Source organism: Phodopus roborovskii, unplaced genomic scaffold, assembly GCF_943737965.1.
Source record: "Phodopus roborovskii unplaced genomic scaffold, PHOROB, whole genome shotgun sequence".
Classification (NCBI taxonomy): domain Eukaryota; kingdom Metazoa; phylum Chordata; class Mammalia; order Rodentia; family Cricetidae; genus Phodopus; species Phodopus roborovskii.
This window is the reverse complement of record NW_026126443.1, coordinates 2,385,530-2,673,887: the sequence shown is the minus strand read 5'-3', so window position 1 is coordinate 2,673,887 and position 288,358 is coordinate 2,385,530. Positions and strand designations below refer to the sequence as shown.

Here is a 288,358-nt window from a genome sequence, read left to right as displayed (position 1 = left end):
ATGCAATCAACAATAAAACAAGAAACAAACTGTTTTCGACGTAAATTCATAAACACCCTAATTATCTCATGTAACTTGTATGAAGCTTAGTTCTATCTAACTTGCATAAAATCATTTCTTGTTTTCATATATGAATGATTGACACAGTTTTACTAAATTTAGAAGTTAAAGAAAAACAATATTTACAATGTCTCAAATCTTCCCCTGCAAAAATCAAAGATAGTCATAAATAATATCATTCTGACTAAAGTCTTTGAAAGTAGAAGATGCTTTTCCTTCCAAATTAAGCATGCAGTAAAAATTCTGCCATAATCACTATTTCTCAATAACAATGAATCTTAACATTCAAATACACTGTTGGACGTTAGTATTAAGCTTTACTTATAACCAATTTTCTTAAATGGATGTTTTTACTTCAACTTATAAATAATGCCTCTGTGAAAATTCCTGACCATGAGTTATACACCACACCCTTAAAATAACCCAAAAATATATTCCTAAGAGAGAAACTGTACAGTCAAAGTTATAAGAAAACTCTTTTTAACAAGCAGTATTGCAAAACTTTCCTCTAGACTATCAATAATATAACCCCACTTTAATTATATAATGCCATTTTTCAAGAATGGAAATATGAAAGCTTATAACTGATAAGTGTTTATATTTACTAACTTTAATAAGTGCCAGGGTTGAATTTTTTTTTAACTATTTTATTGGCTAGTTTCATTCTTGTCAATTATTTGCTCATTTTCTTAGCTTATTTTCCTGTTAGAGCATTTGTCTTTCTTGTATTGATTCCTATCACTTGGTTTATGTTAAGGATACCAAACTCTCTTTTGTGAAATGCTATAGGAGAATAATAAGGATGCATTGTATTGTTCTGTTATTTTTAGTAAAACACCATTATTTACTTATATTTATGTTCAAATATTATTCAAATTATATTTATATTCAAAAATTAATGAATCCACTCATTTGAAAACTAATGATCTGTCCATTCCACAGGTCTGTTATGATTAACTACTAACTTCCTCCTTTATTATTGCTGAGCCTTTGGCTAAGAGCACTTATAATTTTCCTTTTCAATCAGATACAACAGTTACATACTCTATGGTGTGACTCTACATTTTCATTGAGTAATCTACCACCATCAGTCAAATAATATAATTTAAACTATTCTAACTTGACACCTATTAAAGACATTGTTAAAAGGTATTTTGTTTAGAGGTTCTAGCACAGGAGCGCAGCTACTCATATACTCTTGACCAAAGACCTCTTCAGCCCAACACACAGCTTCGGGAGGGATGCACATAGAGTGGTAAGGGAAGACGGGGACACCTACCTAACCAGCCAGATCAAACGATTCAAACCCAGCGATCAATGAAGTGACAGATATCGCAGGCACAGCTAAACACTGAGCCGAACTGCAATCTAGATGCAGAGAGGGAGGACAAAACAAGGCTACAAAAACCCACAGGGACAGTTGACCTGAACAAGGAGGAACTAATGGGCCCCCAGACTGATAGCTAGGAAACCAGCATTGAACAGACTCAGACCCCCTGAACATGGGTCTCGGTTAGAAGGCCTGGGCAGTCTAAGGGACCTCTGACACTGGAACCAGGATGTATCCCTGGTGCACAAAAGAACTTTGGGAGCACATTCCCCATGGAGGGATACTCCCTTAACCTAGAGGCAGGACAGAGGGCCTAGTCCCAACTCTAAATGACTTGACAGATTTTGTAGACCCCCTCCTGGAAGGCAACACCCTCCCTGTGGAGTGAGGGGGGATTGGAGGAGGGTTATGGAGGAATGGGAGGGTGGAAGAGAGGGAGGGAGGGAGAGGGAACTGGGATCTATATGTAAAATAAGAAATAAACAAACAAATATATAAAAAAGGAAAATGTCCTGGAGAACCAAAAAAAAAAAAAAAAAAAAAAAAAAAGTTATGTTGTTGACAATAGTCTTTAGTTATCCATTGATTGTAATTCTGCGCAATATTTACTGACAATGCTTTCTCAAAATTCCCCGCACCTGTTTTGGTAGAATATGGAGAACACAGAAATTTAATAGCTTCCAAGTTAAGCACATCAAGGTCGAATAATATGTTACAATTCTTATCTTGGAAAAGTTAAATGAAGCTTTTATAACTTAATACAGAATCTTTTAAGGAAATGGAACATTTTTATGGAAGTCAAAAGTTTGCTATCTATGGAACTAAGAAGATGGCTCAGAAAGTAAATTTCTTGATTAGTACACATGAAGACCATGTAATATTTGGGCCTAGCAGCACATGCTTGTGGAAAGAGACAAAAGTATCCCTGAAGTTTGCTGGCCAGCTAGCTAGTCTAGCCAAATTGGTGAGGCCAAGATTCAGTGAGGACCCTGTTGAGAGCAAATGAAAGAGATGAAAGAGACACCACTGTCAATATCTGCTCTACACACACACACAGAGAGAGAGAGAGAGAGAGAGAGAGAGAGAGATCTGCAGACATAAGTGAACCCATACATACACAAAATCTTTGTTGTTTTTTAAATCAGTCCATGACATCTTCTTTGATATATTTCAAATAAGTATTTGCTTAAGTTATTTCCTTCCACAAATGGTTGTTAAATTCTTCAAGGCACTTACTTGTAAGCAAAAGCTAAATGGCCCCATCTTCAAATACTAAAATATGGACCTATTTATGCTAATTTCAGCTTTCCGGGTCCATTTTGAACTTCATTTAGTTTTCTTTTCGTCTAATGGCTTTATTTGTTTTTTTTTTTAATGATTCTTTAAAATATTTTATTGCAAGTATGTGTGTTTCTGTATGTGAGTATATGCTCATGAGTACAGCTCCCCACAGAGGCTAGAAGAAGGTGTCAGATCATGGGGTTACAGTCAGTGAGAAGTTACCAGATGTGGGTGCTGGGACCTGAACTAAGGTCCTTGACAGGAATAGTGTTTACACTCAACCATGGAAGGAGGCACAAACAATGTCAGAGTTTCATATAGACAGAATAGAAATAAGGAAAAAATAGTCATGTGGTATTTATGTCCATTAAACAATACAATATTAACAGGAAAAAACAAAATGACTAATACAAAATTTCAGTGATAGAATGAGAAACAAAACTTCTTGGATGTGTGTGATACCAACTAAAATCATTCTAAGCTGGGACTGATGAAGGATGAAGTCTTTCTCTGAAATCACCTGAGAAATACCAAAGTCTGTTCTCTGCACTGGAAGTTCTCAGAAATATATATTTCCTCTCAGTCTTCAGGATGGTTTCCCTGTCTTCTGTTGGGCTTTACTCATTCACATGTACATTTTTTTATTCTCTAGTCATATACAAACAAGATAATGTTAGTGAAGCTCAGTTCTTGACATTAGGAAAATTTGTATTCTTTGTATTTTATTTCAAGAAGTTCTGAAGTAAAAAATTCAAATTCACCCCATAATGCTAAGATTGTTGGATAAGTGTACTTGTATATGTGTGTGTATGTGTATATCTATGAAAATACATTTATGTTTAATAAACTTTCAGTTGCTTCTGTGTTTGCTTATCATAACTTACAGGAAGAAGTCAAGTCAGGATAGGGTAGGCTGTATAAGGATAACTTCAACAATAACCACTTACCCCTATGTTAATTAAAATAAAATAGTAAACAGGGAGAGAAGTTGTCGGCACAATAGTTCTCATCATACTTGAATCATTTCTGGCAAAACTACAGGACTTAAAGCTCAAGTTTATAGTCATATATATAACTTGACACAACTCTTGCAAATACTGCTGCTAAAAGCAATGACATACAGGTATCCTAATCACTTTGCTTTCAATTCTTTTGAATGTATGCACTCAAAAGTAGAGTTGCTAGATTTCTCATGATTGAATTTTTAATTTTGTAAAAAAAATCTATACAGATTTTCAATATTAAATATATTATTTTTCGATCTTGATGAGGAGGTTTAAGAATCTCAGTTTCTCACATTCCCTTCAATACTTGTTTTTTTCTGGGGAGTTGATAATGCCATTCTAGGAAGGTGTTTTGTCATTTAACATTGTTGTGTTTCTCCCTCATGACTAGTGATGTTGAACATCTTTCATTTGTTTTTGTCTATTTACTGGAAGAAATGGTTCTTCAAACCCTTAGCCATTATTTGAGTCTCATGAGATTGTGGGAGTCTTTATATTTTGTGAATATTAACCCCTCATCATACATAAAATTTTAAATGGTTTCCTCCAGTGATATAGATTGCGTAGCCATTTTGTAAATGATGTCTTTTCATACACAGAAATTTAAAAATATGATATAGTCTCATTAATTGATTTGCCAGTGATGACATCTGTAACAGTATAACTAAGACAACTAGTTAGTGCTTCCAAATCCTTAACATTAGCCTATATAAGGAGGTTTCAAATTCCTATCTTCTACTTATTCAAAAATGTATAACAGAAATTATTATAAAGTACAGCCACCCAGAACACTAGAAATTACAATTTCTAAGTATATTTGAGTATCTTTATCCAACCATCACTTTCCTTCCTTCTCCTCCCCTCCCAGCCTTTAATAATCTCCACCATTCATCCATTGTACATTTTTAACATCAGCATTTGGGAGAAAACATGACTAATGTATCCTTTGCATCTGATTGTGCATATAACATAATATCCCTTTAGAATCATCCATTATACTGAAAATGATAGGGCAATGTTTGTATATGTGTACACAACCAATTTTATTTTCCAGTCTACCCATGGATGCATCTGTTAGTCAGCTTTCTATTGCTATGAAAATGTAGCTTAAAAAATCAATGTGAAATAAAAACATTATTTTCTGATTCATGACTTGAGAGGTTCCAATTCATGCTTCCTCAGCCCTGTCACTTTGAGCATATGATAACACAACTCATCACAAAATGAGTATGCTACAGAGGACATCTGTTCACCCTACAGTGACCAAGAAATAAAAAGGGAGGGCCTAGGGTCCCATGATACCTTGCAAGAATACACTCTCAATAACCTTAAGAGGTGGTTATATCTACCTCTTAAGGACTATACCACCTCCTAAGAGCTACACGCCTTCAACACATGGGCATTTGGAGAACAATTAAAATCTCACATATAACAAATGGGCATCCATGTTGATTGCATAATTTAGCTCCTGAATAAAACTATTATATGTTAGTCAAAATCCTTTTTATAAATATTTAAAGAGATGAAAATGTCAACTACCCTGATTTCATCATTATGCAGTGAATTTACGAATTACCACAGTTTCCCATAAGTTTTTGCAATTTAAATAAATCTGAGAAAAGACAATGGCTATCAGACCCAAATGGCTCCAGGAAATAAAGTATCAAGCTGAACTTCAGTAATGAATAAACATGAAATATGAGGATAGGAAGTATTTTAAAATAGCTAAAATCTTAAACTGTACTCTTTACAAAGGCAAATAAGAGGCAGGATTGTCTCTTTACTATTGTGACACATGCTGGAGAGCATCTGGGAGTTGCTGTGTATTCTGCTCCATGTGCTCACAGCTATGTTACTCCAAATAGTTTTTGTAAAATTATTATAAGCTTAGTGACTGAAGCCAGCGTACATTTATCTTAAAGAGTCCTTTGCAAACAGGGCATCAGTAAACAGGAACTGATATGGAGGCTAGACTGGGGAACAGCTTTCTTTAAGACCCTTCAGGTTATTAGTAGAGCTAATTTTCCTCTGACTATAGAAGCTTTTATTCAAAGCTAGGGGGGAAGAAAGGTGATAGAGCAAGCCAATTAGGAGGACCTTACACAGCAACACCATCACAGCAATGGCATTGTATTACTGTTGCTATATTCTGTTAAAAAAGGAGCAAGTCATGTCATGGACATCCTATGACACTCAAGAGAGGATGATTGTGCATGCTCACTAACCAAAGGCTCCACCTTAAGGTCCTAAGATAAAATAAATAAATTTTGTTAATATTATGAGTGTATTGTAGCTATTAAAATAAATAGTGCTGTTAATAGTTGACATAAATAAAGTTAATTATCTAAAGTGCGTGCGCACGTGAGTATGTGTGTGTGTGTATACACGTGAGTGCATGCATGTGTTCATATGTGTACATGAGAGTGTTCATCTGGGCACACATGCACATGTGTGTGCATATACTTAGAAGCTGGTTAGTCAGTTGTCATTCATCAAGTGTCATCTACCTTAGTATATAAAACAGGATCACTGATTAGGGCTAAGCTAGGTTGCCAGTGAGGCCACAGAGTCTCTGTCTCTGTAACACTTGTGTCACAAGGGTACATCACCACTAACATGTTATAATAAGTCCTGGGATTGATCTCAAGTTCTCCTGTTGGAGCACCAAACAAGCTCTTCCTTGACCAAACCACCCCCTCACTCCTAAAGCATTTCTTCTTAATGAATATTAGTTATCACATGTATATTTGATAATTCTAACAAGCTATAATGGCAATTTAAGGGGCAACTTCAGAAAAATAGAAATATTTGTGTCAATGACTTCATCTAGTGCTCATACTTGACAATGAAGGGCATGGCTATCTTAATGACTGAATCATGTAATCTTCATTTCAATGACCAATGGTAAATAAATTATCTGTGACATGATGTTAAGCTGTAAATGGGAAAAAGTACCAAAAAAAGCAGACTTCACAACAAAATAGATTTATTAAAGAGCTATTATGTCTCCTAAAAGTTCTATATCCAGAAAATATTTATTGTTCATTTACTCTGTGTCAGATATTACTTAGTTAGTAAAGATACAGAGAGAATCAAGAGTCACATTCAGATCTGATTTTGTTCTTAAACCTTTCTCTAAAAACTTCAATGCACTCACACATTCAAGATCCAGGCTTATTAAAATCATACTTTCTTTCTGTCTTGGTGGCTTAGAAAGATCTTCATGATTCTAATCATCTATACATGCTGTTTTTTTTTTAAATTTTGATAAACAAACCATTATTTACTATTCCTACTTTAAAGTCACTGAGTTCATATTCTTCATTTTTTTTTTTTTTTGAGTAATAAAAGCAAAAGTTAAATAGGGACTACAAGAATCATTCCAGTAACACTTCGTCTGGTCTTGTTATCCCTGATACAACATGTTGGTTAAATGTATGTTCAGTGGGCAATAAACACCATCCTTGGGGTTTGCCCCTGATCTAGCTGCTCCTGTCTCCTGTCCCCATCGAGAGCACCCTTGGAGCTCTGATACCCTCCTCCCCAAGGCGAGCCTGCCCCCCCTACCCTGTGCCCTACCCGTCCCACAGTCCTGCAGCTCTGGTTGAGCACTGGGACAGAGGGTGGAGCCAACAGTCCACCCTACTTCAGAGACTTCTCATAGCAATTCTGAACAAAGGAGACCTGCTTACCCACATGGGGCCACCCGTAATTTCCACCTGCTTGGTCACTGACCCCCACCTCCAGTCTCTGCTGGAGTCCCAGGCCCCTCCCAGAGATCTGCCTATCTCTGCGGATCCACTCTGAGTTCCTGCCCGCAAATTCCTTGACCCCCAATTCTGGGCCTCTGCTAAAGAAAGAGGCCTCAGCTAGAGAGTTCCAGTTTCCAGTGAGATCAGACTATCCTGCAAAACCTTCCCAAGTTTCAGCTCAGCCTTTGTCCTCTTCTGCCAGCTATTGTCAGAGGTGAGTCTGGGCCCAATCGTGACTGCCTCTCCCCTACAACCTCCCCCCCCCACACTGAACTCCCTGGGTTGGCCCCTGATCCCGCTGCTCCTGTGTCCTGTCTCCATCAAGAGCACCCTAGGAGCTCTGATACACCCCCAACCATCCCCACTGCGAGCCTGCCCCCCTACCCTGTGCCCTACCCTTCCCACAGTCGTGCAGCTCTGGTTGAGCACTGGGACAGAGGACAGAGCCAACAGTCCACCCTACTTTACTTCAGAGAATTCTTGGAGCAACTATAAAAAAGGAGACCCACATATCCACGAGGGACCACCCATAATTTCCAGCTCCTTGGTCTCTGACCCCAACCTCCAGTCCTCTGCTGGAGTCCCAGGCCCCTCCCAGAGATCCGCCTATCTCTGCAGGACCACTGTGAGTTCCTGCTGGCATCTTCTACTGGATCCTCATCCTTGACCCCATCCCTGGGTCCCTGTCTGCTGAGAGACCTCCTAGAGAGTTTGGGGCACATAGATCTACAGATATTGAATCTCTGACCCACATAAGCCTACCAGGGAAGTACCATAGAGAGAAGGGGAGACCCCACCAACTCCTACTGGAAAAGGATATGGGAAGAAGGCAATACAAGAAAACCCCTAACAACAGAAAGACAAGCATGACAACACCAGAATCTAGGCAATCTACACCAACTAGAACAGAACACAACAACAAAGCAGAGGAAACAGAAGGGAACGACTTAAAAATTACCATCATAAAAATGATAGAGGCCCTCAAAGAAGATGTGAGAAAATCCCTTAAAGAAATGGAGGAAAAAACAAAAAAAGTGGAAGAAATGAACAAATTCCTTAAGGAAAGTAAAGAAAGCCAAGAAAAAACAATTAAGCAGGTGAAGGAAACAGTTCAAGACTTGAAAACTTAAATAGAGAAAATAAAGGCAACACAAACCGAAGGAATGCTGGAAATAGAAAAATTGGGCAAAAAAATCGATCAGGAACTACAGACACAAGTATAACCAACAGAATTCAAGAGATGGAAGAGACAATCTCAGGCACAGAAGATAAATTAGGGGAAATAGATTCATCAACCAAAGAAAATCATGAATCCAACAAATCCTTAACACAAAACATCCAGGAAATGTGGGACACCATGAAAAGGCCAAACCTAAGAATAATAGGCATAGAGGAAGATGAGGAAGCCCAGCTCAAAGGAGCCGAAATCATATACAACAAAATCTTCGAGGAAAACTTTCCCAATCTGAAGAAGGACATGCCCATGAAAGTACAAGAAGCATACCGAACCCCAAATAGGCTGGACCAAAGAAAAAAGATCCCTCGACATATAATAATCAAAACACCTACCATACAGAATAAAGAAAGAATATTAAGAGCAGCGAAGGAAAAAGGACAGGTAACATATAAAGGCAGACCTATCAAAATTACACCTGCCTTCTCCATGGAAACCCTCAAGGCCAGAAGGTCCTGGATAGATGTTCTAAAAGTATTAAGAGAACACAGATGCCAGCCTAGGCTACTATATCCAGCAAAACTCTCAATCACTATAGATGGAGAAAACAAGATATTTAATGACAAAACCAGATTTTCCCAATGCGGATCTAAAAATCCAGCACTACAGAAAGTATTGGAAGGAAAACTCCAACCCAAGGAAGGTAACTACACGCACAAAAAATGGAGGCAACAGATAATCCAACTGCACCAGAAACCAAGGGTAAAGGAGAACTAATACATTCACAATACCACTGCCCACAACAAACCTAAATCAAACAAGCATCAACAATCAATTGTCCTTACTCACCCTCAACATTAATGGACTTAACTCACCTATAAAAAGACACAGGCTAACAGAATGGATATGAAGACAGAATCCATCTTTCTGCTGCACACAAGAAACACATCTAAGCTTCAAATAGACATTACCTCAGGGTAAAGGGTTGGGAAAAGATTTTCCAATCAAATGGAAATAAGAAGCAAGCAGGCATAGGTATCTTAATATGTAACAAGTTAGACTTCAAACCAAAATTAATCAAAAGAGATGAAGACAGTCATTTTGTATTCATTGCAGGAGAAATCCATCAACACAAAGTCTCAGTTCTGAACATCTATTCTCCTAATACAAAGACACCCACATTCGTAAAAGAATCACTACTAAAACTCAAAGCTCATATAAAACCTTACACACTTATAGTGGGAGACTTCAATACACCACTCTCAACACTAGACAGGACCACAAATCAGAAACTCAACAAAAAAACAAAAGAATTAACAGAAGTTATTTCTCAACTGGGGTTATCAGACATCTATAGAACATTCCATCCAAAGACAAAAGAATATACCTTCTTCTCTGTTCCACATGGAACCTTCTCTAAAATCGACCACATACTAGATGGCATAAAAAACCTCAACAGATATAAGAGAACAGGAATAGTCCCCTGTATCTTATCAGACCACCATGCTTTAAAATTGGAATTCAACAACAACACTAATAGCAGAAAACCTGCAAACTAATGGAAACTGAACAATGTGCAATTGCACCACTCCTGGGTCAAAGAAGAAATAAAGGAAGAAATTAAGGACTTTCTAAAATTCAACAAAAATGAGGACACAACATACCCGAACTTATGGGACACCTTGAAAGCAGTGCTACGAAGGAAGTTCATTGTAGTAAGTGCCCATATGAAGAAAACAGAGGATAGTCACATAAGAGAATTAACAGCACAACTAAAAGCCTTAGAACAGACAGAAGTCAATTCACCCCGTAGGAGAAGACACAAGGAAATAATCAACTTAAGGGCTGAAATCAACAAAATAGAAACCAGGAAAACAATACAAAAAATCAATGCAACGAATAGTAGGTTTTTTGAGAAAATCAACAAGATAGACAAACCTTTATCCAAATTAATGAAAAAGCAGAGGGAGAACATGTAAATTAACAAAATCAGAAATGAAAAGGGGAACATAACAACAGACACAGAGGAAATCCAGACAATTTTCAGGTCATACTTTGAAAATCTATATTCTACAAAAATTGAAAATTCAAAGGAAATGGACAAATTTCTGGATAACTATCACTTACCAAAATTAAGTCAAGAACAGACAAACAACTTAAATAGACCTATAATCTGCAATGAAATAGAAGCTGTCATCATCGAAAGCCTTCCAACCAAAAAAAGTCCAGGGCCAGATGGATTCAATGCAGAATTCTACCAGACATTCAAGGAAGAACTAATACCACTACTCCTCAAACTGTTCCACAAGATAGAAACAGAAAGTTCATTGGCAAACTCTTTTTATGAGGCCACAATAACCTTGTACCCAAGCCTCACAAAGACACAACTAAGAAAGAAAACTACAGACAAATATCCCCGATGAACATCGATGCAAAATACTCAATAAAATACTGGCAAACCGAATTCAAGAATACATCAGAGAAATCATCCACCATAATCAAGTAGGCTTCATCCCTGGAATGCAGGGATGGTTTAACATATGAAAATCTATCAACATTATCCACCATATAAACAAACTGAAAAAGAAAAACCATATGATTATCTCCCTAGATGCAGAAAAAGCCTTCGACAAAATTCAACACCCTTTCATGATAAAGGTCTTGGAGAGGTCAGGGATAACAGGAGCATACCTAAGCATAATAAGAGCAATATACAGCAAACCAACTGCCAACATCAAACTGAATGGAGAGAAACTTAAGCCAATTCCTCTAAAATCAGGAACAAGACAAGGCTGTCCTCTCTCTCCATATCTCTTCAATATCGTACTAGAAGTTCTAGCTAATGCTATAAGACAACAAAAGGAGATCAAGGGCATCGAAATTGGAAAGGAAGAAGTCAAACTGTCTCTATTTGCAGATGATATGATGGTTTACATAAGCGACCCAGTAAACTCTACCAGGGAACTCCTACAGCTGATAAACACCTTCAGCAAACTAGCAGGATACAAAATAAACTCAAAAACATCAGTAGCCCTATTTTTTTCAGACGACAAAGAGACAGAGAAAGAAATCAGAGAAACATCACCCTTTACAATAGCAACAAGCAACATAAAGCATCTTGTTGTAACATGTTGAGCGATATCACCTTGCCTGCAAGAACAAAGCTCAACAACAGGATTCTTCTGCAGCTATGTTTATTGTGCAGCTCATTACAGCAAGTTGAGGGAAGACCCTGAGGAGGAAAAAGGGCTCTGCTTATATATGCTCAGAGGAGTCGTGTCCGTTACTGACAGGTGCAGCCCGCAAAGATCATAAAGGTCACCACATGACGTGGATCGCGCATCTGTGCCTTGCTGGCTTATGGACAGGAAACTGTCACCATCTTTGGGAATGGCACCAGTGGCTCTCTACATCTCCCCCTTTTTTGTTTTTTAAATGCAACAGGCAAGGGTAGTGCTCTGATCTCCAGTAATGAGATGGATATTGTAATGACCCTGAATCCTGGTAGTCAGCCAAGTCAGTGCCATACCCGTCCAGCATCTTTTCCCTGGAGATGGGGCCTTGGACACCAACCCACATGCAACCTGACTTGCCCTTCTCGGAGCTGCTCATGGCCAGAGTCAACCCGGAGTGCAGTGCTAAGCCAAACAACTTGAGCGTGAAGAATTTATTACAGAAGGCTAAACTAAAGAAGCACCTGTCTGTGTGCAATGGGGAAAAACCCCGCAGAGCATTAGGGCTGTTTCTGGTAAAAAATGGACACCCTAACCTGGTGAAATGTCATAGAAGACTCAGGGTGCAAGGGCTGTCCTATTGGACAATTAATGTCCATTTTTAAACATGCTTAGCCACACAGTGGGAGAGGAGCCTATCTCCATAGCAGCTAGGGTTTGAGCGATAACCACTTTGTCATGTGTCTGTTGAGCACATAGCTTACACACCAACCAGAGCAGGAGCACCACCCCACCACATAACAGCAGGCCAAACCCCATTACACCCGCCCATTCCTTAAAGTGGGAAAAAGCGGTGGAGATCCAGGAGAACGATCCTTCTGATAGAGAGGTGTCCACACGGGTGGAATTCACATGGACGATGGGCATTTGGAGTTGGTCCATCAGACTATCAAATTCTCCTGTCCATTCACCTAAAAGATACTGAAAAAGTTGTTTTGAAAGGTTTGCAGCTCTTGTATAATTTTCATATTGTACTCTTGTGACACATAAACTGGAATATTTCCATTGACAGCCCAGTTGGGCTAGCTACCAGAGTGTGTCAATTTGGTCCTGCACCAAATCAATTCTCTGACTACCATCAATCCTCCTTTTAATCGTGAATCAATGGAGGCCTGTGATTGGCTAAGATCATGCCATATGGCTTTCCATTCCAAATATTGCCCCATAGTGAGGCATGCTTTTGACTTTTGATATGGCACAGAGGTCACACATAGCCCCATCATCTTCCATTCCCATCCTATTTGTGCTGCCACAAAGTGTCAATCTGTTCCTGAACTAGATCAATTCGTTGATTTAGGACCGTAATACCACCTTTTAATTAAGCAGTGGCTACTTTTGCTGACAGGTTATTTAAGGCAGCTGCAGTCAACAGTGGAATGCATGGCAATGGCAGCCTTGGTGGCTTCCACTACTCCAGCTGTAATGGCAACCACGATAGCAGCAGTGATTCCAAAATCTCTCCTCTGTCTAAAGAGGGTCATGATGCTGGGCTCTCTACCCGAACGGAACGAACCTGGGCATTCTGGTCACAAGGGCCAAATGAAATTTTCCTCCATCCCAACATAAAGAATAGAAGCATACAAAAGGATTAGAGGATCCACGTTGAGCTGGGTTTTGATTACAATAAGGAGCCCACCTGGGTTGCTGGGGAATAGTGGAGTTACCCCTCTCCCAGGCTCTAGGACATCAACCTCTAATCCAGGTGGCATTACTCTTCAAAATGGTTTCACCACGTGGCGATTAAGAGCTTTCACCTGTGCTATTGCAAAAGCAGTAGTTATTTCAGGGGGTCTGGCTTGCTCAAACCACATTAGTTTGGAAGGAATCCACGGCTTTTTATTTTCTGTGTAAACAAAAATAGAAATCCTTTTCCCCAGTAACTTGTCCTTGAACTTAAATTTTGGAGTCAAAGCAGTTTTAAAATATATAAATTGAATTAATACAGCAACATTTCTTTTAACAGTTGTTTCCTCAGCAGTCAAACAATACAAAGACAATATAATACCATACAGTATCCAGATTCTCTCCATCTGTGGCTTTTTTATTATTCTGTTTCTTTTCTGTTTTTTTTTTTTTTTTTTTTTTTTTTTTGATCAGTCTCTCGGGGCTCTTTCACTTTCTCTTTGCTAGCCTTTTTCTTTTTGCGCGCACCCAACTTTTCGTCATGTTTTGCTTCTGACATACTTTCCTGATGGCATGTCTATCAGAACTTACCTTATTTTGTTACCTGTCTGCCACAGTTCTGAATCCTCTCCAGCTGACTGAAGGGTCCCCCTTGTGCCACTGATGTCAGGTTCCCGGGTTTCGGCACCACTTGTCGGGCGCTATCACCTTGCCTGCAAGAACGACATTCAACAACAGGATTCTTCTGCAGCTATGTTTATTGTGCAGCTCATTACAGCAAGTTGAGGGAAGACCCCGAGGAGAAATAAGGGCTGTGCTTATATATGCTCAGAGGAGTCATGTCCGTTACTGACAGGTGCAGCCCACAAAGGTTATAATGGTCACCCCATGACGTGGATCGCGCATCCGCGCCTTGCTGGCTTATGGACAGGAAACCGGTACCATCTTTGGGAATGGCACAGGTGGCTCTCTACAGTAATGCTTACCAAACAAGTAAAAGACCTATATAATAAGAATGTTGTGGCTCTAAAGAAAGAAATTAAAGATTACAGAAAATGGAAAAATCTCCCATGCTCTTGGATAGGTAGGATAAACATAGGAAAAATGGCAATCTTGCCAAAAGCAATCTACAGATTCAATGCAATCCCCATTAAAAAATCCCACCACAATTCTTCACCGACCTTGAAAGGATTATAATCAACTTTATATGGAAAAACAAAAGACCCAGGATAGCCAAAACAACCCTATACATTAAACGAACTTCAGGAGTCATCACCATTACTGCCTTAAAGCTCTACTACAGAGCTATAGTTCTGAAAACAGCCTGGTATTGGCATAAAAATAGACAGGTAGACCAATGGAATCAAATTGAAAATCCTGATATTAACCCACACACCTATGAACACCTGATTTTCGACAAAACAGCTAATATTATACAATGGGGGCAAGGACAGCATCTTCAACAAATGGTGCTGGCACAATTGGATGAGGGTGTGTAGAAAACTGCAGATAGACCCATGTCTGTCGCCATGCACAAAACTCAAGTCCAAATGGATCAAAGACCTCAACATCAATCCAGCCACATTGAACCTCTTAGAAGAGAAAGTAGGAGGTACCCTTAAACAAATTGTTATAGGAGACCGCTTCCTGAACATAACTCCAGGGGCACAGACACTGAGAGAAACAATTAATAAATGGGACCTCTTCAAACATAGAAGCTTCTTTTAAGGCAAAGGACATAGTAGACAAGACCACAGGGCAGCCCACAGACTGGGAAAATATTTTCACTAATCCTATAAAAGACAAAGGGCTGATTTCCAAAATATACAAAGAACTCAAGAAAGTAGTCAACAAAACACCAAATAACCCCATTAAAAAATGGGGTACAGAACTGAAGAAAGAATTCTCAATAGAGGAAATCAAAAAGGCTGAAAGACACTTAAGAAAGTGCTCCACATCCTTAGCTATCAGGGAAATGCAAATCAAAACAACATTGAGATACCATCTTACCCCTGCCAGAATGGCTAAAATTAGAAACACCAATGATGACTCATGTTGGAGAGGATGTGGAAAAAGGGGAACACTCCTCCACTGCTGATGGGAGTGCAAACTTGTATAGCCATTTTGGAGATCAGTATGGTGGTTCCTCAGGAAAATGGGAATTAGTTTACCACAGGACCCGGCCATCCCCCTCTTAGGCATATACCCAAAGGATTCACATCCATGCAACAAAGACATCTGTTCAACTATGTTCATAGCAGCACTATTTGTAATAGCAAGAACCTGGAAGCAACCTAGATACCCCTCAATTGAAGAATGGTTAATGAAGATGTGGCATATCTACACAATGGAATACCACTCTGCAAAAATAATAATAATAATAATAATAATAATAATAATAATAATAATGGTATCTTGAAATTCGCAGGCAAGTGGATGGCACTTGAAGAAACCATCCTGAATGAGGTAACCCAGTCACAAAAAGAGGAACACAGTATGTACTCACTCATATATGGATTTTAGAAGTAGATCAAATGATCACCAGCCTATAATTCACATCACCAGAGGAACTAGGATACAAGGTGTATTCTAAGAGATTCATATATAGTCCCTCACAGAACTGGGAAGGGACAAGTCCCCCAGAGCTCAGGGGAAGTGGCGGGGGGGGCAGTGAATGGAGAGAGAAGTAGGAGAAAACAAGGGGGAGGAAAGAAAAAACATGTGTGACCAGGAAGATTGAGCCTGGTTAGGAATAGAAGACAGGAAAGAGAGAGAGAGAGAGAGGCAGAGGGAGAGAACATAAAAGAGTAAGCCAATATTTGTTTGAAGATAAAACTGAACACAAAGAAAGGTCTAGAGAACTACAAGACTGCTGCCAACTAACAATTTGAGCTTCTGTGGAAAGGCTACCATAAATGCCCTTCCTGGAGAGTGAGATCAACAACTCACTTATCCATGGAGCTGTCAACTAATTCCTGTTGGAAACAGGTGCAAACACCCATACATAAACACTGAGTTGAAGTAGAACTCAGATGCAGATGGAGAGGACAACAACCAGGAGGCAGAAATACACAGAGACAGCTTACCTGAACAAGGAGGAGCTAAGGGGCCACCAGACTGATAGCTGGGAAGCCAGCATGGGACTGACTCAGCCCCCCCCCCCGAGTATGGGTCTCATCGAGAAGGACTGGGCACTCTAAGGGAACCTCAGACAGTGGAGCCAGGATGTATCCCTGGTTCACAAAAGGACTTTGTGAACACATCCCCCATGGAGGGATAACTGCCTTAATCTAGAGACAGGCAAGAAGCCCTAGTACCTACTTCACAGGACCTGTCAGATCTACATGACCCCAACTGGATGGCATTCCCCTACATATGGAATTTGGGTGGGGGGATGGGAGGGAAGGGTGGTTAGAGTGCATGTGAGAGGGCAGAGAGGATAAAAGGGGGGAAAGGAGGGACAGGAAAGGGAGGGAGTGAGGGACAGAGAGAGGGAGGGAGAGGGAACTGGGATCGACATGTAAAATAATAAATTAAATTAAAAAAAAATGCTCTGACTCCAAAATTTAAGCTCAAGGGCAAGTTACTGGGAGAAGGATTTCTGTTTTTGTTTCCACAGAAAATGAAAAGCTGTGGATTCCTTCCAGACTAATGTGGTTTGATCAAGCCAGACCACCTGAAACAGAGTACCAGGTGATCCTACATTCAAAACAGCTGGACAAAGCAGCCTTACTGTCTACAGCCAGGATTTCTGAATCTTCTTCAAATCCCCAATGACAGCGCCCCTTACCAACAAGAAGTAGTTTGGAAAGAACAACGCCCAAATTCCCAAATATTATCTATAAATGTTTGTTTTCATTTAAATGGACTTGGTTATATAAAATAAAAAAAACTATAAATTGTAGTATTCTGAAATTGGGAATTGTTTATTTTAAATGAGGTCAGGTAGTGTGGCTTTTTAAGCATAATATATACATGTGTTGAAAAAAAAACAAAACACCATCCTTGATGGGCAACTCCCTGTCATCCACAACAGCCCATATTTTCCCACTTGTTAACCTACCACAGCAACAACAACAACAAATGTCATGGTACCTGCTCAGTATACCATGGAGAATAAAGCACATGTGGTCCTTACAATCAAGTAGAGTCAGATTGAGTCCTTTTTTTAGGCCCATAATGATAAATGCTAATGAGTGGTCTACAAGAAACGATCATTCAGCCCTGATAGAGAAGAACAAAAGACTAACATAAAAGAATTTTCTTACAAAGTTGCAGTTAAGTCAATTCCTGAGCAATAATAAGAATCTAACCATACTTACCATGATGCTCCAGGAAACTGCATGCTTGAGGACCTAAAGGAGGCTTAAGTGTCAATAGCAGAGCAAACTAGAGGAGAATAGCCCAAAATAAGACTAACTTGAGACACTCTTGCTGTTCCTACTCATCAGTAGTAATTCTCACTTTAGTCCAATAGGAAGAGACAGACTCATCCAGCTTTCACACTTCTCAACTTGATTGTCCTTCCAGAATACCTGGTCAGCATCAACCTCTGACAGAAAAAACAAAGTAGAAGTTTACCTTGAGTAAAGAAAACCCTTGTAGCTAAGACGACAATAATCAGAATTTCCCTCCTATGCAAAGACAAAACAACTAGCTACTTCTCTCTTCATTTTTTTATGTTTACATTCTGGATTTCCTTGACAATTTGATTTAGACCTTAGAGTTTCCAGGCTCTCTGCTAACTAAACCTCAAGACCATCTTAAAGAATACCACCTTGCCCTTAGTACTCCAAAATCTCATTTTTTAGTAATTTATTTATTTTATATTTTTTCTTATTTTACATATCAATCCTGGCTCTCACTCCATCCCATCCTCACATGACCTCCTCCCCCACATAACCCATTTTCCATCCACTCCCCAGGGAGAGTGAGACAGTCCAGGGGGGAATCATCAAAATCTGTCAAGTCATTTGGGATGGGGCCTCGGCCCTCCCTCATGTCTCTAGGCTTAAGGGGGTATCCCTCCATTGGGAATGTGCTCCCGAAGAAGTCCTTTCATGCACCAAGGATGCATCCTGGTTCCATTGTCAGAGGTCCCATAGACTGAGTCGCATGTTCAGGGGGTCTGAATCAGTTCTATGCTGTTTTCCCAGCTATCAGTCTGGGCTCCATGAGCTCCCCCTTATTCAGGTTAGCACTTTCTGTGGATTTTTCCAGCCTTGTCTTGACCCCTTTGTTCATCACTTCTTCGTCTCTGTATCTGAATTCCAGGAGTTCAACTCAGTGTCTAACTGTGGGTATCTGCATCTGTTTCCATCAGCTACTGGATGAAGGCTCTAGGATGGCATAAAAAGTAGACATAAATCTCATTATAAGAGAGGAATATTTAAGGTAGCCTCTCCACTATTTCTCAGATTATTAGTTGGAGTCATCCTTGTAGGTCTCTGGACATTTCCCTAGTGCCGGATTTCTCTTCAAACCTATAATGGCTCCCTCTCTCATGGTATCTCTATTCTTGCTCTCCTCTATTCCTCCCCAACTCAATCTTCCTGCTACTTCATGTTCTCCTCTCCCCTCCTTTTCTCCCCTTCTCTTTATCCTAACTCCCTCTCCACTCACTGCCCCCAAACTCCCAAAATGCTCAAAAGATTTGGACCCTTTCCCCTTCTGTGGGGGACCATGTATGTCTCTCTTACAGTCTTCCTTTGTTTCCTAGCTTCTCTGGTGATATGAATAGTAGGCTTGTGATCATGTGCTCTAAGTCTAAAATTCATATATGAGTGAGTACATTCCAGGTTCCTCTTTTTTGTGACTGGGTTACCTCACTCAGAATGGTTTCTTCTAGTTCTATCCATACCACCAACAACAATAAATCCAAAACTGACAGGAATCAATGGTCCTTAATTTCCTTCAATATTAATGGTCTTCACTCACCTATAAAAACACACAGATTAGCAAAATGGATACAAAGACAGAATCCATCCTTCTGCTTCATACAAGTAAAACACCTTAACTTCAAAGACAGACGCTACCTCAGAGTAAAGGGTTGGGTAAAGACCTTCTAATCAAATGGACACAAGAAACAAGCTGGTGTAGCTACCCTAATGTCTAAAAAATTAGACTTGAAACTAAAATCAAACAAAAGAGATGAAGAAGGTCATTTCATATTCATCACAGGAAAATCCATAAGGACAAAGTCTCAATTCTGAACATCTATGCCCCAAATACAAAGGCACCCACATTTGTAAAAGAAACATTACTAAAACTCAAATCTCAAATAAAACCTCACACACTTACAGTGGTAGACTTCTATACCCAACTCTCTATACAGGTGCAGCAGACAGAAACTTAACAAAAAAAAAAACAAAGGAACTAACAGAAGTCATGACCCTGAACATTGCTCTAGGTTAAGTTTTCTCTTCAATCCTATGGTTCCCTCTTTTATGGTCTCTCTCTGTCTCTCGGCTTCTCTCTCTCTGTCTCTCTCTGTTTCTCTCTTCTCTCATTGATTCCTCCCCTGACTCAATCTTCCTAGTCGCACATGCTTTCCTCACCTCTCCCTCTTTTTCTCCTACTTCTCTCTCCATTCACTGCCCCCTCACTTCCCATGTGCTCTGAAGATCTTGTCCCTTTCCCCTTCTGTGAGGGACCTTATATGAATCTCTTAGAATACTCCTTGTGTCCTAGTTCCTCTGGTGGTGCGAATTATAGGCTGGTGATCCTTTGTTCTATGTCTAAAATCCATATGTAAGTGAGTACATACCATGTCCCTATTTTTGTGACTGGGTTACCTCATAAAGGATGAGGTTCCATCCACTTCAAGTTCTTCTTCAAGTTCCATCCACTTGCCTGTGACTTTCAAGATTCCAATTTTTTTCCTCCACTGAGTAGTATTCCATTGTGTAGATGTGCCACATCTTCTTTATCCATTCTTCAATTGAGGGGCATCTAGGTTGCTTCTAGATTCTCACTAATACAAATAATGCTACTATGAACATAGTTGAGTACATGTCTTTGTTGCATGAATGTGGATCATTTGGGTAGATGCCTAAGAGGGGGATTGGCGGTCCTGTAGTGGACTGATCGCCATACTGATCTCCAAAACGGCTATACAAGTTTGCACTCCCACCAGCCGCACCAGCCTGAGATGTCATTGGTGTTTCTAATTTTAGCCATTCTGGCAGGAGTAAGATGGTATCTCAGAGTTGTTTTGATTTGCATTTCCCTGATAGCTAAGGATGTGGAGCACTTTCTTAAGTGTCTTTAAGCCTTTTATATTTCCTCTTTTGAGAGTTCTCTCTTCAGTTCTGTACCCTTTTTTAATAGGGTTATTTTATATTTTGTTGACTAGTTTAAGTTCTTTGTATATTTTGGAGATAAGCCTTTGTCAGATGTAGGATTGGTGAAGACCTTTTCCCAGTCTGTGGGCTGCTGTTTGGTCTTGTCAACTGTGTCCTTTGCCTTACAGAAGCTTCTAAGTTTGAGGAGGTCCCATTTATTAATTGTTGATCTCAGTGTCTGTGCTACTGGAGTTATGTTCAAGAAGCTGTCTCCTGTACCAATTTCTTCAAGGTTACCTCCCACTTTCTCTTATAAGAGGTTCAGTATGGCTGGATTTATGTTGAGGTCTTTGATCCATTTGGACTTGAGTTTTGTGGGTGAGGATAGACATGGGTCTATCTGCAGTCTTCTACACACCATCATCCAGTTGTGCCAGCACCATTTACCGAAGATGCTTTCCTCCTCCCATACTTTTAGCTATTTTGTCAAATACCAGGTGTCAATAGGCATGTGGGTTAATATCAGGATTTTTGATTCGATTCCATTGGTCTACCTCTCCATTTTTGTGCCAGTACGAAGCTGTTTTCAGGACTCTGGCTCTGTAGTAGAGTATGGGATGGTGATGCCTCCTGAAGTTCCTTTATTTTACAGGGTTGTTCTGACCTCAACTAACACTTTGAGCAACAGTGGAAAGGCTACAATAAATGCCCTTCCCTGATAATGAGATCAACGACTAACTTATCCACCATCATGGAGCCCTCATCTAGTAGCTGATGGAAACCGAAGCAAACACCCACAACTAAACACTGAGCCAAACTGTAATCCAGATGCAGAGAGGGAGGACAAGACCTGGCTGCAGAAACACATAGAGACAGCGGACCTGAACAAGGAGGAACTAACGGGCCCCCAGACTGATAGCTGGGAATCCTGCATGAGACTGACTCAGACCCCCTGAAAATGGGTCTTAGCTAGAAGGCCTGAGCAAACTAAGAGACCTCAGACCGTGGAACCAGGATATATTCCTGGTTCACAAAAGGACTTTGGGGCACATTCCCCATGGAGGGATACTCTCTTAACCTAGAGACAGGAGAGAAGTCCTAGTCCCTACTCCAAATGACTTCACATATTTAGATGACCCTTCCTGAAGGGCATCACCCTACATGTGGAGTGGGGGTGGGGTGGGAGGGGAGGGTGGGAGGGGCCATGAGAGGGTGGGAGAGAGAGGAAGAGGGAGGGTGGGAGGGAGAGGGAACTGGGATCAATATGTAAAATAAACATAAAAATTATAAAAAAAAAGAAGTTATCACCCAATTGGTTTTAACAGACATCTATAGAACATTCCATACAAACACAAAAGTATATACCTTCTTCTCAGCACCATATGGAACATTCTCTAAAATTGACCACATACTTGGTAACATAGCAAACCTCAGCAGATATATTAAAAATAGAAGAAGAAGAAATTGGGATAACCCCCTGTATCTTATCACACTACCATGCTTTAAAGTTAGAATTCAACAACAACACAAATTGAAGAAACCCTACAAACTCTTGGAAATTAAATAATGTGCAATTTCACCATTCCTGGGTCAAGAGAGAAAAAAAGAAAGACTTCCTAGAATTCAATCAGAATGAAGACACAACATACCGAAACTTATGGGACACTTTGAAAGCAGTGCTAAGACGATATTTCATAGAAATAAGTGCCCACCTGAAGAAACTGGAGAATAGTCACACTAGAGAATCAACAGAACAACTGAAAGCTCTAGAACAAATTCTCAGTCTTGACTGGGATCTTCTTGCATTGACTCAGTGTACCATGGCAAATCACCTCCAGTCAGTGACCCTCTGCTGCCCTCTATTGGCCATGATCAATTTGAGTAACCAACAAGTAATCCAGACCCCCCTGCTCCCTCATCTAGCTGACACTAAGGGCCAGAAATTCCACCATATTGCAGAACAACTTAGGCACACAACGATTCTGCAAACAGAATGAGCAATATCTGCACTATATTACTGATTACATAGGCATTCAAATTTTCAAAATTACACATGTGTGCGTACATATGCATGCGTCTCTGCGTTATGAATGAAAACATTTCAGTTACAGTACCAATTGCAGAGAATACATAAACAGAAAAGAAAAATGTATGGCATTTAAGAAGTACAGTTCAGTAGGGTATGTATCTACATGAATTTGCAATAATATATTTAAAAATGTACTTTGATTGGGAAATTATATGATACTTGAAAGGATCATGTAACTATGACTTAAATAATAAAGAAAACTTCAGACCTTGGGTCGTGATGGGAAAATTGATATGGGAAGTGTTAGATGGAGTGCAAATGTTGGTGTTGGCATGCAGAACTTAACATCACATGATTACTCTGCAGAAAATGGGACCACTTATGTAGCTCATGCAATCAGTCCAAAGCTAGTGCCATGCATTATCGCATCTAGAATATACGTATCTGTCAAATAGTAGTATTCTTTTGACCAAAGATAACTCCCTAAAAACCACAGAAAATCCATCTATTATCAAGCTGCAGCCAAAGCTGTCTGGAAACTTTTGCTCATTAAACTTGGGTCCTTCCTATCTTCAAACAACATCTACAGAAAATATTTATGATTTGCTATTATTCCCTTTATTAATATCATACTCAGTATTGCTCTGCACTTTGCATGACTCCCCATTGTTTCTGTCCTGGTCTTTTGCACTGTGTCGTCTCCTCATTTATAAAGTTCTTTTATATCCTTAGTCTTTTACGAGGGTGAAGTCCTTCATGGCTATACTAAATTTAGCTGTCTGTAGACTTCTTTATCTTTTTAAAATGAGTGCTTTTCCCTGAAACATTAGAACTCAAGCTGTAAACAAGGGGTTATGCTTTACTCCTTCTTTAATTCCTCTGAGGATCAACCTCAAGGAAACTTCTGTACTTCTTTCTTCTATATTTACCATTTATCTAATTCAAATCATCCACATTTATTCCCAGATATAACCCTTCCAATGCACTCCAGTGATGAACCCATAGTGATTGTCAAAACATACCTCTGACCATATCACCTCCTTGATGTAAAAGAGAGGGGGGGGGCTTTAAATACTTCATACTTTTCAACATAAACTCATGTTATAGTTCTAGGAACCCAATGAAATTGTAGATATTTTTCTGACATGGATCTTCAGTAACTCCAAATGTATATCTCATTCTCCTCAAGCTTAGGACTTAACCATGATGACCTATTGTATGGCACACTTCAAAAGCATAGTGACATATTACTATACCCATAGAACAGTGCATTGCTCTGCTCTCATTGGAGAAAGTTCTCCTTGAGATAAATGTCAATTAACTCAGAGAGCGACATCTGGACAATGTGCAGAGTGAGAGCCTTGGAGCCCTTAGAACTAAAGGATATGTCCTTATTAAATCCCTCCCCTAAATGCTCAGAGTCCTATGTGGAAAAGGAGGAAGAGCGATTGTAAGAGCCAAAGATAGTTGACAACATGAAGAAAACAAAGTTTTGCAAACCCAATAGGACTGATGCATATGCAAATTCATAGAGGCTGTGTAAACACACACACACACACACTCACAAAAAGCTGTGCAAATTCAAGTCAGACAAAATATCAGCACAGAAAAGGAAGTGGACACACAATTCTATCCATAACCAAGAAGCTGTTTGTAATTGCTATCTGCTGGGAGAGGGAAAACCAGCTTTCATCAATGGAGTGGCACTGAGTACACCAACAAAATCTAGAGCAGGCCCCATGCCCAGAAATAGAGGACCAACACAAAACAAACACTATCGTCTTTTTGTGTTCTTTTTGAAGGGCAGGGAAGTGTTTTTATTTTATTTTTTTTTTCAGGAAGAAAGAACATGGAGTTGGGTAGGGGGAAGACAAAGGAGTAGTTAGGGGAGAGGAAAGACTATTATAAAAATAAATTGTGATGAAAAAAGTCTTTGAACTGTTGTAATTCTATGAGTAGCTAAGACTACAGGAAGTATCTAAGACTACAAAAGGTCTTTATTATGTATCTGATACAGTCTGACAATGTAGTAAGAACATTTTGCAAATCTAAAACATGTCCTTGAATTTTAGTTATGGGAAAAAGACAAAATGTCACATCTACATTCAATTTCAGTGGTGAACCCTTTAGTTGTAAATGGGGCCACTGGAGAAAAGGCAGGAGAAAATCATTACTAACTAGAGAACTGTGGTTTCACCAGCCTCTCTAAATTATGACAACACTTATACATGATTGGCCCAGAATTTAGGCTGCAATGAAGCATTTCTAATGGCTCAATTCCAAGGCTAATAGAGCCAAGCAACTCCTTGAGGATCTGTGTCCTCCCATTTATAAATCCCCAGATGCTGGCAAGTAACCAATGCTTAATAATATGCCGAGAACTCAATAGATTCTATCAGCGAGCAGTTCTCAATCTGTGGGTTGCCACCCACACAGGAGTCACATATCAGATATCCTGCATATCAGATATTTACATTATGGTTCATAACAGTAGCAAAATTACAGTTATGAAGTATCAGTTAAATAACTTTGTTGTTGAGGATCACCACAACATGAGGGCATTAAAGGGTCACAGCATTAGGAAAATTGAAAACAACTATAAAGGGATAGACCCTGTAACCCAAAATTCCTGTAACTATTCTGACTTCAAATATTTTTTTTGTAAATTATGAAAACATTCAATAAGTTAAAGCTTTGAAAATAGTAATGGAAAGAAGCAAGTGTAACAGCAATGAAAAAAAAAATGTATGTGCCAGATTCAGAACAAAGGAAAAAATTCAAAGACTAAGACAACATCAGGATATGAAACCTATAACGTATCTTTCTAGTGAATGATATTGAGTGTATATAACATGTGACTTTTAAGACAAAAATAAATTAGGTTAAGATAATAGTCTTGAAGGAAACCACTAACTCATGCTCACAGTCTAAGTACCAGAATTGAAATGAAGAGTTGTATGGAGACTGTCTTATTGTTTGAGCCTTGAACTGAGGGTATGCTTTTTAATTATTTGACTTCATCAAAAGAATCAAGAAAACTGAAAAGATAAATGATGTAAAATATATTTTACAAATAAGTTGGATTTATAACAACAATCTATTTTGGCCACAGTAAGATATTTTTTATAGACTCTCACAAGTTCACATGTTTAATACATACTGAACACCTGCAGTATGTTGAGTTTAATTGTAGGTGCCAGGGAATGTAAATCTAATGAACAAAATATATGGCTCTCTTTAAGCAATTGGTATGCATAGTAGACAGGCAGCACCAACAAACTTATAAATTAGTAAATCAAGTGGCAAAATCAAGTAAATCAAGAATAGCCCAGTTATGAGCAAAATGCATTGTGGGGCACAGTGGGTGGGAAGGTAACAAAAGGGAGCTCGTGTCACTGAGATTGACTACTTTGGAAATGTGGTAGAATTATTCAAATATATGGCTATGTATATGTGCTCCAGGCAGGAGAGGTTGCTGGTAAACATGGTAGACTCAGAGGACTTTACCCAGCTATGATGTCACATGGATCCTCTGGTTGTTTTATTAATCTGTCTCTTCCCTTAATAATCCCCAAAGAAGTCAAAACACTGTCTGCTTTGCCCCAATTTCCTTCCAGCTTTCTATCCCAAGGATGCTCGCATAGGAGTTGAATGATGAAATAAATAAAAAGGTTAGGTTGCACATATGTTTCCTCCAGTTTACTAGGAAAACTTCACCTGATTTCTAATGGTAGCATTTCCTTTTCTGGTCTATACTGGTTTTGCTTTTCAATTCACTTAGCTGCCTCTAGTTCTGTCTTAACCACTTGTGGTTCATGCCAGTCCACATCAGAATGTTTCCTTGCATCAAGTTACCTATCACTAACATCAGGAAGCCTTCATCCTGGTTTTCTTCTCAATAAACTTAACCTTAAATACAAGAGTACCTATAAATGTCCCAACGCCATCTATTAAATGGCAGGCTATGGATTACTCTTTTCACAGGAAGTTGGCTGAACAGGTTCTGCTGTCTAATTCTCAGTTTGGCTGACTGCCTGAGCCTTGCAGAACATCAGTATTCTGCTCTGCTGTGTGACAGACAGGGGGTTATCCCACTTCTTTTTGGCAGAAAGAGGAGCTTCAAGTTTGGCTCTGAATTGAAAATGGATACATTGAGAAGAAACAAGGTCACCACTATTCTTCCTGTGCAAACAGCGATTAAGCATTTTCTGTGCATGAATTAGCTCAGGAGTTTGGGTACTTAACTCTTTAGGGCCCAGTACCATATGTGATATAAATCTGTGATTGGTTGATAAATCTCTGTGAATTCCACATCTACTGAGCAACTAACTATGGTTCTGTTTTCATAGTTCATATCTGTGGAAGTCTATTTTAAGATAACTTATTGTTTTATACCCTAAATTAAATACAAAGAAAATAAATAAATAATGCAGAACAGAAATCATTCAAGAGGGTAAATCAAAAGAAATGTTTTCTTTTGGGTGGATTAAGTTTTGGAGACAAGGTTTTTTCTGTGTATCCCTGGTTGTCCTGCAAATTGCTCTATAAACCAGTCTGGCCTTGACTTACAGAGCTCAGCTTGCCTCTGCCTCCTGAGTGCTGGAATTAAGGGTGTGCTCCACCACTGCCTGGCTAAAAGGAATGTACTTTTTAGATAAGATGACCATTGACTCAAAACATTTGATGATGTTACAGAGTTATAGAGAAAATAGTTTGGAGACTACCTACTGTTTTCAGAGACCATATAATGTAGTAGAATCAAAGTACACCTGTACATGACAGTCACAAAATAGATGCACAAAAGTTTTATTACCATCAGTTCACCCTTATGCTGAACTCATCAACCTTAAATCTCTAATGGGAAGCTACACAGAGATTCAGTGAGGAGAACACTCTAGAATATGTACCCTATAAGTGTGAGTACATACTACATATGTATAAATGAAATTTATATCATATATAAACATATAACTCTATATTGCAAAATGTTTATCACCTAAACATGTTAAGAGTCTTTGGAATATAGGCAGTCAGTCACTTCTCAAGCAATCTCAGTTCTAACCATCAATTGTATGACCATGTGAAACCTCCCTGAGCTCTGATTTTTATTTAGTCTGCTATTGCCTAGATGTGAGCACATGATCATTAATTCTGTAAAACATTTAACTAGACTTAGACTATGGTGCCAAGTGTGTGTGTATGTGTGTGTGTGTTGTGTGTCTGTTCTGAAGAAACCTAATATATTTACCTTCATTAGAATGTGAAAACATCCTGAGTGAGCTAACCCAGGCACAAAAAGAAAAACATGGTATATACTCACTAATATGTTTTTTAGAGATAGAACAAAGGATTACCACCCTACAAACCACATTGCCAGAAAGCTAGGAAACAAGGAAGACCCTAAGAGAGACATACATGGTCCCCTGAAGGAGAGGTGAAGGATAAGATCTCCCGAGCAAATTAGGAGCATGGGGGGAGGGGAGAGGGAGTTAGGAGAAAGAGAATTGGAGAAGAAGAGGGGAGAGGAGGGCATGAGGGAGCAGGAAGATTGAGTCAGGGAAAGAATAGAGGAGAGCAAGAAAAGGGATGCCATAATAGAGGGAGCCATTATAGGTTTAAAGTGGAAGCTAGCACTTGGGAAATATCCAGAGATCTACAAGGAAGACCCCAAGTAACAATCTAAGCAATATTGGAGAGGCTACCTTAAATGCCCTTTCCTGATAATACCTCATATGCCATCCTAGGTCCTTCATTCAGTAACTTATGGAAGCAGAAACAGAAACCCACAACTAAACACTGAGCCAAACTCTTGGAACCCACTTGGAGATAGGGGCGATTAATGAGCAAAGGGGTCAAGACCAGGCTGTAGAAACCCAAAGAAACTGTTGACTTGAACAGGGGAGAGCTCATGGACTCTAGTCTGATAGCTAGGAAACCAGCATAGGACCCACCCAGATTCCCTGAATGTGGTGTTAGTTGAGAGGATTGGATAGCCTATGGGGCCTCTGGTAGTGCATCAGTATTTATCAGTAGTATATGAATGGACTTTGGGAGCCCATTCTACATAGAGGGATACTCCCTCAGCTTAGACACATGGAGGAGGGCCTGGGCCCTGCTCCAAATGATATGACAAAATTTGAAGACTCCCAATGGAAGGCCTCAACCTTTCTGTGGAGCAGAATGGGTGAGGATTGGTGGGGCTGACAGGGGAGGATGAGAGGATTCAGGAACTAGGATTGATATATAAAACAAGCTTGTTTCTAATTTAAATTTTAAAAATTATATATAAAAATGTGAAAATCTTTTATCTGAAATTTGATTGTTGTTAACACAGCTATTCAATGTCCATCTGAATATTATTATCATTATTATCTTGTTTCTAACCTATTAGCCTTTTTGGAGGGGGGTTGAGACAGGGTTTCTCTCTGTAGCCTTGGCTGACCTGGAACTCTGTAGGCTGAGCTAACTGAGATCCACTTGCCTCTGCCTTCCAAGTGCTGGGATTAAAGGTGTGTGCCACCACCTCCAGGTTCTAGCTTTTATTTTGAAATTGTTTGTGTCATTATATTTAAAGTACATGATACTTGTACAATATATTCTTGGGTCATTTTAAATCCAGTCTGTCAATTTCTGCTTTTAATTGAACATTTAAAACATTCTTCTACTTAGCCCCATATTTCCATATGCTATTATTTTTCTTCTACCTAAAGGATTTGCTGTTATGTTCTTAGAATACAAAGTTCCTTATTTCACAATTGATTTTCAAATACATATATACTTGGTTGGCAGTTTTCTTATCCCAGAACATGCATTATTCTTTTCTTGTCTCAAATGCAGCACTTCCAATATGAAACCTGCCGTCTTTCTATATGTCAGTCAGCTCCATCCATAAATTAATGTCTCTTCTGTTGGATTTGCCTTCCTCTGACAGATCTTTATTGCTGGTTTTGAGATATTTGTTTATGATATGCTTTAGTGTGTGTGTGTGTGTGTGTGTGTGTGTGTGTGTGTGTGTGTGTCTTTCAATTTCTTAGATTTGTGTGTTTACACAATTGGGAAAATGTTCAGTCATTATTTCTTCAAATGTTTTCATGTTTTCTCCTTCTAAGAATTCCAATACACACAGTAGATCACTAGAAATAATTCTGTAGCTCACCAAAGCTCTATTTAGTCATCACTATTGTTTTTTATCATTATATCTTTTCCCATTTCCATGTTTTCAAATTCACTAGCATTTTCATCTACAGTGTCTAAAATGCCACTTCTTCTATCCATTGCACATTCATGATCACAGGAAGATCTCTGCAGACTTCCTGAATTCTCTATGTAACTCTCCCCCTCTCTGGTTCTTTGCTCTATGAACCTTGGATTTACTATTCACCTACAACATTGTTTTTACAATGAGACTAATATTGCCCCAATATGTAAATTCCCTCAGTAAGCTTTGCAATACACTCACCCCAACAATCGAACTTCTCTTCTAATGGCTTCAAGTACAATAGAATGAACACTATTCTTTATGTGGTATTCCTTGATTTTGTTATTGGCTTTTAATTTTGTTTTGTTTTGTTTCATTATTTTAGATAAAAAAATCTCTCTTTATCCATCTTGACAAGAAGTCCAGTACTGATCAAAATCAAACAAGATACTGAAAAAACAAGAACTTGGAAATAACCCAGTGACTTTTATCTATTGTTGTAATGAATACTGAAGTTTGAGTTACTTAGGTTGTGCTTTTGTACAAATCTCACTTTCTGAACTAAATTTTCATAACTGTCTGGAAAGTATGTGGGGATGAAAATATTAACAGCTAACATAATTGAGTATAAGTGCTTTAAATTAACTGCCCAGTTAATTTCAGTTCAACACTATAAAGTATGGTAATATTTGCAGATTATAGATGGGGAACCTGAGGATCAGAGATATTAAATAAATTGTTCAAGGTTAAGTAGCTCCTAATTGGTAGATAGAGAACAAAGCCAAGGTCTGTCTAACCCTAAAGCCACATCTCTTAACCTTCATACATCACTGCCAAACCACTCTTCAGGAACTGTGGAAAACAACTTTGTCTCATAGAAATAAATGGGTTTGGAAAGTAATAGAATAAAACTGTACTTTAATATTCTTATGGCCTTTCCAACTATTCCTCTCAGCAAACCACATCTGCAAATGTGTATGAAGGCATTGGCTTTAATATATTGTTCTTGAGGGGAGGAATACAAGTTTAATAGGAGTGTTTATACCCCTCAGAGCCAAGCAGATTCAGTTATGAGACAATAGTATGTCTGTAGGTAGAATAGTGACAGTTTGGGGACCTGCAACATAAATAGTTTCTTGATTAAGTCAGATTAAGACTGAAGGACCACTAGTACTACAAGTGATATCACTGCAATAAGTAACTCAGATATTTCTCCATTTGATATTGTAACTATTTTCAAAAGATACCATCTCTTCCCCATACCAAAAGCCTATGAAATTTTATGACTACAGGCAGATTCTATTACATACAAATGAAAGTTTTCTAAAGGTTGATTGAGAATATCCAAGAAATAATACCAAGATCACATTAATTTATTTTAACAAAATATTGGAGACTAAAAAATGTCTAAGAATTACACCATCTGGGGACTGGAGAGATGTCTCAGCCATTAAAGCCTAGGCTCACAAACAAAATTATAAGAATTATACCATCTTGTTGACTTCTAAGAAGCAACCAACTAACTAACCCATGGGTGTAAAACATTTTCAAGAGTAAAACTAAGTTCAAAAGCCTTAGACAGCATTGTGTTCTTCCCTTCCCCAAAATTCTAAGCTTCCAATGCTTCCCACAAAAGGAAGTTATGATTAGTTTCTTTTATGGTTAGGGAAAGAAATTGAGCTATTGAGATAGAGATATACAGAAATTTTCTACTTAATTTTTGTGAAATATTTTCATTAATTTTAAAAGCTATTATGTCATCATATACATTCTAATTGCTACCACTGATTCAACTTATTTCAATTATTTCCATGATATTATCTTAGAAATTAACAGTCATAGTGTAATAGCCTGAAGAGCCATAGTGTAGTAGCCTGTTTGTGGTAGTTTGAATGTAATTGGAACTATTAGGAGGTGTGGCTTTATTGGAGTGGGTATGACCTTGACAGAGGAAGTATGTCACTATTGGGGTAGGCTTTGATGTTTAATGCTCAGAATACTGTCCAGTTTTCTGTCAACTTCCTGTTGTTTGTAAGGACTTTCAGCTTACATCGTGATAATAATGGACTGAGCCCCTGACCTGTAAGCTAGTCACTCCAATTAACCAATTAAATGTTTTTTTTTTCTTATAAGAATTGTCATGGTCATGTTGTCTCTTCACAGCAATAAAATCCCTAATTAAGACACTGTGCTTAGGTCAAAATTTAGGGTCTTCTGTTAAAAGTGAGAGAAATGAGTATGTGTATGATTTAGTCACTTAAGTTCATACCTATTAAGAAAGTACAAAAAAGGTCCAGGGTCATTGACAAGGCTGTTACTTTCTGGATTATGAGGTAAAAATGAAGTCACATCTCACAAAACTGCAATGGGATCAACTATGAGATTAAGGCATATTTGAGCTTCTTCTACATGCTTGCTTATTAATCTCTTTTCTCTGTGAATTTTCTGGTAAATTACTCTCCTTTAGCATTTGTTTTGACTTTTTGTCAATATGTCTGACTGTCTTTTCTATTATACTATGAATTTCATGAACTATATCATTAAATATCATCATAATGAGATGTGATTTCTTGGGAATTTCTCTCTCTATGCAACATCTTAATTTATTCTCAAGACAGACTGATACTGACCTATCAGAAATAATTCTTTTTCTCACAGAAGAAAAGTAGAGCTTTGATGAAAAATGGGATTTATTCTTAATTACAATTGATTTCATATTTGTTATTCTCACTTTGAGAACCCAAAAACATTTAGTGGAAAAAATCTACCTTCTTTAAGAATAATTATAATTATACTGATCTGAAGGATTTTCAGTGAATATAGTGAAAAAGAGGTCAATCAAGAAAGGAGACTACAATATTATTTGGAGGCTGTTATGATTTAAGGAATAAAAATTGGAAATATTTTAATTACCATACTTATTTCAATTCTTCTATATTTAATAAACTGTAATTATTGGTAATAGGACATCAAGAAGAATCTCTGTATGTGTTTAAAGATGGTGAAGGATGCTACTCTTCTAAGTAGAGTCATTTCACTCTTTAAATCCTGAACTTATGATTTAGCATTTGTCTTTGGAAAACTTATATGATTTTTCTAAGTCTTTTTTCTCCAGTATAGAAAAATATAATACTTTCTCCATCCAGCTGTTATAAGGTTTAAAAGGGAGAATATATAATCATCACTAAGTACAAAGAAGATAGAAATTTGATATTGCTTTTATGTAAACTAAGCCAGATGTTAGTTATGAATCCTCTGTGCATAATTCCTAATACTCACACACAGGAGACATGATGCTACCATCTTGAAGATTAAAAACTGAAGCTCCAAGTGGATAATGGACCTAAGAGTACATGTCTACAATTCAGATGCAGGTCTTTCAAACTTGAAAGACTTTTCTCACTACCACACTATAGTATCTTCTAAACATAACAAACTACTTATGAATGTTAACCAGCTTATTAGATGGCACTAGCATTTTCAGGTTACTTGTGAAGATTTAAAAATATAGAAGATAAAACACTATATAAACAGTACTTGGCACACATAAAGCACCACCATCATCTTTATCTTTGTTGCAATGTTCCACTTTGCTCCTGTGGAGTACAAAAGTCTATCTTTCATACCTATATTAATCATTCTCTGCTAATTATTCTTTTAAAATATATCAAAGTTGATCTTTCAACCCAAAGGATACACAAGTTGGAATTCTCTTTCTATATTTATGTTATGCATCATACCAGAAATAAAGTAAAATTTGTAAATTGACCTTAATATTCCATTTATTTTACTAAATACACATGTACCCCTTATTAACATACTATTCAAGCAAATCAAGCCTAAGAGAATGTGAGATTCAGACATTTTATCTCTCTGACAAATACATGGAAGTGATTATTTTCTTTGCACCGAACAGTGGCAAATGTAGGGATTCATGTGTGCTCAAAGTTCTGAGAATAAGTGAGTGGTGTGTGATCATCCTAACAAGACCATCTATACCAAACCCCTAAGTTTCAGGGAGCATCACTAAAGATGTAGTAGAAGTATTAGTTAGGGTTATCTAGTGTCACAGAACTTACAGAATGAATATTTATAGCTCCATCAATTTACCTGCAAATTTTGTAATACCATTTTTCTTATTAGCTAAGAATATTTCATTGTTTTACATATTGCATTTTTATTGCCCATTGATCAGTTGATGGACATCTAGGTTATTCCCAATTTGAGGATATTATGGGCATCATAATCATGGATGAGCAAGCATCTTCATAGTAAGACATAGAAGCCCTTAGGTGTATGCTCAAGAGTGGCATAACTTAATCTTGTAGATCAACTTTTAGCAATTGGTTATTTAGTGGTTATCAGCACTGGGTCTCTGGAAGACTAGATCTGTAAATAACGAAAAATAGATTGGTGAAGGTTTCATGAAGCTCTGTTCCTTCTTGTTACGAGTAAGTTTTTTCTGATGGCCTGGTCTCACCAAGGTGCCAGAACCAATTAACACACAGAGACTGTGCATTAGATATGATGCTGTTGGCCAGCTACTTGTTACTTATCGGCTAGCTCTGTCTTAATTACTAACCCATTTCTATTAATCTAAGTATTTCCACGTGGTCTCATCTTACCAGAGAGTGGACTGGTGGATCTGCTCTCTCCAGTCTCTCCATGTTGACCCCTCCATACTACTTTCTCTCTCCTCCTTGTCTCTTAGTCCCACCTGTATTGCTTTCCTATTGGCCAACAGTGCTTTATTCATTAACCAATAAGAGAAACATATTTACAGATTGACATCTCCCATCATCTACTATTTTCTGTCTAAAAAAAAAAAAGAAGGGTTTTATCCTTAACATAGCAAAATATATCACACAACAGTTATCAAATAAGAATCACAGTTAACAATATTTAGTCCATTAACATTTAGTAAGATTTAAGAAAATCTTACTCCCTTTAATCCCATCACTGGGGAGACAGAGACAAGCAGAACTCTGGGATTGCAAAGTAAACCTTGTATGCAGAGTGAATTCCAGGACAGATAAGAGTTAAACAGAGAATCCCTGTCTCAAAAAATGAAAAAATAAAAAGTAAAAGGAACAGAGTAATAAAAAAGCCATGTAAAGATGGAAAGTAAATAAACTGTGGATACTATATGATATAATGCTGTTGGCCTGTTACTAGTTTCTTATCAGCTAGCTCTGGCTTAAATATTAACCCATTTTTATTAATCTAAGTATTTCCACATGTTCTCATCTTACCAGGGAGTGGGGCCAGCATCTGGTCTCCCCACTCTCTCCATGTTGACTCCTCCTTCTACTTCCTCTTTCCTCCTTGTCTCCTAGTCCCACCTATCTTGCTTTCCTATTAGCCAACAGTGCTTTATTCATTAACCAGTATGAGAAACATATTTACAGAATGACATTTCCCAATACCTTCCTATTGAACCATCAGTTACTGATGTATTCAGAGGGATGGACAGTGATTGCCTAGTTGTACAGCTTCAGGTGTTCCCACCAGGTTCCAATATTTCTTCCAAATGCCCAGTCACACACATGGCCCTTAATAAAACCAACAGGTGAAGTGACAGCTAACCAGTTAAAAGCACTAGCCCGTCTGGCTGCTGCTAGACTTATTTTACTTAAATCAGTCATTCTCAAAATTTCTGAAAACTGGTTGGAATTTGGCGATGTCTGGAGAAATGTTTCATGGACACAACTCAGGAGATGGAGCTCCTTTATTGCATACAGTGGTCAGAGACAAAACAAAAAACCAATGATCAGCATATACTAGTGTACAGGACAGTGCCTAGAACAAAGAGTACTTGTGCATTTGAGGCATTGGATCTAACTAGAGGTTCTTAATTCTGGTTGAACTTCAGAATTACATGGAAAACATTTTTAAATGCCAATGTTTGGGAACCACCAGTTCTAAAATTTAAACTCAGTAGCATGGAGTGGGCTTTGACCTGTGCATGCACATGAATACACCACACACACACACACACATACACACACACACACACACACACACACACACACACACACACACACACACACAAACACATACACTTCCCTAGTTGATTCTAATGTACTGTACATTGAGGGTTGTGGACCATTGCTTTAAATGAGGCTGACTTGTATACAAGGTGGCCAAATGGCTAAGGCAATGGACTGTTAAATAAAGCCAATCAGTTTAATAAAGAAATTGAAAAGATGACTGCAATCAGAGGACATTCTCCATGCACTTTTACCTGAGGGGGGCGGGGGAAGGATCCACTGCTCAATCTGTGACTGTAATTGAACAGGCTCTAACTTTTACTAGAGATTCCATTATATTTCATTTTTATCATACTGTTCTAAAACAATGACCTACCTAAATCAGCCATACTCAAAAAAAGAATCAGAAAAAAAATACACTACCCTCATTCAAAATATCTCACAGCAGACAATACAAGATGGGTATCCTCTACTCAAAAGCCAGTAAAGATCCACAGGTTCAGATTGTCGAGCGCTATTGCCTTGCCTGCAAGAACAACGCTCAACAACAGGATTCTTCTGCAGCTATGTTTATTGCAAGGCTCATTACAGCAAGTTGAGGGAAGACCCCAAGGAGGAAAAAGGGCTCTGCTTATATAGAGGAGCTGTGTCCGTTACTGACAGTTGCAGAGGAGCTGTGTTCGTTACAGTTGCAGCCTGCAACAGTCGTAATGGTCACCCCATGACATGGATCGCACATCCGCGCCTTGCTGGCTTATGGACAGGAAACCGGTACCATCTTCGGGAATGGCACCGGTGGCTCTCTACATCAGATTTTGGATTTTTGTTGTTATTACTCATTCATTCGTTCGTTTGTTTTAATCTTCTTTCATGAATTTGTGATGTTTCTCAACTTTCTGCAAAAATCACCTCATAGACCTTCTACTTAACTACCACCCAGAAATGAATCTCTTCCAACTAACTTTCTCATGGGATCCTAAGTGAAATTGCAAGGAATGGTGGGGTTCTCTGAAAAGCCTCTACACCCTCATAAGCCTCTCCACCAAAGAGCAATCCAAATAAGACAAAGTAAAACTGAATTAGAAAAAAGTCAATGTTTAGTGGGTAAAATGTTCCTAGATGTTTTCTGTCCACCTCCACTCCCACCCTCAGAGAGGAGACAAAAAAGAAAGGGTAAGAGCAACCAAAAAGCCACATGTCTGTTTTCTGTGGGGCAGCAGTAGTGTTGAGCATCTCTCAGGAAGAAGTCATCGTTTGGCAGGCTTTCTAAGATGAGGCAGGCTTTGGGGGAAGAGAGATGAGGTGGAGCTTCCACCAGAACATCCCAGACTCTTAGGACTATGGATATAGGGGCTGGAGTGGAGCTTCCCCCAGAACACTCTCCTTAATTAGCAGCAGCTCAAAATCTCCTTAATCTTATTTCAGTGGCAGAAGAGCTTGTCAAATTAGCACTGTTGAAGTTTAATGGAAAAGCCAAAATGTATAAGAAAAGAAGTTATTTAACTTTTCCAATTGAGGTTTCTTCACATAAATTGACTTAGGAATCTCACTGGGCTGAGTGTAAGTGAAAACAATGCCCCATAGAATATGATCCAGGGCACACTTACAAGAAGGCTGATGATATTGAATGTCACACAACAAACATACAGTGTGCTCCACCCTTAATAACAGCTTTGCCATCAGCATCTGGATAGCCACTTTTGATCAGATAAGAGAGGTTGTGTTAAGTCAATGGACAAAACTGGCAACAACAAAATCTGTATTTACATGTACGAGCTATAGACTTCACTTATTTCAATTCTAAGTGCTTCTGCCAGTAAATTATAGAATTAAAATACTTTTTGATTGTGTGTGTGTGTGTGTGTGTGTGTGTGTGTGTGTGTGTTTTAAGGCATACATAAATAGGAGACACATAGGCATTTCAAGATTTTGTAGGTTGTGACACAGCAAAGGTTATCTCAGTAGCACAAATCAAGGGGAAGCAGTTTAAAATCATGTTTTGTTTTGTTTTTTTTTTTACCATGAAAGTATTGTTCGCTGATGCCAAAAAGGAGACACTAAAGGGGGTTGAAACAAGAAAAATAGAAAGCCACACTTCTGAACTAAAGGGAGATAGCTTTCTCTGAGAGATGGCCTCTCTCCACTCCCCCACTGGGAAATCCTGGAAGACATTGTTTTCAGACAGAGGTCTTTGCAATAAAGGCCAAACAGTCAACATTTTGAGTACTTGATGGATCACACTGCCTTTGTTGTTCTACCAAAATGCCATCAAAACAGCCATAGACATGCCAGGAAATGAGCTGGAGTGTATTCTAGTAGAGCTTTGTCCAAGTAAAACAGTATGGATGCTGAACTATGAATTCAACATAATTCTTGTACTGTAAAATGTTGTTATTCCTTGATTTCTTGTTGTTGTTACCTTTTCAAATGTTGAAATCATTCTTGTTCCACAGGCCACATGAAAAGGAGCTGTGAACTCAATTTGCCTCATGGACCTGCTTTGCTGCTCCCTGCCTTAAAAGGGTCCATTTTTATTAATAAATATTTGAGAGTTCTATTAAGCATGACTGGAGGAAAATGAATGGGACTCCCATTTATTAGTAATTAGACATTGTAGATGTGCTAAAAATGTTCTGTTCCTTCAATGTTTTAATGATAAATGTCCATCAAAGTATTGGGCAAATGTATACTTGGTACACAGCTGGTGGTACTATTTCGGTAGATTTAGGATCTGTATCCTTGCTGGAGTGAGTATGTCATTGGGTACTGGTTTTGAAACTTTAAAGACAGGTATTGTGTACATAAATAACAAAAACCCAGAGACAAATATTTGATTTCAAGCTGAAGATTAGAAAAGCAAAGCAGCCAACTCACTAGCTCTTGTCTCTACCTGAGGCTAAAATAAGTGATCCTGTCTCCACAGCAGACTGCACTGCTCTCCACCAAACCTCAGCCTATATATTATCTCCTAAATTCCTATGTTGTGCAGCCTTATATTTTTCCCTCTACCAGCCATATCACTCCTGTCCCCACCTCCTCAGTGTCTTAATAAAGGTGTGTGATCCCAAATTCTGTGAGCTCTCTTACTCTTTCAGACTGATTCACTAGTATGTATGTAGCCCTTGGCAGCCTTAAACTCACAAAGTTGCATCTGCCTGTCTCCTAAATCATGGGATTAAAGTTGTGTACCACCACCATCTGGCTCTATGGTTAGTTAGTATGGCTTCTGAGATTAAAGGTGTGTATCCCCACTGCCTGGCTCTAGGGCAGTGACTAACTTTGCATTTTGATCTCCAGTGGCTGAATTAGATCACAAACAATATATCACCACACTGTCATTTCCAGTTTGTTCTCTTCACTTTGTCCTTGTGGTTTAAGATGCAATCTCAGCTTGCTACCACCAGCCCTTTCCATTCCATAGTAGATTTACTTTTTACTTTTTTATTTAAATTAAACAACCTTATTTTACATACCAACCTCAGTTCCATCTCCCTCCTGTCCTCTCAAGTCCCCCACTAACCCCCACCCCACTCCCCACCCATCCCCCAGGGAAGGTGAGGTCATCAAAGTCTGTCACATCATTTGGGGCAGGGCCTAGGTGTTCCCCTGTGTATCTAAGCTCAGACAATATCCCTCCATGGGGAATAGGCTCCCATGTGCACTAGGGATAAATACGGGTTCCACTGCCAGAGGCCCCATAGATGCTCAGGCCTCCTGACTAACAACATGTTCAGCAGGTTCAGTTCTATGCTGGTAATCCCAGGTGTCAGACTGGGGTCCATGAGCTCCCACTTGCTCAAGTGAGCTGCTTCTGTGAGTTTCGCCAGCATGGTCTTGACCCCTTTGCTCATCACTCCTCCCTCTCTGCAACTGGATTCCAGTAGTTAAGCTCAGTGTTTAGTTTTGGATCTCTGCTTCTGCTTCCATCAGCTACTAGATGAAAGATCTAAGATGACATTTAAGGTAGTCATCAATCTCATTATAGAGGAAGGGCATTTAAGGTAGCCTCTCCATTATTGCTTAGATTCTTTGTTGGGGTCATCCTTGTAGATCCCTCGAACACTTCCCTAGTTCCAGATTTCTCTTTAAACCTCTATTCAGGCATCTCTTTTATTGCTCTCTTCCTATATTTTTCCAGCACCTTGATCTTCCTGATCCCTCATGCTCTCCTCCGCACCTCCCCTTCCTCCTACCTCTCTCCCCCCACAAGTTCACCCAATTTGCTCTTGAGAAGAGGAAGGAGATTTTGTCTCTTTCCCCTTCTCTTAGAGTCCTCCTTGGTATTTCTTCAGGACCTTTAAAGCAAATAAACTCTTTCTTCTATATTTTGTCTAGGTCAGAGTGTTTTGTCACAGCAATAGAAAAATTATGATACAGGTCCTAACACCTAAAATGCTTGCAAAAATTTAAAAGGGGTGAGAAGGGATTCTTAAGAATGTAGCTACCCTAAACAAATATGGGGAAAACTGAGGAAGTTGAGAATGAAGTGAAAAACTAAGGCATGGAAGAAAGAGGCATTAAAAACATCCAGAAAGCCTGAAGAAGAGAAAGGAGTTGGATGTCTAGCACTTTAAATTAGGAAGGATTCTGATTACCATACTTCAGAACTACAAACAAACTAGAAATGTGGGCTAAATAATGTAAGGTCATAACAAGAGGTAAAGAAAACAGAAACACAAAAAAAAAAAAAAAAAGAAAGAAAGAAAGAAAGAAAAAAAGAAAGAAAGAAAGAAAGAAAAGAAAAGAAAAAATAGGGATAGACATTCAAGGCTTCTATACAAAGACAACCCCTCCTCCTGTCCAAACTCTTTAGACACTGATTTAGACATAGGCAGCTTTGAGTTACAAATAGAGATAATATGATGGCTATAAAAGTTGCAAGGTAATAGCTGCAGTTTTCAAGTTAAGTAATTGACAGAGGCCAATGCAAGCCTTCCCTGGTGGGAAAACCTGAATCTCTATCATTGTCATGTGTAGGTTTTCTAAAGATAGGTAAAAGGATAATAGTTTTTCACAATAAAATAACTCATCAAATAAAGAATTAAGGCATGAGAGCATCAGAGAGATGTTCTACGTGTAATTATTAGATAATAAAACATAAGTAGGGTTATTAGGATGAAGGAAAAGACAAGAAACTACACAGATAAATAAGTTATAAGCCTTCAAAAATAACCAACAAGTTAAACACACACAAGAATTTTAAAAAGACATAATTTGGTGGTTAAGGGCTAAGTTCCTGGAGTTCAGTTTCATATGAACAAAGGGGGATCAAGACCATGATGGTGAAAACCACAGAGACAACTGACATGAGCTAAGGGGAGCTCAAGGACTACGGAGTGGCAGCTGATGGACCTGCATATGACTGAAGTAGACTCTCCTCTCTGAATGTGGGTGACTATTATGTGACTTGACCTGTTAGGAGAGGGGGGCTGGCAGTGGCACTAGGACCTATCCAAAGTTCATGATCTGGCTTTTTGGAGCCCATTCCCTATGGTAAGACACTTTGCTCAGCCTTGATACAAGAGAGAGGGGCTTGGTCTTGCCTGAAATTGGTATGTCAGACTTTGTGGACTCCCCAAGTAAGGCCTTACTCCCTCTGAGGAGGATATGGGGTTGGGAAGGCAGGGAATCAGGGAGTTGGGAATAGGGAAGGGAGGGAAAAATGGGGTTGGTATATAAAATGAAAAAGAAAAAAAATAAATAAAAAAGAGTATGTACCACTCTTACAGAGGATCCAAGATTGGTTCCCAGCCTTCCCTCATTCCCACCACAGTCCTTAACTGACAGACACCTCACAACCCCTGTAACTTCAGCTCCAGGCTAGGAGAACTTGATGAACCTGGGCTCTATAGGTACTCACATGCCAGTATACCCACACATACACACAATTAAAAATAAATAAACATATCTTCTGAAAAGTTAAACTAAAATATTTAATAACTTAGCACCTAAAATTTTGTGAACAGAGAAACGGGCTGAGGAAATGGCTCTGTCAGAAAAAATGCTTCTTTTAGAAGCAAGAGAAAAATTTTGATTTTCATAACTTACACATATTGAAAAATACAAGCAAACAGACAAACTGGGCATAATGGTGCAAACCTTTAACAATGGTATTGAGAAGGCAGACACAGAAAACCCCTGGGGCGCACTGTCAAGCATCCCAAACTTTCTGGTAATCTTGGGGCCAATGAGAGACCCTCATCTCAAAAACAAATACATAAATTAAAATATTTCTGACACCTGAAGTATAATACCATACTATATTCTAGCCTCCACACAAAGTTATAGGCCCCTCTCTCCCTTTCATAAATAAAATATGAGAAAATGTTAATTGAATAAAATAACATTGTTTGTCTTCCTGTACCAGAGTGTAAGAAGGCAAGAGAGTCAGGGACTATTCACTGGTCTATGGCCAGTGGTTGTATCTGTACTTACCATGTGCTAAACTGTATGAAATAAGTCATGATTTAACATGATGGTGTTGCATCTTTTCACATGGTAAAGGTAGAATTTCCCAGGTTTCTCAATAGTTTGTTTTGTTGATTTCATTCCCTAGGCTTTGGAAACAAGAGACTAACTAAGGACAGCCATTAGTATTGGAGAGCATGGATGAAGAAGGAGAAAACCATGAAATACAATTATCAAAATAAACTACATGGACTACTGTGAGGAAGATTTGTCCCCTCCTCCATTACTTACCTCAATCAATTATTTGTGTTAATCTGTATCCAGGTATGTGTGTTTTATGATTTGGCCATTAATCCAAAGCTACATGACTTGTTAATTTTGTTTTGGTTATTGGAACCTCTTTCTTCTTGGTTAGTCCTCAAAGTGAAATGAATGATTTCATACATGCTTCCACATAATTCATATATAGAAATTCTAATTCCCAGTGTATTAGCAAATGGCATACATGGGAGGTGATTGTCTCCATAAAGAGGAGCCCTGTTAAAGTACTAGTTCTATTATAAAACAGGTACCAAAGAACTTCCTCAACATATTCAATATTTGAGGGCCCAACGTGACAATGACATCTATAAACCAAGGAATAGATCCTCCCGGATATGGGATATTCTGTCAGACAGGCATTGGACACTTGGCTTCCAAAACTGTGGGGAATAAAATGTTATTGCTGCAATTGGGAGCATGGAAGAGAAGGGAGTGGGAATTAAGAGAAAGAGAAGGCAAGAAGAGGAGGGCAGAGGAGGATGTGAGGGAGCAGGAAGATTAGTCGGCAGAAAATACAGGAGAGCAAGAAAAGAGATACCATAATAGAGAAAGCCTTTATAACTCTAAATAGAAATCTGGCACTAGGGAAATGTCCAGAGATCAACAAGGATGACCCCAACTAAGAATCTAAGCAATAGTAGAGAGGCTACCTTAAATACCCTTCCCCTATAACGAGATTGATGAATACCTTATATGCAATCCTAGGACATTCATCCAGTAGCTGATGGAAGCAGAAACAGAGATTCAAAGGTAAACACTGAGCTGAACTCCTGGAATCCAGTTGTAGAGAAGGAGGGGTGATAAGCAAAGGGGCCAAGACCAGACTGGAGAAACAGCTGACCTGAACAAGGGGGAGCTCATTGACCCCAGACTGATAGCTGAGAAATCAGCATAGGACCAACCCAGACCCCCTGAATGTGGGTGTCAGTTAGGAGGATTGGGCAGTCTATGGGGCCTCTAGTAGTGGGTCAGTATTTATCCCTAGTGTACAAATGAACTTTGGGAGCCCATTCCACATAGAGGGATACCCTCTCAGCCTAGACACATGGAGGAGGGCGTAGGCACTGCTCCAAATGATGTGACAGACTTCGATGATCCTCCATGGAAGGCCTTACCCTCCCTGGAAAGCAGAAAGGCAAGGGGAAAGGGAGTCAGTAGGGGGCAGGTGAGGAGGGAAAGATGTGGCAACTGGGAGTGACATGTAAAACAAGATTGTTTCTAATATAAATTAAAGAATCCTAAAAATGTTATTTCTGCACATGTTGGTCCTCTGTTGGTATCCCTTGTTGCTTCAGCAACCACATTCTGTTGACTGCTTTGCTTTTTTATGGCATTGTTCTGCTGTCTGATACTATCTGATGCTCTAGGGTCATGCTACAGTTTCCTGAGCTATCTCAAGCATTAAGTATACCTTGTAAAACTCCAACCATAGTAGGAAAGTTCATTCTCTCTCTCTCTTTCTCTCCCTCTCTCTCTCTCTCTCTCAATAATTAGTAGAATTAAAACAATAGGTCAGTATGTAGAAGATATAAACAATAAAGCAAAGGAACTTGATCAAATGGACTTTTCTATAAACCATCACAATCAACAACTATATCCCTAAGATCTTTTCAAGCACAAGAAATATTTACAAAATTTGGCCCACAATTGATAGTCAAACAGCCTCAGTTGAATTCAGAGAGTTGTGTCCAATGTAGAGCACATTTGCAAAACACAGTGCAATAAATTAGAAAAATGTTTTTTAAAATGTGACTAGGTAATCAAAAACAACCTTGGAAATTTAAAAACATTCCACTCATAGTTCAAAACAGAAATACTAATAGAAATCTGAAAACATTTGTAGTTGAGCAGTGATGATAACATGACATATTGCACCTTGTTGAATAGCACTGAATTGGTGTTAAGGAATATATAGTCTTAATCATTTTCATATGGAGAAAATTTGAAAGCTAATAATTTGAGCATACAAATAAAGATGGTAGTAAAACAGAATCAGGATAAAGCTAAGGAAAGCATATGGAAATAAACAAAGAGGTAGAGTGGAAAATTATGAACTCATAACCAAATATGGAATGAGAAAACCTTCAAAGGAAAATGATTTGGAAGAAGAGTGAAACAAAGAAGCAAGGTTCATCAGAGGAAGTAGAAACCTATAATAGATAACACAGGATCATACTAAGAATAAGTGGGGATGCATACCATACTATAACTGTAGCAGAGACGTATTACTTTTAAAACAGAGAAGATGAGCATTTCTATAAAAAAATTTAACTTACTAAAACTGATTCAGGATGAAAAACAGCTTCCTAAGTCCTATATTCTGTAAGAGATTGAACCTGTTCAAGTCCTCCAACCAACAAAACAAGAAGTTCAGCTAGAAATGCAAACAACTTCTACCAAATATCCAGAGATAGATTCTCCATTCCTATACTTCCTATCCGGAGGCCAGAAAACTAGGGTTGGGGGCTCTCCAACTCACTTGAGGAGGTTAACTGCAAATTCTAAATAAAATAAAAGTCTCACAATGAACGTATACTGAAAAACATGCTTTAAATAAGCCAAAACAAACAAAGGTTTTTAAAACTTAATCATGACGTAATTGGTTTAGCTCAGAATTACAGGCTGGTTTAATGCCAGAAATCTGATATCATATTGTACCATTAATTGACTACACCAGAAAAAAATCATGTGATAATCTCAGTAGAGGAGAAAAGTATTTTCAAATTTTCATCGTCTCTTCAAGATATTACAAAAGAAAAAAAAGAGTAAGAAAACAGGGCTAAAAGTGATTTTCTTTAACTTTGTCCAGCATTTTTATTGAGAAACTGCCAAAAATCTCTTAGTAATTGTTAAAATGTGGAAGTGTTGCCTACACAGAGACACAGGTCTCTGGATCACTGTTTCTGAAGTTCTTTAGTGTAGAGTTGGGGAAAGTAAATGAAGGTCATTGTGATGAGAAATGAATAATCTAAATGGCCAGTAGTTTTTGGATGCTCTAAATAACTCCATACCAAACCTAGACAGACATAGATTTTAACAATGTTACTGAATATAAAATCAATACAGTGAAATCAATTGCATTTCTGAACACCAGAGGCAGTTGGAAGTATAGCTTTAAAAAAGCAACCATTTATTGTAACCATGAAAATACAAGGTGCCTAGGAATCAATCTAACAAAGTATGTGTAGAAACTTTATAGATAGAACTATAAAACTTTGTTAACAGCTATTAAAGGCAACCCAAACAAATGAGGTAATAAAACATGTTCTTGGATAAAAAGACTTGAAATCATAAAAATATTGATTCCTTCCTGTTGATCTATAGATTCAATAAACTTCCAATGAGAAAATCAGTGAGATTTTTATTTTTCATGAAATTTAGCAAGCTGATTCTAAAATTCATATGCCAGAGCAACGGGCCAAAATTACATAGGGTAGGAGTGTGGTGGAAAACAGCTAGAGAATTTGCTCTACAGATCCCCAATACTTTATTGTAAAGCTATAGACAGTAAGGTATATAAGCATTAGAAAGAATACAGAAATATCCCAGTAGAGTAAGGAATCCCAACAAAGACACACAGACATGACATGAGGCTAATTAACATTACAGAACACTAGAGAAAGGATCAAGGATTAAAAATATTACTAAAGTATCTGCTTGTCCATACCAAAAGATGAGAGATTAAGGCTCTGTCACATGAAAACCATGTGGCATGAAAAATCATATGCATAAAAATCTCCTGAAGAATTAACCATAAATGTGAAGATGAACACATAGCTATTGAGAAAAATATAGAGCAGTACTCTGAATGGATGACATGAAAGTGTTTCATGAGATATTGAAAAGCACAAACCATAATGAAAAGACTGAAAAATAGAACCACATTAAAATCAAATTTAAGTTACTATTAATACAGTAGAAAATATGTGCATCTCTATATGCATACATATACACATATAAATATTAGGAAATATCACTAAAAGGTCTAAATACAACACAAAGGTTGTTCAAATCATTATAAATCAATAATTAAGAAGAATATCAACTTTCATTTCTTAGAAAAAAGAATGAGAGAATAGAGATATTCAGATGTTCTACTTCATTGAGAATAAAAAGATGCAAGTTAAAATCACAATTTTAAGTTTCATAGTTTATGTACTTTTGGACATATATGAAGGCATTTGGAATTTTTTTAACACCTCACTGGTATAAAGAATTAATTGGAGGAGGATGAAAACAATGAATTGAGATTGTCATTATTGTAAGCAAAGAGGAAAGAATGATAATGTTCTTCACACTACTAGTGAGAGAATAAGATGGCTATTCCCATGGACAACAGGAAGGGAGGAAGAACCTACTTTACCAGTATCACCTAGCTTAGAGAAATAGGTAGTATTCATGGGGATTTATTACATATTTGTTTACTTTGATAACTGATAAAATGCAAGGAATGAAATACTCAAAGGAACTAATAATAGTTGTCCATTTATTTTTACTGTTTCATTAATGAATATAAAATATTTCTGCATATTGTTTTTTAAACTTTATGCCTGGAAGAACAACAAGGTTGAACACTCTTCCATATGTCTGAAAGCTAATGAAGTAGAAATCATCCATATGTTTGTTTATAGCTTTATCTCTTTATGACAATTTTTTTTATGTCTTCTGCCAGTTAAACACCTTTTTAAATATTTTGTGGACTGGTTTAATGCAAATTCTTTGTCTCTTGTTTTATACAAACATTGCTATGTAAGAAATTTATTGACTTTCATTTTGCTTAATTTTAATAAGTGTTTGAAACATTTATTTAGTTGAATCTTTGATGACACCTACATCAACATTAGAAACCCAGATCTTCTGAGGTAGAAAGTATTAGATCAGATGACTTACTGAACATTTATGCAACATTTGCCAATGAGGACTCAGAACAACACACCCAGAGAAAAATCATTTCTCCTCCCTTTTTCTTCTCTTACAGTCCTTGTTCTGTGGATAATACCTTTGCCTTACTAACTTAAGAGATAATAAAACCCAGGGCAGGAAACCTCCTGCTTTGGTAAACACATCAAGGAAATCACAGTTTCAACTCTTCTCTCTAACTGCCTATTTCAAGACTTAAAAATAAAATAGCAATATTTATTGATATCTAGGTCAATAAAATGTGTAAATGGTTTCAAAAACTTCTCATTGAATTTTCACAGTCAGTCATGTTATGGATGTTATATCTTCCCATTTCTCACATGAAGAAAAAAATGAAAAAGTGAGTCACTTACTATCTACAAGGAGCAACTGTCAGCTTAGAGCCAGGAAGAGATCAACAAAAAGACACCAATGAGAGAACGAGGATGGATATCATAGCAGACTGAGAAAGGCATTAGACTAAGCGGCACATCTCCATCTTGTAAGGAATGCAGAGGAAAAGCCAAGGTTGAGGGCCAGTTCCTCAGAGGCAGTGAAGCCCCTAAGAAAGCTTAGAAAGTAGATTAGGAGTCTTCATCTGAAGACTGAGTCAGGACCAACTCTCCCAGAAAAGCTTCTCTCATGGCTTCATACAGACCATGCTCAGTCACTGTGCAGACATGTAACCATGGGAGAATACAGTTGAGAATTTCTGAGCCCAGTAGCTAGTCAGTAACATACCTGAAGTCGAAGATTCAAGAAGTAACACTTTCATAACTTCCATGGGAAATGTACACAATTTGTCAAGATATAATACACAAAAATATGAAGCAACTGTTTAAACACTCACAATGTGATGCCAGGAATCATTCATTCATGTGTCCTCTGTCACCTTATTCCAAAGGGTGAAACACACATGCAAATCACCTCCCCACTGGCAGCCCAGATCCTCAATATGGACCTCTACATGTAAGCTAAGTAACATTTTAAATAAATATGAATGCTACTTTCCTCTCAAACTTAATACCTTCCACACTCTTTAAGAATAAAATATGAAGTCCCTAATATGGTATGTGTTTTTTTTTTTAACCAAGACTATGACTTTCCTTTGACTATTTCATGACACTTCTAATTCTCCGGTTTATAAAATTATTTATTTGTCCCTTTATTCTCCCCCCCTTTACTCAATAAGCAATTGGTTCAGCATCAATAACATGTGCCAAATCTTATCATAACCTAGAAGGTGCTTCAGTTTTCACTGTGCTTAAAGTAGCTTTTGAGAGAGGATAAATAACAAAAGCAATACATTTGGAAAGGAAAATAAAACAATGTTAGAAGAGTGCCAAGACTGAGAAGGTGGTAATGGTAGACCTGAAGCATCAATTTTTGAAAATGGCAAGGAAGAATTTTCTAGAACAAACAAAGGTAAAAGAAAAAAATCAGAAGGATGCTAGCAAACTGGAGGAACAGAAAGGCCTGTCTGAAGGGCAGTGAGCAGGAAATAATATAAACCAGGATAGAGCTCAGAAGTGGAACCCAAAGAACATGTGAAGCAGAGGGATGACACAGCCAGATGCTTGACATTTTAAATGAAGTACCTTGGCTACTGGGTAAATCATGAATTCTAACAAAGGGAGAACTTGATTTTTCAGGTTGCTAGGTATAGTGCATCTGCTCACACAGCCCTAGTAATACCATCCATAAACATCTGCTCAGACTTCAGATCTCATCCAAAATCTCAGCACCCATGAGAAGTCTTCTCTCATTGGTCCAAAGTCTGTGAGCACTCCTTCTTACAGAACCAGTGAAATCAGAGGGGATCAGAGCAAATTATTGCAGAGAACAGAAAATGATAGACTCTTGATGCTTTCTCTCCAGGTACTAAAGAACTCACTGATACTACAACTGTCACTCTCCTCAAGGGGAATCTGAATGAAAGAATCATTTGGCCTTTGGAAGGTATCATAAATATTTCTAAATGAAATTGATATGTTAGAACAAATGCATCCTAAAACTTAGCATGTACAAGTTAAAAGACTATGTAAAGCTCTCAAGTGGTGAACACATTGCCCATGTACCACCAACTGATTCTGTCTGGTCGCTTGCCTTTAACACTGAGCTGATATGTTAATATCTCCAGATGTAACTGAACCTTGCCACTATCCTGAGAGACAAAACCACCCACAATAATCATTACCAAATTAATTTCTTTCAACTGGATCAGAACTGACATATTTATAAAATATGTGTTTTCCAGCTCTCAATTCAGTCTTCAGCAAGAAGTGAAGTTTGTTTTTGATGGTTCTTTGTAGTAGAATTACTTTTTCCCCTTTGGTTTTTCTGAACAACTTCCTGCCTTCTCTCATTTGTCCTCAGAATACACCCTTGTGGATTCTTTCATCAAGTTCTGGCCAGCCCTAATCCTTCTTACAGTCATCTATACACCCACATGCCAAACCACAGACAAAAAGCAATTTCTGCCTGAAGTTTCTTGATGGGAATCACAGTGGACTTATAAGAATCCATGTTGGGAAATATTATGGAAACCCTCATGACATCATCATGCTCTTTCCTCCCAGCCTACAGAATGTGTGAAAGCAAATCAACACATGGTGAGTACCTAATGGCCTTCCTGCAAGCTTGTTCCTGTGGTGCTCAAGGGATTCTCCAACTCCTCTCCTCCTGAGGAACCAAGTTAAAAGCTCAACTGGAACTCATCCTGAATAAGAAATGCAATGCAGTGTGCACCCAGGCTCTGTCATTCATATGAGCTGCTCCATCGATGGCTTCCTAATGAATGAACCATCATTGAACTGCAAAATCCAATCAGTGTGACTTTTAACTTACTACAAATGAGGTCATGCACACACACACACTTTCCTACATAGGAAAAACAGCAGACTTGCAGAGCTGTCAAATAAGAAATGAAAGGACTGAATTTTGGGAGTCTGAAAAGCAGATGAGGAAAATGCTTTTAATGTACTGTCAAGGTGTGGCTGTCCTTGAAGAAATGGCTTCCTGACAGCTGCCGGTACCTTCCTTCCTGCCAATGTTTAATTTCTCACCGAGAGTCAGGGCTTTAATTAGTTTCCTAGGAAAACTAGCTCTAGATCTTTGACCTTATCAAGGATTCAGAGTTTCAGAGCTCAGGATTAGCTAGGCCATGCCTCATTACTGATCAAAAGTCTAGCCAGGAACACTCCAGGATTCTACCCTCTGTGTCTCAGAAACCAAAGAGGCCTCTTCATGCTGCCTCCTGAAGGATAGTCTTACACCAACTACATGAGGTTGCCAAACTCTGCCAGGGAAAGGATGAAGGACATATGCAGGACTGAGAAATCAAGTGTAATCCTTGCAAGAAACTTCTTACATCTGAATCCCTTATACACATCCTTGTGAAAGCCTTGTAGCATAGAGGAGGCTTATATCTGGAAATGGAGGTGATTTCCAAATGGGTGGAAATCTCTCTCTCTCTTCTCTCTCTCTCTCTCTCTCTCTCTCTCTCTCTCTCTCTCTCTCTCTCTGCCCCACTCTCTCTCTCTCTCTCTCTCTCTCTCTCTCTCTCTCTCTCTCTCTCTCTCTCACACACACACACACACACACACACATGGTATTGTAATTGAATAGCAAGAATTACCCTCAATCTGGTTAAAAAAGTGATTTCTCCAACAGAACAGATGTTGAATTTTAATAATAGAATTTCTTGGCATGTCAAGTAAAGCATGGAGCATCTGCTTCTGCAATGCCAACATCTGTTTCTTTGACATCTCTGCCTTCCCTTATGGTAGATCCAACTGTGACTGTGGTATCGAACCTGATATGAAAGATCAAGAATTGTTCTTGGTGTGCTGGACTTGACAGGGCCAGTTGAAACAAAGCTGTCAGGATTAGACTCTCCTTTTTAGTGAATAAAAACTTCTGAGTCTCCCCCAGCCTCCAACATTCATACTTTGTATTAAAATCAATAAAAATGAGACTTCTCTAGGAAGGAGTGACAGCATTTGCAATTGACAGTGGCTTTGGAACACTTTTGTACACTCATTTTAAAAGCAGCAAATAAGGCCATCATTAACTGTATTAGTCATTGTCTGTTACTCACAGAACACCAGGAAATTTTGCCCAAGAAAAGGAATTTTCTTCACAATAAACTTTTAAAGAAATTCATAGTGACTACAATCACAGAAAATGGGATATACTTAGGAAAAAAGAATAAAATTATCATTATATAGCAATAATGATCTTGTATTGAAGGAAAACAAACACCAGGCTCAATAATAATCATTTTTCTCTTGCATTTTTCAATCCCTGTGAGTTTATTTATTATTCATCAACTATTATTCAAACTATGTCTGTACCAGAAAGGCTAATTTGGGGAAAATAAAGGTTACTAAAACAAAACATAGTCCCTGAATGTAGAGTCCAATGGACAAAGGATACATTGAGCACTTAAATATAGAAGTAAATATCAGGCCCCGAACTCCCTGGGTTGGCCCCTGATCCCGCTGCTCCTCTGTCCTGTCCCCATCGAGAGAACCATTGGAGCTATGATACAACCCCCATCCATCCCAACCGTGAGCCTGCTCCCCCCCTACTCTGTGCCTTACCCTGCCCATTGTTTCACTGATCTGGTTGAGCACTGGGAGAGAGGGTGGAGCCAACAATCCACCCTACTTCAGGGACTTCTCATAGCAACTCTCAACAAAGGAGACCTGCCTATCCAAAAGGGACCACCCATAATTCCCACCTGCTTGGTCTCTGACACCCACCTCCAGTCCTCTGCTGGAGTCCTGGGACCCTCCCAGAGACCCTCCTATCTCTGCAGGACCACTCTGAGTTTCTGCAGGCATCTTCTACTGGATCCTCATCCTGATCCAAGCCATGGGTCCCTGTCTGTGGAGAGAAATCCTATAGAGATTGGACCACCCAGAGCTACAGATATTGAACATCTGACCCACATGAACAAACCTGGGAAGTACTATAGAGAGAGGGGGAGACCCCACCAACACTTACTGGAAGAAGCTATGGGAAGACGGCAATACAAGAAAACACCTAACAACAGAAAGACAAGCATGACATATACAAAGAACTCAAGAAACTAGTCAACAAAACACCAAATAACCCTATTAAAACATGGGGTACAGAACTGAAGAAAGAATTCTTAATAGAGGAAATCAAAAAGGCAGAAAGACATTTAAGAAAGTGCTCCACATCCTTAGCTATCAGGGAAATGCAAATCAAAACAACTTTGAGATACCATCTTACTCCTGCCAGAATGGCTAAAATGAGAAACACCAATGATGACTCATGTTGGAGAGGATGTGGAGAAATGGGAACATTCCTCCACTGATGGTGGGAGTGCAAACTCGTACAACCAATTTGGAGATCAGTATGGTGGTTCCTCAGGAAAATGGGAATTAGTTTACCACAGGACTTGGCAATCCCCCTCTTAGGCATGTACCCAAATGATCCACATCCATGCAACAAAGACATCTGTTCAACTATGTTCTTAGCAGCACTATTTGTAATAGCAAGAACCTGGAAGCAACCTAGATGCCCCTCAATTGAAGAATGGATAGTGAAGATGTGGCACATCTATACAATGGAATACTACTCTGCAGAAAAAAATAATGGTATCTTGAAATTCGCAGGCAAGTGGATGGAACTTGAAGAAACCATCCTGAAAGAGGTAACCCAGTCACAAAAAGAGGAACACAGTATGTACTCACTCATATATGGATTTTAGACATAGAGCAAAGGATTACAAGCCCATAATTCACACCACCAGAGGAACTAGGTTACATGATGTGTTCTAACAGATTCATATAAAGTCCCTCACAGAAGAGCACAGAGGAAGTGGGGAGGCAGTGAAAGGAGAGAGAAGTAGGAGAAAACAAGCAGGAGGAAAGGAAAACACGTGCGACCAGGAAGATTGAGAACAATTAGGAATAAAGACAGGAGAGAGAGAGAGAGAGAGAGAGAGAGAGAGAGAGAGAGAGAGAGAGAGAACATAAAAGAGGGAGCCACTATTGGTTTGAAGATAAAATTGAACACAAAGAAAGGTCTAGAGAACTACAATACTGCTCCCAACTAACAATTTGAGCTTCCGTGGAAAGGCTACCATAAATGCCCTTCCCGGAGAGTGAGATGAACAATTAACTTACCCATGGAGCCCTCAAATAATGTCTGTTGGAAACAGGAGCAAACACCCATACATAAAAACTGAGTTGAAGTAGAACCCAGATGCAGTTGGAGAGGACAAGGCCAGGCGGCAGAAACACACAGAGACAGCTTACCTGAACAAGGAGGAGCTAACAGGACCCCAGACTGATAGATGGAAGCCAGCATGGGACTGACTCAGGCCCCCCTGAATAAGGGTCTCAGCCAGAAGGACTGAGCAGTCTAAGGGACCTCAGATAATGGAGCCAGGATATATCCCTGGTGCACAAAAGGTCCTTGCTAACACATCCCCCATGGAGGGATAACTGCCTTAACCTAGAGACAGGAGAGAAGCCCTAGTACCTACTTCACATGACCTGTCAGACCTACATGACCCCAACTGGATGGCATTCCCCTACATATGGAATTTGGGTGGGGGGATGAGGGGAGGATGGTTAGAGTGCAGGTGAGAGGCCAGAGAGGATAAAAGGGAGGGAAGGAGAGGGAACTGGGATCGACATGTAAAATAATAAATTAAATAAAAAAAAATGCTTTGACTCCAAAATTTAAGTTCCAGGCCAAGTTACTGGGAAAAGGGATTTGTATTTTTGTTTCCACAGAAAATGAAAAGCTGTGGATTCCTTCCAGACTAATGTGGTTTGAGCAAGCCAGACTGCATGAAACAGAGTACCAGGTGATCCTACATTCAAAACAGCTGCACAAAGCAGCCTTACAGACTACAGCCAGGATTTCTGCATCTTCTTAGATCCCCCATGACAGCGTCCCTTACCAGCAGAAGTACTTTGGAAAGAACAAGGCCTAAATTCCCAAATATTGTCAATAAATGTTTGTTTTTATTTAAATGGACTTGGTTATATAATATATATATATTATATATTATATATTATATATTATATATTATATATTATATATTATATATATAAGAAAACACCTAACAACAGAAAGACCAGCATGACATCAAAAGAAACTAGATAATGTACACCAACTAGAATGGAACACAACAACAAAGTAGAGGAAGAAGGGAACGACTTAAAAATTACCATCATAAAAATGATAGAGGTCTTCAAAGAAGATGTGAGAATATCCCTTAAAGAAATGGAGGAAAAAACAAACAAAAAAGTGGAAGAAATGAACAAATTCCTTAAGGAAAGTACAGAAAGTACAGAAAGCCAAGAAAAAAACAATTAAGCAGGTGAAGGAAAAGGTTCAAGACTTGAAAACTGAAACAGAGAAAATAAAAGGCAACACAAATCGAAGGAATGCTAGAAATAGAAAAACTAGGCAAAAAATCAGGAACTACAGACGCAAGCATAACCAACAGCATTCAAGAGATAGAAGAGAGAATCTCAGGTGCAGAAGATAAACTTGAAGAAATAGATTAATCGGCCAAAGAAAATCATAAATTCAACAAATTCTAAACGCAAAACATCCAGGAAATGTGGGACACAATGAAAAGTCCAAACCTTAGAATAATATGCATAGAGGAAGGCTAGGAAACCCAGCTCAAAGGTGCCAAAAACATATTCAACAAAATCATCGAGGAAATCTTTCCCAATCTGAAGAAGGACATACCCATGAAAGTACAAGAAGCATACCGAACCCCAAATAGCCTGGACCAAAGAAAAAAGACCACTCAACATATAATAATCAAAACACCCAGCATACAGAATAAAGAAAGAATATTAAGAGCAGTGAAGGAAAAAGGACAGGTAACATTTAAAGGCAGACCTATCAAAATTACACCTGCCTTCTCCATGGAAACCCTCAAGGCCAGAAGGTCCTGGATAGATGTTCTACAAGTATTAAGAGAAAGCAGATGCCAGCCTAGGCTACAATATCCAACAAAACTCTCAATCTCAATCACTATAGATGGAGAAAACAAGATATTTAATGAAAAAAAAAAAAGATTTTCCCAATACGTATCTACAAATCCAGCCCTACGGAAAGTATTAGAAGGAAAACTCCAACCCAAGGAAGGTAACTACGCCCCAAAAATGTAGGCACAAGATGATCCAACTACACCAGAAACCAAGTCTAAAGCAGAACAACTATATTCACAATACCACTGCCAACAACAAACCTAAAACAAACAAGCATCAACAATCGATGATCCTTATTCACCCTAAACATTAATGGTCTTAACTCATCTATAAAAAGACACAGGCTAATAGAATGGATATGAAGACTGAAGATTGAACCCATTCTTCTGCTGCATAAAAGAAATACATCAAAGATTCAAAGACAGACATTACCTCAGGGTAAAGGGTTAGGAAATCATTTTCCAATCAAATGGAAATAAGATGCAAGCAGGCATAGGTATCTTAATATGTAATAAGTTAGACTTCAAACCAAAATTAATCAAAAGAGATGAAGACAGTCATTTTGTATTCATTGCAGGAGAAATCCATCAACACAAAGTCTCAGTTCTGAACATCTATGCCCCTAATACAAAGGCACCCACATACGTAAAAGAAACACTACTAAAACACAAAGCTCATATAAAACCTCAAACACTTATAGTGAGAGACTTCAATACACCACTCTCATCACTAGACAGGACCACAAATCAGAAACTCAACAAAGAAACAAAAGAATTAACAGAAGTTATTTCTCAACTGGGGTTAACAGACATCTATAGAACATTCCATCCAAACACAAAAGAATATACCTTCTTCTCTGCTCCACATGGAACCTTCTCTAAAATCGACCACATACTAGGTGGCATAACAAACCTCAACAGATACAAGAGAATAGCAATATTTTCCCCTGTACCTTATTGGACCACCATGCTTTAACATTGGAATTCAACAACAACACAAATAGCAGAAAACCTGCAAACTCATGGAAACTGAATTGAACTAGAACCCAGATGCAGATGTAGAGGACAAGGCCAGGTTGCAGAAACACATAGAGACAGCTGACCTGAACAAGGAGGAGCTAACAGTCCCCCAGACTGATAGCTGGGTATCCAGTATGGGACTGACTCAGGCCCCTCTGAATATGGGTCTTAGCCAGAAGGACTGAGCAGTCTAAGGGACCTCAGATAGTGGAATCAGAATTTATCCCTGGTGCACAAAAGATCTTGCAAACACATCCCCCATAGAGGGAAACTGCCTTAACCTAGAAACAGGAGAGAAGCCCTAGTCCCTACTTCAAATGACCTGTCAGATCTACAAGACCCCACCTGGATGTCATTACCCTACATATGGAATTGGGGTGGGGGAATGGGAGGGGAGGGTGGTCAGCGTGCATGTGAGGGCAGAAAGGGAGGAAGGGACAGATGGAGCAAGGGATGGTGGGAGAGAGGGAGAAGGAACTGGGATCAACATATAAAATAATAAATTAAATTAAAAAAGGAAAAAATTGGAAGAAAAAGATCAAGAAATGTAGTAAAAGACAATCAAAAAATTGTAAAATTAACAAATAAACAAATCTCCTTAAAAAAAAGGGGGGGGAAAGCCAAGAAAAAAACTAAAAAACCAAACAAGTGAAGGGAACAACTCAAACAGTGCAAGCCTTGAAAGTTGAAATGCTGGCAAAACACACACACACACAGAGGCTGAACATATGCTGAGAATAGAAAAGTTGGGTAAATGGGTAAATGATCAGGAACTACAAATGCAAGCTTAACCAACCGAATACAAAACCAATGGAAAAGAGAATCCCAAGCATTGATGATACACCAGGAGAAATAGATTCATTGCCCAAAGAAAATCTTCTGGACAATAAATCCCTAACAGAAAATTCCCTATCCAGGAAATATGGGACACTGTGAAAAGGTCAAACCTAAGAAAAATATAGACATCAGCATGTAACTTGTGGTAATCCATTCTTTCCTCTACCATGTGTATAAAAGACAGTGCAGAAACCACCTCAAAGGTGCAGAAAACATATTCAACGAAATCATAGAAGAACATTTTCCCAACATAAAGAAAGACATGCCAATAAAAGTGCAAAAGGCTCACAGAACACCAAACAGAGTGGACCACAAAAAAAGTCCATTTGCCATATAACAATCAAAACACAAGACATATCAAATAAAGAAAGAATATTAAGAGCAGTGAAGGAAAAAAGCCAAGTAACATATAAAGGCAAACCTATAAGAATTACATCTGACTTCTCCATGGAAATTCTGAAAGCCAAAAGGTACTGGACAGATATTCTACAAACGCTAAGGGACCATGGATGCCAGCCCAGACAACTATATCCACCAAACTCTCATTCACTATAGATGGAGAAAACAAGATATTACATGACAAAACCAGATTTAAACAATACATATCCACTAATTCATCCCTATAAATGATCCAGAAGGAAAACTCCAACCCAGGGAAGTTAAGTACACTTACAAAAATGTAGGCAAAAAATAATCCCACTTAACCAACAGTCAGAAGAAAAAAAAAAAAGGATGTAGAAAATTCACATACAATACCAACAATAACAAATCCAAAACAAACAAAAATTAACAATAAATGGTCATTAATATCCCTCAATATTAATGGTCTTAACTCTCCTATGAAAAGACACAGGCTAGTAGAATGGACACGAAGACAGAATCCATCCCTCTGTTGCAAACAAGAAACACACCTCAACTTCAAAGACAAACGTTACCTCAGAGTTAAGGGTTGGAAAAAGATTTTCCAATCAAATGTACCCAAGAAACAAGCTTGTGTACCAATCCTAATATCTAACAAATTAGACTTCAAACTAAAATCAATCAAAAGAGATGAAGAGGTCATTTAAAATTCATCACAGAAAAAAATCCATCAATATGTAGTCTCAATTCTGAACATCAATGCCTCAAATACAAAGGCATTCACATTCCTAAAAGAAACATTACAAAAACTCAAATCACATATAACACTTCACACACTTATAGTGGGAGATTTCAACACACAACTCTCAACAATACACAGCACCACCAGACATAAAATTAATAAAGGAACTAACAGAAGTTATGAACAAGTTGTGTTTAAAGACAACTATAGAACATTCCATTCAAACACAAATGAATATACCTTCTTCACAGTGCCATATGGAACCTTCTCTAAAATCGACCACATACTCAACAACATAGCAAACCTCAACAGAAATAAAACAATTGGAATAACTTCCTGTATCTTATTGGACAACCATGCTTCAAAGTTAGATTTCAACAAATTGCAGAAATCCTACAAACTCATGGAAATTAAACAACACCCAATTGCTCTATTCATGAGTTAAGGATGAAATAAAGTAAGAAATTAAAGGCTTCCTAGAATTCAATGAGAAGAAGACACAACATACCCAAACTTATGGGACATTTTGAAAGCAGTGCTAAGAGGAAAGTTGATAGCACTAAGTGTCCACATGAAGAAACTGGAGAATAGTCACACTAGAGAATTAACAGCACAACTGAAAGCCCTAGAACAAAAAGAAGCAAACTCACACCAGAGGAGTGGATGCCAGGAAATAATCAAATTGAGCAATCAAATCAAGGAAGTAACCACAAATTAAAAATACAAAAAAAAAATGTAACAAATATTTGGTTCTTCAAGAAAATCAACAGGATAGACAAATCTTTATCCAAACTAACACAAAGGTAGAGAGAGAATATGCACATTAACAAAATCAGAAATTAAAATGGGGACATAAAAACAGACACTGGAGAAATCCAGGGAATCTTCAGGTCATACTTTGAAAAGCTGTACTAGACAAAATTCAAAAATATAAAGGAAATGGATAATTTTCTTAATAAATATCACTTACAAAGATTAAATCAAGAACAGATAAGCAATTTAAACAGACCTATAACTGCTAATGTAATAGAAGCACTCATCAAAAGCCTCCCAACCAAAACAAGCCCAGGGACAGATGGATTCAGTGCAGAATTCTACCAGAAATTCAAAGGTTCAAAGGACAGCTAATACCAATACTCCTCCAACTGTTACACACAATAGAACCAGAAGGGTCATTGACAAACTCTTTTATGAGGCTACAATTACCTTGGTACTTGAGTCACACAAAGATACAGTTAAGAAGAAGAACTATAGACCAACACTCCGCATGAACATTGACTCAAAAATACTCAATAAAATACTGGCAAATCAAATCCAAGAACACATCAGAGAAATCATCCACAATGATCAAATAGGCTTCATCCTATGGATGCAGGAATGCTTCAACATATGAAAATCCAACCATATAAACAAATCGTAATCCACCATATAAACAAACTGAAAAACTACATGATAGTCTCAATAGATGCTGAAAAAGCATTTGACAAAATCCAACACCCCTTCATGATAAAGGTCTTGGGGAGATCAGGGATAAGAGGAACATACCTAAATATAATAAAAGCAATATACAGCAAACCAACAACCAATATCAAACAAAATGAAGAGAAACTTAACATGATTCCTCTAAAATCAGGAACAAGACAAGGCTGTCCACTCTCTCCATATTTCTTCAATATTGTACTTCAAGTTCTAGCTAGAGCAATAAGACAAAAGGAGGTCAAGGGGATACAAATTGAAAAGGAAGAAGTCAAATTTTCACTATTTTCAGATGATATAACAGATTATTTAAATGATATGAAAAACTCTACTAGGGAACTCCTATAGCTGATAAACACCTTCAACACAGTGGCAGGATACAAGATTAACTCAAAAAAAAAAAAAAAAAAAAACTCTTTAGACCTACTGTATATAGAAGATAAAGTGACTGAGAAAGAAATGAGAGAAACATCACCTTTTACAATAACCACAAACAACATAAGGTATTTTGGGGTAATGTTAAGCAAACAAGTGAAAGACTTGTATATGCACATTCATATAATGAGGACATCTGTTCAGCTATTTATAGCAGCATTATTTGTAATAGCCAGAACCTGGAAGCAACCTAGATGGCCATCAACTAAAGAATGGATAAAGAAAATGTGGTACATTTGCACAATGAAATTTTGAATTTTGCAGGCAAATTGATGGAACGAGAAGAAACCATCCTGAGTGAGGTAACCCAGTCACAAAAAGACAAACATGGTATGTATTCACTCATATATGGATACTAGACATAGAGCAAAGGATTATCAGCCTGCAATCTATACCTCCAGAGAGTCTAGGAAAAAAAGAGGGACATATATGGTCCCCCAGAGAAGGGGAAAGGGACAAGATCTCCTGAGCAAATTGGGAGCATGGAGAGAGAGGAGATGGAGTTAGGAGAAAGAAAAGGAAAGAATAGTAATGGGGAGAAAGACGTGAGGGATCATGGAGATTGAGTTGGGAGAAGAATAGAGGAGAGCTAGAAAAGAGATACCTTAGTAGAGAGAGCCATTATAGATTTAAAGAGAAATCTGGCACCAGGGAAATGCCAGATGACCCCAACTAAGAATGCAATCAATAATGGAAAGGCTATCTTAAATTCCCTTCCCCAATAATGAGATTGTTGGCTAACTCATATGCCATCCTAGAGCCTTCATCCAGTAGCTGATGGAAACAGGAACAGAGACTCACAGCTAAGCACTAAGCCAAATTCCTGGAATCCAGTTGTAGAGAGGAAGGAGTGATGAGCAAATAGTGAAGACCACGCTACCAAACCCACAGAAACAGCTGACCTGAACAAGGGGGAGCTCCTGGACCCCAGACTGACAGCTTGGAAACCAGCATAGGACAGAAACAGTTCTCCCCCACGTGGTTGACAGTTAGGAAGCCTGGGAAGTCTATGGGGCCTCTGGTAATGGAATAGCATTTATACCTAGTGTACAAATGGACATTGAAACCCACTCCCCACAGACTGATACTCTCTCGGCCTAGACACATGGGGGAGGGTCTAGGCCTTGCCTCAAATGATGTGACAGACTTAGATGATCCTCTTTCTATGGAGCAGAGGAGGGACAAGATGGGGGTCAGTGTGGGGCATTCAAGAATGCAATGGAGAGGGAACTGGGGTTGATATAGAAAATAAAATTGTTTCTAATTTAAATAAAAATATATATTGAAAAAGGAAAGAAAAGAAAGTATGCAACATAACCTAGGTACAAAATGCAAATCCCCTTTGACACATCATACTTGAATCAGAGGTTAAATGAGATGTCTTTTAAAGAAGACTATGAAACCATTTTCATTCCCAAGATTGCCTCTAAAATGATCCTATAAATAAGTTATGGGAACAATAGGGTTAAAATGGTGTAAGGAGTATGGTTTTTCCGCCCACCGCTGGTCTTGTCCCACTGCTGTGCCAGCCCCAATTAACACACAGAGACTCTGTATTTGATATAATGCTGTTGGCCAGGTACTAGTTTCTTATCAGCTAGCTCTGTCTTGAGTATTAATCCATTTCTCTTAATCTATGTATTTCCACATCTATCTTACTGGAGAGCCGGCTGGCGTCCTGCGCTCTCCAGACTCTCCATCTTGACTCCTCCTTACTACTTCCTCTTTACTCCTTGCCTCCTAGTCCCTCCTCTCTTGCTTTCCTGTTGTCCAACGGTGCTTTATTCATTAACCAGTATGAGAAACATATTTACAGAATAGCATCTCCCATCAAAATGGTAGTGACCAAACATGTTAAATTTTATGAGAACAAAGTCTGTTGTTTTTTTATTTTCAGGACCATAACACAATGCATGGCTGAACCTAAACTCTCACAGCATTCCATCTTATTTGAGCTGTTGTTGGATCTTTTAATTATCCCTAGAGCACAAATAATAAGTTGATTTTCAAACTGAAAATGTTTTCTATCCAATCAAGCTCTTGCCATTATGGAGCTAAGTTCAAGAGTTGTTATTACTTTAAAAAAAATCTGTCTTAACAACACAAATCACTATGGCTTCTAAGCACTTGACTTTGTCTAAACCATGTTAACATGTGCATCCAGAGGCTTGAGTGTTAGGCCAGTCTTATAAATATAAATTGGAAAGAAACCAAAGTTCAAAAAGAAAAACAAATGTTGTTCGTGCCCTGATTTTAAACACTCTGAGTGTTTTTAAAGATCATATAAACAAATTGAAGATATTTTACACATACTTATTTTCAAATTACCAGTCTGGAAATGTCAGAGACTATCTTTATTGAATACTGGCAGGGGTCCTGATTTTTAGAAATTTATTTATAAGGACAAACTCTTCTAGTTAAGGAGACTTTATGAGCATACACTCTTGCTTCTACTAAATTTGATGGTTGAAGAATGTTTAGGGTATTTGTATAGTCAATTAAATAATTAGCCACATGTTCCAAATCCAAATTAATGGTAGACCAGCTTTGCCTTGACTTCTCAAAACATTCAAAGTACATACTGTATTTCATAATGCCATATACTTACCTAACATGGAGATCATAGTGATTCTAAGTCCTGAGATTACTTAATTCAACATGCTGTTACTCATCTTGCTCCTGAATACTTTATAACATCTTTAAAGAAAAACATCCTTCATCTGGTGGGTACTCCAGTAATGAGGAAATAACTTCAAGTAAAAATCTGAAAGTATTTTTTAAAAAGAAGTCATAATTTCCAAATGTTACATCTGGAAAAAAGAAGACCCAGCAGTTTCAACTAGGTTTTTCTTAAATTCTGCTTGGCCTTCTTAAGGTTTACTGTTGACCTCCTGTAGCCACCTTTTTATGTCAGCCCTCAAAATGTCCCCTCCTTACCTAGAAAGGCTCATGCTAAGGAGTGGAAGTCAACCCTTCTCTTCAGTCAAACACTGTGGTGATTTCAAACTCCTCAGTACACAGAATAAAGACAAAGAGATTACAAAGGCTCTAGGGTGGATCTTTTTGATGCCAAATCCTTTCCTGTGTTTTGTCTACCAAGCACAGGAATGATACACAGTCATCTTACGTCTTCCTTCATAGTGCTCAGTCCCCATGAAGATATGCATGGACTCCAGTGTTCAACCCTGGTATCACCAAATCCTCAATCATTGTATTAAGAAAGGGGAGAAAGAATAGATCCCTTGATTGAAAACTTAATAGAATAGCAACAGATTGCTCTAGACAATGACTGGAAAACAGTGTGCCATGACAACACTTGACCTAAAAACTATATACAGTCCTTTACATTAGAAATGATAATCCATAATGTCCCATAGCCTTGCATTTAATTTCCCCAACCACATCACCCATGTCTCTGGCATTGCCTTTACTGAATTCACAGTTTATTTTCCAAAGAAATATTTTCATTCAAAACTTAAGAAGCACATTCTGCTTCCCAAGTTTTGGTTTATGGAATACAGAAGCAACATGAACTACATTACATATGTTTGTCTCCAATACTTTGCAATTTCAGTTCACTAATAATCACTGTATAAGTAATCAAGGGGTTGTCACCTATTAGCTTTGTAGTATATAGCTATTTAGACGACTTTTGGGTTGATATAAAAATTGAGATTTATTCTGGGGTTCTAAATGCAGTTACATGTACAATTGGAGTGTCTAATGGGTATTTCATTAGTAATGGCACTTAGAACCGTTAAAGATATGATTGAAACATACAAAGTCCAAGGACTAAGCATAATTAACCATTAAGTGACAAGGTTGGAATAAAGGCAAAGAGCTCATATTTAGAGGTTCAAACTGGGCAATATTGTCCAAATGAGTAATATAGACTTGGGAGACTGAATTGATGTATTTTAATTACTGTTGCCATCTTTGTTTAAGTTCACCTTACCTTGGCTGTAATATATAAACACCAGGAAGCCCTTGACAAGATTTGACTTTGAACATAAGACAGCATCTCCTTTGTGGATAGGAGAGTATGAAAGAATGGCTCTCTTCCATACTCTTCCTAAGAATGCAAGGCAGAAGCTAGAAGCAGAAGGAACTCTTTACAAGAAGCAATATTTATTTGATTTCTTAATTGTACTCACAGAATAAGGCCATGAATGTATTTTATTTGAATTTATAAAAACTTTAGACAATATCGTCTCTCCAGTGAGCAGCAGCCTCCCTGGTTTCTATGTACATTGCATAGGTATTCATAATTGTACAGTGCCATGTTTCTTCACCATTAAATTTGTTATGTTATTTTTTTACTTCTAAGATTTTCATTTTCAAATTCTATCTTGGAGTTCTCAAATGGCAGAACGTGATTATCTGAATTTTAGCTTATATGTGCCAGAAATGCAGGCATCACAATTTATTCAACACTTAACATTGATAGATTTTGTTCTTATGAATAACACCTGAGTAAACCTTCTTCTACTTACCATGTCCTTGTGTAAACACTTTTCTAAGTATTAGTACAAGAACTGCTACCTGGGATATTGCATATGTTTAAGACTTTACTAGGTGCTGCAAAAATTACATGTGAACAGCCACACCAATTTACACAACCAGGATTAGAGGATAAATACAACTTCTCATTTACTGCTTCACCATTACCAAATTCAGGTGTGTGTGTGTGTGTGTGTGTGTGTGTGTGTGTGTGTGTGTGTGTGTGTTGTTTGTTATGGTTTAATATGTATTTCATGATTTTTTAAGTTAAGCATCTTTTCCTGTGTTTCTAGAATGTTTACATTTATTCTTCTGAATCACGCTGTTTTTCCATTTGCAAAATAATGGACTTTGAGGAAGAAAAGTTTTAACACCAAAATCAGTTTGAGAGCACAAAAGGAACAAGTATATTGTATGGTACTGCTGAATATTGTGCCAACTTAGAGGTAAGCAGAGTTAATATCATCTATATTAGAGTTGATTTAACACACAATGATTATGATAATGTGGAGGTTGTAGTGTTTTGTGTAACTGTTTAGAAATGACTTCACATCTCTATAGCTCAATTATTTTATCTATAAAATTGAGACAAGATAACCTTCCTGGTAGAGTTATTTTGATTTAGAATGCATTTTATAACATAATGTGTTTGGAACAGCAAAATGGGAGGCCCTTGGACCTTTAAATTTCACTGCTTTATCCCCAGGTATTGATACAATTTGGGAATGCTATGAACACTTTAAGACATAGGCCTAGCTGGAGATGTGGGCAATTGAGGACAGGTCCTTGACATATAATCCCTGACGCTCCTATTACACTTTTCACTTCTGGTCCACAGGGAAGTGAACATCTCTTCTCTGGCACATCTCTTGTTACCATGGGGTTCTTTCCATGCACAAGGAATAAAGCTGTCATGGATCAAATCCTGTGGAACCATAAGCCAAAGTAAGAATCTCCTTCCTTAAAGTTTCATGTCAGATACTTAACACATCAAACTAGCATAGTCAGCATGAATGATTCTTAGCACATCAACTTAGCAGATTCAGCATCAAAGAACCTAGCACAGGGTCAGCATCAAAGAGATAGGCTTCTGCTAAGACTAAATTAGAGCTCACAGTTTTTAGACCTTTGGAACTAGTTGAGGAATGAATAGTGAAGAGTTTGGAGAAGCAAACTAAAGAAGTCTTGGTGTGCTCTAATATGTCTCCATGGGTCACTTGAGTGCATCTGAGACCAAATGCCACATGAAGGTGGACAGTGACTGACAGGTAGTGTTAAAATGCACATGGGTACTGATTTGGAAACTAGATGAGAGGCTATTCCTGTTACATTCTGGCAAAGAATTTGTCAATATTTTATGTGTGTCCTAAAATTTTGTGAAAACTTAAGTATAATAATGGCCAGCCTACTACTTTGAGGGTAAACTTGAAAATAGCATAGCATTCAGGATGTCATACAGTTGCTGCCAAATTGGTTTCAGCAACATTTGATATAAGAATCAGGAGCAAAATGAAGAACAGAATGATTTGAGAACTGTGCAGTCTACCCCAAGAGGAACAGACTGGAATCTTCAAGAAGTACTAGTTCGTTCTGAAAAAAACCTTTGAGCCATTAAAAAAAGAAGGCAAGCACTTTGCCCAAAATGTTAGAAAAGCCTGTAGGGCATCTCAGGAATTATCCACACACCATCCACCATGGGCTACATGGTATGAAATTGTAAACTTATTTCAAAGACTTTCCCCTGAGAACAGAAACCACAGTCTGTTTTAACAAAGCTACCTAGGAGAGCATTTTCCTGGGTTTAATTGTCCAAGCACTCACGGGCCCCTATAACATAGTGTAATGGGGCCTGGATATTGCTCCAGCTGACAGCAGATATTATTATGATACATGTTATGTTTGTTTCACAGGAATATAGAAAAAAGAATTTTAGAATGGGTATGTTTACTCTCTGCCAATGTATGTTGGTTGTATGTAACTTGTTTTGATTTTACATGAGCTCACAGTTAAGAATTTGTCTCCAGAGGAATTTCGGATTTGGACTTTTTAACAATTCTAGAATAAACAAGGCTTTATAAAGTCTTGGAAATGAACTAAATTTATTTTGCATAATAGAAAGACTATAAGCCTTCAGGGAACAATATCAGAGTGTTATGGGTAGATTAAGAAGTGCCCATCTCTGGCACTTATTTTGAATGCATGGCCCCCAGATGAAAACATTATTTCAAGAGTTCTGAAAATTGCAAGAGGTAAACTCTAGTTTCAAGAATTGTCTCAGCAGTGAATATCTGGGGTATATTATCGATGCCCCTTGTCTGTTAAATACTCTATTTGTGGTCTATCAAGAAGTGAAAACTATCCCATAGTGTCCTGCAGTTGCTATGTTCTGCCCAAATGTATGATGCATCTTAGCCACAATAAACTCTTCATTCCTTAAGTAGATTATACAGCTATTTTGTCACAGATAAGAAAAGTAACTACCAAAGTGCTTGTGGATGGTAACTGCTATGTGCTAATTATTAGTATGATGCAAAGGGGATTGGGTAGAAAGAGAGATAGATAGATAGACAGACAGACAAACAGATAGATAGAATTTACTGCACATGGACAGTTGAACAGAATTTATTGGAAAATGATGATTTAAAACAGATGATTTAAAAATAGAATCTCACAAACATGATTGCCTAAACAAGAGCAGAACAAGGAGAATAGCAATAGAGATGTAAATGTGTATAAAGGAAGGCCCACAAAACTCCAGTCCTACACAAAAATACTAAAGGTAACTAAGAAATACTGAGGGTGAGAAAAATAGTCTTCCCCAGGAAAGAGTGTACCAATTGCCAATTAAATGTTGAAATACCAAAGTGTCATCCCTGAAAGCATACATAAAAGTAACATTAGACATCCCTCCACCTTTGTCCTGCTGGCCCACTGCTCTGGGTGAGCACTGGACCAGATTTTGTGAAACTTCCTGGATCTACTCTGAGAACACCATACCTATCTATCCATGTGAGACCACCTTGAAGCTGCACTCCCTTGATATTTGGACCCTGTCACCTGCCTTCTGCCAGGGGAGAGACCTCCAAGAGAGCTTGGATCATCCAGAGTTGCAAACATCAAACTCCTGATCCACCTACATCTACACCTATTGGGAGCACATGGTAGAGAGAGAAAGATTCCAAAATGGCCAAAAGAAACTTAAGAAAATGCTCAACATGCTTAGCCATCAGAGAAATGCAAATCAAAATGACTCTGAGATACCATCTTACTCCTGCCAGAATGGGTAAAATTATAAACACCAATGACAGCTTATGTTGGAGAGAATATGGAGAAAGGGGGACACTCCTCCACTGCCTGTGGGAGTGAAAACTTGTCCAGCCATTTTGGAGATCAGAATGGTGGTTCCTCAGGAAAATGGGAATCAGTCTACCACAAGATCCAGCAATCCCACTCTTAGGCATATACCCAAATGATCCACATCCATGCAACAAAGACATCTGTTCAATGATATTCATAGTAGCATTATTTGTGGTAGCAAGAACCTTGAAGCAACCTAGATGCCCCTCAACTGAAGAATGGATAAAGAAGTTGTGGCACATTTACACAATGGAATACTACTCAGTGGTAGAAAAAAAAAAAAACAATGAAATCTTGAAAGGCACAGGCAAATGGATGGAACTTGAATAAACCATCCTGATTGAGGTAAAGCAATCACAAAAATAGGAACATGGCATGTACTCACTCATATATCGATTTTAGACATAGAGCAAAGATCACCAGGCTATAATTCACACCGCCAGAGAAACTAGGATACACAGAGGAATCTAAGAGATTCATACAAGGTCCCTCACAGAAGTGGAAAGGAACAAGATCTCCTGAGCATATTGGTATTGGGGGGGGGGATGTGGCGGTGAGTGGAGAGGGAGTTAGGAGAAAGAGAAGGGGAGGAGAGGAGAACATGTGAGACTAGGGGAATGAATAGAGGAGGGTAAATAAATAGATAGATAGATAAATAAATAAATAAAAGAGAGATACCATAATAGAGGGCACCATTATAAGTTTGAAGAGAAAACTGACTCTAGAGAAATGTCCAGAGACCTACAAGGATGACCCTAAATAACAATCTGAGAAACAGTGGAAAGGACACCTTAAATGCCTTTCTCTGATAATGAGACTGACAACTAATTTATATGCTATCATAGAGCCCTCGTCTAGTAGCTAAAGGAAACAGAAGCAGACATCCACAGATAAACACTAAGCCAAACTCCTGGAATCCAGTTGCAGAGAGGGAGGAGTAATAAGAAATTGGTGGCCAAGACCAGGCTACAGAAACCCACAGAGACAGCTCATGGAGCCCCAGACTGATAGCTGGGAAACCATCATTAAACTGACTCAGACCCCCTGAACATGGGTGTCAGTTAGAAGAATTGGGCTGTCTAAGGGACCTCTGATAGTGAAAACAGGATGTATCCCTGCTGCACGAAAGGATTCTGGGAGCACATTCCCCATGGAGGGATACTCTCTTATCCTAGAGGTAGGAGGGATGGCCTACTACCTACTCCAAACTACTTGACAGATTTTGATGATCCCTCCTTGAAGGCATTGCCCTCCCTGTGGAATGGGGGTGAGGAATGGCAGGGTGATGGGGGAATGGGATGGAGGAAGGGGGGAGAGGGAACTGGGATCGATATGTAAAATAAGAAAAAATTATATATATATATATATATATATAATATAGTAACATTATATATATATATATATATAGTAACATTATACTATTGACTAGGTACATGTGGTGGAGGGGGACTATGCAAGCAACAACTATGAAAATGGAATCCACAACGATTACCCCAACTAAGAATCTAAGCAATAGTGAGAGGCTAACTTAAATGCCCTTCCCCTATAATAAAATTGATGATGATCTTAAATGACATCATTGATCCAGTAGCTGACAGAAGCAGAAGCAGTGATTCACAGCTAAGCACTGAGATGAACTACTGAAATCCAGTTGTAGAGAGGGAGGAGTGATGAACAAAGGGGTCAAGACCATGCTGGGGGAAACCCACAGAAACAGCTGTCCTGAGCAAGAGGGTGCTCACAAACTCTAGTCTAACAACCGGGGAACCAGCAAAGGACTGAACCAGGCCCCACGAAGATAGGTGTCAGTTGGCGGGTGTGGGCAGTCTATGGGGCCTCTGGTAGTATAATCAATATTTATCCCTTGTGCACAAATAGGTGTTGGTAGCCCATTCCCTTTGAAGGGATACTCTCTCATCCTAGATACATGGAGGAGGGTCTAGTTCCTGTCCCAAATGATGTGACAAATTTTGATGATCTACCATGGGAGGCCTCACCCTCTTTTCGAAGTGGATGGGGAGTGGGATGGGGGATGATGGGGAAGGGACTGGGATGACAGGAGGGAAAGGGAACTGGAATTGGTATATAAAATAAGAGTGCTTTTAAAGTTATTATATAAAATTTTTAAAAATTAAAAACAATCCATAGGTTTGTAAAAGATCAAGGAAGCTTCAGGGCAGGAGGTATGGTTCGAGGAAAGACTGGAACAAAGAAAGTATGTAAACATAATCTTTTTTAAAAAAAGAAATGAAATGCAAGGGTTGGTGAAATGGCTTAGTGAGTCAATTCTTGCTGCTATACCTGACAACCTGAACTCAGTGATCAAGACATATATGGTAGGAAAAGAACTTTCTCCAACAAGTTGTCCTCTGACCTACAAATGTGATTCATTATAGCACAAGTGATACACACACACACACACACACACACACTTAAATTAAAATGTCTTTTAAAGCAGTTGAAATATTTTTAAATCAATTCCTTAACAAATTTGAAATGGACAGTATTTTAAAATATGGTCATCATGCATGCAATAAAAGTCTGAAATGGCCTCCAAGTTCAACTAACACTTTGTATCCTTTGATAAACACCTAATTCCACCTCATTTTTCCTGCCGCCTCATCCCCACATCTAGTAGCTACTGTTTCTATGAGATTGACTTATTCTTTGAACAAGCATATAGTGAGAGAGATTAAATTAGTTTCATTAAATCCCCCTACAGTGTAATGTAAATCAAAATTCCTCATATACCTCATTTTGCCTCATAATTATATTACAATTATCATTTTTCAGTTAAAATGTTTTAAAGGGATTTTTTAAAAGAAAATAAAATGTCAATGCAAAAATAGCAGAATAATTATTATATATATCGAGATATATGAGCTTCTCTATGTACAAAAAATAGGGTACCAAATAATGACAATGAACTTTATAAAAGAACGAATATCTAAGAAGCCCACTTGGACTGGGCATTGGTGGCGCACGCCTTTAATCCCAGCACTCGGGAGGCAGAGGCAGGTGGATATCTGTGAGTCTGAGGCCAGCCTGGTCTACAGAGCAAGTTCCAGGACAGTCTCCAAAACAATACAGAGAAACCCTGTCTCGAAAAACCAAAAAATAAAAAAGAAGTCCACTTGGTGCTGCTATTCAGTAATTTGTGTCTGTATTTATTGTCCTGGTTTGCATTTGGGCCAATTAGCACTACAAAAGGCTATTAAAGGTTTGGAGAGGTCATAATGCCCAAACCCAAATAATGAGACTGCCTTAGAAGTGAGCATCTACTCAGCATGGGGTAAAGAGCAAGAGGTCTTGATCAAATACCAAAAATTAAAGGATGCTGTCCTAATGGGAACAGACTGGAAAAATGGAAGCAGAGCAGTTGCAATAATATTGCTAACACAGCAAGCTTTCCTTTTATTGATCAAGCTTTTAGGAAGGCTCACATATTAAGGAAAGAGGGCCTTCCCCAAGCCAAATAGAGAAAGAATGGTCATGACCTACACTGGTTAGATGAAATCCACTTCTACCTCGAATTTGCATATTTTCCCTCTAAATAAAAGAAACAATATACAACAAGCCCAGCACTCTGAACCTGCTCTCTGATGACTGAGTATGCAGTAATACCCTTTCATCCCACAGAAGTCTGGGGCTCAAATATGTAGACCACTGTTAATATTTAAGCTGTGGACAGCCTGCCGATTTGTCTCTTCTATTCAAGGAAACTCTTCACTCTCAGTTGCTAACTATAAACATTATGATTTTAAAGATGTAGATAATAAGAAATGTCTGACACTATGAACACAACTCTGATAGTGATGAGAGCACAGGAGATTTATTTCTTTCCCTTGGCAATAAAATTCAATAATTGTCAAGTTGATCTAAGTGAAGAAAATCACAGTGACAGGTTTAATCTGTGTCCTTCTGCTACTTGTAATCTATGCTTTGTGTCTGCAGAAATATACCTTTCATTTTCTTTTCACTGTTTTCCTCCTATTGAAGCTTGCCATGACCTCTGGATTATTCTGGTGATCTATTGTGACCACTCCCAGTCCTATATATCTGTTTGCAACCACAACCTTCCATAGGACTTCCTGTGAGTTTAATTTTAAGCAGTAGGTCTATGAAATTATAAAGTTGCACAGCAGCATAAGCTGTAACAGTGTATTGCCCAGGGAGGAAAGGAGATAGATGGATAGCACTTTAGATCTGAGAGATCCATGATGAGACAATGAGAATGACAGACCAGCTACAAAACTCACTAAACATCCTTTCTTCTAGCTAGAAAATGAATAACTGAGGAAAATGGAAGTTCTCAAGTAATTAAAACTTTGCCATAGCTAACATATGGAGTGCCACTAAATGCTAATAACTCAGAGTGGACTCCATGGGTCACTTAATTTAATCCTCACAATAACTCAACAATCCAAAATTATTATTTTCACTTTACAAATGAATAGTTTGGAGAGGTTAAGTAAGTACCTAAAGGTACCAGTTTGTTTCTTGTAGTAAGGAGGGCTTCAAGTCCAGCAAAATCTCTGATATTAAACTCAATGGATATGTTATTCATATTTTTAAATGTTATACAATGTACTTTGATCATACATCTTCATCCCAGATCTACTTCCTCCCATATTCCTACCCAATCAAATTCCTCTCTCTCTCTCTCTCTTTCTCTCTCTCTCTCTCTCTCTATCTATCTATCTCAACCTATCACATTCGATTTCTGTTGCCCTACTACTCTTGAATATGGGGTTCACCCTTGGGTGTGGTTAACCTATTCCACCAGCTACCAAATGTCAGTAGTTCCTCATATAATAGTACTCAATGAAGAAGAGTGGGGCAGAAAGATTGCAAAATCTAGAGGTGGTGGAAGGCTTCCAGGACATGCTTTTCAAATACAACAGGGCAATTGTACATATGAATTCACCTTGATTGTTCCAGCATGCACAAAATCTGCTAAAACTCAAACCAGAACAACTATCTTATATACTGTTTATGCCTGTGCTTTTCTAATATGTCAGTACATAATAATTTCTAACTGCATTACCTCCCTGCCTTCTTAGTCTTCTAAGTTTGGCAAGGATTTTTCTTAACATCTTTTATTTCTCAGTGAAACACAGAACTGCTGAGTGCTTCAGGTATTTTCATTTAATCTTCATGATTACCTGTATCATAAAACTATCCACATTTTACAGAGGAATAAACTAAGGCACAGAGAATTGAATTACCCAATACCATACAGCTACTCATGAGGCAACATTGATTCAAACTCAAGTTTACCAAAGTTTACCAGGATCCAGCACCCATTCGTATAAGGATAAAACTATATGGAGTCAGATCTTTTTTGGATGACATTTTAATGTCACTACATCTGAAAAACTTAATTCAATGGAAACTAACACTTAGTATCTCTTTCATCACAGATCAAGTGTTATACATGATTCTATCCTATACTACACTGGAGCTCAATAAGTTCAATAGCAAAAATCATTTCTTGAGGGTGGAAATGGATTTCTATTTCCTCAACTCAGCATGTATTCCAAGCTGATAAGAGACCATTTTTTATTTAAAAGGTGGGTGGGTACCTTTAATATAAGAATCACCTCCAGCTCAATAAAGTGTTCATTTTATAATAATTAAAAGGAAACTAAAGTCAGCTGACTGATTCCAGTGGTTCCTGCTTCATGTTCTTTCTTGGGCACACAGTTTGAGGCAAAATCCTTTACCTATATTACCACTTTTATTTATTTTGAGCACATATTATGTGTTCCTACTTTATGCTATGGAGGCCACATGACCAGTGATTTTAGTAGAGTTTGCACACTAGAATAGCAGTGTTGACCTCAATAAATGGGGTTTTTAATATTAACTAAATGACACTCACACTCCTTCTTCCATTCATAGTTTCTTTATCTTTTTTGTTTGTTTGTTTGTTTGTTTTGTACAATTTTATGTGTTTTCTGTATTTGATCAGAAACCAGAACATGTGTGGTCAAAGACTGACCTGTTGATCAGTTCATACCAGAATCCAGCAATAGAGGTGGCATACAAGAGTTTAGATCAAAAGAATTTTATTGAGTAAAGCATGTAAAATCAAGGACTGGAGACATGGTCCAGTAATTAAGAGAACTCACTGCTTCACTGCTTTCATGAAAACTCAAATGCCGATACCTGCACATGTGAGCAACTCACAACCACTTGGTGTTCCAGCTTTAGGGAACCTGACACCCTCTTCTGCTACCAAGGACTCTTGCTCAGAGGTGCAAAAACATGCATAAATAAAAATAACTGTAAAATAATAGCATATGATAATTAACACAGGGATCCCAAACCCAAAAATGTGCAGAGTGAGAGACCTTGGAGCACTCAGCCCTAAATAGGATGTCTTTACAAAGCCCTTGACTCTAAGATCAGAGATCTATGCAGAAGAGGAGGCTGAAAGACTTTAAGAGGTAAAGGTGGCATATGACTCCAAAGAAACAGTATCTTCCAGACACAGCAGGACTGATACACATACGAACTCTCAAAGACTGTGGCAGCATGCACAGGGCCTCTACAGGTCCAAACCACACAAAAATTCCAATTCTAAAAAGAGGAAGTAGACATACAGTTCTGTCCCTAACTAAGAAGCTGTTTTAATCAATACATGCTGGGAAAGAGAAAAACCATTTTCTTTTATTGAGTGTTCTTGGGTATATCAACCACACTGCAGGGAAGGCCCCATAGCCAGGAATAATTGACCAACACAAAACAAATTTCAGATTCATTCTCTGTGTGTGTGTGCATGGTGTGTGTGTGTGCGGGGTGTGTGTACCTGTGTGCACACAATTTATTTTGTTTTGGTTTTTGTCTTATGGCTTTGTTTGCTTTTTGGTGTTTCTGTTTGTTTTTAATTATTTTTATTAAATTTTTCTTACAATATATTTTTATCATATTTACTTCCACTTCCCTTACTTTTCCCAAATCTTTTCCACCTAACTACCCACCCAACTTCATGTTTTCTCTGTCTCTGTCACTTTCTCTCTCTTCCTCTCTCTCTCAAAAACAAAAAAAAAAAATAAAGCAAACAAAAACTGGACAAAAATAGGAGATTAATGTCCCCACCTACCTAGCTTAACTAATCAAATAGAGATCACCTTATCCATATTTCCACTCTTCTGTTTAAAACAGAAAATGTTCATGAATATTGATTGCAAAGATCTATCTGTTTATGCAAGTAGCCAATTCAGTACCAATCTCTGCTAAAAGTGCACGTGCACACACCACACACACACACACACACACACACACACACACACACACACACACACACATCCATTCAGAAAGAACATTTAACCAAATGTCTAGGTACCTGATTATACAGTCAAGTTATCACAGGAAATTAGCCATCACTCTCATCTATCCAAGAGTTTTAATGGCTGATAATTTATAAATGACTTGCTCTCTGGGAATATACTCCAACAAAAGGAATAACTTTAGCTAAGGTTATATGCTTTCACTTGAGGCAACTGCTCTTTCAATGTTTGATAGTAAGAGAAAATAGATGAATTGGAAGCAAAAGCTCTGTCTCTGCTTCAATTTGAGACAACTCTGAAAAACCACCTCTGCTCTAGAACTCCTACAGAAGTCTGTGGAGGGAACTGCTGGGTCTGCATGATCTTCTCCTTTGTCCCAATGAAGCTTTGCTACCATTGTCTCCACTGGGATCCCAACAACAACCACAACAACAGCCAGCAGCTGGGGATCCCAAAACGTTCTTTCACATATCCAAACTTTTCGAATTTAAGAGCCTATACTAAGAAATATCTGGAAGTGCCTTACAGCTTCTTGAAGCCATGATACATTCTGTGAGCTCATGGTTTCTCCAAGAATTCCATTCCAGATCTCTTATAGGAGGGTATAATTCCTCCAAGATGAATCTACACTATTTGACATCATCATTCCTTGTCACATCTCCTGAACTCCTAAATTGACTTCTTCATTACCATCCAATTCTGTGATGGGAATGTCTTCTGTATATATGTTTGTCTTGTTGGTTGATGAATAAAGCACTGTTGGCCAATAGGGAAGCAAGGTAAGTGGGACTAAGAGAGCAGGATAATTCTGGGAAATGTAGACAGAGTCAGTGACCATGTAGGATGCTGGAGGAGTAACACTATGCTGGGCATTACTGGATAAGCCACAGCCTCATAGCAATAACGAGATTGGTAGAAATGGGTTAATATTTAAGACATAGGAAGGCCAAGCCAACAGTATTATAATTAATATAAGTCTACCTGTTCGTTTGAGGCTGACGTGGCTCTGGGACTAGGTTAGCAGGAAAGAAGGAATGCTAGTAACATTTCCAATCTACAACCTATATATTAACAGTGCTAACCAAGAGAAAGATTCATATTCTTCAGTATATAAAAATGAAAGCACAGTTGTGCCTGGAATTTATGTGGGTGAGCCCATATTTTGGTGGGTAATATTATCTCACTGACCATCAATCAATACTGACTGTAATATGAGCTTCTTTGTGATCTTGCATTGATATTATGCTACAAAAATAAAAATCCCTGCTCAGTTACTCAGATTATTTTCAGCTCTGTAACCAAAACAATTTAAGTGAGACCAGATTTATTGTCATTTCCAGATGTAGGATAGTCAGTCCACACTAGGTTGTCCTCACAAGCTTGGGCGAACATGGTGGCAGAAGCATGTTGAGAAAGGTCTTCAATTCATGGAAGGCAAAGCAGAGAGGAAGAGGAGAATGAATCTGGAACCTTTCGAGACATGCCATCAATGAAATACTTCCTTGAACTAGACCCCACCTCCATAAATTTCTAGCACTTCCCAGAATAGCACCATTAGCTAAAGAACAAGCTTTCAACATTTGAGCCTTTGGGGGATTTTTTATATTGATGTCATGTTACCTGGATATTTTATCTATATCTGAATGTAAAAAAATTACAAAAAATATTATATTTATTTCCTAACTGAACACATGATATGATGAGCCATATTAACAAAGCACATCCACAAGGGTAAGAAAAGAACAACCACAAGGCATTGTCTCAAAACACAACTGTAGGTGGCCCTCAGTGAATTTTATAGAGCTGTATAAATTTAAACTGGAGGCCTTTGTGATGTTTTACAGTGGATTTCTCATACATGCTCTCCTTGTAAAAGCTCACAGACATCTCTCTGAAAAAAGAGGCTTACATCTGAAGTGGTGCCTTCCTGAACTGCCTCATCTTAGAGCCAGAATGATAGAACTCTTCACACATGATTCAAAATGTATTATAATGAATTCCTCCCTGGAGGCAGAGGTTCACTGGATCAGGCACTGGATGGTTAAGACAGGATTCTACCATACCAGCCAACAGGACACACATCTCTTAATACAGTACAGCAAACCCAGCTGCAACTACAGTACATTTGTACACAGGACCAAACATAACCAGCAGTTTTATTTTTATTGGCAGCAACTTTTATGATTCTGATATCCCCCATTCCAGCTCCTCAGGCTTTACAGAGATTTAAAAATGATCTTTCCATATTGTTTCCAACTTGGCAAGGTAGCAAGAGTATAGGACCTAAGTAAGTGACTGAAAACTGTTACGAGCATTTTCCCCCCCTGTCTGCTCTCACAGCTGCATCAGCCCCAAATAACACACAGAGGCACTGTACTTGATATAAAGCTGTTGGCCTGTTACTAGCATCTCTTATCGGCTAGCTCTGTATAAAATATTAAGCCATTTCTATTAATCTAAGTATTTCCATGTGGTCTCATCTTACTGGAGAGAGGATCTGGGTCTCTCTTCACTGAAGTCCTACATGTTGAATCTCCTCCTAACGCTCCCCAAAGCCTCCATCTCTCCTAGTTTTGCCTATCTTGATCTCCTATTGGCCAACAGTGCTTTATTCATTAACCAGTACAAGAAACATATTTACAGAATGGCATCTCCAATCAAAACACCATGTTTTTCTCATGTTCTTTGTAGCTAACAGGATACAAACCCTTGGAAGAAGGTGTGTGCCTCAGGATTCTAAGATTTTTAGACTAACTACACTTTGACTTCATGTTCAGATTTGTATAATAATAAAATAAATAGCTTTATTTTTTCAAAAATGTAAATCTTACAAAACTGCAATTAAACATTATTCTAATACACTATTATGTTGGCAAAAGCAAGTTATTCACAAGAAGAAGTGTTTCAAAGAACTTGTTTTAGTTTTCCTTACTAGATTACTGTGACAAAACACTTGCCAAAAGTAACTTGGGGAGGAAAGAGTATTTGACATATAGCTTGAGTTAACAGGATACTGGAAACAGGAATTGAAGCATAGACCACAGAAGAAAGCTGATAATTGGAGTGCACAACATGCTTTATTAAACTAACCTGAACTACCTGCACAAGGGTGGCACCACGTACAGTGGGCTGGCCCCTCCTACATCAATCATAAGTCATGAAAATGCCCTCTAGTCTTGTCTACAGGTTGATCTGACGGAGGCAAGTCCTTAACAGAAGAGTGATCTAGGTGACTCTAGATTGTACCAAGTTGACAGAAACTAACCTGCACAAAACTGTAAGGTATTTTTATGGATAACACATGTGAAAAGAAAGACATCTTTGGTTTCTTTTCTCTGTCCTGAAAAGTCCCATGTGAAAACACCGAAAGAACCCTGTTCCAGCTAACCATATGTTCTTGGCTCTTGTTCAACTGCTTGCTTACTTCTCCCTTGCAACTACCAACAGTTTTTCTGTGTTCTTTGTCTTTAAAACTTCCCTGGAAAATAAGCATTCAGGGTTGGTCTATGATAAGTGTTTCTCTCCAGGTAGTCTCTGTCCAGCTTAATGTAGACTCTCAATTCAAACTTTAGTCATGCAGACTGATCTCTGGGTTTTTAGCCAGTAACAGTTAATAAACCCAGAGATTATTTGGCTCTAAATCTGTTACATTCCAACATTCCACAATTGGGAAGTTCTAGTCAGTCAATCAGCCTTGGAGATCTTCAGTGAAATTCATTTTATGATTTTCATCTTAAGTGACCCTGTTTTATGTATACATACTTATCACAAGGTATAAAATGCATTAATTATATGTTAAATTCTACACGGTCTTCAAGAGACATCAGTGAGAAAGAAAAAGAAGAACAGAGACACACATGAATGGCTTTGATCTGCTGGCCTTTTCAGACTATTGTATTCCATCTGAGAATTTCCCCTTATCAAATTAATAAACTGAGAAAGATACACAATGCGTAATTTGTGTATTTCTTTCTCCATTCAAACTGCACAGAATGGGGAGAAATTGATTTATTGATTGACTAAGTTTATATTTATGGGTTGGAGAGATTGCTCAGCAGTAAAAAGCATTTGCTCCTCTTGCAAAGGACCCAAATTCAATTCCCAGCACTCACATGGTGGATCACAACTACTAATGACACCATTTCTAAGGGATCTGATGCCTTCTTCTGGCATCCTCACACAAATGGTATGGATTTGATATACATATGCACATGGAAACACAGCATTCACGCACAGAAAAATAAAAACAAATACATTTTATTTATTTATTGTGTGTGAGGTAATTAAGCAGAAAAGAAAAACTTAAAATAGATCATATATAGAAGTAAATTACTCAATCAAAAAATCAATACAAAAAAGGCAAACATATTCAACATACTTTCATAATACACATTTCCAAGTGGATACTGAGCTTCCTGGTATAGACAATGAAAGGGATAGTTAGGGCCAATTATAGTTCTCATTTCAGTAAAAGGGGGAATATCAGTTCTGAAGGGAAAACTGTATTTTTCTGTAAGTTCTTTCTAAAACAATTGTTCATAGAAAATTTCATGCAAGGGTGAAATTAGATAGCTGATAAAAATCTTTAACCTTATTTCCAGTAAATGATTTAGCAAATTTTATTGTAGAAACTAGAATAAAAGACAAGTGTCTAAAGCTAACTATAATTTATTATGTGAGAATTATACAGGAATAAGTGAACACAAATTGATAAGTAGGCATGTGGTGATTCCACCTAATTGAAAGAGAGAATGAGCTGCCCTCTACCCTCTTCATACTCAATTGAGATGCAGCAAAGCTCTCAAGGACTTTTGAGTCACACAACACCATCATCAATCAGTACATGTTGAGCACATGCTGAGGACTATGAAACTCTCAGCCTAGTTTGTTCCTCTCCTTCCTTGCTATGTTGCCATCTTCCTTTCTGGAATGGGAATGTTTGCACTAAGCCATGGTATGATGGAAGGATGTAATCTGTGTTTTAATTCACAGAGGGTCATGCTTAATAGATTGCCTTCAGTCTCAGGAAAGACTTGTTCAGTATATTTGGATTTATGGATTGGAGAAATGGCTCAACAGTAAAAATCACTTGCTGGTCTTGTAGAGGACCCAAATTCAATTTCCAATTTCCAGCACACCTGTAGTGCATCACAGCTGCCTGTAACACCACCTCCTATGGATCTGGAGCCCTCTTCAGGCATTTTAGTTACTTTTGACAGAATTTTGAATAGTATTAGGACTATAAGGACAGTTGAAGCTCAATGAATGAATTTTACCACAAGGTAACCTTGAACCACTGGGTTACCTGAGGAGAATGTTGCTGTTTGAATGTGAAATGTCTTCCATGGGCTCCTTAATCCCCAGCAGGTGGTGTTATTTGGGCATCTTGTAGAGGTAGAACCTCCCTAAAGAAAGCCAGTCACTGGAGCTGACTTTGAGATTTTATAGCATGATCCACTTCTACTTCACTCTCTACTTCCTGACACCTTACTCTTGCCTTGATGTCTCCCCTCTATAATGAACTATATCCCCTCAAACTGTGAGTAAAAACTAAACTCTTCCTCCCTTGAGTTGTTTCTTGACAGATATTTTTATATAGCTATGAAAAAATAATTGATAATTTCAGAAATTGAGACTTTGTCTCCCATTGTATCATGGGTTCCATGTTGACATTTGACTCACTCATTTCTATCCAAACACATGAGTTAACTTTTAGTTTTATTTTTTTCAAAAGCAGTAAAAACACTTATTAACCTAGTGCAAAAAACTGGGCATTTCCGCCTAGGATAGCTACATATATGTCTGGCCACCATCATCAGCTCTTTGGTTGTTACATAAGGACAGACAAGACCTTCGTTTTGGAAAGACTGTCTGTAACAAATGACTTTGATTCCAGAAACTTCTATCAGTTGGATCTCTGACATTGTTAGTGGGTAAGTGTTTTATTGTCTTGATAACATACTTTCATATTCTTACAGATCAAGTGTTGAAAGTAGAAGACAGGGTCAGGACTTGAAGCCCTGGGTGTACATGTCCATTTATCAGTTCTAGAATAGGATACCTCTATTTTTCTAACTACTATAAAACAAGGAAAATGTAGCCAATTCACCTGTTGCCTAGTTTATGAGATTAAAGATGTGTCTACTCCCTTTTACACATCTCTTTGCTATTACAAACAGATTCAAGGTGAGTAATGCCTTATCCAAGGAAGATGGTGTCCATTATCTCCATATATATATATATATCATTAGATCCATTTTCCACCATTCAAAAGCCCATACCTTAAAACAGATATTACATATGCAGAGGAAGGCATATGAGGTGGGAAATCCTAAAGGATAGTTAGTATGCACAGCTGTGTATATTGTAAAACATTCAATGGTACCCAGACTATTTCCTTTTGTGGGAATCTGGTAGCCTAGAAAACACCAATTAATCTGACTAAAAGTACCTTAGAAAACACTAAGTCTTTGTGAAGCCAAAATATAAGATGAAAAGGGATCACAGGACACCTCAAACTCATTTCAAAAGAGCACCACAGACCCAGCCTTCTATAGACCACAAAAGCCTTCTCCTGGGAAGGAAATGCTTTGATGTCCATTTTTGTAGCTTTTTCTTCTTTCTGAAGCCCACAGGATAAAGCAATGCCAAGAAGAATTTTAGATATTCACATCCATTAAGTTGTTCAGGAAAGAAAATAGAGACTTATTTATAAAAATTGCATGTTATGTTAATTTATATTCCATGATCCAATAGGATCCATGAATATCGAGTTTAAGTTATATGGGCTTATATTCTATATATATTCAATGGTCATTAAGATATCACATTGACACAACTTTTAAAAACTCAAGGGTTTTCTAACCATCAAATGAAACAATATGTGTATATAACAAAATATCCAGGGATGTGTGTGTGTGTGTGTGTGTGTGTGTGTGTGTGTGTGTGTGTGTAAAGTTCACAGTTCTAAATATTGGAGGAAGTGGCATCAACATCTCTCTGACTCTCAAGTACTTACAGTGAATGGCACTTGGGGGAAGAGAGATAACATCACCAGACAGGAAACCAAAGACCAAGGGGAAAGTCAATCTTACAATCTCCCACATGGACCTGCCACTTAAAGGTCCTATTACTGCTTGACAATGCCTCATGGGCACCAAATTCCTGACCCATAACTGGTTTCTGTAACTCAGTCAATGGATATTTCATGTACAATATTATAATAGCATTATGTACAGTCCACGTTTAAATTTTCCACGGGTGATTTACCAAATGTCAAATTAACATGCTACTCTCTTAAATCTCTGAATTAAAATACAAAGTTAATATGACTTAAGTAATTTCACCTCTATGTTAACTATTATATTGATTTCCAGTTTTCTACAATGCCTGGATTCTTTGCTTTTTTAAATTTTTCCTCACCTTCTCTCTTTTGTCTTTCTTATTCTATAGCATTAATTAGTATACATTATATCCTTTTATTAATTGGTCAATTGTTATGTGACTTGATAGTTGATAAGACTTAATGGCAAATAGGCAACACCTATTTCTTCAAAGCATCAACATTATTGTTTTAAGTGTGTCTTTGGTATTGTTACAAGATTATACTTAGCTCTTGTTTATTTTAAAGTTTCTTTATTGAAAACAAATTTCACGTAATATATTTTAATCATTTTCTCCTTCCCCCAATTCCTGCCAGATCTTCCCCATTTCTTCTATGTACCGAACTTTGTTATTTTTTTCTCTCTGTCTTTAAAACAAATAAACGATAAATATGAGATACACATACACAAACAAAACACCCACAAAATAAAGTCAAAATAATTAAAAGATCAATAATATTTTTTAAATGTCTAAACAAAACAAAATGAGTACAAAAGTCCACAAAAATACCATTGAGTTAATTTTGCATTAACCAACTACTCCTGGGCATGCAGCCTGCCTTAGGTGTGGTTTATCCATTAGATTGCATTAAAGAAAGCTGAATTTTCCTTTACCAACAGGTATCAATCAATTGCAGATGGCTTCTTTGTTAGGCATGGCAATCTATGTCTACTTCCTCCTCTCAGTGCTGGGCCCTCATCTGAACTTGAATTTATGCAAGCCTCATGTATACTGCCATAGTTTCTCTGAGTTCATAAGTGCATCACTCTTATTGTATCTGGAAGACACTATTTTCTTGGTGTCATTCATCACCTCTGAATCCTACAATCTTTCAGCCTTGATAAGGGCTTTGATGAAGACATCCCATTTAGGACTGAGTTCTCCACTCTCTGTACATTGTACAGTTTAGAACCTCACTGTTATTTTGCAAAAACTACAAGAAGATGCTTCTCAGATGAAGTTTTAAAAATGCCCTGATGTATGGGTATAGCAGTATGTCATTGAGAGTAATTTTATTGCTAAGTTCCTTTAGAAGAATTATAGTATTAGGGTTTCTCTAGACCCATGACTAATGTAGTCTTAGGCGCTTTATCAGTATCAGGTATGGGTTGCAACTCATGGAGTAGGCCTTAAAACCAATCAAAAAGTGGTTAGTAACTCATATAACATTTATGTCACTATTATGTCAGGGTAACTAGCAGGTAGGTTATTGTTGTTGGTCACAAGGTTTGTAGCTAGAAGATATGGTACCACTACCACACAGAGAACCTTCCAGTACATAAACACTAGTCAGTAGGGGTGAAGCCTCTAATTATGCTCCAGCTAAACTTCTTCGTGTTCAATGCTGTATGCAACTGTTATCTTCAGCAACAGAGACTTACCACCAGGTTTTATAGTTATCACTTTAATATAAGTATATAAAAGATTAGTTCCCTATGTAGTTGTGTTTTGAAATGCAATCTGATACGTTTTCTTCTTAATAATTAATTTGTTTTAAGTTATGTAACCATTCTACGGTTTTAAAAAAGTAGATGAACAAATGAAGCTTATATATTTTATAGGAGAACAGAGTAGTAAGATTGATTTCTTGACATTTGACTCTTGAGTGAACTGTTACAAATTCTAATAAAGGTAAATATTCCAGAAGGCCACATTCACAAACCAAATTTGAGAAAGGACTTTTTATTTTCACCTTAGAATTTTAAAGACAATGGAGACTCTTTTATTTAACATTGGGGAGATAAAAGTACATTTCATCCATAGATAGCTTAGGAAATTATTCATGATAATGGAAAAGTGGGCTAAGAGAATAACAATTCCAGATGAGCCTGGCCAACCAACCAATAGGTGAGGTTTGAGAAGATGGCTTACAGAAATTGTAAGATTATATATATATATATATATATATGTATATATATATATATATATACATATATGTGTATGTGCATATATATGTGCATATGTGCATATATATGTATTATGCATATGTGTATATGTGTATGTATATGTATATATACATATATATGTGTGTATTCATGTGTTCATTTAAGCTGCCATTTTAATAACTGTTATTCTTGAGAATTTTATATATGTATTCAATGAAATATGAGAATATATGTCTTCAGGTTTCTATTGCTGTGAAGACACATCATGACCATGGCAACTCTTATAAAGGAAAAATATTTAATTAGGGTGTCTTACCTTTTCAGAGGTTTAGTCCATTATCATCATGATGCAACACAATTGCATGCAAGCAGATATGGTGCTGGAGAAGTAGCTGATAATCCTCTATCATGACTTGAAGGCAGCAGGAAGTGATCTGCCTCACTGGCTATAGCTTGAGGATAGAAGGCCTCCAAGCCCACACCTACAGTGCCATACTTCCTTCAGCAAAGCCACACTTACTCCAACAATATCACATCTACCATTAGTGCCACTCCCTTTGGGGGGCAACTTTCTTCAAACTATCACAATATATGCCCTGTACTTCCCTCCTCCCCCCAACTCCCTTCATAGCCTTCCAAACTATCTTTTTTACTTAGGGTTTCCGCTGTATGAAGAGACAACATGACTATAGCAACTCTTATAAAGGAAAATATTTAATTGGGTCAGTTTATAGGTATACCCTATTATTATCATAGTGGGACATGGTGATATGCAGGCAGACATGGTGCTGGAGAAGTAGCTGAGAGTCCTACCTACATCTTGACTTGAAGGCAGCAGGAAGTGGTCTGTCTCCCTGGATGTAGTTTGAGCATAGGAAACACTAAAGCCCACCCCCACAGTGACACACTTCTTCCAACAAGACCACACCTATTCCAACAAAGCCATGCCTCCTAATAGTGCCACTGGCATTGAGCTTATGGGGACTGATTACATTTGACCTACCCTGGTATCCTCCTATCAATACTCCCTGCCCTCTTGCTCCTCAGAAAGTCCAATACAGTGCTATACATATGTGAATGGATGTGGGGCCATCCACTGGTGCATGGAAAGTATAACAATGGAAATACTCTAAAATAAAAGACAATGACTGTCCTCCTTCAACAGCTATCACCTGCCACTAGCTCCCCAGTAAGGATTGGGGCCTAGAAAGAGCCTTGCCTGTCTATGCTAGAATTTTGGCTGGCTTGAGCTTGTTCTGGTAACCATGGCTACTGAATTCATGAATATGACAGCTATGTCTTATCCAGAAGACATTTCCCCATCCTCCAGATCTTACATTCTTCCATTCTCCTCTTCCATAATGTCCCATTATAGCTGCCAAATTTTTGATAATTGGTTATCAACATCAATAGAAAGATAATATAAGGTTGACATCCACATGAGAGAAGAGATTGATTATATGAATACCCAAATAGCTGACAAGGATTTTCCAGCAGAAAGAACTTTTGTCTGGCACATTATACAATAGCCCATTAGACTAGAAACCATGGAAAAGGACTCAAGTTTGAAGTCACACACTGAGAAATAACACAGCTGAGAGTAGTGTCTAGAAAGAGACTGCAGGAAGATTCTGCAGTATCCACCCCAGGTTTACCAATGTGAGTCTCAGAAGGAGGTTTTCCTTGCTCCATAAAAGACACAGAAGTGACTGACAGAGCCAATGACATGAAGGCCTGAACACAAGATGCAAGCCAGCTTCAAAAGCTACCAGTGGAGGTCACAATAAAGACAAGAGCCCGCAGAGCTGCCTTCTTGTCTAATGCTGGGACAGTTTGTAAGTACACTGCTTAGGAAAGAAACAGTAAACCCCATCAAACAGCATATTCAAGGTCCTGCTATCTCAGAAAATAGAAAATTGAAAAGAATAATTCAATTTTAGCTACAGAGAAGTGAAATAACATTTCTGCAACTCAAAGTGTGACCCAATGGGCAAGCATCTAATTCTGGAAACATGTTTACTGTGAGAAAAATTATACATTATGTGTATGTGCATATGTTAATAGTCTATTTGACCTCTGTCTTACCAGGTTGACATCCCATTTTCTGATTTCTAGCAGAAATTCTATTCTGTTATCTAACATTTTTCCATGGTTCCTAAATATTTAAACACTTGTAAAAACTCAATTTCTATAAATGGTTTCTTTAATTTCAAATTCTTCCCATGTCTCTTTAATCTGCTTTGTTGAGACAATAAAACTCCGTAGCACTTATGAGATCTCATTTGTTTATTTGTTTATTTGTTTATTTATTTATTTGAGAAGAATATTACGCTGTAGCCTAAGCCAGTCTTGAACTCACTATGTAGTACAGGCTGGCCTCAAACAGCAATCCTCCTGTTTCAACCCATAGAGTTCTGAGACTACAGGTTGGACCTATCACACTTGATTTCAGTTACGGATTTCTGCATTCAATGGAAAGCATCTGTCATGGCTCTAAAGCAGAGCAAATTTACTCTCTACAAGTACATGTCAGCAGTTATTACATTATAAGATTTCCCAGCCCTTTTCTACTCAGGGTAGAGCCTATCCACTAAAGAGTCAGATTTGAAGTTCTTGTCCTCCTGTCAGCTCTCTTATATCTGTTCTCTGAGAGTTCAAGACAGAGGATCCAAAAGAAAGGTAAATGTAAAAAGTGTTAAAGCCACAGGCTATGGCTGGGAAATCTTTAAACAGGGAAATGTCTTAAGATTTTAAGGACAGTTCAGAAATGGAAAGGATAGGTTGCAATGAACAAGAAAATGAACGAGAAAAAAATATTTTGTTATTGCTATGATTTATCTTTGTTCCTACTTTTTGAAAGAAACACAAGTAAAATTTTTGTCACTTCAAGACTATTTTGTGTTTATCTTAAGCATAATTTTACTGGTTCTGGGCATTGTATAAGTCAACAGGTTTGTTTGTGATGCAATGCAGTGATTTTATTCCCTGTTGGTTTGCAATCACCAATATCCTAAATTGTAAATCACTTGCTTTGAAATATTTCATCTAAAAGTGGACAGGATGCATCTTGTGCAAGGTTTTCTGTAATTCCACCCATGTGCATTGCTCACTTTGCACCATAATTCAATCTCTCTCTCTCTCAATCTCTCTCTCTTTCTCTCTCTCTCTCTCTCTCTCTCTCTCTCTCTCTCTCTCTCTCTCTCTCTTGAATGTTTTCCACTGGGATCAGTTGAACTTATGTGCTAGAGTTTGATTTAGATCTTTTTTTTCAAATTATTTTTTATGCTAGGTGATGGTGGCACACACGGTAAATTCTAGCCCTTGGGAGGCAGAGGCAAGTGGATCTCGGGGAGTTTGAGGCCAGCCAGGACTATTACACAGAAAAACTCTGTCTTGAAAAACCATTTAAAAATTCTTTTATGAGTATTGGAATGGCAATAATTCAAAGAATAGTTTCCATTGTGGGGGAAAAAAGACAGAAGTTCTAAAAAAAAAAAAAAAAAAAAAAAAAAGTCAACTGCATGTACATTTCAAGCCCTTGTTGACATCTCGCCCACTAAAATCCATTGATCCAAGTTTTGGAGTTGGTTGGCTAAGTGTTGTACAACAATCTTCTCTAAAATTAAAACCTTCCATCTTGAAAGAAGGCTCACTAAGACACAAGATGTTAAAGAAGGATTTTCGGGGGGGGGAGGGGTAAAACATTCTATTCTGCAGAGAAGCTTTTTGAGGTCATGAGGAAAACAACTCAAACTCCTCAAGCAGTCCCTAAAATTGATCAGATACAATAGTCCCCAAACTCTACACGAGTATATGAGTAGTAAGGACTACTGGAAGACACTCAGACAAGACAAGCCATCTGAAGGAGACAAGGACCTACCCAGCTGCTTAAAAGATTTTCAGACATGCTAAGCCACCTGGAAGTGACAGATCAGCCAAGCTGCCTGGAAGAGGCTCAGACCACCTGAGTTGCCTGAAAGACATGCTCTCCAACCTGTCAAGCTTCCTGAAGTTTGTGTCACGAGCTTCAGGTTTTCAGCTGTCTCTAAGCTGTTACCCATGCTGAGCTAGGCTTTTGTAATGAATCTGTCTTTGAGTTATTTCTGCTCCTACAAATAATGCCTCACCCAAGCTTCCATAAGTAACCACATAAAACCAAATCAACTTGGATTTGGGTGGCATCCTTACTTTTGATCTGTCATTAATATCAGCTCTCCTCAGGAATAGCGTTAATAACATTAAATCCCAAGTCAAGAACTGGAGATACATATACATCATAGTATAAAGTTATTTTACGACAGGGGAGAATGAAAAACTGGAACTAGTTACCATTTAACCCATACATATTGCTAAATTATATTTTTATTATACCTGCTATATTAGTTGTTATCCTATTGCTATAAAGAGACACCATGACCAAGGCATCTTTTATAAAAAAAAAAAAAAACAAAAAAAAAAAAAGCATTCAATTGAGGGCTTGTTTACAGTTTCATCAGAGGCTCAGTCCATTGCCATCATGGTGGGGAAAACAGTGGCATGCAGACAGGTCATGGAGAAGTAGCTCAGAGTGCTATATTCTGATCTGTAGACAGAGAGAAAGAGAAACTCTGGGCTTTGTATGGGCTTTTAAAGCCTCAAAGTCCACCCCCAGTAATACATTTTCTTCACCTCCTAACTCTTTTAATCCTTTCAAATAATGCCACTCTCTAGTGATGAAGCATTCAAATATATGAGGACCATTCTTATTCAAGTCACCGCACTTGTATTGAATTTTTATGCATTAATGCACACTAAAGTTTTCCTAAAAAATCATGGGATCCAGTGTAATTTATTATTATCATGATTTCTAACCATGTGAAAAATAGTCAAGATATATACTAGTTAATATTATTTCATTAACCCATAAGTCTTTTCTATGAAGATGCACAAGCCATGGTAACATTTCAAAACAAATGTTACAGATACATAGATTTGCCAGTCATTTAAGAACTAGATGCAAACATCTATAGCTATTCTCCTTTGTCTAGTATGCCACATATTTATCTATACTGCTCTAATTTATATGGCACTTTCTATTTTTAGATATCAACTTCTGGAGTTAAAGGAATATGTTTTGGCACTGAGAAAGATACCAGCTTGGAAGAAAACATAACAGCAAATTTAAACTCATGATGGAGAGACTGACAAACCAGGAAAATCACAGCTTGATTTTAAAAACAGCAGGGAGTTAGTAAGGAGACTTAAAGAAGAAGATTGAATAGCTGCTACAATACAAAAGGAAGATTGCTTTGCCAAAGACCATTTCCCAAACTCCACAGAGACATGCAGTCTACCTATTAAAAGATGGAGGACTTTCAGAAGAAGCTCTATCAAGGTCAGAGGAAACTTCAAGTCTTTCAGTTAAACACACAGGATTAGTTAAGGCAGAAATGGTTATTATAAACAAATATGTGGTGAATGAAAAAAGAAAAAGTTCAGCTCACATCTGAATAGCATTAAATGTCAAAACAAAGCTGAAGTCTTGCATAAGAGCAAATAAGAGAAGAAACCAGCCTGGTGATGGTGGTAGCAATGTCATCTCCATGTTTCTACTGCTAGGAATGAAGCATGATTTTAGTTCAGTATCTGTTTTTAGCTATGGAATCCTAGTCTACCACTTACAGACTGTCTCAGGCATCAGCTAGTCATAACTGAGTCTGCATAAGACTAAACTAGATTCCCTTAATATAGGTGACAATGGTGTGAGTGGAACAATATATGAGGCCACTGGCAGTGGGTCCAAGACCTAACTCTAATGCACAATCTGACTTAGTGGAGCCCGTTCTATATGGAGAGATACCATGCCAAACCTAGACAAATCAGGATTTAGAAGACTAGACACACTGATGAGATTTCCTTCTGCTTGCATCAATTGTAGTAACAGGAAATGGCACGAGAGACCACTCTGCACAGCAAAAGTCCATGCATCATGGACAACATGAGTTGCTACTGCCTGTTTGTGTGGTATTAAGCAGTAAGGAAACAATTCCCAGTATTTACTTACATTTTTAAAGTTTTAAAGTGTTCATCTCTATGTTTTGATAAATAATGGTTCCTTGGTTATATCTATCCCAGTATTCCAGCCAGATGATGGTTCCACCATTAGCCAGGTCTCACCTTCCTGTTTCCATTCATTTTGAAAGTGGAGATGTAATGAACATGGACTTAGAAGCAGGAATCTCCAATCTGGGTTTGCAAGCAATTCTCAACAAATGACTCCATTTCACCAACCTCAATTTCAGCATATAGACAATAAAATTAATGATGTATTCATGGAATGAGGGCATCATGTATGCAAAACACTCAGAAGGCATGTAAAAATCCTTAAAACTACAAAGATTTCATAATGTTTTATCATGTTCCAAAAGTCTTTCTAATGAAAGGAAATCAATTTTTCTTACTTGAAATATTTTATAGGTGTAAAGCACGAGACCCATGGAGGCAAATGGAGACTTTCCTTGAAGTAAAGTCTCACCCTTTTAGCTACAATATATAAAGCTTGTGCTTTAAACCAGGCATGAAAAGTCCACTAAAAATGCTGCAGTGTGTGATGGGCCAAGTTTTATTCCATAAGTCACTTGGATAAGCGCTGAATTGGAATGATGATTACGAAAGAGAGACATATTAGCCTCCCAAAGCCCCTCTTGAGTTCCCTGTAGTGGGGTTTAGGAAAGGAACTGGAAAATCCAAACACTCAGCTAATAATCCTGGTGTGTGTCAAAAATGCCGCCCTCTTCTAACAAATGATAATAATACACTCCCCTGACAGCAAAAATGAGGACTCTACAACATCCTCACCAACAGACAAAGCCCCTCCTGCTATACAGATAGGAAACAATCTGCCTTTGGCTCCCTGTGGATAGATGACCATGTGTTTCCTCCACTGTCTACAGCATGAGGGTGATGCCTAGACAAAACTTTTCAAGATGATGAATTATATTTGCTTCCCTTTCTTTACCTTAGGGTCTAATTCTCTTTTTCTCCTATTTCCAATCCCCCAGGCTGCCCAAAACTCCTTTAGCAAAATCCTGTTTTGATCATCTATGGAATATTCTAGGCATGTAGAAGTCACTCAAACCAAAATCCTTTAAAATGTTGATTTCACAATTCTTGAAATCTTCTGAAATTTTCCCTTAATTTCTCTCCTATCTTAAATTCCTTTATAATGTATGATAACCTCTTTGTCTTTTCTTCCCACCACCACATCCTGATAAGATATTAAGTTTATAATTGTGATATAATGGTTTATGTTAATATATGGTGAAGAGATAATTCCATAATCAAGAAAGTTACTTACATTTTTAAATAAGAATGATTGCTGTAAAGATAAAGACAATGGTATAAGTTATTAATGGTACAGTGTTTTATGTAGTTTTTTTATTTTCTAATTGGGAAAATAAAAAGAACAATTAAATTCTTGAGTGAAAAATCCTTTTGAGTGAAGAAGTATGTTTTTCTAAATAGATCTGAATTTTTTTTCTCCTGGATTCAGTCTCTCCTAAAATTCTATTATCCTATTCTCTACAGTATCTACCTTTTTGTTGTTATTTTCTGATTTTATTATGAAAGAATCCCATAAATAAAGTACAATGACTGGCAATACAGAGGCTGGTATGGAAGAAAGCACAGTAGGAGCTGTACAGTAGAAATAGAGAGGCACAGGTTTTCATCCAGATAGTAAGATGCGGTTGATTTTGTTGCCAATGATACAGCCAAGATTAACTTTCTTTAGGATGTGGAAGCCACACTGCCTCTCACCCTCACCATATGATGACTTCAGCAGTATTTCCCCTTTGATTTCCCATTCCTTAGCATTAACCATGCAGCAAGAGAATTTCCTCTCTCACATGCAAATGCCTTATCTGACCTGGCCTCTACTCTTGCTTCTCAACCTATCCAGTGCATAAAGAGTAAGGAAATAATAGTTTAACAAATCGTTATAATGTGCCAATATACCTTCCATTTCCATGAAACTTGAGGCTTGCGAGGCTTGCAAGAGTTTGTGTGCTCTCAAGAGCTGTCACTACAACCAATGTAGAGAGGATGAAACTCTAGCTTTGGGAAGCTAAATGTCATACCCCCAGGGAAATACTGCAGAGAATAGATCAACTCAGAATCTCTAGAGCATCCTTCACTGGAACCTTCCCTGGGTTCAATCCAGAATGTTTCAGCATTTAATACAGCCATTACAGGCACCAGAAAGCACAGATGTGCACAGAATACATTTTAAACTGAGCATTTGTATTCGTTTTGTTTGTTTGACTTCTGACATGGTTTCTTAGATCAGCAGTTCTCATTCTGAGTAAGATAATAAACAAAGCTCTGTCTTCCCCAGGTGAGCCAATTTTGAGATATGACTTGCTACCAACATTGCAGCTGAGATGAACCTCCAATACTAAAGCTACACTGCCCCTCACAGAGTGATGACTTTGTCAGTAACTTGGTACTTTTTAAAGTTAATTCCCCAGATGTTATAAGAGGAATAATCATATTACCTAGATCAGAGTGCTAGACTTAGCAAGAATGTTGTCTCTCGAGTGCATTATTGCAACTGCCTCATCATCTCTGAGATCCTGGTCTCTACTTTTGCCTACCTTCCATATACTATGAAAAGAACAGCTACAGAGATCCTATTACATTAGTTCTGGTCATCAATTTGCCATATGATTGTAGTCCCAGCACTGGAGAGAGAAGGTAAGACAATAAGATTTCTTAATTTGAGGCCATCCTGGGCTACAGAAGACCTTATCTCAAATGAAAACAAAAATTAGTCTTGCCACTCTTGCTCAGTTTCTTGCCATCACACCTCTGAAGCCAAAATTCACTGCTGGTTTCTGCTGTCTGCCACCTCCATTCAGGCCTTCTGTTCCTACCACCCACCACTGAGACTGTTTGAGTCATTTTGCTCTGGCCACTTCAGGCCCCTCACGCTTACTCAAATACTTCAGAAATATTGCTACCTAAGGACCCTTTCAACTGCTGTTTCCTCCACTTGGGAATCCTTGCCACATACATTCACACAAATCACCCCCTTACCTCCTTTTATCTCTTTATTCAAAAGTTATTTTCTCAGAGGGTTTTCCCCCTGGCTTTTCTATCTATAATCACATCTCAACCACATCCCAACACTTCATTTTTATTCTTTTGGTGTCGTTTTTAATCTCCTGAACACTAAATAACATGCACTATGTGTATTTAATTGTGTACCTCATTCTCTGCCTTTCTACTAGCTCAGAAGCCCCATGCTAGCACTTTGTTGAGAAATTAACTATCTTAGTTTGAGAAGGGAGAGACAAATTTCTTTCTCCTAACTGGGGTTTATTCATCTAGTCCCAGAATATCCTTATGGTCATGCCTACCACTGTAGGTTTTAGTAACTAGTTGTTGCATGATGAAAAAGTTTTGAAAATGATGAGCCTTTAGGCAAGAAAAAAAGAAAGAGAAAGGAAAAAGATAAGAAAAGAGGGAATAAAGTCAGAAATGATTGGCACTGACAAGAGGAGAGAACCAGGTGGCCAAAAGAAGACAGAAAGAATAGCAGAAAGTCTGGGGAGAAAGCTCATCAATAAAGTGCTTGTCACTGAAGCCTAAGGACCTGAGTTCAATCTACTTAAGGAAAAAAAAATCAGGCATGGCATGGTGGCCTTGCAACTTTCATACCAAAAACTAAGAAACCGACAGGAGAGTATTGGGAATCTCAATGGCCATCCAACCTAGCCTAATCATTGAGTTCCAGGTCTCAGTGACAGACTCTCTCCCAAAAACAAATTAGACTGCTCCTGTGGGACAAAACCGGAGGGCAACCTCTGGCCTTCACTTGTACAAGCTCCTGCGCGCCCACACACACACACACACACACACACACACACACACACACACACACACACAGGACTAACTCATAACTGAAAAGACCAGGAAATAATAGGGGAAAACACAAAAGGAAGAACTCTACTTCCCCTTTGCTCAGTATCCACAGCTTCTGGCACAGCTCTGTCAGGGACTCCAGAAGGACTAACCTCAGAAGTTTGCTAATCATCCATCTGCTCTCCTTCAAATAACCAGGTCAGCCAAACTCTCAAGGTCATTGTGAACTTGTGCAAGGCCTGATGCTGGAAGTGAATCCACCATACATCTCATAGTCAAGCCAGGCTACTCTGCCTCAACACCTACTCTCCTAGGAATCGTCCATCCTCATACAACTGCAATGCCACATCCTAAGGATTGCTGCTCTTGAACCACAATCATAAAAGGTATGCCGTTCACTTCAGTGCACCTGTACTCCAGCACAGACAAGTACATCTCCTAACTGCACAGATGGTAGCTCCATCTCCCTGCCATGCAAGAACTGTACATTCTACACTGTTCCTCATATCTCAAGACTAGGGTCCTCTGGAACAAAAGGGGTTTGATGACAGTCCTCAAGGTGGGTCGGGGGCTTTCTCTACTGATTTAGCCCCTATTATGATTTTATTTCTCAATTAGGAAAGCCCTTTTCTTTGTAGCAATTAAGTCTTGCAAAACATACTTTGGCTGAGGGAAACAGTCTTTGCATTGCAAGCTTCCCAGGATTTTTCATTTATTGTTTTCTAGAGTTTGATCATCCCAAAATTTAACACATGATAGAAATGTTAGCTCAAGAATCCAAACAATTGTCTAGAGCTAAAAAGCTTTGGTGCATTTTTCATAATAATTTAGCAGATCCAAACAACAGGGTGAAGGCAGGTCAAATAAATTGCTGAGGTCATGCTTCTTCAGAGATAGTATTGGATTCAGAATTGTTGATCATCGATGGATGTTGTTTGCCACCTAGGTATCTCTCCCACCCTCCTTGTAAATGATCCTGTAACACAAAACAAAGTCAATTTGCTATTTGTGAAGCCTCCACAAGCCTTCCCATAACCCTTTCATTGTCTTCTAATGTCAGTTTACTCCATGGAGAGGAAGTTTAAATAACAGGCTCACTGACTTCTGTATTGCACTACTAATGAAATAACTCACAAGAAACTACTACGTGGATACTCTTGGTCTGTACTAGGGACAACTGGTAAATGGTTTTCAGAACCTGAAACTATTTTTATTATATTTTATTTATTTTGTGTCCCGGATGGGTGTGAGCAGGTGGAGCACGCCATGGCATACATGTGCAGGTTCTAAGACAACTTGCTGATTCAGTTGTCCTTTTACCATGTAGAAGAACCTAGGAATCGAACTCCAATTGTCAGGCTTGGTGACAAGCACATTTAACCCTGGGCCATCTCTCTGCCCCTGACTTTGACTAATTGAATTGCTTTGAATTCGTTTTATTTTTATTCAGATAACAACACACAAGACCCCCTTTAAAACGCAAATGTTCTTCTGCCAAAGAAGCAAGACAAAATCAGATGTATAAATAATTCTTGTTTTAATACCCTAGACTGGGGGAAAATGTCTCCAAGGGAAGCGCCTTAAAGTCACAGTGTCTTTAAACAGGTCCCTGTGACCCATTGGGTTTCAGTTAGGTTTCAGATCTCTCCGGAGCAACTCTGCATGCACAATTCTCCTGGGTTCGGTCTTTGTGCTCATCCGCCACAGGAAATTGTGCCAACTGCCAACTCCAGCATTTGAGGGGCGAGGACTTTGCAACGTAGCCGAACTGTGCGGCAGGAGAATCTCACCATCAGTGGGCGTTTAGCGCAGCCAAGCGACAGGCTGGCGTCAGGGCTAGGCTACAGGGAGGCGCCGGCTGAGGAGGGGAGAACTTTGGCGCTCCGAGCAGAACCACCCTTCCCTGGCCAGTTGTGTCGCTCCTCCGAGGAAGCCGCGGAGGTGGCGTCTGGGCGAAAAGCCCAGCAGTGAAAAGGAAGAGAGGAAGTAAAGAGGGAAGAGGGAAAATGAAGCAGGCTTTGGGGGAGCCTGCGATAGGGTGGCCGGCTGGGAAGGGAAACAGGTTTGGCTGCTGCTTTTCTGCACCCCGAGCGTGAACGCCCTCTCTGCCACCCCAGTAAATAAAGGGGTGTCGCCTGAACTGAACAGCAAAAGAAAAGAAGCCAGCCAAGAGGGAGCACGGCTCCTCTGTCACTGCCGCCCCTTTGCAAGCCCGGCGGCTTCTCACCGGGCCAGACGCTGCGCCCCAGGCGCCCTGCAGATGGGGTGGGCAGGGACCGAGAGCCCAAGCCGCGGATGATCCGCGCTGGCCCGCTGGCCTGCTGAGCTTAAGGAGGATGATAGGCGGAGGAGCCCAGGAACCGCATCCGACACAGCCCAGCGTTCGCTAAACTGCAACTTGGAATGCCCAGGGACCAGTACGGCTCCTACGACCGCTTCACTGAGTCTAGAGAAGCTGCGCTCCGGACTTGGAGGCGGAGACCTCAGGCGGCTGAGACCTCCGGCGGCGGCGGAGGGGAGAGCCTGGCGCAGGAGGGGGCGCGCTTTCTCCCTGCGGGTCTCAGTAATGAGGAAACTGAGTTTGTGGTGGCTGCTAAGCAGGGTCTGTCTGCTGCTGCCGCCGCCCTGTGCACTAGTGCTGGCCGGGGTGCCCAGCTCCTCCTCGCACCCGCAACCCTGCCAGATCCTCAAGCGCATCGGACACGCGGTGAGGGTGGGCGCGGTGCACTTGCAGCCCTGGACCACGGCCCCTCGCTCAGCCAACCGCGCTCAGGACGGCGGCAGGGCGGGTGCCCAGAGGGATGAGCCAGAGTCCGGGACGTGGCGGCCACCGGCGCCCTCGCAAGGCGCACGCTGGTTGGGGAGCACCCTGCATGGCCGGGGTCCGCCTGGCTCCCGGAAGCTCGGGGGAGAGCGCGGGGGGCCGAGACCCTGTGGCCGCGGGATGCCCTCCTGTTCGCCGTGGAAAACCTGAACCGTGTGGAAGGGCTACTACCCTACAACCTGTCTTTGGAAGTAGTGATGGCCATCGAGGCGGGCCTGGGCGATCTACCACTTATGCCCTTCTCTTCCCCAAGCTCACCGTGGAGCAGTGACCCTTTCTCCTTTCTGCAGAGCGTGTGCCACACCGTAGTGGTACAAGGGGTTTCGGCGCTGCTGGCCTTCCCCCAGAGCCAGGGTGAGATGATGGAGCTAGACTTAGTCAGCTCTGTCCTGCACATCCCAGTGCTGAGCATAGTACGCCATGAGTTTCCTCGGGAGAGTCAGGTGAGAAGAGTCTGGCGCGTGGAGTGCTGTGCGCTGCGGGGAAACGGGACCAGAGTGGGAGGAAGAGTGTGGGTGAAGCATGGGACTTTTTAACTTTGATAACCTTTGGGGCTTGGACTATGTTCCTAGGGGGTAGGTTGGAGGACTTCAGTCGAAATAGAATAAGACATTTAAACGCAGATGGAAAAAAAAATTCGAAGTTTGAGGGGTCGTGGATCGAGGGGAAAACGTGGAGATAACATGCGCGCGCCTGGCAGTGAGGTGGGGGTGGCCTTGTTTTGGCAAGCTGAGGGAAAACTAATGGATTCCAGACACCTGAAGTTGGGGTTCAGAACCTTGGACAGCGATCAAGGGTTCCAGACAGAAGTAAGGGATGGGGGTGGAGTCCAGACTCAGCACTGTCATAAACTCCCAGGGGGAAGTCAGGAAGCCTGTAACAAAAACAGCAGCTGCTGTTCTTCAGAGGCATTCCAGCGTTTTGTGGTGTGAGGGAAAGCACATCCCTTTGGCTTCCTTTTAGTAAGTTGAAAAGTGCAACTAGTACAGGGGCCATGGGTGAAGAACAGTGACTGGAAGTCTGATAATAGGGACCACCGGAATTACTGAGAGCATGAGATGGGGAGACTAGTCTATGGATTCTTTGTCCCTATCTTCCTGATAATGATGAGGGCTCAGAGATTGGACATGTGATTGCTGGGTTGAGCTCACGTCTGCTCTCTGTATTTGAAAATAAACAAGTAGCAGTTTAGTTTTTATGGATTTGAAAAAATATGTGACCATATTTTCAACAAAAAAAAAAAAAAAAAAAAAAAAAACTGTGGACTTAGGTGCTGGCATGTAACAATGAGGAGGTTTGATAGTCAAGAAAGAGACAGGGTCTTTTAACCAATAGAGGCTTGGCATTTTATAGACTGCTTTTGTCAAACCAACTTGTGTCATCTTCTACAAGATATTTGTGAGGCCAACGAAGGAAAATAGTCCCATTTTAAAGACAGAGAGACTGAGGAAAGTTCTGGAACTCGATGAACATTGGACTAGTAAGAGTCTAGACATTGGCAGATTTGTAATTCAGCACCATTTTCACTCTGTGCTTTGTTTGGCAAGATATTTCTAATCTCCCTCAAATCTTTGATCCATATATACAGATAAAGGCTAAAGTGAGTAAGGGAATGCACCAGTGAGAAGTTTGATAGAATCTATGTCTAAAATATTAGGGCAATACTAACATTTTCTTTTGTTAGAAAAGAAAATAAATCTTGGATTTTTAAATCTTAGGAAAGACAAGAACGAACTCCTTTCAGCAGTTACCCAGGCAATTTCCATTTAATGATGAGCTCTAGAGATCTGATCTGCAGAATGCAGGCTAATTAACTGTTATCTAAAATATTTCTGTTACCTGAATCTGAATGGCTGTAAGCAGCAGATGAGAAGGCACAGGAAACAGGGGTTCACAACATTGCCAGTGGCCAAAGAAACACAAAATTGCATTCACAGGCCACACCACTATTAATACATATGCAGAAGCAGGACCTAATGAAATGCAGGAGTCAGCACATAGGCTGCTCATCACTGCTTCCCTATTACCTAATCCTTCAGAAGTTGCCAATAATGGTCACAGTCACCAAACTCATTCCCATTTGCAGATTATTTGGCAGGATTCTTAAAATAGTGAGAAATTTCTCCCCAAATTAGTGTTCCCTTGGTTGGAAGGGAAACTGTGTTCCATGACGGATGCATGCAGCACACAGCACACAGAAAGGAGACAAGGGGGAAAAAAAAGAAAAAAATTTAAAAAAAAAAAAAAGCAGTGTCTAGAATCAGTGAGCTTCCAAGCTTTAAGGCCACACTGAGAATTAAGTCCTCCAGGGAGCCACTTACAACCTGGCTATAAAGTGAATACTCAGCCATGAGCATTGACTTCTGTGTCTTAAATCACTGTCCTCACGGGGCTTTCATGGTACACATCTTGAAAGGTAAAGATCACTAGGTGACTCAGACCTAGTTTGTACCACTGAGGATTTTCCTTCCATCTCTCCTTGCATTTTAAATTCACATATATCTAACTTGCCTTACCTATCTTGTAGTATATCAGCATATTAGTATGTCGTTCTACAATATTTTACATTTAAGTTTTCCTGCTCAATGCCAAGTCACTGTAATGTGCACTGTTGGGATGTGAGCACAATTTTGCTTTCAGCAAAATTAATAGCTGCTCTTCCTCTGGCTTCTCCTGGAAAGTGGGCCTTTCTCTAATATACTGATGTAATATTTTAAAAGACCTTCTAGATATAAAAAGATGTCAAAATCATTTTACACATTAAATAAACCCAGCTTAATTCGGGCATTGTCTTTGGAGCCTACTGAACAATGACCTCATTTGTTGATTATCTGATGCCTGAATAAAGACTACTAGAAGAAAGTAGACTTACCCACACAGCCAAGGAAAACAAAAGTGTTCCATGGAGTCAAACAATCCCAAACTGCTTTCAGAGCAGGGGCAGCAACAGCTGTCCTCTCATTTTTCCTTGACCTCCACCCCACACACAGGGAGGTTTTATTTACCTGGTTATTTTTTTTTCCTTGAATGGAAGGTAATACCAATGAAATTGTCAAAATTCGTGTTTTATTTCAATATCCAATTGAAAACATATACACAGGGCTGGGAAGATGGCTGAGTGGTTAGGAGCACTAGCTGCTCTTATGGAGAATCCATCTTTAACTCCCAGCATCCACATGGACACTCACAACCATCTCCAACTGCAGTCCCAGGGGATCTGATGTCCTCTTCTGGATTCTGTAGGTATAAAATATGTGTGTGATATGTGGACAAACTTGAAAGTAAAACATTCATATACATTAAATACATAAAAAATAAATGTTTAAAGTTTTATAAAAATATTAAAACAAAACAAAACATAAGTAGAGATCACTGATCATCAACTAGGAATGGACTAATTTCCTTCAAGGAGGGACCTACCAATAGTAAGTGACTCAACTATTCACTTTGGAAAACATATGCTTATTATCACCATGTAATTAAAGATTAATTTTACATGGAATGGGTCAAAGTACAGTTGCACCCAGAAGATTCCTTCTTCAACACCATATTCAAACTTCTTCCTGAGCCTGACCCATTTCATTCAGATGATCAGTTTGTTCTGAATTACATTGCCATAACTTTCAAATAATAATGCTGCCATGGACCAAGTTTCATTCACATTTAAGTTGCAGGAATTCAGGAGTTTGGTCTTTATTTCTTTTCCTTTGCCTTAGTACCTTTTTTTTTTCTAGGAATTTTGTGTAGTTTCTTCAGAAAAAAATTCACCTTCTGTGTACATACACATTCTTCGGTAAAATACATGTTTAATGTTTAAAAGTCACATTAGTTTATATTAGCTAAGGAAGAAGTATAATTGACTCACATACAAGTACATTAGCTTCAAATGTGACTTCACTACTATGTTCAAATGTGTGTATGCATGTGTACATGTACAAACATCCATACACATTAAATACACACTTGTACCACATGTACATGTGTACAGGTATATGTAGAGGTCCAAGATATGTTTCCTCAATACCACTAAACTTGTTTGTTTGTTTTTATTTCAAACTTTTAATAATTTTACATATTAAACATAGTTTCCCCCTTCCCTTCCTCCTGCTCCCCCCTTCAGCTCCCCCAACTCCCCATCTACTCTGCACAAAAGACAAGGCCTCCCATAGGAAATCAACAAAGCCTGGCACCTAAAGTTATGGCAGAACCAAGCCCCTCCTTGCTGCAGCAAGGCTGAGCAAGGCATCCCACCATAAGCAATGGGCTCATACACCAGGTATAGATCTTGGTCCCACTACCAGGGTCCAACAAACAGACCACCCGCATTGCAAAGGAAGCCACACAACTGTCACCCACGTGCAGAGTGCTTAGTTCAGTTCCATGCAGGCTGCCAGCTATCTATCCAGAGTTCATGAGCTCTGCTCAGCTGTCTCTGTGAACTTCCCCATTATGATCCTGACCGCATCCCCCCCCCCCAGCTCATGTGATCCATCCTCCCTCTTTTCAACTAAATGTTTGAGCCAAAATCTCTCACTGGCCTGGACCTCACCTAATAAACAAGTCTACTGACTGGTAATTACTAGGGATCTGCTTGTCTTTATCTTCCTATTCTACCATACTTGGAATCAAGCTCAAGCCCTCATGTGTGCAAGGCAAACACTTTATTAATGACATGAACTCCCCACCCCTTAAAGTTTCCAGTTCTAGTTAGGTGAATCAATCCTCAGTTTGTCTCATAAGCCATATTGCTATTATGTACATGTTGGTATGTTAGATCATCCATTTTCTCTGGCAGTACTAAGCTAAGAATGAGGTCTTTTTAAAAAAAGGATTTAGCTAATACAACAGTAATTATGCATGGGATCAAGTAAAGAACATGATTCCACTGTATAACAAGTGCCTCAGGAGGACAAGGAAAGGGCACTAATTTTTTACAGACCGGCTCTAAGTTGTGTTGGTTTTCTTTGACTTGCTCTATGTCAGTGGTTCTCAAGCTGTGGGCCATGACTCCTTTGCCAAACCAATGCTTTCATTTTTTTTTTTTACATTACAATTCATAACAGCAACAAATTATAGTTATGAAGTAACAATGAAAATAATTTTATGGTTGAGGGTCACCACAACATGCAGAAGTGTATTAAAGGGTTGCATCCTTAGGAAGGTTGAGAAGCACTGTTCTATTTGAAGCAACATATTTGCTTGCTCCATACCCCCAGGAAAGTACTTTTTCTGTGGTTTGTAACCAATGCTACTAGTAGCACCTAATTATTGCCAAATTGATAAGTGATTTCACATTGAATGTCAAGTGATGCAGAATCTTTTTCTAGTAGTGATCATGTTCAAGTTCTACATCAAAATCAGAGGCCTGGATTAATTTAGAGGACTTTTATTAATTTGATAATTTGATTGTTTTCTTAATCCTATCATTTTTTTCTCTAAATAAGTAGTATAGAAGAGAATAGCAGTCATCATTCATTGAAGAATTAGTCTGTTTTGCTTTTATTTGTGTTTGCAACAACATCACCTAGTCTATGAGGAATATATTTGGTCCTGATATTATTTGACTATTATATCTTGGACTCAATTTATAATTCAGCTTATAATTGATTACTAATTTCAATGACTAGATGCTTAGTGTTTTGTATCTCTGGTGTTGCAGAAGGCACCATGTATATTTTGTGCTATCAGATTTGTTTCATGAGTACTTCAGTCAAATCCCTACCACTTTTGAAAAAATAGTCAAAATTTATGAAATAATGGTCAAAAGATCTCTGATCCACCTCTGTCTCTCTTTGGCCATTGCCATCCTTGGCAAGTCACTCTATCTCATACCATCTATTCTCTTCAATAAAGAGTGATCCTTAGCCTTCTGATTTGTTTCATAAACGAAATGAGAAAGTAAAAAGTAGTATGGGTAAATCTATTTTGTAGCCAGATAACTACCAGAAAAGAGTTGGTCAATGAGCTGAGAAGGAGCAGTACATCTTCTTCTAAGAGCCATTGCCAAAACAGGTGACTCTCATACTTAGGAAGGTGAGGAAGAAGCATGGGTTCAAGGCTAACCTAGGCTACATGGTGAAACAATGTTTCAAGGAAAGAACAAAAATATGTCTTAATCTCTCTCCTTCATCAGTCAAAAGAGCTCCATATCTGTCTGCACTCACCTTCTCGTTTTTTTAAAAGAACAAATTGGTTCACAAGTAGCTAGCACACCTGCCTGGGAACACACAGACCTGTTTCTATACCAATAGCAAATTTTACTTATGCCACACCTAACAAAACAATATCTAAAACTCTAGACACTCCCATTGAAACTACAATATGAAAAGCAGAAGGCTGTTGAGACACCTAGTTCTGTTATATCCATCACAAGTTGATTTTTGTTGTTCTGTTTTTGGCAAATTTTTCACTCAAGAGTCTATGGACATAGAATGTGCCCCACCCTCCTGTTGTGTGCAACTTAATGTATTCAACACTTTTGTTTGTTACTGAAAATGTTTCTTGATGAAGGACTCAGTGTGTTGGTTCAAGCTGGCACAGATAACTCATTTCTTAATGGACTGATAACAATTTGCAAACCAGCAACACTGATTGCCATTTCTCCCAAGTGACTATGCAGGGTTCTCACAGCATGACACTGCTCATTTTAGCAGCAACACTCAGTTATAGAGATGAGAATTCCTCTTGTTGTTCTTCCTGTCTATTCTAACTACCGTCACACAGAGAGAAAAGTACAGAACAAAAATGTGGTCTGAAAATTTAGCAAGAAAATATAATACTACATAGCATGTACTGCACTGAGTTTTGAATGGCTGCATGAATGGCAAACTGATGGGAGCCTTAAAAATACCCAATTGTTCTTCTGGGCCTTTCTTTACAAGATGGGAGCACAGAGATTTAGCAGAGCAAAAATAAACTAGGGCAATTCTTACTCTTTCCTTCAATTTCTCTAATCTTCTGTTGCTGTTGATTTGATTTGGCTTTGGTTTGTTGTTTTCTCTGTATGCAGGGTCCTTGGAACTTGAAGGAAGCTTCTTAGGTTGTGTTACACCTCCTACTTTGAGGGAGCAAGTGTATTGCACCTCCTGCATTGAGGGAGGGGGTGTGTTGGACCTCCTGCAGTGAGGGAGTAGGTGTTTTGGACTTCTTTCAGGGGGCAGATGTGTTAGACCCCCGGCACTGAGGAAGCTGGTGCTTTGGGCCTCCTGCATTGAGTCAACAGGTGTGTTGGACTTCTCTCATTGAGGGAGCAGGTGTGTTGGACCTCCTGCATTGAGGGAGTACCTGACCTAGGCTGGTTTGACAGCAAAAGAAAAACATTTCTCTGATTGGACAGGCTTGGTTTGTGATGGAGATGAGTGTTGTAGGGCTTAGAGCAAATTGGGAGAACTCCCTTGGTCAGGGAGACTGCACTTTACACCCTTTTTACTTACTGAAGCATTACTCTAGGAAATATTTCATCATGTGTCTTAACAGTGCCTGTGCCTTTCAAGGCTTCATCATGTGATCTCCTCCTTAAGCCCTGTAATGTACAGAATAATGCATGAACATACAGAGAAGTGGGTATAGCTGTTTTCTAGGAAGTGAAAATTCCTCAAGAAGAATAAATGAATGATTGATTCCCTCTGCTTTTAGCATGTCCGTTAGCCTCCAATAGAACAAACTGTCCTGGTGTGTGTAACATCCAGGGGATGAGGATAAAAAGCAGAGTCCAGCTTTGATTATTCAAAACATGTTTGGTATTATATTTTCAACCATAATAATTTAGTAGATCACTGTGCAATCATTCAAAATGAGACTATTCTGACTGGCATAGAGAAGTAGGAAAAAGTCCTACAAAAGTGTACATAAAATACGACATTCTTCTGAAAAAAAAAAGGTCTGAAATTTCATTTTTAAAACTGTTAACAGCATAAGGGATCAATCCTAATCACTTGGAAATAAAAGTGACACTAATTGGCCTGTAATATATTTTATATATAATATATATGGCCAAGGATATTATATATGAACATGGTTGGGGCCTAGAGGAGGACCTAGATGGGATACAAAGGAAGTAAATATAGTGTACTCATATATGAAATGCTTAAATAAAAATATCTTTACCAAACAAAATAAGCAGAGTTTTGGAGCTGAGTTCCACCAAATGCATCTACAAAGCAACTCCCACACATAAGACTCAGAGATCATTGTTTAACAGGATACGGGAAACTGTACGAAGCAGGAATAGGGAGCTTTCTGTGGGGTATTATTGCCTACAAATGTCAGAAGCTACACACATGAAATCTAACCAACTTGGCTGCCTGCCTAAATCTGAGCTGAACAAGAACAACAATAGACATGCTAAAGTAGACAGAGGAAAGCTCAGGAGGCTTTAGCCATCCACAAAGAACTGTAAGCATCTAAAGAATACCAAATTGGTATTCTAGCCAAACAGTGTAAAGCACTGGATTAAAGAACACCAAGAGCTGAAGAAATAGTCTTACACAGGTAAGAATGCAACAATGGTTTTCCAGTGGCAAATGGTCATTCCTGAAAACACAGTTACAAGTAACCCTATGCAAACTGAGCAAGCTATATTTATTTTATTAGAAATATATTTGTATGTGCATTTTTATATATGAAACAATGACTAATGAAAAAGAGGCCATGATTTTGAAAGAGAACAAGAAGGGATGTATGAAGGGTTTGGAGGGAGGAAAGGGAAGAACAAATTATGTAATTGTGTTATAATCTCAGAAATATTTAAATACAAAATTGCCAAAAACAAAAAATAAAAACATTCTTAAAACTGTTGAGCAACAGTAAAGAATGGAAGTTCACATTTTGCTACCATATGTACAAATGACTAATGTATATTTATATATGTATGTGTATACACATGGCTAATGAAAAAAGGAGGCTATGATTTTCAAGGAGGGCAAGCATTCATGCTTCTCAATACTTCAATAGAAATGGTTAAAGGGAAAATAAATCCCAGAGTATGTTCACATTCATCGAAAATCTTTCTTTTTTCCTCACATTTGCTTGTTTGATAATGCAACAAGAAAAATAATAACATATAGAGAAAATATAATGCAATAAATAAGACACTGCCGTTGAAGGTGATGACTCATACCTATAATCACAGCACTGGGGAGCTGAGGCATGAGAATTGCTATAAGTTTGATGAAAGAGGAAAAAAAAACTAAAGTACATAGTATATTTGAATTTTAGCCTGGCAACTTCCTGGACATATTATTTGGGAAACCTGCCCAATCTCTCCATGGTTCAATTTACTCAATCATAAATTGTGATCATTTAGTAATTTTTTTATGTGTGCGTGTGTGTGTGTGTGTGTGTGTGTGTGAGTGCTACGTTATGGATGCAAAAAGTAGTACCTAGAGTACAAGCTGTTCTGATACTGATGTAGCTACGGCTGCTGCTGCTGTTTCTACAAATGATGATGATGCTGTTGTTGATGACAATGATGATAGTGCTGCTGATGTTGACAATGATGCTTTTAATGATGACAATAATGAGGGTGATGCTGATGATTGCGCTTGTTGATATACTTGGTTTTGTTTTGTTTTTTCAGCAAACTACTTCTTTGTATACTTTCAACATGTGTAAAACCAAGCTTAGGGTTTCCTGCCTTTTTTTTTTTTTTTTTTTTTTTTTTTTTTTGAGCCAAGTCAGAGATTTAGGAATAAATAAAGAAACTTGCTGTTTTTAAATCCTATCAAGATCGGTGGTTTCCTAAACCACACCAACAATTAAGGTGCTCTGTAGAGGCAAGCAGCAGTGAAGTGAACTGTGAGGGTTAGTTGTAGCTCATTGCTTCTTGATATGGCTCTGGGGTGGTTGGATTACCAGAGAAGTTACAATGGTTAACAGTCACATTATGATGTTTCTAGTTAAGAACTCTCAAGTTTGTCCTTATCTGCCACCCTGGCTTCTCACAGGAGACAAAACACAAAGGACATAGAAAGGAAATGACTCACTTCATCAGGAAATGTGTCAATGCACAGTAAAAGATTGGGTTGAAAATGTGATTGAACTTGGGATTTGAAGAACTTTTCTTTTTAAGTGTATTTTTAACAACACATATTTGCATGTGAATATAATGTGTTTTGATCAAACCTATTCCCATTTCTTTCCCTCCAATTCTTCTCCTACTCCCACTATTTTCCTCCCAATGTTGACCAATGGTTCTCATTCTCTCTCTCTCTCTCTCTCTCTCTCTCTCTCTCTCTCTCTCTCTCTCTCTCTCTCTCTCTGTGTGTGTGTGTGTGTGTGTGTGTGCATGTGTGTGTGTGTGTTCCCTCTTTCTCCTCCTGTTCCTGTTCCTCCTTTTCTTCTTCCTCCTCCTTCTCCCTGAATCCATTCAATAACGAAATATTCTTATAACAGCTATAACAGCTTCTACCAGCTCCCATCTGGGCTAATAAAGAAGGGTGTGACATAGACAGAGGATAAGCCTTGTGTGTCTAAGAAAGAGTTCAATTATTATTATCTGACAGGCCAAATAATGGTCTCTCACAGATGTTCCTGCCCAAGCTCCCAAAACATGCAAAGATATAACTAAGTAGCCTGAGGTGGAGAGGTTATGTTAGTAGATTCATGTGGAGTCTGTGTAATCATAAGTTTCTAGGTGAGAATGATGCAAGAAGAAGCCTGATTGTGGTGATACAGTGACAAAAACAGATTGGGTAGATTTTCTGGAAGAGAAATACAAGACTGGAGAAAAGAGACATAAGCCAGGTAATACTTGCAGCCAGTAGAAGCTGCAAAGAGAAAGAAAGAGTCTTCTTTACACAGCTGCTTGCAATGTGGTTGCTGCCCTGCACACAACTCAACTTCAGGCCTATGAAACAGATTAAGATTTCTAGTCATGGGTAATAAAGGCACGAGGTGTTCTCTTACATCCTTAAGTTTCTGTCACTTTGCTATAGCTACATCAAGAGATTAATACATGCGTCCACCCAAACTTACACAAAAAGGGAAAAAAGAAGATTAGAAAGGAGTGGCCTGGCCTTCCTCACTGTGGGAAGTCAACATTTAGCTCAATGTATGTGTTTTCATCTGCTCTTATCTTCCAAGACACAGTGGTTCTGCCCTCCAGCATCAGAAAGTCAACTGATGCTTTCGTTTTTTGTTAAAAGGCGATAAAGTCTGTTTCAATATGGCCTGAAAGTTCAGAACTTTCCTCTTTTCCCTAATGGCTACATTAATACAACTATGACTTGTCATTGTGGCTTGTATCAGCTCAGAGTCTAAGGAATAATAAGTAGTGTACTGTTTTCAAAGGCTCACAGATAAGGAGTGCTCCCAAAGTCCCCTCCCCTCTCTGGCTCTGGCTCTCTCCGTTCTCTCTGTGAATGTATTGTGTCTGTCTGTGTATGTGTGTGAGTGTGTGTGTGTGTGTGTGTGTGTGTGTGTGTGTGTGTGTGTATGAAGTACAGACACATGTTGCCACAACACACAAGTAAAGGTCAGAAGACAACCATGTGTATCAGCCCTTGCCTTTCACATTGTATGAAACATAATGTCTTTGCTTTTTACTGCTGTGTATGTTAGTGAGGCTGGCTGGCAAGCTCCTGGTCTCACTTTTCATCTTGCCAAAAGAGTAGTGGGGTCACAGATGTGCAGTTGCTCTGGGAATTTGAACTCATGTCCTCATGATTGCCTCTCAAGCACTTTATCCACTGAGCATCTCCATAGCTTCACATGAAGTAAATTCCCTTTGTTCCAGTTTAAATTTAACATAGCAATTTCAGTTGATGTGTTCACAAATGGATGCACACTGGGGGCCTTTTCCAATTACAAAAGCAATGTATTTGCACATTCCCTTCTTCATGTCCACTCTACCAGTGGTACCCCATTTTGTTATGTAGGGGATGAAAGGACAGACAAATATAGGTGGAAAAGTTGGGGTCAGGTAGGCCGTATTCACTCTGATGGAGCATAGTACCACAAGAAACAACCAAAGAAGCTTGTAGGCAGCTGGTCTGTGAACCTGTAACAGTGGCCACACTCCTTTGGGTGTGACTTCAGGTGGACGGAAGGGGAAGGAGCGAAGCATGAGGCATGTCTTTCGTTCACTTGGTCTTTCTGGTAGGTCAGTAGATCTGGTAGGAAAATGCTCCCTCAGTTCTTTGTATTTTTCTGTGTAATTGTTCCACAATAAACACTCATTTATCATTTAGCTTTGGTTTAGCGAAGTCATTACAACCTAGCCTTCAGAAGCTCAGCTTGTTTAGTACATACAACACAGGAGGAAGAGATAATTCACTCTGGTAGGAAGTCTCTGCATTCAAGCAGTCTCAGGCCGTAAATATTCCAGAGAAAGTTGTGGTTGCTGGTTTTTTCACTAGTCATTGTAAACACTCATACTTGCACACACTGTCAGCTTTGCGACCCCTCTGAGCCTCACTTCAAGGTATTTCTATGAATTTTATTTTTCTCTGGTAAAGAAGGTCCTACCTCATATCATTACTCAAACTGAGATTGGCATCATAAAAACGGATAAAGGAATGCTATTTTTTGTTTGTTTGTTTTGGGATCCCCCCCCCCAAAAAAATGTAGACTACATGGTTGCTGAGACTTTGTCATTCTAAGTTGATGGAATTTTTATATTATAAAGTTGAGATTTTCCTGGGTATTTGAAATCTATTGCTGTGTTTTCCAGGGCTCTATATGAGGCTGAATCTGCACCATTCTAATCAATACCTCTGCCTCTGTATTTCCAACCTGTATATTCCTGTGTTCTCACCAGGAATGGCTTAGAAATGAATTGTCAGTGCCATCTTCTCAGGCAGGGGTGGTTATCAGTTGAATGTTCTTAACGTATTGCAGTGCCAAGCACTGGGATGGCTGTAAAAACTGTATACAGCCCACTGGTTTTTGTAGGTTTGGAATTTGTTTCTTTGTTGTTTTGTATCAAAGGCCCCAGTTAGAAGTTAGGCAGAAGCTGGATTAGCACAATCATGATTAAAAATAACATTTGTTGCCATGAACAATTTTTTTAAATTATTGTGTTATTTCATGTATATTGCTGTCTTGCTTGTATGTATGTCTAAGATGTGCATGCCTGGTACCTGCTGAAGTCAGGAAAGGAACCATTAGACTGTCTTGGGACTAGAGTTACAGAAAGTTGTGACCTGCCTTGTGGGTGTTGGGAATTGACCCCTCGTTCTCTCTGCAAGAGAAGGAAGAGTTCTTAAATGCTGAGTCAGCTCACCAGCCCCTGAGAAACACAAATTTTGGGTTGTTTGTTTTAAGAAGAATCACAGCCTGATTCATTTGTAGAACACTCTATTCCAATCAGAGGGATTGCATTGAACCACTTACTTCTGGGAACTGTGGATTAATGGGAGCAAGCCTGCTCTGACACTCAAATACAGGAGGGCTAATGTGCTGTTACTATACGAAGGATTAGATTTCATCACACACTGGGTTTCACACATAAGAAAATCCTTTAAGTCAGGAGAGATGACTCAGATGCTAAAGGGTAGGCTCACAAGCAAAAAAATAAGAAATGCTTTAAAGTGTCTGAAGGGAAATGATAAATTCATACCTGAATGACTCCAGCCTATCTTTACCTGGTGCCAGGCATGGAGTGCCATCTAGTGTTCTGTAGAACATGGCTGCAACTGCAAGCACCCTGACTCCAACCTGTAAAATGATGCCCAACTGATGCTTGGTTTCTATACTGGTCTTTGGACTGTGTAGAGTGCATCAAAGGGAAAGCTTCTCCCACTTTATACTAAGAAGATGCAGAGATCTCTGATATGTTGATATCGCAGCTAGAAACCATGAAGTAAGATATCTCCACTATCTGTCCTTGGGGTTTGGGAGAGAAATAGGAAGACTGTTGCTAATTTTAGAAATATGCACTGGTAACTCTTTAGTTATTGTATTTGTCTACAGCTTTGGTTCTGCAGCCACAATTTGGTCAAACTAAGCTTTCACTCCATTTGTTTCTCCCCACTAAGACAATATCCTTGCAGATATTTCTGACAGGTAAAATGTCAACTATGAACTGAAAATCACCCACAAATCTACCAAAGATGTAGACACATGTATATGTTGAACAATAGAGATCAAGCTGTGTTATGAATGCCCCTTTTAGCTTCTCCATATACTGAAAACACCTTCCCATGCCATTAATATTTTCTTTGAATGGCTTGTTTTATGATTATTTTACCTCACCCCTGTTGTTTAAACTCATTTTCCATTAAAAAGAAGTTGATAACTGCAATTAATGTGACTTTACAAAGCCAATAATCCTTTACTTTTGTGTTGCTATAGAATACTTCATATTCCTAATGCTATGGAACCCTGCTCATGTTCCATGATAACATTATGATTTTTCCCTCTTTTTTTCTGTTATTTCTCTGTTGTTTACTGACTATGCTTCTGTCTTTGACCCTTTATAATAACAAACACTGCTACACCATTCAACATGATACCATCTATTCAAATACAGGTGTTTCAATGTAAAAAAAATCAAAATGATAAGCATTTTGGCATAGATTGTTCAAGCACACAAACCACTTCTCAAGTGACTGGAGGCCACAGAGGGGTGGTTTCTCTATTGGACAGCTGACACAGAATAATTCCATTTTCAGAGTGTGTTCCTCTGGGCAGTGCTGCCAAGAGCAAGGGACAAAAGCTCACAAGGTGTGGCCAAGCTGCCACTATAGAGTAACACGGAGTACACACTCCTTTGGCCTCCTCTGGAGCTCCTGTTCCTTGGTTTTCTCTCCCATCTACTCCACCCTCCTCACTGGATACCGGCTTTGTCCTCCACTTGCTGTAAGCTGGACATGGATGTGGCTCTCAGCACAGGAGAGCCTGACAGCTGTAACAAACCACCTAAATATATTGCTTGCACCGCTCAGTTCAAGTGTTCCAGCCCCTCTTAGTGTCTCAATCCACACTGAGTGGTACCATCCATCCCAAGTTATTCTGCTCCTCCCCTTCCTCGTCTACTCAGCACTGACCATATTCTTGATTGAGAAGCTCAGTATAAGCCTTCAAAGCCAGTAGTGAAGCAGCACTCCCCTACAGTCTGAGAACTCAAACTCTAGTGCAAGAGATGGGAAATAGAGGACGTGACCAGACCATTACAGGTTGTGTTGCTGTTAGGTGGGGACAAATACAATGAAGAAATGCACAGCAGTGTAAAGGATTGAGAGTTGCTATAGTTGATCAAGTGAGGCCTGACTGAGGAGTGATGCCCGAGCAGACATCAAAGTAGGGAGTAAACCACATAATGTCTAATGGAAATGCACTACAATTCGACTGAGCAAAAAATACGGAGAGCCCAAGGCAGGCATGAGCACAGCAGTGTGAAGTGAAGAATAGGTGCACAACTTTTACATGGGTACAGTCCAAACAAGGAGCTACAGACACTGAAGCAAAGACCACATCTGGTGCACCACACACGGTGACAGCAGGAGCCTCTGACTAGAATCTCAAACACAGTTCCAGTTCTCCCCTTATGCTCAAAAGACTTGCCAGTGCCCTAAGGTGTTCACCTGAATCCATATGGATTTTCATATCCTACACTTCTCTCTTCACACCAAATTCTATTACCTTCCTCCCCACCCTTCCTTATTTTCACCTCTTACTGACATTCTTACACTGCTCTTAAAACTCAAAAAGACCTTGTGCACAAAAAGACCTTGTGAACACATCCCCCATGGAGGGATAATGCCTTAACCTAGAGACAGGAGAGAAGTCCTAGTCCCTACTTCAAATGACCTGACAGATATACATGACCCTACTTGGATGGCATTGCCCTACATGTGGAATTGGGGTGGGGGAATGGGAGGGGAGGGTGGTCAGGGTGCATGTGAGGGAAAAAAAGAAAATGAAAATTATATATTAAAAAAAAGAAATGTTTTATAGCATTAATGAAAGAGATGAACCACCTGGCATAATAGACACTAACTACAAACAGGTACACAATGAAAAGAAGGTAATTCTAATCACCTATCCTTGCCTAGTCTAAACTTGAGCTACCTTTTAAAAGGAAATTTCCAGGTACTGAAGAAGTGTGAGACATACTGACACCAAATGGAGGCTTTCTTCTTGGCTAAACAGCTGGGTTAAATGCTAATTGAAAAGGGATTAAGTTTCTCACTGTGTGATTCAGTGTTATTTAATGTCAAGTCCCTGAACAGACTGAAATCATTCCATGAGCCACCTACATTCTTGTGGTGTACTAACCTACAGGATGAATTCCAAGCAGCTCAGGGTCAAACTGAAGACCCTTTGGCACCACCTTCTTGCTCAATTCTCTGCTCATTTCTTCTTGCTATCAACTCTCACTTTGTTCTCCAGCAATTCCTATAGGTGCCACATGACCCAGTACTCTCTCAATGTTGGCATGCCATTTCCAACATATCTACTGAAACTCTTATGCAGCTTTCCAACTTCTTTTTACATCTCTCCTCTACGTGCAGGGGACCTGAACCACCCTCTCCTCATGGCAATGACACTTTCACTCCTATGTGACATATAAATTCTTTTTCTTTATGTTGCCCACTAATATAACAATTCATGAGTATTGTCTCTCTCTCTCCTCCACTATTCTGAACCCTCACAAAGTTTGTGGCTCATGCTCCATGACTATTAATTAACTAAGTCAGTGACCCTCTTCTGGTGCAAAAACCTCATTCAATAGCCATGGAAACTATCATCTCCCAAACTGAACCTATGAATATGTACTGTATTCCAAAAGATGGTCCTTGCCCACTGTGATGGACAGAGTTCTTCAAGACCATTGGAAATAGATGGTGAGATGTCAGAGCAAAAATAGAACATGGTCTTAGAAAAACTGATATCAGAGGAAATAGTGAACCTATTCCTTGCCATGTGGGACTTTCTATGCTGCCTTTGTTTTCCCTCAAGCCATTTTTTAAACTTCCCATAGACCATAACTAATAGGAAAATAGTATTTTCTCATGTCTTTTAGCCAGTGCTTTCCTGAACCCCCATTCCCTCTGCCAAGACAAATTCAACATCTTCTGTAACCAATGATTTCTGACCTCCAAATTAGAAAAAGTCAAATGGAAAGAAAGCAAAAATTACTACAACCATCAGTGCAAAAGACAAAGGCTTGCACTCTATTGTGAGCTGCATCTGCTGTCAAAGAAATCAGACAAGAGTTCAAATCTGGCCTATAATAGCCAACACTACTCCTAGCTTCCCATCCTGCTCACTGCTTCTCTGTTGCTACATATGGAACTTCTATGAGAGCTGACAATAGGTATGTGAGCAGAGTTCAGATAACTTCAAATCCTACCTCCTCTACTTAGCACATCCATATGCCTGAGGTTGATGCCTCAGAATCTCTCTATAAAACAAACAGCTTCACAGGAGATTGTGCCCACAGGTGATCAGTGTATCATCCTTTGGGTCCACATTTTTCTAAGAGTCTAATCTAAAGTGATTTACCGTCTGTGTATGGAAATCAGCTGAAATGAAACCACATGTGGTTATTTTTAACACATACATTTTCTGTCTCAATGAGTTCTATTAAATGCTATGCTATGTCCTCACACCTCATGCACAAAAAATTCCTCATGCACAAAAAAGTTTGAGAACTAATGGCCCAGGTCAGAGATCTCACATTCAGGTGTCTTTTAGGGGCCAAAAAGGTAATGAAAACGTAAAATCTAGTCCCAAATCATACATAACGGAGGACTGAAATTTTAAGTAGCAGGAGAAAACCTGATCTTTGTACAGCAGGCACTACCACTCAGCTGGCAACCAGCTGTTAATCATAATGGTGACTACCAGATATTCTGACTTTGTGAAAGAAGACAGACTTAAATTTCTCATTTTTCTGCCTTTTATTGAAAATAAATTTATAATATATCCTAATTATAATCTCCCCACCCTCTATTTCTCCAACCTTCTCCCCTCCTCCCCTCCCATCTGGAAACACTCCCTTTCTGTCTTTCATTAGAAAACAGATAGGCTTCTTAATATAATATGATTAAAACACACACACACACACACACACACACACACACACACACACACACACACAAGAAAGAGTCCAAAAGAAGGCACAAGAAACAGAGACTTACTGGTTTGCACACGGGGATCACATAAAAATACTAAAGTAGAAGCCATAATGTATATGCAGACAGCACGGTACAGACCTACGCAGGCCCTGTGCATGCTACTTCAGTCTCTGTGAGTTCATATGTGTGTTGATCAGAGTGATTTGTGGGGCCTTATTTACCTGGTGTCCTCCATCTTACACTCCATCTGCCTCCTCTTTCGAGGGGTTCCCTGAATCCTGATGGGAGGGAGTTGTTCCAAGGTTTGTCAGTCTCTGCATAAAGTCTGGCTGCAGGTCTCTGTTCTCATTTGCTGTGGGAGGAAGCTTCTCTGATTATGGGAAAGGAGGGGCTGATCTATGTATGAACATAGAAGAATTTCATTAGGAGTCATTTTATTGCTACCTTTTTATGGAACAGTAGTGTTTGATTTAACCCTAGATCCATGAGCTATTTAATCTTACATTCTTGGTCACTCAAACAGTGTCAAGTATGGGTTCTATCTGGTAGTGTGAGCCTTAAGTCAGTTGATTGTTGGTTTTTTCCCACAAGCTTTTGTGCCACCATTGTACTAGCATATCTTGTAGGCAGGACACCATTATCAATCCAAGTACTTGTGGCAGGGTTGTTCATGTTTCTCTCTTGGTAGCATGTAGAATATCTTCATGTGTCAAAGATGCTAGAATGTAGAGGTGAAGGTTCTATGTGAGCGTCATCTCTACTTCTCCATGTTCAATGAGCTATGGAGGTGTTGTCTTTAACAATGGGACTTGCTGTCAGTTTGTGGAAAGTGGCCTATAGTCTTGGCAACTTGGCAACAGCCTGAGTTGTTTGGGAAAATCCATGAGATACCTTTGACCATCTTGGGACTAGAAGTTTCATTTGGTGAAAAGAGATGGCCAGTCTCCCCCAATTATTTGATTTTAATGAGATCGTGTGTGTGTGTGTGTGTGTGTGTGTGTGTGTATGTATATGTATGTATGTATATATATATGTATATATATATATATATGCTTCTATTGTATTAAGTTTCTGTACTACCTCTCACAAATGGCCCTTAATTTTAGCTATTTCTCCCCATATTCTGTACCTTGTTTCCCTCTCCCTTCCCCCTTCCAACTTGATCTTCCTGTTCCACCTCCCATGAATTCTTAAGTTTCTATTTATTCTATTTGCCTTTCCTAGGGAAATCTACCTCTGTCCCAATCCCTTATTCTATACCTAACCTCTGTAGTTCTTTGGATTGTTGTTTGGTTATCATTGACCTAACACTGATATCCACATATAAGCAAATACATACCATATTTCACTTTCTGGCATACTCATTAAGATGATTTTCCTAATTCCATCTACTTACCTGGAAATTTCATGATTTCATTATTTATTTTTATCTGCCTTGTAATACTCCATTGTGTAGATATACCATATTTTATTTATCCATTTTTCTGTTAAGAGTCTTCTAGGCTGTTTCCAAGTTCTGGCTATAATGAATAGTACAGCAATGAACATGACTATCTTTGTGGTAGGACGGAGGAGTCTTTGGGTATATCAGGCTGCAGTTTTTAAATAAAACAGCTCCTTAAATGATGACAACACCTCAACTTTTTAAAATTTACTTTTACATTTTATGTTTTATTCGCTTATGTTAATTATGTGTAATAACGGGTTTCCTTATAACATTCTCATATGTGTATACAATATATTTATATCATATTCTCACCCACACACAAACACACATGATTTCAAGGTAAAGAGAAGGATAAAATATTGACTTTCAGGCATGACATGGCCTTAGAACTCTTGAATTCACAGCAGTTACAATGGAGGAAAGAGAGATGTTATCTTCAAAGATACAGCAGCTAGTAAAGTGCATAAGCTTCTGTAAAACATCCCTAATAATATCAAATTTCTCTCTCTCTCTCTCTCTCTCTCTCTCTCACACACACACACACACACACACACACACACACCATGAAGTATAATAGAAGGGGGGCCTACTTAGGAAGTAGAAAGTAGAATAGAAAGGGATTAATGAGGGTTGAAGGAAGAAAACGTTTTTAAAACAAGCTTTAGGTCTGATGGACATTGTAGGACACTAATTGTGCATGTCTTGTCTAAGAAATACCAAGGTGTGTGAAGCAGACAAGTATAATTACTCAATGTCTTCCTATATAATAGGAGATGGCATGGATATGCAGTCATTATAAGTACTTGATCTTGTGAAACAACTAGAATGAGCTAGAACTAAATATTGTGAAGGAGAGGCAGACACCTTCCTTTGGAAGGGTACTAGAGGATACTGAATGAAGGTAGTCTAGACCAGCTATGCCCATAATTGAATCCTAGAAATATTACTAATGAGATTGATGAGTTGGCTTTTCATAGTGTTTGAAGTATGATTAAGTGGATTAATGACAGGATCAGACTTATAGCATAAATTCATTATTTTTAATTTTAAGTATAGTAGTAGTGATATAACTCCGGGGTGGAGTGTTTGCCTAATGTGTATTTCCCTTTTCTCAATCCAGAACCACAAAATGTGAGTAAGTGCATAAGTACATATATAAGTAAATTAATAAATTGAATATTTAATTGCCCTTTAGTGGAGCCTTGCACTAAAATTCAGCAGGCTACACAGAAAAGCAAGTTCATGACAAAAGGCTGACAAACACCCTTGATTATCCTGGTGGTATTTTGTTTTGTTTATAAAACATTAACATTTCTACCTTGAGAAAATTATCATGTTTCTTTAAGCCCTTCAAAGAAATGTAATTTGGGAATACATGAGTGTCCTTGGCCCTCATCACTAGCTTTCTTTCCTCTACTGTTCAGTAATTTCAAATCCTGTACAAAAGGTAATTGCAAGGCCCCAATGGTCTAGGAAGAATGCCTCAACTATGGTATATTTTGAATTAAGAAAACATTTGTTATGAAAACAATGGTGGTATAACAAGGTGGCTTAGTACATTAAGCTTTTGCCACACAATTATGAGGCCAGAGATGGCATCCCCACATAAAGCTGGGTGTGTCAGCACACTTGTAATTACAGTGCTCCTGCAGACATACAGAGCTCCCAAGCTGTCTAACCTGGTGTATGCATCAGTGGACAAGAGAAGGACTCCATCTCAAACAAGGTGGAAGGTGAGGACTGACACCCAAGGCTGCCCTCTGACTGAGACACGCAGACACACACAGACAGACAATAATTTTTAAATACATGTTTAAAACAGATAGCTCAACTGTTAAGAGCACTAGTTGCTCTTCCTGAAAACCCAGGCTAAATTTCCAGCCATGACATGGTGGTTTACATAACTCCAATTCTAGGCTATCCAACTCCCTCTTCTAGCCACATATGTGGGGTAAATACATAACACCAATGAACATAAAATAAAATTTAAATATTAAAAAACTAAAATATGTTTACATTTTAACCAGCTAATAATTTTACCAGTATGACACATTTCTTTTGCATTTTTGCCATGTATACATTGTTTTAATCCCGGAAAAGTTGCCAATCCCTCTTGTATTTGATCACATAATCTAAGGGGCTGTATTAGTTCCCTGTGTATAACAGTCACTCAAATATTTGTCTCTGGAATGAGTGAGTATGTGAGTAAATGAACTTCTGAAACTAAGATGTTAAATAAGTTTGTATTTGCTTTGCTCATTCCATTGTATGATGAAACTGATATAAGTGCCCAGAAAGTGTAAATAAATCACACTTATTTACCCATTTGAAGACTTTTTTCTGGTTATAAAATCAGTAAAATGTGGAAGCCTACGGAAAACCACTGTTAGGTAGCTGAGAAGTTTGCTCACAGCACCTATTCTATGGAACATCTCTAAGCTTAGGAAATATCTCTTCAGATACTTACATAGATTATCTACATTGTCTCATGTAGTTTGAAAAGGCCACTGTTACTAATATTCTATTAACTATCAATATCCCAGACTATGAACTATTCCTGGAATGCTGTCTTTTGGATTTTGTTTTTCATCTGAGTATGTTCAACAATCAAGGCTTCTGCACACAGCGTTTTGTGCACTTTGCAGATTAATTGCTTACTGTAAATTCTTGAAATGGGAAATAAATTCTGGCTAATTGGAATATTTCCATGGATGCTTTTCAAGGTGGGGGGTCTATGAGTGGCATATTTTTAGCATCCTTTGTGTCCCAGCGTGCCTTTGCTATTTTTCTTACAAATAGAAGACAGATTGACAGGGCATAAAATTCTTTTCCAAACAAACTCAGTTAGATAGCACTTTCCTGTCATTGGGCATTTAATGTAGCAGAAATGAGAAGCCCTTGGTATTCATATTTGTCTTGTTGAAGGTTACCTTTTAATTTTCTTCTTCCTGGATGCTTGACAAGCTTTTTTTATTAAAAGACTTAGCCATAATCTAGGTATAGTTGTCTATTAAGGATTTTGTCAAGAATGATAATTATATCAAGTGGAGATTTTTAAGTCTAGAAATTGTTTTCTTTAGCTATAATATTGATTTATACTTGGGTATACCATGTATACTCCCGTCCTTGGGTAAACCATGATCCTTAACGGAATGCTTTCTTTCTTTCCACACCTAAGCAGCCACATCCACCCAGAATCATTTTGAAAGAGATAAGAGGAAGGTTTTAATATAGTGATACATGGAGGCACAGGCATATGAAGAGAAATAGAGTGCTGACTGAGAACAAACAGCCACTCTCCCGTTTCACTTGGTATTCATCATTGCTAATCTTTTATTCGTGTCCTGGGAGATTCTCTAATTTTTGTTGTCCATTTTACTAGGTCTGTGTTTTGCAATGGTTTTCATGCACCTAACTTTCTGAGCACGGTTTGAGATCTATTACTAGGTTTTTCTTTTTCCCATGCCTTTCCTTTACCACTATTCCTTTTCAGTCTCCCCCTCCCCCCCATTATTATTGCTGCCTGCTGCAGCAAGTTCTCTTGTAAATTTTTAATGTTTCATAAAAGTCAAATTAGCCTGCTTGCTTCTAAATTCCAGGTTCTTCGGATTTCTTTTGGCTTCTGAATTGTCTCTTCCTAATGTAACTTCCCCTCTCTTTGGTTTCTTCTGTATCATTTGCATATGTTAGTTTATTCTTTATATAGGAAGGATGAGTGAAGGTTTTCTTTCCTCCCTAGAACAATAAGAAGTCTATGCATGTCTTATATTTGTCCATAAGTAGCTTAAACTGATTGCTAATTGTCTTAATGTGGATTCAGTCACATGCTGGCTGAATCTCCTCCTAATAAGCACAGGTGGGCTCTAAGTTGCTGTGCACATCACCTAAACCAAACTGCACTCATCAGATTTGTGCTGGGACTGCACATCCAGCTGACACCTGCATCACTGATACCTCACTCTGCTGCCCATCATCAGGAGTGCTAACTAGCTTCCCCCAGTACACACATAGACCTGTTGTGGACCTCCTGACTCAGAATCTCGGGATTTATAGCATTAAGTATATAAACCAGTTTTTTTGGATGATTCTGACATGCCCTCTTGGCTGGGAATCATGGATTAGAATCAATCAAGTACAATTTCTGTAAACTGGTGAGCAGTGTTCGATTCTCATTCTTCTGGGGTGCTCTCTCACATGCTGCCTTCTGTGGTGGTTTTCCTGTGGTTAGATTAGATCTCAGACACGCATTCTTCCTGGAGATGCAGTATGTCTAGATTAAGGAATAAAGGGGCTAAGCAGAAAACAGAAGTGACAAAAAAAATTGAGTTTCCTCATAAGAGCAGAACCCAGTTGATACAGACAGTACAGAAAATCTTCCAGCTGAATGATGGAAGGACAGAGATGGCCTCACCTGAGGCAGTAAGAGCCAGATGGATCAGATTAACTTGGCTTGAACCTCATCCAAGTGCAATGCAGTGAGCCATTAACCCCTCTATACCCCAGCTTTCCCATCCAAATGATACCAGCATTAGGGACCAATCTTAATTGAGTTTTAAGAAATGGTAAGTGAAATAGTTGATAGAAAATACTGAGAGTTACCTGTTTCACATTGCGGTCAAGAAATATTACCTGTTATCACTTTTTAAAGATGACATTTACATTACAGTTTCTTGTTCTAACTCCACAAGCTAGTAGCTTATGCAGCACTCTCCCATAGTACCAATAAGTTGATCTCTCATATACATTTTTAGATTTGATATTTAATAGGAAGCTGAGGGAGCTGTGTCCTATCGGTTTGCACTTTCTAAATCTTCTCAAACAGCTACTATTTTAAGTCTTCAACAAATTAGTGAAATATGAGATGTTATCTAGTTTAAAGTTTTACAAGTCACAAGAGGCACACCCACAGAATTGAGCTCAATTTCTGGAATGGCAGCACCTCTACTCACCTCTTTCCTATCATAGGTGGTGCTAACATGACAGTTTCTTTTAACACCAGATGTGTTTGTGTATAACTGACTCTCTTTGCTTGCAATGATTTGCTTTTTTGCTTTATGCTCAATAAAATGATTATTTTACAACATTGTGTTTAGCACATATGCATAACTACTTAGAGATGTTGAGATCATGCAGTTTCCAGTTCAACTGAAATCAGATAATTCAGGCTTTAAAAGAAAAATAGTAATGTGAATTGTTTGCTTTGAGCTTTTATTGTGTCTTTTAGGTTGCCTGAAACTATAACAAATAACTTTGTATTAGAAAGCGTGTCCTGTAGTTCATTAGCAAGAATCTTCCCACAGGGAAGGGATTTCTAGAGTCTGATTACTCTCTCTAGCCCCCTTCATAGAAAAGCAGCCATCAAACTCTACAGCTTTGGCATGAATAGACAAAACTGAGTTACAGCATGTATCTGTAGGTTAGTACAGCATGAATAATAAAAACCTAATAAAAATCCAGAGACGGATATTGGGGTTCAAGCTGAAGATAAGCAAGCAGCCATTAGCTCTTAACCTCTACCAAGGCTGAAATGGACATCTGCCTTCCCTGTGACTGGAAACTAAATCTTCACATGAGACCCTTTGCATCTTCCTTATATACTCCTCTATTGCTGGGATTAAAGGCATGAGCTCTGTTTTTCATTTAGAATGATTCACTGTTATGTAGCCCAAGGTGGTCTTGAACTCTTGAGTCCTGGGTTTGAAAATATGTGCCACCATTACCCAGCTTCTATGGCTGTGGTTAGCTTTGCATTCTGATCTGCAGTGGCTTTATGAGATCATAAACAACATATCACTGAGGGTGGGAACTGGAAAGTATGGTCTTATTACAAGTCTCTAGAAAAGTAGAGATCACTGTCTAGAAGAGCAAATTGTTGTTTTTAATATAGACTTTGAGCATCAATTATCTGTCAAACCCCAATACCCATTTATGTCTCCAAACGATGACCAATATTTGCATATAATTGACATTGTCCCTATATCAGTAAATAGTGTTTAGAGTTAATTTTGATTTATGCATGTGACTTAGTAAATATTCTGAGCTAGAAAAATTATTAAAATACTAAATTTTTATTGTCTGTTATTCAAGTTTTTGTTGTTGTTGTTGTTTGAAGACTTAAATCTTTAATTTTCTTAGCTCCATGGTTTCCATTCACTTTTGCAATTATCATTTTACTTTATAAATAAATACCTGTCCAATTTTTAAAGCCTGGACTGACACTGCCAGTATTTTAAACTTAATCTCTTTATAGTTCCTTCTTTTAGACTCAAATTACTGGGAGTGATTTAGAGTTCTGCAAAACCAAAGGTTTCCGCAAAAAACAATTTAGAAAACAATAAAGGAGATGAAATGTATGTAGAGTAGGTTTGTGTTGGAGGTGTGTAAATTATGCTTGTTGAAAGGCCCATTATGCTACTCTGTTGATAGATCATAAAATGCCATTTCTGTTTTTTTCTAACGCATTCTTCCATAACTGAAATAATAACAACATGAAGTTAAAATAGTGTTTCACTCCATGGGGGGGCAGGGTCCTGTGGACTTGGATAATAATGTGGATTTGCTGTTTCCAAAGCACCATTAGTCACAAAACCGCACGTGTAATAACACAACTATCGTTTAAAGCTGTCATCTCCTGTCTTGGTTCATTTTCTGTTGCAATAACACAACATTCAAACCTGGATAGTTTATATAGAAAACAACATTTGTTTTGGAAGCTGGGAAAGTCCAAAATCAGTGCTTAACTTCTCACAATATCTTGTGCTGTGTCAATTCATGGCAAGAAGGAAGCCAAAATGAATAGAAGAGAGAGGACTTGTTTTATTTCAGGCTGCTCTTGTATTCAGTACAAAGCCCAAGGGAACAATAGCATCCCTCACAAGGTAAAGGCATTCATTCATGAAGGCTCTGGCAAAGATGAAACACCTTCAACACTGCCACAGCAGAGCCCAAGCCTCTCCATGTGTGCTGATGGGACCAAACCTCTCTCCCAAACCTCAAACGAGGCAGCGTGGCCTATGGTAACTTATTTCATCAGTAAGAACTAAAAGGAACTTCTCTGGCTTCAAGTCTAGTCCTCTCTTGAAATTGGCACAGATTTCTAAAATCTGCTTTTTCTTCTGAGATCTTAGCAAGTATCCATGTGAGTGGTTACGGTGCCAACTTCAGAACTCAAAGGTCCTGCGACTTTGACCAAGATGTTCTTCCACCCCAATTAGACTAAGGATATCCTAGCAGAGATTCCATAAGGCAAAGCTGCCATGTTTTAACAAATGATTCCGACTTGAAAACTTCTTAAAATGTGGAATATGTAAGTAATTCATCTCGTTTCTTGCTGAAAAAGATGCTTTGAATTCTCTGAGACCTGTTTGACCTTTAAGAAATATTAACATATTTGCTTTTAGCTTACCATGTTCTTGTTCAGGTTCTAAAAGTGTTAAGCACCATAAATTTCTAGGGGGAAAAGTCAATTTAAAAGAGAAAAATATAAACTATGAGAATACAGTTTATGGCTAAGGAATATGAACGTGCTGCTAACCAGAAGAGTCCATTGCCAAGGGTCATGGGAGCATTTAAAATTGCCTATGTGTTATGAGCATTTCAATCCTTTGCAAAGGTTTTTAAAAAACATTTGCAACAGTTAAAAATTCAATCTTGAGCCTTCCACTATTATGTGAGATTCATAAAATGTGTTCTATGACACATTCATATATCAAAGATTTACTGCAAAATTTTATATAGGATTCTGCAAAGTTACTCTGGGGACTTTTAATAAACATCTGGGAGATGTTAGTGTGGACCTCATAATGTGAGGGCTGGATGCTCATTCATCTGCTATAAAAGTATCAGGTTCATGTAGAAAACCATGAGACAAATCGCTGCTCTAATATTTATGAAGATTTGTGCCTTTAACCAGCAGGATGGTGAATGTAATTTTGTATATCTAAGCCAAAATATCTGTTATTAGCTATAATATAGAGAGATCCTTATTCTGGTAGATATCATATATGTGTTTTCTAGGACTCATGAACATCTATGATGTTGAACTGATTTGAAGGCTTACATCACAAGACCCCATCTCTGTTTCCTTACAGAGCTTTCCATTCCCACCGCAGCTGAGAAATGCCTGCAAATGCTCCTGGAGACAATGGGGAAAATGTGTTTTAATTGGCTTTATTTATAAAACAGTCACAAACAGCATCATCTGGTGATATAATTATAACCTCAAAAAATAAAAGAAATAATAAAAAATTGTATAAAGACACATTCACAAACATTGCAAAACACTTGGCCCAGAATAAATAAATGAAAAGCTACAGGCCTCAAAATCTTTCAGAATGAAAAATACTTCATTCTCAACTAACTCATTCCATATGTTACCGCCAAATGACAGCATGGTTCTTCTGACCCCATTATTTACCTAGTACACATGTACTATCTCTCCCTGTGACATTAACCTCCTATAACTAATGTTCTCTTCACCTAATGATTGACACAGTGAATAGGAAAAAAAAAACATGACAAGGAATTATCAAAGAGATGAGCAACTTGACTTCATAATCCTTTCCACTCCTACCCCCAGCAGAAATAAGATGAAGCATTACAGAAAGAGGCCTTTTTGCAAAGACTTCCAAGTGGGAATACAGTTGTCCCTTTATATGTGTGGTTCTGCATCTGTGAATTCAGCCAGCTGCAGACAAAAAAAAGAATTTGGGAAAAATGTGTCTGTACACATCATGTGCAAGCTTTTAAGAGCCTTATTCCCTTAATGCTACTGCATAATATCCACTTACATAGCATTTACAGGTACTAGGCATTGTAAGTAATCAAAACATCCTTAAAGGATACAGAATGATGCTGTCAGGCTACAAGAAAATACTTCACCATTTAATATTTGGAATTAGGAATGCATGAAAAGATGTTTGTGCCAACATGGGGTTCTGGAACAAATCCCCCATAGGGATGGAAGGGCAACTACACTCCATAAATCTACAATTCCTAAATTCTAAGGATGAGTTTTACAACTCCTCAGTTGGTAGTAACAACAATTATCAAATGTTTTTTTCTCAAAATTCTAGGCATATATACAGAGTTAGAACTATCTTTCATTTCTGAGAACAAAAAAAATCTAAGACGAAATAGAAACAACACTTAACATATAGACATAAACCCATTTAAAACATGTTTTAAAAAATAACAGAATTTTCATTAGTACCCATTTCTTGCATCTGAGGAGATGTCTGTTTGGGAACATTTTACAAGATACAGGAAGAGAGCATCATCAGGTCAATTAAACGTTCTTTTGACTATGCCAAATATAGTCGGAGTAAGAACAATAAAGCAGTCATGAAAAAGAATATGGGTATAAAAGAACTTCTCCTCAGTTCCATCATTTAGCTTTAGTAGACATATGCAGCAATTGGTGATAATAAATTAAACTGACTGTTTTGTCTCCAGTTTAGTTCATTAGACAATTACCATGGACATGGAAGCAAGGACATTTCTGTTAATATAGCTACAAGCCTGGGGCTACTTATGGACTACTGTGTATAAAGCCATACTCCAAAAGACAAAACATACTGCTGGAAAATTTTGCACTGTATTTTTAACTTGCTATTTCCACAACTGACATTTCAGCATCACTATTGTTTACTCTCCTAGGAGACACTGCCATCTTTTGTAAATCTTATCTGCTGATGAATAATGGCTATTGGGCTATTTCTTGTTTCTCATTTGATGCTTTACTCTCACCACTTCATTAAAAGCCTGTGATTTCTTCTCTGAAATCTGTGAGCTTCATCTGCCACAAAAGATGATCAAGCTACTTGGACTTGGGAGGCTAAAAAACTTGCTCATTGGCAATACATCCCTCTGTCTCTCTATCTCTATGTCTGTGTCTCTGCCCCCCCCCCCAATTCCCCTTCTATGTGACATTATACAGTTTTAGATAAGCGCTGGGATGGAGAATAAAATCTACATCCAAGGAACAAATTGAAGTTTCCTATCCTATCTGGAAACTAAATGAGTTGTAACTTTGAAAGAACCAGTGGTGGTCTTCTTTTAACACATCCTAGTGCTAGAACACATACACAGAGAGGTAGCTTTGCAGGAGAGACATGATTTCCCTGAAATGGTTTATTACATAAGTGTCACTGGTTTAATGCAATCATGTCAGAGTTACCAGTGACCTGACTGAAAAATCTGATTATGATGTCCTTAAACAATTTTAATTTCTTTCCAAATGGTGGCTTGTCTGCAAAGGGCTAGAATAGGTCAGGAAATAATCAGGGTTAATATTGTTCACAACTTAGAATTACTATGGTAGGTGTCAGAAATTCACATTCATCCTGAAGGCAGACCACGGCCACCCACACAGTTGTTCACATGCATCTTATCCATAGTCATTTGTTCTGACTTCACACTGAGTTGAGCGACAATAAAGACCGATTAAATAGCAGAGAGAGGAAAGGTCAGAAATACCTATTAGTTACCAAGTTCTCAATGAGCAACCTTGCTATATTTTACAAAGAGGGTTTAAGGAACAAAGCTAAGGAAATAAAACTCAAATTAATTAAACCAGTCCCAGCTGTAACACCTCAGGAAGGCTACTGTGGTTTTCCAGACTCTGGAATGTGCACCCTTTATAATACTTACCACAGAGCCTAAGAACTTATGCTGATAAGTTTACTTGAATGGTTCTGGCCCCTCATTTCTTAATGAAGTTTAGTAAAAATACATTGATTAGAAACACAGCTGTTAGGGCCAGAATTTCAATCTCATATTTATTTATTCCCTATTGTGAGACCTTAGCTGCTTCTTCTATGAAACAGAACTAGCTATTTGTGGTTTCTACATCATAGTGCTGCTGTGGGGCTAAATGAATGAATCATTGTAAAGAATATGAACAAGTAACTGGGACACAATAAATATTAGCTCTTGATTTAATATAATCTGATTAATGGATTCTTCCCAGTTAACTCTCTAAAGTTGGGAGGTGTATCTATTTACTGACTTCTACTTGCATATCACAATATATGTTACAATACCTAACACATAGTAGGATTTCAATATCTAGAATATATTGCCTAGAAACATGAGTTACTCTGGAAATAAATATGACCTCAAATATCAGAGGATTAAACTTATCTCTCTATAACATGACAAAAAGCTATGGAAGGACTAGCTCCATTCTACAATGAAATTCAATGTGAGTATATTATAGGAAGCATGATTGGATGATCCACAGGAGATCCAATTTGTAGCAAACAACTGCGCCATAATGATGTTTTTTTTTTCAAAAATAATAATCACTAAAATATCTCATATATTAAGGCATTAGCCACAGCAGCAAGCTGTTGCATAAGATGATAATGGTTTCTAATGTTCAGTAAATACAGTTGCTTGCCATTACTATGCTCATTTAAAGAAGACCTTTGCCTTGTGTTTAAACAAAAGACGAAGATAGAAATACAGTCATGAAGGGGGTAACTGTTTAGACAGAAAGGTTAAAAGACCTAGACAGAGATCCAGAACAAAATGGAGAAACAGTAAGAGGTACAAGCACAGAGGTAGAGGGAAATTCAAAGCATAAGTGGATGGACAGACTGTAAGTTGACCAACAATAATTAATAGTAAACCCCAAGTGATAAAACAGTAAACTCAATTCTATTGTGATATTTTCTTTTTGTGATATTTTTATTTAAACTTGAAACAAGCTTGTTTTGCATGTCAACCCCAGTTCCCTCACCTTCCCCTGTCCCAGACACAAGCCCCATTCTATTCACTAGAGAGAGTGGGGCCTTCCATGGGGTTTCTTCAAAGTCTGCCATATCAATTAGAGCATAGCCTAGGCACGACCACCACCATGTGTCTAGGCTGAGAGAGTATCCTTCTATGTATTAGTGATAATATATAGTGACTAACATATTAGGTATAAATACTGATCCACTGCCACTGGCCACATAGACTGCCTAGTCCTGCTAACTAAGGCCTACATTTGGGGTGTGGGTTGGTCCTGTGCTGTCTTCCTAGCTATCAGACTGGGGGTCCATGAGGCTCCCCCTTGTTCAGGTTAGCTATTTCTGTGGGTTTTTCCAGCCTGGTCTTTGACCTCTTTGCTCATCACTCCTCCCTCTCTACAGCTGGATTCCAGAAGGTCAGCTCAGTGTTTAGCTGTGGGTGTCTGCTTCTGCTTCCATCAGCTATTAGATGAGGCTCTAGTATGCCATAGACTAAGGTAGTCATAAATCTCATTATTAGGGAAGGGCATTTAAGGTAGCTTCTCCACTATTGCTTACATTGTTAGTTGGGTTCATCCTTGTAGCTCTCTGGACATTTCCCTAGTGCCAGATTTCTTTTTAAAACTTTAACTCTAGTATGGTATCTCTTTTCTTGTTCTCCCCTTTTCTTTCCCTAACATGCTTTTCCTGCTCCCTCATGTTCTCCTCTCCCATCCTCTTCTCCCCTTGTCTTTCTCCTAATTCTCTTTCCCCTCCACCCATGCTTGCAATTTGCTCAGGAAATCTTGTCCCTTTCCCCTTCTCCAGGGGACCATGTATGTCTCTCTTAGGGTCTTCTTTGTTCCCTAACTTTTCTGGTGGTGTGGACTGTAGGCTGGTGATCCTTTGTTCTATGTCTAAAATCCATATATGAGTGAGTACATACCATGTTGGTTTTTGTGACTGGGTTACCTCACTCAGGATGGTTTCTTCAAGTTCCATCCATTTGCCTGCAAATTTCAGGATTCCATTGTGTTTTTTTCTGATGAGTAGTAATCCAATGTGTAAATGTACCACATTTTCTCAATCCATTCTTCAATTGAGGGATATTTAGGTTGCTTCCAGGTTCTGGCTTTTACAAATAATGATGCAATTAACATAGTTGAACAGGTGTCCTTGTTGTATGAATGTGCATACTTTAGGCATATGCCTAAGATTTGAATTGCTGGATCTTGAGGTAGACTGATTCCCATTTTCCTGAGGAACCACCATACTGATTTCAAAAGTGGCCTTATGAGTTTGCACTCCCACCAGCATTGAGGGAGTGTTCTCCTTTCTTTTTTTCTATTTTTTTTATTTTATTTTATTTTATATAACAAAGTCCAATTAAATGAAAACAAACATTTATACACAGTATTTGGGAATTTGGGCATCGTTCTTTCCAAGCTACTTCCTGCTGGTAAGGGGCGCTGTCTTGGGGGGATTCGAAGAAGATTCAGATATCCTGGCTGTAGTCTGTAGGGCTGATTTGTCCAGCTGTTTTGAATGTAGGATTAGCTTGTACTCTGTTTCAGGCAGTCTGGCGTGATCAAACCTCATTAATCTGGAAGGAATCCACATCTTTTCATTTTCTGTGGAAATAAAAATAGAAATCCTTTTCCCCAGTAACTTGTCCTTCAACTTAAATTTTGGAGTCAAAGCATTTTTTTAATTTAATTTATTGTTTTACATGTTGATCCCAGTTCCCTCTCCCTCCATCCCTCCCCCTCAACCCTCCCTGCCTCCTTCCCTCCCTTTTACCCTCTCTGACTTCTCACATGCATTCTAAACACCCTCTCCTCCCATCCCCCCACCCCAATTCCATGTGTAGGGGAATGCCATCCAGTTGGGGTCATGTAGATCTGACAGGTCCTGTGAAGTAGGGACTAGGGTATTGCGGTAAATAAGGATCAGGATAAACAAATAGGCCGAATAGATGTTTAATCAGGGAGAAATAACTTACAACCTAGACAGATGAACACCAGGAAATTCAACCCGATCCTCTCCTGTCCGAGTCACGCCAGAAAGAGAGAGCACCTTCCTGGCCCCCTCAGACCTCCTTCCTCAGGTCACCACCGCCCATCGCTCCACCCCACAATGGGCGTGGTCAGTGCTACAGAAGGACTACCTCACTACACTAGGGCTTCTCTCCTGTCTCTAGATTAAGGCAGTTATCCCTCCATGGGGGATATGTTCGCAAAGTCCTTTTGTGCACCAGGGATACATCCTGGCTCCACTGTCTGAGGTCCCTTAGACTGCTCAGTCCTTCTGGCTGAGACCTATATTCAGGGGGCCTGAGTCAGTCCCATGCTGGCTTCCCAGCTATCAGTCTGGGGGCCAATTAGCTCCTCCTTGTTCAGGTAAGCTGTCTCTACGTGCTTCTGCCGCGTGGTCTTGTCCTCTCCATCTGCATCTGGGTTCTAGTTCGACTCAGTGTTTATGTATGGGTGTTTGCTCCTATTTTCAACAGGCATTAGTTGAGGGCTCCATGGAGAAGTTAGTTGTTGATATCACTCTCCGGGAAGGGCATTTATAATAGCCTTTCCACGGAAGCTGAGATTGTTAGTTGGGAGCAGTCTTGTAGTTCTCTAGACCTTTCTTTGTGTTCAATTTTATCTTCAAACCAATATTGGCTCCCTCTTTTACATTCTCTCTCTCTGTCTCTGTCTCTGTCTCTCTTTCCTATCTTCCATTCCTAACCAGGCTCAATCTTCCTGGTCGCACAGGTTTTCCTTTCCTCCCACTCATTTTCTCCCACGTCTCTGTCCATTCGCTGTCTTCCCCCCACTTCACCTGAGCTCTGGGGGACTTGTCCCTTCCCAGTTCTGTGAGGGACTTTATATGAATCTCTTAGAATACACCTTGTATCCTAGTTCCTGGTTTCTAGTTTGTTGATTTCAGCCCTCAAGTTGATTATTTCCTGGCGTCTACTCCTGCGGGGTGAATTCGCTTCTCTCTGTTCTAAGGTTTTCAGTTGGGCTGTTAAATCTCTTATGTGACTATCCTCTGTTTTCTTCATATGGGCACTTAGTGCAATGAACTTCCCTGATAGCACTGCTTTCAAGGTGTCCCACAAGTTCGGGTATGTTGTATCCTCATTCTCGTTGAATATTAGAAAGTTTTTAATTTCTTTCTTTATTTCTTCTTTGACCCAGGAGTGGTGCAATTGCACATTGTTCAGTTTCCATGAGTTTGCAGGTTTTCTGCTATTTGTGTTGTTGTTGAATTCCAATTTTAAAGCATGGTGGTCCGATAAGATACAGGGGACTATTTCTATTCTCTTGTATCTGTTGAGGTTTGTTATGTCACCTAGTATGTGGTCGATTTTAGAAAAGGTTCCATGTGGAGCAGAGAAGAAGGTATATTCTTTTGTCTTTGGATGGAATGTTCTATAGATGTCTGTTAACCCCAGTTGAGACATAACTTCTGTTAATTCTTTTGTTTCTTTGAGTTTCTGATTTGTGGTCCTGTCTAGTGTTGAGAGTGGTGTATTGAAGTCTCCCACTATAAGTGTGTGAGGTTTTATATGAGCTTTGAGTTTTAGTAGTGTTTCTTTTACAAATGTGGGTGCCTTTGTATTAGGGGCATAGATGTTCAGAACTGAGACTTTGTGTTGATGGATTTCTCCTGAGATGAATATGAAATGACCATCTTCATCTCTTTTGACTAATTTTGGTTTGAAGTCTAACTTGTTAGATATTAGGATAGCTACACCTGCTTGCTTCTTATTTCCATTTGATTGGAAAATCTTTTCCCAACCCTTTACCCTGAGGTAATGTCTATCTTTGAAGCTTAGATGTGTTTCTTGTATGCAGCAGAAGGATGGATTCTGTCTTCGTATCCATTCTGTTAGCCTGTGTCTTTTTATAGGTGAGTTAAGACCATTAATATTGAGGGTGAGTAAGGACCATTGATTGTTGATGCTTGTTTGATTTAGGTTTGTTGTTGGCAGTGGTATTGTGAATATATTTGTTCTGCTTCACCCTTTGTTTCTGGTGTAGTTGGATTATCTGTTGCCTACATTTTTGTGGGCGTAGTTACCTTCCTTGGGTTGGAGTTTTCCTTCCAATACTTTCTGTACGGCTGGATTTGTAGATACATATTGGGAAAATCTGGTTTTGTTATTAAATATCTTGTTCTCTCCATCTATATTGATTGAGAGTTTTGCTGGATATAGTAGCCTAGGCTGGCATCCGTGTTCTCTTAATACTTTTAGAACATCTATCCAGGACCTTCTGGCCTTGAGGGTTTCCATGGAGAAGTCAGGTGTAATTTTGATAGGTCTGCCTTTATATGTTACCTGTCCTTTTTCCTTCGCTGCTCTTAATATTCTTTCTTTATTCTGTATGCTAGGTATTTTGATTATTATATTTCGAGGGGTCTTTTTTCTTTGGTCCAGCCTATTTGGGGTTCGGTATGCTTCTTGTACTTTCATGGGCATGTCCTTCTTCGGATTTGGGAAGTTTTCCTCAATGATTTTGTTGAATATGTTTTCGGCACCTTTGAGCTGGGCTTCCTCACCTTCGTCTATGCCTATTATTCTTAGGTTTGGCCTTTTCATGGTGTCCCACATTTCCTGGATGTTTTGTGTTAAGGATTTGTTGGATTTATGATTATCTTTGGTTGATGAATCTATTTCTTCTAGTTTGTCTTCTGTGCCTGAGATTCTCTCTTCCATCTCTTGAATTCTATTGGTTATGCTTGTGTCCGTATTTGCTGATTTTTTGCCCAGCTTTTCACTTTCCAGCATTCCTTCCATTTGTGTTGCCTTTATTTTCTCAATTTCAGTTTTCAAATCTTGAACCATTTCCTTCACCTGGTTAATTGTTTTTTCTTGGCTTTCTGTACTTTCCTTAAGGAATTTGTTCATTTCTTCCACTTTTTTGTTTGTTTTTTTCCTCCATTTCTTTAAGGGATTTTCTCACATCTTCTTTGAGGGCCTCTATCATTTTTATGATGGTAATTTTTAAGTCGTACCCTTCTGCTTCCTCTGCTTTGTTGTTGTGTTCCATTCTAGTTGGTGTAGATTCCCTGGATTCTGGTGGTGTCATGCTTGTCTTTCTGTTGTTAGGTGTTCTCTTGTATTGCCTTCTTCCCATAGCTTCTTCCAGTAGGTGTTAGTGGTGTATCCCCCCTCTCCCTATGGTACTTCCCCGATGGGCTTATATGGGTCTGAGATTCAATATCTGTAGCTCTGTGTGGTCCAAGCTCTCTAGGAGGTTTCTCCGCAGACAGAGATCCAGTGATGGGGCAAGATTGAGGATCCAGAAGATGTAAGCAGGTACTTACAGTGGTCCTCTGGCCAATAGCTCTGGCCAATAGCTGGCGGAAGAGGGCAGGGGCTGAGCTGGGACTTGAGAAGGTTTTGCAGGATAGTGGGATCTCAGTGGAAACTGGTGCTATCCAGCTGAGACCTCGTTCTTTGGGAAAGCCCAGGATTTGGGGGTCAAGGATCTTGCCTGCAGAACTCCAAGTGTGCCTGCAGAGATAGGCGGATCTCTGGGAGGGGCCTGGGACTCCAGCAGAGGACTGGAGGCAGGGTCAGAGAGCAAGCCGGTGGTGAGTGGTCCTGGAGGATAGTTGGGTCTCCTTTGTTCAGAGTTGCTAGGAGAAGTCTCAGAAGTAGGGTGGACTGTTGTCTCCACCCTCTGTCCCAGTGCTCAACCAGAGTGGCAGGACCGTGGGTGGGGTAGGGAACAGGTTGGGGGGGGGGGGTTGGCTGGCAGTGGGGATGGGTGGGAGTGTATCAGAGCTCCAAGGGTGCTCTTGATGGGGACAGGAGACCGAGTGTTCTCCTTTCTCCGCATCCTCTGCAGCATAAACTGTCATTGGTATTTTTGATTTTATCCATTCTGACAGGAGTAAGATTGTATCTCAGAGTTGTTTTGATTTCCATTTCCCTGATGGCTAAGGATGTCTTTTAGCCATTTTAGATTCCACTATTGAAAATTCTCTACTTAGTTCTGTACCCCAATTTTTAATTGGATTATTTGGTGTTTTAGTTTTCTAAGAAATGCTTTTTCCCAATCTAACCATGTCTGTAAAATTTTCAGGAAAAAATAAATGTTACTGTATGCTGCAAAGGCATCCTGAGTCACCCTCCAAATGCTATGGGACATTGTTGCAGGCCCTGGGAAGACATAAAGGATAAACTGTTTGGAACCTCTAGGATTTTATATTTTAGTAGCAAGAAACCATTTAACAAACACATATAGAACAAAGGAAGATAACTTCAGTTCTGAGAAAGGTAAAATTACAGCATGTGAAGAACATATTAGATCTGACAGTAAGTGGTCTAGAGGGAAGCTACACACATTAGGAAGGACAGCTCTGAAATTTGAGAATATTAACCATGAAGCAATGTGATAAAAAAAAAAAAGTGTCCCAATAGTAAGGAACAGTAATCAAAAAACACTAAAATTGAAGGAAGCTTCAGTATCATGGCTTCCAGACTACAGGGGTGTAATAAGTAATGTTAGCACAGTTGGGTGTGTGTGTGTGTGAGTGTGTGTGTGTGTGTGTGTGTGTGTGTGTGTGTGTGTGTAGCAAACTTGGGGCCTCATGTATAAAGGGTAAGCACTCTATCACTAACATCTATCTCCAGTCAAAAACTTGTAAAATAATATTTTTACTCTACTTGTCAGTATGTTAAACAGAGTGCTGGTCAGGCAGTGGTAGGACAGAATGACTTGTCTGTTACATTTCAGTCCAGGTGACAATTCATAAAAGCTTATTCTACAGCCAGTGGCGTGAGAATTCAACCCAAGTATATTTTGGAGTAGATGGAACTTACTGGTAAATTAAGGAGTAATGTGATGAAAGAACACTATAAAGCTAATTTCTTAATTTTTGCCTGAAAACAAGACTTTAGAATTGGGAAGACTGGAGAATGAAGGCACATGTAGACTAAAAATTACCTTTCTCAAGTTTTGACCATTGGTTTCTTTAATAAAAGTTGTTTTATGTCAAATTTGAAATTCTGATTAACAAGAAAAATATAAATTGGGACAGTAGAAAATTATTATGTGCATCTAGAAAAATCACAAATTTGTGTACTGAGAAATTTAAGGAATATACTATGGAAGAATGGCCAAAGGTCAAACAGGGTAAATGTATAATATTTACAACATCTATGATCTGAAGGGAGGTCCTAGGGAAGAGAGAAACTGCTGATGCATGTTATAGAATGAAGCTATTGAGGAGGTGACACAAGAATGAGTATTACTGAAAGTTGCCATGTTGTTCCAAGGGTAATTATGAACCCATCTCATTTTGATCCTTAACAATCTGAACTTTGCCCCTTTATTAAAAAGTTAGCATCTTGTACCTCTCCAGAAGATGCACCAAGAGGCAAACTAAACTGGGGGAGCAAGGAGAAAGGGTGATTTACAATACAGTTGTCCTTTGTTACCCTGGATTCAACTCCATGTCTCTAAACCAACAGAAACACTACTCCTTGTAAGTAATTAGTAACATTTATAATAAGATGCATGTTACTTTAACTTTTAAAAAACTTCTGAAAATTTCCTCCTCTTTCTCACTCGTGTGTGTGTGTGTGTGTGTGTGTGTGTGTGTGTGTGTGTGTGTGTGTTCTTATGCACATGCAGGAAGAAGCAAGAAGTTGGCATTGTCTGTCTTAGTTTTAAAATAGGGTCTCTCTCTCCTTTGAAGACTCCCCCATGGAAGGCCTCACCCTCCCTTGTGAGCAGAAAGGGGATGGGATGGGGGTTGGTGGGAGGAACAAGGGAGAAAGGGAGGGTGCAGAAACTGGGATTGATATGAAAAACAAGCTGGTTTCTAATTTAAATAAAAAAAGTTATATAAAAAATAAGTGTGACATTTACAATTAAAAAAAAAAAAAAGAAAGAAATAGGGTCTCTCACTGAGCCTGGAGCCTGCTGATTCAGCAAGACTGACTAGACAGCAAGTCCTAGGTATCTTCCTGTCTCTGCTCCTCCATGGTTGGATTGCAATTGTGCTGACATGTTTTGCATAGGTTCTGGGAAGCAAACTTAAGTCCTCACCCTTGCATAGTGAGCACTCTACCAAGCTAGCTGTCTCCAAAGTCCATCTTGCTTCTTTTAATCTAGTCTTCTTTATTTACTGTAATTTACATTTTCTTTCTTTGGTTTCTGGTTCTTTGCTGGTCACTGAAATTTCAAGGTCATGCCTCCAGTTCAAATGTACTAAATTTATTTAACAGATAAATAATTGAAAGGGTGACACAATATTGATACCTTTGTATACTAAGTCATGTTTTGAAAATATCAGTGCTGAGCATTTAAGCGAATTCAATTGTGAATAATTTATAAGCATAATAAATATTTTTCCAGCAACCTTCTTTAATGCAAAAGAAATGACTGACACACATTGAGTTTGTGCATGCCATGATTCACTTATATTTTTAATGAGTGTCTCAAGCTCATGTGCACTTGAGCAATCCTGTCAATCTCCTGCATTAGGGTGCCATTTTTCTGATTGATATCAGAAAAAAATTTGTGTCATCTGAAATGATGCAATTTTATGGGAAAGCAGATAATTGCTCTTGCTTCTTGAGAGATGCCATAGTAGTCAAACGGGAAGGAAAATGACTCATAAAAATGTCACCATCCTCAGTCAAAGGTTACAACTTCTCCATCTGAATCTAAACTCCATGTCACCACTTATTCATTTATTCATTAAACCAACAAATTTTCACTTCAAGTCACTGTTGTTCTAAGCAATGTTATTAGGAAAGTTATCAAGTTATTGGTCAAACAAACAAACAAAAAAGCATCTTCCAATTCCCAGTTCTGAGAAATGCAGAGGTGGAAAAATTAACATGAGTATACCACATAATAAATAGTCAAAGTGTAGATGCACAAACTGGGGATTGGGGGACAGCTGATGAATGAGACAAATCAGGGATGTTTAACTGGAGATAAGAAACCAGAAGACAGGGTCATGTATGAAGAAAGAGGTCAAGGGCATTCACAAAGAATATTCCCTCCCCATGAAAATAGAGGAGACAGCATGGGGCAGCTAGGAAATTCTAGGGGCATCTAGGAAATCAGAAACTAATAAATATTTGCACAATTGGACAAACAGTACAAGAGATACCTAGCCCATAAGGGCTAGAATATGCAGCAATGGTCTCTTCTGAGGTGTCTTGACTAATCTGTGAAGAGAGGAAGAGATCCTGAGCACAGAGATCATTTAGAACTAAGGCAAACATGATTTAAAAAAAATCACATCATGAATTTAGCATTTGAGATGCTGGATTGGTATATAAAGACAAGATGTGTGTCATCCTTCTCCCTGTCTTTCTCTCGCTCCCATCCTTCTCTGCACCCCCCCCCACTTCTTGGAAATAAGTTCCTCTCAAGGTCCTCAGTCTTGATTTGTATCTGCACTCCCTGGACTGATTTGGGAAATACAATAATGACCTTAAGAGGCTCTTCACATTTTAAAGCCTAAAAGCTTTTGGCATAAAGTGCAAGAATGTCAAACAAAATCAGGACAAGAGATGTAAATAATGCTAAAACTGAATCTGTGAACAGTAGATAATTCCAGAGGAAACTCCAGATTCCCTACAGTAGAACATTTATAAGTCCATAATATGCGTTGCATACTATTTATTAATCTTTTTTCACTAAATATACTAATATATAATATTTCTGTTCTCACGGGATATGATATGATTACAAATATTTGTCACCTTGGAGACAAAATAATAAATTCATCAATCAATATACTCATTGTACCTCTCATATTAAAAGGATTTATTATGTTTTAAGAATTACAAAAAGCAGCTAGAGTATGCAAGTTGTGGCTGAGCCTAGATCTTTTCTTCAAAATTCATAAGGCAAAATTTAAATGAAAGTACACACACACACACACACACACACACACACACACACACACACACACACCTTTTTTATATTTGGATATATATATATCCACATCTGAACAAGGGTATAATAGGACTGACTACTCTATAATAAGAGAAAAATTGCTCTTCTGCCTCTTAATTTGTGGCACTCTATAAATTTGGGATAGATGAAGTTTTCTCTTTAAAAGAAAATGATAAAGCAATGAGTTAAGTAAACAGCTTTTAAGCTTAGTACTTCCATTCCATCTGATTATATGGGGCAATGATTGTTAAACTAATTCACAAAGATACACTAAAGGATCTAAAAAGAAGACACTCCTGCTTTGTCATTGAATATTCTGCACAAATTCACATGGGCCTTCCTGAAAATGCAGTCCTCTGTTCATGAAGGACTTGTCATGCTGGCCCTGAAATCACCAAACTGCTAAAAGAGCCTTTGAGTTTGATCACTATCCTGCCTCTGTGACCAGATTTTCAATTGGCCTCAATGCTTCTTACTGTGAACAAGGATTTGAGAAGTACAAAGAATTAATTACACTAATGTTCTCCAAGTAATTCGAGTGAAATAAAATGTCATTACACCAAAGCTTAATCACAATTAGTAGATCACACATTTCAAAATAAGATGCTGAAATGAAGATGTATAGAGATATTGTTTAAAGATATGCTAAGCCCATTTCTAAATGTTAGAAGGAGCAATTTCAGGTAGCAAGCAATGAGCAGGAGCTTACTATGTTTTTTTAAGTGCCCAATAAAATGAAAATCTGTTGTGTAATTAAACTTTATAATAATATTAAAAGAAACACATACTGATAATCTTAGAATAAATAGAAGGCATATTGTGGGCTGAAGCATAATTTAAGAGCAGTCACTGTTCTCCAAAAGGACCCAAGTTCAGTTCCCACCCTCCACATGAAATGGCCCAAAACTGCCTGTTAACTCCACTTCCAGGACATCTGATGCTTTCTCTAGCCTCTGAGGACACTGTGTGCATGTGATGCGCATATAGACAAGCAGACCCACAAACATTACACATAAAAATAAATACAATTTATACATATTCTTAAAAGACATTTATATCAAAACTACATGAGCCATGTTCTAAATATATTAAACATACTTGTATCAATGTACAGAATTGTGTCAAATGAATTGAGAAAAAAAAGTTTGTGTCAAACATGGTATCCTTTCTAGCAGGTATTTAGAACATGAATAGTCAGTAGTTAGCTGTATGAATTTTCAGCGTAATAGAGAAAATTAGCATATGACATAAGCCGTGTCTTAGTAACAGTTCCAGGCTGCAGTGACATAAAGTAATCAAATTTCTGTAGGAAATTTAACTTGTACATTTGACAGTTTAATTATCTGGTGCATATTTCAGCAGTTCCCATTTTAAGAAAATATGTCTAAATTTTTCACCAAAGATTGTGACAAACTATTATCTGTAACAGTAGTTTCATTTGATAAATTTTAATTCTCTAAAACAGACTGAGAAAGAAATCAGGGAAACAACACCCTGTATAATAGCTTCAAATAATGTAAAATTCCCTGAGGTAACTCTAACCAAGCAAGTGGAAGAATTGCATGATAGAAACTTCAATTCCTTAAAAAAAGAAATTGAAGAAGATATCAGGATATCAGAAGATTGACAGATCCCCCATGCTCTTGGATCCATAGGATTAATATAATCTACATAATTAATATAATCCCCTTTAAAATTCCAACACAATTCTTTATAGAACTTGAAAGGACAATTCTGAACTTCATATGATAAAACAAACAAACAAAACAACAGGATAGCTAAACAATCCTGAATAATAAAAGAACTCCTGGAGGTATCACCTCTCCCAATTTCAAGTTGTACTACAGAGCTATAGTAATAGAACATGGTATTGGCATAAAAATAGACAGGTTGATCAATGGCATCAAGTAAAAAAATCTAGACATAAATAAAAGACCTATGGACACTTGGCTTTTTTATTATTATTATGAAGCCAGAAATACACACTGGGGAAAAAAAGAAAGCATCTTCAACAAATGGTTCTGCTCTAACTGGATGTCTACATGTAGAAGAATGTGAATATATACATACTTATCACTTTGTACAAAACTCAAGTCCAAGTGGATCAAAGCCCTCATCATAAAACCAAACTCACTAAACTTGAAGGAGGAGAAAGTAGGGAATAGCCTTGAATGCACTGGCATAGGAGACAACTTTTTGAACTGATAGCACAGCACCAAGATCAACAATGAATAAATGGGGCCTCATGAAGCTGAGAAGCTTTTTTAAGGCAAAGGGCATCATCAGTCAAACAAAGCAGTAGCCTACAGAATGGGAAAATATGTTTACTGACTCCACATCTGGCAGAGGTCTAATATCCAAAATGTATGAAGAACTCAATAAACTACGTATCAAGAAACCAAATAATCCAGGAGAAAAGTGGATTACATATCTAAACAGAGAATTTTCAACAGAGGACTCTCAAATGACTGAGAAACACTTAAATAAATGTTCAACATCTTTAGTCATCAGGGAAATGCAAATAAAAACTGTTGAGTGGTTCCATCAAAATCACATCTTATACCTGTCAGAATAGCTAAAATCACGGCACAAGTGACAATGTTTGCTGTTTTAAGGGTGTGGAAGAAGGAGAACAGTCCTCCATTGCTGGTGACAGTGTAAAACTTGTACAGCAACTATGGAAATCAATGTGGTATTTCCTCAGAAAATTGGGGATAGATATACCTCAAGACACAACTATACCACTCTTGGCCATAAAGCCAAATGGCACTCCATCCTTCCACAAGGACATGTGCTCAATTTTGTTCATAGCAGCTTTATTTGTAATAGCCAGGGCCTGGGAACAACCTAGATGTTCCTCAACCAAAGAATAGACAAAAAAAATGTGGTACATTTATAAAATGAAGTATTACTCCACCATTTAAAAAAATAATAATAATGTCTTGAAATTTGCAAGCAAGTGGATGCAACTAGGAAAAAAAAAACTAACCTGAGCAAGGTAACCAAACCCAGAAAGACATATATAGTATGATATATAGTATGCTTTCACTTATAAATTGATATTAGCTATTAAGTAAATGATAACCAAACTACAATCCACACACCCAGGCAGGTTAGGTTAAAGAAGGGGACTTAGAGTAGATTTTACTGGTAGACTAGGTGCAGTAGATGGATGGATAAGATGGAAGGAAAGAGTTCAGGGAGAGATGTCTGGAATTGGGGGTGGCATTTCAGGTAGTATGGAAACCAAGTACAGTGGAAACTTCATGATATCTATATGATGACCCTAGTGAGGATTCATAGTAATGGAGGATACAGAATATGAACTGGTAATTTTTTGTAGCCAGGCAAGGCTTTCAGTGATGAAACTGTGTTGCATTTGGTTGAGTTGTTGGCCAATGGATTCCATGGAGAGCCCCAAACAACACAGGCTGATGCTAGGACAGATGGTTCCTCTCTGAAATTGACAGTGGTAGCCCATTGCTGAGAACAACATTCACAGAGCTCATTGAATATAGAGAGATGAAGCTGGTGTCTGCAGGTAGCCTTCACCTGTGTTCTAGTCTCTTTGGTGTGGAAAGGTACTCTGCTGTGGGGGTTCCCTGCAGGTATAATACAGGGAATAAAAGCCCATAAAGAGATAGGAATGAAAATCTGGTGCAGATTGACTTTGTCAACCATGATCAGTCTTTGGGGAGTCTAACTGTAGTCATTTTATTCCTAATCCTGGTGTAATACAATCCCTGGCGCATAAAGCCGCATAATTACATTGAAACTTAACTCAGGGTACATATCATTCCCTCTGAAAAGATGAGCTCTAGAGATAGGCTACTTGTACTAGCTTAAGATGTAAGGATCTGTCCTGGTGTCAGTCATACACATAGCATAGAGGTCATTTGGACTACTAGCCACCTCTAATCCTGGTTGTGGGAGCTTGGTGAGCTTCCAGCTCTCAGAGCTATTTAGATTACTATGCACATCTGGCCTTGGTTATATGAGCTTGATATTTCTTGGCCCAATGGATAACACAGATCACCAGGCTGTTAGTGACTTCCAATTCTTAACTTTCTTGAATGGAAGAACAGGTTTTTCATCTTTCCCATTAAAAAGACAATATTGTGTGCTTAACATTCCTGGTTTCTCTGGAGACATCTGGGCAAAAGACCTTTGTTATATGTTCCTAATGCCCTAATACCCTGAAAACTATGTAAATAGATGCCAACCCAGCCATAAAACCCATACAACTGCCTGAAAGAAGTGTTTGGGCGGTGGTGGCACCAAAAAGTATCAACCAATGTCTAATTTGCAGCTTACTCTACCAGAGGGAGCCCATGTCTGACACTGCTTGGATGGCCAGGAACCGGAGACTGGACGACCCAGAGACCTTAGCAAAGAACTATGCTCAACTGGCTGCCCCAAAATAAGAAAATAAAAATAAAAATAAATGATTCCTAATGATATTCTGCTATACTCATAGATCAGTGCCTTGTCCAGTCCTCATCATAGAGGCTTCCTCTAGCAGCAGATGAGAATGGGTGAAAAGACCCACAACCAGACTTTATGCAAAGAAAGAGTCTAAATTGAAGATCTCCATTCAGTCCTTTTGCTTGGAGCTGAGGGAACCCAGTGGAAGAAGAGGAGGAAAGATTGTAGGAGTCATAGGGGATGGTGGACACCAGGAGAACATGACACACTGAATTAACTAAGCAGGAATCATATAGCCTCACAGAGACTAAAGGGCAAGCACGGGGCCTACATGGTTCTGTGCCAGGTCTTCTGCATACATGTTATAGCTGTTAGCTTGGTGGTTTTATGGGACTCCTAATGGTGGAAGTGGGTATGCCTCTGACTCTTTTGCCTGCTCTTAAGACTCTTTACCTCCTATTGGGTTGCCTTGTCCTGCCTCAATATGAGGACTTTTGTCTTGTCTTATTATATCTTGTTTTGTCATATTTGGATGTTGTCTCTTGGAGACCTGTTCTTTTCTAAAGGAAAATTAAGGGAGAGTAGATCTGGGGAGGAGGGAAGTGGGGAGGAGACAGAGGAGGTAAATATGGTCAAAATGTATTATATGAGAGAAGAATCTATTTTCAACAAAAAATTAACTATCTAATAAATCATCCTCTGACACATATAATTATGTCTATTTCTTCAAATGTTGTTTAACCAAAAAAGGAACTAAAATCAATCTTAAACTAATATCTTCATTCCAAAAATTCTTAATATCAAATAATCATTCCATCTATAAAACAAAAGTTTTAAAGTTGTCAGAAAATTGAAAAACCATACTCAACTTTAATAGCCTACCGCAAAACTGCCTGCTGTGCCCCTCATGGGATATTGGTCTTACTATCCCTTGTATCCAGGAAAAGTACTTTGTCCTCTGTTTTCATGCTGTCTTCCACTTCATTATCACTCCTATGTATTTAATATCATATGTCCCTTACAGTGACCTGAATTACTTAGTGGACAATATTATTCTTTCTGGACAGCAGCCAAAATGGAAGTCTGAAATTCCCTGGCAGACATGATTCAAATCTCATCCTCAGTCTTCTCAATGATAATAAGCCTGACCCATTCTTGCTACAGAATTCTCCTTGATGTATTTTGTTCTTATTTGAGGCAAAGTGTCACATGCCAATTGTGCCATTTTCTTCTTGCAAAGCATATAGACAGACATTGGAAGCACTAGTTGAATCTAGGCAGTCTGAAAATCAAAAGGATACATGACCTCGGCAGCGAAGGAGAAATACATTCTCAGTTCTAGCCCCACTTGGTTCTGTAAACACAAAAGCTAAGTGAACACATATAATCTGCACACATAATCCTCCCACCTCTGCTTGTGAAGTAAGCATATGATGAGAATTTAAGAAATGATTATAGTGGCATGAGGAGGTGTGTTAGTTGTTACTAATGGCAAAGTTAAGGTTGATGGTTACTAAGCACTTAACTGCATATCAGGTGTAGCATGTCTCTAATTGTCAGGCTCTGCCTCATTCCAGCCTTCATCTTTTTTCCCACTCGTCTTTCAATCTTTGATCTCTACTGGATGACTTAGTATTTCTCCAGAGCTCAAGTCTGGTACTAATACCAGATAGGAAAACTGCGAAGATATTTGCCTTATAATTAAAACTCAAAACATCAAGCAGTATTCCTTTTAGGTTACCCCAGACCCTGGGCTTTGTTTCTTGTTTACTGCCTAATTCCTAAGCTATTTTCATTTTTTTTCAGGAGTTGATAATATCGCCTCCATTAAAATCATGATGGGAAAGACAATATTGATATTCACTGCTGTAATTTCAGCAATCAGCACCCCACACTGGGTGAGAACTAGGTGCTGGTACACTTTAGCTAGGACTTACACAACAGTCCTTAGCATAGCACTCCTAACCTAACCAGCATCGCTGCTGGCATTATACAGGACCACTTGCAGCAATGTACTATGTACTGATGATGCTTTGTATAAATGATGTTATTTAATCCTTACAAACTTTGTAAGGTGTTGTGGAATATTTGCACACTGTGAGAAGGTATGTCGCTGTGATTAGTGTAATAAAAAGCTGAAGTGTCAATACCTAGCCAGGAGGAATAGGTAGCATTTCTAGGTAGAGAGAGAGAGGAAGGAGATGAATGTAGGTGCTAGAATGAGTCCATGGAGACACAGAACAAGTCAGACACACAGAATGGAAGAGAGGTAAAAGTCACATGGTAGAAAGTATGTTAATTAAAAATATGAGTTAATTTAAGTCAGAAGAGCTACTTAGGAACAAGCCTAAGTCATAGGCCAAGCTTTTATAATTAATAAGAAGTCTCAATGTCATTATTTGATAGCTGAATGGCAGGACAGAAAAAGACTCATTATACTAAGGTAGATAGTATTAATTTGATTCTACAAAGGGAAAAATCAAACTCTTAAGATTTAATGAAAGCTCTAGGCTGTGGTAGCACACACCTTTAATTCCAGCATTCGGGAGGCAGAGACAGGCAGAACTTAATGGCTTCAAGGCCAGCTTGGTTTACAAAGTGAGTTCTAATACAGCCAGGGATACACAGAGAAACCTTGTCTCAAAAAAAAAAAAAAAAAAAAAAAAAAAAAAAAAAAAGATTTAATGATATCCATAAAATTTCCCCCACACAACTGACATAATTCAAAGTTCTAAAGTTCTGAGTAATGCTAAATGAATATTTATATTCTCTTTCTTACCCTCCTGAAGATTACAGTGAATTCTGAACTAAACAAGAACAAAAGAAAAAATAACACAACATATAGTTGTGCTTTGATTTGGGGTTTTAGACTTGTTTTATGTGTGTATTTTTTTCTGCCTTCATGTACATAAGTATACCACATGCATGAAGTGCCTGAGGATGTCAGAATCAGAAGGGAACATCAGCTCCCCTAAAACTGAAGTTATAAATGACTGTGAGCTACCATGTCATACCAGGTCCTCAGTAAGAGCAGCAAGTGGCCTTCACTGCTGAGCCATCTCAATGGACACAACATATTTTGATCCTTGTTGTTTACTAATGGTCTTTTCCAGTGGCTGACATTTTCATTTCCTGTATAATCCTTTTCTGTATTGAGACACCTTCTTTAAGCTGGCTTCTGTCCCCAGACACCACATGATTGAATATTTTCTATAGACACTGTCTTGACTAAAGCCTTCCCATCCCCAAGTATGAATTCTATTTGCAGGCACTAGGGGGTATATCTAAATGTGGCATATGTTACATATATGGCCTTGGAAAATGAGTAAGTCACAGCCAAAGATTTTCATGATTACCAAGGTTCGGGTAACAGAATAATCACCCAGCACAAAAAGGCAGAAGTTGGGTAGAATATAAATGAACAAGTTTAATATCAACAATTAGACTTTCGGGATGGTGAATTATATATGGAAGTTAGTGTGGTTGCCACAAACCAGCTTGTTATGCACAGCTTGAATGTTTTTTTCTATTTCTTCTGCCTCCTAAAGTGCATCTCTCTGCCTGTGGCCTGAAATATAATGGGCTTTCTTCATATATTTTGTTGGATGAATATATCAGCTGGTTGTCTTTGAAGGCAGTTCTGATCTACATGCCAACATTTTATCATAAGTATACAATGTAACTCCTAGTCTTTTCTAGTCCTAGGAGCAGACTCCATTCTGCATCGCTGTGAAGAGACACCATGACCATGGCAACTCTTACAAAGAAATTATTTCATTGGGACTGTCTTATAGTTTAGAGATTTAGTCCACCATTTTCATGGCAGGAAGCATGGTGGCACACAGGCATACATGGTGCTGCAGAAGGAGCTGAGAGTTCTACATCTTGATCCACAGGCAGGCAGAAATGAATGCCACGCTATACCTACTTGAGCATTTGCGATCTCAATGACTGCCCCATACTAATGTACTTTCTTGAACAAAACAACACCTACTCCAACAAGGCCATACTTTCTAATAGTGCCACTCCCTATGAACCTATAAGAACCATTTTTATTCAAGCCACCATAATCCCCAACTGTCAGCCTTTCCCAGCCCTTACCAGCTACCTGTTGTAAAAATACTTCACTCAGCACTATTAATCCAACTGCATCCATAAGGCATTAAAATCAGAACTATCTTTGAAGCATTCTTTATATATATACTATATAACTGATGTTTTATATACAAAGACACTAAAAAATATCATTGATATCTCCATACTTAATAGTTGAAATTCCACTGTAGATTGTAAGTTTAAACACAAAATTAAATCAAATGAAAAATTTAAGTAAGCTTTTCTAAATGTTCTTATTCTACCACATATAAAACTGGTCTCATTAATTATGCATCTGTCTTGTTTAAATGATTCACATATCTTCAAGAGTTAATGCAATGAAAAGATGAGTGAAGAAAATGGCTAAAGGTCAGATGGGACCCCCATCAACAATGATACAATGAACCTCACTTAATCCATGCCATGACTCATCTTAAATGACTTCATTCTGTGAGCTCTTAGAATGACCTGCAGATGGCTGTAACTGTGAATATTAAATTCACAAATGTCAAGGGTCTGTTTCCTGTGTTGTTATTATCAAGTGGATGGTACAGGATAGAATATCATTTAAAAGCTCAGGCTTCCAATCCAACAAGGTGAGGTTTGGGATTGAGGCTGTATTCATCAATATTTGTGTCACCTTAAAATTACTCTTTCTGAACCATACTCTGTCATCTGTTAAAGGGGGCTGATTGTTTAGTCATCTCACAGGGCTATTGTGAGGATAAAGCAAGACACTTTGCATAACATATTGGAGATAGCAGTAGTCATTAGTTTAACTTTTATGTAATTATTATTGGATTCTGATTTCAGAGCAGGAACTATGCCTTCTGTTTGCCTGACTTCTTAATACTACTATAAAACAGAATTTATTTAAAAGCCTGGGCTTCTAAAGAAATGTCTTAATTTTCAAGTTAAAATAAAAGGCTTTCTTCATAATATAGGTTACTGGAGTTGAGAGATGAGGAGTAAGAGAAAATCTCCTGTGGCTTCTATGAAGGAGAAGCATCCATAGCATGGGAAGCCTATCTTGAGCCCCTCAAATATGACTTAACTGCAGGCCTTCAGCAGCAGCAGACTCCTGGAGGGGAGCAGATGTCCTCGCTGTACAAAGGCACAGATGTGGCGCCTTTCTCATTGGAACACTCCAAGCTTCAGTCTCCTCATCTGTATCTGCTGGTCCAGGCAAACACTAAAAGAATGGCATCATTTCTTTACTACTGAAAAATCATCTCTTCTGTTGGAGAATATTCTGAAGTACTGTGCTAAGCAATTTGCTGCAGGCAATCATGTTTTTGGAAAATTGTACCAATCCAGAAAAGATCCAAATCTATTTTTCCCAGGAGAACTAAGATCACTGTTTGGAACTCGAAAAGTTGGTTCTAAAATTCCTTATTTTGTGAAAGGAAGGTGAAACTTGTTACCAGAGAAAGAGTACAGGAAGGGGGCAACTACTAAGAACATATATCTCCAAAAAGACAGCTTCTCCCCTTGGCAGATGAAGACTCTGTTTTCCTGTAAAAAAAAAAATGTTGTGTGGTTGATATCTGTAAAATGTGTCTTATTATGGAGAACACTGTGAAAATAGATGAAATATGGGACCACCATATATATAAAACAATAACTTTAAAAAGCACTGCCACTCATGAACTACATTCCACAAGCAAATTTCCTCAGAACCACTTACTGAGTACTCCTTTTGTGCTAGACACTTTCTATGCATTACCATACTTTCACATGTAATTATCATGAGGAATCTTCAAGATAGGAGACAGTATGGAGGCCATTTTGGAGATAGGAATCTATGACTCAGAGATGTTAAATTAATTACACATGTTCCCATGGCTTGTAAGTGATGGAGACATAATTTCCACATAACCCACCCTAGCTTCTAAGCACTAATAGTACATAGCAAAAGAGGAGAGGAGGAGAGGAGAGCAAAAGAAAGGAGAAGGGAGGAGAGGGGAGGGGAGAAAAGGAGAGGGGACGGAAGGGAAGGGAGAGGAGGGGAGGGGAGAAAAGAGAACAACAGAAAATAATATAACTGAAAAGTAAAGAAGAGGACAGAACAGAATAGAACAATTCAGGTAACTTACGAGGGCAATGACACCACCAGCAAGGAGAGCTTGGGACCTAAATGAGAACATTATAGACACTATTGAAAAGGCTGCTGCAGAATTACACTAAAAGAATATAGGATCATGCATCCATCACTCATCTAAAGTAAAAAAGATACTACTGTTATAGGAGAATGGTCCCCAGGATGAGACTTTTAATACGATGACGTCTATAACTAATCACTTATGTTCTTACAGTAACCCACTGTTTATGTTTACCTGTATAGTGATCATCTGTTTTCAGATACTTGTCTTTACTCTTCTAAAATTCAATTAGAGAATCCCATACAATACAGGTATCTGCATCCTCCAACTTGTGCTGGCCTTTTCCTGGAATACTACTTCCTTCCTAGTCCTGTGATATTCCATTATTTGATTTCCTGTAACTGCCAGGATTTATAATTACATTAAATGTTATTTTTCCAGCTACTTAGATGCTGTTCTCTTTTACTCAGTGCATAGGCAAAGGGCACAACTCAGAGTAGAATGTTAAAAATAAGAATAAATAAAGAGGAAAAAGTTAAAATTGCCTTTCTGGATTGGATGAGTGTTTGGTAAAGGATACTGTGCCCATGTTGACTAGGAGATGTTAGTCTATCACCATTGTTGCAAATGTTCTTGGTATTTCATATTCCTTTACTTTTTGTTTATAATAGATTATTTAATGCCAGAAATAATAGATTACAGTATCCAGTTTAATGAAACTGGAATTATCATATATTCACATGATTGGTCTTTTTTAAATAATTTTATATTATATTTATGCCATTATTACATAGGAATTTATTAGTTTGTTTTGTTTTTGTTTTTGTTCTGAGACAGGGTTTTACTGTGTAACCCTGGCCATTCTAGAACTCATGCTGCAGACCAGGCTGGTCTCAAATTTAGAGATTTACCTCCCTCAACCTTCTGAGTGCTGAGATTAAAGAGGTGTACCACCACTACCCAACAGGAATTAAGTTTTATATGACAGAATTAGGAATTTAAGTTATTTTATTTTTCTAACTATTTTGCTTTCTCAATTCATGATCTCATATCTCCTTCCATTTTATTTTATATTTCATGTAGAATTTATTAATTCAGTATATTTAGTTGATGTTCTTTATATATGTTAACTTTTGTTCTAATACTTCTTAACCCTTTTTTAGTACTTCTATTTTTAAACTATTCTTGCCTTTCTTTTTTTATTTAAATGTTTTTATATTTTTATTTCATTTAAAAACAATCTTATTTTACATATCAATCCCAATTCCCTCTACCTCCCACCCTCACATGTCCCCCACTGAAATCTGATCCCAACCCCAAACACTCCCCAGGGAGGGTAAGGCCTTCCATGAGGGATCATCAAAGTCTGTCACATCATCTGGGAGAGGGCCAAGGCTGTCCCCTGAGAGAGTAGCCCTCCATGAGGAATGGACTCCCAAAGTCCATTTGTGCACTAGGGATAAATACTGGTTCTATTGTCAGAGTTCCCATAGATTGCCCAAGCCTCCTAACTGACACCCACGTTCAGGAGGCTTGGTTCGGTTCAATGCTGGTTCCAGAGCTTTATGACTGGGGTCTGTGAGCTCCCACTAGGTTGGGTCAGCTGTTTCTGTGGGATTCCCTAGCATGGTCCAGATCCCTTTGCTCATCCCTCATCCCTCTCTACAACTGGATTACAGGAGTTCGACTCAGTGCTTAGCTGTGGATGTCTGCTTCTGCTTTCATCAGCTACTAGATGAAGACTATAGGATGGCATTTAAGGTAGTCATAAATATCATTGTAGGGGAGGACTATTTAAGGTAGCCTTTCCATTATTGCTTAGATTCTTAGTTGGGCTCATCCTTGTGGATCTCTGGACAGTTCCCTTCCTAGTGCCGGATTTCTCTTTAAACCTATATAATGGCTCCCTCAATTAAGGTATCTCTTTTCTTGCTGTCCTCAATTCTTCCTCAGACTCAGTCTTCCTGCTCCTTCATGTTCTCCTCCTGCAACTTGTTCCCCCTTCCTCTTTCTCCTACCTCCCTTCCCCCTCTCCCCATGCTCCCAATTTGCTCAGAAGATCTTGTTCCTTTCCCCATATCCAGGGCATGATGTATGTCTCTCTTAGGGTCCTCCTTGTTTCCTGGCTTCTCTGGAGGTGTGCATTGTAGGTTGGCAATACTTTGCCTTGTGTCTAACATCCATATATGAGTACATGCCATGTTTGCCTCTCTGTGTCTGGGTTACCTCAGTCAGGATGGTTTCTTCTAGTTCCATCCATTTGCCTGCAAATTTCAAGATTTCATTGCTGTTTTTTTCTACTGAGTAATACCCCATTGTGTAAATGTACCATATTTTCTTTATCCATTTTTTGGCTGAGGTGTATCTAGGTTGCTTCTAGATCAGGCTATTGCAGATAATGCTGCTATGAACATAGTTGAACTTTTGTCTTTGTGGTATAAATGTGCAGTCTTTAGGTATATGCCTAAGAGAGGAATTGCTGAATCTTGAGGTAGACTGATTTCCTGAGAAACCACCATACTGATTTCCAAAGTAGCTGTAAAAGTTTGCACTCCCATAAGCAATGAAGGAGTGTTCCCTTTCTCCACATCCTCTCCAGCATAAACTGTCATTGGTATTTTTAATTTTGACCATTCTGACAGGTGTAAGATTATCTCAAGAGTGGTTTTGATTGCATTTCCCTGATGGCTAAGGATTTTGAACAATTTCTTAAGTGTCTCTTAGCCATTTTAGATTCATCGACTGAGAATTCTCTATTTAGTTCTGTACCCCACTTTTAATTGGATTATTTGATGTTTTGAGATAGCTTCTTTTTTATTTTATTTTTATTTTATAAATCGATTCCAGTTCCCTCTCCCTCCATCCCTCCCTCCCTTCCTCTTTCCCTCTCTCCCACCCTCTCATGCCCCCAACCACCCTCCCCTCCCATGTCCCCCACTCCTCTTGTAGGCTGAAGCCCTCCAGGAGGGGTCATCAAATCTGTCAAGTCAATTGGAATAGGGACTAGGCCTTCTCTCCTGTCTCTAGGTTAAGGGAGTATCCCTCCATGGGGAATGTGCTTCCAAAGTCCTTTTGTGCACCAGAAGTACATCCTGGTTCCACTGTCTGAGGTCCCTTAGACTGCTCAGTCCTTCTAGCTGAGACCCATGTTCAGGGTGTCTGAGTCAGTCTCATGCTGTATTCCCAGCTATCAGTCTAGGGGCCCATTAGCTCCTCCTTGTTCAGGTCAGCTGTCTCTATGTGTTTCTGCAGCCTGGTTTTGTCCTCCCTTTCTGCATCTGGATTCCAATTCTGTTCAGTGTTTAGTTGTGGATGTTTGCTTCTGTTTCTATCAGCTACTAGATGAGGGCTCCATGATGGTGGATAAGTTAGTCGACGATCTCATTATCAGGGAAGGACATTTATGGTAACCTTTCGACTATTGCTCAAATTGTTAGTTGGGGTCAGTCTCTGGATATTTCTCTAGGTTCAGTTTTCCCTTCAAACCTATAATGGCTCCCTCTTTTATTCTCTCTCTCTCTCTCTCTCTCTCTCTCTCTCTCTCTCTCTCTCTCTCTCTCTCTCTCTCTCTCTTCTCTCATCTATTCCTCCCCTGACTCAATATTCCCAGTTCACGTGCTTTCCTCTCCTCCCCTTCTCTTTCTCCTAGCTTCTTGAGTACTTTGTATGTTTTGGAAATCAGCCCTTTGTCAGATGTGGGGTTGGTGAAAATCTTTTCCCATTCTGTGGACTGACGATTTGTCTTGTTGAGTGACCTTTGCCTAACAGAAGCTTCTCAGTTTCAGGAAGTTCCATTCATTAATTGTTGATCCCAGTGTCTATGCTACTGCTGTTACATTCAAGAAGAAGGCTCCTGTACCATTTTGTTCAAGGGTGCCTCCCACTTTCTCTTCTAGGAAGCTAAGTGTGGCTGGGTTTATATTGAGATCTTTGATGAATTTGAACTTAAGTTTTGTGCATGGCAATAGATAAAAATCTATCTCCAATCTTCTACATGTCAACATCCAGTTTTGCCAGAACAACATATAATATCTTGGGGTAACGCTAACCAAACAAGTGAAAGACCTATATGACAAGAACTTTGAGTCTTTAAAGAAAAAAATCAAAGAAGATACCAGAAAATGGAAAGATCTCCCATGCTCTTGGATAGGTGGGATCAACATAGAAAAAAAAATGGCAATCTTACCAAAAGTAATCTACAGATTCAATGCAATCCCCATCAAAATACCAGCACAATCCTTCACAAATGTTGAAAGAATACTCAACTTTATATGGAAAAATCAAAAAATCCAGGATAGCCAAAACAACCCTGTACAATTAATAAACTTCTGGAGGCATCACCATCCTTGACTTCAAGCTCTACTATAGAACCATAGTAATGAAAACAGTTTGGCACTGGCACAAAAACAGACAGGTAGACCAATTAAATCAAATTGAAAACCCTGATATTTATCCACACACTGAGGAACATCTGATTTTTGACACAAGCTAAAATTAAACAATGGGAAAAAAAGAAAGCATCTTCAACAAATGGCGCTGGTATACTTGCTTTCAAAAATTGCATTTCCAATATTCTAATGTAGGCTAAGCCAAAAAGCTTCATTCAAATTTCCTTAATTTGGCTCAACAAGTGTTGTAAATTTTTGCTAATAACTTTGACAAAATTTGTAAGGTTTGAAGTTGTTTATGACTTCTGTGTGTGTGTGTGTGTGTGTGTGTGTGTGTGTGTGTGTGTGTGTGTGTGTGAGTAAGTACCCATATGTGTCTGTAGAAAGCATCACTTTAGTGTCATGAGAAAAATTCCAAGTGAAGCTGAATGTAAAGCTGCTAGATTAGTATCACTAAATGCTTCTTAAAAATTACTTAATAAATATTTATTTGAAGAATTGACTTTCTTAAGATTGTGAAAGAATTAACTTCAACTTCTCTAGTTCCTCAATAGAATTGATTATAGGAATGAGCCTGATTACATGGGTTAATCATTATCTGGTGGAGAAAGAAAAGCTAAATCCTGTGTTCCTTTTTCTTTTCCTTTTTTTTTTTAAACTTTATTTATTAATTTATTTTTTATTTTACATATCGATCCCAGTTCCCTCTCCTTCCCTCCCTCCCTCTTACCCTCTCTGCCCCCTCACATGCACCCTGACCACCCCTTCCCTCCCATCCCCCCACCCCAATTCTTCATGTAGGGCAATGCCATCCAGGTGGGGTCATGTAAATCTGTCAAGTCATTTGAAGTAGGGAATAGGACTTCTCTCCTGTCTCTAGGTTAAGGCAGTATCCCTCCATGGGGTATGTGTCCACAAGGTGTTCCTTTTTCTTATCAAATTCTTTTAAGTCTCCAGCTATTGCTGAGTAATCAATTTGATCAGGTTATTTTATTCTCATTCTTGCTTTCATACAAGACTGTTCCTCACACTCATCAAGTGAATTCCTCTGTGGGAAGTACTTGAATGAACCTTGGTTACAATTCAGGCAAACTGTTGGGTCTTGAAACTATGCTGGGAATGATTTGTTCCCCGTCATTTGATTTTTAGCCCCTCTTATTATCATCAAAGTCCAGGAATTGGGGTAATAAACAAATAATTCCAGTTGACATACACTATATCTGACTCACTCTGTCAGAAAAGAGGTTTAAGACACAATTTTAGTCTATTGTGTGACATAAGCACTATAGTGCAAGCAAGGCTATGTAGTAGAGAGGTGAACGAAATATGACATGCATTGTTTTTGTGGCCATCAGAAATAAATAAAAACTTGTCACCACATCAAGGACTCAATAAAGCAAACACATTGTAAATGCACATGGATATAAACAAATGAACAAAAAAAAATTTAAAAATAAAAGCTAAAAAAAAAACTGTTCTACATTCAAAGAAATAAGAAATAGTTTACTCTGAGCCAATATGGGTGATCACAACCAGAGAACCAGAATTCTAGTCATTCTAAATGAAAAGGGCCACAGTTCAAGAGTTTACATAGGCTTTTATATCCACAAAACTAACTCAACAAATATGTTCATTGGTACATTAGATAGGTGGGATCCAAAAACGCAAGGGGATTGTTTCTATAATTTCCAGATATTATTACCTTCAGTTTCAGAACTTCTTTTTTTTTTGAGGGGGGTTTGGTTGATACACACACACACACACACACACACACACACACACACACACATATATATATATATATATATATATATATATATATATATATAATTACACACTGTAAGAAGTTAACCTAATACTCATAAGACTGCTGTCAGGTCAAACACAGAAGTTAAGGTAAATTGTTTTAAAGAGTTTTAAATAGTCTGATTATTTTGGTTCTTAATCTACTATTTTCTCTATAAACACATTGTTCTACCCAGCCAAGGTCAGTCTACAGAATCTTCAATATAGCTACAGCTTCAGCAAACTTCAGTTAACAACAACCTAGAAGACTTTCTAGAAATATGAATGAAAGCACTAAGTTTGGACAAATGAATATAAACACAAACAATCCATTTCCAGGTGAAAAGAGAGTCTGCATGAAAATGCTTGCCCCAGTTCAAGAAAAAAAATGAATTATCCAGTATGGCTTGGTATGTGTTTTAGGAAAGAAAAATTATTACAGAGTAGAATTTTGGCACGTTCTCAGAGATAGTTCAATATTTTCCAACTGGAAGATAGTTAATTCAATTTGATCAATATTTTTGGTACAAACATTTATAAACCTTTGTTCTAAACTTTATCAGGAAATCATGTGTCAAGTGTATGTTGTTGGGAAGAATAAATGACAAATATATTAATGTTGTAAGATTACCCTTCAACTATTTAATTTATAATTTGTGACTGTTGATAAACTCTTCCTTAATTAAGCTGGCAAGTTCCATGAGTAGATGAAATAATAATTTAAGTTCCATGAATATATTCAATGGAACATTTTTGATAGCAGGAGTTCAAGATCAATGCATATAGAAATGTAATCAAGCCTTTAACATTGGACTATACACTTAACCATGATGTTTGTGCCCCAAAATAGTTTCTGTGTTTTAGAAGAGCCTTGCTCAAGGGTCCAGAGTTCTATTTGTCTTCTATGTTTTCTTATACAAGAATTGCATTGTGCTAACATGTCTTTAATAGTGGTTTCACAGAAAGAAAAGTAATTTCTTTCAATTATTTCTCCTTAATGGAAAGTCTAACAAATGAGTCATTAAACACAGTGTAAGAAATGTGATGCATTAGGGGGACTAAATGTAAGGAAGAAAAACTCCATAAAAATCTATGACTAAATATATGATTACATCACTTCTTACACTTATACCAAGAGCTATTTGTTTTCTGGTACTCTCAACAAAAATCTTCAGGAAACTGAGATAAAGAGTTGATTGTCATTAGACAAAGAGCATTACTATTTCAAAGTAAGAGAATTTTATCCCAGAGGAAGTATCACAGGAGTAAACAAAGACTTTGGGCTCACAGGACAGCAAAACTACCTTGTCATTGTCTTTGAGCAATACTTTCTAATTCTTCTTTCTTCTTATCTTTAAATACAGAATCCCCTGCACCTACAACTGAGTTTAGAAAATTCATTAAGTTCTGATGCTGATGTCACTGTCTCAATTCTGGCCATGAACAACTGGTACAATTTTAGCTTGCTGCTATGCCAGGAAGACTGGAATATCACCGAGTTCCTCCTCCTTACCGAGAATAACTCTAAGTTCCACCTTGGGTCTATCATCAACATCACTGCTAACCTGTCTTCCACCAAGGACTTCCTAAGCATCTTGCAGGTCCAGCTGGAGCACGTTAAGAACAACACACCCACGATGGTGATGTTTGGTTGTGACATGGAGAATATCAGGCAGATTTTTGAAATTTCTACCCAGTTTGGGCTATCACCTCCTGAGCTTCACTGGGTTCTCGGAGACTCGCAGAATTTGGAGGAACTGAGGACAGAAGGCCTGCCTTTAGGGCTCATTGCTCATGGAAAAACAACACAGACTGTCTTTGAGTACTACGTGCAGGATGCCATGGAGTTGGTTGCAAGAGCTGTAGCCACAGCCACCATGATCCAGCCAGAACTTGCTCTCCTTCCCAGCACAATGAACTGCATGGATGTGAAAACCACAAATCTGACTTCTGGACAGTATTTATCAAGGTAGGATTAAAGACTGGGTTAATTCTCCTCCACAGAGCTGGGATAGCAAGTAAAAGTTTCCCATCTATTCACTGTGCAGAAATCTTGATTCTGGATAGCTTTACAGGCCAATAGTTCTGAGATGGTTAGGGGCAATGAAAGACATGTATCTCATGATGTGTTACTTATTTTGAGTTGTAGTCTTTGCCCTGTAATGTAGAGACAGTACTCAGACCTGGTTAGTTCTTCACTTACTGTTGAGTTTTTGGCAGATTATTTAAAATCTTGAACCTCAGTCCTAACAAGTAAATTGGAATAACATAGAATAGCTTGATATAATATAATAATTAGTCCAGGAAATTGTATGTGAAAATTATTAATGCATACTTGGCTCATAGTAGATAAAAGCAAGGAATTATTTCCTTGTTTATTCTTTCCCACATCAGTAGGCCTGAACAAATCTTTATAAATACATAAAAAGAAAAAAATAGTTGCATGAAAATGGGCATTTCTCTCCTACAATTGTTTAATGCATTTTAGATTCTGGTTAAAAGCAGAGACTTCAGAGCCACACCAGCTAAAATCTTAGTTCTGTCTTTTGGTTCCTGTATCACTTGATCAGGTTACACAATTTCTCTTTCCTTTGTTACTTATGTTGTATGTATACTTATAGAAAATGGATATAAAAATTTAAAGATGTAAGCATAGAATGTGGTTACTTGTAGAATTTTTGTGATAGATAAGATAGAAAATAGATGATTCATGATGTATGGATGATGGATCAATAGATGATATGTAGATAATATATAGATGATTGATAGATGATAGATAGACAGACATCAGACAGACAGGGTGGATATATATTATTTTATACATAATTACATGTATGTATCCTATAATTTGTACCTTTATTCTTTAGTAGATCAGTTGATTCAGAAAGATGAAATGGAAAACTCCATCTAAAATAAAGGACAATCCCTCATACAGAAATAGCCCTATAATTACTCAGAAAGGGAAATGTCCTTAAATGATATTTTTAGGTTACTTGATTTTTATCTAGGAAAGGGTGACCTATAGTCAGAGAGACCAAGTCAGAGAATTAGTTCTTTTTTCAGAGGTGAATCATGCCAGTGTACTAACACACATTTTAAGGTAAAGAAATGGCATTTGAATTACAGAATATAGCAATTTTATGGTGTTTTTTCTTAAGAAAACACAAATATTTGGTAAAAGACCAGGAAGTCATCATAACTTTACACACAATTGTACTGAGCACTTACTATACACAAGCAATCTTCTAATGACCAAGTATGACAAAATTTAAGACAAAGCACAGCCTAATATTGTTAACAAAGATGTAAACATGGTATGACGGTATACACCTCTAAACCCATGCATTTGGAAGACAGAACCAGGAGATTCTTTGTCAGTTCAATGGGCTACACATTGAGTTTCAGGCCAATCAAGGAAACATAGCAGGACCTTGTTTCAAAAAATTAAAGAAATTCAAACAAATTTTTAAAAATCTATTAGTGATAAAAATGTATAATACTAACTTTCCCTTTTCCCATAGCATTTTAATCAAACCAAATATATTTTACTTAGTGGCATTTGCACAAAGTTAACCCATTTGTACCCTAGTACATATCTGAGCTTCAGTATTTTATTTAAGAAAAGAAAACTGTACATCATATAAGCAGAGCTTCAATTTATAATCCCAGTGTTCCTTTGGGAGGACATCATGTCACCTAGTATGCTCTTGTCTCTTGTAAAATTAACAACACAAGAAAAAAAAACGTATCTGTTTGGATCTAAAACTGTTTAGCAAAAAAAAAAGAAGAAGAATTTTTGTTGTCTTGGGTGGCATATACATTTTATCAAGGTCAAACGATCTTTCTGGCTTCCCAAAGTTTAATTTAGAGTTAAATCCCATTTCTCAGACTGGCGAGATTACTCAGTGGAGAAATCGTTATCCTCCAAGACCAAGAATTGAGTTTCATAGTAGAAGGAGATTACTGCCTCCTGCATATTGTCTTCTGACTTCCATAATTGCACAATAGCATATACATACATGCATACACACACACACACAGACATATACATGCATACAAACCCACACACACATACACATGCTTGTGCACATACACATACATGCATTTGCGCATACACACACACACTAAATGAATTTTTAAATTTTTAAATCTTCCTCCATGAGGATCCTATGGCACTTTTTATACTGAATTCTACAGTGACACTTAGCCTATTCTATCCTTACCTACTTGGTTTCTAAAGAGAATACAATTTCCATTAAATTGAAACACTATTATTCAACCTAGTCCAAAGCCTAGCATCTAACATGCTTAATAGATAGTTATTAAAATGTATTTCCCGAGAAAGAAAACTTTAAATTGTATCTGTGTCTTCCACTGTCATTGACTGTGGAAAATGGATGGTTAGTAAGTAAATACTTTCTAAACTAAATATAAACTTTTAATTTGCCTAACTACTTATGCTCTGGTTTTCTTCTTTCCTTTTATTTCTTTTATTTTTTCTCTTTGGTGAAAGGCTCTGTCCTCACAATTGTTCCCACATGTTTTATCTCATAAAGTTTGAAAGTCATAAAAGAAGAGTGTGAGGTTTGGAGACCAGCAGCAGTTCACAATGCATAGGGGTCAGTGACAATATTTTCATCCCCATCAGGGAGGTATGAGAAATAAGCTCAAAGAACTTCAGAAAATATGACTAGGACTTTTTTAAACTCCCAGAGGGATACCGTCAAAGAAAAAAATTCAAAGAGTCAAGACAGGGTCAGGGGAACTGGGCAAATCCCTGGAAGGTGTCTTTATAATGAATAACTTAAAGGTTGCCTCAAGCCACAAAACCGCTGTGGGTTTTCCATCATCCTTATTTATTTTGTTTAACTCATCTTTTAGAAAGTTAGTTATTCTCACTCCATAAGTCACATCTGCATACAGTAATTTTCTTAATTGTCCCTAAATTTTGTGAGGTTGACCCCAATCCCTGGTTGCATAATAAAAGCCGGTGGGGATAATGAGCTGTGACTAGATGGTACCAGAGTTATGCAAGCTTTCATTTCTCACACAGTCATTTTCGGTTTGGGCTGACAGAATTGTTAACATTTTAAAATGTTAATGAAATCACCCCAAACATGGCATTTTCAGCACAGGCTTTTAAACTAGGAAAATAATTTCTTGTGGCAGACTACACAGACATAATTACAGGTATAAGGGATTTCATTCTTCTCGGTTGCCCACAGTCAGAGCAAATGTCCATCATGACTCAGTGTAGACAAAAGCACTAGAGGACCAAGGTCATCGTGTTATCTTTAACAATGTGTTAGAGAGTTGTTTTACTAAATGTTAATTGTTTGGGGGCAACTGTAGGAGGCACATTATTGTGACAATCCATCCATGAATGCACATCTGTGAGTTTCTACCCAATCAGTGACCAGTTTTGAATTGGGTGGAAGTATAATGAATACTTGAGTTTGTCATGTTAGAGCTGACAGGATAATACATAAAGGGAAATTATAAAATTCTAAGATACGTACTTTTTCCTCGTTAAAAGGATACTTCTTATGTAGTTCTGTCTGTCCTAGAACTTCCAGTCTTCTGTTATCAGTTTCCCATGTGCTGGGATGACAGGATTGCACCTCTATGCCTAGAGGGATATGCACTTTTTCAAATACACACACACACACACACACACACACACACACACAAATAAATTCATTAACATTTTCAGAGATTTTTATGATGTACTTTAATAAATAAATATGTTTTCATATTTGAAATAATTAAAATTTTCTTTGGGCTGCCAAGTAGTTCCAAATAAAGACACAGAAACTTAATATTAATTATGAACACTCAGCCCTAGATAGGGCTTGTCCTACTAGCTCTCTCAACTTAATTTACCCTGTTTCTATTCATCTACACCTATTTCACTTTGGGGCTTTTTACCTCTTATTTTTACCTCTCTACTGTCAGATTTCCTCTGTGTCTCGCTGGCAGGCCCCTGACATATCTTTTTCTTTCTTTCTCAAGCCTAAATTCCTCCTCTTCCTCTCCATGCCTGGAAGTCACACCTATACCCCCTCCTCACCAGTGACTGTTCAGCTTTTTATAAGACCAATCGAGTACTTTAGGCAGGAAAGGCAAAACAGCAACACATCTTTACATAGTTAAACAAATGCAACACATCTTGGCATAGTTAAACAAATATTGCACAATATTTCAGCCTTTTTTTCTAAATAAGAAAAATGTTTGGTTTTTTAATATATTTTACTTAACTTTGAAACAAACTTGTTTTATATGTCAATCCCAGTTCCCGCACCTTCCTGTCCTCCCTGATCCCACCACCCCCATCTTATCCCCTTTCTGTTCCCCAGGGAGGGTGAGGCTTGGGAAGTCATCAAAGTTTGTTATATCATTTGGAGTAGGGCCCAGGCCCTACACCATGTATATAGGATTTATGTGGAATGGACTCCCAAAGTCCATTCATATACTAGGGATGAATGCTGATCCACTACCATAGGCCCCATAGACTGTTCAGTCTTCCTAACTAACACCCACATTCAGGGGATCTGGGTTGGTCCTTTGCTAGTTTCCCAGCTATAAGACTGGAGTCCATGAGCTCCCCCTTATTCAGGTCAGCTGTTTCTGTGGGTTTCTCCAGCCTGGTCTTGATCTCTTTGTTCATCACTCCTCCCTGTCTGCAACTGGATTCCAAGACTTAGGCTCAGTGTTTAGCTGTGGGTGTCTGCTTGTCGTTCCATCAGCTACTAGATGAAGGCTCAAGGATGGCATATAAGGTAGTCATCAATCTCATTATCGGGAAAGGGCATTTAAGCTAGTCTCTCCACTATTGCTTACATTGTTAGTTGAGATCATCCTTGTAGATCTCTGGACATTTTCCTAGTGCCAGATTTCCCTTAAAATTTATTATGGTTTCTCCTATTATGGTATCTCTTTTATTGCTCTCCTTTATTCTTTCCCTGACTTAATCTTCCTGCCCATCACGACCACCTCTCTCCTCCTCTTCCTCCTAAATCCCTCTCTCCTTCCCCCATGAACCAAAATTGCTTGGGAGATCTTGTCCCTTTCCCCTTCTTCAGGGGACCATGTATGTCTCTCTTAGGGTGCTCCTTGTTTCCTAGCTTTTTTGGTGGTGTTAATTGTATGCTCGTATCCATATATGAGTGAGTACATACCATGTTGGCATTTTTGTGGCTGGGTTATCTTACTCAGGATGATTTCTTCCAGTTTCATCCATTTCCCTTTAAATTTCAGAATCTATTGTGTTTTTCCAATGAGTAGTAATCCATTGTGTAAATGTACCACATTTTCTCCATCCAGTCTTCAGTTGAGGAGCATCTGGGTTAGTGCCAGGTTCTGGCTATTACAAATAATGTTGCTGTGAACATAATCGAACAGATGTACTTGTTGTATGAATGTGCATCTTTTGGGTGCCTATGTGTGGAATTACTGGATCTTGAGGTAGACTAATTCCAATTTTCCTGAGGAACTGCCATACTGATTTCCAAAGTGGCTGTACAAGTTTGCACTCCCACCAGCAGTGGAAAGTGTAACCCTTTCTCCACATCCTCTCCAGAATAAACTGTCATTGGTATTTTTGATTTTAGCCATTCTGACAGGAATAAGATTGTATGTCAGAGTTGTTTTGATTTGCGTTTCCCTGAGGACTAAAGATATTGAGCACTTTCTTAAGTGTCTTTCAGACATTTTAAAGTCCTCCATTAAGAATTCTCTATTTAGTTCTCTACCACACTTTTGATTGGATTATTTGGTGTTTTGGTAACTACCTTCTTAAATTCTTTGTCTATTTTGGAAAACAGCCCTCAGATGTGGATTTGATGAATAATTTTTTCTGATTCTGTGGGCTACTGTTTTGTCTTGTTGACTGTGTCCTTTGCCTTACAGAAGCTTCTCAGTTTCAGGAGGTCCCATTTATTAATTCTCAATTTCAGTGCCTGTGCTACTTGTATTGTGTTCAGAAAGCAGTCTCCTGTACCGATTTGTTCAAGGGAACCTCCCACTTTCTCTTCTAAGAGGTTAAATTTGGCTGGATTTATGTTGAGGTCTTTGATCCATTTGGGTTTAAGGTTTGTGTGTGGCAATAGACATGAGTCTGTCTGCAGTCCTCTACACACCAGTATCCAGTAATGCCAGCACAAATTTTAGAAGATGCTTTCTATTTTCCATTGAATAAATTTAGCTTCTTTGTCAAAAATTGGGTATTCATAGGTGTGTGGCTTTAAATCGGGGTTTTCAATTCGATTCTATTGGTCCACCTGTCTTTTTTTGTGCCAATACCAAGCTGTTTTCAGGACTACAGCATTATAATAGAGTTTGAAGTCAGGGATGGTGATGCCCCTAGAGGTTCCTTTATTTTACAGGGTTACTTTGGTTATCCTGAGTCTTTTGTTTTTCAGTAGAGTTGAGGATTGTTCTTTCAAGGACTGTGAAGAATTGTGTCGGGATTTTGATGGGGATTGCATTGAATCTGTAGATTGCTTTTGGCAAGATTGCCATTTTCACTATATTGATCCTAATTATCCAAGATCATAGGAGATCTTTCCATTTTCTGTGAACTTCATTAATTTCTTTCTTTAAAGATTCAAAGTTCTTATTATATAGGTCTTTCACTTGTTTAGTAAGCATTACCCCAAGATACTTTATGTTGTTTGTGGCTATTATAACGGATGCTATTTCTTATTTCTTCCTCAGCCCCCTTATCATCTGTATATAGTAGGGCTACTTTTTTTTGTTTGTTTGTTTTTTGTTTTGTTAATCTTGTATCCTGCTAATTTGCTGAAGGTATTTATCGGCTATAGGAGTTCCCTGGTAGAGTTTTTCAGGTGACTTTAGTAAACTATCATATCATCTGCAAATAGTGGAAGTTTGACTTCTTCCTTACCAATTTATATCCCCTTGATCTCCTTTTGTTGTTTGTTGCTCTAGCTAGTACATCAAGTACAATATTGAAGAGATACGGAGACAGTGGACAGCCTTATCTTGTTCCCAATTTTATAGGAATTACATTGAGTTTGTCTCCATTTAGAATGATGTTGGCTATTGGTTTGCTATACATTTCTTTTATAATGTTTAGGTATGTTCCTGCTATCCCCGATCTCTCCAAGACCTTTATCATGAGAGGGTGTTGGGTTTTGTCAAAGGCTTTTTCAGCATCTAGTGAGATGATCATGTGGTTTTTCTTTTTCAGTTTATTTATATAGTGGATTATGTTGATTGATTTTTGTATGATGAACCATCCCTGCATCCCCAGGAAGAAGCCTACTAGGTCATGGGGATGATTTCTCTGAAATGTTCTTAGATTGATTTTCCAGTATTTTATTGAGTATTTTTGCATCAATGTTCATGAGGGATACTGGTCTGTAGCTCTCTTTCTTAGTTTTGTCTTTGTGTGTCTTGGTTACCAGGGTAATTGTAGCCTTGTTAAAAAAAAAAAAAAAAAGTTTGGCAATGACTGGTCTATTGTATGGTACACTTTGAGAAGTATTGATATTAGCTGTTCTTTGAATTTCTAGTAGATTTCTGCACTGAAACCATCTGGCCCTGGGCTATTGGGGGAGAGGGGTTGATGAATGCTACAATTTCATTAGAGGTTATAGTTCTATTTAAATTGCTTATTTGGTCTTTATTTAATTTTGGTTAGTGATATCTACCCAGAAAAGTATTCATTTCCATTATTATTTTTTTTTAATTTGTGGAGTGCAGATTTTCAAAGTATGACTGGAACATACTCTGGATTTCCTCTGTGTCCATTGTCTAGTCTCCCTTTTCATTTCTGATTTTGTTAATTTGCATGTTATTTCTCTGTCTTTTGGTTAATTTGGATAAAGGTTTTTTTCTATCTTATTGATTTTCTCAGTGAACCAACTCTTTCTTACACTGATTCTTTGTATTATTTTCCTAGTTTTTACCTTATTGATTTCAGCCCTCAAATTGATTATTTCCTGGCATCTACCACTCCAGGGTGTTGTAGAGATTTTTGTTGTAGAGCTTTCAATTGTGCTGTTAATTCTCTAGTGTGACTATTCTCTAATTTCTTCATGTGGGCATTTAGGACTATGAACTTTCCTCTTAGCACTGCTTTCAAAGGGTCCCATAAGTTAGGGTATGTTGTATCTTCATTCTCATTGGATTCTGGGAAGTTTTTATTTTCTTTCTTTATTTCTTCCTTGACCCAGGAATGGTGTAATTGTGCACTGTTCAGTTTCCATGAGTTTGTAGGGTTTCTGCAATTTGTGTTGTTGTTGAATTCTAACTTTGAAGCATGAAAGTCTAATAAGATATAGGGGATTATTCCAATTTTTTGGACCTATTGAGGTTTACTATATTTCTAAGTATGTGGTCAATTTTAGAGAAGGTTCCATGTGACGCTAAAAAGGTCTATTCTTTTGTGTTTGGATGGAATGTTCTATAAATGTCTGTTAAACCCAACTGGGTCATAACCTCTGTTAGTTCCTTTGTTTATTTGTTAAGCTTCTGTTTGGTGGACCTGTCTAGTGTTGAGAGTGAGGTGTTGAAATCTCTCATTGTAAGTGTGTGAGGTTTTATGTGCAGTTTGAGTTTTAGTAATGTTTCTTTTAGGAAAGTGGGTAACTTTGTATTTGAGGCATAAATGTTCAGACTTGAGATTTCATTTTGATAGATTTCTCCTGTGATGAATAAGAAATGACCTTCTTTGTCTCTTTTGATTGATTTTAGTTTAAAGTCTAATTTGTTAGATATAAGTACTGCTACACCTGCTTGTTTCTTGAGACCATTTGATTGGAAAGTCTTTTCCCAACCCTTAACTCTGAGGTGACATCTGTCTTTGAAGTTGAGGTGTGTTTCTTGTTATGCAGCAAAAGGATGGATTCTGTTTTTGTATCTATTCAGTTAGCTTGTGTCTTTTAATAGGCGAGTTAAGATCATTAATATTGAGGGATATTAATGACCATTGATTGTTAATTTATACTTGTTTTTGATTTGCTGTTAGTGATGATGTTGTGTGTGGATCCTCCCACCATTTTTATTTTGGCTGTTGGTAAAGGGGGATTATCTACTGCCTATGCTTTTGTGGGTGGAGTTAATTCAATTGGGTTGGAGTTTTCCGTCCAGAACTTTCTGTAGGGCTGGATTGGATGATGTGTATTGTTTCAATCTGGATTTGTCATGAAACATCTTGGTTTCTCCATCAATAGTGATTGAAAGCTATACTGGGTATAGTAGTCTGGGCTGGTATCTGTGTTCTCTTAGTGTTGCAGAATATCTATCTAGGACCTTCTGGCTTTCAGAGTTTCCAAGGAGAATTCAGGTGTAATTCTGATAGGTTTGCTTTTATATGTGACTTGCCATTTTTCCTTTGCTGCTCTTAGTATTCTTTCTTTATTCTGTTTGTTTGGTGTTTTGATTATAATGTGGCAAGGAGACTTTCCTTTGTGGTCCACTCTATTTGGTGTTCTGTAAGCTTCTTGTACTTTCATTGGCATGTCTTCAGGTTGGGAAGGTTTTCTTCTATGATTTTGTTGAATATATTTTCTATTACTTTGTGTTGGGTTTCTTTACCTTCTTCTATGCCTATTATTCTTAGGTTAGGCCTTGGTTAGGCCTTTTCACAGTGTCTCATTCCCTGGATATTTTGTGTCAGGGATTTGTTGGACTTAAGATTTTCTTTGGCTGATGAATCTATTTCTCCTAGTTTATCTTCAACACCTGAGATTCTCTCTTCCATCTCTTCTCGTAGGTGCAAGCAGTTCTAATACTCTGATGGCTCTCTTACTTCTGTGGGTGGTAGTAGGACTCTTTCCATGGATGGAAAGCTGGAGCAGGATGCTGGCAGTCTCCAAATGAGCTGGTCCAATGGGTGGGCTCCCCTGCAGGCAGTCCTCAGTTCTCAGTCCTCAGGATCCACCGAGCAGGGCACCGGAAGACAAGCCAAAAAAATAGGCCCACACTTACCCACTCCTGTGGTTGGAGGTGGGACCAGGACCAGGACACTGGCAGCTTTTGGTTGGACCACACTGCTAGTGCCCGTTTAAGTTTTAACATTGTAAGACTATATATAATAATAACAATTATCAAGTAAGAATTACATTTACAATATCCAGCTCATTTGCATTTGGCAAATTCAGAGAAAATACTCTATTATGTATCCTATCTTGATGAGTCCAAAGTTGTATACCTAGTTTACTTTCTATCCTAACCTGTATTACCAACCCAAGTTATCTTTTTAGACCTCAAAACACTTTCTTAGATAAATGATTTAAGTGTTTATGTTTCTCAACCTTATAAACTTTGCATCTCTTATGTAAGCCTCTTTTCTAATTTTCATAACAATGAAGACTATAACTACCTTGTCTTTAACTTCATTAGAGACCTGAGATGGATGTAATATTACCCAAGTAAACATGAAGTGCAGAGAAGCCACTTTCCAAACTATAGAATTAGCAAAGACATCTGGCTGTCTGGACAGTCATCCAAAGTTTGTCTGCAACTTTGGGGTATATATCTTCAGCCTAAGGCCTAGAATATCTGACAGATTCCTGTGAAGCAGGGATTTTAAAGGACTGTCCTAATTTGTCTTGGCAAAGTTTAGCAGTTGCATTGTTTTGTGTCCTGCTTGCCAGTTATTACAGTATACTGTCAGCAATCAAGGTAAGGTCAGTTTCTTGCCAAAATGGATAGCTTGGCCATAATGAAAACAAACTTCATATGGAGTTCTTTGATGCATATCATCATTTTATTAAATAGATTGGTGCTGTCAGAAGCAGATATGTCTCACTGTCATGAAAAAAAACCTTAGTTTACTAAAAATCTTAAATGCCATATTCTGTAGATCTCTGAAGTAATTGAAAATCACATATCTATCTAAAATAACTGTTTTACCTTGAAAACATGACAACTTTGGTTGTTATAGATGACTAACTACTAACCTGCATTTCTTAATTATCCTAAATAGTTTGTAATAATGGATTTCAAGAACTAGAACTTTATATTACATTTTTAAGTGAGCTACATAACAATATTTTAAATAAGAATAGAAATATATGTATAGTAAAACAAAAATAACCTTAAATTTGTATCAATATACAAAAATCCTTACCAGTGTAAAATATTTGAGATAAATAGTTGTCTTTTTATCCTATATTCCCATATCCCCACTAAATGATGACAAATGACCATCATCCATTGAGTGATCAAAAACGACCCACACTGCCTCTTGGGAATGTGAGCATTGGGTTCTCTAGACTGTTTTTCTGTTGCCTGGAGGTGACAGTATCCCCAGAGAACCCCAAGAAAATTGAGATGATAATCAAGTCCTATGAAAACTAGATATAACATTTGTTATCCTATCTCAGTGTAATGGAAAAATGTAAGGCTTATCTAAACTCCTGACTAGACTAGTCTGTGAGGCTGGACAATCTCAGCTAACAGCCTTGAATTTTTTACAAATGCAGAACTCTGCCGAAACTGCCAACATCAGCACTCTGAAAAGCAACATGTCTTTACATGAACAAATACGAACATTTTGTATAGTTAAACAAGTATTCTGAAGAGCGTGGTGCTAATTCACAAGCATAGAAGATGAAATGTGTGACTTTATTCAGTCCTGGAGAAGAAATGTAACATAATTGGAGGATTAATTGTATATGAAGAGAAATTGAATTTTTCTAGAATAGTACTCAGAATACCACATATAGCTTTTATGCCAGGCTAAGGAGTTGCATTTCGTATGTCTAATGGATGTCAGTGGAAACAGAGCATTAGCCTTGACTAATTTATAAAACCACAGTCCTATAAAAAATTAGCAGAATAGAACAAGATATTATAAAATCCTTGAAAATATTTTTAAAGCATCAGGATACAAGAAGTTATATATTTCCTCCTTTGCAGACTCTGGTGGAAGCTAAGGTGGATTTTACCTGCTGTTTCTGGGATTCTGATTCTTCATGCTTATCTTGAGGCCCTGAGTATGAATGAACCCATTGTTCTCTGGGAAACAACTTATTGATTTAAAAATGGTCCAATCAAAGGCAATTATTATATAAGAATCAAAGAACCTAGACAAAGACACCTTCATCTCCCTGGCCTAGGAAATTTTTTACTTTTCAGCTAATCAATCACAGAAATGCTGGTCAATTTCATGTTTTTTGTTGTTGTTTATTTGTTTGTTTGACTGGAGTGTGAACTTTGGGTCTCACACATGCTGGATAAGCCTTTTACCACTGAGCTACTTTCCCAGACCTATTTCTTTTTGTTTGTTTGTTTGCTTGATCTTATTTTTAGATAGGTTCTGTTCAATTGACCAATGAGGCCTAAACTTACTCTATATCTAAGAGTGACTTTGAACTTGTGCTTCTCCTACTTCAGTCTTTCAAGTAACTAGAATCACAAGCCTGTGCCACCAAGTCCTGCTTTAGAGCTCAGCTTTAAATCAAGGAGTAGAATGAGTAATGTCTTCTTTGAAAAGCTTCTGCACTTCATTTTGGTTGTCTGCAAGAATTCCATCAACTGGATAAAGCCATGTGTTCACCCATACATTTGCCTAAGATACTGACATTGCTCATGCCCTCAGCTGGAACCATGAGTAGAGAGGACTCAGCCTTCAGAAAGCTCCCAGTCTCTTTATCTTGCTTCTCTCAGGAGGGAACACGGGCATCTGATCATTTTTATCCATTTACCTTAACCTGGCTGTTCAGTTATCAGTATCTTTGAGCCAGCTACTTCTACTACTGTGTATCCTCTGGCATCTGCTGCCATTCTTATACACTTTGTCTTTATTTGGTTTTATTCAACATGCTAAAGACCCTTTTCCCTCCTAACTGTGTTTGTCTTTGTTTCCAGACAATATTGAGATTCACTGTACTTTCATTATTAGTAATTCTTTAATCTTTGATTCCATACATATTGTTAAGAATCTATTGTGTGCCGGGTACCAAAAGATACTAGAAAATTCTAGGGGGAAGTGCTAAAGCATGTATTAAATAACCTTTAAATTTAGGATGGTGCCATGTCCATGTCTGTTCCTGAACACTAGAAAAATCTTCAAAAAAAATCAGCTTGGGATTTCTTTATTTTCATATAATTCTAATTTAGGATACATCTATCTATTAACACATGAACTTTAAAAGAAATACACTTGCACTGAACATAGAAGCCCCAGGCTGGATGCTGCTGCTCAGCACAACTCTCTAGTGCCCCGAAGAAAACACATTGCTTATGAGTGACCTTTTCTGTCTGACTGTGACCCTCTTAGCTTAACTTGCTCTGCTGGAACACTTGGGGAGTTGATACTTATAGAAGAAAATGCATGTTATAGAGTTTCATATGCATCCATTAGGAAACCTGGTAGCCAGACCAGTTGACTGAAATACTTTGGCTATTTCTCTCCTTCTGGGTCACTTAAGGATTGTCATGAGTTGAGTCTAAAATTTGTGCTAATTCATGAGGAATTAGCTAATTCAGATAAGGAAACTGGAAAATGCACATTAACTTGGGATCTAATTTTGATGAATGCAGGAGGATTCAGGATCCAGGAAGTTTTAAACTGGAATATTTCTTCACATTAGGGAGCTTCCAAGTTGTTATTTTCCTGAAAGGGAATTATATTCTTTGTTCACATTTTTACTTCATATGCTACTATTGTAAAATAAGACAAAAGAAAAAAAACTCTTAATCTGAATCTGTAGAGAGAAATATTACAGCTCTACTCTGAATTGTAGATCTGTCTCAAGACTCTCTATTCTTCATACCCTGTAACCTTTCAGAGGAATGCCTGACTAGTAAATACTCTGGAATGTTCCATTTCCAGAGCCATGTTCCAGCAATGCTAGAAAAAAAATCCACAATGATGCAGATTCATGCTAGATCTCAAGAACCAGCACGTAAGTTAGGGCAATGTACAAAACAATCAGTAACAGTCAAAGAATGGTCAAAAACCACAATTATGAACAGCCAAAGTCCTTAACAAAACCCAGGGAATAAATAAAACAGCTGGGATATGAAACAATCTCACTTCTTTGTGATATACAGGAGAAAACAAAACAAAACAAAAAAAAATGTACAGCACATTAAAGAAAAGTAAGAAAAAGATGGGTACCTTAAGCATGCATCAGATTTCTAGCTACAGTCTCCTCTTCCCACACACCAATAACAGCACAGCACAAATGTATTGCATTATGACTTGCATTTATTAGTAATTTCCTCCTCTTGTGGGAAAATTCAAGAATGTCAGCATCTCCCCTTCCACTATGAAGTTTTACTTACAAGTAAATTGGCCAAGTATTTGCCAAATTGCAAGTATTTGGCCAAACACAGACCCAGATGATTCATACATGTGTGCATATATTCATTGTTAAACTGATATTGTCCATTGACTTGTAGAAGTTCTTTTTTTTAAAAAAAAAAAAAAAGATGAGCCTGTATGTTGTTTTGAAATACAACAATATCAGTGATTACAATACATTGTCACTCTGAGGCTCAAAAATTAGCAATTTCTAACTCCTATTGAGTTCATTATCATCAGTGTTTTCCCATTGAACTAATTTCTATTTTTGTTTCTTATCCATTATTCAGAAGAAAACATATTAGGATCTTAATGCTTTAAACACTCCATAAATTAAAAATGCAAAAGCTTCCCGGCTGATTGAGACCATTCTTTCAATAAAGCAATGAACACTTTAAGATACTTGTCTTTTCTGAGAAGATATATATTTAACTGTATTTGCCACCCAGACCTATGAAGAAGTTCAAAGCTGACTCCATGTGACAGGTGCATGTGGGTCTCTTCATCTTCACAGCCTGTGCAGTGAAGCTGACCGGCAAAGGCAGGGTCCATTCATTCCCAAAAGCAATGCTATGACAGTACTGTTTTATTTTTTTTCTCCATGTAAAATATGTCGAACCCCTTGTTTCCAGGGATTCTGTTGTCTAAAAAGTCAAAGATGAGGCTAATCAAGTGACACTTAGAGAACACTTACAGTTCAAGCTACAAGAAGAACTAGGGGTACAAAGTTTGTTATGCATTTAGGTTAAGAAAGAAGATAGAGTTGAGGTCTATCCTGGAGAGTTATCTCCATTTTGATAGGGTTGGCAATAGGTTCATTCAACAACAATGAATATTTTCATGTTAGCTCTCTGGCTAAAATGTTTAAACCCTTAGTATATAAGGAAGCAGACATGGGTGTCTAAGTCTGTAAAACAAGCCACAAATACAAGCTGAGCTAGAAACAGATATGTGAATGGAAAAAGAGCCTCCTGGGATGGAAGAGAAGAGTGAGATAATAAAAGAGAGTTTGAAAAATAAATAGATAAAGGTCATGAATAGTTGAAGTTCACAAAGTACTATTACATAGATGAGCTGGAGAAGTAACAGAGAAGTAGTAATATACCAAGTGAATTGGTTCAATGGGTAAAGGCACTTGCCACTAAAGGTGACAACTTCCATACGCTTACTCAGTATGCACCCAAATGCCCCAATGCAGAAGCACAAACAAAAAAATTACATAAGTGAAAAATATTTTTATTAAAGAACTAGTATATCTGGGGCTGAATAAAAACAGAGCAAGAAACAAATATTCAGGTTGAGTATGTAAGAATAAATATACCTGACAAGTAAGCCCAATAAACCTAACTAGATCTAGATGGTGCTGGAGCATGGGGTATTTGAAAGAATGACACCAGTAGCAGTAATGTTAAAGATCTCTAACCAGTGCTAGGCATAGTGGGGTATGCCTGTAAATCCAGCACTTTGATGAACAGGCAGGAGTATTAGAGTTCAAGGTCATCCTAGGCCACATAGAGAATTCAAGGCTAGCTTGGGCTACATAAAACCTTATCTCACAGAGGATGAAAAGGGAGAAAGAAAGAAAATACAGTGCTAATTGAACAAAGACAAAGGGTCAAAATTAATCCTCACAGGCAAGATTATTAATAGAGTGTAATAGAGGAGGAACAGATCTCCCATTTATCAGAGGAAAATAGTAATATAATGAGATGATCATGAGGGGAAAGTCAGATCATTTTTCAAGATGTGAGAGAATGAGGATGCAGATTTTGTTAATGAACTAAGAAAATTCCAAAGGAGAAAATGAACATTAAGGCTTTATAGAGGAGATAGAAATACTATGTATAGATAAGATGAATGGACTGCCATAGTGGCAAAGGGTGGTACAAACAAAATAGAGAAACATGAAAGGAGCAGAAAACATGTGAGAACACTTGATAGATTCAGAGTTCATGAGCAAAGGAAGACCACAGTAGAAGTCAGTAGATGACCTGTGGGTAGTCAGGGCATGAAAGATGACACACAACAATGGCAAAGCTTTTAAGCAGCACTGGAAGACTGGAAGCAACTAGACGTGGAGAGAATTATTTCAAAAGCAAGAACAAAACACAAATTTCAGATACACATATTTTTAAGACATTATATACCAAATTAGATAAAGAAAAGTCATTAAATTTTTGTTTTTTGTTTTGAAAATTCATCAAATATCTTCTGATCATCATTGCCCTTCTCCCATCCCCTCCCAGGTCCTCCCCCACCTCCTCACCCTTCTAACTTCATGCCTTCTTTTCCTTTAGAAAATAAACAAGAACATTAAGAAAAACAAACCAGAATTTTAAAATAAACAGTGAAAAAACGCAAGAAACACACACCCAAAATAAACCATAAAAACACAAAATAAAGGGGGCTAGAGGAATGGCTCAGAGGTTAAGAGCACTGACTGCTTTTCCAGAGGTCCTGAGTTCAATTCCCAGAAACCACATGGTGGCTCACAACCATTTATAATGAGATCTGGTGTCTTCTTCTAGCCTCTGGCCTGCAGGCATACATGCGGACAGAACACTGTTAAATAATAAATGAATAAATCTTAAAACACACACACAAACACTATATATATATATATGTATATATATACATATATATATGTATATATATGAAGCCACAAAATGCAAGCAAAGGATCAGTAAAATACAAAACAAAAAAAAAAGGAGACCAATTAAAGAAATATGAGCCAAAAAATAAGCATGCAACAATCTGTATAACCATGGTAGGTTATAAAGTAAATTACTATGGGGGAGTGGAAGATATCCCACGGAAGGGGAGATAAAATATATAATTATGGAGATGCAGGGGGCAAACTCTAACAGATGATTTAGCAGGGAGGTAGAAAGAAGAGGGTGGTAAGGAAAAGGACACAAGGAGAAATAACTAACACTAAGGGCCTTATGGAGGGGTGTCCTATAGAAATTTACCACAGTAGAAGCTTCTTAAAATACATTCATATATGAAGTAGATTGAAATGGAATCACTAAATAACAGAGGAAGCAATGCTCCAACTACATATCTGTCACTACCAAGTGAAACTTCCAGGCCAAAGTTGGTTTACATCTCATTGGGTTCTTGACTATTGTTGATCCCTTGGGGTCCCATTGAATTTCCAAACAACTCAAGCTATTGCCAAGATGATTTATTGATTGCTTTCTAAAAACTAATGGTAAGGCCCTGTTGCTGAAATTTATATAAATATATATTAATTCACTCAGTTATAATATTATTTTTAATATTAAAGTATATCAAATTAATAGTAAGTTTACAAGGATTATTTTCTATACATATAGAATATATATGAATATATGTATTTATCATTGAAGTTGGAGAAGTCAAACTGGCACATAAATAGAGCTTTAATTTAAAACTTTTAAGAAAATAGCATTATTTTTGGTAGGTAACACTTTAAAAATTCACTTTAGAATATTTTAGTGCAAGTTAAAATGAAAAATGGATAATGGGACTTATTTAGATAAATTTAATTAGGTAAAATATGAATAATGAAATTTATTAAAAATTAGAATAAACACAGTAGTCACCATTCCATAGAAAATGTTCACTGACTTTTTCTGATTTGTTCCTGGAATATTTACCTGCTTAAAATATGCTATTAAAATAGTAAGCAGAATTTTATTTGTGAAAGTACAGTAAGCGAAGCTCAAACCATGCAAAAGCTCAAAATATTAGAGCAGTTTGTAAAAAAAAATAAATAAATAAATAAAAATAAATAAAAAATAAAAAAATAATAGAGCAGTTTGTATATGACCAAAGTGATAAGAACAGTTAGGCAGCTGGATCCAAATAATCCAGTTGTAAAATTATCCAGTAAACATGGGTGAAAAAAAGAAATTTTATGATAAACCACAAATATAAGACATAAGCCATGTGATAAAACATCAAAATGGTGGAGTCAAATAAATCCAAGGGCTGTTTTGTCTTTTCTGTGTCATTTCTGTTCATTTATTGTGGGGTTTTGTTTGTTTGCAGTCTTGAGGACTGAACTGAGCCCCCCACACATGAGGAAAGCACTCTGTCACCACTTTCCAAGATGTTGGTTTGGAGATAGATTCTCACCAAGTTCCCCAACCTGGCCTTCAGCTTACTCAATTGTCTGAGTAGGACTTGAACTTGTAAACCTCCTTCCTGGGCCTCCTGAGTAGCAGGACTATAGGCTTGGACCATCAGACCCAGCCAAGTATTTTTAAATAAATAATTAAAATAAGAAAATCTCTTGAAATCATACTTGAAAATAGCTAATTGGCAATTAGGAAGTAAACATATTAAAGTAGATTTTTCTTTTAAAGGTACAGAAGGCAAACAAATTTGGCAACATTAGAAATGTCAATCAGTGGTTGTCTACAAAAACAAAGTACTGAAACTGACTAGTAGAAAATTTACAGAAGTCATGAATGTAATTCATTCATGTGATGATCAAATATCCTACCACCACACATAGATTGCTTAAAAATCTCCAAAAATGCACCTAAACTAGATGATTGGTGTAGGCTTCCAGAGCTTTAAAATATGGATAGCTCTAATGATACCAAGATCCACAAGCGACCTGATGCAATTCCAAAGTGTATTTCTTTCATAAATTAAGGTTAACTATTTAAAAATTAATTTCTTCTACTGCATATTAAACATTTGTTCTAAACACCTTGCCAAGAAACTTCTATACATTATCAAAGTTAATTTGAGTGCTATGAACTCCTTTAACAGTGCCGCAAGCTGAAATGCCAGTAATGCATGAATAGGAAGATATATGGCATGGGTGCGTATGTGCTCATATGTGGGGATTGGATTTGGTTCTCCCCCTCACCCCAAAAACTCAGACCTTTATTAGACCCAGCTGAGAGCTGTCTTTCAAGAATAGAAATCCATTATTAAAAGATCCTCTATTTAGTTTTTGTCAAAACATTATGGCTGTGTGATCCACTGACTTCCAAATGTTAAAAGTATTTAATATATTGTCTAAAATCCCCATATATTACAAAGTTGTAGTAACCATTGATATAATTTTGATGTAAAAACAATAAAATCATTTCTGGTGATACAGACCTATTCAGTATGGCTGTATTAAAAGGCATACAGAAAAGCCGGGCGATGATGGCACATGCCTTTAATCCCAGCACTTGGGAGGCAGAGGCAGGTGAATCTCTGTGAGTTCAAGTCTAGCCTGGTCTACAGAGCTAGTTCCAGGATAGGCTCCAAAGAAATACAGAGAAACTCTGTCTCGAAAAACAAAACAAACAAACAAAAAAAAGCATACAGAAAGAAAGAACACAGCAATGTCTTATAACTTAATAGACAAACTACACTAAATAAAAATATATATATCAAATAATATGGCAGCTAAGGTTTTTTTTAATATGTAACAGAGAAAATAATTTAAGCACACATGCAAAATTAAATGTTTGTGTATATTCTTCATCATATCTCCTAAAAGCAAATGAATATAGAAGATCTCTAAAAATACGTCTAACAAACTTTAAATGTGAAGCTAAAATAAATAAAACTTAACTTTATATGTGAAGCCAAAATAAATAAATACTTTTTACCCATTGGTCATTTATTGAAATCAAACTTATTCCCCACAAAAGAAAGCAACTCTTCTTTCTATAATACAAAATTAAATAAGCATGCTCTGTTTGATGCTTTGTTTATAAACTTTAATGTCTATTATAGAAGAATTATGATCATAAATGTGTCCTCATCAACATAAAATACAATAGGGAAAGGCAGAAAAACCTAGAAATTAATTAGAATGAACAAAACAAAAAGTACAATCAATTGAGAAGAAATTGAACAAGAACCTTAGCACGTGTAATATTTTATACAGCTCAATAGCAATGAATTCCCAGAATAAAATCGCTTGCCAGTGTTGACCCAGAAAGGGGAAAAGCTTCACTGAGAAACTGGAAATGTCATTAAAGAATTGCATTTTTTCTGACTGAGGTTCAAAGCACAACAAATCTATGAATATAAACATGAATATTCATAGGACAATTTGACAAATGTGACCCATTTACTGAAACAACACCTGTAGGTTCTGAACCAGGGACCTCTGTTTCCCTAACCATAGTTTTTGATCATGTTTGTACTACCAGGCATGAATAGTTTCCTGTGGAACGAGCCTCAAATCCCATACAGAGAGTGGATGGTTACCCCTAACCCCTACAAACAGTTGTGTCACTATTGCATAGTGACCACACCTTGCCTTAACTAGGATCAGTGTTGTAGCATGCAGGGCCACTTAAATAAGTCCATTAATATAATCTTCCCTGTTGGCAGCTTGTATAGCACTTTCCACCTCTATGAAAAGTAGCCAGCAAATAGAGTTTTCTGACCAGCTCAAGATTTATTTCTCAATATCCTGAAACCTCTGTGTGTAGTATCTCAGTAATAAGGACTTACGATCTAGCTCCGTTGGACAACCAAGAGTAATGATAATAGCCTATATTGTTTTGGATACCTCTGGGGCCTCCCTGACCAATAACTCACAGAAAGGTAAGCTATTCCTGGTACTAAGATTTTCATTTAATAAGTCATGCTATGTGGCATCTACATTGTTCACTCATGCAAGGTACCTCTGCTCCAACTTCCCTTTTTGTTGTTGTTGATATACATTTAATTAGTTTACAAACTAGTGGGGCTTCTTAAGGCTTCCCATATGTCTTTAGTTTTGGTTAATCCCCCTGCTATGCCTTCTTTCTCCCACTCTGTACCCCAACCCCCAACTTAAACCTTTAGTTCCTGGTATTACCTCCTCTATTTTTTCATATTATGTGTGTTATACTATCTACTCTTACTTTATTTCTTACTTGGGTTTCAAGATCAGACTCCATTGTAGCTTCTTCACGCACACTTCATTTTGGTTAGCCCCTCCCTTGCCCCCTCATTTCATGTTCCCATCACTCCTCTACTTGCTTGAACCTTTCTGTTCCCAACATTCCCCCTTTCTATTTTCATTTCACCTATATTCTAATAACCTCCCATCTCTAATTGCACCCTCCACCAATAACTCATTTCTAATTCCCCAAATTACACCTGTCCTCCAGGTTAGATTCTTATTGTAGTGGGAATGAAATTTTCATAGCTAAAACCAGGAAATTTTCCATTGAAAAAAGCCAAGCCAGTTTTAGAACTGAGTACAAAAATTCTAGAGGTAGAGCAAAACACTGATCCACTAAAATTTATTTTAATCATTTTTTAGGAAAGTACTTGACTTTCTGTCTTTTAAAATTATCTTTTTAACTCATTTTGAAACTGCAACAAAATTTCTCTCACTGAATTAAAAGAAGAGAGACCTAATTGGATCTCTGATTCATCTTTTTAACTTTTAAATTTTTTTAGATTTATGTATTTTGTGTATGAATATTTGCAAATGTATGTCTGTGCATCATGTATATGCTTGGTGCCTGTGGAAGTCAGAACTGTTTTATACCCTGGAACTAGACTTAGCATTATTGCAAACCACTGTGTGTATCCTGGGAAATGAACTCTGGTCCTCTGCAAGAGCAAAGAGTGCTTTTAACCATGGAGTCATTTCTCTGTCCCTCTAAAATTTCTCTTTAAAATGTCTAAATGCATTTAGTCAGTAAAAAGACCTCACACAAACTTCCCGATGACATATAGCCAATGCCTACCGGTACCCCCACCCCCTGGCATTTACTCTGTCTGACTTCAATCTCTTATCAAAGGAAAAATATGTCATTCCCCGCATGTACCTTAAGTGCAGTTCTTTGTTTTGTCTCCTCGAGGGTGTCATATTGTAAATGTTCTTTTATTTTTTCCTTTATTAACACATTTTCTATTTCTGCTGAGTCACTCCAATTAGCACAAATGCCAGTGTATCTATAACACCAAAATGAACATACATATGTGTGTAGTTTTTATATATACTATATATACATGAGTAAAACACTCAGGAAGTGTTTCATTTGATTTTCAGCCTCCATTGATATTTATTGTTCTCTTTCTCACAGTATAGCCTTCTAAAAAAGAATTTATCCAGCTTCTCTCTTTACCTTGTCTCTGAAGTTGGTGTACTGGGATACTGTAGTGAAAACCTTCACAAAATACCCTACAAAAGTCACCAGCAAGCCACACATTTATAAGTCAATGGTTCCTGTTAAGCCCTGTTTTCTTTTTTCTTTCTTTTTTTTAACTAAGTTTGTTGGAAGCATTTGAGACCCTTCATGACCTTTCTACCTGGCATCCAGAGTGAAGCAAACCATCTCCCCATATCTGCCTCTTTCTTCTCATTTCCCTTTCTGTGCTTTGCTTACCCATACCACCCCTACCTCTTACAGTGACCCCATATGTTTCCCTTCTACAATGTTCACCATGATCCCATTGGCTCTTCTTAACTACCATGTATAGGTTCCTAATACCCAAATGTGTATGTATGCCCTGCATAGACTTCATTTATTAACTCTAGATGATCCAATTGTCTACTACATGTCTATATTTGGATATTGATAAATTATCTCAAACTTAACATTGACAAAATTGAACTCCAGATTATTCTTCCTAAACTCAAATATGATTTGTTTATGACTTTCTTTTCTCAATTAACAGTAACCCCATCTGGGCTGGCTAGCTTTATGTCAACTTGACACCAGCTACAGTCATTTGGGGAGAGGAAACCACAATTGCGAAAATGGTCCCAACCAGAATGGCCAATGAGGCATTTTCTTAATTGTTGGTTAAAGAGGGATATGTTAGCTCTCTTGTAAGCAGTGTCCTCCCTGGACTTGTGGTCCTGGGTTCTATACTTAGGTTGGCTGAGTGAGCCATGAGGAGCAAGCCTATAAGCAATACTCCTCCATGAGCTCTGCATCAGCTCCTGCCTCTAGTTTCCGTCCTTGAGTTCCTGCCCTGACTTCCTTCAGTGATTAACTAAAATGTGGAAGGATAAACCCTTTCCTCCCCAAATTACTCATGATAATAGTGTTTTCCCACAGAAATAGAAACCCTATGACAGAAATTGGTACCATCAAGTGATCAATTACTGTAACTTTTCCATGTGGTTTGTGGGAGAATTTTTTTTTTAATTTGGGGCTGGAAAAAAACATTGAGTATTCAGAAACTAAGGAGTTGTTCTATAGAAGGTTAGAAAAGAATATGGAGATTAATGCATACAATAAAGGCCTGATTTATGAAGTTTCAGGGAGAGGTTTGAGAACTTTTCAAGGACCTGTTTATGTGATGTTTGAATTAAGAACCCATGGTTCTGATCAGCTAGAACTGTAGAATCATCTGTGATTAATAAAATATCATAACCACTGAAGTGAGACTTTTGCTTTGCTGGGAAAATCAGTATAGATTAAAAAAAGAGACCAGCATTACTGAGACAAAATCTTCTGAAAAGTGTTTCTTCTGGGTCATACAAAGAAGCAATGGTCCAGATGTGGCCAAGGATGTACTTCATGCTGGCAGCCACACTTGGTAATGTGCAAGAGTTTCACAAGTGATTCTGGTTTTGAAGGCATAGATGAGTCATGAACAGCAGCTGAGGCTTTGCTGAAAGAGACCAGAAGGAACCATCAACAAAGGCACAGCTTCAGTAACAGTAGAAGCTCCAACAATGAAAGAGTCCAGGAAAGCAGTTGAGTTTGGCAGCATGTGACAGGGTCAGAATCCCTGAACAGAGTCTAGGAAAGGTTACCAATGAAGGTGCATCCCAGTTTCAGTAAAAATACAAGCATATTGGAGATGCCAGGACCATGTGATGATCACCAAGTACAGAAGCAGCCATGGAGTGCAGCCCGATTGAGGCTAGGAGACAATCTGTGTGTGTGTTTTGCAGGCCATTTGGAGCACAGTTGATCACAAGTGGATCCCAGATATCAAACACTGGTCTTGACATTGCTGGGCTTTGGGTTTTTTTTCTGTTTGAATGTAGCTGTGCCCTGGTTCTTTCCTATTTTCATAAAATGTGTGTAACTTAACCATTTTATTTTATAGGATCTCACAGTAGAAAGACTTTGGAATTCACAAAGACTTTAGAATTTTTGAAAGAATAGATGTTTTAGAGAACCTTTCATCTTTGAACGCGACATTAGGTATTTTAGAGAGAACTTTTAAACTATTGAAATGTTTAAGGACTGTGGGACTTTTTAAAGTCATTATGTTTTATATTGTTATGCTAATATTAACATGTCATCTTGGGGACAAATGAGAAAGGAAAGTTTCTCTTTGTGTAGTGTTACATTTTTTATGTCAAGTTGACAAGGGTCATTGTGCTGGCTTGTTTTATGTAAACTTGACGCAGAAATAGTCACTTGGCAAAAGGAAGCTTTGACTGGTAAAACACCTGTCACCAGATTGGCCTATGGACAAGTTTATGGGGTGTTTTCTTGATGGGTGATTGATGCAGAAGGGCCCAGCTCAATGTAGGTGGTGACACCCCTGGGCTGGTAGTGTTCAGTGTTCTGAGAGCTATAAGAAATCAATGTGAGCAAGCTATGAGAAGCAAGCCATTAATTGTTAATCATTCTTGGCCTCTGCTTCAGTTCCTACATCTAGGTTCTTACCTTAAATTCTTGCTCTGACTCCCTTAGATGACAGACCATTATATGGAAGAAACCATTTCATTCACAGGTTGCTTATGGCCACAATGTTTTATCACAGAGACATAAAACCTAACTAGACACTAACTTTCCAGTTGTCTAAAGCAATACTTTTATTTAAAGGCATCCTTGAGTCTCCTTTTCCTCAGAAACATTATCTAGATAATCAACAAACTTGTTCATTCCAGCACAAAAACAAATTAATACCTAAAACCCCATCTACCACATTTACCCCTCAACCCATACCACCATCACCTTTGCCTGTGGAATGGGCTCATAACTGGTAGTGTTTCTGCTCTTGACATTTTAATTGATCATCATTTAGCAACATTGCAGTTATATTAGGAGAGAAGTCAAGTCATAGCATTTCTCTGTTCAAATTCCACGAATAACTATGAATCTCACATAGAGAAGAAATAAAAACCATTGTAGTTATCTACAACAGCTAATTTTTTTTGCAGATTCATTGTTTTATACATTTTATCTGATGTCATCTTCAACTACCTGCACTCAAATATGCCAAAGACACCCACATCAGTGATGTGAGATTTGCAATCTTTGCTTTCCCCTCCCTTTCGCAACTAGTACCCCATAATATTCCACAGGTTATTACTTTCCTGAAATGCTTACTTTCCTTTCTGTAGAACATAAGTGCATAAACTGCCATTCCCCACTCTGCACCTAGAATCTAGAACAGTGCCTGGCATATAGTGACTATTTGTGAATAAGTAGACGTTTAATAACTGATGCATCATCTTTTAAAATATCTTCCATTTGTTTGCTGAATACAAACATCTTTTAGTTAACCTGTCAAGATTTTGTATGCCAACATGGCTTCCAAAATAAATCACAAATATATTAAACACAGATCTGGTACATTCTGTGAGCCCCATTATTTCATGTAGATGATGCCTTGGGGGGTTTGCTGAACTTATTTCTTAAAAAAAAATTATGTGCAAAGCACAGTGCTAAATGATTTCTTCTTTCGTGAGATTCAAGCCACATCAATCTGTGTACTTAACAATATCAATACACTATAATATTCTTCTACATGGCATTGGGGTCATCATCAATTTTTTCTTGTACACATTTTACTTGTTTCCATGTTAATATATCTAAAACCACTGGCTATGTCATTAAACTGCTCAGAAATCTCTATAGTTCTCATTTTACTATTAAATAAAACTCAGTCTTATGAAACAGGTGTGTGAACCTTCATAATCTAGATGCCACCTGTTTTCCCTGCATTAAATTTTAATGTATTCTACCTCACATGCCAATCATATTGTTGTATTTACTATTCTCTCTTATACTTTCTACCACTTTTCATTATAACAGTTCTGGATCCGGAAGATGTGAGGGGAGAGTCCATACCCTAGATTAGAGCGGTTGATTTATGAGCACAGAAATTCATAATGTTATTATGTCTTTGGATGCAAGCTCTCAATTCTACTAAACAACCTTAGGATTATTTTTGCCTGTTTTTTATAGCCACAATGCTCTCCAGGATTATCATGCACTTTTAGCTAGCTGCATCCTACAGGTCTTTTCTACATGACCTCTTGTCAAGCTGAGTTTTGTGTATTCTCACTATAGTTTGTGAAATAAATGTAACCCTGTGCATCTGTCCTCTTAAAATCTTCTTTGTGAATATGAAGTATCTCTCACCTCTTTGCATCTGCTACGTATGGAACAACAGAGGAAGAAGAGAATAAGATGAGAGAAAAACCATCTTTCTTCACATCAGAATTGTTGTCAGCTTCTTCATCCTCCAAAAGTATCACCTAGATATCTGGCAAAGAAAAAGATTCATGTCCCTGCCAGACAAAATTCCCTCAGTGGTTCCCCACTGACTCCACTGAGGTCTCAGATCTGACATAGTTTGTTTTCCACCCCTTGTCTCTGAGCATATCTTTTAATCACGTGTGTCTCATGGCTTGCACCCTGGTTTCTAGATTTTGTATGTGTCTCACCCAGATGACTGCATCACTTTCCAGCTTCTCTTCCAAAAAACAAAAATGTAACTTCCCTTCAACACTCAGTCCTGCTCTTCTTCCTTTAAGATTCTGTCCTTGGTATCCTGGGTCAGAATGTTCAAGGCTGTGAAATGTCTGTCATGTCACTTATTACAGGGGCTTGAATCATTACTCATTTTCTTTTCCCCTACATCTAGTCTTTGAGCTCTTTAAGCCAATGAGGTGGCTTTCATCTCAATAGCCATAAGTGCTAAGCACGGTGCCAGGTGGTTTGTATCCATTTATCTTGCCAACAAAATGATTCCTCGCTTTCTTTTTCTCTCTTGTTCATCCAAGAAGAGTCCAGGGCAAGTACAGAAGGGCATGGTGGAATTCAATTTAAGCAAAAATGAGATTTCAACCTTTTAATCTTCCAGGTAATAGAGTGAAAATCCAGACTTAGCTACCCATTGTCATTCTTTCAACAAAGAATACATAGTGAGGATGGCTGTAACTAAAAGCTATCAATGAGATTGTTTTCATTTATCCTCACAATAAAATGAAAGATATGACAGATACAAATGATCTGTCATAAGTACGGACAGAATTTCTCCATGACTGTCTCACAGTAAAATATGCACTGTGTTTTCGGGGATACAGTGGTTGGGGATATTAGAATCCTGAGTGGTTTGCTTTTTTTTTTTTTTTTTTTTTTTTTTTTTTTTTTTTACAGAGACACTGGTCATTGTTCTTCAGCCATGGCCATGTTAAATGTTCACACTGACAATGAAGACTAGCTTTACCAAAATATGTTCACACAGATAATGAAGCTTTACCAAAATTTGGAACCATCTAATCAATGAAAGATTTCTACAGACTTCTAATGCCTTTTAACCAGGAGGATTCAAATATATATTTAGTCAGAAGTCTCTCCTGGTTCTTTCCAGTTTGAACTCCATCATCATTAAGCCCTAAATAGTCTCAAACTAATGAAGAGTTCTTTCTACAACTTTTACTTTATGTTTCTGTGATCCCAAAATTAGCTAATGCCCATTTACCATGAGCCTTTTAATTCCCTTAGTTATGCCAGCATCCCATGTGTGGCATGTTTTGAGAAATTACCACCTGGATGGCATTGCCCTACATGTGGAATTGGGATGGGGGATGGGAGGGGAGGGGTGGTCAGGGGGCATGTGAGGGGGCAGAGAGGGTAATAGGGAGGGAGGGATGGAGGGAGAGGTAACTGAGATCGACATGTAAAATAATAAAATAATTTTTAAAAAAGAAATCTAAAGGTAGATATCTTATTAGAAACACCATCATACTTGTTCTTCTTTTATGGATCCAAGGGAATTGTCAATTGATTAACCTATATATGATTTTAATGATTTGCTTTACTGCTTCTCTGAAGTAGAAATATGTTTTAGAGTCTAAGATAGCTGAGACTTCATTACTTGTTGCAAAATAGAATTTATTTAAGTAGTAGAGTCCCACTGGGGTACGTTCACATGAGTGATTGCCATTACATGCAATCTACCACAACAAATGGTTTCATTGCCTTCAGTGACAGTAGCATCTTCAAATGTGATTCACACTTATAACTAATGAAAATTAAGGCATATTTCACACTTTCTGATTTTTCTATATCCCTTCTGTAGCAACATGATTTCTTAGCAAGACTTCTTCTACATTTGTAAATTATGGAATAATATATGTTGCAGGCAATTCATGAATATGTTTCTCTGGGCTGCTAGACCTGTGTCACTGGCATCTCAAAACACCTACTAAGCTACAAGTCACATTTCAATGTAACTCCTTTTCATTTTAAATATGCTTAAATCACTACTAAAAGTTTATGCCAATACGTTGGTTTGGTCTCCAGCTAATACCACAACATCTTTACATGAAAGGTTTGTTGTATATTATATGTACTGTTTGAAAGTCTTGTAATGCAACAAAGATTAGTTTCCTCTTTTTTTTTTTTTTTTTTTTTTTTTGCTAAGAATTAAATTAAATCTTAGAGACAAGTAACCTGCTCAGGGTCCCTACTATTGGGTAATTGGATGAAGGTTCAAATGCAAGTCCATCTAACACCAAAATCTGAGCTTTTATTCTGAAACAAGGTCACCATTAAGTATTTGTGTTAGCTCTTATTATCTCCTCATCCGGCTCAAGAAAGACAGGTACTGTGAACAAGTATTTTCCTGTCTAGTCAGTGTCAGAATGTATACTGAAAGTGCTCAAGTTCACAGGGCTAGAAATCATGTAGAATTTAGTTAGCTGTTTTCCTTGCTTTGACTTCTAGAGGATTCTTTAGAATCAGGGACAGTTTTTTGGGTTTTTTTGTTTTTTGTTTGTTTGTGTTTTTGTTTTTGTTTGTTGTTTGTTTGTTTTGTTTGTTCTTTTTCTAATGATGATGGAGGGTAGCTTAAGGCTGTCCTGCGAACAGCAAGTTTATTTACAATCCTTTTCTTTGTTCTATGGATAATATCCAGCATGCATCTCTGATTGGCCCCAGGAGGAAAGATATGTTAATTATCTACTCTACAAGGAAAAACATTGTACAACAGTTGGCTATTCCCTAAAGTTATAAATGCAATTCTAAGCAATTATAAAAGAACATACATATTTATTAAAACTCATTTCTCTTTTTATTATTTTATTTTATATAACAAAGTCCAATTAAATGAAAACATACATTTATACACAATATTTGGGAATTTGGGCGTCGTTCTTTCCAAACTACTTCCTGCTGGTAAGGGGCGCTGTCATGGGGGATTTGAAGAAGATTCAGAAATCCTGGCTGTAGTCTGTAAGGCTGCTTTGTCCAGCTGTTTTGAATGTAGGATCACCTTGTACTCTGTAAAACTCATTTCTATAACAAAAATTTCATTAAACAGATTCATAACAATCAAAACTTGTAAACAGTAGAACTGAAAGTCAAAGTGTTCAGAACCTCCATAAGTTGTAAAGCTGTGGAAATATATAATAGCAATGAGTGATAGTTTTAACAATCAAATAAAACATTTGGAGTAAAACCAGTTTTGAAGCAACTTGCCAGTACTAGAACTTGAAGGTGAGATCTTAATAGTTCAAAGAAATAGAACATTTCCAGAAAGTCTATATTATTCTTGAAGAAAGACAAAGCCTTTGTTTTTAAAAGTAGGAATCCTCAGAGAAGAGCATACCAATCGGTTTTCCAATATCAAATGGTCAGACCTGAAACATAAATACAAGTAACATTATACAAACTGAGAAAGTTACACATATATGTTTGTAACAACAATTAATGAAATAAGATGCTATGAATTTTAAAAAGAGGAAGGAAAGGTATACAAGAAGGTTTGGTTTTAAGTATGTGTATCCTTTGCTTGTATTTTGTATTAAAAAAAAAAAAGTAAGGAAAAGAACCCCTTATTGTTGAGCATGTTGGCATTGCCCCCTTTATTTTTAATTTATTTTTTTTCCTCTTTTTGGGGACATATGAAGCAAGTTATTCTTTTCTGTATCTTTTTCTTTTCTTTTGTAAACCTTTTGGTTTGTTTTGTTTTAAAATGGCTTTATAAAAGGGCTTTTGTAACCCCCCCCCCAAAAAAGACTTGTTTTATTAAGACAGAGAAGCAAGGTTCAGCACTGGTTCTTGACTTTGTACATTGCCTCTCTTTCTTACTTTCTACTTTTGGTCCTCTTTACCAGGTTTTTAGCCAACACCACTTTCAGAGGTCTCAGTGGTTCCATCAAAGTAAAAGGTTCTACCATCATCAGCTCCGAAAACAACTTTTTCATCTGGAACTTGCAACATGACCCTGTAGGAAAGCCAATGTGGACTCGCCTGGGCAGCTGGCAAGAGGGAAGGATTGTCATGGACTCTGGAATATGGCCAGAGCAGGCCCAGAGGCACAAAACCCACTACCAGCACTCCAATAAGTTACACTTGAGAGTGGTGACATTGATTGAACACCCATTCGTTTTCACAAGAGAAGTAGATGATGAAGGCTTATGTCCTGCTGGACAACTCTGCCTAGATCCTATGACTAATGACTCCTCCATATTGGACAGCCTATTTAACAGCCTCCATAGCAGCAATGATACAGTGCCAATCAAATTCAAGAAGTGCTGTTATGGGTATTGCATTGATCTGCTGGAACAGTTAGCAGAAGACATGAACTTTGACTTTGACCTCTATATTGTAGGGGATGGAAAGTATGGAGCTTGGAAGAATGGTCATTGGACTGGGCTGGTTGGTGATCTCTTGAGTGGAACTGCCAACATGGCAGTCACTTCTTTCAGCATCAATACTGCTCGAAGCCAGGTGATAGATTTCACCAGCCCTTTCTTCTCAACCAGTTTGGGCATCTTAGTGAGGACTCGAGACACAGCAGCTCCAATTGGAGCCTTCATGTGGCCACTCCACTGGACCATGTGGCTGGGGATTTTTGTGGCTCTGCATATCACTGCCATCTTTCTTACTCTGTATGAATGGAAGAGCCCCTTTGGTATGACTCCTAAGGGGCGGAATAGAAATAAAGTCTTCTCCTTCTCCTCTGCCTTGAACGTCTGCTATGCCCTTCTGTTTGGCAGAACAGCAGCCATCAAACCCCCAAAATGCTGGACTGGAAGATTTCTGATGAATCTTTGGGCCATTTTCTGTATGTTTTGCCTTTCTACATACACGGCAAATTTGGCTGCTGTCATGGTAGGTGAGAAGATCTATGAAGAGCTTTCTGGAATTCATGACCCTAAGGTAATTGTTTCCTTTACCCCAGCTTTTCTTGTTGACATAACTCCATGTATTTTTTCTACTTCTGTGGTATGTCTGTCTCCTTTTGATTCAAGAATATTCTCTAAGTTGGTTCAGTCAGTAAGGTAAGTGCAGTACAAGATGAAAACCTGTGTTTTGTACACTGAGATAACATAAAAAGCTTGGAGGGAGGGTTAGCATCTGCTTCTAATCCCAGCACTGCAGAGGTGGAGATGTGCGGATTGTTGGCCAGAGAGTTCAGTGAGTCAGGGCTAGTGAAAGACCTATGTCTAAACACAAGATGGCTGACATCCTGACCACTAACCTTCAAGGCCCACTGCTTGAATCCACATGAACACACACATAGATGCACATATACACACACAGAATGCACCTACATAAATGTATACACATGAACAGGCTTGCAAGAATATTCTCTCTGACAACTGCACAGACCAGTTAAAAAGGTCTTACCTAGTTAAACTAAATGGATTATGATTGTTGTTGTTAACTCAAAATGCAGAGCATTGTGGGTATTTGTTTTAGAGATAATATTGCTTGTACAAACATCTGTTAGTGTAGCTTTTCCTGGTTGTTTAACCATTTGACAGAATGGCTATTAGGGAGTAGTTCTGAAGCACGATAATTCATAGCATTTTACCCACAGAAATCAGAGTAACCTGATTAATTACTTTTGGAGGAACGTAATAGAAATAAATGTGAGATCATATTTTAAGTAGCAAACCATTTGTTTTATTGTTAAAATACCCAAAGAAATGGAAAGAGGTGACATATTATCTTAAACACACTGAGGTCAGCTGTGAGTACCTTATGAGAATCTGAAGAAGGAATCTGAACTGAGGTAGGAAGGGTGTCCTTACAGGGTAAGGAAAGCTGAAGTCAACCAATTTAAGTTAAGGAAGGGTTCTTACAAAGCCATTAGAATGTTCACAGGCATTTTTAAAAAAATGTATCTATCTTGGATGCCTTAGCCATCCAACTATATGGGTAGAAGGAAGTGGAGAAGGAAAATAAACACCAATCAAGATGTGATGATTAACTTATTTTCAGCTTGACTCAACCTGGAATGACCCAGGGTGTGTGATTCCAAAGAGGTTTAACTGACTATGGAGAACCGAGCCTGAGTATGGGAAGCACCATCCTATGGTCTGCAGACCAAAGATGAATAAAAATAGGAAAACAGATCAGATGAGCATTAACACTCATGTCTCTCTGCTTCCTGACTGTGGGCATATTACCCACTGTCTTACACTCATGTCATCATGGCTTCTTTGCAATTGTCTGTATGAACTCAACATAAAATAAAATAATCTCTTCTTGAATTAATTTTGTCAGGTTTGTCTATAACAATAAGAAAAACAATTAGTTCACTAATACATGTCTATCACTCAGGCAAGGATAGCCATATCTATGTTCTCTCTGGATTAAAACGGGATCCCTTTCAATGGGTAAGTAAATAGAGACTTCAGGCTAAGTAATATGAACAGGTCCAGGGGAGCCATTGAAATCAGACCCAAGGGTATACTGAAGCCCTGATGGAGACAGATCCTAAGCAGAGTGCATCCCAATGTATGGAAAGCAGCTGCAGCTTGTCTAGATAGAAAACACTGAGAACACACCAAGATCAAAGCAAGATAAGCTAAGTCATCTTTCAAATGGTGTAGCCATCATCATGCCTTTTTTGATGCCTCTCACCACTCAGATATCAAGGTACTGATCTATATGTCTATACCTCTATTGAATTTTCATCCATTTCATAAAACATCAGAAAACTGGAAATCTATCAACTATTCTCAGCAACTGATGGAGTGACCCAGAGGACTGGTGACATCACCAGAGAATTCTCAGGAACAGTTGTGATGAAAATGTAAAGTCTGTACTACTAAAAGAACATGAGAAATTTTACCTGTATGCAACTGCAAACATCCTAATGTGTAAAATGAGTCCACAAGAATGGATTGAGAAAAAAAAAAAAGCTTTACTAACTAGGAAAGAAATTGTGTTGCTTCTTAATGAACACTCAACACTTTATATTATGAGCTGGAATCCAGCCAAATGCAAATAAGCCCTTTAGAACAAACAAATGTATCACCCCAATACAGACTTTGGTGATGCAGCAGCGATCACACTCTATAGCAGTACTACCATCTGCCACTCATCATTTTCCCCAGTAGTCCTGTAGATCTCTCCAACATTCAGTCTTGGTAGACTTATGCAGACTTTGTGCAAGAATCTTGGCAATGTGACTTTGCAATTAAAAATAGGAAATGGAAACTATTCATCCCACTTTAGCATAAAGACATTCAATCTATGCATGTGGTGCAGATTCCACATTATTATCTTATGTAAAAGACTGAGCACAATACTAACTAGAGTTTCATTCATCAGAAGGTGGTTGGCCATAATTAAGTCCTGAGTGCCAAGCATGAAAAACCTGAAGCAGTAGCTAGTCAGAAGAGTAAGAAGAAAATTAGACAGGTAAATAATACACAGCAGAGTAACTTCTAAGAAAAAAATTAGTTACAGGACTGAGGAGATGGTTCAGTGAGTAAAGTGCTTGTTGTGCAAGCATGAGGACCTGGGTTTGAATCCCCACTACCCACTTTAAAAGGCCGGCATGGCTCTCTTTTACCCAGCACTGGGGGATTTACATCAGTATCTATAACATATATATATATGTGTGTGTGTGTGTGTGTGTGTGTGTGTGTGTGTGTGTGTGTGTATTCATCAAGAAAAAACAATTGAATGTTAAAAGGTGGCATTGAACAAAACAGATTAAAATAGCTAATATTTTATCTTACCCCACTGAGAATAGCTAAATTTAAAAAAAAGAAAGAAAGAAAAGACAACTAACTAATGTTGGCATGGCTTGAGAGAAAGCAGAGCACTTCTTTAGTGCTGATGCAAGTACAAACTGATTCAGCCACTATGGAAATCAGTGTGAAAGTTTAGAAAAATAGATCTTCCACTTACATCATTCTTAGGAATATACCTAAAAGACTCTATATCCTACTGCCCATTCTTGTTCATTGCTGCTGTGTTCACAGTAGCTAGGAAGTGAAACAACATAGATGCCCATCAAGTTTTATTCTTTTTTAAATTGATTTTTATTTAAATTAAAAATAATCTTATGTTACATACCAATCCCAGTTCCCACTCCCTCCCATCCTCCCATTCCACCTATTATCCTCCCATCCTACTCCATCAAATCTGTCATCATCAAAGTCTGTCACATTATTTGGGACAGGGCCTGTACATCCAGGCCTAGAGACCTTCCCTCCAAAGGGAAGGACTCCCAAAGTCCATTCGTGCACTGGGGATAAATACTGGTTCACTGCTAGAGCTCCCATAGACTGCCCAAGGTCCCTAACTGACACCCACCTTCAGGGAGCCTGGTTTGGACTTATGCAGCTTCCCCAGCTGTCAGACTGGAGTCCATGAGCTCCCACATGATCAGGTCAGCTGCTTCTGTGGTTTTCCCCAGCAAGGCACTAACCCCTTTGCTCATCACTCCTCCTTCTCTACAACTGGATTCCAGGAGTTAAGCTCAGTGCTTAGCTGTGTATTTCTGCTTCTGCTTCCATTAGCTACTGGATGAAGGCTCTATGATGGCATTTAAGGTAGTCATCAATCTCATTATAGGGGAAGGGCATTTAAGGTAGCCTCTCCACTATTGCTTAGACTCTTAGCTGGGATCATCCTTGTGGGTTCCTAGAGATTACTTAGGGCCAGGTTTCTTGGTAAGCCCATAATGGCTTCCTCTGTTAAGGTATCTCTTTCCTTGCTCTCCTTCTCGGTCTTCCTCCAACTCAACCTACCTAATACCTGCTTTTTCTCCCATGTCCCTTTCCTTCCCCCCATGCTCCCAATCCACCCCCTTCCCTTTCTCAGGGGTCCATACACATCTCTCCTACTTTGATACACTTCAATTATGATATAGAACCACAAATTTCTTGAAGTTTGACATCTGTTTTATTGCTATAAGCTAATAATTCCCCAAATTTGAATTAGAGGTGATATGTTATGTGAAACATCCATCACATCCTGAGAACTTTCACCTCTGACTCACTGTCTGTCTCATTTCACTACATATCCCTTCATCCCCAGTTAAGAAAATGACTGCATACAGTGGAAAGGATACCATAAATGCCCTTCCCTGATAATTAGATCAATGACTAACTTATCCACCATCATAGAGCCCTCATCTAGTAGCTGATGGAAACAGAAGCAGACACCCATAACTAAACACTGAGCTGAACTGGAATCCAGATGCAGAGAGGACAAGACCAGGCTAAAGAAACACATAGAGACAGCTGACCTGAACAAGGAGGACTGATAGCTGGGAATCCAGCTTGGGACTGACTCAGCTCCCCAAACATGGGTCTCAGCTAGAAGGCCTGAGCAGTCTAAGGGACCTTGAACAGTGGAACCAGGTTGTATTCCTGGTGCACAATAGGATTTTGGGGGCACATTTCCCATGGAGGGATACTCCCTTAACATAGAAACAGGAGAGAAAGTCTAGTCCCTACTCCAAATGACTCCTACTCCAGGAGGATGACCCCTTGTGGAAGGTATCACCCTACATATGGAGTGGGGAGGAATGGGAGGGAAGGGTAGTCAGGGGCCATGAGAGGGTGGGAGAAAGGGAGAGAGGGAGGGTGAGGGAACTGGGATCAATATATAAAATAAAATAAATAAATAAAAAAGAAAATGACTACATTAGCCATCTAAGCATAATAAATCTGATATAGAGGTAAAGGGGTTCCATACCCTGTTTCTTAAAATTTCTTTTCTATTTTATATAATATTTTAAAGCATAATAATGGCATTTTCTTGTTGTTATATAGTTTAAATTTCTAGCCCAATTATCCCAGTCTGTGTGTGTGTGTGTGTGTGTGTGTGTGTGTGTGTGTGCGTGCGCACGCATGCTTGCGTGCGTGTATGTTATGCATGTGAAGATGAGGGTGAGTCCACTCATACTTGCCAGTTTGGAGGCAGAGTTGAGTATCAGGTGACTTCCTCTACTGCTCTCTATCTTATTTGAAATATGATCTCTGGCTGATGTTGGCGCTTATCAATATATATACCGGATGGCCAACAAGACCCCGGGATCTGCCTTTCTCTATGAGCTCCACCTGTCATAAGGTCACAGACATGTGCCTCCTTTCCCAGATTTTATGTACTACAGGTTCAAACTCAAGTCTTCATGATTATACATCAAGCACTTTAATCAATCATTTTCCCAGCACCTGGAATATATTTTATATAATCTCTCTTGGTTTGTTAAATTTAAGTCATAGTAATATAAAGTATCTCTTTGAGATATTGTACTTAAACACAACAAAAAAGAAAAAAAACATTGACTTAAAAATCAAGATTTATGGTGATCTCTATCTATACAGGGACTACCTAGAAATTGAGTCTTAGTAGCAAAAGAGTCCATAATGTTGATGATAGACAACTTACAGTGAATGAAACACCTACATTTTTTCTTGAATATAATTGTCTATCACACAAGCTGTTCATTCACACAATTAATAAAACTGTTAAGAAACAAGACGGTGAACATTTCATCATCACTTTGGTGTTAAAATTCATTGGTATCAACCAACCATGTGAATCAGAAATAAAATTAAAAGGCTATGTGAGACAGGCCAATTTACAATTGGTTGACAGTTGCAGCAGGTAGTGGATGCTAGAAATCACCTGAACTCCCCAGCAGGGGGTGGGCCTTACCTTGTGAACATACAGATAACCCTAAGACAGAGAGGCTGTCTTGATGTGCAAAGAAATTCAAGATAGTGGTTCTATCTTTATCTGTTTTTTTCCTCCTATAGTAATTTATGTTACACTTAAAGTGGTATATGCATTTTATACATATTTCTACCACCCTGCCTGGAAGCTAGTTCCATGCTTTTTCACAGTAGGCATGCTCCTGAAACATGAGGCCACGGAAGCAGGGTTTATGAGTGATATATTTAATAGAACATACTAGAACATGTGTGGATATTCTCCCAACACTAAATTGGCACTGTATATCATGTAGAAAATGTATCCAACAGACCCACATACCTCAAGCCATTTCCTTGTAGCAATGACAGCTGGATAATTTCATTTCTAACCATCAATGTCTTAGTTTGATTTTTAGCAAAAGTGAAAGAAAATTCTATCCCTGCCATCTATCACTGTACTAGGATATAAGACAGAATGAGAAAATCACTTCACAAATACTGAAGTTCAATGATGAAATAAATCCCCACCCCCTGCCACAGAGTTAGCAAGCACTATTAAAGCACACAGAAGGACTCAAAATGACTGATTTGCTGATTTTTAACAGACTTTCTAGTATTTTTCTCTCAGCTTCTCACATAAAAAAGCTTCCTTTAGCCTAAATCTCTAACAATAAAGAAAAAGGCAGCTCTATAGAGCAGACAGGAGGCTAGTATCACTGTATAGACACATGATAGTTCTGCTTTAGAAAAATCCCAGTGAACAGCTCCGTAAATTTAAAATACAAATTAGACCTTCTATGAGAGCAAGAACAGATTTAGCCAGAAATGGTATTTCAAAGGACACAGTCCCAACCTAGTAGAATATTAGCAACACTTCCCAAAATAATAAAACAATACCATCTTGATTTTTCTTCATATAATAGCAAGCTACTTCCCAATAAAGCAAATGAATTTATATCATATATGCTAGCCATGAAGAAGGAAAGATTACCATAACTCTAATACAACGAAGACCCTGAAAAAGGGATCTTGAGGGAGGGAACAAAGAAAACCACACCAACCCATTCCTTTATTCTTTAATTTATCCCAAGCAGCAACTTCTATTTCAGGTATCTTGCTGTGTGGCTGGCAATTTATTAATGAGCTGAACAGACACTGCCCTTGCAAGTTGGATTTATTGAAAAAGAAAAACATTTTAAAAAGGAGCCTGTGGGTCATCGAATGGTTTTAAACTGAATTAAGTTGCTTTGTAGAAGAATACAACATGGCCAGTGCCTTGTAGGACATAAAATCAGAGGATACCCCAAGAGAGGTCAAACAGCTACAGAGCAGTTGAGTGGGGAGTAGGTGTTAAAGGAGAGCACTTCCAGGTGATGTGGCAGTTATGCAGAAGGGACGCTTTATTGAAACATGTGGATCCCTTAGGACATGGGGTCGGCAGAACTAGGTTATTAAGCATGAACCTCAGCATGTCATCCAGCTTCTAGCTCCTGTCAATGTTCTTTGCTTCCTGTTCCTCCATGATATGAACAGCACAGCCTCATCTTCCCACCACCACAGATTGAACCTCTGCCACAGACTCCAGTGACATTATTTCCCTGCTTCGAAGAACTGAAATCTATCTGAAACCATGAGCCAAAATAAATCTCTTTTTCCACATATTGTTTCTTCCAAGAATTTTCTCAAAAATGATGCAAAAGTAACTAATACAGTAATCATATATTAAGCTGTCCTAATTTAACATTAGTTAGTATACCACATTATTATATTAACTATTTAACATATATCTTAATCTTTAAAAGTGAATCCAGAACTTCCACATCTTTAATAGCATTAATAGCAATGACTAGAATATTTAATAGTTAATAGCAATGATAACAAATATAACAGAAATAACATATAATAGCAATAAAAAAAGTAAAGCTAATGCTCATTGACCATTCCTCATATGTCAGGTACTGGGGTATGTGGACCCCTGGAGAGGGACCTCATGAATGAGTCTTACAAATTTCCTAACCTTCCTGAGTTTGATGAACCCTCTCTTTCCCTCAGGAGGGAACATTTCAATCCAGACATAATACCTACAAAACATTTTGTAGCGTTTTTTATTACTGTCATAATCACTGTTCTATTGCTGTGAAGAGATACCCTGTCCAAGGCAACTCTTACAAAAGGGCTTTCTTACAGTTTCAGAGGCTTAATCCATTATTATGGTAAGGAACATGGTGGCACATGCAGACACAAGAGCCATAGCAGAGAGCTGCAGTCTGAACCACAGGGAGAGAGAGAAAGATTGAACCTGGCATGGGCTTTTGGTACCAGTGACACATTTCCTCCAACAAAGGCACAACCCTAATTCTTGTAATCTTTTCAAACAATTCCAAAGTCCAAACTTCAATGTCTCTTCTGAGATGCATGGTAATCTCTGTAATTCTGAACCCCTGTAAAATCAAGGTCAAAACGCAGATCACAACATACAATAACACACAATATGCATTACCATTCTAAAAGGGAGGAAAGGAAGAGGAGTGGGGAAATGACAGACAAAATCAAGACTAAAAAACAGCTGGACAATTCTAAATTCTGCATCTCCGTATCTAAAGTCAAAGTGCTCTTCAGACCTCCAACTTTGTTTTAATCTCTCAGTTTTAATCTCTCTTAGACCACATGTGGTCTGGAACTTTTGGGGGGGACAGGTATCTCATGACTCTGGTAAATGCAAATACTAATTTACTAATTATATTTATTTTTTCTTTTTTATTCTCTCACACACGTGCAAACACACACACACACACACACACACACACACAGAGGCACACAAACACACTGCTAGTATCAATCGATAAATGACAACATTCTCCCATTGAGCTAAGTCCTAAACAGAAGCTAAGAGGCAATTTCAATTTTTGCTCATCAGTAGCAGATTCATTGACATCCTAAGTCATTTCTGGCTTCATACTGTTTCTTTTCCTTAGATTTTCTCACCTTTTTCTCTTGTTTGTTTTTGTTTTTTGTTTTGTTTTGTTTTGTTTTTGTTTTGTGACAAAGTTTCTCTTTGTAACAGACCTAGGTGTTCTAGAACTCACTCTGTAGACCAGGCTGGCCTCAAACTCAAAGAGATCCACCTGCCTCTGTCTTCTGAGTGCTGGGATTAAAGGATTAAAGGCATGTGCCACCACTGCACTGCCTAATTTAGCCATTTTTAAAATGCATGTTTATGTTTGCTTCAAGTCTTTTGGTGATTGAGTCAAAATATATATTATATACTATTAAAGTAAATAAATAATAATATTAAAATCAACCTAGAAAATAAAATTACCAATGAATATAAAATATGTTCAATTTCTAATCAATGAAGTGCTAATTAAAACAATAAGGCTATACTATACTTCAATACCAAGAATTTTTATTGGTGGGTTTTGCTACAAGCATTAGGATGATGTTTTACAGGATTATTTAGAGAATAAATCAACTTTACCACAAGCTACCAAAAGTCTTAAAATCCTTTCACCTTTGGCCTCTACTTTATGAATCTGTCAAAACAAAATAATCTAATGTGTGGAAAGCAATTTGTTGTTAAAAGTCACTACAGTTTCAGTCAAAACAGCAAGTACTTGGAAGTCACATGAATATTCAATCACAGTATAATTAATGAATTATAATGTTTCTGTGTGGCGATTAATCCATTAGAGATAGCTTTTAAGATGTAAAACTATTGAAATACAGTAAATGAAAATTCAAGCTACAAAGTTCTACAACAGTTCCATATATAAAATTTTCCATTTTAAGATACATATATAATCAGAAAAGTGATTTGAAGAAAATAACCCATAATTCACACAGCACTGTGTACGTATAATATCACAGCACAGATTTGGGGCTACTGCAATTGTAGGAAGTACTTATTGTGCTATTCAACTCCATGCTTCCTGCAATGTTCAAGTAGACATATGAAGTTTAAAAAAGTGCTTAACTGAGTATGAAAACAACTCAGACTGGGAAACAGTCTCTGTATGATGGCTTCCTATGAGCTGCTGCTGACAGCAGCCTTTTAATTCCATGTAGAATGATGACTTCTCCAAGGTGCAATGTTCCCACAGTAAAATAGCCACACCTTAAACATACTTGGACTGTTCACAGAGATTTTAAGAATGAAATTTTCATCCTCTCCTCATCCTGGGATTTAACACAACCTAAGATAATCATGTTGACTATTTGCTAATTTTGCATCTTTCTAATTTGCCACCATATAACCTAGCATGGTGCTAGGTGAACAATAAATTTTCTATTTAAAAAAAAATAGTCAGCATTGTTGAATAAAGGTATAGCATTTTGCAGTGATCACTTTGAAATCAGTGCTTTTAGGGTGGCTTTCTGAAAACAATCTCATACCAGAGGCTATGGAACAAACAGCAAGAAAGTCTAACACTGAAATAAGATGCAGAGGGCACAGTTCTTTCAGAGGACATTTGTATCAACTGCATATTGGCTATGTGTTGTTTGGCAAGTTGTAGGACCTCTGATAGCTCAGCATAAGAGATTCTTGGTGGGAAATATTCAGCTAGTATTTGCATTTCATCCACCACTACATGATAAACTATATGGCACTAGAGACCAAATCTGTCATATACAACTAACTCTGGGGCCCAAGAAAATGTTAATCACTTAAGTAATTGTTAGTTTAAAGAAAAAATAGCTATGACTGTGAAGCCAAGCAAAGGTGGCTACCAGGAGTCCAGTAGGACAGAAATAGAGAAATTAAGTTACAAAATGCATCCAGCAGCAGTTTGCAGTATGTGAGTCAGGAGACTAGACATGAACAAACCTACAAAACAAAGCCCAACTATCATCATAGAGCTTTCATTCAGTAATTGATGGAAACAGATTCAGAAATTCACAGCCAAGAATCAGGCCGAGCTCTGGGAATTCAGTTGAAGAGAGGGAGGAGGGGAATATATGAGCAAGGGAGGTCAAGATCATGATGGAGAAACCTACAAAAACAGCTGAACCAAGCTCATGGAAATTCATGAACTTACAACTGTGGAGACTCCAGGGGACTGAACTAGGCCCTCCAAATGCAGGAAATAGTTGTGAAGCTTAGACTAGCTGAGGGGTACCTGACAGTAAGACCACAATACAAACCTGATACACCAGCTATTGTTGGAGCCTATTCCCTATGGTGGGATGCCATGCTCCAGCTTAAAGCATGGGAGAGGTGCCTGGCCCTTCCCCAACCTATTGTGCCAGACTGTATTGACTCCTCATGGGAGCACTTACCGGTGAAAAGTGGACTAAGGGTGGGCTAGAGGTGGGCTAAAGGGAAGGTAAGGAAGGGGACGGTGGAAGGAGGTGAGATGTTACATTTATTCTCTCCAGCCAACCAACTGGGTCCCACTGTTGCTTCAGGCCCCGAATAACACACAAGACACTATATTAATTATAGAGCTGTTGAACGTTGACTAGGGCTTCTTATTAGCTAGCTCTTTATTAATCTCTAATCCATTTATATAAATCTAAGTATTTACACATGGTCTTATCTTACTGGAGAAAAGGTACAGGCCTCTTACTCCTTTGCGTTCTACATCTCATCTCAATGTGCCTACAGTGAGATGTAGCAGGAGAAGGGGTGAGAGGAAAAACTGCAGTTGGAATGAAAACTTAAATTTAAAAAAATGGAAAAACAAAGAAACCTAAAGCCATACTCTACAACGTGAAGTTAAGAGCCAGATGTAAGATCCTTAGGGAAGGCCTTCTCCAGGAACATGAGGGAGATGTTACAGCCCCAGTCAGAGTTGTTGAATCCCTGGGAGGAGAGCTGAATCTGAAATCTTTAGTGTTCTACTGCAGATCAAGAAAACTGTGCAGGGAAACCACTAGAAGCTGAAATTTTGGGTGATTCCCTTCCATCCCTGAAGGTTTTCAATCAAGGAACTCTAGAAAAGCCATCAAGTCCTTGCTAATTCTGGTTGATAAATGGAAATCAGAACAAATGGGCATGTGATCTATTTATTTGTTCACCTACTCCTAAAATAATTTTCAGGTGGCATCTTTACAGATTTTTTAATAACTACAGGTTTATTACTTTCTAATAGATACATTAATTCATACCAAATGCAGAAAAGTATTTTCAATTAGACACCCTGATGAGCTTGCTTTAATAAATGTCTAAGATCATTTCCTATGTTGAAATACAAACAAGGAGAGTGCCATTTTGAAAACACTTCTCCTAAATTAGGGGAAAATTGCCTTATAACTTTGTTTACATTATTAACCTACTTAACAGACACTATGTCTGCACATAAATACTTTCTATATGAATTATGATGTCATATGAGGTCTGTAAATGTTCACATAACTTATCTAATTATAAATTGTTATCAGCAGGCATGTATGTTGACTCTGTTCCTGTAGTACTTACATTATACAGACTTGGCTTATAGTTCAGTAGTAGGGTGCTTCCCCCAAAACTGCAAGAAAGTGAGAACTCTGTGAATTCAAGTTCTAGGTCCCCCAGGGTTACATAGCAAGATCTTGTTTCAAAAGAAGGAGAAAAGTTAATGAAGTCTAAATCCATATTTAGAATTCAGGAGAAATAAGTTAATCATTATTTACTCTGTGAGGAATCTTATTGTCATTGTCATACTCAGTAAGTATTTAAATATATAAAGCTATTGCAGGCAGTCTCCTAAAGGAGCTCTTTTGTATCTAAAACACATATTTCAGTTCCACAAAGAAAAGTTGGATTTTTCTGATTTAACCCATTTGGATATTTGATCCTTAAACAGATCAATAGTCAGTGTGATGTCACCACTGACGTATTTGGAAGCAAAGCCACAATTGTAACTGAGTTCAGATCTGTTTTGAGATGAGTCTGGGAAACAGAGACAGTTAGGCTTCATTTTATTTGTGTCTAACTATAACTAGATGCAAGACTGTTCAGGCCTATTGCACAACCTTACATAGTTCAGAAATGTATTATGTCAGAACCCATTAATATTTTTCAGAGTCGAGAAGTTCTCTCTCCACAGCATTTTATGAAAAGCTAATACCTAAAAAGAAAAAGAAAGTCAAATGAAAGAAAATTTAGCAAAACAGTTGTTCCAGTTTACTTTCTGGTAGTATAATAAAACACTCTGACCAAAAGCAACTAGAGAAGGAAAGTGTTTATTTGGGTTACAATCCCAGGCCATAACCCATCATTGAAGGAAGTCAGGACAAGAACTCAATGCAGAAACCTGGAGGTAGGAAAAATAGGACAGTGCTTCTTACTGGCCCACTAGTGACCAACCATCCCTAACTGTGTAGGGTGGCATCATGACTATCTGCCACAGACATGGCCACATCCCTAGCTGATCAAGACAAGCAGTCTACTGAGGCTCATTCTGCCCAGATGACACTAGGCTGTGGTCAAGTTAAATTTAAAAACCAAGTAAGACAGCAACCAAAACAGAGGTCATTAATGTTTCTTTCTTCAATTATATTCCTACTAGTGAATTTTTTGTTTTGTCATGAATAATTCAAAGACACCATATTAATGAAATTGAGTATGTTGAAAAATACACGAATGAATATAGTAATACAAATGTGTAACTTCTATAGTTTATATACCACTACTAATAGCCAATCATTGTCCTAAAGATCAAACATAATGACCATAGCTTCATAATGAGACTACAGATATATAATATTTGAGATAGGTTCTAAAAATATCAATAATAGTAGTAATAAAAATATTAATTATAATTGTTAGGTATCTGTGTTCTAGGTACTATGTGATCTGATTTAAATGAATATATTTCATGCAAAATTTAGTGTATCCATACAGTGAAAGTAACTGAGCTAGAAAAATAAAACAGGTATCTTGTACAAGGCCATATAAACAATAAATAGTAGAGGATTTGTATAAAACAATGTCTGACTATGAGTTATTCCTACTGAGTATTTAATTTACACACACAGTAAGACTATCCTCCTCAATTTGATTTATTCCAGCCATTCCATTACCCACCCTTGGGTTTAAGCTGGGAAAGCTACTTGCTTACACCACAAAGAAAATTCAAGGGCAAATGCTGCTGAGGCTGTGACAGTTGAATTTGTGCTCCTGGGATGAAAAAGGCAAGAAGCCAGACCCAGGAGGATTAGTTCCCATCTCTACCCATCACCATCTTGCCACACAGTATAACCTAACTCAAATGTTGTATTTTTATTGAACCATCACTCATACAAAGGGTGCTTAATACTAGAACACAAAGATAGCAAAAGCACCTTAAAATTCCCTTCCCACCACGCATTCTAGGAATTCCCATAACGGACATTGCTTTATATTAAGAATCTTGCTTTCAGAAGGTCTTTACTTATACTGCATACATTTCAGGGTAAGACAGATGGTCCCTGAAAGAGGTGAGTGTTCTGTTGGTTTCCTATGCAGCTCATTAATTTAGGCTAGATGATTCCATTCTACTTTTACATTGAGAGTGAAAGACTGTGTGCAACTGAACACTGTGATGAATTTTATGGAGACACAAACCATCAGTTTTGTTGAAAGAGACCAAAGTGTGAGGCAGCCAGCACAGCTTCCTGCAAGCCTCAGTCCCCTGTTACTCTCTTGAGTCTAATGGCAGAGGCTGCCTCTTCCTCATGCTTAAATGTTGTCCGTTACCTTTTCTTCCCCAGCCACCAGGCTCAAATTCCATTCTTATTCATAAAGCTTTATATAGATTCTTTCTTCTCAGAAGTGTGGTCCAAAAGGATCAGCAGTTTTGGTGTCTCCAGGACCAAATGCAGTATTGCAGAGTCTCTATACTACTCTAGACGTGCCGAACCAGAATCTGCACTTTGAACAAGGTCCCCGGGTATTTTGTGTAGGCTACACTATAGGAGGAACAGTGTGACTAATAGCTCCCACATGGTTGGTGTGCTTCTGCTCAATGCTGGTTTCATTCCCATCCTTTACCCTTGAATCCATGACATTGACTATGACTAAGCTCTACGGTTCTACCTTTAAAGTGGTTCTCTTTATAGCAAGCTCACTGCTCCAGGGACTTCATTTATGTGGTGCTACTTAGCTCTAGCCATCTCTCATCATGTGAGGCCTACCTTGCCAGTTACAATATTAGCTCAGCTTCTTGACATTGTGGACAATAGAGCCAAGCAATTCTCTTTTGCATTGTTCATGCAGAACTCCCCCATCACACTGCCAACCCAATCCATTCTTCTGTCAGTACCTACAAGCTGGCCCATCTTCTAAAGAAATTCAGAAAATAGTCCCTTTATAAGCTGTTTCACTCTTGTCCTCTCCTTTGTGAAAACAGTAACTAGTTTCATCAGATTTACTGTTGAAATATTATTAACCCTTTCTCACCCTGTTCTTCCCAACCTGCACACCATTTGACAAATCTCTTTCCAGCTTCTCTGGAAAAATGAAAGCTACTACTCCTACACTCCTCAATTTTAACATTTTGCACACTTTGACACTGGTTCTTGTCTGTGGTTGAATGCTAAACAATAAAAAGCATTACATATGAAAATTACCATTTTCTATCTCAACCCAATGAGTTCCTTTTCATTTTTCATGCTCTTAGGAAAATGATGCTTTTGCTTCACTAATGATACCTATCATTAAAAATGACACACTCCATTGTGAAACTCTTCATGGTTTCCTTCCCTCTAGAACCTCAGCTGATTAGCCACATCCTTGTGAGGCTGTAAATGTATTTAAAGTGGAGGAGACTGAGGCGCAGAGGAGTCAAGTGATTTTTTTCTCAAGGTTCAAGCTGATAATCACATCCAGGTTTTGTAACTGCAGAACCATCACGATTACCAGTACATCTTTATGTTTTTTATTAAGTAATTTCCAAAAAGATACTAAGCAAACAACAGTAAAGATATCCATAGCCCCCAAAGATTTCCTCCTTATTTAAAAAGCAATGTTTGAGGAAACAATTACCATAACAAATAATAACTTTATAATATGCATAGCTGATGAATTCTCAGTGTATATCTAGCACTAGTGATTTAGGGATTTTTCTGTGGTTTGAGTTTCAGGACGCCAATTGTTTTAAGTCAAGCATGAATTCAGGAAGTCAGCACATAAAGAGCCAAATCGAAGTCCAAGAATGCAGAATGTATTTTGCTTTGTGTCATGTACCAAGTGACTAATAGGCAGTGAGGGCTCTCAGGGTTATAATTTCTGCTCAAGGTTCTGGTAACTACATGAAATCTTTGAGTGGTTTATGATATCATAAGGTGAAATTATAGCTTCCCATGGGCGAAAGCTGTTGAAAGGTTTTCAGCCATTGAGTACCATAACTAGAATGTCCTCTATAGCAATTATAGGAAAATCTATATTAAGTGCCTAGTCATATTGACTAATGACTTTAAACACAGAAATTATTTTTCAAAATGAGAATGGCAGGCAAGGAAATTCATTCATTCATCCACTCCATAAATATGTATAAGTTGCCAGATGTTCAACCCTTAGATAAAGGCAAGGATTCCAACCACAGACAAGTCAGATCTCTAACTCCAGTTTCCAAGAACTTTGGTTTTTGCAAAGGAATTTGACATGAGATTACCATAACCAGGAGGTGAATTTCCTGACCATGATTAGAACTCTCTGACAGGTGTCTTGGCAACATCTCACCTATGGAGAAGGGGGCTGGGAAGGCTTTTTGATGGAAAGTAGCACAGAACTGACCTTAGAGTGATGAATTTAAATTTTTCATTCTTTGAGAATTTCGTGTATGTATACAATGAACTGTGATCACATTCATCCCTCATTTTCCCCCTTCAACTCTCCCTCAACATCTCCTTCCCAACTTCACATCTTCCTCTTTTCTTTGCTTTAAAAATAAAAATAACCAGTCAAATGCAGTCAATGTTGTTCAGTGTGCACAAGTGTGGAGCCATCTTCTGAAGCATGGGCAACCTGCCAATAACCACATCTCCAAACAAAGATGTGAAGCTGAATCGTAAAGCAAGAGACACACATTCTTAACAAGCAGGTAAAGAAACCAAAGAAAAATAATAAAGTGCCTATAGCAGAAGGCACAAGTGCAGCCTCCCTTCAATTAATAAGAAAAACTAGAGAGATATGAGATATGGTAGAGAGAATACTGGTAAAGAATGAGACAATATCATGTGTAACAATGAATCCAAAGCATCTAAGATATGGGTAAGCTGGCATGGGTAAGGATCTTCTGTAATCCCAAAAGAGAGGTATGTGGAGGCAGGAGGTTTATGAATTGAAGGCCAGCCTGGAGTATACAGTATGACCATGTTTTGAGGAAAAAAAGAGGAGGGAAAGGATAAAAGAAAGCAGAAATAAAGACTGATGGAGAATAAAAATAAATGGGTATGTAAGTTTCTTATTACATATACACATATAATACACATATTCTAAGTGCATTACACCTACAATGTTGTCATATATATTCATATTATATATGCTTATAATATGTGAATTGTATGTGATATGCAATGAAACATAGAAACTACCCATAGATTATAACGTATACATACTTTATGTGTTTCTGTGTGTGTGTCACACCAAAATTTTCAATGATGAAGCCCATTTGTGTAAAATGCCTCATTTACAGTCTCACAGGAAAAAAATTAAGATTCAAAGACTGCAAAGGTAATAGTCAAAGAGTAATTAGAATGACAAAACCCAGATAAGATCATAAAATTTTGTGCTGAAGAGAACAATAGTTTCAGGATTCCAAAAGAGACTAAGAGGTTATTCAATGTGAAACACTTACCTAGGCGGACGATGTAATTCATTTTGGAGGAGAATACAAAGATTGTCACCAAACAGAAAATCTCAGAGTGAGTAACCATACAAGTCATCTCTCAATAACATTTCAGTATCATTTAAAACAATCAAATTGTACTATTACATTAGTGACAACACCATTTTCATTGTATCAACATCTCATGTATTTCTTAATTGAGTGACCTAGATAAACTAACAGTACAGTTTTAACATTATTAGATATAAATAAATCATCTAAAGGAAAACACAGGAAATGAAAAACGAGACATAAGCAAGTTTGTGTTTCAGGACACAAAACTATGTCAACAGTGGGTAAAGGAGAATGCAAATTAAAGATATAAAAAATTAGATCAAAGCCCTTACTTAAATACATGCCTTGAGATCTAAATAGAGATCCTAGCCTAACGAGAAGCTGGTTTTAAGTATTTTTTTTAATTCTGTTTCCCAAAAGTTGTCTTCAATTAAAAAAGAGTAACATTTTCATTAAAGACCCACCAATATGTCATTTATAATAAGCACATTTGGTAGAGATTCACCTAAAAAGTTAAAAGCTTGATTATTATTATATAAAAAAGATAGAAGATATTTTAAAGTGTTAATCACAAATTCAAAATATAAATCAACCTAGATATTTATTTCCCCCTTTGAAAAGTTATTTCTTAAGCAAACATTACAATCAAGTTATAAGAAATACTAAACCACTTCAGCTATTGTTATACTAAAATATCTTGACATTGTTATAAAAAGAAAGAACCTTGCCACTGGTAATTGTAATTCTTTTAAAATGTTAGTCAGGCATTGTCCCTGGGAAGAGAAGCTTTTGAGGGCCAGCTTTAATAGTCATTCAAATCTGCAGCATTTATGCATTAATATTTAGAGTGAAAATAAGCAGTGTTTTCCAAAGACAATAATAAACGGAGATATTTGTGCAAATGTTTCATTTTTTAATATCACCTTGGGCTGAGTCAAGCCATGGAAAATTTTAGCTCAAAGGAAAATTCTTCCTCTTCCCTCCACCCCCTACCAAGAAAAATCACAAGGATGTGAAAGCAGAGGATTATAATGGAAGCTGCCTTGCACCATTAACTGCGGTGTGCCTTCCCCTAAAAGCCATAATTCATGGCTGCTCTACAGCCTTTTCCTTTCAGCAATTATGTATATTAGAGGAAAGTTTGAATACATAAAAGCTAAATGCTGATGGAAAGTCAAGCCTCATAAAGGATAAGTTTAATTCCACTAGTTTTCCCTGAAGGCAGATGTGAAAACTAACTAGACTGTCCATTCCAAGATGTCCCAGGTCCAGAGATGTCCAAAATATTATGCAACTTCAGCTGCAGGGCCATTTTATAGGACTTACTCCCTGGGAACTCTGTAGATCCATCACTAAAGGACCATAGCTTTGGTGTGAGGAGGAGGCTGGCAACCATCAACTCACTGAAAACTCAGTATAGATGTTGCTCTCTGTGTAGACAAATTGGTATACAGAGTTCCTAAATGCCACTTAACTGTTTTACTTTTCTTCCTCTCTTCTTACAAAGTCTACTGGGCATCACAGAACATACCTAAGGAAAACTACTCCAGACTATTTAGACCATATTCTATGTACAGAACAATGCAGAACATCACACTTGCTAGGGGCAGGAAAGATAGCTCAGTGGTTAAGAGTACTTGCTGCTCCTCCAGAAGACCACATTTCAGTTTCCAGCACCCACATAGGATGTCTCACAACCACCTACAACTCCAGCCCCAGGAAATCAAATGCTCTCTTCCAATCTCAACCTGTGTGCACAAAATGTGTGTGCGTGCATGCACACACAAACACACACACACACACACACACACACACACAAATCAAAAGTTTTTAAAAATCCTTAAGAAATGAAAATAAAGAAGCAATTAATTTCTTTAAGTTAAAAAAAATAAATAGAAGAAGTAGATCTCAAATTTCAATTTCAAGCCAAACTTCTTGAATTTGGATTTTATCTCTGCCTGAACTTTGAGATTCTGAAGACATCACTGAATTTCTGGACCTTAGAATTATCTATGCTCAATAATTATTTATGAAACCTAAGTCCACATTTCTTGTAATCTCAGAGCTGTAACAACCAAGTAAGTGAAGAATAGGTTGTTTTGAATATAGGAGCTAAGGGCTCAGTCCAGTTATTTGTCATACCTAAAATACATCAAGACCAAGTGCATCCTTGACTTCTCTGGGAAGAATGACAGCTGACATTCTGAATTTATGCTTGGTCATATATCTTCAGAGTAAAGCACATATCATCAGGATTCCCAAAAGAATCCTAAAGGTATTATTGAGGAATGGGAAATGTACATGCTTATATGACTCTCCAAAAAAGCGACAAATTTGAAACTAAAAAATAAGGTACATACACATGCATGAATGTGCATGCACACACACACACACACACACACACACACACATACACAAAATGAACTTTTGTGACCCTCATTATCAGATTAATAAATCAACCAAGATACTTTGTGTGTGGAGTCTACAGAATAGAAAAATAATGCAGAAAGCTATTGTCCACAGAAATCATACAACGATGTTAAGATTAAAATTATGCTGTACAACTAGAAAGAAAAAATGTTGTTCTGAACATCAGATAAATACTTTAGTGTTAGTAGTATAGTGGTGAGAGGAACTACCACCCAGTAAGTATGTCAGTGCCCCTACTCTCTTCTATCAAAAGTGGCTTCCCAGAAGGTTTGCTAGCATCTCATATCATTTTCCCTTGTGTGTGAACTATGTGTGTATACATGTGTGAGCACACGTATGTTTGTGTACTGAATTGTGTTCTTGAACATATCACATGATCCAGATATCCTATATACCATGGCAAGTAAGAACAATAAGAAACATGCTGAAAATATTCGAGAAACTGTCCATACTGTTTCTAATAATAAATAAAATTCCAAAATTAATAGTGAATCCCTGCAATAAATCCTAAAAGACTTCTGAGAAATATATTTTCTTAGCAAATTACAATGCAAATAAACAGCAGGGCTGTATTGCAGTTATAGAAATTATGAGTATGTTCCTGTCACCCATAAGAATAGTTAGCTTTCTTGAGAGGGTCAGAGAAAGAGATGGCATCGAATTGTGGATTCTTATATTGCATTATTACACTATATTGGGGACCTGTTTCTACAACAATGTACCATAGCAAAGAACCACAGAATATCAGTGCATACAACAGAAAGCATCTATGGAGTTCACAAGTTACCAGGTGCAGCTGACCTAAATCAGAAAAAAAAAATTGAATCAGACAGTTTTTGACTGATGCCTGGTGGCTTCAGTAATTTGCTGAGCTCATGCTTTCCTATTCTTTAGGTGTCATCCTCCAGTAGGCAGAGCTAAGTACATCCTGGTCGTGACATGGACATCACACAGACTTAAAGGCACAGGCATTTCCCTAAGACTACGCTGATGTCATGTCTGCTAACCTTCCAGTGACCGAAACAGCCACATAGTGGAATAGAGGAAGGATAGAAGCAGGTTAGAAGGATACATCTAAAGGGAGGAAAGAATGGGAGCCATCAATAAATAATCCCCCACAGCCACTTCATCTTCTGAATTTTCCTTTGTTCTATTGGAGAGCAAACTGAATACCGCCCCCCTTTTGACATCAGGGTTGTTGTGAAGAAGTGTGTTGAAGTTATTTTTGAAGCTGAAAATAAACAACAAAATGTTTTGTGGAAATCTAAGACTGTGTCATTGTGGTTTTTGTACCCACTAGTTACACATTTAAAATTAAACTGCCATTTTGTCCCTCCAAGAATCTAAACGTGAGTTTATTTCCCAAGCATCGGTTAAAAAAAAAAAAAAAAGGCAATGAAGTACAAAACCATTCCACATGAGATATAGGATGCACACAGAGAGTGAGATGAACTCTGGAACCCACAGGACTGAAATACCAAAAACAGCCACGTGTGGAGAGCACAGCACAGCCTTCTGAGAAGAGAAAGGATCACTGTGCAACAGACTTCCCTGTGGGGACAAGTCCATGTGAAACTTGTAGCTTTGTGTAAATGCATGATGAATATACCTTTGAAATATTTAATAAAGTAAACTATTTAAATTTTCCCATGATCCTTGCCTAAACAGTTCAAATGTGGGCCCATGTTTACTTTGTACTCTCCATATGTCTGTATGTTCACACTTGACTGTTACTCACATGACTCATGACTTCTGGTCCCAATTTTGCCGTGGTCAAGTCTTTGCCTTTGAACAAGCCACTCAAATATGATTGAGTATGGTTTTTCATCAGTACGTTATAACCTCAGTTTAGGTCAAATATTCTATGATTCTGGAAATAAATGATCCATTTACAAATGAACAAATGAACCAGTTTATGTCAAGATTATCAGCATAAAAGGAAAAACAAAGAGTTGACTGAACTGAGAACTCTTAATAACTAAACAAATCTGTACAAAACAAATTTAATCATTTATTGTAACAAATAAAAACTGATTACAAGTGTGCAACTTGACATTTTGTTATATTGTATACACTGGGGCATGGTAACCATAATTAAGACATCTACAACCTCATATAATTAGTTTTAGAGGACTGTTTAGGGGATGCAGAGGATAACAACCCTTAAGATCTATTCTCAGGAAAATTTACATATACCATGGAGTTATCAACTATAATCACCATGCTGTACACTAAATTCCCAGAACATTTTCATCTTATCAACCACATGTCATAACTTCTGACCTACAGTTCCTCACTCCATAACCTAGCAAACATCCCATATTCTGATTCCATTCATTTGTTGTTGTTGTTTTCCTTTTTAGATTCCATAGATGTGAACTCATACAGAATTTGTCTCTCCATGTCTGAATTACCTAATAAGTATAGTTTAGGCTGAGACATATTATCTCACAAATGACAGCATTTCTCCCTTGATACAATGAAATATACATATGTATGTATGTGTATATTATATAATATTACATCATCAGCATCATCATAATATGTGTGATAGTATATAGATGTCTAGATATAGATCCCCTCCTAATAAGGTTTAACAATCACACACATACACACACACACACACACACACACACACACACACAGAGGCAACACATTTTCTTTATCCAGAAATCTCTCACAATCTTCCAACAGAAAGTTGACTTACTTATCATGCCTTAGGTTTAGTGAATAATGCTGAAATGAATTTGGGAATACAATAATTCTTCAAGTTACTGATTTCAGTTCCTTTGGATATATGCTCAGAAGTTTCTAGATTATGGGGCAGTTCTATTTTACTTATGCTTCTTTGGTTGACAGGATTTAGGAAACTCAATAGTTATGCCATTGTTCAAGGTTTACTTTGTCCTCTCCAATCTTTATTGCTTGGCTTTTCTACAATGGCATGCTAACAGACATAAGCTAACATTTTCTTGTGGGTTTGATATGTTTTACAAGACAATCAGGGGTTTTCAACAATTTTCCATACACTTAATATCTTTTTTCATTTTTTCATATATATATATATATATATTTCTTATTTTACATATCGATCCCAGTTCCCTCTCCTTCCCATGTCCCTTCAACCCTCTCCCATTATATTCCCCCACACACACTCCACAGGGAGGGTGATGCCTTCCAGGAGGGATCATCAAAATCTGTCAAGTCATTTGGAGTAGGGTCTAGGCCCTCCCCCCTGCCTCTAGGATAAGGGAGTATCTTCCATAGAAAATGTGCTCCCAAAGTTCTTTCGTGCACCAGGGTTACATCCTGGTCCCACTGTCAGAGGTCCCTTAGACTGCCCAGGCCTTCTAACTGAGACCCACGTTCAGGGGGTCTGAGTAGGTATAATACTGATTTCCCAGCTATCAGTCCGGGGTTCCATGAGCTCCCCCTTGTTCAGGGTCAGCTGTGTCTGTGAGTTTCTGTAGCCTGGTCTTGAATCCTTTTCTTATCATTCCTCCCTCTCTAAAACTGTATTTCCGGGGTTCAGCTCAGTGTTTAGCTGTAGGTGTCTGCTTTTATTTCCATCAGCTACTAGATAAGGGTTTATGATGGCAGATACGTTAGTCATCAGTCTCATTATCAGGGAAGTGAATTTAAGGTAGCCTTTCCACTGTTCTTCAGATTGTTAGTTGGGATCATCCTTGTAGGTCTCTGGACATTTCTCTAGAGTCAGTTTTCTCTTCAAACCTATAATGGCTCCCTCTATTTTGGTATGTCTTTTTTTTCGCTCTCCTCTATTTGTCCCCCTACTCAATCTTCCTGGTCTCACCTGTCCTCCTCTCCTCCCCTTCTCTTTCTCCTAACTCCCTCTCCATTCACTGCCCCCCCACTCCCAATATGCTCAGGAGATCTTGTTCCTTTCCCCTTCTGTGAGGAACTTTGTATAAAACTCTTAGGTTCCTCTTTGTATCCTAGCTTCTCTGGCAGTGTGAATTATAGGCTGGTGATCCTTTGTTCTGTGTCTAAAATCCATATATAAGTAAGTACATACCATGCTCCTCTTTTGTGACTGAGTTGCCTTATTCAGGATGGTTTCTTTTTTTAATTTATTTTACAAGTTGATCCCAGTTCCCTCTCCCTCCCTCTCTCCCCCCTCACATGCACCCTCACCACCCTCCCCTTTCATCCCCCCCACTCCACATGTAGGGCTATGCCACAGGATGGTTTCTTAATACCTTTATATGTATCTTTATAGGAAAAGTGTCTATTTGATGCCTTTGCTCATTTTTTATTATTGGTTTTAGTTCTAGTTATTAGTCTTCCAGAAGAGTGTTCCATGAGTCTTTGTTTTCTTGTCTTGTCTCTTAGCCCCCTCAAGTATCTATATCTATGGCTTTAAAAACACTTTCCCTTTCCTTCCATCTTGCTGGTTTATTGGTTTGTTGTGCAGAAACTCTTGAATTTGATATAATCTCCAGTGTTAACTTCTGCTTTGTTGCCTGTACATTGAGAATTATATGCTACAAAACAAATGGGGTGTGGGCTTGGGGGAGGTGAAGGGAGGAAGCGGGGAGGGAGGGGAAACTTCAGTTAATGTGTAAAATAAAAAAAATAAAATAAAATATTTTAAAAGATAAATGCCTAGAAGCTCTTCCCCATGCTTCCTTCTGTGAATTATTATGATTTCAGATTACATTTAAGTCCACAGTCCATTTTAGTTGGGTTTTGTGTATGACCTTAAATAAAGACCAAAATCCATTGTTACAGTGTGAATGCCAGTTTCCCTATTGTTGAAGAGACTCTTCATTCCCTATTGTATTATTACTGGCATGTTTGTCAAAAACTAGTTAATCACATATGTGTGGGTTTATTTCTAAATTCTCTGTTTTGTTCTATTGGTCCACAAGTCTGTTTTTAATGACAGTGCCATCATGCTTTGATTACTGTAGCTCTGTGGTTGACAGTGTCATCCTGTTTTGGTTACTATAGATCTATAGTTGGCAATGTCATCCTGTTTTGATTACTATAGCTCTGTAATATATTTTTAAGTCAGGTAAGTTATACCCCTAGCTTTTTAATCTTTCTCAAGACTACTTTAACTATGAAAGACCTTTGTGTATTCCAAAATAATGTTTTACTGGAAAATGTTATTTTTTTTTTTTTTAGATATAATGCTGTTGGCCTGTTACTAGCATTTCTTATTGGCTAGATCTGTCTTAAATATTAACCCATTCCTATTAATCTATGTATTTCCATATGGTCTTATCTTACCAGAGAGAGGCCCCGGCATACTACCCTGTAGGTCCTCCATCTTGAGTCCCCTACCTACTCCTTCTTTTCTCCACCTAGTCTTCCTAGTCCCACCTACCTTGCTTTCCTATTGGCCAACAGTGCTTTATTCATTAACCAATAAGAGGAACATATTTACAGAATGACATCTCCCATCATCTCCTCTTTTCTGTCTACAATAAAGAGAAGGGTTTTAACCTTAACATAGCAAAATATATAACAAAACAGTTATCAAATAAGAACCACACTTAACAATATTTAGTCCATTAACATTTAGCAAGATTTAAAGAAAATATTCCATCATCTATCCTATCTTTGTGAGTCTAAAGTCCTATATGTAACTCATCTTTAATCTTAACTAAGGAAAACTATAATCATAACTATTTGTTGTCAATTCCCTCAAAGAACACAGAAGGATAATATATAAACTCTAGAAATGACAGAGACAACTCACTGCCTGGTCAGTCACCCGAAGTTCTTCTATAATGTTTCATCTTCAGCCTATAGGCCATAGTGTGACTGGCAGACTACTCTGGCAGTTTGTCAGTCACTTTTCTCTGTGCCCTACAGAAAGTCTGGCAGACTCTTCCATGAAGCAGAAACCCTGTAGCAATGTCCATCTTGTATCAGCAGTCACTTTTCTGTGGGTCCTGCATGTCCAGTTTATACAGCATAAAGTCAAACAGTCCACACAAGAGCAATATCTTGCCCAAATAACTAGTCTTGTTTCTTCGATGTCCATCTTCCTTTCTGATGTAGGTGGTGTTGCCAGGAGCAGTTATGTCTCACTGTTAAGAAAACCCCTAAACCATTTTAAATGCCATATTTTGTAGTATTTGAAAGTTTGGAAGAATGTCTATTCATCAGATATATATCTCTGTATATCTAGAAATCCTAACTTAACTATAAGTTTTGACTAATATAGGTAAATATCTAAAATATGTATTAAATTATACATTACATTTCTAAATGAGCTATATAAACACATTACCTAAACAAGAGAAATATACATATCACAAAATTGACATTAAGTTATATCAATAAATGAAAATCCATTCCAAAACAAAGTATTCATATCTATACCTTAATCCCCTTTTTACCTTTAAAAAGAAATTGGTTGTGGTCATTAACCATTTATAATCAAGCCTATTTAAATGTAAGCAAACATTTATAAGCAATATTTGGGAATTTCGGCAGTATTCTTTCCAAACTGCTTCCTGTTAGTAGGGGCGCTGTCATGGGGGATTCTAAGAAGATGAAGAAATCCTGGCTGTAGTCTGCAAGGCTGCCTTGTCCCAACTGTTTTGAATGTTGGATCACCTAGGATGCTGTTTCAGGGGGTCTGGCTTGATCCTACCATGTTAGTCTGGAAGGAATCCACAGCTTTTCATTTTCTGTGGAAACAAAAATAGAAATCCTTTCCCCCAATAACCTGTCCTTAGACTTAAATTTTGAAGTCAAAGCATTTTTAAAATATATAAATTTAATTAATCCAGCGGCATTTCTTTTAACAGTTGTTATTTCCTCAGCAGTCATATAATTTAAAGACAACAGAACAGCATATAGTAGCCACACTCTTTTTTGTGCTTCCCATCTTTATGTGGCTTCTTTATTATTCTATTACTTCTACTTCTGTTTTTTCATTTTTTGAGACATGGTTTCTCTGTGAAACTTTATCTGTCCTGTAATTAACTCTGTATACCGGGTTTACTTTGAAATCACAGAGATCTGCTTGCCTCTGCCTCCCAAGTGCTGGAATTAAAGGCATGTGCCACCACACCCAGCTACTCTGTCTTTTTAAAACCATTTTATTCTTTTTCTCTCCCAAGCCTAAATATATTTAAAAACACACTGTAAACCTTTAGCGGTTTTTCTTAATGTGAATCTGTCTTTACTGTAAATCTTTATCTTTTTGTGTCCACCAGTCTTTTATCTGGTAAACTACAACATTGCTAAAATGAAAGCCACAGCTGTATTAGCCTCAGACTGTCCAAGATGGCGGCAGGTGTTTTTACTGCCAGAACTGAGAGCTGTGCTCATTGCCTTGGTCTATGCTGCCACCCAACAGCATGTTGCTGGCTTGGAGATGTGGTTATTGCCATTGCCAGCTCTCATACATATCATTTAGTTGTTAGCAGAGCTCTTTAAAAGCCTTGTGGGTTTTTGCCGCTTATGCTGAGTCAGGAAACCTCCCTTAAAAGAGCCATGCAAGTCTCTAGCAAAACAGATTATAACCAAAAAATTTTTGCTACCAGGAAGTCTTGCTTGTCTCTGTTCTTTTGTTTCTAAAACCCTTTCTTAAGCTTTTGTTAACTTTTAAGTGGAAGTTCTTAGGTCCACGTTGGTCACCATTTTGTTATGAGTAGTTTTTTTCCCTGCGGGTTTGGTCCCACTGCCATGTTAGCCACAATTAACATACAGAGACACTATATTAGATATAATTCTGTTAGCCAGTTACTAATTTCTTATCGGCTATCTAATTCTACTAATCTAAGTACTTCCATGTGGTCTTATCTTACCAGAGAGAAGGGTTGGCATTCTTCTCTCTCCATCCTCCATCATGAATCTTCTCCCTACTACTTCCCCTCTCCTCCTTGTCTCCTAGTCCTGCCTATCATGCTTTCCTATTGGCCAACAGTGCTTTATTCGGAAAATGTTATTTTTAATGGATGTTCATGCAATAGGCAATGATGTCAAATGATTCAATAATTACCACTCATAATTACTTTTTTATTATTTTTGTTTTTGGAGCTGGGAATGAATCCAGGACCTCATATGCACCTAGCGTCTACCCTGTCACTCAGTTGCATCTTCAACCCAACAATCACATTTTTAGATTAGTGAAATAAATTTAATTTATAGAGTTGTATAAATCAAATTGCATCATGAATCTGAGTCATACCCACACCTTTTTTCTCTACACTTACACATGTAAGTTCAAGTAACACTTATTAACTTTCCTATTCTTCTCTGGATGGGGAGAGAGATCACACAGCTCACCTGCTATTCTAGTTTTTACCTAGCCTGTACATAAATTGAGAAGTCTTCATTTCATGTTCTCAGTTTCTGTACAGAGAGGCTGCATGCAAGTCTAAATGTTAAATGTGTATATGACATGGCTCCTCCAATCAGCTGTCAAACCTTAACTAAATTGCTTAGTCCTCTTTTTTTTTCTCAACTACAAACTTTATGAATCACTGCAATGTTTTATTACATGTGAACATTTACTCAAATTTTCAGAAACAGGAGAAAGCGCATGCTTTTTAACACAACTGGCTGATGCCATCTTCTTGGCTCACAAAACGCTACTTGTACTGCTCTTGTGATTCATTTAACTGGAGCAAATGTACCGAATAGAAAAGATAAACACTAGTCTAGCTATAAACTGCAAGGGGGCCTCCAGTGAAAACAGTGGGAAGAGCCTGCTAGGCAGGCTGGTCAGGGGAGGAAGAGAAGAGAGCAAGCATTCTCTCCTAAATATGCTTATTCAGAACAGATGACAGAGTCTTTGAGAGCCCCTCCATCACAGTGGCTCCATTGCTAACTCTACAGTCAGACTTTTAAACCATGGGAAATGAAACTATGAAATTCAGTTTCTTACCCTAGGGGCTACCCCAGGAGAGAAATGGAGCACAAGCAAGTTCGTGTTTTCTAACCATTGCCCAGCATTTTTTTCTTTCATGGAACTTTTGCTGAAGCAGCCTTGTTATGAGACTGATTTCCTAGGGTCTCTCCTGAGGGATTTGCCAATCTTCTATTGATTATTTTACATCCAACCTACCTTGAATTAAGGCCAAGTTGGACATGTTTTAATATTTAATTTTCTGAGTTATATAATGGAATAAAAAAAAATATGGATGTGGGTACACTTGTGCCAAAAGGCTTATGTCATTAGACTAGGGGTAAATTTATAGTTGTTTTCATTCATTTGCATTTAATCAGCCCAGAATTGCTGACTCTAGATTCAACAAGGACCTCACTGCCTTCCCAGCCACAGGCCTTAATACATTGCTGGTGATGGGCAATGATTCAAGTTTGAGTGCCACAATCCACAGGTCATTTTTCACCTTGAAAATTGGCTGTACTATCAGCCAATTACATAAACAAAAGGCTAGGGTTATTCTGGTGCCTAAAGCTTAAAGAAATCTCCCAACCCCTTGGGAGCTCTGTAACCTCATAGCTTTGTCTCTGGACCAACTTTACTTGATGCTCAACTCTGCCACTTGCTTTAGAATCACATATTTAAAGGGATTATGGCTCTATTGTGACTGCATTATGATCATAATTATCTTTGAAAAATCCCAAGTGTGACATCATCTTACATAGTAGTTGAAACTTAGAATCAGTTTTATGTGAGTATAGCCACTTGAGTATGTGGGTCAATGAGTTGGGGGAAGTTACTTCATGTCTCCAAGCTTCATTTTAGCCATCAGTGAACTTAAGTTACTCACAAAACTGACTTCACAGGATGAGTTCAGTCTTAAGTGATATTTTATGTGTGCATGGGGCGGGGGGGGGGAGAGTTGCAGAAAAGAGGTTGCAGACATGACCACTCCATGTAACCAGTCCATGATATGATTAAAAGGAAGGTTTTTGTTTTTATTCAGAGAGGAGAGAGAGAGAATATCCCGAGGCATCTGGAAGAGTCCAGGGCAGAGAGTGAAAGAAGAGTGAACATGAGCATCAGATTGGATGTGGGCAGAGTTATCTGTGGAGGGAGGGGCATGTAGCAGTGGTAAGGAAGGGAAAGTACAGTGAGAATAGTGCAGGGGCAGTTAGAAAGAAGAGTGTGCATCTGGAGAGAGGGAAGGGCCAAGAGACTGGATGGAAGCTTTGAAATGTACAAGTTGTTGTGATACTGAAGGAGCCTGGAGCCTAGCATATGCTTTGATATGCAACCACAGTTATATGTCCATGAAGAGCCATGAATTCTTTCTATCTGTAATACGGAAACAACTCCTTCTGGCAGATAGGAACCTATTTCACAAGCCAGGCACACTGGCTTTTATCTAACCAGAAATCCTCCTATAGCCAAAGTTGAGTTCATTTCTTGATATATGTACTCTTTTGAGGGTTTGGGGGATTGGAGTTCCCTTTGAATCTGATAGGGATGATAAATGTAAAGGCCCAAGCATATAAGCAACACAATAAATGGTAGCTTACTAGTATTAACTGGATGTTAGAAAGCTTATTAAGCTCCCACAATGGGCCACTGGCTACATGTACATTGGCTGAACTCTTTCAATTAGCCACTTTACTGCTAATGGAGCTGAGTCTTAACAGCAATAAAGGGAATAGCTAGAAAAGCCAACAAGTTTTCAACTGCAAATGACAGCAATCCAGAATATCAACAGGACACACACACACACACACACACACACACACACACACACACACACACACAAACACACACCTTTCTAGTCCTATCATTTATTGGCTCTGAAAGTGTAGACAAGTTAGCAGTATGAAGCCTCAGATTCTTATCTGCATAATAGTTATACAACCAGGAATGGGGATACACCTGTTCCCAACTGCTGCGAATGTTTAGGCAAGACAGTCCCTTACGTCTAGGAATCCAAGGTCAATATGGTCCACATGAAAATACCTCATTTAAAAGGGTTGAGTATATAATAGAATCATCTTAACAGAATTGTTACAACAATTTATAAAATGTTAAGTGCATAAAGCATTTGAACAATATGTAACACACAATGAATGACACTGTCATTACCATCATGTGGATTATTATTATCCCGTACTTAAAATAATTATTCCAGGCATAGTGACCCATAACCTTCACTCCCAGCACTTGAGAGGTGAGAAAGATTGTTCTCTCTGAGTTTGATGCCAGCCTGGTCTACATAGTGAGTTCTAGGCCAGCCAAACCTACATAGTAAGACCCTAACAAACAAAGAAAAAAAGAACACTTTGACAATGTAGTGAAATAATTCACCTGACATGTAAGGGGTAAAATGGGTTTAGTTCCACACAATTATCAAACACAAAAGATAATTTTTAAATTAATGAATAAGATCATATGTACTTATTGGGTGTTGTGTTAGGTTTTGAAGTGCACAAACATTGTAGAGTGCATGAATCTATCCATGTATCACATGTATGATCTCCAAATGCTTTTGCAGTAACTACATTTAACATCAATTCTCTTAACATTTTTAAAGAATATACTATATAATAGTTAACTGGCATCAAAAATCAATCTCATTTTATTCATCCTACCCGAAGGTGATTTTTTTTTTAGCCAATAACTCTCCAATCCAGATCCCATGCTTCCCAACCTTTGATAACTACATAATACTCTGTTTCTGTGAAATTAACTGTTAGACTCCACACATAAATGAGACAATGATGTATTTGACTTCTTGTGCCTGATTATTCCATTTAAAACTAATTCTCACTCATTTTTTTTAGTTGTTACAAGTAGCAAGAGTTCATTTTTGTGGCTGACTAATATTCATAAATGTGCTGGTACATGTGTTCGAGCATGTGTGTGCATTCCTGTGGTGTGTGTCCCTTTCTTATTCAATTATCCATTGATAGCATTTATGCTGGTTCCATCAGCTGATGCCATTTTCTTTGAATATATACTTCATAGTGATACTGTTTGACAATATATCAATTCTTAATTTTTTGAGGAGGCTCCATACTGTTTTCCATATTCATTTATATTGGTCAAAATAAAGAAGGGTTCTATTCACTCCAGCACTTTTTAATCTTTTGCCTGTTTGATAACAGCCATGCTACCAGGAGTAAAGTCATATCTCAGTTTGATTTTGATTTACATTTCTCTGATAATGATATTTAATATTCTTCATGTGCCTCTTGGCCATTCATGTATCTCTTTTGATAAATGTCTATTACACTCTTTTTGATCATTTTAACAATATCATTGATTTTTCTGACCATTTCATTAGTTCTTCCTACATTTTATATGTCAACCTCTTATGATGTATACTTCAAATATTTTCTCCCATTCTTTAACTCCTCCTACCATTGGTTTTACCCTCCCTACATTTAGTTTACTAATACCCTATCTTTAGTTTTACTCCTTTTGACTGTACTATTTTATTATTATTCTGAGACTGTAGTTTAATTACAATGTTTTTCTCTTATTTTACTCCCTCAAAATCCACCTATTTGCTTCTCTTTGATCTACTTTAAATTCATGGTGTTTTTTCATCAATTGTTATCATATATATATATGTGTGTGTGTGTGTGTGTGTGTGTGTGTATGTATGTATGTATATAAATATACATACATATATACATACATATATTCCTAAATATAACCTGCTATGTCCATATACTGGTGTGTGTGTGTGTGTGTGTGTGTGTGTGTGTGTGTGTGTGTGTTCTCAGGCTGACTGACACTAGACAATCTATGGTGTGCTTTCCCCTGGAGAGGGCCTCAGCTTCTGCTCCCAACTTTCCTTTGTTGCCTGTTGTTCTTTGTGTGGAATTGAGACCTGTGGGCTTTTCTCCACACAGTTTGGCATGTTTGCCATTTGGCCTCCATGTTCAGCTTACTCAAGTTTAGACAGTCATGTTGGTAAGACTTTATGGGTTCAGTTTCTCATGTTGCTAGGAGATACACTCTATCAGCAGAGGCCCTTATCCTCTGACTCTGACAACCCCCCAAGCCCTCTCCCACAACATTTTCTGAGCTTTAGATGCAGGAGTGAATTGTAGATGTATCCACTGAGACTGGCTTCTGTGGTTTGATTGGTTATGATTTTCTGTAGTGGCCTCTGTTACAAAGAGAAGTTTTCTTGATAAAAGGTGTACACTACACATATCTGTGGCTATGAGGACAAATGTTTATAAACTGTTGTTAGACTTTTGCTAGGTTAATAATTAGTGATTGTAAATTCTCCTCCAATAACCATGACTTCACTAGTGTTGAGGAGTTGGCTAGGCTCCCATGACATTCCTCTTGTTGACCAGTCCAATTAGAAAGCTGTTGCCTCCTAGTGGTCAAATGGACTTGCACTTAATAAACAGGGCCCAGAGACCTCTGAGCTGGAACTGACTTGAATGCTCCCACCCTGAGGATTAGTGTTCATGGAATCAGAAGGTGTATACAATTTTTCAAAGAAGGGACACAAGGGGCACAACCTAACAATCCTACCCAGCTATGATGCCCACAAACAACATCAATGAACAGCGTGGCACTATAACCTTATGGATGCAGTAGTAGTATACATACCTTGATAGTTTCCTGTACTTTGGGGGTCATATTTTTCAAAATCATTAGGGCTGGTTTGTAGATGTGGCTCAACAATTAATAGCACTGACTGTTCTTCCAAAGGACTCATATTCAATTCCCAACACCCACATGGTGACACAGCCACCTGAAACTCCAATCTTAAGGGATCCAACATCCTTTTGGTCTCTGTGAGTATTGTACACATATAATCCACAGTACATTAAAGCAAACACTCATACACATAAAATCTTAAAAAATACTAAAATCCCCCTAAGTATCATTAACTGACTGAATGTTAAATAGCATGTCTTCTATATTTTCTTGCAGTACTTTCATAGTTTGAAGCATTATATTTTAAGTATTTTATCTGCTTAGAGATAATTTTGCATGGAATGTAATAGTAATCTAATTTCAGTACATGCAGTATATGCAGTACAATGTGCAGATAGAAAACCTATGGAATCAGATGAACTTTACAACTTAAGGTTGTTGAATGACTTGTTTAAACTAGCTCCTCAGTCTGTCACATGAAAGTTGAAGACAATAACAGGTTTTTGTATTTATTGTTGCTGCCCTGTGCTTTAAATTACATAATCTACATTTAGGCATTATCAGTATCCTTGATGCATGTAGAGTACTAAATAAGTAGAAGACACATAGCATTTTCATCAAGAAAAATAAGTGACTAGGTTAAATGATCTCTAACATATCAGATACTCATTTTCCCATTGGCCTAGACTTCACACTGTTACAGTTGAAAAACTTTAATATCTTCCTTTTAATTCATTTCTAGCTTTCACCCATATGTAAAACAAGTATAATAAATAAATAAACAAATGCTAACTTGTCCAGAACAACAAAAGAAATGTATGCAAATACATGTAGTGCAGGGATCGGGAAAATTGTATCTAAGGAAGGGAAGAGATGTGTTCAGTTCTACTCCTCCTGCAAAGATCACTGGGTTTTGAACACATGTCTTTGAACCTCACAGGACCCAGGATGAATATCTGAGGCAACTTAGAGAATACTAGCTTTTATTAGCAGAATACTGGTACCATAAGGCTTCTTGTGTCTCATTAATGGATACTATGCACAGTTGCTTTTTGTAAAAAGCATACTCTAAATGTTGCTGTTTCTGATAGAAATAGGATGAACATCTTATTTAAAGACACACAGGGTATCAGCACTTTGTCTTATTGTTGTAAGCTGCTACTAGTCACTTGGCTGAAGCTAATCATTATATTTATAGAATGTGTACTTTATAGCTTCTCAGAGGAATCTCCCTAAAAGAAGCTGTGTCCTAAAGAAAAACAAGAAATAATATACTATCCACAGTTCATACCAGAGATAAAGGAAGAAGAGATTGGTAGTGCAAGTTCTTGGGTTCCTGGGTTCATTTCCTTGATGTGATGTTTTCTGGCTGTGTGGCCTTGGTAAAGCTACCTAATCATGCCATGCTTCAGTTTCTCCCTTTTTAAGATTGGGGTGAGGACTGTATGTGCTCTAAGGGTTATACAAGGTGGTAAATATTGCTATAATATTTCTCATTGCTGGAATGAGATATCCAATAAGCTTTAGGTATCATAATTGTTAAAATAACGAAAATAACAAATCACTCCAGCATTAGTGAAATAGAAGACATACAGCAAAAAGAATAAGAAATAGAACAATGTCAAAGTACAAAATTAAAATGAACAAATAACCACATCTCATGAGGAGGCATGCCATTGGCCCTTCTCATAAACTAAGACCTGAGGTGGCTATCCCCAAGGCACCTGCTCATTGGATAGAATGCAAATCTTCTTTTACTGTTGATTTAACTTCAAATTCTATGATTGTGCCATAACTCACCTTAGGAAGAAACAAAGGATGTAGTCATAGAGACCTTGACCTGTAAGATCAATACCCACAATGAGAGTATGATCCCATCACACAAAAGCCCACATACATCAACAATGCATGGAAGCCTGACGTGGTTTATCATACCTGTACTGCAACTGTGGTTCTTCTCAAGTGGTCACTGAGATTTGGGAGGATACTGGAGGAAAATTAGAAACATCAGAGTTGAAGAGCTAGTCAGACTTCATAGGGTCTCTTTCAGGGGGCAGACAGTAAAGATTTCAGGCTTTATGCTCAGATGGTCTGCTTCATACCTGCTCAGCTCTGATGTCATAATATAAAGCTGCTATAGATTGTAGTGAATGGGCTTGGTTGTGGTCCAATAAAACTTTTTATTGGGTGATTTATGAAACAGGTGGAAGGACAGATGTGGCCCCTGGACCATAGTTTGCTGACCCATGGTCTATACATGGACCTGATGCAATGACACAACTTGTCAGAAGGACCGGGGCTAATACTCGTATAAATTAAATATGATGTCATGTCAAGGAATGCTGTTGACTTGAAGTTAGCTGACCTAACAGAAGGGGCTTTGGACTGACAGTAACCCTGATTACCTATAAACAGAGAAAGCAGTTTTTTTTTTTTTTTTTTTTTTAAGAAAATACAATGTGTAAAAGAATTGGAGGCTAAGAAATGTTTGTGTTTGCAGAAGGAAAGCACTAGAACGTGTTCAGAAAGCATTTGACAGGGATGAATATTCTCCCTTGTTTGTCAGAGACAACCTTAGTGTGTCAGGTGCCTGTGTAATTGTCAACAGTGAGCTGTTTAGAAGACAACTAAAATGACCAAAACCATAAAAAATAAAAAAGTACACAAAATTGTACCGCAGGTAATTATGTGTAATTTAACTTTTCACAAAACTTGAGCAGTAAAACACATCTATAAATATAGACATGTGCCTACATAAGGGCAAACATGAGCTCTAAATCCAACCTTATCCCCTTGTGCAAGTCTTAGGTACTATGCTAAGTCCTCCCGCATCTCAACTGCTCAGATACAACAATAAATAATGAAAATATAAATCTCTACACTGCACCATCCATCAACACCTGAGAGGGGTGGGAGAGCTGTCCCTGACCCTCATCAGGGCAGCACTAGGGGCCCCCACACCTCTCCCGGACAGTACAGTTGAGGTCGCCCTGAAGGTGAAGGTGTGGTAGAACTGATCCTGTGGACATGAAAGCAGGAGAACTGGCCCTACCCCTTGCTCTTCACTACAAAGGGTGAACTGGCCAGGGCTATGCCAGAGAGCTTACCCTGATGGTGAAGACAGGAGAGAACTGGTAGACTGATCAAACCTGCAACTACCCAGGCCCAGAACCAGGGTTATATGTTGGCCCACCCCAACATCCACCCCATCTATGTTCTGCTGGAGCATTGGAGAGGGGGTCAGTCCTGTGAACCCAGGGCTACAGGATCTCCACAACGTAGGAATGCAACAGGATGTCCAAGAGGAGTTCCAGTGAGGGCCCAGGGTCGATGGTGTAGCAGAGACCAGGGGCTTTGAACAAGACCAATGATTCTTTGCCATGAATGCCTACATATAAAAATGTATGGATAAAGAGGTTTACTGTGTGACTTCACTGTGTCACACTCCAACTCCAGCTTCCACGATGATATTTTTCCTTTTTTTTTCTTTTCTTTCTTAATTTTAATTTTATATTGTTTTATGGGAAGGGATGGGTGGGATATTTAGAAAGTTATAAAGAAATAATATTTTGGGGAAATTCTCAGGCATGTGATAGTCAGGTCATATGATAGATCTATTTTTACTCTATTCTGATTTGCATGTGTCTGGAATAGCTTATATGCTCATAAGCAGTGTCTAAGGGACCCTTTTCCCCATACTTACTAGTGCTTGTTCTTTCTCTTGAAGGTTGAGGTGAGACAAAATCTTGATGTGATTTATTTATATTTCTCTGATAGCTAATGATGTCAGTAAAGTTTGCCAAGTACAAACAAATAAAAAAGAAGAAAGAAAAAATAAAGGAAAGAAAACAGTAATCTTATTACATATAGATGAACTTTCATATAGTAAATGTTGTATTATATCATTTTATTTCTATCATTTTATATGTAAATAGAATAATTGACTGGATGGGGATGTAAAGTCACTCTCCAAATGCCACAGATATGACTCAGAGTGACTTCCTTGTCACTCAAGCAATTTCAACATCATTTAGTAGTGATGTTGGAAATAATGTCTTGCTCTTTCAAGACTGGCTATGAAGCTGTTGATACAGAATCATGGACTCTAACCTAAGTTTAATGAATAGAACAAAAATCTCCATTTTTAAGTAACAGCAGTTGATACAATCTTTATAATGAATTATACATTAGTGTATAATAAGAGCATATGGATAATAGAAAAGCTCCTTTGAATCAATTCAATATTACAGAATCCATAGGGTTTAAATGTATAAAATAATGTCAATGGGAAAGACTAGAAATATCTAGTGGACATCATTCACTTTGAGAAAGTTAAAATGGCCCTTTCCACCAGAGTTGAAAGGCACTGTACCAAGCCCAGTGATAGTTCCCATTTATAATCTTAAGTATTGCTCTCAGGTAGGTGCAAATAAACTGTAGGGAATGCTCTTCATTGGAATTGATTTTAATCTGAAGCCTCATGCCAATCTTGAACACAGAAGCTCATTTCCTGAGCCGGCTTGCATTTGTTTTGAGACATTTCTCTCCTTTCGGGGAAATGTCTGCCTGGTTGTTCGCTATGTGCTGCAGGTAGAGTTTAAGTATTCCATTAACACTGAACAACTCACACACAAATAGATAGTTTAACCTTAGATTATTTCCCCAAGGCCTGAAGAGGTTAGTACAATATAAACAGAATTGGGTGAGCTGGTGGAGTATTTAGTGGAATCTGAAAAGAACTATTTCTTTCCCTGGGCCTGCCTGGCGGTGGCTGGAATGCAGCTCAAATGTTTTAGCGCTTTGTAAACCTTTGTCCTCTGTCCCTGACTCAAGCATTCTCATATCCCTGCTGTCTGAATTATGCACAGAATGGACTATGGTGATCCACTGAGATGCATCAATCACTTCTTAGATTTCATTTGTGGTTCTAGTATTCTGCAGCTGCTGAGAAGCTCACAGTAATTTTCTATTAGAATATCACACAGAAAAATAGAATGCCTTGTTTTTCATGAAGGCAAAAATTAGAGGAAAGGGTTTTAGAGAGTAGCATAAACTAAAATATAAAACTTGTAATCAACTAAACTTGAGAGAATTCCATGTTGAAAATGATGTTTCTCTTATTATCCCTGAACCCTCCAACACCCCCACAGTACTAAGTGTGTTTTTATCAGATGTTAACAATGACAGCAGTTCATATTGTTCAAAACTCATATCACATGAATAGGAAAGACTTGGGTCCTGCTCTCATGAATATGTAGCAGGCAGTTGTAACAAATAGTTTCAACTATTATCAACACCACTTGAATCTTTAGGTACAATAGGAAATTTTTACAGGTGGCCTGGCATACTCTGAGAATCAATGAAGGCTTCCTTGAGGATGTGACATGCAGGAGTCAACAAAGAAGACACAAGAGTAAAAAGAGGTCCTTCTGAGCAGAGTGAAGACTATACATGGGAGCTACCATAAAGCAAGAAGTAGATCATTTTAAGTAAAAAAAAAAAAGTGAAAGAGAAAATTTAAATTGAAGAAACTGTTTAAGCATCACCTTCCTGAGTGGAAAGATAAGTCTAGAAATGAGACAGGAGCAAACTATGCTTAACCTGAGAGGCCATGTAGGCACTACACCTTACGCCAAGAGCATGAGAAGCCACTGGTGAGCGCTAGGGGGAAAAGTAGTGTGACAATATTTGAGTTCTATAATGGTCATGAGTGGGTTGGAAGAAGACCAGGAAAATGGCTACTTGGACTGGAGAAGTGGATGTGTCTATGAAATACATCTAAGTTAGTCTGGCTAATGGCATGCTTTCTACCCTGGAGTCTGGTTGTTAGTTAACACTTGAAGTAATTTTCCACTCTCAAAACCTCAAATCTACTGCTTTACCAGTCACATGAAGCCAATGGAAGTGCTGATGAGAAATGGCAGTAGATAGTCAGGGAAAGGAAAAACACCAAAGGCCACTCTGGGTCTGCTGGTTCTTATCTCCTAATTCTTAGGGACATTCTGTAGCAGTCAACATGGAAAAGGAAGCTAAGAAAGGCAGAGTTGCCTACAGTCATCCCATAGCTCATAAAGATATTACAGCAGTGAAATGTGATGAAATGCATGACCAGAAAAGATTTTTTTACACATATAAGGTAAAAGTTTAACAACTAATGATCCTATGGCTCCTTCAACTAAAGGCAAGACTCACTTGGAAACCCTGAGTAGAGGCTGGAATGTGGGCACTGTTTACATGATGTGGGATGACAAAGCTCTCACCTCACTCTGAGATCAAAGACTAGTTACCAATTACCAATTAGTAATCTGTACACTTTTTTAAAGTTTTATTTAGCAATATGGAGATTTGGGGTTTATTTATGGCTGTAACGTACTTGTGTATTATGCATGTATATATGGGCATGAATGTGCCACTGTGTGTGTGTGTGTGTGTGTGTGTGTGTGTGTGTGTGTATGTACAGAAGACATCTTTGTGAAGCTAGATCACTTCTTCCACCTTTACATGGGTTCCAGGAACTAGCTAGACTCCGGAAGTCAGGCTTGTGAAGCATGCACTTTTACCTGCTGATCATCTCACTGGCCAATCACAAGGCCTTTTTATTGTGAAACTATGTGATGGAAACCATTATGGAAGGCAAAGATTAAGTAAAATAAATTTTGATTTATATAGAGTTTCCATTGCTGAACAAAAGCTGATAGTCTAGATGTTAACCAAATAATTATATCATTGACTTTAAATCTACAACTAGATGTGTGTGCTGTGTATGAAGATCTATGAAAGAAAAATCTGTGAGCCCAATAAGTGTAATGAACAGTACTCAGGACTGTTAAAAGAACGTTCTAGCTTAGACACCAAGTTACAGAGTGATGACTGAAGTGAGAGTAGATATACCTACACAAGGTCAGTGGAAAAATACAAACAAAAGAATGGTGATCAAATGAATTAACTTGATAAAAAGCTACAGAATGTTTGCAAGTACCAGTGCCATGATCAGTAAGTGATGTACAGATGAATTAAACCAGCTCTACAAGCCAGAGGAAGAAATCTTGCCCAATATTAATAATGTAATTTTGAATATTAGTTTTGTCTCTGACTATAAAATCAAGAAAATAACACTTGTCATATAATGCGATGGCAAATGTTTAAAGATCTTGGCTCATCACCTGGTACACAAGTAGTAAATTTTCTACTGACCTGATCTAGGGAGTCACAATATGTGTGAGAAAGGGCTTTCTACAATGATCACAAGTTGAATGTTTTGATCCAGCTATCTGGGCTCAGATCCAAGGTGCACTACTGTAGTGAGATAGTCCTTCTGTGGCACTGACCACGCCCATTGGGGGTGGAGCCAGGGGCGGAAGTGACCTGTGGAAGGAGGTCGGAGGGGGCCAGGAAAGGCTCTCTCTTTCTGGCGTGACTCGGACAGGAGAGGATCGGGTTGAATTTCCTGGTGTTCATCTGTCTAGGTTGTAAGTTATTTCTCCCTGAATAAACATCTATTCGGCCTATTTGTTTATCCTGATCCTTATTTACCGCAATACACTACTTACAGGCTTTGTGGCTTTGGGAAAATGGCAAACTTTTTCTGTGAAAGGAAGATAATGGAGATGTCTAAGGCAAAACATTCCTGGGAGGGTCAAAGAAGATAATGCATCCATGTGTGAAAAACTGCTCAAGAAAACACCTGGGCCAAATGTTTTAAATCTACTAAACATTGTTTTTGAATATGTAAGAAGTCCATTATTATTTTTCTTCTTAACTCTAAGTAGGATAATGAAACTAGATTAAGACCAAAGGCTTAACATAGAGAGTTTTGATCTAGGACTTAAAAGGTGAACAGATTATGAAACCTTTTCTCAAGCTGTGGAGCAGCAGTTGCTATTGTGAGGATTGGCCTGGGATTGAACACTCAAGAGAATACTTAAAAAAAATGGCTGCCAGGAGCTGAGATAGCATTTGCTTCATAAGCATAAAGACCTGAATTTAGATCCTCCATGCAAAAAAAAAAAAAAAAAAAAAAAAAAATACCCCAGCATTGGGATGTAAAGACAGGAGGATGATCTGTATGGCTTGCTGACCTTCCAAACTAATCCAGTCAATTAGGTTCAGGCACAAGAGATTCTGTCTCAAAAACTAAGATGAAGAGTAATTAAGGAAGAACTCAGTGTTGACCTCCAGCCTGCTTGCACACACATATATGCACATGAACACATACACAGAGAAAAGGGAAGATGGGAGCTATTTGGTTGCTTTTAATGAACACTTCATCCAGCTACTCATAGGAGCTGGAAGGCAGGATGATGTAGTCAATAACAGCATCAGCCTTTAAATCAGACTGAGTTAGGTTCTAACTCATTCCTGTCTATTCACTCTGAGTTATTTTATACTGGTTACTTCACTTCATTGAGTTTCAACACACCAGTCATTTCTTTAAAAAAAAAAAAAAAAAGAGGTATAGTGTTCTTGCCCACAAAGCCATGGGAACTAAACAGAACAAGGCTCTGAAGTATTCAGTTCTATATATGGTACAATATAAGCACTTGGTGTTAGTTGCTGCTCTTTTTTGTGCCTCATTTAGGTTATGTTGGCAGAAAATGTTCAGCGTGTAAGCTAATTATATTGAACACAAGGATATTGCCATACTCAACAGTAAATTATTCAAAGAAATAGCATTAATAGCCAGATGGTTAGAGTTCAGGTTACAGGTATGACTTTGAGAGGAGTACATTACAGGATCTCAGTAAATCATGAATAAATAAATTATATGTCTGGAAAATTATAGTATTTAAACAAACACATACACAGGTAACTTTGGTTCAAGCTCTATAAATGTTTTTCAATTTCTGTGAGAGCACCTATTTTAGTAAATACATTTCACAAACATAATTCATACACTGTATATCATTCTGTAAGGATATAACATGTAGGTTACTTAACTGTTGTAAATATCAGACTTTTAATATGGATCAAAATTAATTCATCTTCAAATATATCAAATGTTCCTATATTCAGTGAGTTCGTAGTTTGTGGAATGTAAATAACTTGAAATCCTGATTATTTTTATTAAAAAAGAATTCTGCGTTGTCTCCTCCCATAGAAGACAATTGTAATGCATATTTATATGCAAAGTTTCTTGAAATTTCAGGAGGTTTAGAAAATTCACAAAGCCCATCTATGGCTCCTTATCCAGGGCTTCAGGTCAATACCAGTGATGTACAATATGCCAATACAAAGCAGAACACAGACGCTGAAAGGCTTTACTCAACAACTGAGAAGAATAATCTCTATACTACTGCTGACCAAAGGCTCCATGAATATGTTCATAATATGGCCCAATCCCAGCTCTTGTCTATATACATTTTACACCCCCATGTCAGTATATCTCTGTAATTGAGCTGATTAAAGCATGATATATATGCAGTATCTTCATTTTCCTTAGTGAAGGATGTCTCATCAGGGGTCTCGGTGCACTGCCTCTTCCCTATAAGGTCTTGAATCCTGGAGACCTAGGGCATTCCTGGCTCTGATCCTTCTATCCCCTCCTCCCTTGTGCCTGTCTAAGGCAAAGTTCCATTTGAGAACATGGACAGCATGACTCAGCACTGGGTACTGCAACTACTTAAAGGAGAAAAAAAATAATTCTTAACAAAACCAATAGTAAATTCAATACATTTAACATGGAATACAGCATCAATACTAGTAACATAAAATGAAAGTATTCACAGCATTGAGCAAGGCATAATATCACCCCAGGATACTTTTAACTTGGCCTTTGTATACTTCTAACTACTGAGGGTTATAATCACAAAGATATATTTTAATATTCAATTCTCAATATGATGCTGATTCTATGTGTCTATTTAGACATTGCCTAGAGAATCCTATCTACTAGGGAGCCAACAAGATGACCAAAGTAAAGATAATTACCACCATGCATGGTGAACTGAGTTTAATTCCCAAGACCAACATAGTAAAAGGAGACATGTGACTCCTACAAGTTGTCTCCTGATCTCCACATGTACATCATGGCCTATGTGCCCCCCAACTCCTCCCACAACACACACACACACACACACACACACACACACACACCATATGTAAGTGTATTAACATTTTTGAAAAATGTACTAAGGTCTCAATATGAAGCAAAATGACTGATATATTTGGCTTGCCATTCCTATCTCCTTTTGCAGATATACCTACCCCCTGTCTGTGTCTGCACACTTTGTTTTCATGTCAGTGCTTTTAGGTATTTAAAATGTGTTTAATTATTGAACTTTGAAACATAATTGTAAAAGGTTTTAAACAAGTAATTAAATGATTACTGCACATTAGAAAAATTTCTTTTTCTCCCCATAGCTTCATCATCCTTCTCAAGGCTTCCGTTTTGGAACTGTCCGGGAAAGCAGTGCTGAAGACTATGTGCGTCAGAGCTTCCCAGAGATGCATGAGTACATGAGACGGTATAATGTGCCAGCCACCCCTGATGGAGTGCAGTATCTGAAGTGAGTATCAGTTGTTGGATCCTAAAAGTTCCAATGAAAGAGAAATCATTTGGGCTTTGCCTTTTTTTTTTTTCTTCTTTTCATTCTTTTTTCCCTTCTTCAATAAGATGAAAATCCCTAATGTTGTATTCAGGGTCTGTACAGGTGGCTCAGTCAATAAAATGTGTGCTATACAAACATGTAGAATTGGATTTGGATCCCCAGCACCTGTGTAAGACTCAAGGCACAGACAAATACTCCCAGTGATGGGCAAATGAAGGCAAGAGGATTCCAGTGTCTTTTTGATCAGCCAAGTCAAAGAACTCCAGGTTCACTGAGAGACCGTGTCTCAAAAAATAGAGCATAATTGAGAAAGACACCACATGTCAGCTTCTTCTAGACTAAACACACACACACACACACACACACACACACACACACACACACACTACTCCTAGAAATACACCCTCATTGCTGAATGCCCTGGTAAGTTTACACACACACACACACACACACACACACACACACAAACACATGAACATATAACCAAATACACACACACACACACACACACACACACACACACACACGAACATATAACCAAATACACATAAACACACAAACAAATAACTCATACATTGTGAAAAACCAAAAGACAATATAGAATACTGTGCAGGAAATTAAATGACCAAGATTACCAGTTACCTACACAGTCTACAGTTTACAATACCTTTAATTTCAGAGCCAGTAGGGTCATTAGTGGAGTGGATGACAAAGGAAGGAAATGTTGGCTTAAACAACAATTCTGAGATGATTAAACACATAAGAAATGTGACCAAAGGATATAGTGTCCCTAAGCAACCTTTCCCTTCAAAGTGAATCCCTAAGCCTGTGGAATGTCTCATTTTGCCGCAAGGAAATGGAAATTTATCTCAGAGATTTCCTGTGGGAAAGAAATAAGATAGAAGGCAGTGACTCCTATGCCTGAATTCTTCTCATCAGAATTTATGAGAAGCAATCAAAGGCAATCATGTTGCCATGACAGATTATAAGAGCCTGTAATTCAGTAGAGTCAAATGCCAAGCCATGCAGTGATGTGTCAGCTGGTCTGGGCTGCCTGAAATAAGGGACTGAATGGCTTTAAACTTCTGCAAGAGGTACCTGTCCTCTCTCTGCTGCCTGATGGCATTAAGACAAGAATTTGTATCCAACCTCCTAATTCCCAACCTTGGTCCATCACCAGTAAACAGGTTTCTCCATCTTAATGTTAGAATTTCACCAGTGAACAGTAAGTAGGCTCAATTCATTTTTCTAAAAGGAAAGAAAGTAAAGAAAGACTTTCACAGGACATAAGTGCTTTGTGTTCCTCGAGAGATCTAGTAATAGGCCCTACGTCAATTTTATGGATTTTTTTAAACTAGACTCAGAGAGGCAGGAAGCTGTGTGCTCTTAGGTTCACAAAATTATTTATGAAGTTTAAGTGACACTTAATTTTGCAAGAACATCAAAACATTAGAGTCCCTAACTAACACACTTTAGAGCTCCATTGCCTCCCAGACTCCCTTCTGTTTTCTCTCCAGACAGTTGCACAGGTGTGAGAGCAAGGATGGAATGTCAGACAGATAGCAAGGGCCCTTAGCTGGAAGTAGTTGTAAAATAGCATGGCAGAATAAGGTGAAACTTTTCTGGGTACCCAGCAGCTCCCCTGCACTCAGAGCTTTTATTTTCCAGTGGCTCTACCTGAGAAGGCCTTCATCTAATGCCCAGTGTCACAAAGGTAGGACATTTCCTAAAGTGATATGGATAACAGGTGGCAGAAGCCATACAAAACTGAGATTATAGCTTTGTGCTAGTCCAGAAGCTGTGATGGAAGAGTCTTTGATGATTTAAGTATAACCCATGGCCAACTGCACCCATTTTATAGTTGGTATGAGGGAGCCAGGCAGAAATACAGTTTGAGGCCCATCCCAAACCCACCACAGTTTTACAAACTTCCCAGGTGACTCATTTGATTGACATAAATAGTAATATGAGCATAGCTTATCATCAGTGTCTCCTTATTTCTTTCTGGGCCTGTCACCACTTTTGACCTAGCCTCAGTGAATACTCTTAGGTAACACTCCAAACAACCATAGTTCTCATGCTATATCATACCCCCAGCCCTCTAGAGCTCTGACCTACAACACTCAGAGTCCTCTACATTAGATGCTCATTTATTTTATCATGTTAGTACATGACTGATTTTGTAGTATGTAAAACATACTTTTAAATGAATGCCTCTAAGACATTATTCTACAATAGAGTAAGCTAAAACCTCTGCCAACTACAACAATGGTTCAGCCAGCCTAGAACTACTCATGACTGGATCATAACAGTACACCTCCTCCTCAGTGATTCAGGTCCCACGGAAGTCTATGAGTTCGTTGCTTCTGTCCTTTTTATGGCACAGAAATCAATCAAGGCCAACTAAACTCACTATGCAATTCTAAACCATAAGTACTTATACAAGGGTATCAGTGACACAGGGGCTCAGGAATTACTGGTTTCAAAAAATGTATATGAACCTCAAGGGAAATTTTTTTCTATTTGTCCTATTTTTAGCATAGACATGTATGGATTATTGGTGTGTTACTGTGTAGCCCTTTCCAATGGGGCATTCTCTTGCTGTGGCAATGACTTCAGACTAGAATTTGACTTTATTACCTAGATTCCATTAAGATGCCTCGTCACCAACTCCTGGGAAGTAATTCATGCTCCCCAGACTTCTTGCTAGGGATCTGTGTCATGTTTTTACTTTAGTTGATGTTAAACAAGTTATTGTAACTTAAGTAAAATATTCCTGGAAAAATAGATGCATTCTGTGGCATCTGTTTCACTTGCCGGAAGAATGGGAAAATAATTCAGAGGCAATTTATGCCAAAAAGAGGATCATTTATTATGTGTCTATGTGCAGTCCAGGCAACCTTAGCAATTTCTTCCCTGGTGGTGAATCTCACCTGTGTCTATGGATACCCTTCCCTTCCAATTTGTTAATGAGCCCTCAACTTACTCTCCTGAGATCATAGACTACTTCTCTGTGCTGTATCAATATAGCCTCACTCTGGTTTTAGGAATGGAAAGACTGACACTATATTAAATTGAGAGGTGCTGACAGACTACAGCTAGGATATCTGAATCTTCTTCGAATCCCCCAAGACAGCGCCCCTTACCAGCAGGAAGTAGTTTGGAAAGAACGACGCCCAAATTCCCAAATATTGTGTATAAATGTTTGTTTTCATTTAATTAGACTTTGTTATATAAAATTAAATAAAAAATACTCTATATGCATAAAAAAAAAAATTGAGAGGTGCTGTCTTGCAAAACTATTTAGACAATTCTAATGGTAGAAATGTCTTTGTTATTAAAAGGAAAGTATTTAAGGGGGAAATGAGTAGTAAGGGGGTTGTCATTAGTAATGAGAAGCTATTGAAGAAAAGTAGATTGGTGAGAGAAGAGGGAAGGACAAGAGAGAGAGGATATGATCAAACTATTACATTCATACATGAAAATATCAAAATGAGTGAGAGTGGTGTCTCAACTCTGAACCCTTCTTATCATGAGATGAATGTAAAAATGTGTGTGTGTTTGAAATCATCCCAGAATATGTGGTGAGACTTTGAAAGAGAGGGGGAAATCCTGGAGGGAGGGAGTGAAGGAAGAAATAAAGGGAGGTAAAGAGGTTAAGAAAGAGGGATGGTGGGAAGAAAGGGTGGAGGAAAAATTCACAATGAAGCCCATTGTTCTTTATAATTAATCTACACTAGTTAAAAGAGAAGAAAAGTCTTAAGTGCATAAATTGTATACTTTAATAAAAGAGATTTGGGATGACTAAAAACAAAGAAGTTTCTTAGCTGGCTTCCTTCCAAACGCTGCATTTCCTGTAAGGGTTGTCCAGCCTGTGATAAAATATAGCTTTCCACTAGGTCATGTCTACACCCATGTTCAAAATAATAGAGAATTCTCATAAAGGACACCCAAGACACTTTATGGCAATTTCAGCCCATTGACAATTAACTAGTATAAGCCTAGTGGACCTAACTTAAATTATTCTAAACTACCTATGCAGTGGGAAGAAATGTGACTCTCTGGAGACAGAGTATTAAATTGGTCCACTAAAATCTGTTATGTAAGCTTCACCTTTTCAATTTATTGGATGGTATACTATGGACTTAGAGATACCACAAATTTATTTTCTCTAAGAACACTATATATTTTCTATGTATTTCCTTGATATCTATTCCTAAATACAAAATTATAGTCAGTTTCTGAATAATAAAATGATGATTGTGAGAGGAAGAAATAAAAGTTTCAACATCTAATTCCCAAGAACACTTGTCTCCCACACTTACCCAGGTGTGGCCTATATCAAAATACTTCAAATCTCTGAGCCTCATTGCCATCATTATTTGTTTCACAGTCCGGATGAAAAATTAAATGTATTAAAATACTGAGTGCAGTACTTAACCTTGATAAATAATAGAAATCAGCCTTCCCTGTGTGCCTTCCAATTCAATTAGTAGTTATATCTGGCTTTGGTGTTGGGCTTGACAGTTAGGAATAAGATTGGTAGATAAACTTATGAGAAAGATTTTGCATGCTCTAAAAAGAATGCCTATTCCTCTGATATCTACTCTACCAGTGAATCGGATGCCAAACAAGTGCCAGCAGCTGGCAAGTTTGTGTTGCCCTTGGTATCCAAGTTTCTATCCCCAAACCAATGCTATCTGTCAGGCTGGTCCTTACCACTCAGTAATGAACCGCTTTCATTTCTCTTCCCTTTGATTTTAAATATAGGAATGATCCAGAGAAACTAGATGCCTTCATCATGGACAAAGCCCTTTTGGATTATGAAGTGTCAATTGATGCTGACTGCAAGCTTCTGACTGTAGGGAAGCCATTTGCCATTGAAGGTATTAATCATTCTTAGTTCACTTTTTCCCAAGATGTGCTGTTTGCAAACCTAGCATGTAACAGGTGACAGAAACAGAGAGTCATTCATTGTTCCTTGTTTTCATTTTCAACTCATAAGCACTCAGCTACTAAGCTTGTTGACATTAGAGATTTATTTTTTTACCAACTCAACAAAATTTTATTTGTAAAATTGTTAGAGCAAAAAATAATAATTGATGATGTCAGTTCAGGTTTCAGAGAGTGATAATCATAAGGATTCTAACACTATTTAATGGGCATTTGTGTTTGTGTTTTGTTTTGTTTTCTGTAGTGGTTAATTATCAAATCTTAGGCTTTGTAGTTACTATGTAACTTTGTAGTTATTAGGTAACTGTCCCAGCCTCTATATAATGAGTATTTTTGAAGGATCATGCCATAATGAATCTGATTAAAAAAAAAAAAAACTAGAAATATGATGGGATTCTGTGTATCTTCGGTATACTCCAGACAGTGTCAACCATGTGGACTTAAATTATCTGTTTGATGATGAATCTCATAGGTATCTGAAGATAGCTTCAGCTTAAATTTTTGAGGAGACTTATCCATGTTCTCCTGTGAGTTTGAGCTTGAAATAATCTCATTGAGGTGACAAAGATATATTTCTAGAAATCTGTGTTTGCTGTGACAATGCAAGCCTGTGAGAAAGTCCCAATTTTGATGAAATTTAGTCTACTCATTTTTGTACAAAAAAGACCAAGAACTAATATTATATCATATTTTCATAATTCATAAATTAGGTGACAATAGTAGAATCATAATCCAAATCTTGTATTTCCCAAAGAATACTATCTGCCTGTCTGGAAATAAATATAAAACCCCCAATTCTGAAATTTAGTATCCCTTGGGGCCTTAAACCTTGTTTGAGCCCCAGGATTGTTTTTCCCCCACTGCAATAAGTTTTGCTTCCAAATAGATAATCCCATCAATCAAACTTCAGGACCAAAGAAGCATTGCTTTGACAGTATTTTTTCTCATTTTGAACAGCAGTTGATATGTGGACTACTTAGTCTGAACCAGCAAAGCAAATTCCATGCCTTCCATTTCCAGGCTTCTGCTCTCTGACAATACAATCTGGTGCTCATACACATTTGTCAGAAAACATTTTTGTTTAAAACAATTTCATGGTATACCAAAGTTTGCTTTCAGAAATAAATCTGTGCTTCTTTGATGTTGTGCTTTGTGTATGTTAGCAGGGCTGTAAGGCTATTATGGTTTCAGTCTCACAACTGTAGTTGATCTCTATCTCCTCTAAACGTATCAGTGGATTTTTTTTATTCAGGCTTTGTGTTTTTAATGAATGGGAATTAAGCAAATACTCTCATTTTTTTCAAGCCTTTTTGTGGGAGTTATAAGTCTCCTCTCCAGACAAATGACAGTGATGAAGTCAGGATGAGAGATAGTTGGTAGTAGCATTGTTCTGTTAAGACTAGAATATGAAATGTGTGTGGGGTTTTTTTTTTTTTTTTTTTTTTTTTTTTTTTTTTTTTTTTTTTGTGTGTGTGTGTGATGTGTATGAGAGGGAGAAAGAGAAAAAAACCTATAAAACTCAAAAGCCTATTTAATGTAACAATGGAAAAATCCATTTTGTAGCATCTGGGGACACAGAGAGACTTTTTATTTATGTACTGGATGTGTGGGGTAATTGAGGTCCCTTCTACCATCAGTGGTTGCTAACAACAAATCATCTGTAGAGGACATAATAATAAAGGGCTCTATTTTCCACCTTTGTCTCCAGGGAGCAACCCCATCATGTCAAAGAGTAGTGGTAAGATGGCTTGTTTGCCTCTGCTGGACCTCAGTGCCAGATGCCACACAATTAACTCCCCACTGGTTTCCTGTTTACATTTCCATCTGTGCTCATGCTCCTGAGACTAAGTATCTTGTAATTCCTATCATTGGAGACACTGCTTTGTTCTCAAAAAGAATAAATACAAAATGGCACACTCAAAGAACAAAGGTATGAGAAGACAAGCATGACCATCACTGTTCTTTGAATTGAATAAGATGTGTGATGCTCAATACCTACTGTCAACTTAAAGACCTAGAATCACCTAGAAGATGAGTCTCTAGGCATGTTTGTAAGGGATTGTCTAGACTGACTTAATTGAAATTGAAAGACCCACCCAGAATGTAGGCAATACCTACATGATTCCTAGACTCCTTTAAATTCCTGCTGCCATGACTTTCTAATCATGACGGACTGTGCCCTCAAACTATGAGCCAACATCAACTCTTTCCTCCTTAATTTGCTTTCTTTTTCTGGCATTTTGTTATAACAGCAGGAATGCAAATGAAAAAAGTTAGTAAATACTGCCCCCATGTGTTCACAACCCAAACTCAAAATATGTCAGTCAGCTCTCTATCACTGTAACAAGCTATTTGAAATGATTTTGGGGACTCACAGTTGCAAGAGTTTAGTGAATAGTTGCTTGGATGTTGTTCCTGGGTCTGTGTTGAGGCAGAACATTATGGCAAAGAGAACATGGTAGAACAAGCCTGCTCACTTCCTGGTGACTATGAAAAAGAGATCAAAAGAGGAAAGGGCACATCAGGGTATAAAATAGACCCTTAAAAGAATATAGAAAATGACCTCCTTCCTCCAACAGAGGAACAAACCAGCCACTCAGTGAATCATAGCCTTCACACTCCAATCACCTCCCAAGTGCCTGACCTCTGAATAATGCTTCATTGAGAGCCAAACTTTCAACACAAAAACTCTCCAGGAATATTTTAGATTCAAACCATAGCACAAACATTACAAAGGGGTGTTATTTATAAGTTACACACAAAGGTGGGAGAGACGAGTGAATCTGAAGTCCTTTCGTGGGTCAAATTATTTTGCTACAAAAGTGCTAAGAGTCAGAGAGTGCTGAAGAGTACTGTGAAATATCCTATAGTCATGACATTGCTATAGCACATAATAATTCAATGTAGCTAAGGTTTCCTGTACAAAACTGATCCAGTCAACATTCCAGTATGGATAGGGGAGGAACTCTCAAAGCCCCACTCCCTATGGAAAAGCTGTTGGCTACTGACTGTTACTGAAGTTTGGGGGAGAGTCACTTTCCTTTATGGGTGGGACCTTGCCCCAGTGAATGGCACCATAACCCTGTATGTACAGACAGTATTAAATGAACTCTGAATTATTAAGAAAAATATGGGGATGAAGTTGGGAGAGAAATGTGTTGAAGAAGCCTGAGGGTGTTGGAAAGGGGAAGTGGGGGTGGATATGAACAAGATATACTATATACATATATGAAATTTTCAAAGGATAAATAAAAATATATTTTTTAAAAAGTCTATTATCAGTTCAAGGACATGCAGAAAGAGTTTGGTCAGAAGAAATGCTGTGCAGCAAAGGCACAAAGACATATTATGTTCTTGAGAATAAAAGGGAAAGTGTTAAGATAAATGAACACATGCCCCAAATTTATGCATTGGTGTTAGCAGACAATAAAGGTCAAGCAGAGAGAAAGAGTAATGTAACTGCACAATAATGATCTGTGACCTTTCAGCAAAGGGCCTTGCCTGTTTCTGAGCTGTTATTTTACTGGCTTTCCAATAATTATTTAATGCAGTGCTTAGAGCACTGACTCCAGAGTCCGGATTAAAATAAAATTGCTGTCACTCACTGGCAAATATCTTAATCTGTCCTTCCAGCTCCTCATCTGCATAACGAAGATATGAAATAAACACCTAGAATAAGGTTGTTATAAAACTTAAGTATAATAATGATGTAAAACATGTAGAAACACAGAAGATGTCCTCAATAAGTTATTAATAGTCAATGTACTGATTAAGTTGAAAATTATGCATGACAAAAATTTGCCCAATATATCCTTCATAGATCTCAGCTCATCTCATGCAAGACACTTCTTTTCCCAACTTGATGTTCTAGAAGCAAGTGAAACCCATTTTTAAATACCTCTTTCAAATTGGGACTTTGATAATACGCTCTCAACCACTATCTCAGAGTAACTAAACATATGCAGAATCAAATGATTCTTTGTACTTATGGCTTTTTTCTAAAAAAAAAAAACTGTATTAATGTTTGAGTTCTTGTTTTCAAAATATCTATTTTCCAGCCACACATTTGGAAGACACTTTTTAGCTGTGAATTTATAACTGTACATTTGCTAGTCAAAGTACGTTTCTAAAAAACTGACTTATCCATGGAGGAAAGATCAGGATTCTATTTAGGAAATCATTTTCTTGAGCTATTAAATTGTATCCAATTTCCAGGGTGCCTGATGCCTTCATCTTTAGGGTTGAAGGGTTCCATTTCGCTTCATCCATCAACCACAAGACAAGCCTGTGTGTACTGCAAAACCGAGTTTCTAATGATAATTTAGGCAACTCTGACTAATGTCATGTCAGCAATTTAAAAATAAGATTTCTTTGACCAATGAATACAATCAACTTTGAAAAGTAACTGATAAAACAAAAGGATAGAAATGAAACTTTAAAACTTTTACCATTTTTATGTTTCTGAGTAAAATGGATTTTTATGTCTAGCAGTAAATTCCCCTCTCACAGACACATAACTTTTTTCCTATTCTTCTCTTGTTTTAACTAGTTAATAATTACTATTAACGCTAGAAATCATTGAAACATCAATGTTCAAGGTATGTTGTAAATTAAAAGGATATCTATCTATTTTTAGCAGTTCATTACAAATTAGTCTAGGCATGATGGAGTAGAATGATTTAATATTCATTATTTCCTAGGTAGCCATTTTTTATAAATGTCTTTGTAACTTCAACATAGCTTTCCCTTGGGGACTCTTACTGCTTGTGTCATAGTACCAAATTATGTCCTTAGCATATGTAGGGTTGATTGTAAGTCACTTTTCAAACTTTTTTATGTATTTCGGTCTCCCCTACTTTAAAGAAGGACACTATCAAAAATCAATCTAGGATGCCCTTGTCTTCCTTTTATTCAGTAGCAATTTCTCATCCACAGAATGTCCTCACTCTCTCCATTGTGCCTTGGTTGTTATGTATTACCTGTATTGAGTTTATGCCTCACCTATCTTTTTCCCAAGAAAAGTCGTATACCTTTCGACTGTGCTGTACACCACCGCATATACCTCAGCTCCACATGCCACCCTAACCTCCCACAGATAGACTCTGTATCCAACTTAACTCAGACACCTCCATAACATTATACATATTTTGTGGGACTCATGAGCAAATAAATATGTGCAAAATCAGTATTTTCCAAATAAAAATTGAAAGATACCCTGCCATTATTACACTGACATGGATTGAAATTATTAGCTTTAAGGGGAATCTTTATGATTTTTCTAATTAGTGAGGGCCCTTCCTACTTGGTTTTCTGACATACATTAGGGCTATTCTTATATTCACTTCAAAATGTATTGCTATGTTTATAAACAAAATCTGTCTATGAACAATATTTTTGGCTAATGAAAACTTACTTTTGAAGAGTGGGGTTTTTTTTTCATTTATTTGTGTATGTGTGTCTTTGTGAGTATCTGATGCATAAAGAGGGGAACCCACAGAGGACAGAGGGGGGCATTGATCCCCTAGAGCTGAAATTACAAACTGTTGTGAGCCTCCCGATATAGGTGCTGAGAAACTCGGGCCCCCTGGAAGAGCAATGAGTGCCCTTAACTGCTGAGCCACTTCTTCAGCTCCAAGACTAGTTTCTTAATAAATTAATTACCTAATTGGGGAAGGATGGCATCCACTCAGTTACATAGATTAGGTCCATACTGAATTGAAGGAAATAGGCCAAGTGTTCCCTTGGCTTGTATTGGATATAGTGGAATGAACATGGATTTTTACAATCTAGCAGATCTACTTTCAAACATTAGTTTTGTTGGCTACTGACTGAGATTTTGGCAGTTTAATCATTCAAGTTTCAAATCTCTTTAGGTAATACTCTGTAATGGGTCCATACATGAAGACTATATATGACACATAGACAAACTTGGTATATCCTAAACTTTATGTTAGAATCCTAGGGTGATCTGACTGAACTGTGTGTCACAAAATAGTCAAACTTTATGTCTAATGCATAATTTACACTATGGATAAATAGTAAATAGTAGCTTAAAATGTGCTACTATTAAAGAACAGTGCCTGATAACAATGTAGAAAGTCCTTGCTAAATTTGTTGTTGGAAGCTATTGCTCCAGTGGGGAAAATGCATTAGTATTCAGCAGTTAACCCAAGCAGGATATCCTATATGTCAACCTATTTCAATCACATAATTCCAAATCCTTTCCCACTATGTTTTCAATATCCATCTTTTTCTCCTCCCTCCCATTGCTTGTCTCAATTGTAAAGAAACTACTTAAAGTAGTTAACTGTTTAATATGTCTCCCCACAAACATGCATGGACCATTTTACTTTGTAGATATTTTCTCAATAAAGTATTTGATAAATGAACAGATGGATGGTTGAGAGTCAATAGATTAATGAATATTATTATACATAGGCCTTGTATAGCACCCAACATGGTAATATATACTGAAAATATGTTTGGGAAACTGAATTACCAGTAACATTCAAAACATTTTTTAAAGAAAATGAAAACTTCCTTAGAAATTTACCTGTGGGCTGGAGGGTGACTCAGCTGTTGGAAGCACTTGCTGCTCTTGCAGAGGACATCAGGTAGTTCACACACCACTAGTATCTACAGATCCAGGGTATCTGGTGCCCTCTTCTGTCTTCTTTGGGCACCCGATATACACATGGTGTACTTACACACAGAGAGATATTCATAATGCACAGTTTTTTTAATCTTCAAAATAGCATAGTCACAACTATACAAAATGTAACTTAATTAAAACACCAGTGACTCATTCAACTTCTATTCCTGTCAGTCTTGCCTTTTAATTCAAAACCACCAGTCACAAAGAAGACCTGTTTAGTATCTATTTGAACAGAAAAGTTTACATTACACTTTTGACATTGTCATTATTTTCTAGATGCTGCATTCTTAAGAAACAAACAGAATTGCCACAAAAAAAAAACATGCAATGCTTTAAAACTCAAGAGCTGTTTAGTACTACATATTTCTATTACACATCACTGGTCTCATATTCTTCAAATGAATTGTATATCTGCATTAAGAAAAAGACAAAAACTAGCAACTTTGGAATTGAGTTGTAAAGTGAATAATCAGAGCAGGTATTTGACTCATTAAGTATGAATCTTTGACAGCCTTTTAGTCTTTAATCTATGAAAAGGGAACTAACTGCATTTTTAATTTGTCTTCCTCAATCATCTCGAAGGCAAAAAGAAAAATCTTTCTTTCTTTTTGACTGTGAGATCTAATAACCAAAACAAGATGTAGTTAATTAGCCTCTTTCACATGGTTCCTCAAAGTGATTAGCAGTGTGTTAACAGTTAGGAAAGCCATGGAGTCAGACAGTGTAAGAATACACTGTCTAGGATGATTACTAAAACTCTGATAATACACCCAACTTTGTTCTCTTTGTCTATCCCCTTTCCTGCTTCCCCATGCTTTGAATAACTGTCATCTTGGATCTCAAAATTATATCCTTGATTTGTTTTAATGTTCTATCCACCCATATGCATTCTTAAAACATATATTAATGTATCTTTTTACATGAAAAAATAAATTCATACTGCAGGTTTCAGAAGAATGGCATTTTCCCCAATAGAATATTGCTAAGAGGTATGCATACAAATCTATCCATTTCTAACTCATATATCTCAGTTATGTAATGTTCCAATCATTAAAATATTCAATTTATTTTCTCATGGTTTTGTTGAAGAGCATCAGGGTTCTTTTCAAGTTTTGTGGTTATGAAACAGTATTCTTAACCATATCTCCTGGTGTACTTGTGTGGGGAAGTTGTTTAGAAATGTTCTTAGGTGTTAATATACATGTTTAACTACATGAAAGATTACCAAATTGTTTTCCAAAGTAACTACATCAATGTGCATTCTTTCCATATCTTCTCTAATATTTGTCATTACTGCTTGTTTGACAATTAAAGTTAGTCATTGTTAGTCCTTGTAATCTTTAACCTCTCATGGTGTATTATTTGTTCATTTGGTATTATGGTTTGAATATATGTCTTCTATCAGTTCTTATGTTAAGGGTTTGATTCCCAATTGATGGGCTTTGGAGAAGTGAATGACTCCTGGGGGCTCTGACCTAATCAATGGATAATCCCTTGATGAATTCATAATATGACAATATTGTTTGGAGTTATATCTATGAAGGCTACATTTTACCTTCTCCCTCTCTTGTATGCCCTTCTGTTTCCTGGATGTCAATGTAAACTCCTCTTCTAATTCTTCTCCATGTTAATGGATTGAAAACTCTGAGACTGAACTGAAATAGATAACTTTTTCCTCAGTTATTTTGCTCTAATAATGCCTTCCCAAACATACCCAGTGGTGTACTTTCCTAACCTTCTAGTCATTTCTCAATCCAACCAAACTGACAATTAAGATTAACCATCACATGAAATTTTATTGGGAAAGATGGCTAGGAAATCCCAGACCTGGTAAGCACCTCAAACATTGCCTCTAAAAGCACTGGGAAGAAAAAGGAAGAGGTCATAAGATATTTTACAAATATAACCTGAACATCTCTACTTTTCAGACTCAGACTAATTGCGTCTTCTCAGAGATGCAGCTCTAAGTATATCCTGGAGCCCTAAGATGGAAATGTAATACAGGTTCACCATACCCTTATTACCAGATCCTGTGGCAATATTACAGAAGTATGGTGGCCACCTCTTAGAAAAAGTATAAAGAACTCATGTGAGATTGCATTTTCTTCTAGGATATGGCATTGGTCTCCCTCCCAACTCTCCATTGACCTCTAACATATCTGAGCTCATCAGTCAATATAAATCTCACGGGTTTATGGATGTGCTACATGACAAGTGGTACAAGGTGGTTCCCTGCGGAAAGAGAAGCTTTGCTGTCACTGAGGTATGGAAAGACTGCTGGTAATGCTGATACTTTTTATAGCTTTCCTTTGAAAACTATAAGAACATTAGGTTAGTTGTGCCTTCTAACCTATAATGTACCAGGATCCATGACACATAGATCACCTGTGTATTTGCTTGAAAACTGTACATTCCTACAATAATGTTCAGTGAGGCATGTTTGTTTTCAATTTAAATGTGATTTTATTCCAGTGGATAAAAGTCAAAATTCAACTTCTGTCCCATAAACTATCCTGAAATATCTCTAAATATGGAAGAAATTTTTCTAAATTGTAGCAAGAATATCTGGGACTAACAATGAATAGTGTTTTGTTTTGTTTTAACCATGAATAGATGGTTCTGATGTAGTTCTCACAACATCCCTTAAAATCTAACTCAGAACATTGCTAAGTCCCCAGTGATGAGTGTTGAGCAATAAGACCTTTGTTGATTTAAAATTTAGACATACCTTAACTAATAACTGTCAGGTTATAGTATGATAATTTTTCAAAACTGAAAACAACCAGTGCTTCTTATGTATTTAAGGGAGTAATAGCAAGAGTTGCCATGTGACTGGGCTAAGGCACACAAGTAGTCAAAATTTCTTCTTTTTGTTGAAATGCTATGTCTTTACAGTGTAATTAAAAAGAAGTTTGCAAAATAAGGCACAATTCAGACGATTGAAATAGGAGGCTGAAAACTGTAACCAGTGCCACAGCCCAAATACTCTAAAGAGCCAAATAAAACAAGTACAAGGCCATCCTGACATTAAAAAGAGAAGAAGAAAGCCAATAACTGTTCAAATAGCCTCTATTTGTCCAGAATTCCCAACAGAGTGCCTTCCTGTATGACATCTGCTCTTGAATATCCTGCAGGCATCTCAAATTTTACTTGTCACAAACTGGAGCCTTAATGTTTCCTCTTCACTCTGCTTTTTCTATTCTTGGTGGTGGTACTTCTGTGTGCCTAGTCATACTTTCAATATATTGGGATGGATTCTTCCTACCTCTCATGTCCACCTTTTATATCCTCTCATGCCCACCTTTTGCATCCATCAACAATCCATATCTTCTATGAAATAGGTCTCAAATATGCCCACATATGTAGTGAGATAGTCCTTCTGTGGCACTGACCACGCCCATTGGGGAAGGTGGGAGAGGGGAGCGGAGTCTGCAGCCTGGGTAAAACCCAGGTCCCGTGAAAATCCTAATCCCACTTCTGACACCAGATATCGCAGTTAAATAAGGATCAGGATAAACAAGTAGGCCGAATAGATGTTTATTCAGGGAGAAATAACTTACAACCTAGACAGATAAATACCAGGAAATTCCACCCAATGCTCTCCTGTCCCAGTCCCTCCAGCAAGAGAGCTTTTCATGGCTCCCTCTCTGACCTTCCACCACAGGTCACTTCCGCCAATGGGCGTGGTCAGTGCCACAGAAGGACTATCTCACTACACACCTATTGTCAGCTCTGGTGTCATCACTCTGACCAAGCTGTCATTCCTTCCCTAGATCACTACAAAAGTCTGTTATCAGGTCTGTTTTACACATGCCTTCCATTAGTTGTCTTCCACATAGCAATTCATTCTTCTGTTTGTCACCCATGCTCTCTGGAACAAAATCTGAAATGTTGGCATGCCCTGAAATACCTTCCCTTGCTTTCTTCTCAGCCCTTTCTCATGCCACTATCCAGTTCATCTGTACCACAATGTTCATTTTAGAAAGAAGATGATCCATGCCTTCCCTGACTTGGATTCCCTAAACCTGCTGTTGCATCTTTCCCCTCAAATGCTCTTCCCCACTGACATTTGCTCAATTAATGCCTTCATATTACAAAATCCCAGCTAAGGGACTATGGATGAAGTTCAGTGGTACACTATCTGCCTAGAATGTTCAAGGCCTTTGGTTTAATCCCAGTGCTACAAAAAATAAACAGAAGAGTCAACAAAAGAGTAAACTCACAGCTAGCATCTCTCTTTTTTAAATCTCAGTAGACACTGGCCAATATAAATCATACTTCCCTTTTTGATCTCATGTATCTTATATCATTTAATAGCACTCAGACATAACTATTACTGTTTTATGTTTTAAACATAAATATATTTTAAACATAATTATAATCAGAGTATTTCTAATGCATCTTTTCCTTGAACTATAAGAGCTCTAGGGCAAAGACTGCCTTATATTTTCAGTGCCTTCAAATAAAGTAGATACTCAAGATGTTAAGTAGATAAACCAGAGAAAAGAAATAAAGGTCTATAGGAACTCATAGAGACTATGGCAGCATGCATAGGTCCTGAACAAGCTCAAGCCAGATGAGTCCCAGTGCTGAGAAGGGGAAGCAGACAGAAGCTCTCATCCCTAACCAATAAGCTATCAATAACAGCTTGCAAAGAAAAATTCTTTCTCCAAGTACTTTTCTCACTGGGTGTATAAACCACACTTAAGGGTAGGTCCATAGGCCCATGCCCGTGCCCAACAATGAGATACCCAACACACACACACACACACACACACACACACACACACACCCTACCTGAGAGAGTAGAGAGAGAGAGAGAGAGACACTCAACATTTTTGTCTCATATTGTTTGTTTGAGCACTCTTTATCTTACTTGTATATTATTGCCTTCTGCTTGTATATTATAGTTTCCAATTATAGTTTCCACTTCAAAGCCCACACCTATTATCTTTCTGGGAGCCATGATGAAAATAAATATAAGATCGGCGAAAGCCAGACATAAGGGTACATACCTATAAACACAGAGGTGGAGACACTGAGGAGGAGAGTTACAAGTTCAAGACCAGTTTGGGCTTTATAGCAAGACTTTGCCTGAGGGTGGGGATAGATGAGGTGTCAACAATGGAAAGCTTTATAATCAGAAAAAGGATGCCTGACTTTAAATGTTTAAAATAATTATTGTATGTAAAAATGACAGTATCAGAGCTAACAGTGTTTTCAAGATGAAAACCTATTTCTCGTCTGGGTAATTGATGGCATTTTATCTCTGTTGGTGAGTATTTATATAGCTTTTCCTAAAGGAAATAAGTCTTGGCTTATACCAGTCAGCAAATTCAGCCAAGAAAGAAAGGAAGTCAGTTGCTTACATTGAGCTAAATAACAATCACTTGGAGTTCTCTGTGGTGTCTGTCACCGACTTAAATCAAAATCTCCAAATGATTCAAATGTAACAGGAAGGCATTAGCCATAAGGAAACTCTCAGCCATATTCTCCAGCCAGAATTACTGAATAAATGTAACATCCAGGCCATTTCAGAGGGTCATCAAACAAACCAAGCCTCTTGCTGTGCATGGCTCTTCAGACTCAGAACTCAGCTCCACTTGGACACAGTTTTGAAGAGTGAATATACTCGCAAGGCCTCTGCAAAATGTATTATTTTGTGAACACACCTAGTACAAAGCCTGACATATCTGAAACTATGTATTTTTGGGTTTGAATGCTGATTTTTGTCAAGTAGAGCTTGTTAACTGCTCTTGCATCTGAGAGGCTCCATCTGGGAAGGGGTGTCATAAAACATGCCATTTTTCCCATAAGAATAAAACATGATTTGTGGAAGCATCTAGCAAAAAAAAACTGATACAATAAGTGGTAAATAACAGAAATACTATTTCTTCTCCCTCTAGTCAGAAGGAACATCCAATTATTCTTAGAAAAACATTCGAAGAAAACTACAATTGTATCGTTTCATGGTTTGTTGCTGCCTGTGTCTAAACCAGTCACTGGTAAGATAATGTGATCGCCATAATAGATTAGGCCAATAAAAACTCTGGAGCCGGTAATGATGAAACCTACCTTATGGCACATAGAGAAGGGTGGAGGCATGAACAAAGGATTGCCTTGAGATAGGGGAGGGAGCAGAATGGATGCAGTATAGACAGCCAACAGCTTCCTCTACAAATGCCCTGCAAAGTTACCATTTATGCTATGAAATATTTGGATTTTTCCATCTGTACAGGCTCTGATAAAGAGAGCCCAGCTTCTCTGAACATCTTCCTGTAATATGAACATCTAGTATTCTGTATGGTGTTGATAGTTGAGAGCATCATCTATAGAGGCTCCCAGTTCTACCAGCTGTGAAATACAGGACATGATCCATAACCACTCTGAGTCTCCTCTTCTGTAAACTGACTGAAAGTAACGCATACTTCATAGATTAGAATAAAACCAAGTCAACTGAGGCCTCTAAAATACTAATCAGGAGTTAGAGAGAGGGCTGGGGAATTAAGACCACTTCCTTCTTTTCCAGAGGTCCTAGACTCAGGTTACAGCACCTACATGGTATCATATAACCATATAACTCCAATTCCAGGAAATCTGATGCTCTCTTCTGACCTCCAAAGGCACCAGACATGTATGTGGTACACAGAAATATGCAGGCAAATCACTCATAAACAAATAAATCTAAATAAAAATGAGTATATTCAGACATAATAATAAAGATTATGAGTTTTTACCATAAATGATCCATGGATATATAGATTTTATCAGCACTTTATTTTTTAATGAAACAAATATTTTATGTATATGCATGTTATATATATGTACATAGATATACATTATTTTTTTCTTATTTTACATATCGATCCCAGTTCCCTCTCCTTCCCTCCCATGCACCACAACCCCCCTCCCATCCCATTCCCCCACACACTCCACAGGTGATGCCTTCTAGGAGGGATCATCAAAATCTATCAAGTCCTTTAGAGTATGGTCTAAGCCTCCCTTCTGTCTCTAGACTAAGAGAGTATCTCTCCATGGGGAATGTGTTCCAAAGTCCTTTCGTGCACCAGGGATACATCCTGCTTTCAGTGTCAGAGGTCCCTTAGACTGCCCAGGCCTTCTAACTGAGACCCATGATAAGGGAATCTGAGTCAGTTCAATGCTGGTTTTACATCTATCAGTCTGGGGGCCCATGAGCTCCCCCCTTGTTCAGGTCAGCTGTCTCTGAAGCCTGGTCTTGAACCCTTTTCTTATCACTCCTCCCTCTCTGCAATGGAATCCAGAAGTTCAGCTCAGTGGTTAACTCTGGGTGTCTGCTTCTGTTTCCATCAGCTACTAGATAAGGGCTCTACGGATGGCATATAAGGTAGTTATCAATCTCATTATCAGAGAAGGGCCTTTAAGGTAGCCTCTCCACTGTTGCTCAGATTGTTAATTGGGGTCATCCTTGTAAGTCTCTGAACATTTCTCTAGAGTCAGTTTTCTCTTCAATGGCTCCCTCTATTATGGTTATTATGGTATCTTTTTTTTTTTTTTTTTTTTTTTTTTTTTTGGCTCTGGTCTATTCCTCCCCTGACTGGATCTTCCCAGTCCCACATGTTCTCTTCTTCTCCCTTCTCTTTCTCCTAACTTCCTCTCCACTCACTACCCACCTCACTCCCAATATGCTCATGCTCAGGAGATCTTGTTCCTTTTCTCATGTGAGACCTTGTATGAATCTCTTAGGTTCCTCTTTGTATCCTAGTTTCTCTGGCAGTGTGAATTATAGGCTGGTGATCTTTTGCTCTATGTGTAAAATCCATATATGAGTGAGTACATACCATGTTCCTCTTTTTATGTCTGGGTCACCTCACTCAGGATGGTTTCTTCAAGTTCCATCCATTTGCCTTTTATCGGCATTTTTAAATAAAGCCAAAGTAATAGTATATAAAAAAAGAGAGACTTCAAAAAAATAAGCATAAACATAAGCTATGCATAAATAGATGCAAAATACACCAACACTTCTTCAACAAAAATATTTTGGTTTTTGTCCTATACTTATAACTTTACTGTGTTCTGTGCGTGTGTGTGTGTGTGTGTGTGTGTGTGTGTGTGTAAGAGTTTGCATGCATGCATACCCAACATGCATGGCAGGGTGTATGTGTAGAGGTCAAACAACAACCTGCAAGGGTCTTTTTTCTACCATATGGGCTCCAGTAAGAGAACATGGTTGTCAGGCTCAAGAACAGCACTTCTCCCTCCTCAGTCATCTCAATAGCCTTTAATCAAGAATTTAGCAAGCAAGATTGGGAGAGAGATCTGCAGAAATCTTTGGTGTGGTTAGCTGGAAGTGTTAGAATAGAGGCTGTTCTCAGAGCAAGTAGTGTTTGTTAAGACAACCTGGGCTCACTTCCCAGGTTGATTGAATTTGGGTGGTAGAAGGAAGTATAAAGAAAGGGGGAAAGATGTGCTTATAACTGAGCCTTCAGTCGCAGAAGGAAAAGGTAATTCTGGTGATACCTGTATTTAGAGAGAGAAGGCAATGTCAATGAACATGCATAGCACTATCATTCCTTCTAAGACAGTGGTTCTCAACCTTCCTAATACTGTGACCCTTTAATACAGTTCCTCATGTTGTGGTGAACCCAAAATCATGACATTTTTTTGTTGATACTTCATAACTGTAATTTTATTACTGCTATGAATTGTAACATAATTCTGAAATGTAAGATACCTGATAATGCAACCCCCGTGAAAAAAAATCATTAACCTCCAAAGAGTTTGTGACCCACAGTTAGAGAACCACTGTTCTGATGATGATCTATACTATGAAATATCCTCATTTATGCAATTATAAACAATTCTATAAGATGTTCACCATATGCATTTAAATGGCAATGCAGTCCACCTTTGGGCACAGACTGGCATGTTTGTCTTGAAGAACCTAAAACAGGACCTTAGGATCACCCTTACATAACCTACAGATATTGTGTCACCAAAGCAACCAGGCCTGTGTTCATTGGCATCTCTGGATCTCCTCTGTAAAGACTTCCCATTTTCTTTGTTCACTAAACCTATACACAATTTCCCACCTCTTGTATTTGCTGTTCTGTTCTGTTTCGTAATGATTTCCCAGAAAAAGAAAATTCTGTAGAAGAAATGTGGCTAGTAGCACTTCTCTTACTTACTCTTTCGTCAGATGTCCTGCACTGCAACAGTGTGTTTATGCAGAGAAACAAGGATCTTAGAAAATCTTTCCACCCAGATCCCTATGAGTCATCCCTCTGTGCCATAAATGGAAGAGTGGCTTAGTGAACACATCTCCCTTCCCCTTCTTCCCCCATCATCCCAGGAGAGGGTCAAAGGACTCAACACCACACAAGTATGTATGCTTTTCACTGGACCATTCCAAAAGGTGCTCTTGACCTTGGAGGAAAACATCCCTCAGTTTGTTTCTGACCTCACACTCTATTGTTCCAAGTATAGTCCCAGTCAATGTCTGTTCCCACAAAGTAATTAAACACTTTCTTTCGATATGAAAAATGTCTGAATTTGGACAATGATTTATGTGGTCACCTAGTATGAAATCATAAAAGATACTTCTGGCCCTCCATTTCTGGTAATTGGATATTCACACTTGGCCTCAAGTGGGAACCTTGATCTAGTCACCTCCCATCTCTTCACAACATTGTTGATCTACCATTTCCCTGGAAGATTAATTCATTTTAGAAAAATCCAAGGTTGTATCTTGCTCCCTAGAGTTACCAGGATTTTTTAAGTCCAGCTCTGCAGATCAAACTGTGACAACTTTTAGAGAGTAATATTAAATTGACCTCAGAAGTGTCCCCACAGTGCTCACAGCCCAACTGTATTCTGTCACAGTGGACTCATTGCTGATCAGTTCTTTTGGGGAAAACATATGGCAGGGTATAAATTCCATTCCTCTTCCTTTGACTCAGCAGAAACATCCAATACAATTTTTAAGTTGCAGAGTGAATTTAAGAACTCCAGGGCAACAGTCCTATGAAGCTTGTTTTTACAAACCAGGGACAGAAGGCAGCTGATTACAGTTTAACGAGCTCCCCAGATTCATCAAGGCATTACTCAAGTGGATGATGAGCCCCCTCTTTGCAAGTGTCCTTTAAACAATGTTTTGAATAATTGCACCTTTTAACTAAAAGAGGCTGAAAAGAAGAGGAAATAGTGGTCTTGGCAGAGAGGAAAAAGCATCCTCACTGACAGAGGGGAGAAAATATTGTTTAAGTAAGTCAGCACAATTCCAAGACTAGATAAAGAGTTGCCACTATTACCATTCCAAGGCTGTAAGGAGAAAATGGGGAGGGTCATTCTCAGAACCAAGGCAAGTAATGGGATGGACTTTTCTAGGAAACTGGCCACTTGGTTGGTGGCGTTTGATATCAATATGGGGGAGAGCTTGCCAACATGCCCAAGTCCCTAGATTCAATCATCAGTACAACAAAGAAGGAGAAGATGACAAAGGAGAAGATGGAGGAAATGGTTATTTAATTAGGGGCTTAGCCATCCCCCCACAACCTGACTGAAAGAGAGCTAGGGAACAAATACCCTTTCTCTGTCTCCCCCCACACTCAGATGTTTTACCTTTGTCATGGGGTAAGAAGACTATCTGTGTGGTCCCTTGAAGTTAATTCCCAGGACACAAAAAAAGGATAAAGAAAGGTGTAAATAAATTTGGAAGGGAAAAAGCCATCTGGCACATCCTTTTGTGATAGAAATGAAAGAGAGGGTACCAGTGAAGCATTCCTAGCTGCACAGACTTCAGAAGGTCCAGCCTTCTGGAGATACAACCATCCTTAGTCGAAGGAGAGAGAAGTAGAAGCCAAGTTCACCAGAGATTACCCTGGTTCTACTATTGTGGTGAGGATGCAGCTCCAGGTGCTTGGGATAGCTACTTGACCTATCCAGAACTTCAGGCTGGATTGAATACAAGGGTTGCTACTGAGTACTAAAGGAAAGAGAAGATAGTAAGCAAGAGCTCACTGTTGTAGAGAAAGTTTTAGCCTTGGATTGGGGAAAAATAAGTATATTTAAAAACATTATCACAATGGGCTATTAAACTTCTCAATGTATCTTTTTAATTCATTTATTTTTCTTTGTTTAAACTGTTTTCATACAATGTATTTTGATAATGTTTTCCCTGCCCCACACACACACAACCTACCCCTCCAACTTCCTGTTATCAAGAGAAGTATTCACCTGAAACCTCTGCCCATTCCTGAACTTTCATCTTTCGGTCATCTCTTCCTGAACTCGCTTTCCATCCTTTCATCATCTTCCCAGTCCTTGACCTTCCCAAGCTTTGAACACTGTCCCCTATGGGGTGGGTCTCCAAGGCAGGGATGAATTGAGTCTGTCAAGCCCATTGCGTGGCAATTTTAAAAGCTGAAGTTTAATGTCTTATTATTTTGGAGCTCTGTGTGGATAGGAACAGAAGCAAAAATTATCATGGTAGTGAAATAGCCACATCAGAAAAGTCATATTAAGATGTCACAAACATAAATTATCTTCCTTTCTGAGTTGCTTCCCTATGAAAATGGAGATGTCATTTTGTTTTTCTGGCTTGGAAGAAAGTATACATGAGCTTCTTGACATATGGGTGCTGAATATGGACAGCACTTTTCAGATCTGTCTGGATACCACTATGAAGCAATTATGTGACCTCTACAGATCACTTAACTTCTCTGAAAAGGTTTCTTTTTCTTAAAATAAAAGATCCATGGGGCATAGCCATCAAGAAAGCTTTGGTTTCCAATGAGAGCTGTTAGGGGAATCTTGACTTAACCAGCTGAAGATTGGAGAAACAGGAACACAGAGAGGATGCCTAGCCTCCAGTATACCCTACCCATCCATGAGCCAGACTGACTCCCCAAAGCCACCAAAATATCCATCTGTTTATGCCAATAACTCCTCAAATATTAGTATTTGCTCACTGAGAAAAACAAAATAAAGTTTTCCTACAGTAGATCCATTTTCCTTCTGTCAGTTTTTAGAGAGAGAAAAGAGAAGGGTTTGTCAGTGCCTAAATGTGGCATGTCCTCATGGGCTCTTGAGTTTGTAAACACTTGGTCTCCAGCTGGTGAGACTATTTCTGGAAAGTTGTAAAACCTTCAAGAAGCAGAGTCTTTGTGGTAAAAGCAAACTACTCATGATATGCCTTGAGGTGTTTGTGCTCTGGCCCTACTTTCAGTCTGCCTCTACTTCCTGACTATACCTGCAATAGGAACAGCTGCCTCTGTCCCCTGCCGCCATGACCTCTCCACCAGAGTGGACTGCATCCTCCTGAGAGGCAAACAACCCCTTTCTCTACTAGGTTGCTTCTTGTCAGACACTTGATGACAACAGGAATAAAAGAAACCAATACAGTCAATCACACTGTGAAAGTCAAAGAGGATCCCATAAGTCACATCTAGAAGCTTCCATGTCAACTTCCTGTCAGTTAATCTTTAATATATTAACAGCCCAAAAGCAATGGTCTCCTAAAGGAGAAAAAAAAGCCAGGTAGAAACAACCTTAAACTAAGGCTGAGCATTCATAATTAACAATAAGTCTCCAAGTCATGATTTGGAGTCTGGCTGTCCAAGAAAGCCGACTATGAATCCTAGCACTAGAGAAGCAGAGGCAGGAGGATCTCTATAAGTTCCAGGCATCTAGGAAAATGAGCCCCTTTCTAGAAAAAGAAAATGAAGAAAAAGTAGAGGAAGTACATTGCAAGTGATATTAGGAAAGATTCCCTAAAAGTATCTCAGGAATTGACCAGACCTAGGCTCAGGAGTGTGATGATGAAAAGTCCTTTGGAAAGCTGTGGGTTGAGGAGAGTGCAAGGACACTATTGATGCTACCCTCTGTCATAAGCTGGGTGTTTGTTTCATTACTATTATTAGTAATACCACAGATTGAACTATTTTGTGTGATACAACCATGTGCTCATTTCCTAACACCAGAGCTTAATATTTTTATTTGCTCTAATGTCAATAAAACAAGAATCATAATAAAACACTCTTTTACCTCCCCCAACACCAAAGCAACCCTCCCAAACCTATATGTATCAAAAAAAAAAAAAAAAAAAAAACAGTAGTTAAGACAGTGGAAGGGGGTGGATTTTAGTACAACATTTTCTGCTTTTGACAGGGAGGACACATCTCAGCACCCTTCTGCCCCTCTCATTCTACCCACTCACGTGAACAAAGTCCTTGTTCTACGTGGCTACAGGGCCAGAAGACAGGTGGGAACAGTGACAAAAACAAGGTCATGAGTTAGAGATCAAGAAAGATTCAAAGCTGGCATCTCAAAGGAGGTAATACCTAGAGGGATTAAAAAAACTACCCAGGCAAGGTGGGAGTGAGACATTAGAAGCACGAAATAATAAGTACTGCAAAGTGTACCTGCCCCCTGAAAACATCATCCCGTTATGCATGCTTCAGGGATGCTAAAATTGCATGGGCATTCTTTCCCTTCTTCAACATGGTAAATACACACAGGTAAACCCACAAGGAAATTATAGGCCTTTAGCTTCTTCTGCATTCCTCTTTTTGGATTCCTTATTACCCCTTCAAGGCAGGAATATTGTTCTTGGATTCATTGGAGCACAGTCAGGTATAACAAAGGATTTAACTCTAAAGGAGACATCAGGATGAGCTCCCAGCTCACCAATGTGTAAGCCAGACAGCTTCCAAAATATCCGACCTAGAAGCCATCAAGATTGCTCAGTGGGTAGAGGCACTTGCTACTGTATAAACTGAGGGTTTTATCACCAGATATATAAACTGAGAACACGACTGCTCCAAGGTATGATGAGGGAAAGGATTTATTGTAAATATGTGGGAGAGGATAGCCAGAGCCATCTAAAAGAGTCCAGAGCAGAGAGAGAAAATAATAAACTCAACATGGCCAGCAGACTAAACTGGACCATGAAGGGAGACAGACAGAGATAGAGAGACAGAGAGGAAGATAAGGAGACAATCAAGAAGTGGAGCAAGAAAGAAAGGTCCAAAAGAGGAAGACAAAACAGAGTACATACTGAAATGGCAGGGTTATATGGGAATGAGAAGCTGGGGAGGGAAGGAAACCCATGAGCTGGAGAAATTTAGGGCAGGGATGAGAAGAGCTGAGGAGACCCACAGGTAGTGATGATACTTGGGGAGCTTGGAGGCCAACATGCACTTTGGTATGCTAACGGGGATCACCGACAGCCATTTTCCCCTAGTTCCTTTTGTACATGAAAACTGCCAAGCCTGAGTTCCATCCCTAGACCCAATGGTAGAGGAAGACCTGTGACCTGTGTCCTGTGACCTCCACATGGATGCTTTGGCATGAGTGCATTCCACATGCATACCCACAGATAGATGAATAAATAAATACAATAGATTCAAAAAACGATTACAACTTCAGATCTTCCCCCTTCAAAGCCAAAGATATAATAAGGCCTGCCTCAAAGTGTGAAGGTCATTTAATGAAACTGTTAGTGGAAATGTCTGGACTAACCAGTGTTCTTTCTCTCTCCCTGAGTAAGATCTAGGTCTAAGCCAAGCATGGAGGAACAGACCTATAATCCCAGCAACCAGAAACTGAGTCAGGGGCACCATCAGTTTGAAGTCAGTCTGGGCTATACAGAAAGAACCTGTCTACAAGTAAAAATAAATATATAAATAAATACAAATAAATAAACAACAAATAAATACTAAAACTAAAAACTACCAAATTATGTGCAAAGAATAATTCAGCTTGGGAAATAACTACTTCTCGTAAGACATTGCATTTGTCTAATCCCTAACTCTTAGATCATTTGCACAGAGACACATCACCAGCCTCTTACCGTTCAAAGATGGCTAGTTGTTGCTTCTGTGTGGAACTGAAGACTTCCTGATGGCAGGGAGAGACCCCCTGACCCTGAATGTTCTGACTGTGTGCTGACTGAACTAGCTTTTAGAGTGTGGTGCTGTAATTTGTTTCACTTTCTTCCAACTCCGCATTGAGGTTTCTATGGGGAAACATGGAGAAGGGCTATTCAGACCATTAGGTAGCACTTAAAACACATCTAGAAAAACAGTAACAACAACTACTGTCTACACTGCTCTGGGGGCAGGCCTTCAGCCCACACTTCGGGTTTTGCTTCCTCTTCACCCAACATCAGCAAAAAGCAGGCCTGCTTGTCTGTTGATTTCTGGTTTGTGTAGGTTGAATTCTGTTACAAGGAAAAGCAATCCAGCAAATGTCCCCATCACCTGTGGTAATGAGCAAATAAACAAATCTTGTGGAATAAGGATCTCCTCTTTTGCATTCCAGAGAGGCTCAGGCATAAATTACACCCAAGACCACATACTGTTAGTAGTTCCTGCTTTTCTCCTAAATTCCTCGAGCTAATGAATATTTATGAAATGTCATTTACTATGCAACTAGAAGGCCTGAACAGTGCTCAAATTGATTAGAGCTGTTGTGAGAGACAGGTTTCTTTCCATTTTCTCATATGTCCATGTACTGAAGTCTATGGGGCATCTCATGAATTAGGACTCCTCCCTCATCTACTTTATGCACAGAAAGTCCCTGCCTCCAGGCTCTGGAGATTCCAGCTTGAAGAAAACAAGGAATGAAAGCGAGGAGTGAGTGCCATCTAGTGGCTCTGAAGTGAGGTGTCGCAAAACAGAAATGCATGAACTTGGTGAACTATTCAAAGAGATGGTCAGCCTGTTGGGTTCTAAGGACACTTCTTCCCTCATGGGAGCAGTTAGAGTAGGTGGGATTTTGGGGACAAGGAAACATCATCTTGGGAAGCCCCTGAGTCTTTAAAGGGATTTTTGCCTGCAACTTCTACGTGTAGAGCTATCAGCCAGAAAGGCTAGGTGTTGTTCTTTTGCTGCAATGTTAGGATAAAGCTGGAAGGGGGTCCTGTATGGGGAACCATGGCAGGTGAGGGTGACTGAGGCGGGGGACAAACATGCCAGGCAGACAGAGCTTGAGTGAGAAGTTTTATTAGAAAGGGGAGAGAATATCCAGTAGCTGATGAAAACAGAAGTAGACTCCCACAGCTAAACACTGAGCCAACTCCTGGAATCCAGTTGCAGAAGAGGGAGGAGATGAGCAAAAGTCCAGGCTACAGAAACCCACTGAGACAGCTGACCTGAACAAGGGGGAGCTCATGAATCCCAGACTGATAGCTGGGAAACCAGCATAGGACCGAGCCAGAACCACTGAATGTGGGTCTCAGTTAGAAGCCTGGGCAGTCTATGGGCAGTCTCTGACAGTGGAACCAGGATGTATTGGGATGTATCCAGAGTACATTCCCCATGGAGGGATACTCCCTTAACCTAGAGACAGGAGGGAGGCTATCCCGAATGACTTGACAGAGTTTGATGATCTTTCCTGAAAGGCCTCACCCTCCCTGGGGAGTGGGTGGGGAATGGGATGGGAGGGGTTGGGGGGCATGGGAGGATGGGAGGGAGAGGGAACTGGGATCGATATACAAAATAAGAAAAAATAATTTTTAGAATGTGATTTTTAATGAAATAAACCATGTTATAATATAAAAAAAAAGAAAAGAAAAAGGAGGGAGAGGAAAGGGAAAAGAGATAAAGAGACAGGACAGAGAGAGGATAGAACAGGGAGACAGGAGCAGAAAGAGAGGAGAGCAAAGATAGCAGAAAAAGCAGTAAGAGCAGAGAGAACAAAAGGAGCCTAAATGGGTGGGGTCTGTCTTTTAAAGGGGTCCCTTGCACCTGCGTGCCGACTAGTACTCATGCAACCCTGGGTGACCAGAGTACTGCCTGAGTGCATTCTGCCAGGTGACAGTGGTGGGGCTTCTGGAATACAGTTACGATGCCCCTGGAACCCAAATAATAACACTGAGAAATTTCAAGCCACCAGGAATGAGGGAAGGGCAGAGAACAATGGCTTCTGGGGTTTCAGGAAGAGCATGTTTCTGCCAGCTTCTTTATTTGGAACTTCAGGCTCCAGCACTGAAAGGCAACCAACCTGAAGGTACCTGGATGACATCTACAGCTGTGACATTTGTCTACCTTTTGTCAGAAGGATTATATATTTCTTGCAAAAAGAAAAAAAAAGCCTCTATTTGTTGCCAGAAAAAAGAGTTCATTCCTTTGATGGCATCTTTCATTCTATATCTTCTCTTTCAATTTGTCACAACTCTCTTGTACTTAGGAGCCCATAATCTTCCTGAGCAGGGGCAGCCTCTGCGTGTCCTCAGTGTTTTTGTATGTTAGACCCATTGGTGTTCCCATAAGAAATAACTGAATAAGCACTGCCCTGTCCTCAGTGTCTACTGGCATGGTCAAACCTCATTCCACTTCAGCTAATATGACTGCTGTCCCTTGATGTCCCTGTTCTAGTCACGCAGGTCTTCTTTCTGTCCCTGCCACTGGCTTTATTCCCCTTGCTCCCATGCTTTTGCATGTGGGGTTTCTTCCATTTGGAATGCCCACCTCTTCCAAAACCATCTGGTTAACCTCTTCTGCACCATGAGATTTCAGTTCTAGCATCCCTTCCTCAATAAAAATTTCCCGGCTGAATGAACTCTTTGGATGCCAGCTATCTCTCACCTGTAATACATAGCACAAAGGCTCCATTACATCTCAGAATGTGACAGTTTTAGTGTCCATCTCCCCCACCCGATCTAGGCAACCGTTACATTACTCTAATCCAGTAGCTGCTCAAAAAATACTTGCATCCATAGAATTACATATATTTTCAACTAGTCATTGGTTTTCTAAACACCCAATTAGAATATTCAGGTAAGTCTACAGTAGTCAAAAATTATTCCTTATGCCAATTCTGGACTACGCATTGAGCCTGGTCTTCATGTCCTATATTAGTCAGTGTTGGGAATGAATCTGAGTTAGCAATAGTTCTCTCATTTTCCAAATGAACAGTGGCTTGGTTAATTAATTCTGCTGGAGGTTACAGAATTGTTAAATAACAAAACTTTAAAAATATGCACATCAAGACTCATATTTAAAACTGTTCCAGAATGACAAAAAGCCAAGTTTATTATGATTCCTAAACCTTTGGAATATACATGATAAGCATAAAAGTCTGACTAAATGATGTTACACCCTTAAATCCACACTCATTAAACTAGATTTCTCAGTGCCACAACTCAATTACCCCAGGGACTGTACCATCTTCACCAAAGTAAGTCCATTATCTGGCACAAGGCCAACCATGTAGGTTATGTTCAGTATAATCTGTTGAATGATTTAAGCTTGATGAAACCTTCCTGAGATTCAAATAAAATAAAAGGTATGTAGTCAGAGCAAGCAAACAAATAAATAGAAAGGAGAGGGGGGAAGAAAGAAAGAAAGAGGAAGAGAGGCAGGAAGGCAGGCAGGCAAGCTGTAGGGGATAAATAATGTTTAAAAAAGAAATAGGAAAGAGACAGTATAAACAAACATGCCGCATTCCCATGCTGTGCTATAGCCATTTTATATGTGTTTTAAAGACTTTCACTTTAGATGGTATCTTCTGTATACAAATGTACCTTCAATAACACTATGGCTTCATTCTTTCCCTTCTGCTTTGCTGATGAGAACCTGATACTCAGAAACAGCGTGAGCTCAGGGCCTAAGCTACAACTTAAGCTGCATTTTCTCACACCACACTGTGGCTCACATCAATATAGTTATGTCAAGTGTGGCTCCAAGACCACAGAAGCCCTTTCAGGAGAGGCTTGGGACTCCCTGCACAACTTATAGGAAGCTGCTAGATGTGTCTCCTTGCCCAGAAACCTGCTCCCCTGACTGACAAGGAGAAGGGAGTGGAAGACAGACCACATGTCTTATCACTTCCAATTTCATTGTCAGTTATTTATGCATGCAGTTGTCTCATGGCTCTTAATCTGAAAGTTATTGGGGAAAAATAAAACTGAGGGGGAATGCTTTGTTAAAACAGGAGTGCATCAGGTTTCTGGTGTCTAACAAATCAATCAATCAACCCTTTTAATTTATTGCAGTCCATATACCCTGCAGTGATACACAGAAAAGTAACAAATGGTGTTTTCCATGGAAATGACTAAGAATAATGAATAGCTAGATAAAATGGAAACAATGGCTGGAATCCCATTATGATGCCAAACTAAAAAGTTTATGAAATGTAGAACAACAGGGGACTCAACCTCATACTGACTGACAACTCTAGCTTTCAAGATGGTATTAAATTCTCTACAATGCAAGGACCAAAAGGAATTTTTGTATGTTGGAAGCATTTAAATGAGGTGGCGCCATCTCTTCAATGGTGTCTATCTCTTCAATGGTGTCTGTCCAATCATTAAATCGTTAATTCTTGTGACAACTTTTTTCCTCATGAAAAGTTTCTATGTGTACTACCTAAACTGCCCATCACAATCATCACATGAATAGGTATGTTCATGTGTCTAAGTGTTCAGGTGGGTGCATGTGTGTGTGTATGGTTGGAGGCCAGAAGTCAACCTTGGGTATCATTCCTCAGGCATCATCAACCTTGGTCTTCTGACCAGCATCTATTACTGACCTGGAGCTTGCCTGCAAAGTTAGGCTGGCTAGCAAGCAAGCCCCAGAAATCCTCTTATCCTGTTTTCCTGGCTCTGGGATTACAAGTACATACCTATTTCTGCCTCCTGGTAACACATGTGGAGTCCAGTTCACTAGTGTCTCCTTTACAGCAATAAACGTCAAATAATTATTCAGGAAAAAGCTGTAAGGAATCTTGAGTGCCTGGCAACTATCACTGACTTCCACAAGCCTACAATGAGAAGTCTGAAGAGCCCAAGTGAATGATAGAAAGCGCTGAGAGCAGGGTGCAGCAGAAGAATGTAACCAATGTCTAAGCAGTCCATCTGCCCTTCCTTCCATTTCTCTGTCTTCCTTTTCCTCCTCCCCCCCCCCACATCTTGGTCTAGTTCACAGCCAGCCTTTAATGAAATAAAATCACTTATAATAAAATGAAACTGTCTTGATTCCTTCTATCTGCCTTGCCTGGCAGAGGTCCTGAAAGGGTCAGGCCTGTATGCCTGCCTGATTTGGTCAAAGAGCCACAACAAAGGAGTGGGTGATAAGATCCAGTTGTCTAGCACTGTTAATGACTGAAAACTCCCTACTTTCTATCTTGTTGTATTAGTTGCTTTTTCCTATAAAGTTACTTTTTCCTAATAAAACTTCATGTTCAATACAAATCACAGAAGAGCACATTGATTTGGGCTTACAGCTTCAGGTTAGAGTCCGTGATGGTGGAGCAAAGACATGACAGGCAGCAGGAACAGCTGAGAGCTCACATCTTGATCCACAAGCAGAAGACAGAACACACTGGGAAGGGCATGAGCCTTTGAAAACCTCAAGCCCACCTCCAGTGACTCCTCTTCCAACAAGGCCATGCCTCCTACCAACTGGGAAGCAAGAATTCAAACATGTGGACCCTTTGAAGTCACTCTCACTCAGACCACCACACTTATCCAGGTCCCTCATGACTCTCTCATTAGCTGCCTGGTTCTGACAGGCAGACACTGTTCGCCATGTAATCACACATGGTCCGTCCTCTTCAGTCAAGTGAGAGGATACAGGTGGTGTTTGGAAAAGCTGATGTCTTCCTCTGTCTCGCCTACATTTGAAGATCCAACTCTTCAGGGCCCAGAGCTGATTATGGATAGTTTTTGCCTTGGATTCTGCTTCCTTTCCTTTAGAAGGCCTTCCTACCCTGCACCCCTCAATGCCCAGCATCCAACCTTATGCTCCCCACTCCTGCTGAAAACAGAAGGTTTAGGCAGGAGGGGCAGGCCCACATGGCCATATGTTCTGAAAGACTACCAGCTCCAGCTGCTGCTCACCTACCCTCCCCCACACCCCCAGCAGCTTCCACACACATTTAATCATTCTTACCTGTGTCTTGGCCACCAGCTCTATACACATTCCTAAGATCCCCTTGTGACTTCACACATGCCTTTGGTGACATGTGTGTAGCATAGGAACTGAGAGTAGGGCAGCTAGGGTGGCCACATGTCTGGTCCCTTGACTGGGGTCTCAAGGAACCTTATATGCAATTCTATGGTAGAAATCTGTCCACTGATGTGCGTTTATTTGCTATGGGACCAGCCTTCTGTGTGCTTGGACACTGCCATGTCTTAGTGGCCTGGAACTTTCTGAACACCTTGGCAAAGGCTTGTGCTCCCTTGATACTGATGTTGAAATCAGAGGTTGTTTACACTGCAGTTCACAATCTATACCAGAGGATTCACCAGGTTATCCACTAAAATCTGTGTATGTGATTTAGCATTTGTTATGGCTCTTTTCTAACAAATGTTTGTTAAATGTACACATACACTAACATGTCCAGGGCTGCCAGAACTCTTCCCTTAAGATGTTGCCTGTACTAGCAGAGAACATAAAAATAAAATTAGTTAAGAAAAATGGCAATGACCATTTTGGCCAACCTCAGCTCTAATGTACATGAACCTGTACAGAGCACTATTAGGCTAATTGATTCCTCTTCATAGAAGAAAGCTTAACATCAGACACCCTCAGGGCTTGCCTATCCCCCAATCCCAATCTAGAAAAATTGTGGGGCTCTATGAAGGGCATAGAGCAGAGTGGTGGGATAAGTAGCATTCAGAGATGAGCACTGACTTCAGAATCTTACAATTCAAGGTGATCTCTGCCCACTCCCTTCTTGAGATGGTCACAGTATGTAGCCACAATGAGTAAAAACTCCTGACCCTCCTGCCTCAGTCTCAAAAGTGCTGAGATTTATAGGTACATGGAACCTTAGAGCTTAATTCCCTTTAACATTACAAATTCACAAAGGCTTTATACAAACTATACCTGTTAATTTCTCTGGATAACTGGGAAAACAAGCAAATAAGCCAAAATACGTCTCTGGTAAAACAGCTTGGGTTGGTAAAGGGTGTTTTGTTTAATTTTTTAAAGCCAATGGAAGGACTCAAGAGAAAGCTCAACTGTAAGTGTATGTACTGCTATTGCGGAGGTCCTGAGTTTGGTTCCCAGTACCTACATCAGGCAGCTCACCATTGCCTGTAACTCCAGCTCCAGGGGATCTGATGCCCTCTTCTCACCTCCATAGACACCTTCATTCACATGCACACAGATAGCTACACATAGACATACACAAAAATAAAAATAAGTCCCTTTTATTAAAACAAAAAAAGTGAATTATTACTTAGCTACTTTTCTATTGCTATGATAAACACCATGACAATGGCAACTGGTAAAAGAAAGGGCATATTTGGGGCTTTGGCTCTCTGAGAAATAGGAGTCCATCACCATCACAGTGGATCTGGAAGCAAAGAGCCAAATGGAAAGAAGCAGAGAGCAACCTAGGAATGGCATGGCACAAGCCTTTAAAAGTCCTTCCCTAGTGATAAACTTCCTCAAGAAAGGCCATGCCTTCTAAACCTCCCTAAACAGTGCCACCAACTAGGACCAAGTATTCAAAGGCCAAAGCCTGAGGGGGTAGGGGACATTCTTATTCAAAGCACCACAATTATTATGTTTTTACAGAGAAAATTAAAATGATCCAGTGGCTCAGTTGTGCCAACGTCACAGACCTTCCAGCTGATTATCTTCCTCTGAACTAAAGAACATAGACATGATACACACTTGTTTTTGGAAGTGAGGGATGCTTGCCTCTCTCAGTGAGATTTAGCAGCCTGAGGTTCCCCCAGCTCCCTTTGAACTAGATTGTTCTTGGACCACATGTATTTTTTATATGTGTAGAGAACTGGAGTTGCTACTCCAAAGAAAAGAAAGATTAATTCTGGCTGAGAGAACAAACCTAGTGGAATCGAAGGAGGGAGTGAGAAATGTAAGCTGCCCCTCTCAGCACACACAGGCTGTCCCTAGACACATTACAAAAGATCTCTAATGAGCTCTGTGGGACAGCCAGCCCCAGGCATCAGACACAAAGCAACAGAGGCCATGTTCTTGGGAACAGTAACTATTATTTTATTTTTTTAAAGTGCTCTGAATTACGAAGTTTTTGTATTTCTTAAGAGCTATGTTGGTGTCTGTAATTTCAGTTCCTGAAAGAGGTCCAAAAGGACGCCATTCTGGCTGCTCCCAGGGAGAACTATGGGGAATTTACTTCATATCAATGCTTGAACTATGATTTTATCTGACCCTTACACCACCCTTCAAAGGAAGCATCAGTCTGATGTTATCCTCAGTCAGTGGTTTAATATATGTCCGTTATGTATATATTGTCTGTCAAGCTATGTATGTAGTCTTTGCTGGAGATAACACAGTGGATTATCTAGATATGTTCCTAGCTCCCTTGGGGCTCCCATTTCTTGGGAAAGGGAGATGAAAGAGAAAATAATTTCCAGGAGAAATTGTAAGGAAGACCTGTGTTACAGAGGAGGTCAGCTCAGTGACAGCTATCCCTTTCCTGAATAGCCCGCGTTTGTCCTCCCATCCCCTCCAGCCTCCATTTCCCCTCTTATTGTCCTCACTGAGTTACTGGATTTCACCTTCCCTGCCTGCTGCCCACCTCTGGTTCCCACGTGCTCTCTCTCGCGAGATGCACAGGCCAACGGCAGCACTCTCTGCCTTGCTGTCTCCTCCCTCCCACTGGCTTTACCAGCTCTACTGCCCCCGCCATGGGAAACGAGGCCAGCTACTATTCCGAGATGGGCAACCACTTCGACCAGGATGAGATTAGAAGGTTGTGCAGAAGCTTCAAGAAGATGGACTTGGACAAATCCGGCTCTCTGAGCATAGAGGAGTTCATGTCGCTGCCTGAGCTGCAACAGAACCCACTGGTGAGTCGAGTAATCGACATCTTTGACACGGATGGCAACGGGGAAGTGGATTTCCACGAGTTCATCAGGGGCACCTCGCAGTTCAGCGTCAAGGGCGACGAAGACCAGAAGCTAAGGTTCGCCTTCAGAATCTACGACATGGACAAAGATGGCTACATCTCCAACGGGGAGCTCTTCCAGGTGCTGAAGATGATGGTGGGTAACAATCTGAAGGACTGGCAGCTGCAGCAACTGGTAGACAAAACCATCTTGGTCCTGGATAAGGACGGCGATGGCCGGATATCCTTCCAAGAGTTCTGTGATGTGGTTAGAAGCATGGAGATCCACAAGAAGTTGGTCGTGTTTGTGTGAGTTTTGTGGGGTTTTTGTTGTTGTTGTTATTGGGGGTTTTTTTTTGTTTTTGTTTTTTTTTTGTTTTGTTTTTTTTGTTTTTGTTTTTTAGTTTGATCTTTTTTAAGGGCTTCAGTCAACATATTTAGCTTTCTTCTCTTTCAAGATGTATTCAAGATATTCAGCTACTGTCTCTCTGGCTAACCAGGAAGTGTTTCTCTTTACCTCTGCCACCCCTGCAGTGTTATTAAGTTACCTCTCCATAACTACAGACAAAGGGGGGGGGGAGGCAGGGAGAGAAATCAAAAATTGAAATAATTCTCATAAGTGCCTTTTTCTTTGTTTTAGAGAACACGGTCAAGAAGACTAAAAGCTTAAAAATAAGAAAATGTACATCTTTGCTTTCTTTCTCAAGGCTGTGTATATGGGAGAAGACTACGACTCTCATGGAGTGTTGGGAAATCTTTTCGTTTACTTGTGGCACTCAGACTTTTAACAAATGGTTAAACTTCTCATTGTAACAACTATCAAAAATACATTTATCTTTGCTTAGTATCTTTCAATCATTCTCTGGGCACTAATACCTCCATAACAGGATGCACCTGACTCTCCATGGTCATCCAGAAATCCCTGAGCATGTTTGAGGGGTTGAAGTCAAAATGGGGAGATTTGTCTCCATGCTTCAGCCTACCAGAAAGTAACCTCAGAGTTCATGTGAGAACAGCTAACTCTGGGCCAAATGGCCAGCCCACCCACCTCAGTATGACAGGTTTTTGACCTTGTAGGTTCAGAAAAAGCAGTATTCTGGTCAGACTGGGCAACATCCTCCCCACACCCAGCCTCACCCAGTTGGGGTAAATGAGACAGAGTCAGTTTTCCCCCAGGGCAGAATTAGCAGATTCAGGTTGAGGTGACCTTTCTCAGGATGCTGAAATACTGTTGTTCTGAGAGATGATGAGAAATGCAAAGATTGGCAAACAAAATGGTAACACTGGATCAGCTTGCTTTTGAGAATCTGATGTGGTTCCTAGCAGAGATGCCAAAAGCTGTCTTATCTCAAGAAGGTTTCCTCCATTGTAACATTTGACTCAAGAGTTACTCAGGCCGGAATAATTAAACTAGGATTATAGGATTCTAGACAAGATGCACCTTTCTCTGCAATTCACATGAATAATGTTTGTGGCCTGAGAACAGCAATGATAGATGTAGAAGCTCTGTTCTGTTTTGGAGTTGGTTTATCACTATTGTTTGTCCCCATAAATGTCACTAGCTCCATGAAGCCCCTTATACTATTGTCAATTAATAGAGTACAAGGTGTCCTTGGAAGGGCAGATGCCCCAACATCTGCCACTTCACAGACTGCTCCCCATAATGAGCTGCCTGATATAATGAAATAAACTCTCACTACACGTACCCAGTCGAGAGACACCACTTAACCATTTCTAGATTTGTTATACTTTAAAGAAGCTGTCAATTAGTCTTAGGAGGTAGAAATTCACAGATTTCATTACTTGCAAGGTACCCATCTATCCCAAGGAATACTGCAACACTTTTCATATTATACTTTATTGGGAACCACAAGGAATAGGAATCCCCAACTCTATAACCCCTTTTCCATCATAAAATACATGTTTGGATTGTGCAAATAATGCCATCCCTGTAGCATTGGAGTCAAACCCATTTCACAATAGTTAAGACAATTTAACATCCAAACACTCCAGGGTATGGATTCAGTTAAAACAGAGTCACTACAGCCACTTATTAGCTGGGTGAATATGAGCAACTTAGCTTCTGTGTCTTTCTATCCACGTTTACTTTGAAGATTCAAAGAGATGAAAAATGTTCACTCTGTGTAAAAGGCTCACTCTGTCTTCCCTCCCTAGCCTTCCTTCTCTGGCTGTGAAATCGGTGTGGAAAGGATACTGGGATCCTTTGCAGCCTCACATTTTTACACTTGGCCACAACCACTCTAAAATTAGTTGGACATCTATGTAATTTCATCCCAAAAAGGAAATGGTAGGAACAGATACCAAGGCCCTCTTCACCACTCATGTGCAAATCAGCTGACAGATGTCTCAACTTGAGACCTAGAAAACACTTAAAGAGAGACTTTCATCCTAGCCTAACACTTCTGACTTTGATAGGAAATGTTAGTAAGAATGGTAAGGATAACCCAAGATCTCCTGATGACAGATGTTGTCACTCTGGAAACACACTTTCAAATTGGAAAAAAAATTGAAATTATGATTAAGGATTTTATTCCTTTGTTTATGTTTAACAAGGAAAATCTTTTGGAGTAGCTGGATTAAATTAGTTGCCCAACCAATCTATATATCATAGTTGCCCAAAGTAATAACCCTGACACGACTACTTGTTTCTGATTATGGAACAGAAAATATTTGGCTAGATATTTGGAGAAATGGATCATATTGACTAACAAGCTAGAATGCTTTTTTTTCTCTCAGTTAACTGCCAATTTAAAAAACAATAGCTCTGTGTAACTCCTTGGAGTGACAATAACAATTGATGTGGATGGGGTAATCAGCTTGTAACTTTCATCACATCATCTGATCAGCACTGAGGTGGTGTCATCATCTCAGTCTCACAAATGATACAAGCAATCTTGTCCAAGGACATGAGGCTGGAAAGAAGCAAGGAAAGACTCAAGACAACAAAGACCAAGGTTCCTTTCTTTTCTCCCATATTAAGTCCCTTCCCTCTTGTTCCTATGGTTACTATGTTCACTTGCCTCAAATTATTCTTAATGATATTATTTATGTAGTCTGGTCAATCCAATTTCCACAAGAGGAGAAACAAAGAACTAACAAACTAACTGCCTGTCAAGGAGCAAAAGACCCAGACCTCTTCAGTTTTATGCATTGCAAAGAAACAGCCTTATTTTTAAAAGGTGTGTGTGTGTGCGTGTGCATGTGCAAGCATACAAAGCATAGGTATGTGAGGACAATAGGTCCACCCTAAGTGTTGTTACTTGCATTTCAAGAGAGTATTTCACTGGGACCTGGGGTTACTGCTGTGATTAGGCTCGCTGGTCAGTGAGCTCTAGAGGCCCTCCTGTCTCCTCCTTCTCCACTCTGTGATTACAAGCGTGCATCACCATGCCTGGATTTTTAACATGAGCCCTTGGAAACAGTTTTAAACTACCTTCCTATTTCATCTTAGCATGAGAAACAAGTGACTATATTTAAGTTAAACTGATAACAGCAATATGCTTCAAGGTTACACACATTGGTAGCAACACATTGTTGTGATTCTATATTAAAGAGGTGTGGCTGCTCTCCAACATATGTTATAATTTCCAAGCCACTAGAAAGACGCTCTTTTTGAAACACAGGGAAAATAGTGACTCAGCATAAATGGTTTGTATTCCAAGTCAGTCATACTTCAGAAATATCATAAAGGTGTAGGAGTGTAGCTGATAGTCTAAGATTTACACTGCATATTTGGGAGTGGGGGAAGGGAGGATAGTAACATAGGGCTCGGGCTCTCATGCATGCTAGGCAAGCATTCTCCAACAAGGTTGTATTCCAAGGACCTGGAATCCTTTTCAAGATTACCTATGCTGGTAGCCAGTGACTGCGACATACAAACTGTGTCACAACACCTTAAATAATTTATAATGAAAAAGTAACAGTGCACAGACATAGCAGTAAAGCTCTGTAGTTGGGAGGATGTTCTCTGGCAGTTCATAGACTAAATCTAACACACAAATATGCATTTTTGTTGTTGTTGATATGGCAGTTTAAAACCTGGTTTTGCCATTATTTTTTAAAACCCAACAATCGCCTGGTATAGTGGTGAATGCCTTTGATCTCAGCATGTAAAAAACACACATAATCCAAAGATTTTAAATGAAATTTAAAGTTTAGCTTAAAGGAATGTAGGCCATCCTATGATGGAAGTGACCTTTTAGGGTATAAGCCTCTGAAGTATTGGAACAAAGTTGAAAGTCTTGAAGAAATCTTAACACATCTCCATTCCCTAGCAGAAAAACTCAAGATGGACTGAAGATATTAGTATTCCTCCAACTCACCACTGCACACAAAACATTTTTCTCAAGACAACTAAAACAATAGAAGAATTTAAGGTGGGAAAAATATATGTATGCAGTTTCAAATCCAAATAACTAATAATAGATACTATAGGAAAATTTAAAGTGGAAAAACATAAAAAATAAGGAAAGGTCAATAGCTTCTTAAAGTCTTCTGAAATACATAAAATATGGAAAAGTCAAGTATATGATTCACAGAAAAGTCAGGAAAAATAAGCATGGAAAAATATTCACCTAATTAACAGTAAGTAGTCCATGTAATTAACTATAATTACAATAATTAAAGTGGTACAATAAAGCCAGTGGTAGAGTGCTTGTTTAACACGCATGTGGTCCTGGTTTTGATGTTAGCACCAAAAAGAAAAAAAAAAGGAAAAACTAGTTATGAAATGAGGCTGGTGAAGTTATGTCAATCTGGAGCTTTGCAACATCTTGTACCTTGGGTGGCACTGAGACTAGTTTCTGCCACTTTTACAGGTCATTTCAGACATTATCAATCACCAAAATAGTTCTAGCCATTGACCTGGTAACAACACCCAGGCCAGTATTTACCACAATAATCCAAAATGATAATGTTTACCTGATAAGACTTTTTTTTAACTGCAGCAGTATTTATTATATATAATAAAGTATAATAACTAACAAATTGAGGGTAGTAAATTATAATAAAAGAAGCAATAGACTTAACTCATTGAAGTTAACAAATATATTTTAGAAATTAATATTAAAGGTTATTTTTGTTTTTTGATTTTTATTTTGCAAGACAGGGTTTCTCTGTGTAGCCCAAGGTTGTCCTGAAACTTGCTCTCTAGACCAGGCTGGCCTCGAACTCACAGATATCTGACTGTCATTACCTCCTGAGTGCTGGGATTAAAGGTTTGAGCCACCATTGCCCAGGGAAAAGTATTATTTTAGAAAAAAAAATTGTTTAAAAAAAAAACATAGCATGTACTTACTTACCATTCTAGAAAAAATTTATATGCCAAATGAGCTTAGTTCAGGAACGACAGAATTTTAATATAATTATATGGGACCAAGCATGGTAGCTCACCCCTATAATCTCAACATTCAGGAGACTGAAGCAGTAAGAGTTCCATGAGTTCACTGCCAGTTTGAACTACATGGTGAGCTCCAAGCCAGCCTAAGCTACAATATTAGACTGTTTTAAAAAAAAAAAGTATCTTATATTAAAAGGATATTGTTATCTCAAATTGAACTGCTTATAACTCCTCATTCAGATGGGGGTGAGGCCCCATGAGTTCTTCACTTATCCATGATGGAATGTTGATGGGATCAGTCTTATACAGGTAACCATCACTGCCATGGCATGTATAGAAAACAGTTTCAGGCTCTTATGTTGTTTTCAGTTTCCCCCTTTGTTATGTTTCTAGAGATTTGAGAGGGTGATTTAGATATCCCATTTAAGGCTAAACAATTTTGGTTCTGTATTAATCAGCACCCACTACAAGCAGAAACTTCTTTGACCAAGGCTAAAAATCAAAATCATGAAGATTAAGATGAAGTTTATCAACATTCCCATTTAGCAAAACAACAGTAGATGCCCTCTTATGATTTACAATGGCCCAGCCATAGGCTTTTGACAAGGTTTACAGTACCAGACATTCTTCTTGTGCAGAAAGCTTCAAGTCCAATTAGAAAACAGTTGCTCCCATAATGGTCATGCTATTATTACTCCAATGGGTACATCTTGCCTTCAGAGTCAGTATTATAGCATTCAGGCTCTAATCCTTTCTCTTGCTCAGTGGCCTACATAGCATCTTCTAGAACTATCAAAGTTAGCCAGCAGGAAGTAATCTTCCAGTTCAGCTTCAATTAGATTTTTCTAAATCCTGAAACCACACTGTGTGGTATATTTGACAATAGGGTCTTATCAACAATGCAAAGGAATGCATCCTACTCCTGACACTGGAATTTTTACTTCCTAGCTTATGGCTTCTGGTAGCAGCATTATCCATCTATGTAGGGTATTTCTATTCAATGTAGATTGCTTTTATTGTGTAAAATGTGATATAATTTGGGATACCTAAATTGTCTGAGTATGGAATTGAAGAATAAAGTCCTTAACTCTTTGATAATCTTTAGCATATCATTGGCATTTAAAGCCATAAATCTGAATAAGAAAAAAAAATAAGTATAGCAAGGAATGGGAATTGTGCCATTAATTATAGTCAGAAAGATGGAGATTTGCAATGAGGACTGAAGTGGAAGCAAGAGTGAGAAGTATCCTCAAAAATTAAGTGAAAACATATCAACGCAGGTAACAAACAAGGTGGCTCACAGTGACTGAAGAAGTTGGACAATAACAAGTGGGTCCAAGTCAGAAAGAGAGGAAAGAGAATGAAAGAGGATAATTGGAAACAATGGATAGAGACAACTCTGTAGAAAATCAGAGGGGTAACATAGGAGTTGCTTTGTGCTGTAGATAGCCTGTGGATGGGAAGAATTAGTTTCATGGGAACATCATTAACATATTAGGTTCGAATGATGAGTGAAATACTTTCATAGCATTCCTTCCTGGAGGCCATCAGCTGTTCCAAGTGACCCCATATTAAAAAATATAAAAGAGTTTGGGCACCAACAAAATTGGTGGTCTTGGTCTCTACATTTCCTGGAAGCATCAATGGTCTTGGCAGAAACCACACATTTGATGATAACAAGCATTGCTTTTTATCTGGATCTAGTTTGTTCTTAGAAATGTGATGACTAGTGTTTGCAAAATGGTGGCATGCTTTCCATTACGCTCACAGGAAAACACAAACTATATTCCCACTTAATTCAAAACCACATTTGGATTTCCTAATTATCATGAAAATACTCGGGCATCTATGCATGCACATTCCTAACACATAATGCATGGATTGTGGTATCACAATGCACCAAGATGGCTGCATAATCTTAAGCATTTAACATCAGATAATTTATTTGTTGATTATTCATTTTGTGTGCTAAAAATTGAACCCAGTAGTAAGTGCTCTACTACTGGGGTGCAGATACAAAACAAATGCTTAGTATATTTAAAAGAACATTATCTAGTTTGCTTTTTGTTGTTGTGATATGGCACTGACCAAAACCAAATTTGGGGAGGAAGTGGTTTACTTTATAGCATGGAGAGAAGTCAGCGCAGGAACTCAAACAGGAGCAGAGGCAGGAAGGACAGTAAAGCTACTTACTGATCTATTCTCCATGGCTTGCTCAGCTTGTTCTCTTATACAACCCATGTGCTCAGCTGTGATATAACCCATAGTCAATCATTAATAAAGAGAATGCCTCCATAGACTTTCCCACAGGCCAATGTAGTGCAGGCAGTTCCTCAATTGAAATTTCATCAAGTACCTCTACTTCATATCAAACTGACAAAAAAATAACAAGTACAAGGAGAAAAAGGTTGAATTACAGCTTCATCCTTACATCTTATCACTCAGACTCAGACACAGTGTTTGGATTGATACTCACAGGTAAACTATAGTGGATTTCAATTCTGATGCTTATTTTTTTTTAAATAAAAAATTTGGTAAGTTGCGATAGAGAATTCATAGTGAGAAAGCAGATAACAAAAGACACCCACAAGAGAAATTGGCAGAAAGCACAGATGTCACCCTGTATCTATAGCCTGGTTCCCTCATATATTAGTATGTTGGATATGGGGAGACATAATATCTAAGCACCTCAAATGTGAAATGGAGGTAATTAATATTTAAAGGAGGATTAAAAGATCATCATATCAGTATACACATATAGACTCTACTAAATTCCTAGTTTAAAAATAAACATAGAGGACAGCCAGGGCTACACAGTGAAACCCTGTCTCGAAAAACAAACAAACAAATTCATAAATAGGTAAACATACAGAACTGAAGAATGGCTTAATAGTTAAGAGCATGTGTTGCTGCTCTTCCAGAGGATCCAAGTTCGATTCCCAGCACCTATGTCGAAGTGAACAGCTGTCTTTAACTCCATTCCAGGGAATCCAACACCCACTTCCGGCTTCCATGGACACTTGCATGTGTTGTACAGATATACATGCAGGCAAAATACCCACATATATAAAATAAGGTAAACCCTTTTTTTAGTCTATTAGTTTATAGGTATAAAAGACGTTTAAATAAATGTATAAACTCAACACAGCTTATAAATTATTGGGATAATATGAGAAAAATTAGATTTTTGTACATACAAGAAAACCTATGTGTTTAATAGAAAGGTGACCCAGTGTGAATTACACTTTTTCCTTACCTTGACAGTACCTAAAAGAAACAAACAAACAAACAAACAAAGTATGGCTCATTTAGAGTTCCTGCTGAACATTTGATGGTGTGAATGTTGAAATCCAACAGTAATTCTCTGTTTGAGCAGTAATATATTAAGCACCAACTAATTACCAATGATAATGACACCACCAAACAAGCTTTTAGCATAAAAGTCCTCTATATATTTACTTCCTTCTAAAGCTGCAAAACTCCTTTCAAAAAGCCAGAAAGTGGCCTCCTTTTCCTTCTTCAACACAGCTGCTTCATTGTGTGGCCTAGTACAACTTTCTTTACCTCACTCGTTTATTTCCACAACTATTAAGTCATTGAAGTAAAGGGTCCCAACATTCTCTGCCAGATCTAACTTCTAGGATTATTCAACGCATGATCTTTACTCCTTAAATCTGTGCCTTCTCTGCTTCTTCATAGTCAACTGTTTCAGATTTTTATTTCTCTGCCTCTAAGAAATGGAAGCACAGTCCAGATGTAAAGCCTTTGTACAACTCCTGGGATGACACACAGGGGTATCCATGTGTGAAGACTGTGTCAGCAGCAGCCTGAAGTCACCCAGGGTGTGTCCTTCCTGGCAGGGTATAAGGGTGTTCACTCAGAGAGGAAGGGTCTCCAGCTAAAGTAAAACTGATTCAAAAAGAGCAAATGACTACCGGGCTGCATGTGTCATGACACGGCCTTTTCTGTCTTGTCACAGACTTTACAAATGGGCATCAAGCATTTCTCTGGACTCTTCGTGCTGCTGTGCATTGGATTTGGCCTCTCCATCTTGACAACCATTGGTGAACACATAGTGTACAGACTGCTGCTACCACGAATCAAAAGCAAATCTAAGCTGCAATATTGGCTGCACACAAGTCAGGTGAGTTCTGAAGGACTCTTGTACCAGTGCTCCTGTATTTAAGAATTCCTGGGGAGGAAATGACTCAGGGCAGTTTGTCAACTGACAAATGACAAGAAACCAAGAGAGGGATGGCCAAGCACTAGGGGTCGTAATTTCCTTTAGCCCACTAACCCACCTACCCATAAATTGAGGACCCGAAGTGTCCCTCCCTTTCCTGAAATACTACTGCCACCCATAGAAGACACAATTTAACTGTTATGAACCCTGTTTCACTTAACAAAGACCATCTGAAGAGATGATGTGAAAAATCCATTCCCCTGCGATTCTTCCCTTGGCAAGGTAAAAGCTAGTAGGGGTCTCGAGTTCCCATTTGCTTTTAGGAGATCCCATTCCCCTGGTCTATTTATCTGTCAGTAGTTCTAAGGTTTGTTTATGTGAGGCCATGTCTCATAGAAGCAAGATTTTCTCTTCTAAGACAGACCCCATTACCCAATTTACAAAGATGGTTAAAGACTATTTAGAAACACTCCTTTGTTCATCTCTACATGTGTGAAACCAATGTGGGCATCCATGCTGTAGTCAGAAAGTACTTTAGCAAATCACAGCTTCATGTCCATGTAAGATGGATGAGCCACCCCACATTCCCAGTGTGGGGTCCCTTCTGCATCCAGGAACTCCATGACTTGCCTCATCTCTTGAAGGTGAGGCTGAACAGGTTTCTGCTTTTGCCATTCACCCACTCTGTTACTCGTTGCCTTGTTCAGTATTTGTTGTTGTTATTGTTATTGTTTGTTGTTTTTGTCTTTGTTTTATAGACAGATAACCTATTTTCTCACAGTTGAACCCTATTCTTCATACTTTCTGGGAAGTTGTTGGTATCCTTGAAGTCTGCAGACAAGTAATCTCCTCTGTTGTATGCTAATATAGTTAAATCCTCCGGAAACCTGCTCCCTTCCTTGGATTTGTTACTTTGGACTCAATTCTGACAACTGTACAAGGCTTTGTACCATTCAAGAGTTGTTGGTTTTCACTTTGTATCATATACCATTTCACCATCCAAAGCATTTCTCCTCCTTCCAGAAATAATTAGCTGTAATTTAGAATCCTTGTTACCTTGCAAAATGTGACTGAATGTTGACCTAATTTCATACATGCCTGAAATTTTGGTTAAAGAAGCCAATGTCTGCAGCTACTAGATATAGTCTGTGAAATTTCAAGCAGTGTCTTTGTCCCTGGTATTCACATTCCAAATGATCTCTGTGAATCTGTTCTTCCTACCAGAGATTGCACAGAGCATTAAACACGTCATTTGTAGAAGAAAAGCAGCCACGTTTCAAGACAAAACGTGTTGAAAAGAGGTAAGAGATCAAAGCTATTGCTAAAGCCTTTGCTAAAATAAAAGTTGAGACATGTGATTATACTCCATATTCCAAAAGGAAGTTACCACTAAATAAATTGTGGCAATCTGCTGATAAACAAAATCAATATAAATAGATATTTTCAGTTATGATGAATTGAAACTGAAAATAAACAAATCCATGCACATACACACATGTATAGACTGAAATGCACCACAGACAAAATATTGAAAAGTTTAAAATGCAGGTATGTTGGGCTTCAGAGCCTGGTGTTTGGGCCCAGTCCTGTCTCCAACATTTAACAATATGTGTTACTTAACATCGGTGCCTCAGACTCCTCATCTATGAAATGGGTAAAAAAAAGTAACCACTCCTAAGAGTTGTTATAAGCTATAAATGAGATAGTAAGCTAAAAGCTCTGAAAGTAAGGCAAATGTCTAAGAAATACAACGAGTATCATGTACCAAATGCACAGAACCCTTCATTCGTGGGTATAGCTGGTGATCATTTTTTTTCCCACCTGAATGCCCTCTTGGCACGTTTCAATTTCTCACCTCTCCAGCACTCCTGAGAATGTGAAACAAGCTACAGAGATTCCTACTAAGTACACTTTCTGGCACTCTCATCACTCCTTAGAAAAGGTCTTCACTAATATGAAAAGGAATTAAATGTCTCAAAGGTCCACACCTTCACTACAGCCAGACTGTTGATGGCTGTGTCCTCATCAAACAGACTGAAGATGTCAGAAACACTCCAGGTCTGCTGTTTGCTGGCCTCTGCTGCCGCTGCCCGAGGCTGCCCTCCTGGATCTCTCACATTCCCCATGGCCTCAGATACAGCATTGACTTTGAGAACTGATGGCATATCTTCAGCTCAAAGCTGGGATTTCTGTGTAGTTTAAAATCTGACACTAACACCTCTCATTCATAACAGAAGGACAATGGTATACAGCAGGATTCTTGTCTAGCTTGGATCTCCTCCATGGCTGCTTTATTCCCTGGGTTGCATCTAACTTGTCAGAATCATTTACAATCTCTTAAGGCTCCTTTCTAGTCACAGAATAACCTGTCACCTGCTGTCAGTGTGGTATCCCCTTGTCACAGTACAAGTCTGTTAGTGACAAGCTACAGACTACTCAGGTCACAGCTGTTCTGTTACCTTAGGGAGATTTTTCTATAATTCTTTAATCAGAGAAACATCAGAAGACATAGCTGTACATTTTTTCCAGAAACACGAAGCCCAGTGACCCTGTCCCATTAATGGTGCTTTTCCCTCAACTTACCTACTTTTCTTAGAGTCCCTTCCTTACTCTGACAAAAGCTAAGACATAATATGACTTCATCACTGTGACCCAATTAATCTTCAACCTGTCACTAACATACTTGCATTGTGGTACCATACCACAGAAGGGGGCTGTTAGGAGACTCTGTGACTGAAGAGATTTTAAGAGACAATGGAAATGATTCTGATAAGCTGGCTATGGTCCAGAGAGATGGGACTTTAGCACTGGGGCTGCAAGCCATGAAAAAGAATCATGCTGTCTACCCTTTCCTTTTATTGTGAATGGCCCACACTTCCTGTGGCAGTCTCTCTACAGCCCAGAGCCTGCAACCTTACAAACTCCATATGTATTTGAAGACTCACAGTTATGTTATCAGTTCTGAATAATTCAGTGGCATACTGAGCTTCAATCTTACATAACTGCTCCAATGAAGCTTGTATTGCTCATTTTATTGTGAAATATTTCTCATTCTATTGGTCATGTTCAGCTTTCAAAAATCAGAAAAGGCTTGACCAAAACACAATCTAATTCCTTCTACTTAGTCAGTCCTTTACCAAAACACACACACACACACACACACACACACACACACACACACACACACACTCCTTCTAATTAGACACCTTATCTATTTAAGCATCTACCAAATTGCATTCATAGGTATTCCAGAGCCACACATAAATTATCAGAGCACAGTGATACTATCAACTAGAGGATGTTACAAAGAATTCCTTATCACTGTTATATTCTCACACAGATACTCCAAGATTTGGGTAGCCAGATCACCTGTCTCTATGGCTATATGAACAGTCTAATGAAATGGGTAGACAACTCTATTTTTAGTGTTTTTCCTCTGCCAGTCATTCTATAGTACTAGAGTCAGGTTTACTGACTTGAAAATATCCTTTCTTCTCTTCAAAGAATAAAATGCAAATGTCCATGCCATTATGACATGATATCTTGCTCTATTCTCCATATTTATTGAATGAATTTGGAGGGTTAGATGAATGGAAGATTACATGAGATTGGTGGCTTGGAGAAATTCTAAGCCAAGGTACTAAGGCAGATATTAATACACATTAGTGAATATTTCAAGAGAGTTTTTATCTGTGATTCATTATTTATTCAGTGTGGAAACTTAAAGGCCCAACTCTAAAGTCAGGGAAGCAGTTGTAGGTAGAATCACTGTAGAACTTTTTCCCAGACCATAACACAGGAAAAGTGAGCTCTTGGGGGGGGGGTGCCTCTAGATGTATAAGACCTCAACAGGAGAAATACTGAGGAATACCAGGACTTTTCGGGTATCTGTATTAATGCCCTGGGCAGGTTTCAGTCAGCTTCTGCTATGTGAAGCCACTCCAATACTTACTACCAATAATGAATAATAAATAGATCAGCTGACTCATTCATATACCTGTAGCTAGGTTGGGAAAAGGGGAAAAGCAGTTAAGGGTTGCCTAATCCATTGTCTTCTGCTGGAACAACTAGGAAACCTGTGTACTTTCTCCATCTCTGCCACCAATCAACAATGGTCAATGAGAACTTGCATGGTATCTCAAGAAATTTGAAAAATGACAATATGCAGGGTCTTTAGAAGTTTAGGTGTGGAACCGCTCAACCTCCTTAGTCCCTAAAACAAATAATGAGCCCAGAGTCAAGGGTGATGGCTCTTGCTTGTAAATCCCAACACTTGGGAGACAGAGGCAAAAGAATTCCACAGGTTCAAGACTAATTTGGACTACATAATGAATTCCAGGCCAGCCTGGGCTACAAAATGAGACCTTGCTTCAAACAATGTTATGAACTAGACCCATAGACCAAGGAAAGGGGTCATGAATTAAAAGGGAATGAAGAATTAAACCATTTTAGCAATCTACTTCTGGACAAAGCAATACAGAATAAGTCTTCGTGTTTTGTTCTCAACTATGTAACTACATCAAGAATCCATTTCCCTTCCCCTTGCCTTACCAACTCCAGGTTACCTTTCCACTCTCCCAGACAATTAGGACACCAGGAGTAAAGCTGATTCGGCTTTATGGGAACAAAACACTAGGATTTAATAGGGTTTCCTATTGTGCTATATACAACATGGTAAACAGTAAAAGTGGTCATAATCAGCAGTTACACTGCTTAGACTAAGCTGATCTCACAGTGAGAAATTTGTCTCATAGAATCCAACTGTCAAGGTGTATTTAGAAACTTGCCCAGCTCCCTCCCATACCCATCTAGTATCCTACAGCCATGTCTCCATGATGGTGGCAAGTGGCATATGCAAGCATGAAGGAATTATAAATCTATCTATAGTCATTGCTACCTCAGCAAGAATCAAGGGTGCTTATTTTTGTTTGCTTTTAAGCATCAAACTTGACTTGTCATTCTTAATCTGCATAAAATTGTTCCTGTAGTGAGAAACAAGAATATGCCTTTATTCACCCCCCACAGCACAGTATAGCCCAGAAGTGATACAAGTCAGCCAAAACATAGTGAACCAGTGCTTAGAGCACTACATCTGAACAAAGATTTCTCACTCTTATTAATCTCTATAGCCATAGGATGTTTCAGGCAGCACTGCTTTCTGAGCACTGCTTATGGGTAAGGTATAAAAATGTACCTGGGTGTGGGAAAGATGGCTTTGCAAGTAAGAGTGCTTGCTGTGCAAGCAAGAGGACCTAGTTGAGTCCCCACCACCCAAGTTAAAGCTCAATATGACTACATGTGCCTGCAACCCCACTATTGGGGGATGGGGACAGGCAGATCCTGAGAGCTTGCTGGCTAACCTAACCAAAATGGTAACTTTGTGGACCCTTCTAAAGTGAAAAACAATGTGACCTCAACATGTGTTTATCTGGCAATGAACCCCACCCACCTATATTCTCGTTCTCTCTCCCTCCTCCTCCTCTTCTCCTCCTCCTTCTCTAACACACACACAGAGATGTTTTAAATAATTCATAACACCACTTCTCACTTCGCCAAAAGATATCCAATCTGTGTGTCAAAGCAACATAAGGCTTGGTAAAACCTTTCAGTTCATGGCTCCTATTTTTCCCATGGCACTCTAATCAGGCAGCCCACTCATGGCATGGTGACTTCAATTCTACAAACATAACTAGTTCTCCTTTGTTCACATAGCTGATGAAGATGGGGTTGTAGGACAAAAGGGGACTCTGAATTGTCTTTGTTTCCTAGATCCAACATGGGACCCCAACAGCTCATGGTGTGGAATACTTCTCATCTAAGTCATGACAACCAACGAAAATACGTCTTTGGTGAGGAGGGAGGACAAAATCAGCTGGGTACCCAGACCCACCAGAACATCCCTCTCCCTCCAAGGAGAAGAGAGCTCCCTGCCTCACTGACCACCAATGGGAAAGCAGACTCCCTCAATGTAGCTCGGAACTCAGTGATGCAGGAACTGTCCGAGTTGGAGAAGCAAATCCAAGTAATCCGCCAGGAGCTGCAGTTGGCTGTAAGCAGGAAAACAGAGCTGGAGGAGTTTCAAAGGACAAATCGGACTTGTGAATCCTAGGCAGTGCCATGGCTCCTCTTTCTCAGCCCTTGGTATTCTGAAGCCCTTGAAGCACTTTGTAAAGCTCTTTTGTACTGACTGACAAGGTGTGGAGTCTGGTAGTGAAGTGTGCTGTTATCAGCCTAACATGCAGCAGCAGCTGCAGCAGCAGCTCTTCCCACACATGCCCCCAGGTCTCCAGGGTAAGAATCTTTTCCATAGCAGGAACCTAGAATTAGTCAGGAGTAAAGTCTGCAAGGGGATCAATGAGCAGTCAGAGAACTCTGGCTCCTGACAACCTTTTCACCTGGTGCCACAATAATATTTCTGGTTTTAGGCCTTTCTCTGCACTTCAACAAGAGATAAAAATTGTTGCTCATACCTGTCTTACTGGGTTGGTTTTTATTATTATTACAAAATAGAATTATCCGGGTTTGCAGATTTGATACAACTCCCCAATCTAGATTTGTATAATCTGAATAAGCAGGGTAGGAGTCAGGAAATCAGGGGCAAATCAGATACTTAAAAAAAAAAAAAAAAAAAAAAAAAAAAACTGAATAAAGCTCAGAATTACCACAGGTAAGGATTGACTGGCTAAGTTAGAACCACATGCTCAAGCAGCTCTGGGTCTCTGAGCCCATTGATGCACCACTATGAAAGGGAAGCAGGGAGTGAGAGCAGAGGGCAGGCAGATGGCAAACTAACAATGCACAAGGGACATTTAAAATAAAGCTCTGGGCTAGAAAGGCAATTTGGCTAAAGAATGTATTGCACTATACTTCTAATGTAAGCATCTCTACCATAGTGTGTGCCTTTTATAAAGGAGAAACAGAGCAAGGTCATGTCCTTAGCAGGAACCTGTGCTATCCCCTAGTTAATGCCTTTAACAGGGTCTGGGAGCTGACACTGTTTTTTTTGTTTGTTTGTTTGTTTGTTTGTTTTTCATGACAAGGTTTCTCTGTATTGCTTTGGAGCCTGCCCTGGAACTAGTTCTGTAGACCAGGCTAGCCTTGAATTCAGAGATCCACCTGCCTCTACGTCCCAAGTGCTGAGACTAAAGGCATGCGCTTAGGGAGCTGACACTGTTAAGGAGCCTGTTTTGCATACCACATGTGAGGCTGTTTTCAGATCAGTGGTCACCTCTCTTAGCCTGAGGAACCCCAGAAGCAACCAGTGAGTTGTGAACACCACATATCAAATACTGGAGTCTGCCCTGCATCACAATCTCCCATCCTTAAACATATTGGTCTCTGATGAACTATGGTAGTTCTAGTCTGATTATCCTCCTGGCTCCATATAATGCCCTCAGGGGTAGATGTGATTAACTAGCCATCCCTCTGCTCAGGCATCACCTTCGAGTCATACTATTACTTGGTATGCAGAAAGGAATGAACCATGAGATCCCTACATTCCCTGTATGTTCCCAAAGGCCCTCATCCAGGTGCCAATTACCAGGAGTTATGTTGGGAGGGCCTGGCAATGGGCTCAGAATCCTAATGCTAGCCAGCACTCCAGGACACACCACAGTCCTAAGGTTACTCTCAGAGAAGCACTGCTCTGGAAGTTTGGCTACCTCCAGGCATGTGAAAAGGAAGGAGAGCTTGTCATCTTGTCTTCTTTTACTTCAGCACTCAACTACAGACTGGTTTCCACAGTCCCACCTTACACCAGGGTTCCATTTAGGAGTAGACTTTCCTGTTGATCAATTCTGATTTACCTTCTCCAGACCTGCTTGTTACTTTCATGTCCACAAAGAATGCACAACACTGCACCACCAAGTGCTCATATAATTAAATGGGGCTTCTGTCACACACACACACTTTGGGACACAATATCTGCACTCCACCAAGAGCTACAAAGACTCCTGGATAAAGATAGTGCCCTAAGTTGTAATCGGAACACCTGAACAATGAGTTAAATGGCTGGGAACATCTAGGAGTGCAAGTAAGCTCAGATATTCAAGAGGCAAGAAGTCTCACAGATTAAACATTACAATGAGGGAGAAAGCCCTGAACACAAGAGGACAAAGTGCTTTGCAACACCCTCATGCCCTCCTGTACTCTTACCCCAGCAGGCCTCAGCTGCCTTTGGAAGGTTCCATACCTTAGCCATCCCCACCTTTCTCTAACACCACCCTGGAGACACTATTCCCTGCTCAGCCTGCAAGGCTGATGTATAATGTACCTCAAGTCACATGTCAGCCATGCTCCTGCGGTTCGTGGACATTTGTGCAACAACTCATATTCCAACTGCACTTGAGAGGCTGGCTGTTTAAGGGAACACAGAGGTGAATTCTTTTGTAAAGAATCCTTTTGTAATGCAACCAATTCTCCCTTACAGTAACTGTTTTGTAAGTTTGGATTTTTGTATATCTGCTTTATCTTAAGCTTCTCTACTGAGGCATTCTGAGTAGTGGTGATAACTTTGCAGAGCATCCTGCCTACCCACAGAGCCGAGAACCAGTGCACGCTCTTAAGAGGAACTGCTTGGCCAATACTGTGGCCAGGATGCAACAAGGAGCAACAAGAGTGAAAAAGGCTTACTGCTGTCAGCACTGCTTAAAATGCTTTCAATGTCTTGGGTGACAAAAAAAAAAAAAAAAAAAATAATTGCTTGTGAAGCAGTTTTCATGATAAATAGCAAAAATTTTAATGGTAGTAATTGAAAAGTGTTTTGCAATTTGTGAAACAGTGCTGTGTTTTGTACAAAGATTTCATGAAAGGAAGAGTCCTTCCAAACCTTTGTTCTGCTCCACCTCAGCTCCCTCACCTACCCCTCAGGCTCACAGAAAGCTTCCAGGGGCACCGCTGTTGGAATGAACTAAGGGATCCAATTTCATGGGATCAGGAAATCCTCTGTTCCCACCCAGGCTCTGGTCCTGGAAAACTTGAAATATGGCCAACTGTCCCACACACATTTCAAGGGGATATGGCCCATTCTCCAAGGGAGCCTGGCATAGGAAACACACAAAGCATGATTGGGTAAGCTGGTTTGACTAAGGGTTCCACAGTGTATTTGTCACAAGAGGAGAAAGAGTATTCCTCTAACAATAAAAGCAAGTTAGAGAAGCTAGAACAGCCAAGGAGGAAGCCACACAGACCTAAGAGAAAGTGGGGCCTGTAGTATGCCAGAATTTCCTATTATACATAAGATTTGCACAAACCCTGTTCAGGAATGGCTGCTTCTCTTCCAGCTGAGAAATGGTACGAGGAACTATGCAGACCAGAACTGCATCATCAAGGTAACTCCTCAGTGTTGGATCTGCTAGAGCCTTGGGGCATGGTTGAGCACCCCTTTGGGTGGATCAAGAAAGGAAAAGAAACTACTTTGGAGTCTCTTTTCCTCTCAACTCATCTTTGGAAAGGCAACCCTGCAAATCCACTGTCTTCAACAGAATTGCTTTTCTGGTCATTAAAACCACTTCACCACCTGCATTGTTTTGTTGTGCCTTTCTCCCCACCTCACTCCCCCATTCCTGCCAAACACATCCTATCTAGGAATTCCTTCACTCTCTTTAGTTTAGTTGCCAATCATTTTACGAAAATGTAGTGTTTCTGAGTATTTCCTTAAGGTCTGTGAAGAGTATTTGCCCTACGTCTTCATTTCAGTGTGTGTGCAACTGCTCCGCTCCAAGAACTGAAACGCTGTCTTGTGAGCATGATGTGAACAGGCTGTTTTGCTCCAGCCACTTTTCTTGTACAACCACCATGGGGATGGACGACTAGATGTCCTCGGGTCTTTTCCATCTTCGGTTTCTATGACTGTGGAATAAATGTTCAGATAGAAACTTCACTTTCAGTTGTGTTGCTGGCATTCTTTGTGGACTCAAATATTGGCAAGACACCAGGCCTTCCTGACAAGAGACCCACTGATGCAAGCCTTAGGTGACTTGGGCATGTTTGTTTGGTCTAGTCCATAGCAGCACAAGGTATACTGAGAGAATGCAGTGCCTGGGCATTAGGAAGCAGAAACATCTTCATATGAGAAAGACATTATAGGAAAAAAATAACGCCCTCCACTGGTCTCTAAAAACTACCCTAATCATCTTCCTTTAGTAATTCAACAAGCATGTCCTAGACAGGTTCTATTTACACATCAATGGCTAAAACACAACAGTGGAAA

The 288,358-nt window shown here is 38.4% G+C and overlaps 2 protein-coding genes across 2 annotated transcripts; both read left to right on the top strand.

The window, feature by feature from the left end:
• The first annotated feature begins 97,257 nt into the window (after positions 1 to 97,257).
• Grin3a (glutamate ionotropic receptor NMDA type subunit 3A) lies at positions 97,258 to 284,283 on the top strand. Its single transcript, XM_051187802.1, is given in 10 exon segments — positions 97,258 to 97,677; positions 97,680 to 98,042; positions 156,875 to 157,479; positions 188,066 to 189,113; positions 233,006 to 233,151; positions 237,964 to 238,079; positions 246,913 to 247,064; positions 277,945 to 278,109; positions 279,373 to 279,449; positions 283,918 to 284,283. Coding segments are annotated over 10 exon segments (3,348 nt in total). The 5' UTR covers positions 97,258 to 97,341; the 3' UTR covers positions 284,258 to 284,283.
• Positions 268,328 to 269,461, top strand: Ppp3r2 (protein phosphatase 3 regulatory subunit B, beta). Its single transcript, XM_051187803.1, has 2 exons — positions 268,328 to 268,915; positions 269,247 to 269,461. Exons 1-2 carry the CDS (start codon positions 268,407 to 268,409, stop codon positions 269,266 to 269,268), a joined length of 531 nt encoding a protein of 176 aa, XP_051043760.1. The 5' UTR covers positions 268,328 to 268,406; the 3' UTR covers positions 269,269 to 269,461.
• Positions 284,284 to 288,358: the final 4,075 nt, after the last annotated feature.

Bases quoted from the DNA above. Each gene is read 5' to 3' on its own strand.
- Ppp3r2 (XM_051187803.1), top strand. From the start codon at position 268,407: ATGGGAAACGAGGCCAGCTACTATTCCGAGATGGGCAACCACTTCGAC. The intron at 268,916-269,246 runs GTGAGTTTTGTG...TCTTTGTTTTAG, and splicing joins AAGAAGTTGGTCGTGTTTGT to AGAACACGGTCAAGAAGACT.